This window comes from Myotis nattereri (assembly GCF_964212035.1).
Source record: "Myotis nattereri genome assembly, chromosome: 3".
Lineage (NCBI taxonomy): Eukaryota > Metazoa > Chordata > Mammalia > Chiroptera > Vespertilionidae > Myotis > Myotis nattereri.
This window is the reverse complement of record NC_138077.1, coordinates 4,145,008-4,377,774: the sequence shown is the minus strand read 5'-3', so window position 1 is coordinate 4,377,774 and position 232,767 is coordinate 4,145,008. Positions and strand designations below refer to the sequence as shown.

At 44.5% G+C, this 232,767-nt stretch overlaps 2 protein-coding genes across 4 annotated transcripts; one reads left to right on the top strand and one right to left on the bottom strand.

The window, feature by feature from the left end:
• Positions 1 to 14,760: 14,760 nt before the first annotated feature.
• DYRK1A (dual specificity tyrosine phosphorylation regulated kinase 1A) lies at positions 14,761 to 144,145 on the bottom strand. 3 transcript variants are annotated; one of them, XM_081086448.1, is made up of 12 exons: positions 143,972 to 144,145; positions 86,484 to 86,569; positions 50,797 to 50,993; positions 44,952 to 45,044; positions 42,914 to 43,102; positions 37,288 to 37,435; positions 33,414 to 33,700; positions 31,959 to 32,105; positions 29,708 to 29,848; positions 24,820 to 25,126; positions 24,243 to 24,367; positions 14,761 to 17,983 (listed from the first exon to the last, which is right to left on the bottom strand). In XM_081086448.1, exons 2-12 carry the CDS (start codon positions 86,491 to 86,493, stop codon positions 17,363 to 17,365), a joined length of 2,265 nt encoding a protein of 754 aa, XP_080942574.1. In that variant the 5' UTR covers positions 86,494 to 86,569; positions 143,972 to 144,145; the 3' UTR covers positions 14,761 to 17,362. The 3 variants fall into 3 exon arrangements, with proteins under 3 accessions (XP_080942574.1, XP_080942575.1, XP_080942573.1); XM_081086449.1 differs by lacking the exon at positions 143,972 to 144,145 and adding an exon at positions 143,562 to 143,934; XM_081086447.1 differs by lacking the exon at positions 143,972 to 144,145 and adding an exon at positions 142,137 to 142,300 and having other exon boundaries at positions 44,952 to 45,071.
• Positions 144,146 to 186,838: 42,693 nt separating this feature from the next.
• Positions 186,839 to 211,719, top strand: VPS26C (VPS26 endosomal protein sorting factor C). Its single transcript, XM_081086444.1, has 8 exons — positions 186,839 to 186,999; positions 200,300 to 200,443; positions 201,065 to 201,214; positions 203,051 to 203,131; positions 204,362 to 204,436; positions 208,465 to 208,615; positions 208,828 to 208,980; positions 210,009 to 211,719. Exons 1-8 carry the CDS (start codon positions 186,943 to 186,945, stop codon positions 210,089 to 210,091), a joined length of 894 nt encoding a protein of 297 aa, XP_080942570.1. The 5' UTR covers positions 186,839 to 186,942; the 3' UTR covers positions 210,092 to 211,719.
• Positions 211,720 to 232,767: the final 21,048 nt, after the last annotated feature.

Genomic DNA, 232,767 nt, shown 5'->3' with positions numbered 1-232,767 from the left:
CCTCTTCCCTAGGACACGTAGGACGGCGTCCTGCAAAGAGGCTGTGAAATGCGGTGGCGCCAGCATGGAGCGCGGGAGGCGCCCGCGGAGCGAGGGCTCGGCAGCCCGCAGCCCGCTCGCCTCCTCCCCGGCGGGACAGCCGCCCGGTTTCATCGTGTCGCATCCAGTCCGCCCTGAGGCCTCCAGACGCTGGACGGGCCCTTGCCCGGCTGGGATGACGGGCGGCAGTGGGGGCTCATTTGTATCGTCATCACCTCTGCCCCTCCACCCACTGAAAACCCTGCGCGAGAACGGCCCTGCAGGAAACGGGGTCGACCTCAGCCGAGAGGGGTGCGAGCACCTCGCGCTTGTGTATCCCAAGGCTCCAGCTCGACCCCAGCTTGTCCCATCCTGCAGGGCAGCCTTCGTCGTCCCAGTTAGAGACGAGGACGCCTGCGCAGGTGGCACGGAGCCGGACTTTGTATCTCATCCACGTGGTGTCTCCAACCAGAACACCCCATGTGCTGCTTCTATCCCGCAGGTGGCAGCCGCCAGACCCAGCCTCCAGGCCGCAGGAGAGGGCAGGCTGTCAGCAGTGATCCCAGGGCAGAGTCCCTGCAGCCTCTGGCCTGGGAGCCCGGTGTCTTGCTGGGGTGCAGTGAGGATGCTCAGGCCAGGAAGGGGCCACTTCTTAGCCACGGAGCTGGCCAGGAGTGAAAAATGGGCCCCTCAGGTACATTTCTCTGAGGGAACTCCTAAGAGGGTATTAAAATTGTCCCAACTTGTAGTCACTCATGCCATCCATATATATAAAAGCCTAGTATGCAAATTAGCCCCTCTGGAGATTGACTGGGAGATGATTTCAATCGCCCGCTATGACATGCAGTGACCACCAGGGGGTGGCGCGGAACAAAGGGAGGCCCTGGCCCGTAGCCAAAAGGCCCCGATTGGCCCTGATCACCAGCCAGGCCTAGGTGTCACATCCAGCATGGTGTCGCACCATGCTTTTGACTCGTATCTTCATCTGCTCAGAATCCTGCTGATATAAAAGAAAAGCCCTAGTTGGGAGTGTGGACATTGCAGAAGGGGTGCTGGTCATTTTCCATCTGAAGAAGAGATCTGACCGCCCCCTCCCCTTCCTCACCATTCTAGAAATAGAGTAGATTAGGGAGCAAGAGCACCTCCATAAATTTTAAGAAACGTTATCTACATGAAGCATATGGTCCAAAGGAAATTAAATCCATGTTCGGGGCCCACCACCGCCAGCAGCAAATGCTCAGGGGGTAGCTGTGCTTAGCAATCTGATCAGAAGCAACCTGATGTGGATCCCTGAAGACAAAAGAAGTCACCCTCTCCTGATAGCCAATAACCATACTGACCCCCAATAAAGATGCCATCACTTCCAACTACATGAGGGCCAGTGCACCCAGAACTCTTAGGGCCTTTTACATCTTGGTATGGGCCATCCTTCGCCTTCCCTCCTCCTCCACTCCATGGCACAGGGCAGGTGCCCACTAAACCTCCACTGAATGGGCATCAGCTCCACAGTTAGGGGAGTAGGGAAGTGGCCACTGGGAGCTGGGAGTCAGCAAAGATCCAAGTGGGTGGTATCATGGCAGAAGGAATTATGTTTCCTGGACAGCTGATAAGCTAGAGCTGTCCTAGAACAACTGGAGGATTTTTGATGAGTCAGAGGTATGAGAGGGAAGTGAGAAAAGTGTGATGGGGGACACTAGAAACCACATGGATGGGTTCACCCCAAGGACGAGGGTCGAAGTATACAATCCACACTGCAGATATGCATCGCCTGTTGTATCCCAGTAGGTGAGCAAGGCAGACAGAAGTCACATTATCTTGGAGATTTCCTGCTCCTGTGAGGAGGTCCTCCTTAGGGGGGCGTGAGGAGCACAAAGCTCTTCTTCTGAGCTATCTGGTCTACCATCGATTCATCCAACAAACATTCTTTGAGCATTTCCCACGTGCCAGCCCCGCTTTGGACACCGGGATCCTAGGATGCTCAGGACAGCCTGGGAGCCCACCGCCGGAGCTCATGTTCCACTAGGGAGGTTGGTGATGAACACATGCATTTCTGCCGAGGGTGATGAGTGCTTTGAGGAAAAGTAAAGCAGAGTGTGCCGTTGCAGATGGAGGAATCAGGAAACGACAGATGATAATGGACTTCCCTCAACTTCCCTGCCTTGCACCACTGGTCAACCTTCACCAGAACCAACTGAGGTTTTGGGGCTTCTCCTTTGCATCTGTCGGTAATACTAACAGCCGTCCCACTGCCACAGAAACCATTCCAGATGTTTGCTCCCATTTGCAAAAGTTACGGCTTAGCTGTGCTTGCTACAAGCATTCTTCAGCTGTTCACCACACTGTTTACACAGACAGGCACATGGCAGCCTTACATATTAGGGCCCTGAGAACACGACCTGTTTGGGAGCTTGCCGAACGCTGTTCTCACAGAGCCCTCCCGGGGCCTCCACTCCCTGCATGGCTGTGCGGCCAGGCACAGACAGCGATCAGTGGGCTTGGTGTTGCTATATTTAGAAACAGTGCCGGTCTTTTGGGTCCCACTGAGGGCACGTCCACCTGTGGGTATCTTCTGGCTGGGTGTTAGCCTTATAAAGGCACGCACATGCCCTCGCCGCTCAAGTGGAAGGAATTCAGGCATGTGGCCTCGGCTGACATAATCCTCTCGGTTTAGGGACGGCAGAGGGCAGCTCCGCTTTCTGAGGTTGTGCAGCACTGGTTCCTGTGCTTAAATGTCAACAAGGCATGTGGGCCTGAGACCCAGAGGTCCGGGCGCAGTCTGAAGAGGAGCTGGAATTCTGCAATTACAGGCCCCGGGAGCTCCGGCTGCGGGCGGGCCCGCAGAGCACGCTTTGAGAACCTGCTTACTGTTTCACAACCAAAGGCAGTGTTGGAGGCAGGCGTTGTGAGATGCCACCTCCCAGGGCAGCGTGCAGACAGCTGTAAAGAACATGAACAGCTTCCTTTCCAAAACCAAGTGCAAAGCCCTCCAAGGTCTAAGCAGAGAGAGGTCAAGAGGAGCTGTGGCTGGACGAGTGTCTTTTCCCAAGTCATCTCCAGGGTTCCCACTCTTTCCTCCAAGATGCCCCTTCCATTTGGAGGCTTTTTCTTTTCTTCACTCTGATGTCCATTATGCTCATCAAAATCCCAATCCTAGATCAAAGTCTCTTTCCTCTTCTCCCCTGAGTATAATCAAAAGTAGCAGCTCTTGGCAGAAGAACTTTAATACTACTGACGCTGCAGAAAACTAAGGGAAGTTTATTGAAAATACAAATAGCAACAAACATGCAAGTGTCCGAAGTGTAGGTTTCTGATGCTCAGATGACAGCCCACCATAGTGAGTGGGTGTCCCCATTCCCCTCCCCCTCCCATGTTCTCACCTCCTGCTGGCCTGCATCCCTGATCACGTTCCGGTCAACACAACTATCGCCTCCTCTGAGAACCGAGGCAGGAAGGATGGTTTCTTACCCACATACACACCTCCTCTGCCTCTAGACACCCACCCCCTCTCCCCTGTGCTGGTCCCACCCCAGGCGCCCCTGGGCTCTGCAGGGATGCCTTCGCACACATCCCACTGATGGCACGCCTGTCTCTGTGGGTAAGCAGGACATACAGGCCAAAGTAATCCATACCCACAGCAGCTCCCACGTGTGTTCCCCAGAGCTACCCGGTATCTGGTGAGACGCGATATACAGAATACAGCAAAACTTTGGTCCACTTAGAATCGTCCAGCTCTCCAGCCAAGAACTTTAAGTCTAACTCTTCCCTTGGCACTCAGCCACACCTCCAACACTTTCCTGATTATCCTTGGTCTTAACCTGAAGGAAAAGGCCATGCCACACCTAAAAGTAGGTGTATAATTGTGAGTAGGTGAGTCTACTCCTATACTGTAATTTATTATTGTAATATTTTCCATACATACTGTACATCTATTTTTGCAGTATTTTCATTTTAAAAAAATTGAGTGTTGACATGCCAAAGCACGTGCTTGGATTTGTGGGTTAATTTATGTGTAACATCGTGTAACTCCTTAACATGAACTTGCATGTGGACAAGTAACAGGTCACCTTCGCTAAAGAGTCAGAGTCCACAGAAGGGAGACTGTCCTGAAAACCTGGCTGTGTGGTTGCCGTAGTAATCGATGCCTTCTGGAACAAATCCACCCTGGGCTAATTACAGCCTTCTATTTTTAAACTCCTCTCCATCCTTCCCCCTCCCCAACATGGCTCACACGACTTCAGCAATAAAACACTCTTCTGCTGCGTGCACAGCCCGCACTGATCTCAGAATAACTGTTTCCAGCCAGCCCCACGGCCATGGGAGGCACGGCTCGGGCTCCCTGAGCGCGGGAACTGAGTGCAGGGACAGAGGGCCAAGCAGACACCTGCCTGCAAAAGAGCCCAACTACTCCCCAGGCTCCCGGGGCAGCCGCCATCTTGTGAGCACCAGGCCTGGGGGCCCGAGGAGGCCTGTGCAGGCTGCCTGCCCCTCCCGGAGGCCCACCGGATGGTCAGTCCAGAGCCTGTGGGGCTGTCAGGGCCGAATACAAGGATGAGAAGAGGCTGTCGGCCTTCTCTCCGTGCCCCAGAAAGCCTGGGTCCTGCTCACTGGATCGCGAGCCTGTCCTCCCCAGGGCTGGGTGGGTGAACAGATGAAGACACCCAGTGAGGACAAGCCACGCCTCCTAGGCAGGTGCACAGCTGGGGAGCTGCACCATCTCCTGCTGCGTCCGTGGGCGAGGCTGTCCTCGCTCAACAAAGGGCCACAACCGGGGCCCAGAGCAGAAAGGGAGCCTCTCTGCGTCCTGGCGGCCAGAAGTCAGGTCAGGCGCCCAAGCAGGGAGCGGACATGCACGGTGAGGGCTTGTGCAGTAAACATGCAAAGATGAGACTGGAAATCGGAAGCACTGGTCAGCGATTGCTGCCTAACAAACAGCCCCAGGTTGCCTCTGATCCCCGTGCTGCAGGGAGGGCTGCCTGGTGGATGGAGGCTCAATTTGGGTTCCGGTCTCTTCCCCTTGTTCTTTTCGTCGTGAGAGAGGCAAGGAGCACCACACAGGCCCTTTACGGCCTCTGCTCGCATCCCGGCTGCTAACATCCCACTGGCCAAAGCCAGCCGCCCTGGCGACACAACATCCGTGGGCACAGGTGTCTGCAGTGAGGGGGTTATTGCTGAGCAACAGTCCACATGACCGTTTGGGGCAGGGACAAGAGAGCAGCAGAGATCAAATCTATGGGGGGGAAAACTGGAGCAGCACCTTCCAGAAAAGTCGCAAGTGCTGCTTGGATTTAAAGTCTGGTGTGGGAGAGACCCTTAGGGAGAGATTTTAATACGATTCTTCTACAATCATAGTGTCTTGCAAAACTGACACTTATTTCTAACTACATTTTGAAACATTTATTAGATTAAGTGGAAAGAATGTACATTTAGTAAGAAAAACCCTAACTCAAGTCGGGAGACCCAAGGACAAGTGAACGGCGGCCATCCCACCATTCACCCCTTGCTCCTGCGCAGGAGCACGGGGCTGCGCGGGGCTGCGGAGGACGCCAGCACGAAAATGACCCCTTGCCAACCACTGAGTCCAACCGGGCGGACTTGAACAAGTGCTCGCACACAACCAGAACTTGAGGTGGAAGATGATAAGTGTCGCTTTCAAACTCGCAGGTCAGATGCTCTGGGGACGTGGCAGAGGCAGCACTCTCCGGAGGGGGGGCAATGGTGGGGTGGCGGTGAAGACCAGGAAATTCCCAGACCGCTCCAACCCGGAGGGCGGCCCACCCCAAACCTGTTTTACACGGGTTCCCGAGGCCGGCCCGGAACCCAGGCCCGTGACAGGCGGGCCCCCCTCACTGCTCTCCCCAGCGCCATCTCTGGGAGCCGCACCCCGCCTTCCCGGCACCACTGCAGTTCCACCCGATGAGAAACGGCCCGCTAACAGGGTGGCATTTACGGGGGGGAGGCGTGCGAGAACGTGGGTAAATCCATAGCAAGCCCGCGGGAAACAACAAAGGGAACACTGGCCAGGAGTTTAGGGCCCGGGAGTCTTTCTTACGTTCACTGCCGCGTGTGTTCATCCAGGCTCCTTGTTCTGTAGCCGAAATACCCAGAGACACGCTGTCCTTCCACACGAGGAGCAGGGATGTTTCAACGATCCCAATGTCTTGTGCTAAGAGCCCTTTAAGGGTGTGAGTTATGGGGCCTTTCCCCTGCGTGGTGCCTCTAAATTATGCTCGCAGCTGGCAAAGAACTGGTAACTGCCTGGCCCATTCATCAGGCGAAGCCGTAAATCTCTGCCTCCGCCTGTGGAGAACCCTGGGAGACTCTCACTCCGAGACTGGGGAGCTCCCCGGAGACCGATGGCCTTGCCGGGTCAGCATCCCCGTGCGCTCCGCTGGGGGCGACACGCGTGGCCCTCCCGCTGTGGTCTGGGGCCCTCTCCATGCAATGGGAACAACCCTGTCTCCCTGGACGTTGTGAAAGTTAATGACAAAGTGTGTGAACCAGAAGATCAGGACATCACAATGCCCTGCACCCTGGAGCTCAGCACAGGCACCCCCACAGGCGTCCCCCACGGACACCCCACAGGCACCCCCCCCAGGCGTCCCCCCAGGCACCCCCCCAGGTTCCACTGCAGAGGCAGACTGCTCCCCCCCCAGGTGCTGGGACAGCAGCCCCGGCTCCATGGGGCCGAACAAGGCGGTGGGCCGGCATGCATGGGGACCCAGCTTAGTCCCTTTTCTCTCTGGAATTTCGGTGGAGCACACAGGACATAGGAGAGAGGACACAGACATCCTCGCCACAGCTCGGGAACAGGCCTGGTTTCCCGGGGTGCCCCTTCCCCCGCCTCCCCCCGCCCCAATCCAGAGGGCACTCCTTCCTCCTGATCTTGGTGGCAGCCCTGGTCCTCCCCAACCTCCTTTGGGAGGGAGCGCCTGCCAGGGTGTCTCAGGCTGTGGCCACTCAGTCCCACCCGGCAGCAGCTGCGCAGTGAGCTCAACTGGTGCACAGTGTGCGACGGGGACTCCAGACCCTCAGCCTGGGCTCCGGCCACAGCACCTAGGGTTCCCACCCGAGGGCTGCCTGCTTCCAGGGGCGCCCGGACACCCGTCAGGGTGACCCTGAGGGACGCGAGTGGGTGTAAACTCAAACCTACAACTAGATGAGCAGGGACAGGGAGGCCAGACCCAGCCGCTGTCTAAGACCAGCAGATGAGGTTGCCTGGGTGTAAGCGATCAGCAAAGCCTGCCCCTGCAGGGAGTCCGGCTCCCCTCCGCCCGCCACTGGTAGGCCATCTTTGCCAGGAGCGCTGGGACCCTCTCTGCGGACAGTCCTCGGCCAGGACCCACACAATGTCCAACCTGGCTTCCGCGATCAGAGAACCGCGGCCGAGGTTTCTCAGCACAGCTGTCTGTTTAGCGGAGTGAAAGTAACGGCTCGGAAACTACTCACAGTCCCCACCCTCCCTCAGCCCCACTCCTGCTTCCTCCCGTAATCACTGTTTGCAGTTCAGTGGCATTGCTTTTTGAAAAGTATCCTGGGTGCCCCTTGCATCTGAAATGTGGCCTCACCAAAGATTACACATTTGAGGTTGAACCCATCTTTCTAATGTTAAACCTGTTCCTTACCTATTTTTTAATCCTTACTCAAGGATATTTTTCCCATTGATTTTTAAAGAGAGTGGAAGGGAAGGAGGAGGAGGGAGGGAAGGAGGGAGAGAGAGACATTGATGTGAGAGAGACACATCAACTGGTTGCCTCCTGCACCACCCCGACCAGGCCGGTGAATGGGGGACGGGAGGGGGGCTGTGCCAGGGCTTCCTGTGCCCGAGGGCCCCCACTGGGGGCTGTGCCAGGGCCTGCTGCAGCCTCAAATGGGGAAACGTAAGTAACAGCAGCAAAGAGGACACAAGCTGGAATGGTTCAGGAAGACAAGGACGGGCTTCCCTGATAATCACTAAACCATAACGAATCTCATTTCTTCTTCCAACGTTTCCCTTGGCTCAGAGTCCTACGGGGCCTCCCTCTCTTCAGTGCAGAGGCCTGGCCCGGGCCCTGTCACAGGAAAAGGCCTGAGTGGCCACTCACCTGGATGGAGTGACACTCGGTGCTGGAGTGGGGGGACAGATGGGATAGACAAGAGGGGAGACTGTCCGTGGATGCCATGTGGGGGAAGCAGTCCCGTAAAGGGTTACCCGGCTGTCACACCACCTTGGGGACACCACTGCGAGGAGTCGGAGCTGGGATAGGAGTCACGGGCCCTGGGAGACAGAAGGGGCAGCTATTACCGCGGGGGAAGGGATGGGGCGGAGAAGCCGCTTCAGAGGAGAGGACAGAACAGCACGACCCCGTCCTGACCCTGCGGAGCCTCCTAGAAGCTATTTTAGTTCCTTATGAAAGTCAGAGATAGACCTGTTCAACATTTCCAAGGTTGGGAAGGGCCTGCCACGCAAAGCCCTTTAGGCGCCCTACGTGTGGTCCCTGAGGACAACAGTCATTCTTCAGCAACCCCGCTCACCTGCCCATGTTAATTGAGTTCATTGACACTTGCCTCCCCCATCACCACCTGTAGGGGCACAGCTGGGACGATCATCAGCTGTAGATGGTGCTGTGTGACCTCAACGTCAAGGTCAGCCTGCAGAGCTGGAGAGAGGCCTACAAGCAGCGGAGACTGTCCCTGGTCGGCGTGTCATCTTGAACAAGTTGCTTAAACACTCGTTTTCTCAAGTGTAAAGTGAGGGGTAGGTCAGTGACTCCCAATCTTTACCATCCATGTGAATTACCCGGGTGCCTTGTTCTAATGCAGACTCTGAGTATGTCGGGCCCGGCCTGAGATTCGCTCCCAGGGGATCCTGATGTCACAGGACCCGACTCCACTGAGCGGCGAGGGGCTAGATGACCTCTATCCTCTTGTATCTAAAACGCCATCTCATTCACCACCCTTTGCCTCCGTAAGGACCGAAATCCTGCCATTCCCCGCGTCCTCGCCTCCAATCCATTCGTTTACCTCTAATGCCATGACAGCTCCTTAGACGCCCTGTAAGCCCTTAACACTCCAAGTTGTAAACCAAAAGCACGACTCATGGCAGCCTGCTGTCCCTTTAATGTCCCCACCCCAGTAAACAGCGCTGCCGCCGCCAAGAAGCTCCAGGGACAAGAAGGAAGCCCGCCCTCTCCACTCGCAGCCCTCCCACCATCCAGTCAGTTCCCAAGATCTTCCTAACTGGCGCCGGGCCCTGTCTGCTTACAGAGCGACTCGGGCAAGGCCGCTCCACTGCTCATTCCACCAGGCTTCGAACTCACGGCTTCCTTCTCCTAGATTCTCGCATGTCCCCGCGGCCGGGATAACCCCTCACCCATTAAACAGGAGCATAAACCTCAATTCCTCAAGGAAACCCTCCCCAACCCCTGGGTCAGAACAGGGCCCCTGGTCACAGCCGGCTCTGAGACACTTGGCTTATTTGGGGTTATTCACCCCGTCTGTGCTCATGCTTGTTGGTGGAAACCTTAGGACATAGCTACGTGCCTTGCACACGACAGGTGTTCATTATTTCTGCCTTAGTCCTCATGTCAGCTGCCAACACCCCCACCCCTAAAACTTTTCACTTTGAAATTCCTTTTCCAGGATTCTCACCGACTGCTTAGATTTGGAGTGTCTCCTGCAGAAAGCAGGGGGGATATTTCAAGTTCACTGTTTTAATCCGACAAGTAGAGCGCGCTGCCAGGTGGCTTCTTGGATCTAGTGCCCAGTGGTCCCCGCTCCCGGGAAAACGAGGCAGAGCTCGCATCTGCCGAGCAGCCTGAGCTGGGGAGGCCACAGTAAGCGGAGGCACATGGGAAGCCTCGCGGGACGCGCTCCTGAGTTTTCTGGACGACAGAGGTGGTCACTGCCACTACCCGACAGGCAGATGCTGCACGTGGCGCGAGCCTGGGTGAGAGCCGTGCTGGCGGCAGAAGGGATGCTGATGGAGAGGGGTGCTAGGTGTGTGTGAAGGGGTAACCGGGTCCTGGTGTGGCGCGAGCCTGGGTGAGAGGTGCTAGGACTTAAGTGACTGTAAGCGCTCCGTATCTAAGAGTGGTCCTAGCCATGAGCCACCCCAGGGGGCCTCTCCCAGAGGTGTGTCGGCTGGGACTCCACTGGCCAGGCCCTCCCTGCCAGAGCCACATCCAGAGAACAAAGGGCAGGGGGAGGCCAGGGCTGGGGAGAGACATGAAGACCCCCAATTTATTGACAACTACAAGGCTGTCTGTGCAGTTGGTGTTTTTGGTGCGTGGGGAGCGCTGCCTCCCCAGAGAATTTCCTCTCTTAGGTGGACACTACACCGCATGACTAGATGCGCTGTTTCCATCTTTACCAGCCAAAGCCACAGGCCGCCGCGTGCAGATGCTCCTGTGAGGAACACCAGTCACCCACAGGTGAACGCAAAGAAAAGGACTTTCTGTCCTAAGAGGTTTCTGTCCTCTCGTGCAAGGAAGGGAGGTCACCTTAGGAATGGAGAGAAAGGGGGTCACATGGAGAGACCCCAAGCTGATGGATGTACAGGGTCCCCTAACATATCAACAAAGCAAATAAATAAAAACAAAACCCACCAGCAGCTGGCCCCTTAACAGCTTTTAAAACGTGGGGTATAACCTCTGAAGTTGTGAAAGCTTCCCCGCTTTATCACTGCTTAAGACCTCAAGCACTGATTTCCACGTACTCTCCTTCTTCCCTGATCTAAGTCAAACCTCTGGAGGCTCAAAACACAGCAGACGGGCCGCGGGGCGGTGGGGGCCCTGGCCACAGGATGCCCAGGCCCAATGGCAGTGCTGTCAGGGCAGGCTCCCTTCCCATCACCCCTCCAACAGCCTCCGTGAAGTTGTAGAGAAAAATGCAACTGAAAAACCATCCTCTTTAGAACATTTACATACCACACAGTACATCAAAGCAAAGGGAACTACGAAGCACACAACTCCGAGTTCTAAAACAGACGCAGGCACTGCACATAGCAAAACCCAGTACTAGTGTTAACACCCAGCTGGACTCCAGAAATAAAAGTAGAATACGAAACAATCCGTTAAATCATTCACGGAACACAGTACTCACCAGTTCCCCACACCATGCCGGTCAGATTCGCACAGAATCCATGCTGTGGACTCGGGCTCTCTTCACTTCCTACACCTCCGGCCTGTGCCAGGTCCTCATGCCAGGACCCCAGCCAGAGCTGCAGAAGACCCCCAGGTGGGTACTAGTTATTCCTCTGGGACAAAAAGACGAGGGTAAGTTGCCCAGGATAAGAGGAAGGATTTGGACCCAATTCTGGGGCTGGAAACCGCAGGCACTGCGTGGCAGGGCCTCACACCAGTGGCGAATGCCCCAGAGACACCCCCCCTATTCTCATGGAAGACCTCTGAGATTTGGGAAATCAACTTAACACGTGCCATTCACGGGACACCTGAGAGCTACTGACAGGATGTCACATCCACACACTTCGAGAGATGACAAAAAGCAAGCAAACTCTGAGTCTCATATACTTGCACCTGGTAATTTCTGCCTTTCGTGGAGGCCTGTTTTAGAACACTGTGTGATGCCATGCGAGTTGTGAGTTGTAATTATTTAACTACAGAAACGGCAAAGAGCACTTAGAAACGCGCGCACACTGTCAGGCGAGCCACACGCTCCTCCGGCCTCCTGAGCTGTGCCGGCCGCAGGCGCAGCATCCCATGGGGCGCTTCTCCCCACAGGCGCCCGGGCCCCTCTCACAACTCCGGTCAAAAACCCGTGTGACCGGCCCACCTGCGACTGTCAATCTGCAGGTGAGGCTGCTGCGTAGCAGAGTGGAAAACTCCTGTTTGATTGATGATGCTGATGCAACAGTTTAAGATCACCTGGAGTTCACCAAAACCGCCTGTTCGTAGGTCTTGCTTTCCGAGTTGCTGGGCAACGAAAGCGGGGCTTAAGTGAGCACCCCCACCCTCCTCAGCTGTCCTGGCCTCGCAGCAGGCCAGCTCGCTCGGGATGTGCGTGAGAGGGGCCTCTCTCCTCAGGGTCACTACTTCCCTGCATGATGCTAAGATCGTAGAAACAGCCATTTTCATTCCAGAGACTGAGAAGCCGTCCTCCGCTGTGGCACCGGACGCAGTGTATCTAGGAGAGCCGTTCCCCAGTCCGCCACCTCGGCTCTATCTGAACCAACTCGGCCTTTCCTGCCGGGGAAGCTGCCCTCAGGCCCAGCCCCCCTCCTGCCTGGTGGTCAGGCCCGGCCCCCGGACTTTCCCTGGCCCTGAACCTCCCACCTTTACTGCAGTCGCAGCTGAAGAACGCAGAGCAATGGCAGTGACTAATGAGCTAACACCCGGAACAAGCCCTTCAAGAAAATCCCCCAGAATTCCAAAGGTAGCAATTTCCAAAAACTTAATTAGAAAGATAACCAAATGAACTGTGGCCCAATGACAAAATATTTTATTAAAACCCGCACAGCCGTGCTGTGCTACAACCCAAAAACCCTCGAGGATCTTTCGGGAGCTGAACACACGGTTGCGGACAGCATCCCACTGGCACCAGGACCGGGCCACCCCACCATCTGCACCACTTCCTCTTCCTGCAGCAAAAGCATGGCCACATTCCCGGCCTTTTTTAGTCAACAGGACTCCTGTTCCATCGCTCTGCCCTTCAGCCAGGTGAGGCTGGCAGTGGCACCTGATGGCAGTACAAGGAAGCAAGTCCATGGTGCAAAGTCCTGCTGCACATGGCAGGAAGCATGCAGGCCGGCCCTGACATCCATACGTGCAATTCCCACCCCTCTATAATGCCTTCCGTAAGTCCTCATCAAGGACATACAGAGAGAGAGAGAGAGAGAGAGAGAGAGAGAGAGAGAGAGAGAGAGAGAGAGAGAGAGATACCCGAAACCCATATATGATCCCCAAGTGGGCATCGAACCAGTAACCTTTCTGTGCACAGGATGATGTTCAACCAAGCCACTCCAACTTAATAAGTGGACTTACCCTCAAGATGGGAAAATATCAAAAACCACTGTTTTGGGGTAACAACACAGGAGCTAGAGAAGCCAGCTGTATATTGTAACCTGTGGGGTTCCCAATGCTCAGTTGTTAGGTTATTTATGTGTTTAAATCACAGTGTTTTCACTGGAGAGGTACCTTCCTGATTTTGAAGAAAATCTAGGGTAGGAAACTGGGAAAAATTAACAATGACAAATACCTGTGCTCTCCGAGTTCAGGTGAATATTACCCAGCACAGCCATGACGCCAGAAACACCCTGGTTCATCATCACTTCTTGCCACGGGCAGCTGACATGTGGGACCTTGGCTGTTCGTAACGCCAGAGGAAGACACACACACAAGCCAGCGGACCACTTACCTCACTGACTCTTCCACAGAAAGTGTGCAGTGCGTTCAACTCAGCGCCACGCAAAGTGACCAGTCCAGGGGGCAAGCGGCTGACGTCCAGGGAGTCCCAGTGGACGCACTGCCGGGACCACTATGCATGGAGAGGGATGACAAGAATGAGATCAGCGTTCTTCTCAGGGTCCTCCTTGCTCTTTGTACTAAAACTTACTTGAGGCAGGTCCCCCCTCCTGGAAACACGTCTAGAGGAGCTGTGGTTAGGAAACGAGGACTTCTGCTCTCCTCCTCCTGGCAGTGAAGTCTCCCAGGACCAGTCCCCGCCATCCCTGGCAGGTTCTAAGAAATCTGAATGTGGTCTCAGGACCCCAGTCAGTTTCACCCAATCTTAACCTCAAAACTTCACTTTTTTCATTTATGTCACTAAGAGCAAGTTCTGTATCTAAAATGAACCACTTCAAAAATTAATATAAAATGAGGTCTGAACTTGTATTCTGAAAGTAGTAACAAAGGCAGGCCAAAAGGAAACGGGATACTAGCCTAGAAGAAATCTGGCATTTGCTATCTCACCTGTGAATACTGTTATTTCCTTATACAACTTATGACAATAAATTTAACAACACGGGTCCTAGAAAAGAGGGCACAGTGGCAAACCCAGTGGTTCTGTGGGCTCACAGAACGACTGCAACCTGAATGACCTTTTACTCATAGTTCTAAATTCATTAAATAAAAGCCTAGGCTGGTGGAGTGCAGGTCGTGTGCAATATGCTCAGACCCTGAGAAAGAGCTAAAGGGAGTTTCTTCTTCCATGTGGTTAAGTGTAAGAGTCGTATGCAGACAACCTCAAGTTTACGGATAACATTCAACTGTGTAAGTTTTTGCCTTCTGAAAGCCACCTTAATATATACGTATGCAGAGTAACTTATAGGAAGAGAAGACATTGGGTGAGAAATTCATTCATTGCAGCAGGATTCCAACACTCTGTACATGAAAGCTCATGACGTGCCCAGACGGGGGTCGGGGAGGAGGGCCGCTAGGGTTTGTATGCCTATTGCTTCCAAGCAGGTCGCAGCCTGTCAGAGACATCACCTCGCGCTCACATCCATCCTAAACACGAGACTATCAGCACTGCATCCGAGAGACACCGTGAGCAACATCACCGTTCATATAAAAAACCGGCTTTAAAAATAAAAACAATCCGTTAAACCTCCAATCTTTCTGAGATTTTTGAAGCCTAGGCCGATGTACCTCTTCTCCTTTTGGCACATGTGACTGAACTTATACTCATATACCGACCAGACCATTACCTGGACCAGGTGAGCTGCATAGGAAGATTTTACTATGTTCACATTGTTCTGAAATTAATTTTAAAAAAGTATAGTAAAGAGTCTGAGGACAAATTATTCAACTGTTTATCATACATAAGACCGCATGACTATAATACAAAGGGGATTCTTTTCATTTAACGTTACAATATACACAGCAAGTCCGGACCAGATCTTACAATCTGCACACAGGTATTTAACCTTTTCCATGCTGTTTATGTTTACAATGCACAGAAGTCCTGTAACCAAACCGTGTAGGAAAGCACACAAAACTGGACTGTAACGTAACACAGTGTGCAGAAGCATTGGGTTGTATGACTTCCTTTATGTAAGTAGCGGTTTAAAAACTGCTTTCGTTTTTTGGTGCTTTTTAAGATGTGGCAACCAGCACAGAAAAAAATGACCTGACCCATATGGTATCATTACCTTATATTCCTAAACAGCAGTAACTACTGAGTTCCTTTTGATATTGCTATACTCAAGATGATATCCTTTTATTCACTGTAAACCTTTATGAACTACCAAGTTCAAAAATCATCCACAGGCTTGACATTTAATTACAAAATAAATATGGATTTCCTGATTAACAACAAAAAAAATTTTGTGTGGTGTATAAAAACGGATTATTTCCACGTTTCCATTCACATTCACATAGTTTTCAGCCTTTCTTTTATCACTGTTTACATATAAAAACCTGCTTTTGTTCAGAAAAAGGTTGACCTAGTCAGCCACATGGAATTGACCAATAAGAAGTGGTGTGGTGTTCTGCTGAGTTGTTTAGAACAGGGTTATCGGCAGAGGTAGATTACTGCTTCTTTTCTAGGCTTCTTTTGATCCTGGACAGGTAAATTACTCATCTTCATTCTCCCGATTCAACCGCTCAAAGGTATAACACTCTACAAGTGGTCAATTTAAAATGGAAACACAAATTTAGCAACTGCCAGCCTGTGCTACATTAAGGCAGCGTAATCTCGGAACTAGGCACCTGCCCACGCCAGCCTGCTCGCTGCAGGTCACGTGCGGGGCCTTGCTTCACTCGTGCTCTTATTTGGACCTGTTGGTGCAACCAAGGTCTTGCTCTCAAGCTTACGTGTAGGTCAATCAGGAATACAAGAATCAACTGCTGGCTCCACAGCTTCTGGATCCAGTGTCCCTTCCCTTCCGAAGCCTGAACACATTTAGAATGTAACAGGTGTTGTAGTCTTGAGTTAGATGTCAATCTATTATGTTCAGTACACAGATTGCTGTAAATGTATTGGCTATGGGTTCAACAGTTCCAGTTTTGTTTAAGCAATAGTACAGCCATAATTTTCAACTGACATTTAAAAATGGTCTAGTTACACCTTGTGTCAAAGTGCAGAACTGCTACATTATTGGTTACAGACATCTATGTGCTATAAAAACAGCTTTGGTACAATAAATTATCAAAAAAGAAAATAAATTTTTGTAAAATTCACAGCATAATTGTGAGGCAAAAAAGCAGTCACATAAAATTCTGCATTTTTTAAAAAATGTTCAGGATGAACAGAAGACGTCTTTGTGCAGAAGAAATGGTGGAGATACCACGTGCCAAGAAAAAGCAAAAGAAAAGTAAAAAGCAGGAAGGGACACAGCTGTAGCTATTTCCATCAGAGCAAACCACTACCTCTGTGGCCTTCAACCAATAAGTCAGCTTTATGACACACGCAAAGTGACCTTGCAATACCTTACAATTAGTGGGTCACAAAAGTCTATTTTAAAAGAAAGGCCTCTTGAATTACCCATTCTCTGTGTTTTCAGCATTAAGGACTGTCTGCAAAAGCATGTCCAAAGTGATTGCATCTGAAATGGTAGGCTCTTCTAATTTCGAGTCCAAATCCATAAGGCCAAAGGTTATCCCAAAGACCACCACTCAGACCTCCCCAGGACTGGCCGCGACTGACCCGTTGATTGCTTCTCAGTGCACCTTGGTTGGGAGACCAGTCACGTTCCGTTACTCTCTTACTGTGGCCTCTCCAACAGGAGACCCACAGGATCCCATGTAATTGCTGCTTTGCTCCTCAGTAGGTTCAGACAGGAGAGTTCTGATCCCCGCCACTTAGCATGCTTACTGTGCCTTACACACTCCAATACCACCGTCCCTTCCATACAGCTGAAGGTGATGTTTGTGTGAGCTGGAGGTCCCTCTTCCTGACAGTACTGCATATCCGTGCCCAAATGTGTTTAAAGGACTTAAAAACCCAAATTCCCCACCCCCACCCAAAACAAAACAAAAACCCAAAAAAAGGGGGGAAAAAACACCCTCATGGGGCCCTTTATGCAAATTAGGTGCAGTGCCTTTTTATTTTAAAATTAGTTGGCAAATGACCAAGACCAACATCTGAACATTAACTTTTGTGGAATAGAAAGACAAAAAAACCCACTACGACTGGGATGTGGCAAGTTAAAATGGGGGAGGCAAAAAGAGGACACCTCTGAGCTATCCATGAAGATGGGTTTGGACATGGCTCTTTTAAAAACTTCATCGTCCCTTTGCAATCTTTTCAAGTTAAAAAAAAAAGTCAGCTTTGCCCTCTTGTAGCGGTTCAGTGTGTTAATCTCCTTCTGATTCAAGCAGCTTTGCACTTTGTTTTTTTTTTTGTTTTTTTGGAAAAAAACACCACTTCTATAAAAACACACAAGAAACAAACTCAAGTTTCAATTTAGTCACGAGCTAGCTACAGGACTCTGTTGCACACAAACTCCTGTCATGGGGGACTCTTCTCTATCAGCCCCTTGCCTCATTGTCAGAGGTCCTTCAGTCATGTAATGTGCAGGACCTGTATTAGCAGAAAATTGGTATGTTTGATGTCCAGCTATGCCAGTCTCTTGGCGGGGATTGGAGTAGACGGTTAAATTAACGTCCATAGCTCCGTTCTGTCCAAAGTCCAAGGTGTTAGCAGCCACTGGGCGATTCTGGTAGGCCTGATTGCCTTGATTACCAGTAGAGGAGGAAGATGTAGAGGAAGAAGTAGTTGAGGAAGACAGAGATGTCATGGAGTGGTGACTATGGCCAACCTCCATAGAATCCTGGGTAGAGGAGCTATTCGTTGGAGAATTGTAGACCCTTGGCCTGGTCCGGTTACCCAAGGCTTGTTGTCCATGGTGGTGGTGGTGGTGATGGTGGTGGTGGTGGTGATGGGAACTGTTTCCATGGTGATGATGCAATGCATTCTGTTGAGGGGCTACATGAAAGGTTGTTTCTTGAACAGGATGAGTTTCGACAGTGACCTGTGTAGGAGCTTCAGTGCCTGACCAACCAAGGGGAGCAGGAAATTGCTGACGCACCTGTAAGAACAGACGTTTGGATTTATACAGAGTACTGTTTCAAAGTTTTAATCTTCAATCAAAAGCTACAACACTAGCATTTACATCAACTAGAGAGGAAGGTTTTGAAACTTATGTTAGTTCTATTAATGCAAAATCCCAAACATGTTCAAGAGTGCAAAAATATTTTATTATGAAAGCTACAATTTTTAGCAAGTTATACCCATAAATAGACTCATGTATTTCACACGCCACTTATTTTTCCTTGAAAGTACCATCTATGCCAAGGACAAGTAAACTTTTTTCTGGAAAGATAGCTAAGTAAATATTTGAGAAAGTCCAAAAGGAATTCTTTACTTTCCCCCTAAAGCCCTTCTCTCCATTCTTCTGTTCCAATATAAGAAATACTGTCCATTCAGCCGCTTAACCACTCCTCCATCCAAACCAACACAATACTGTTGATCCCAAACCTGGACACTTTTCTCCATCTCCATCCGAGGCCACTATCATCTCTTGCCTAAAATTATACAACGGCCTCCTCGATCAACTTCCACCTTCCATCCTTGCCTTTTTCCAATCTATTCTCCAAAAAGCCAAAAGAATAATCTTTTTAAAAACACAAATCCAAATTAGGCAAAGAAAAGAAATAAAAGGCATTCAAATTGGAAAGGATGGTATAACACTATCACTATTTGTAAACGACATATTCAGAAAATCCTAGACATAAAAAAAACTGTTAGAATTAACAAATTCAGTAAACATATTCAGTTAGAATAAAAAAAATCAATACATAAAAATATGTTGCGTTTCTATACACTAATAATGAATTATCAGAGAAATAAAGAAAATAATCCTATTTATAACTGCATCTGAAAGAATAAAATAGCCCTGGCCAGGTAGTTCAGTTGGTTAGAGGTTGCAGGTTCGATCCCCAGTCAGAGTACATACGAGTCGTAACCAACCACGAATGCATAAATAAGTAGAACAACAAATCAATGTTTCTCCTCTCTCTCTCTAAAATCAATCAATCAATAATAATTTTTAAAATAAGCATTACACTCCTTGATTTCAAACTAAATTATAAAGATATAGTAATTAAAACAGTATGGTAATGGCAATACAAAAAGATACATAGTTCAATGAAACAGAGCCTAGATATAAACCCATGCATATACGATCAATTAATCTATGACAAAGGAGCCCAGAATAAACAATGAGGAAAGGACAGTGTCTTCAATAAATGGTGCTAACAAAACTGGACAGCCACATGTAAGACAATGAACTTCGACCACTACTGACATCATACACAAAAATTAACTCAAAATGATGAAGACTTGAATAAAAGACCTGAAACCATTAACTCCTCCAGAAGAAAACAGGGAGAAGCAACTTGACACAAGGTCTTGGCGACGATTTCTTTAATCTGACACCAAAAAGTACCAGCAACAAAAGCAAAAATAAATAAGTGGGCCTACGTCAAATTGAAAAGCTTTGGCACAGCAAAGGAAGCCATCAACAAAAATGAAACAAAACCTATCAATCAGGAAAAAATATTTGCACATCATATATCTGAAAGGGGTTATAATCCAAAATATATTAGAAAATAAACAAAAATCTCACAACTTAATAGTAAAATGACAAACGAAAAAATCCACAACAATCTGATGAAAAAACAATGGATGGAAGATCTGAATTGACATTTTCTAAAAAGGATATACAAATAGCCATCAGGTAACTGAAAAGATGCTCAACATCATCCATCACCAGGGAAATGCTAATCAGAACCACAATGAGATATCACTTCACACAAATAATAATCAGAATGGCTATGATTTCAAAACAAAACAAAACAAAAACAAGTGATGGCGAGAACGTGGAGAAAAGAGAACCCACATGCACTGTTGGTGAGACTGTAACTGGTGCAGCCACTATGAAAAGCAGTATAGAAATTCCTAAAAAATTAAAAATAGAACTACCAGCCTGGCCGGTGTGGCTCAGTTGGTTGGGTGTCTTCCTGTGCACTGAAAGGTTGCTGGTTCAAGTCCCAGTTGGGGCACATGCCTGGGTTGTGGACTCAATCCCTGGTGGGGGGCGTGCAGGAGGCAGCCAACTGATATTTCTCTCTCTCTCTCTCTCTCTCTCTCTCTCTCTCTCTCTCTCTCCCTCTCCCTCTCTCTCCCTCTCCCTCTCCCTCTCCCTCTCCCTCTCCCTTTCCTCTCTCTCCCTAAAGGCAATAAACTATTATTTTTTAAGAAATAAAAATAAAATAATATGATCCAGCAATCCCACTTGTGGGTATTTATCCAAAGAAAACAAAAACACTAACTCAAAAAGATACATGCATTCCCATGGTCACTGTAGCATTATTTGCAATAACCAAGATACAGAAACAATCTAAGTGTCCATTAATGGATGAATGGATAAAGAAATTGTGGTGTATATAAAATGGAATAGTATTTAGCCATTAAAAATGAGGTTTTGCCTTTTGCAACAGCATGGATGGACCTCAACAGTATTATGCTTAGTGAAATAAGCCAGGCAAAGAAGGTAAATACTACATGATCTCTCTTGTATGTGGAATCTTAAAAAAAAAACAACAAACAACAACACAACAAAAACCCTCACAACATTCATATATATAGAAAGACTGGTGGTGGCCAAAGGTGGGGGGGGTGGGGAAGATTGGTGAAGGGGGCCAGAAGATAAAAAGAAAAATGCAGTTAATATAAAAGCACAATCCTAATCACTTCACTACAGTGGGGCCTTGACTTACGAGTGTCCCGACTAACGAGTTTTTTGAGATACCAGCTGACTCTCAGCCAATTTTTTGCATTGAGTTGATAGAGTAATTTGAGTTAACGAGCTCGGTCTCGGAAGGAATTAAACTCGTAAGTCAAGGCCCCACTGTATTTAAAATCTTTTAATGACTTCTCATTGCACTTAGAAACTAACAAAATAATCTAAAAGTCATCCAATGGTCTGCACAAATTGGGCCAATGCTCATTTCTCTAACCTTTCCCGCTAGCCATCCTTCCTCCCCCTACCTGGGTTCCACCGCACAGGGTCTTCCTTCTATTCTTCTACCGGGTTAAGGTCTTTCACATGTCACAGGGCATCTGTACATCCTGTTCCTTGCTGCCTAGGATGCTCTGATTTCTAATTTCTGCTTGGATGCTTCTTCATCTTCATTTCAGTTCCAGAGTCTTCCCTGACCACTCTGGCTAATGCTGCGCCAACTCCTGTGGCAGAGACTGCTAGCTGTCCACAAAAAAGCTACTCTTCTTCTTGAGCACATGGCTGCACTACACTTCCCAGCCGCTCCTGTACTTAGGTATGGCCATGTGACTCAGCTGTACTCAATGGAATGTACATAAAAGTTTCTATGTCAGGGCAGGACTTGGCCCACAAAATACCTCCCCAAATCCTTCTGTCTGCTGAATGCTACAAACAACTAGGCCTTAGGGAATGAAGGAGCCACACAATGGTAGGAGCCCAGGACACAAGGAGAGCCATGTCACTAAGTTGAATACCTACTCTGGACTGTTACATAGAAGAGAAACTTCATATTCTAAGCTATCATGTATTGGGGGTCTACTGCTCCATCTGGCCTAGTTGAATTAATACATCCTACCCAACAAATAGCCATTTTCTATTACACTAGAGGCCTGGTGCAGGAAATTAGTGCACTCAGGGGGCGGGGGGTGTCCCTCAGCCCGCCCTGCGCCCTCTCACAGTCCAGGAGCCCTATGGGGAACGGGCCTAAGCCATCAGTTGGACAGCCTTAGCGCTGCCATGGGAGGCGGGAGAGGGTCCCGCCACCGCAGCTGTGCTCACCAGCCCAGCTTCCCACAGGGGGTGCACACTGACCACCAGGGGGCAGCTCCTGCATTGAGCATCTGCACCCTGGTGGTCAGTGCGTGTCATAGTGATGGTCTTTCCGCCGTTAGGCCGAAACCAGCTCTCCGACATCTCCTGAGGGGTCCCAGATTGCAACAGGGCGCAGGCCAGGCCGAGGGTCCCAACCAATGCACAATCGGGGCCGGGGAAGGATGTGGAAGGTTGGCCAGCTGGGGAGGGACTGTGGGAGGGCTCCAGGGTGTATCTGGCCCATCTGGCTCAGTCCAGATGGGCCAGACCCCAGCAGTAAGCTAACCTACCAATCAGAGCATCTGCCCCCTGGTGGTCAGTGCACATCATAGTGAGCAGTTCAGTGGCCTTAGCATATCATTAACATATTAAATTTTGATTGGTCGAATGGCCAACTGGACGACCGGACACTTAGTGTATTAGACTTTTATTATATAGGGTTACCCTGCCTTATCTTTGTTTTAACAGCCAATGGTATCTGCACTTTCTATTCCTTTGGTTAATGTTGCTTATTTACTGTATCACTGTAAGCTCCAGGAAGGCAAAGCTTGTCTCTACGCCAGCAGCTGGCACAGATCATTAAGTATTCGCTCAACAAAGTGGTCTGAGAACCAAAATTCAAAAACACAATTGAAAACAATCCAGTAGAAAAACAGGCAGAAAGTCCTCAGAAAATACTAATGGTTCATAAACTATGAAGCTACTAAAATTAATTCATAAGAAGAAATACGCAAAATAAAACTATACTTCAATAGCATTTTTCATGTCAGACTGATCCAAAGGTGATCACACTGATTGTTTCTCCAAACTCTGCTCGTGGGAAACGAAACTGGCACAACTATAGAGAGGGCAATTTGGCAACAGCTATCAAAATTAAAAATCACACTACTCTCTGCCCCATCAATCTCAGGCCTAGCAACTTACATCACAAACTGCGCATGTGTGGGATGACATGTGTGACTTACTTATTACAGCATCATTTGTAGTGGTAAAAAAAAAGCTGACAATAAGCTAACTGTCCATTAACAGAGGACTGCAGAGGTGACTTATGGAATATCTAAGCAACAAAATACTGTGCGACAATTTTTTTTCTAAAGAAAAAGCTATCTATGTACTGATATTAAAATATCTCTAAAAATATATTAAACAAATATGTAAAACATGTTAAGAAAAAAAAGATGTGAAACTGTGTATCAGATACAAAGATTAGGTGAAATGCATATATATTTTGTTTGCATATGCATGAAATATCTCAAAAAAAAACTAATAACATAAATTAGAAATTGAGGGTCTACAGGACATAAAAGGGTAAGACTTCATTGAATCCCCTTTTATATTATTTATTTTAACCATGTGAATATATCAACTATTCAAAACCTACATAAGAAAGGATTTGAGGCCCAGCAGAGGCTGGCCAGTGCTGATGAACAGTAGCAACTGCGCACCTGATGTGCGTGGTCTTCCCCGTGGCATTCGGGAGCCCAGTCACAAGAATGGGGGGTGAAAGTCAACAACTTTATTGTTGCTTCCCTCAAATGACACACTGGTCTCTCATTACAAAGTACCAGTACAACAGTGTTCAGTGATTTAATTTATTATTTTACAAAGCAAGGTTACCACCACCATATGCTTCACCTCAATTTTTTAAAAAGTTATTACTTAAGTGAGATTCTCTTCAACAGGTTTAAAACCTAAAAGGAAAAAAAGACAAAAAACAAAACAATGTGGAGTTGAAATCAAACTACAAACTGATTCAGAACATAGGACTACTGGTGCTGAGAGACCACAGGTGGGGCCCAGCCAGCGTGGCTCAGTGGTTGAGCATCAACCTATGAACCAGGAGGTCACGGTTCAATTCCTGGTCAGGACACATGCCTGGGTTGTGGGCTCGCTCCCCATTGTGGGGTGTGCAGGAGGCAAGCCATCAATGCTTCTCTCTCATCATTGATGTTTCTCTCTCCCTCCTTCCCTGGGATCAATAAAAATACATTTAAAAAAAAAAAAAAAAAGGAGTTCCTTTCAACAGTGTTTAACAAAAACAAAACACACATGTGGGGCAGAGTGTAGTCATTAAGACAGTGACCCAGGGAGTCACTTAATCCAGGAAGTCTCAGTTCCCAATGTAAAATGAAAATCCTCAATGCATAAAGCTGAAAATTTTGCTGTAGCAAATGAGATAAAGATGGAACAAAAAGCAAAACAAGAGACATTTCCAGCAATGGCTAGTGTGCACCCAATAAATGTTAACTATTTATAAACGAGGGGGGACTGGATGTGCTTCTTCAGTTATAATTCCTTATGGAGGAAGCTATGAACCTTTAGAGAACATGACATTCATTCTACAGGCACTCAGCACCCAATACCACTAGGCCTGAGTGTGGCAGGAGACGTGCACCAGGTGGGGAGAGCTCACCTGGGGACTGTGTGTCTCACAGTCCATGGCCTGCACAGCGGCTGAGAAGTGCCCACCACTGTGCCGATGCTGGTGCGTGGGGTCCGACCTGGCTCTCCCACTGTTGCTTGTCCCCGATGACCCACCTAAAGTATTGCAACACAAAACAACTGTGAGTATAAAGTCAGTTTTGTTCAAGTTTATCGTCTAAAACTGTAACGTTAAAATTGAAAGTGTGTCACACACAAAAATCTGCATTAAGAGAAAGTCACCGGATTTCTGATTCAGTTCTTGTACATCAACCCTGAACTACAACAGATCAAGACGGTTTCGCTAGGGGAAGCTGAAGCATGTGGACAAAGTATTTCCATTTAAAAAACAATTTAAAATTTTGGTTAATAAGGAGTTTTGTTTCAAGCTACCAAGCAGAACTTATTACATGTGGGAAGGGGACATTTTTACTAACTGCAATGACTAGAGGTAGGTGAAATGAAGCCTCCCCACCCCGTGAACAAATGCCTGAGAACACTTTCAAAGAACCCTGCCAGGTAAAGAGACAGCAAACGTTCTGAAGCCTCGTCTGCGTCCGAGGACAGACCTGAGCTTGACGAAGTACTGGAGGTGGTGCCCGAAGACTGGGACTGCTCCATCGCAGGGCTCGTGGACACACTGTTACTTGTGTTTGTACCTTCATCAGCTGTTTTCTTGAAAAAACTGTGCTGCAGGGCATAGTAAGGTTGAATTCGTGTTTTGGGGTCATAATCAAGCATCCTTAAAATGAGGTCTTTGAACTTCAAGTAGTCAGCTACCGTATGACCCGACTCCCCAGCACGACGCCCACCAGGTCCTCCTGTTTCTACTCCAAGAATATTGTGAAGTTTGCGGGTTCCTGGTGGTTTATACTCCTAAAGAGAAGAAAGACAAAAAGGCTTTCTCTAAGTCTGATGGGATATGTAAACGTCTACTTAATTTCAAATATGCTAAAATATATTACAGATTGAAGCCTTTATTGAAATCTCTTTAGATTTACAGTTAAGTCCTCTAATGTTTTTTCACATGTTATATGTTATTATTCCAAATGCACTGTGGTTAGAAGATTTCAAAATAATCTTGAGACCAAAAATTACTATAAAGACCATCTTGTAATACTTTAAGCAATAAAAAAGACCATCTAAGCCTGGGTCAACAACTATACAACTATGATCTCGTCCAGGGCCTGTCTTTGTACGGCCTCAGGTATGGTTTTTATCTTTCTAAAGGTTGTAAAAACAACAACAAAAAACAAATAAGGACACACAACGGAAACCCACAAAGCCTACACATTACCATCTCGTCCCTCAGGAAGGAGGCGTGTGGGCTGTGCTCCAGCCCAGAGGTCTGAACCTCCTCTCTGCCTATACACCCGGCAACCTGGGTGCACTCCCTGCAATGGCAGTGGTTCCAGCTGTGGCGACCGCACCGCGTGCACTCCAAGTAAATGATCATGGTCTACCCCACCTGCTCATGTTTAGATAAAGAAACTAAAAGCACATCTTACTTAAGCCCTTTAGAGAATGTTTAATAATGAATTACCTTGACATGTGTTGAGGTTTCCTGCAAACTCAATTTTTAATAGATAATAGTATAACCCTTAAAATATCTAGGAATACTGAATTTATTAAAAATAAAATCACTGGATTTTGGATTCTAGTTACAATGTAGAAATCTGCAAAAGACCACCACTCTCACTCTAAAAGCAAAAACAAGCCTGGCAGGTAAGCCACAAAAAGCATTGCTTTTTAAAAATCCATCAGAGAGCTGAGGGCTAAAGAAACCAGAATTAAGTACATTCTAGAGACTATGCACAGCTCTTCCTACGAGAAGCAGGGAAGGAGCACCTGCCATAGGTCTGGGTAAGGAGAATTCAACCCAGCTCTGAAGTGACTCCTACCAGCTGCATGTGAACAGGCCTGGGGATGGGAGCAGCATGGATCCAAAGAGGCAGGAGCCCCGCTAGGACCCCCAGGGCACTGGTTAAGTCTTGGGGCAGAGCAGCGGGATGAAGACAGAAGGCCTGAGGCACAAGGTAGAGGGGCTGCTGGTAGGGCAAAATGAAGAGAGATCACTCGGCCTCCACCAGCACTACTTAAACACTATATAGAAAGTGGAGACTAGACTCCAAGTCAAGCAAACAAAGCCCTCATGCAACTGGAGCCCCACTCGCTGTAGACATTTGAAATGATAAAACTCTGGCATACTGTTTACAAAGGTAAACACACATATTCCCTATAACTTGGCAATAATTCTACTTCTAGGTAGTGACCCCACAAAAATGAAAACACATATATAAAAGATTTATACAAGAATGTTACCAGTAGCCTTATTCATAATTTCCCAAAATGGAAATAGACCAAACATCCATCAACAGGCAAACATAGATATTACAGTATTTCCATTCAATGGAATACTAGGAAGCAATAAAATAACTCCTGAGACACACAATATGAGCAAATCTCCAAAAGCAATGTTTGTAAAGTGAAAGAAACAAAATAATAAATACTATGGAGTTCCAATTATAGAAATTTTGCCTGTGAATGGGCAAAACTGACCTTTGATGATAGAAATCAGAAAGCAGGGGTGAAATGAGAGAAAGGGGGACATGCGGAAACTTTTGGGGCAGCAGAAATAAAGGGCTGTGCAAAAGTAGGCTTACAATTGTTCAAATGGAAAAATACATACAAGTTATGATTATTATAATAGCTTTATTAACTCAGAAGAATGTCACAATGCAACTGCAAACCTACTTTTGCCCACCCGTGTCTTATTTTAGGCAGTAGATACCATATCTACACTAATAAAAGAGAAACATGTAAATTGGTGTCACTCCACTATGCTCACCAGCCAATCAGAGTGACTATTCAAATTAACCCAAAAAGATGGTGGTTAATTTGCATAAGCAGGCACGGAGCGAAGACTGAAGACTGAAGAGGCTTGGCTTCTCCACTGCGGCCGGAGGGGAAAAGCCAAGCCTCACTGCGGCCGCAGCTGAGAAGCCACGCCTCGCTGCGGCCAGACCAAAGGCCTGGGCTCCGGGTGCAGGAGGAAAACGGGTGCCAGCAGCCAGGGGAAGGAAGGCCTATTGCATGAATCTCTTCATGCAATGGGCCTCTAGTCCTATATAATTAAAGGCTAATATGCAAATTGACCAACAGCGGAACGACTGGTTACTGTGATGCCCACTGACCACCAGGAGGCAGACGCTCAACTCAAGAGCTGCCCCCTGGTGGTCAGTGCGCTCCCCCTGTGGGAGCCGGGTTCATGGCTGGCGAGTGCAGCGGTGGTGGCAGGAGCCTCTCCCACCTCCGAGGCAGCAGTGGGCCTAAGCTGTCAGCTGGGCAACCCCCAAGGGCTCCTGGACTGCGAGAAGGGGCAGGCCAGGCTGAGGGATTTCCCCCCCACCACCACACCCTCCAGTGCACTGGGCCTCTAGTATATAAAGATTAAAACTCAACAAATGAAACACTTAAACTGCATCTAATTGTATAAAAATTATACTTTTAAAAAAAAACACAGCCGAAACCGGTTTGGCTCCGTGGATGGAACGTCGGCCTGCGGACTGGGGGGTCCCGGGTTCGATTCCGGTCGGGGGCATGTGCCTTGGTTGTGGGCACATCCCCAGTGGGAGATGTGCAGGAGGCAGCTGATCGATGTTTCTCTCTCATCGATGTTTCTGGCTCTCTGTCCCTCTCCCTTCCTCTCTGTAAAAAATCAATTAAAAAAAAATTTATAGTCTTAATTCTTCATCCTCCTACCCCACCAAAGGAAAAAAGAAATATATAGTAGGTATGGATTTCATTACTAGGAAGCTAAAATGGGCTCATGAAACATAATGAGAAATTAAAAGTAAAAATAAAATCACTTATGGTTAAAATTCCTGTACATCCTTCATAATGTAACCATTAGGCTGTACATTTGTGGGGGGTTGGTTTGTGTCATTTTTTTGAACAAAATTTATTTCTGTTCAAAGAGAAATAGTCACTTTATACTTTTAAAAATTAAGTTTCTTAAGTTGGTTGCTACTTGTGGCTATGGGAAAACTCATAAAAAGATAGTTAAATATAGGTTAAAATACTTTTTAGTGACTTATCTGTGGTTTCATAAGGTAGAGATTTGGGACATAGGATGGGATGAACATTTTATTTAGAAAAAGAACAAAAATAGCATAAGGAAAAAGACAACTTCAAAATAGAGAAAGAAACAGTAGCCTGCAGAGAGAGATAAAACATAAAGTGGGTTCCATGTCCTCCATGTAACAAAAATCAACTGGAAGGGCTGCCATGGGTGCTGGTGAAGCTGAGGCGGTTTCCCAGGCTGTGTTTGGGTTCAGTGGGAAAGGGGCCATGGCGGACAAGCTATGTGATCAAAGGGAAAAGGACTCGGGATGTTCGCTTGGTATTTTCCATCCCTTCCTTATGGGGAGTAGGCATAAATTAGCTGTTCAATATTGCAGTGCCTGGATCTTAGAGAATACGGCAGAATGCAAAAAGTTTAAAATCAGTTGTGAAAGATACAATTACATATAGATTCTTAAATATTCTAAAAAAAAAAAAAAAATCACTTGATATTAAAGGTGAAGGCTCCATAGCTATATGAAGGTGAATTAAAGCCAACAATAATCTTCAGTTCCCTGGGAATGGCACATGGTGGCAGCATCACTAAAATGCAAGGGCAAAATAAAAACTAAAGCAAAAAATAAAATCTCTTAAATGTTAGAAAGGCAAAACTACACTCACAAGGTGTCTGTTATATATCACACACAATCACATATTTAACAATTATATTCATTTTGTAATAAAACAAGCTAGATTACAAAATACATGAAGGTAAATCACTCTAAACAGTTTGGGCATCTGAAAAAAAGCTCTCAAATAAAATAAAAAAATCACTGAAACAAACCTAGTGTTTCAAACTTCACTTTTAAAGATTTTAGAGATGTGAAATTCCTGCTATCCAGTCATCAAGCTAGGAATATAAAACCAATCAAAGAACCATCTAGTCAGTTCATATTCTTGTCACACACTGCTTAAGTAAAAAATCTTTTTCTTCCATCTAAACGAAAAAAAAAAAAGCCATTTACTGCAATTATGACTGCCACTGTTCACAGCTGCAGTACTATTAACTGTGAATTTACTATAAACCCAAGTTCTGAGAAACAAAGGTCCAACTTATTGATTCTACTGCTGAAACAAGCCCTGGTGCCTGACCAGCTGCCCAAAGGCAGACATCCAGTTGTCATAATGAAGCCTCAGAGAGAACTCTGACCACTAAGCGAGCACTGGTCCCTAGAGTTCAGGTCAAACTATACCCAGCTTTTGAAAAAATTATATACTAAGTTACTGAAACTGTTAACTCTAACACTGATTTCAAATAAATATAAAATGAGCTATTAAAAGACAGCTCCAGTGAAAGAAATAACAAAGGCTCAAAAAAATATGTCCCTGTTTTACCCGTTTTCCATCTTTGGTCTTCTTTAAGTTCCAAGTGCCATCTGGCAACTTCTCAAAGAACTTTCTTGCTTTTGGTGCTTGATCAAGAATATGAGCAGGTGGAATACCCAGAACTTCCACTATTTTGTTCATCTGATCTACCTGTATTAAAAATAAAAATAAAAACACCTGTAATTTCTATGGCAGTACATCTACTTCTCATCAATTCGTTCATTCACTCATAAATTGTAACTAAATAAGTTGAGCATCTCCTGTGTGCCATGCACACCTCTAGGCAATGAGTATACAATAATGAACAAAAGAGATCAAAGTCCCTGCCCTCCCTGGAGCCCAACATTTCAGAGGGAAGGGCAGACAAAGAAATAAATACATAAGCCTGTGGTATGTCAGGTGGTCATGGATACAAAGTAGAAAAAGGACTGGAGGGAGTGTTAGAAGTTTAAGTTTTTAGAGTTTTAGTTAAATAACCATAAAAAAATTGCAGGGGCTTAATACAGTGTGGATCTAATAAACTCTTTTTTAAGTGCAGATTCATTCAAATAATGAGTCTACTATATGCTAAAAACCATGCTCAGTTGAATATAGTAGTAAATAAAACAGACAAAACTCCCTACCAGAGTTTGTATTACAGGGGAAGAGATCACGAATAGAAGAATACTAAGTATATTATGTCAGATGACAATGAGGAACTATGGGGAAAAGGAAGAGGGGATGGGGAGTGAGAAAGGGCAGCACAACTCAAAACACGGTGTCATGAAAGGTGCCATGAAGATGGAGCCATGCGAGCACAGACCCAAAAGCAGTGCAGGAGGCAGCCGAGTGCTTTCTGGAGGAAGCACTTCAGGCACAGGGCAAAGGCAAAGGCCCTGCTATGGCCTAGGGCTACTGCTTCCAAGGAACCAGACAAGGTTGTGTGCTGGGTCAGAAAAAGGGAGGGGAGATGATGAGGAGGAACAGGTGGGAGAGAGGTCACAAGTCAGAGGAAGGAAGGGGGGCAAGGACTCTGGCATTTACAATGGGTGAGATGGAAGCCACTCAAGTTTCAGGTGGCCCTGATATTGTTTAAGCCATGAAAAGATACCAATTTACAGTAATATTATTTACATTAAAACAAAAAGAAACACACACTATGGCAGTTACTGCCAAACAGTAGCTCTACCTATTTATTAACAGTTGTATAACCCAGTACCAATCATTAAATCTCATTGATCTTTCTTTTCTCATTCATAATGAATGGACTGATCAAAGATGCAAAGGTTAACTTTTCTTTAAAAATTAAAAAACACAGGTTTTTTTTAAGGAGGCAGATTATTATTTTTAAAATTAAATTTATTGGGGTGACATTGTTTAATAAAAAAATATAAGTTCCAAGTGTACATTTCTATGATACATGATCTTTATATTGCATTGTGTGCACACCACCCAAAGTCAAGTTATCTTCCATCACCATATATTTGACACCCTTTCCCCTTAACTCTCCAGTGAATAGTTTAAAACTAATGAAAGCCCAATTCCTCTGCCTGTGAGGGAACTTGGCCTCTCTCTTGCCCTTCCAGGTACTGCCCTCTGACCTTCAAAAATCTTCTAAGAACACAAGACAGAAACCCATGGACTAGAAAAATTACTAGAGTCTATAGCTCTAAAATCCTCTAATACTAATTTACCCTAAATTATTTAGACTCAATATCCATCAACCCTACTGGTCATGACCTTTTTTTTATTTGTTGAAATTATTAGATATGTCTCCTTTTTCCCCAATTGACCGCCACCACGCCCTCTCCCCTCCACCATCCTCCCCCCAGGACAAGCCCTCACCACCCGAGTGTCCGTGGTCCATTGGTTATGCTAATATGCATAGATACAAGTCCTGCCTCTGGTCATTACTTCTTTCATTCCAAATCATACTCTCAAATTTATAGCAAGCTTACATCATTGTCAGGGCAGCCCTCATGCCTTCGTTATCATCATTTTCTATTATTATACTTAAAATCTGTAAAATTTGTACCAAGATACTTAACATTTTCTTATGTTTTACTGTTCTCCTTTATTAGCAGATTAAAAGTTCTCACTTCCCACCTCACCATTATATAGTAACTGAAAAAATTGATAATATAATTCAAAACTACCTTAATATTTGAATGATTACATTGGTAAATAGACATCTTTTCCTAAAAACAACTTTGATTCCACTGTCACAAACTAAAATAAATAAATTATGAACACAGAATTTTCAAAGCAATCCACCACATACCTCATTGGCTCCACTGAACAGCGGTTCTCCAGTGTGCATTTCAACCAAAATACACCCAAGGGACCACATGTCGATAGCAAGGTCATAAGGCATTCCCAGTAGCACCTCTGGAGACCGGTAAAAGCGACTCTGAATATACTGGTATATCTGAAATATATTTCAAAACAGCATTAATTACAAAATAAGTTTTAACTGTAGCCAGTATGGGATTAACACTGATTTAATATTAACCGAAAAAAAAAAAATTACTAACTCCTAAATTAGGGATCCATTTCCTGATTTCAAAAACAGCCTATGAATATTGTTTAAAGAACTAAACATGTCCCAGGAATGGCTAATCTGCCTGTGAAATGCAAACTATACACAATTCAAGTCCTTTCATTTAGCTCAATCCTAACTGGTAATCAAGAGACATCTTAAAACAAATAATTATGCCTTCCTACAAGAAAATATTATTGAGAATAATTTATTTTCCTATTAATTATTCTTGGTTGCTATGGCTGGCACTTGGTTTACCATTAATTTAACAGCTAAACTGTATTTATGAATTGGACTTCTTTAGGTTAACTTAGGTTAACCTTCCCTGGGAAGGCTGTGACATATATACATATGATATACTATCCTAGCATCACAGATGAATCCTAGAGACACTGCCACATAAAGATTCCATCAGGAGTTGTTTCTGGTTAACCACTTCTCTGCCCTGTCCCCCTCCCACTTCAATCTAAGACTTCTTACAAAACAAAATATTGAGGTGGGTTATTTTCAATGAAGTAATCTGAAAATGTCTTCACAGACCAATTTATCTTCACTTAGCCATTGTAATTTCCCATCTAGAAATATCAGCAAAGCAAAGAAAGTTTTCTGAAAAAAGACAGAATACGAAACGAAACCCTCCTAAGTACACTTTCTGTGTGAATACTCAAACCAGGCAGCCAGCAATGCAATGTTGTTTCTAACCAGTGTTTCTGTGGCTCCGACCTAAACCTACAGCCAGGTCTCCAAGCGTCATCTCAGGTCAGCCCAACCTCAAGGCCTCTCAGAAAAGAAAGTCTCATTCAAAGAGACCAGGAAGAACTATAAGGTTCCAGATTTTTATAAGCCAACATCATCAGCAGGCCCCAAAGACTCCCTGCTACTAAGATTACCTATTTCCCCCCTGACACAAGTTAGCAATTACCTCTGGTAATGACCTCCACACTGCATACACATTACAGTGGGGCCTTGACTTACGAGTGTCCCGACTAACGAGTTTTTTGAGATACCAGCTGTCTCTCGGCTGATTTTTTGCATTGAGTTGATAGAGTAATTTGAGTTAATGAGGTCCTTAACGAGCTCAGTCTCCGAACGAATTAAACTCGTAAGTCAAGGCCCCCCCTGTACTAACATCTCACATATCTACTGCCACTATTTTACCTAATTCTATTTAACTCACAACTCCTGAAATGTACTTACCCGCTGCCCCAATTGACAAGAACTGCCAAAGTCAACAATCTTGATTGCACTGCGTTTGGGGTTACACAGAAGGATATTCTCAGGTTTTAGGTCACAGTGAATGATACTAAGTTCTGGAGTCGCGAGGAAAAGCAGTGCAGTGCACATCTGCTGTGCAAACTTTCGTGTTAGGTTCAAAGAGACACCTCGAAAATTGGTGTTCCTCAACAAGTCATAGAGGTTGTAGGACAGCATTTCAAAAACTAAACAGAGATGGTTTCGAAACATAAAGTGGCGTTTCAAATGCACTGAAAGAGAAAAGAGTTTCCATTTAAATTATACATAGACCAATAAAATGAGAATAATGTATGCATGAACTCTCAAATAATCTAACATTACAATGTCAAATGCAGAGTGAAAATCAAGTTAAAATTTGGAGATCAGCATTCTGCACTAAAAGCAATTCTTTAATCAGTTAAAAACAGCTGAACTGTTCATCTGCTGAACTAGTCAGGTGCACTGCCTGCCAGCAAGCAACATAATGGAAGCAGTACCACCCAAATGCCTTGTTTTAAACGAGGTAAGTCAGGGCTCAAAACACGAGTAGCAACTTGATGAACAGTCCTGGAAACAATCAGGAGCGGCCCTCACTCGGGAGAAAGCACCTTTTATCTCCTGACGCCCTGCCTCACAACTTGTCTAAGTACCACCCCAGGATGCAGGTCTGTGACACTGCTGTCCTGGGCAGCCCTCCCTGGGAAGGCTGTGACATATATACACAATCTGCTTGGCTGAGCCTTACATTTCACTAGTAATTTTCTGTAACAAATCGAAGGAAAATACAGATTTTTCTTTCCTTTAGGCAAATGTAGCAAATGTTTGAAAATCATGCATTAGAAGGTATAGTTCATAAAGCATGTAATTATGTTCATCAAACTGGTACATGGGACATCTTGCAACACTGAAGGTTTGGGGAAACTTCAAAATAAAGTTCAATTACAGGAAGAAATTATAAGCAGACCTATGAATAGGGAAAGAGTAGAGAACACATTAGTTGCTATCCCTGTTGACCCTCTACAAAGGCTTAATACACATGAAGCTGTTTCAAAGATTGTACTTTAAGTATTAACACTGACTTCACATCAAATGAGGTCATTCAGTAAAATGCTGCCCTTCACTATAAAAATTCTTACATACACCAAACTGAGCACCTCTAACTCAGCTGGAGAGATATGAAACCACCATTTATCAAGGGTACCTTCACTTTGGTGTTTTGTATCATAAAACAGGTTTCTCTACAGATCTATCTGGAGTAACTATGACAGTATTCAATGTCTGGTCCCTGAGGATGGGGACACATTGAGTTGTCCTGGTAACAATACTGCTTGTAGATCACTCCTGATACACATGATCTAAAATTAGAATAAACAACTCAATATGAATACTACATGACTCTGTAGGAGTCTGTAGTAGAATTCAACACTCCGCAAATAAAAAGAATCCTTAAATGTTACATAAGAATATATAACATCTGCTCTAATCACTGAAGTTCACGGGTTTAAAACTAAAAACACAGCTCGTGTGACAATAAGACACCCAAGAAATAGTCCATGCAAAAGTTTTAACATGAGAAAGCAGTACCTACAAAAAGAACGCAAAGGTAGCTGATGTCAGAGTTCCAATGTGATTATGAAAATCCCTCTACGCAGCTGAGATCAGACTGCTTCTAACAGAAGATAATCTACTCAGCTCCACTTGCCCTCCCTACTCAGCCCTCACTCACTGAGTATCAACAACGTGCTAAGCACTAAAGATGCTGTCAAACAATGCTCCAACTCAAGTATACCTGGTTAGGCTTTTAAACTCAACTTTGGGGAAAACAGATAGAAGGTTAGCAAGACTTTGTTCTACACCTAAATGGAATTTTCTTTTAACCAGACCCTGGCAGGTACTAAATAATCCAGGGAAGAAATTATGCTAGATGGTAAAGCAGTAGCTTTTTAAGAGTTCAAAGACTTAGACTGTAAAATCATCTGAGTAAACTACATTGGTCAACCACTTCAAAATATAAATAAATTATTTACATTATAATAGAGCAATAGGACTTTCAGACACCTTAAATTTAAGGTATCAAACTCTACTGGTATGTCTGCGTCCAATTCTAAAGTTCTTCATTTGTTGTTTTCCAATATATACAGAACCTCAATTTCTTGCGACACTGCATTCACAATCCCAAAAGTAATTAAAAACTCATCCAAAAGAATATCTGTAATGACTTATAAACAATTAATAATCATTCATCAGTTTACCAAAAACAAAAATGATTGCTGTTATTATGTAAGAACTGAGTAGCTAACATTTACTGAGTACTTACTATATGCCTGCCATCTCTTCTTTCAATAAAGCAGGGTTAAAATGTTACAATAACACATCAACATTTTCTCTCAACTTCAGCAAACATTCAAAATACAAGACACAAGAGTGAGAAGGAGGAAGATGCGCCCAGATACCACTTTATAAGCTGAGCATCCTTAGAATGTCCTTCTTGTGCTTCTAAAGCCCCTTGAGTGGAAATGGGCTTCCCTAATACTAAGTTATAATCATAGTGAACAGCAAATGTTCAGTAAGTCTGAATAAAAAAGGTTTTAAATACTAATGTTATTACTATGAATTATATCTGATATCTAAAGAGAAGAAACCAAGGAAGAAAAAGTAACAGCATAAGCTCTTTTTATTGTACAATGGGGAGTGAAGGGTGTTTCATAAATGGAATCTAATCTGAGTATCAGGACATTATACCTTTAGCATACAATCTCTTGTTTCCACCACATTCGGGGGGACTAAAAAAACCATTAACACCACAATGTCCTCCCTCATTTTCTTAAAAAGGAGCTTGCTAAGTAAAATTTAACCTCATGTTTATCAAGTAAAGCAGCATTTCTGAACTTAAATTGCTATGGATATATACCTACAGGAACTTCTACAATTAATTGATTCTAAGGTCTCTATCATAAAACGGGACGGCATCTTACATTTATACTGGGCAGCACATAAATTATTAGCGTCTCACAATCACTGGCATCTTAGATTTGGTTAAGAAGAGCATTAAAGAATGTATAATTAAATGTTTTGCCCATATACTAATCAGCCCTAGACGTCACTATTTTCCTAATTCTTCTGTCTCCTCATTTTGTTTTCATAAGAAAAACACATGACAATGAAAAAAACGGAGTTAGGCAGAGGTAGGGTCACATCCTATCTCCAGAGCCTGGGACCTTGGGGATCGTTACTCTTTATACAAACCACCTGTGAATAAAGATTCTACCACTTTCCTTACAGGACTGCTATGATTATTAGAGAAGATGGAAGAAAAGCACAATATGATAGGAGTTCAATAAATGGTGGCTATTATCTCTTTTCTGTTGTAATAAGTCCAACAGCTTCTAATGCTGCCAAACTTACAAACAGCCTGAGGAGCTGGGATCCTGACTCAGCCATACCAAAAATGGTTCTATAACCATTAAGAACAAAACATACTAGCTTACTTTTCATTTCTGATCTATATTAGAAATGGTTAAAGTTACCAGGAAGAAGATTTTCTGGATAAATGTCCATGGTTAAAGCAAACAACCGGGACTTTTAAGTCCCCTTAGCCACCCAAAGTCACTATTCTCGTTTGTTTCCAAACTGTACGCCATTTGGAATGCACAGTCCCCAAAACTTAGCATATTACTGCCAGATCAGGTAATTTATGTAAATCCATGCCCACCAACAGAAATAAACAGCTGAATTTTTAGTCAATCACTTTAAAGAAAAAATCCACATAGTTTCATATGAAAATAACCATTAACTCAAATTTCTGGCCTGGATTAGGCTTTGTCTCCTGTTTGTTTACCTATGTAGTATTTCATTTCAGTGTCATGTTTGTTCATGAGCTCAAGAAGCCGCACTTCTATCTGGGCTTGATTCAGAAAAGCCTTCTTGTTCTTTATTATTTTAATGGCAACCCATTCTTGCTCCACACGATCATATGCCTTTACAACCTAAAAGAGAAGAAAGGAGGAATAATTCTCTATTTCACTAATGGCAACAATTTCCAGCAGTTACAATTCACCTAATTGTACATTTACCTAACTCATTTCATGACGTTCCTACTTAGAAGAGATCCTATTCCTTTCCATTCAATATCATTCATTTACTATTTTACAATCACTTTAAATCAATCTTTTCTATTGAATTTCTTTTGCATCCTTATAGTATTTTGAAATATCTACAAAATAGATAGCTTTCTTAACAAAATTGGATTAACTATTTTCCTGCTTCAAAAATAAATTAATTTTAACAAGTGCTTTGGTTTTTCATCTTCCTTATTAAATAACACTGTAAGACAATTCTTTTATATTCTTTTAATGAGAGAAAAACCTGGTTTAAATCTCAAGTATTAGTGTAAAATATATCAAAAGTTCTGAGTCACCTGAAAAATGTAGATAAAATTTCTAACTTTAAATTAGATTTTCATAGATAACATCATAGGTATATAAAATAAAAATTAGTTTACACTAAAAAAATCAAATATAAATTACCAGGAAAGTTCCACAATACAGGAGTGGGCAAAAGGAGGTTTACAGTTGTCTGTATGGAAAATAATACAATCTAATCTAATAAAAGACAAACATGCAAATTGACCGTACCTTCGCTATGCCTTAAGCCACGCCCACCAGCCAATCAGAGTGACTATATGCAAATTAACCCAACCAAGATGGCGGCCAGCAGCCATGGAGCTGAAGCGAGCAGGAGGCTTGGTTTCTCCAGTGATGGAGGAAGCCAAGCTTCCCAGCTGGCTCTGAGCTCCACTGAAGGCAACAAAGTTTCAATTATAGAAGATAAATTAACCCCAGATACCTGCTTTCAGCCGGCCGTGGCCACGGAGCTGGAGCAAGCAGAAGCCGGCTCTGAGCTCCACTGAAGGCAACAAAGTTTCAATTATAGAAGGTAAATAAATCCCAGAATAAAAAGAAAAAAGGGAGAGGCTGGGAGCTTCCGTCGCCGGGGGGCTTGGCCAGCCTGAAAATGGCCCTCAGCCCCTCACCCAGACTGGCCAGGAACCCCAGTGGGAAGCCCCCACCCTAAAGGGGGTGGGGCCAGCCTGAAAACAGACATCAGCCCCTCACCCAGGCTGGCCAAACCTCCATGGGGTGAGGGTCCTCACTGGGGGGGAAGGGGGGGTTGACCAGCCTGCAAACAGCCATCAGCCCCTCACCCAGGCTGGCCAGGCACCCCAGTGGGGACCCCCACCCTGAAGGGGGTGTGACCAGCCTGCAAACACCCATCAGCCCCTCACCCAGGCTGGCCAGGCACCTCAGCGGGACCCCCACCCTGATCCAGGACACCCTTCAGGGAAAACCAACCGGCCCCCACCCGTGCACCAGGCCTCTATCCTATATAATAAAAGGGTAATATGCAAAATGACCCTAACAGCAGAAAGACTGGGAATGACTGGTCACTATGACACACACTGACCACCACGGGGAAGACGCTCAATGCAGGAGCTGCCCCCTGGTGGTCAGTGCACTCCCACAGGGGCAGCTCTGCTCAGCCACAAGCCAGGCTGACGGCTGCCAGTACAGCGGTGGTGGTAGGAGCCTCTCCCGCCACTTCAGCAGCGCTAAAGATATCTGACTGCAGCTTAGGCCTGCTCCCCGCTGGCAAGTGGACATCCCCCGAGGGCTCCCGGGCTGCCAGAGTGATGTCTGACTGCCAGCTTAGGCCCAATTCCCCAGGGAGTGGGCCTAAACCAGCAGGTGGTCATCCCCTGAGGGGTCCCAGACAGCGAGAGGGCACAGGCCAGGCTGAGGGACACCCCCCCCCCCCGAGTGCACAAATTTTTGTGCACCGGGCAACGAGTAATTAATATAAGAATAAACTGTGCTTCACAACTGTAAACCTACTTTTGCCCACCCCTCTATACACTTAATGTCATAGAGAATTTTGATAGTTTTAAAATGAGAATCAGTGCTAACATAAGGAGTGTTCATGACTAAATCACCATGCACACATCTCATTTTAAATTTACTCATTTAAAAATGTGTTTCATGTTGACAGAGATATTTACATAAAAATTAAGAAATCAATATAGATAAAAGAAACTATCTCTACTAATCAGCAATAGCAACTATAACTGATTAAAGAAGTTATATTTATAATATCATACAGAATCTGCACATTTAGAAAGTCTGGAGGTGCAGGTAGAATTACAAGTGATTCCACTTTGTAGGTTGAGTACCACTGAATTACAGAAGAGAATGGAATGTATGTTCCAGGATTTACATCAGTCAGGATAAATAGATTGTCCATGACAGAATATGAACAGCTCAGCTGAAATGAAACGTGGAATAAAAAGTGCAGTATCTCTAGTTCTACCCAATACTGAAAAATACTACCTACAGTGGGGCCTCGACTTATGAGTTTAATTCGTTCCAAGACCAAGCTCGTTAACTCAAATTACTCTACCATCTCAATGCAAAAAATCGGCCGAGAGACAGCTGGTATCTCAAAAAACTGGTTAGTCGGGACACTCGTAAGTCAAGGCCCCACTGTATTGTCTTTTAAGGCAGAGGCTGCCCTATAAACACCTGACTAACTAACTGCCTGCACCAGGAGTTGCAGTTCAGTGTGTCTATCCCAATAGGATCCAGGACAAAGGCCATTAACAGGGCCCAACTATTTACTGACTTAGCAAATAGTTAACCACTAAATGCCAAAGCAATGGTTTTTAACCCTGAATTGCACATTTAATAGGCAGTTTTTAAAAATACCAATGCCCAGAATGCAGTCACAGATTATAATTTAATTGGTATGGAGCCTAAGCATCAGTCCTTCCCCCCTACCCCCCCGAAGCTCCCAGGGAAATTTCAACATGCAATAAGGATAACCACTGGCTAAAGAAGTGAAGGAGCCCTTATTTAACAAGGATCTGGCAGAGACCTCAGAGAAAGTCTAACCGAGACAATGGAGGACATTATCTGGAGAGTGGCAGGTCCTGAACCTGAGCACACCACAGCATGTAAGAGAGGCATCAATCAGACCTGCCTGGTGAAGTGAAGTTTTATGTCAAAGAGGCCTACATTTTCACAGGTTTACAGGAATTAGAGTAGAAGAAAATTAAAGTGAAAGAGGAAGAAAACATCACTCTGAGCTCAGAGACTGAGTATTTAGGGAAAACGAAGTTTAGAGAGTAGGCTACTTGGCCATAATTTTCATGGTGGACGTCACACAAGTAAAAAAAATCCTGTTGATAGCAATTGCTTACACATTGGTGTAATTTTCAAGGTGGAGACAACAATCCCTGAATCGAAAGTATTGAGAATCACTCTCAAAAGCTGGTTTCAGAAGTAACTTACCTTAAGAAACTTTGAGAGAGAAACAGAAGCTGCTTCTAACAAAACAAATAATCCTATATACTAAAAGCCTAATATGCTAAGTGTCCAGTCATCTGTTCAACCAATCAAAGCATAATATGCTAATGATATGCTAAGGCCACTCAACTGCTAGCTATGACATGCACTGACCCACCAGAGGGCAGACGCTCTGACCAGTAGGTTAGCTTGCTGCTGGGGTACGACCAATTGGGACTGACCATGACGGGCCAGACACGCTCTGGAGCCCTCCCACGGTCCCTCTCCAGCTGGCCAACCTCCCGCGTCCCTCCCTAGCCCCTATTGTGCACCAGTGGGGTCCCTCGGTCTGCCCTGCACCCTCTCGCAATCTAGGACCCTTTGGGGGATGTCAGAGAGCTGGTTTTCGGCCCGATCCTGCAGGCCAGGCCGAAGGACCCCACTGGTGCACGAATTCGTGCACTGGGTCTCTAGTGCTTTCATAAAAGAGGGACTCCCTACACACTGAAATACCTATGACTAAGAAGAAAACGAGATTACAAATCAAGGGAAAAGCCCCTGCATTATGTAAAATCACTAAAATTCCTTGAAATCATGGAAGGGGCAGACATATAAATGGAACATCAGGGCCTGGCAAAGCCACACCAAAGCTCCGAAGGTCTTCTAACAATCTTGCTCATGTTTCCTTTACAAGCTTATTTAATAGTGTAGATTTTTCTGGGTCTACACCCATGACTGCTAACGCCCTACAGTATACTTTTTGTCCTAAGCATAAGACTGACAAATGACAAATGTGTTCCACACAGATTAAAAAGAGGCATATCTTACTTTCTCTCAAGGTAGGAACAGGTAAGTAAATGCATGCAGGTTCCATAGTTAAAGAAAAACAAAAAAACAACAAAATTTTAAAAGGTAATTCAGGATGAGTCATTTTGAGACCCCTTCTATCCTCATCCTTAAGAAGTCAAAAGAAGTAATTGGAATGCACGTTAATGACTGACTCATAGCACAAAGGTTGCAAGATAAATATTCTGGGATTAACAGTAAATCACACCTCAAACAAAACAGAGCTCTATGACTCAGTGAGATAGAATTTACAAGTGCAAAGAGATGGGGGAGCCACAGCCACAGAAAACGCTTTTTAAAAGTGCAAGGAGGAAGACTGGCTAGCTATTGGTCTGAACACAGCTAATGAAAGAGACTACTGTATTTAGGTTTTTGTGCTTTGCGTTGGGGCTGGGCGGGCAGGTGAGGAAGGTAGAGTAATGGGTAAAGAAAGAGGCCAGGAATGAAGAGAAAAAAAGTTTCCTTGGAGTTCCCAAATTCCTTGTTGTTCCTGATAGAAGATCCCCAAATGATCCTCTCAGAGCATCCAACTGAGCCCTCACACTCTGAGCAATGCTGAATGCTGTGAGGACTGGAAGAGGAGGCTTGATAAAGTCAGAAGATGAGTTGAGAGAAAAACCCAGGGCATAGCCCTTGGCTTTCCAAGCCTCCAAAAAGTGAGAGGGCACCTGCTGTGCCAGCTAAAAATAATAATTCTTTGCTCCTTGAGGAGGAATATCAGACAGGGGTAATTATCTCTAGCATTCATAATGGAGAATCAGCCACAGACTACACAAAGCCCATATGAACGGCAGGCCCATATTCATGATTAAAATCAACTTCTCAGTGCCGGCTGGTGTGGCTCAATGGCAAGAATCGACCTATGAAACAGGAGGTCACGGTTCAATTCCTGGTCAGGGCACATGCCTGGGTTTTGGGCTGTATCCCCAGTTGAGGGCCAGCAGGAGGCAACAGATCAAAGTTTCTCATCATTGATGTTTTTCTCTCTTTCTTTCTCTCTCTGAAATCAATAAAAATATATACTTATGTATATAAAAATCAACCTCTTAGTAACATAAGTACTTGGTAGCTGTATAAAGTAAATAAAGAAAAAAAGGTCCAAAGGGATTTTGATAGCTGATACATTTTACTATCTTTAGAGAGCTATGACAATCCAAATACACACCCATTGTTTAGATCTACTTACAAATACTGAAAAGTATGCCACTGAGGAAAGGGTATAACAACATCATTCACTAAGAAATTGAAATTTATTAAATCCAGCATTTTCCATTACATTACCTGTCCGAAGGAACCTTTGCCTATTAAGGAATCAATTTCGTAACGATCCATCCACTTTTCTCCGTTTTTTACAATGTAATCATAGTTATCATCGTCATAACCATCATTGTAAACCTTCCGCTCTTTCTTATGACTAGAATCGTCTCCCTGGCCCTGTTGGTGTCTTCGCTTCTTTTTTGCATAGTAAACCTGAAATGAGAACATATAGTGTTAATTGTATAACTTAAAACATTGTGGATTAGGGGAGCATCTATCAAGAGACAAATCTGCTATTAGCAGGAAATTAATGAATTTTTATTCTTTATAACAAATACAAAAAATAAAATAAAAATTTCCTATAGTTGGTATTTGAATTATAGAATGACACTGATACATAACCAATGAAAATTGTCTACAGTAAAGTTCACTTTAAAATTACACTGTTTAGCCCTGGCCAGTGAGGCTCAGCTTGTTGGAGCACTGTCCCATGAACCAAAGGGTCGCAGGTTCTATTGCCTGCCGGTCAGGGCGCATACCCAGGCTGCAGGTTCCATCCCCCGGTTGGGGTGCATACAGCAGGCAAGCAATCAATGTTTCATAAGGCAAAAGATTTTATAAATGAAAGTTTAAATGTATATAAACTGATGTTTTAGTAATATAAAAGGCCCTCCTTTTATATTAGTAAATTGAGACATGCTCAATTTTTAAGCCTGTAATAATGTAACAATTAATGAAAAACATCCTCTCCCCTCCCCACCCCCGCCCAACACTAAAGGCCATAAACCTGGAGGCTGATCATAGATTGGTTTATTTTCCTTGTTTCTGTTTTTCTTACAAAATAGTTTCTAAGATCAATAAAAAAAATTATAGGTGAACTAGGCAACAGTCCAAGTAATTGGTAACTAACTTTAAGAAAATTATAAATTAGGGTTTCACAGAACAGCATTAGAAAAACTCTAGTTTACAAGGTAGCACTACACTTAAAAACAAGCTTCACAAAGTTACTGTTAACAACAGATTAACAGCTTTTTCATTTATCAGATATATTTACACATTGACATTGATAAATTATTAACAATTTATCAGATATTCTTAATATTCAAAAGCTAGTTTGGCACCACATCCTTTATAACACATTAATTGTGTACAATATTCAACTCAGAAATATTCCTCATTGCATTCATTCTAATTTTATCTTGTCACATTAACATAATAATATCGGCATTAAGCACCATCAAAGTGCTGTAAAATGTATACATCCATAGAACAGCTTTTTAGCTACCTGGCTGCAATGTGAAAAGAGATTGGACTCACACTGGGAGAGGGAAGAAAGCACAGGCATGTGCTCTTCCCCAAAGCTCCCTCAATCATTAATAATGGAGCTGGGGCTGAGGCTAAGCAGCAAACGCCAATCAAGTCAAAGGGCTAAGACACTAGAAAAATAATTTTTGGTGGCAAAGAACCAACTTGGAAGATGAGTAATTTGAAATGCTGTGTTTTTTATCCTACCTACTTCCACCCAAAAAGGCTTTTAGATATCTTACAAATAAAAGGACACCTAGAAAATTTAAAAGACAACTTAAAAACACAGAACTACAGATCAAATACATTAGGCCAAGCGCCTGTTAACTAGTTATTAAATCTATCTCAGAGTTTCCTGACATCCATGGCAAAAGCAGAAACAGATATATAAAAATTTAAGCAAAATTCTAACTAAAACATGCTTTTATAGTGGTCACTGTGCTTTCATGTTGCCCTTTCTTGTTTTGGAGAAGTTACTATAAAAATGATAACTCAGCATTTATTAGGTACAATTCTGGAAAAAAAGGGGAAGCTATCCACAAGTAATTTTTTTTTGCAGTCCTTGTTAGTATATCTTCTTTATTTTACATAATTATATCGTCTATAAGTCATTAGTTTACCAGTCTTCACAATAATCATCCAAATGACAATCACTGGGGTAAAAAAAAAAGTTTAGCATGTTTAAATAGGTCACAAAATAATTTTTTCCCTATTCTATTGCAAAAGAGATGCTGTTATAATAAATCAATAGTCTTACCTCATTAATATGTTTATATGTTTTGATCAAGTCAACAGAGAGTTTTCTCAGCGGAGCAGTTGCTGGATCACGGAAGGTTTGGGGCATCCGCCTCTGTAACATGACAATATCAGGCATCACCTTAAATAGACAGAAAAGACTAGCACTTTAACTTTACTGTACTGGTATAAACGCCCTCTTCTGTATCCTGTGTATATGTATCTTTTAAAAAGGCATCTACATTAGATGATTATATGTTCTCTCTGTTATTTCTTTCAACAGATTCCACTGAAGACAACCACTGGAACGAATCAATGAAATTAGCAGATAAATGCCCAGCTGCCCAAGGCGTCAATCCTGTTCCCCATATTAAACAGTGGGATTATAGAGACACCCCTGGTTTAAGAGACTCGCGAAGTGCTGCCCAAGAGGGCTTCTCCGCCATACGGCTAGCCCAATGAAAACCGCTTCTGAATGACTCCTAAAACCTGGCCTCATTCAAGACTCGCAGCTGGCATCACAAAGCTGGCCTCGGAGAAGGACTGGGGCTTGGTGCTGCAGAAGTACAGCTTCCAACAACGAGACTGCCCTCTGACAAGCATCTGCCCTGTAAGCAAGGCTGAAATCTGCTCTCATTTCTTTAACACAACTGAGTACAACATGTCCCCCACTTCTCCCCTTTCCCGCTTTCCCTGCTCTGTGACTCCCCGTAGCACTCAGGACCATCAGACACATTACATATTACACACTTACTGGTCTTCGTGTTTTTTTTTTCTCCTTTTCCTTCACTACAAGGGAAACCTCCATAAGGGCAAGAAGTTCAATACTGTATTCCCTTTGCCTCAAACAGTGTCTGGCACACAGTAGGTGTTTAATAAATATTTGACTGAACAAATGGATCCATAATACCTATCAATATCCTTACTTATGATTACAATAGGAGCTGACCACAAACAAGTTCCACGGGACACCTTACAGCTAATGAAACTTTCTTTTAAAAACCTCATTTCAACCATACTCCATTCACTCCTCCCAACCCCAACCGTAAGCCACGTCTCTTTCATCATCCAATAGGCAGTCAGAGTTTAACTATGAGTTTCCTGCTAGACAGGAACACTGCAACTAGCACATCCTAACCTGCTGTTCGTGCCCCACTCGGGTTCCCAACAGGCCTTTTGCAATCAATAGATCCTCAAACCCAATTAATTACATGAAGGTACCTACAGTCACCACCACTAGCTCTCCCGGGGTTCCACGCCAGCTCTTACAGACACTTATGCCAGCCAAGTCTATGGAGTCAGAAGCTGCTAATGCAGCCCCTCTCAAAGGACACTCAGGTCAATCTGAGGGGCAGAGAGACAGTTAACTACATCATACCAAGCAAGACCTCCCGGAAATATCTGGAGTCTTGGGATAATTAAGCAAGTTTGAAAAACAGAGGAGGAAGGTTGGAAGGTGACAGTGGATAGGACAGAAAAAAATCACCATCCCTGTGGTATGAAAAGATAGTTATCATAGCAGTTACCTAGGTACTTTCTTTTAAACCAACATTAACATTAGTTTCTTCTGCACCTACACTCAAACTCTAAAACGTTGTTATCCAGATAAATAGATGGAATTACTGTTAATAATTATCTCTTCTCATGATCTTCTACTTCTTAAAGTTCCAAGTAAGGTTTAAGGAGGAAAAAAAAAAAACCAGTGATTCCAACTATTTGTCTGAAAAGATAGTAAGAATAAGAACATCTGATTGGTTTTGCTAATATACAGTTTTCTTTTTCTAAATATAAATACAGGTACAGCTACAGTCACCACCACTCGCCATCCCAAGTGGGGTTCTCACACTGTTCCTTGAAGACTTACTTTAGTGATAGACAGTATCAGTACTAAGCAGGTCAATTATTTTTATGTGAATGAACGCTATAAGCATTTAAGGTAATAAGAGATTTCCCTTAGCTTATTTCCTTTTTATTTTTTAAGACCCTGGCATTATTTTCATGCCGGTAATTTACTCAGCAAGAACCTGCTCGGACTACTGGAGTAGAGCCTCACTGTGAGGTTTCACAAAATCATTTTACAAATGAGAAACCTGAACCTCTGGAGTAAAACCACTTGACAAAGTCCTGGAGCCAGGGCCACATGCAGGTGAGGAGAGGAGAGGAGAGGAGAGGAGAGGAGAGGAGAGGAGCCGGAGGCCGTCTCACACCTCATCCTGGCTCTGAACGAAAGCACTAGGCCAGGAACCCCTGATCACTTTTAGGCCTCAGGTCTACCCTCTGCACCACAACACTATGCCAGGAACCCCTTACCACTTTTAGGCCTCTAAGTCTACCCTCGTGGTTGAATCATTTTTAGGCTGTTTGTTGGGCAAAATAATTGTCATGCACAATAAATACTAATAAAATGAGCATACGCACTAATTAAAATTAGTTATGTACAAAATCGTGAATGTATAATTCCACTGGTGTTTCAAAGATCTGGAAAAAGCATACACCCCTGACTACATCTTTCCAGGACAAATTATGCTCACTCAAAACACCAAGATCACACAATCGTAACATAACACTGGGTATGAATGTAATGCTGACTGAGTAATGATGTTTTTCTGCATTCAACATGAGTGTATACTATGTGGTTGGCCCTTCACAAAATATTGCTAACCTCTTCCACAACTGGCCAGACTCTGCCTGAAAGGCCCAATCAATTGGCTGATTCTAAATATTTTACTTTTCTTAGATACCTCTGGCAGCAGAAGTTACTATTTCAGGGGCACTTGTATATATAAACCAGATGCGTTCTGTTTACAAAAAACATTAGCCTTCGGACCAGGCTGTATTTCACCACTTCAGCACAAATCCAGAACTAGAAAATAACTTCTCCAAATACTCAGTTACAAATTTATATAAGACTCAAGGCCAGCCCTATGTGATGCTGTCTCCACTTCCTGCTTTGTACAGCCACAAAGTCGGGAGAATGTATAGAAACGGGGCAAGCACCTTTCTTTCTTCCCTGAAAGCCCATGGTGCTCAGAAGACCTAAAAGCTCAGCAAGCTGAAGGCGGCGAGTCCCCCACCCCCAACTCCACTCCTCTGTCCTCCCTGCAGAAAGGGAAGTTGATGAGATACCCTCCTGCTGCATCAACTATCTAGCTGTGGGACCCAGAAAAAGCCACACCCCCAATGCTCACATCTCTCCACCTTTCTGTGTGAAGACACAGACCACAAATCGAAAAGTACTTTCTACCTCCTGCTGAGATCAGTATCAAGAGCTAAAACAACCTTTTTTCCCCCTGAAAAGACTCCATAGAATAAGTTCCAGAACTTAAACTTTGTTTTTTTAGTTTAATGTCTATTCTGTCCATTTTACTTATATTATCTCATATTTTCATATATGATGCAGAATTAGAAACACTATATTCTATCTTCTTGCTATTTTGAGAGCCATTAATAAAGGTGACTAGCATATTTAACACATATCCAAAGTACTGGTTTAGTTTAACTATGAAAGACACCCTAACAGCCCATAGGCTCAGCATTCCAAACACCAATCATACTTTCCTACACTTGCCTTTACTACATTTCTCGTTTCCTAAATTTATCTTTTGAACAAACTGTGTTAACTTGTATGAAACATTAACTACCAAAAATAAAATGTTAAAATTAGCTCCTTTTAATTTATTTTACAATAAATCTTATTTAAAAGACACTGACACGATGATTAACAAGACAAAATGGAATCTAATAATGAAATTATAGAAGTTTGGAGCTAGAAGGTGGTGGTGTGGGCGGGGGCTGTCCTAGTCTAAGGTCCCAATCTTACATTAGAGTAACAGAAGAGTCCAGGTGACCCGATTCAAGGCATACAACCAGCTCAGACAATAAAAACTTGAACCCATGTTTTATGACTTGTAGAACATACCACAGCAGCACCCAGTTTTAGTGGTTTACACTTCAGTTCTAGGAAAAATGTCTTCTATCTGACTGCCGTATTAGGTTCACAAATCTGTGGTGCTTAGCAGATATACTGGGCTGAATATTATTTTATATTACAAATATTGAATATGAATATTATACTTAAGACAATCTTATATCATATAAATCTTTAAAAGTATTTTACAGATTAAAATGAAAATACTAAGTGAATTATCTCATTTTAAAATAATCCACAAGGTATTTGTTGTAACTAAAAATAGGTACTTTGCTAAATTACCTACTTACAAGAACCTTAAACTAACTTGAAAGGACTGGAATCTGTCCTAGCCCTCCTAGATGCCGGTGTTAGAACTCAAAGAGCACTGTATCTGAGATGAAAGACGCCTGGGCTGGATCCGAGTCCTGTGCTTACACACTTAAGGAAGTCAGTCCCATCAGCTGGGAAACAGATAGAAACAGGCACACTGCCTGACAGGCTACTTTGGGACAGAGGAAAATGAATTGTTTCATACTTTGTTTCTTAAAAGTACAATGCAATTGAATCATGGTGCTATTACTACTTTTTGGATGTCAGAGAATTTTCTTCTGGTATACAATTAAACACTTTCCGAACTTGAACATTCATTCTGACCAACTGCTCCAATTCCAAACATCCAACTTCTCAATATACTGCATAAAAAAATTCTTTAGTCCTGCCATAATTCATCTTACTGATTAACTGAACGGTTACTCACATGCACATTTCATAAATAAAAATCAAGCTCAACTAGTGACAAAATCTTATTATAATACATACAAGGTTGTCCCCTAATAATGACATTATTTAACTGTAGCCAAGCACATTACCTTGAAATAACCCAGTATAAGAAATACTTTGAAGTTTTCTAAGTTTTTCATCCTCACTTGATATATTAAACAACCTAAACAAAACAGTGGCAAACCAAATGCCCAAGTACATGGAAAAACAGCCATTTCAGACTCATCACAGACTCAATCCCAGTGGGGAAAGAAACTGCCAAACGATAGCTAGTCAAAACTTCTCCGAAAGTAAAAGCAAAATCAATGTAATGGGTGCAGATAACTCAGGAAAACATGAAAAATACACATACACGTGCATATGTGTATATATATGTATGTATATCCAGAGATTTCAGCACTTATTCTCTTTACACTAAGTATTTTATGGAAAAAGCTGAATCTCTGTCTAAATATCAAAATGAACAGCATGATTAATTTGCATTACATATTTTTGTTTTAATTTTAGGGAGTTTTGTCCTTATTTTTATAAATATATGCATACTAAAGTAGCTTATAAAAGCATAACATCAGCTATGTAAGTTTGCTATAATGAACTCTGACTTGTCCTCCTATAATTTACATTTTTCTACTTAACCGCCCTTTTCCATACAAATAAACTTTTGGGCCCTGGCCAGAGTTGCTCAGTAGTTAAAGCATTGGCCCCAGCACTGAAGGGTCGAGGGCTTGATTCCCCGTCAAGGGCAAGTGCCTGCGTTACGGGTTCACTCCCCTCCCTCGGTGGGGCACATGCAGGAGGCAACCAGTCACTGTGTCTCTCTCACATCGATGTTTCTCTCGCCCCATCCCTCACTCTCTCTGACAAGCAATGGAAAAAATATCCTCATGAGAGGATTAACAAAACCAAAAAATAAGCTTTCCGTTTCTTTAATATTCTTTAGAAAAATATTTTTCCTTCCCTGTCATAGAATAAGATTATGTGATTACATTCAGTGTGTTTTAAGTGAAATAAAAGAAAAAAAAAACTCTTTAAATGCAAACTTCTTAACACCATACTATGTCAATCCAGAATTCCACTTGACATGTAAAACTGAAAACCATTAAAGCATTTGCCTATTTACCATTTTAAGGAATAAACTACCATTCCAACAAATTGCTTTGATATGTCATGAACTTACCTGGTTAGTTAGAGGTTGCTGAATCTGGTCAGAATAAGATAAGGCAGAAACCTGCTGGTCACTTATGTTTGGCTGGCGACGGTCACTGTACTGATGTGAATGGGGCATCTGTCCAGCCATCTGAAGGCCAGCAGCATGGAATGAAAATGACGGTGCAAGCCGAACAGATGAAGGTTTGCATGCTGAAGTCTCTCCTCCTGTGAGAAGACAAGGGAGGTTGGTGACAGGATGTACTCGGAGCCTGGTGCTTGTATCCTCGGACCTCTCTGATAGTTCTTTACATGAGAACTTCAGGGTGGTCAATGACATTAAAAACCTCAAAAACTACAAACAATATGTCACTCAACAACAGTTTTAGTATAAAATACAGTGATCAAATGAGTATCTATAAATCTGTATTAAGAGAAAAATCTTAGTTTTTTCATAAAGCAACAGGAATAATCTTTAATATTTATTTTCACATATGAGATCTTCATCAACTGAGAACTGTAAATTATGTAAATAGTGCCGAGTTCTGAAGGGCCTCTCCAATGAATGGGGCTCCTGAGAAACCAATTCAAAAGAACACGGCTAAGATGCTGCTTTGCCCCTGGCAGGTGTGTGGCTATCAATATCCGCAGCAGCGCCCAAACCAGGTGAGAAGATTTGTTCTCATGGTGCTCACCACCACACAGGTAATTAAAGGGTGAGCATAATACACAAAAACGACTCCACGGAATGCTGATTTCTCTGGACTCTTCCTAAGAGAACCTGGACCTGGCAAACTTATCACAATGAATGATCAATCGTTATCCCACAGGTAGGCTAGGACCATCCATGATCATGATGTTTACTGTAGAAATGAAAGAGAAACATTTTGGGTCTCTGAAAGTATTTGGCAGCTAACTAATAAAAGTTACTTAAAGTGGGGGGAAAAAACCTTCTTATATTCAAGCAAACTTGCTATCACAGACTGAAGCCTCAAGGCAAAGGGAAAACCCTGGTCAGCAAACTCTGGGCCAGCACACTGTGCTTGTCTCCCTGAATAAGCCAGCCCTCTCCCACCACAACAGACACCGCGAGCACCAGGGTGCTGTTCCTGAAGTCTGCATTTCTTGAGACTTACAGCAGCATTGGCCCAAGAGCAACGAGCACGGATTCTCAGCCACGCAGTTTGAAACTTCAGCTCCACATTTACCTATTCCTTTAGGTTTGTTGTGAAGTTTAAATGAGATATCTATACACCTAATTTCCTGATAATGACAATATCTACCTCAATAGGCTGTGGTGAAGGTTGAGTGTTTTATTTAATACATGTAAAGTGCTGAGAACAGCTCTGGCAATTCCTGAATGGCTCCTTATCAACTGCAATTACAGTGCTGTACAGTAAAGGATGATGAGACAGTGCCCCTTCCAGGGGAGCACTCAATCTCTACATGAATGCTCACAGACGCTATACACTGAGAAAAATAAAGCTTGATCTTTCCCCAACGTAAGTTTCACTCCTATTTCCTCCCACAGTGGGTGACCTGTCTCCCACCCAGGCCACAAGACTCAAAGCTCTGGGAGTCTGCTAGTCTTCTCCTCCATCGGCCACTCAAGCAAACAGCCGCCCAATCTTGCTGATACCACCTCCCATAGAACACTCCAATATAACCTTCCCATAGAAGACATCAACACCACCTCTTCCTTTCATCTCCATTACCCTGTGCCTCACTTAGATGACTAAATAGATTACTAACAGTTATTCGTCTTTACTATGCCCATCTGCAAATTGGCATTTCTTCAATAACATGACTAGTGACTTTCTAAAATGCAAATCTCAATCTCCCACCCTATTAACTTGACTACCACCTGCTTTAGTACTTACTGCTTTTAGACCTTAGCTTGTCTCCCTCCACTACAGCATCAGGGGCTTGGCTGACCCATAGTACATAATAAATATCTGCTGAATACGTAAGATGACAATGTAACTGTGATGGTAGACGAGATAACTTTTCTAAACATTTCATTACTCATTATAAAAAATACTCAATATAATTATGTGGAGCAACTTTGTTCAGTTTAAAAAAAAAATCAGAAATTTATCCTAAGGAAGTGACTGATGATGTGCACAAAGATAGAAAGGGAAAATGTTTATCTTAGCACTGTTTGTAACAACAAAAAACTGGAAACCTACATGTCAAATAATGGGGAGAAAGGAGGCTTTAAATCTGCATTGTAAAAAATAAAGGGGGGGTGGGGATATAAATAGCTCTTATAAGTAAACAGTAAAAAGACTGAGGCCCTGAATGGTAAATAACTTAACCACTCTGGATCTTAGTTTCCTTATCTATGAAGCAGATGTATTATAACGCTAACCCTAATCCCTGAGGTTTGTTATGAAGTTTAAATGGACACCACAAGCAGACATGCAGAATAGAACCTGGTATATAAAAAGCACTGTTTAAAATATTACCTCTGTTTCTATCATCAATGCCATTATTATATACCATAAACTCATCTATATATGTAAACGCCCAGCAACCAGAACAGCAAAATAACCACAACAACCAGAACGACCGGTGGCTATGACACACACTGCAGCAGCTAACCAGTCTGATCCGGGCCCCAATCATGCGCCCCCCGCTCCCCCGCCAGCACGGTCCCCAAATCGACCCCTACCTGTGCATAATTCGTGCACCAGGCCTCCAGTTTATTATAATACTAAGACCCGGTGCATAAAATTTGTATATGGGTGCGGTCCCTAGGACTGGCCAGCAATCGAAGCAAAAGCGTCTGCCGTGGAAGGGCAGGTCCCAGCTGACCTCTGGGCCTGGGCAGCACCAGGGCCCCTGTGCCCCCATTCGCGCGCCCCCCCCCCCACCTGAGTCATGGCGCCTAAGTCCCCACGTGGAGATGCAGTGAACATGGCTGACCTGGCACTGCCCGTTCACCTGTTCCACCATCCCGCCACAGTCCTGCTCTCGTGGGGGCCCATCGGGGCCAGCGTCGACCGCCATGTTCCACACCACTCCCTGGTGATCAGTGCACATAGCAAGCAGTGAACTCCCGATCAAACAATTTGCATATTAGGCTTTTATTATATAGGACTAGAGGCCCAGTGCATGAAATTTGTGCATGGGTGAGGTCACTAGGCCTGGCTGGCGATCAGGGCCTATCAGGCTATCTCACCCAGTCCCGATCGGGGCTGGGCCAGTCGGGGCCTGCCAGCTGCCGGACAAGGGGAGGGGCGAGGGAGGGACTGTGGGATGTTCGCTGGTCGGGGAAGGGACCAGGGAAGGTTGGCTGGCTATGAGAGAGCACTGACCACCAGGGGGCAGCTCCTGCGTTGAGTATCTGCCCCCTGGTGGTGAGTGCACATCATAGTGACTGGTCGACTTGTCGTTCCAGTTGTTCTGTCATAACGGTCGCTTAGGCTTTGATTGATTGATTGATTGATTGATAGATAGATAGATATAGAGGCCAGTGCAGATAGATAGATAGATAGATAGATAGATAGATAGATAGATAGATATAGAGGCCCAGTGCACAACATTCATGTATGGGGGCGGGGGGGATCCTCAGCTCACCCTTTTGCAGTCCGGGAGGCCTCGGGGGATGTCCGACTGCTGGCTTAGGCCCGCCAGCAGTCAGACATCCTTAGCGCTGCGGCGAAGGTGGGCCGCTGCACACACCAGCCATCAGCCTGGCTTGTAGCTGAACAGTGCTCCCCTGTGTGAGCGTACTGACCACCACCAGGGGGCAGCTCCTGTGTTGAGTGTCTGCCCCCTGGTGGTCAGTGTGCATCATAATGACCGGTCAATCGCCATTCAGTCGATTTGCATATTACCCTTTTATTATATAGGACTAGAGGCCCAATGCACGAAATTCGTGCAAGGGGCTTGGCCCTCAGAGCCCTGGCTTCATCCAGAAGGTCATTTGGCTGTCCAGTCTAATTAGCATATTATGCTTTTATTATTATAAATATATATATAGATGCAGGAAAAGTACAAAAGTCATTAGTACATAACAAACAATTGTCATCAACTGAGCCTGTGTGTCAAGAAAAAAAAAGAATGGCCATCATCCTTGAAACGCCTCCCCACACTACTCAATGACCCTTCCCAATCAATCCAAATTCCCTCTTCCCCAAAAGTTAGTATCTTGATCTCCAAAGCCAGATTTGTTTTAACTTTATATAAATTGGTCTCTACACTTAATGACATGTTCATAGGCTGGTTTGTTCATTATCATTACTTTATAGTATCCAATTATATGAACATATGACAATTTGTTTATCCATTCTATTTTTGATTGACATTTGGATTATTTCCACTCAGAGTTAGTATGAATACTGCCACTAGGAAGACTGTTAAGTGTCTTTGGTATACACAGAGATGCTGTTCTGTTGTTTTTCCAGTTTTTTAAAAATTCAATCTGTTTTTCCACTAGCAGTTTATGAAAATTACCTCTGCTCCACTCTTACACCAATACTTGAATCATCAGCCTTTCTAATTTCAGTCATTACAGGAGATGCGTAGTGCCCACTGTGATTTTAACTTGTATTTTTCTGGTGACTATGAGCATCTTTTCATTTATTTACTGGCCATTTGGATATCCACTTATGTGAAATGCCTATTAAGACTTTCTTTACCATTTTTCTATCAAAAAACTTTTTCACAAAATTTCTAAAATTAAAAAGTTTCTATTTTTAAACATGTTAGATGTGAGCATCTTATTGCTTAGAGATGATCTGCATCGTCATTCTCTTAATGGTGTTTTCAATTAACACAATCTCTTATCACTTTTGCTTTAGAATTAGAACTTTTGGTGTCTGATTAAATCTTTCCTTATGCCAGAGACATGAAAAAATTCTGTTTTCTTCTACAAGTCGGATTTTACCATTCACATTTAGATGGGCAATGCTCTTGAATTTTATTTCCCCCCAAAATAAACATCCAATTGACCCCAAAGCAATAAATAAAAAGACAAACTTTTCCCACTGCTCTGCAATGCCATCTTTGTCATAAATCACATGTCCATACATGCTTGGATCTGTTTCTGGATTCTCTATTCTGTTCTACTGGATACAGACTTAACTAGATTTCTAGATCTTTGTACAAAAACCAGACACTGTCTAAATTATGATCACTTTAGAAGTTTTAATATTTAGTAGATAATTTTATTCTTTAAGAATGTTTTAGCTATTCTTATCCCTTTGCATGTCCATATATGTTTTAGAATTATCTCATCAAAAACAAATGAACCCATGTTGGGATTTTGGTTGCACTTACGTTGTCTCTACTGAACAGCACTGTTCATCAGAATTTTCTGCCATGATGGGTTGATCTGCACTATCTAATAAGTAGCTACTAGCACTACTGGGCACTTTAAACCGTTTTATTTTTTCCTTCCCAATCTTTATTCTTCCCTTTCCCTTATTCCACTTGCTGGGACCTCTAGAACAGTGTTAAAAGAGAGAAGCACCACTGTCTCTTTCCCAATCTCAGAGAAAGCTTTCAACATTTCTCCAGTAATGTGGTTGCTGTAGGTTTTTAATTGATAACTGTTTTCAGAGTAATGATGTTCCCTTCTAGTCCTAGTTTGCCAAAACCTTTTCCCCACAAATGGATACTGAATTTTATCAAATGCTTTTTCTGCATCCAATGAAATGACATGAGTTTTCAGATTTACTGCTAATGTGATGAAAAACATTGACTGAGTTGTGAATGTTGAACCACCTTTGGATTCCTGGTTATCCTCTTGTGGTAGATTTACTAGCGAAACCATGTGGACCTAGAGTTTTCTTTGTAGATTTTTCAATTAAAAGTTATTATTTATATAATAGAACTATTCAGATTTTGTATTTCCTGGTGTCTGTTTTAGTAAGTTGTATTTTTTTAATAGTATGTCTACTTCATCTAAATTTCAAATATACTAGCATCAAGTTCTTCATAGTATCCTTTCATACGCATTTTGATCTAGGAAGGTATAATTGTAGTGATATCCCTTTTCAACTCAAGATTGGTTAATGAGGCCTTCTCGTTCTTTGTGATCAGTCTAATGAAAGGTTTATTAATTATCCTCTTATATGTTGTTTCTATTTCTGCTCTCATCTTGTTCTATCAGTTAGCAAGAGAGATGTATTATAAATCTCCCATTTCAGTTATGGTATTAGACTACATACATTTAGAGTTATACCTTTCTGATGAAAAAATTCTGCTCCTCTCTATTTCCAATAATGCTTTTTACTCTGTCTGAAATTAGTATAGCTACACCAAATTTTCTATTAATCTTTGCATAGTATATCTTATGTTCAACCTTTTTATCTCCTTATATTTTATCTCTTGTAAACAACATGTAGTTGTGTTTAATTTATATATGAACACTAATAACTTTTCTATGTCCCTTTCTTATTTTCTACTAGATTGAAACTTTAACCCCCCCTGAATACAAATTACTTTATTTTTACTTATTTTGTACATTACACTATCAATTATGTATCCTCCTCAACTCATAAAATCGAATTACTTCTTTAATTTGTAATTCCATTGTTGACTTCTATATTTACACACACACACACACACACACACACACACACACGATCACAAGACCTCTACTCAACCATCCAGCATGAGTAGAATCAGACTCAAGATACATTTGAACGGACAGATGGGTAATTTTGTGATTCCCACATAGCTATCAAAGAATTACAAAGAAATTACTAGCTTCTGCTTGATTATTATTGTTATTACTATGCTCCTAAAATACTTCATGTTCTGAACCTAGAACCAGTCGACTACATGCATTAAATTCAACAAGCCTTTACTGTGATAATACTATGACACTGTTTACTGGGGTGCCAATGACACTCATGATCTATAACAGCACTTCTCAAACTTTAATGTACTTACAAATCTCCTTTCAATCTTGTTAAAAGTGGAGATTCTGCTTCAGGAGAGCCAAGGTAGGCTTGAATCTACATTTCTAACATGCCACCAGAGGATACTAACGATGCTCTGAGTAGCACCTAAACTACAATTTAATGGCTCACCTTAATAAAAGAACGCCACTTTCCAGCTAATACAAGTAACAGATGACCCAAAGGTATGCTGTATTCTGACTATGCCATACACTACAGGGCTTTTCCTCCCAACAGATTGCCTTCCTAGACTCAAGGGCTTGTGCTTTGTTTTTTAAAACTAATGCACACTCCCGCGCATAAGGCTGATATGCCAAATGAAAAAGGAAATTTTCTTTTTCAAATCTGCTGTAGATAATCTGAATATGGGTTAACAAGAAATAACTGTTTTTCACTTGTGGGAGGACTTCCTCTATTTAGGTAAGAGTCCAAGACAAACTAATACAGAAATTTCTTGTCAACCTGATTTTATTAATTAAGCAAATCACATGATTTGTATGTATTCTTCCTAAAGTTTCCATCTTCCCTTTTAATTCAAATGTTAATAAGAAAAAAAAAAAACTCAGTTCATCCTATAATAGGGATGAAGATAAAGTATTAGGTTGAAAGTGCTGATATTAGAACTACTATAAAATTACAATTTTATATGGTTTAACCTGCTATCTACCATATTATATATCTTACTCAACTAAACTTAAAACTAGCTCATCAGTACTAATAATATTTTACTTACCCCGAGAATATATCACAATACATGTAGCAATATCAGATATTGTAATTTAATAATGAACTTATAATATTTAATTCAAAACTTTCTTCAAAATCATTACTTAGAGTTCAATTCCAAAATAATACTTTAAAGTGCTGCCAAACAGTACAAAAGGCAAGCTGGAAAAAAGAATATGCATGTGGGTCCTATCTAGTTTTTCATATCCTGTATGAATCTGTTTTACCACGAGCACATTTCTGTAACTTTTTAAAAGTTCGTAAAAATTGTGTTGGGCCCTAGCTGATTTGGCTGAGTGGATAGAGCACTGGCCTAAGGACTGAAGGGTTCCAGGTTTGATTCTGATCGAGGGCATGTGCCTGGGTTGCGGGCTCAATCCCCAGTAGGGGGCGTGCAGGAGGCAGCCAATCAATGAATCTCTCTAATCATTGATGTCCCTCCCTCCCTCCCTCCCTCTCTCTCTCTCTGTTTCTCTCTCTCTCCCTCTCTCCCTCCCTCCTCTCCCTTCCTCTCTGAAATCAATAGACACATGTGTATTTTTTTTAATTGTGTTGGTAAATAGTTTACTAAAAAAAGAAGTAGCGTTCTCACTCTATTCAAGTTACTATATTTTACTAAGAAACTATAATAAGTAAAGACCATACCACTAATAGAGATTGGCAATGATTCCACAGAGAAACATTTCATGAACAGATCTCAGAAAGTGGAAGATGGTGGGTAAGACTTCAAAACGCAGTAGTAGCCCTAACCGGTGTGGCTCAGCAGATAGAGCGTTGGCCTGCAGACTGAAGGGTCCCAGGTTCGATTCCGGTCAAGGGCATGTACCTTGGTTGCAGGCACATTCCCAGTAGGGAGTGTGCAGGAGGCAGCTGATCGATGTTTCTCTCTCATCGATGTTTCTAACTCTCTATCCCTCTCCCTTCCTCTCTGTAAAAAATCAATAAAATATATTTAAAAAAAATAAAGTTAAAAAAAAAACACACACACACACACAACGCAGTAGTAGACGGAGGAACTGTCAACTAGAAAAGCCTGGAGAAGACCCGAGTGAAAGTCACTGCCACTGGTCTGGTTAACACCCACATGTAACTCCGCTTACAGGCAACCTGAATTTCTTTTTGTTATTAATATGTTGATTGGAAACCACTCTTGTGACAGTATAAACCCACATTAGATTTTAAAGAGAAAGAACAATATTAAGAAAAATAAAAATAATTCAAGTTAATTAAAACTATGGCATCCAAAATGTGGAAACTTTTCTGAGGTCAAGCTTCTGGGACAGAATCCCATAAGAAACGGAGGAAGAAGGTGGGGGACAAGCATATGTGGGAAGCACCCTGAAACAAGACCTACTCTAAAGGAAACAGAAAGTGTTAAAGGAATATGCAATTGTGCTTTTCATGGTGGCTGGAAGTAAAGGTCCACAATCAAGAGGGGAACTGAATTTAAGTCCGTGAGTAACTTTTGTTCCTCATGATCTCATTAATCAGTACCAAAAACAGTGCCTGGCAAATGGCCTGCATTCAATAAATATTTGTTCAATGAAACAATAAACTGAATCCATCAGTAATATTTAGAATGTGAAGAAATGGTTGAGAAAGAAAGGGAGTGGGCTGAAGGGGGTAAGAATGAAAGAAATATTTTAAAAATGAGGGCTCATGAGCTAGAAATAAAGAAGTCTAATCATAGCACAGGCAAGAGCTACTGCTTAACAGTCTCTCTTACTCATTTTTATATCCCAAACACATAGCACAGTGCCTGGCTCCACAAGTTTTAAATAAATGTAAATGACTATGTAAATTATCTAATGGTAAGGACAAATGAACTGATTTCTTATTAACTTCTAGTTAGGGGCCAATACATGTCACTACAGAATACGTGAGTGTCCTCTCTCTCTCTCTCTCTCTCTCTCTCTCTCTCTCTCTCTCTCTCTCTCTCTCTCTCTCACACACACACACACACACACACACACACACACACACACACAAAATGAGGCAGTCAGCCAAATCACTGAAAACCAACAATAAAGAAAAACATTGTAAAAGCAGCCAGAGGAGGGGAAAGTACCCAATGACATACAGGAGAACCACTGACTTCTCGTAAGAAACCACACACACACACACACACTAAAGTACCAGCTTTAAAATGATAGAGGAAAAAGACCTGTAATCGGCAATTCTATATCCAGTTAAAACATCCGTGAAAAATGAAGGCAAAACGCTTTTTAAGACAAATGAAAGTGCAAAAATTTGTCAACAGCATACTTATACTCAGAAAATGTATATAGTTTAAAAAAAAAAGAAAATGTATCTAGTTTAGAGAAGGAAAGTGATTCAAGACAGAAACTGAGATCTACACAAAGGATTAACGACCACCAGAAATGGTAAATATGTAGATAAACAGTAAAAAAAAAGTTACCTTGTCAATATTTTTAATAACTATTTAAAGCAAAATTAATATTGTATTGTGAAGTTTATAACATACAAAAGTAAAACATGTGACAACCAGAGAGGTAAAATGAAAATATTTCACAGTACAATTTAAGGATGCCTGTGATAAGCCCTCAAGCAACCACTAAGATTAGAAAGAAGATGATAGATAGATAGATAGATAGATAGATAGATAGATAGATAGATAGATGGATGATAGGGACAGACCAACTAACGAGCCACTAGAGGAGACAAAGTAGAACACTAACTGTACTTGGGAACTAAAAAGAACATCTTGATACTTTGAGACCAGCATACATATGCATGCACTTTAGTCACACTATTTAACAAGCACCCATTCTGTTTGAGGTGCTATACTATCCTCAACAACTACATTATAAGAACATCTTCCTGAACCCTATAAGAAATGAGTGCTTAACCCTTTCAATTATAAAAGACAAACCAAATTCTTACAGCTGAAATTAGAGGTCAAGAACTTATTTTTAGTCATAGCATCTGGAACAAAAGAAAAAGACTAAAACAGTCACCCAAGATATAGCTGCTGGATTCCACAAATTATTATACTTTACACAGTATAGCATGTAATATGGGTAAATTTATTATCTTCCTCAATATTCTAAAGTTTTTACCTATTTTTAATTAGTAAAAATAAGTAAAGCAGGTAATACTGCCTGATATTTCATAAGCAGTCATGAAAACTTCAAGTGGAAAATCTTTTTTATAGTATCCATAATAAAAAAAAAAAATGTTTACTCATTACTAAAGCCATTTAAATAAAAAATTTCCCCATTTAGTAGAAAAGAAGGTGCCAAGAAGCTTTGAGATGTTAATTTCTATGAAGGGGGGGGGGGCTTTCCTTTATTAAGGTGAGCCATTAAATTATAGTTTAGGTGCTACTTCGTCTGTTTAGCCCAACATTTTTTAAAAAAACCTTTTCCCTCTACCCCAGGCAAAGAGCAGAACCATACACATACTCCTCATTCATTCTTAGTTCTACTGAGACAGCTGTTAAACATACAAGATATATTTAAATCCAGCTAAGTACTTGGGCACCTATATTGAATTGCAGCATAATACTTAAAATTATCCAATGAGGCAATCGTTTGGCTTTGTGATTCCAATTAAAAGCAGTATATTTACAGGGATTTTCCATTACAGAATGCCCAAAAGGCAAGATATTCACCTGACCAGACACTTTGAAGTTAAGCATTAAGCAAATTTTAACTGTTCAAGAGAAGTTATAAAATTTAATAATATAAAAACAGTAACCCTTCACTAAAAGTATATTTATATAGCAAATATACACATCATTTCAGAGCTCAGAATTAGTTTTCCTTCTTCCATACCTGTGCAAAAGTGGTTAAAATTTGCACTTCAGTCTATACCAGATGAAAACAGTCTGGAAAATGTTACCGTCCAAAGTATTATACAAAATCCTTAATCTCTAACAACACAATTACAAGCACTAAGATCTGCCCCGCTCTGGGAAAGAATCAGGCAAAAGATGCAACTGATATGTAATTCGGGTTGCAACAGAAGCCACAACCAGTGATCAATTAGGGGCTTATTTCAACAGTCCAAGCAAAGGATTGAGAGAGCCTTTCAGAGGTTAATATTGAGAAAGAAAAGGAAAGAGACCTATGAACACACATAGGAAGAGTTAACCAAAGAGTTAACCGGACTTGAAAACTTGTTTAAATATGGAAGATGAGAGCCGACCTGGATTCAAAAATGACTCAGAAGTTTGGAGCCTAGGTGACTTGGAAAAACAGTGGTGACATTAGTCAGAAAAGGGCAGAGTAGAATGATGGTATCTCCTTAAATGCATTATGACTTGAACTTCGAAGACTGCCTCTGAGTGTAACTCAGCCGTTTTTATTTACCAAGCATATGACAAAACTTGGTTGAAAACAGAAAGGGAAAGGCGCAAAGACAATACAAAGAGAAGGAAAGGGTGTGGAGGAGAAAAAGAACAGGCTCTGGTCTAAACTCAGTAACCACTTGACACTGGGGAAAACATGCCACCTTCCCAAATAACCCCATGACATACAGAGGGAGTGCCACTATGTACCTGGGGCTCTTCAAATTACATGTAACCACTGTCCCCTCTCCCTCATCTGCAAAGCATTTTGGGGGGAGGGAGCCTTTTGACAAGTATAACTAAACTGCTCTGCATTCTCAGGCAGAAAAAGAAGGTGAACACACCTGAATAACCATCTCCACAGTCACTTTAAACTTGACATGATCCCTTTTTTTGAAGATCTAATTGGCTTTATGGAGTGGTTCATGGAAAGGGCAGCACCCCATCTAGCAACTAGAAGTGCGTTCCCTGACATCACATTGCCTGACAAGACCACAATCAGGACTGGAAGGCTGTCTCAAAAGCAAGGGTCTCCCATTTCCTAACTAGCTCAATATTACATCTCTATCCATATACATGAGGCACTCATCCCAACACAGCCAAAAGCCTGCCACCTTCCTCAACACCAGTGCCTCTGCCAGCGTCAGATTCCCTTTAAAGTCACCTAGGTTCCCCAGAGCACATAATAGGAATGTCTAGGTCTTTCTGAGATACTACACTTTTGAATGCCTGTATGATACTGTAACTGGATATTTTATCCCAAGTAACAATGATATAAAAACAAGTCAATATTGGAACAGCTGATGTCTTCCATGAATCCTATGGGTATATTCATGATTACAATACTTAAAAAAAAAAAAAAGTCTGTAAAAGTTTTATTTACAACATCAACACCTAAAAATGTGAGGTCATAATTTCAAAATCTGTTCAATTTCTCTGCCTCAATTTGTACAAATTCATTATACCAAGTGACTGCCACAGCATCCCAAACTACTACTATAAGCGGCTCTCCTCCTCGTCTATGTATCATCCTCAAACAGACCTTAGTTATTCAGAGTAAAGTAACAGACAGCACACCCCATAACTTGAGACACTACGTAAAAGACTGTTTAGGACTCAAATATGTATATGAAGGACTGAGGGATAATTTGGAAAAATAATCTACTGTCTTTTGATTGTACAATATGTAATTTTACAAAATTCCAAATATAATCACAAAGCTAAAAATCATATTCAATTGTTTTTAATACAGAAAATACTTATTTTTCTAATTGAATGACACATGCCAATAACACTTCTTTCCACTTCCCACCTAAAAAGACATCTTATTTTAAAAAAAGAAAAATGTTTTGGCTCTCCCTCCTAGGAGCTCACCCCTCCACCCCCATCTTTACCCGCCTCTCCCCTCTTCCCCACCAGGTGTTTTCCTTACCTCTTCCCTAAGCTCCAAGGGCCCTCCTTTTGTCTCTGTAACTTGTTTCCTAAGCCCATTTCTTCTACCACGCACTTCTACCTCTATGATTTTCTAAATAAACTTTCTCTTATAAAAAAAATGTTTTAGTTAAGATATAAGTGACATAGCATTATGTTAATTTCATGTGTACAAATAATGCTTTGATCTGTTCTTTTTTAAAGTCACTAGGAAATCAATGCTGTGTCTTAGACCTGACAGGCACTAGTCATCGGTGGCTAGTGAGAGCTTGGAATAGTTAGCTGGAATTGAGGGAAGGACTGATCTTACTTGTTTGTGTATTCTAGCTACAAATGCAAAGGCTACAGCAGACAATGAATGAACGAACGGGTGAATGAAGCAGAGAGTGATTCCTGAATCCCGCCCACAGCACTCTCACCCCCTTTCTAGTCTGAATGAGCTAACTCCTCATGAGCTGTCTGCATTCCCACTCACCCACTGAACAGCGGGAAGGCCAGGATGTCTTACTCATCTCTTTTATGCCAGCACAAAAGGACTCAATAAATATTTATTCAATGAGTGAGTGGATGAGCAGATATTAACAGACATCAAAGTTCTTCACCTCAATTTACAGAGGGACAGCAGCAACTCAGAGAGATTTAATAACTTGTCCAAAAAGGTGAGTGGCAAAAAAATCAAGACTAAAACACAGTTTTCTATCTCACAACAGAACATGGGACCTTTCATCCTGATAAAAAGGTCCTAAAGTAGTTGTTTGTCATTTTTGGTCACTTGGTATCTCTGGACACCCATTTAGGTTTGGGAAAATCGTGAAAGACAACAAAAAAAAAAAAAAAAAAGCCATGCTCCCTACTATAAAAGCCAAAGAGTAACAAAAAAATCACTCTTCCTTTCGCCCTGGTAAACTAGGGTTTTGCTAAAAACCAAAGTTTGAACAGTCAAGTGTTTTTGCTCAGAATTTTTGATCTCGAAGGTGCAGGAACAGTGAGAAACATGTGCCATGGGGAAGGGAAAGGTGAAGTTCACGCAGCAATTCACTGCAAAGTGCCAGGAGTGGCATTCTAACCAGACTTGGGCCTATGGCTTCACCCTGGCTGTATCCTCTGCTGCCTGGCACTTTGGTTCCTACTTAATTTTCTAGCATAATCTCCAGCCTTCCAATCAATTATGTGAACTAACTTGCAGCCTTCAATTAAATTCATTTTCAGCCCAACTTAGCCAAAAATGAGTTTCTGTTGTCTGCATACAAAAACCTCGACTATCATACATAAATGAACAATGAGGGCCATCTCACACACACACACACACACACACACACACACACACACACACAAGATCACAGGAGAGGGGAGTAATTTACAGAAACATGGGGGAATGAGGAAAGGAGCAACAAAAGAAATAATATGTAAAATAAATCAATGTCTTACTGGTGTTTATGACGGCTGTATTGGCCACATGGCCAAGACTGCTAATTAATAACCAAAGGCACTTCTTTTTCCTGACTGAGGCAACTAGTCATTTTCCAGGCTCTCCCACAACTAGCAGACCTGCGACTAAGATCTGGCCAGTGGAGTACCAACAAGGGCTATGTGGTGCCACCAAGCCTAACCCATAAAAATCTCTCTGAGTAAACCTCCCTGCTCTTTCCCAATACAATAACTGAATGCCAAAACCCAGGGCGACCTTTGGACACCATATGTAAGTAAAATAGGGAAAATGCCCACAGCTTGGTCCTGGAATAACTAAGTGTACAGTGTAGAGCAGGTATCCCCTGGTGTAACAGTCATTGGGCTAGTACATGAGCAAGAAATGAACTAATTTAAACCACTGAAATGTTGGGTATGTTTGTTATACCAGCTAACCTACCTTAATGAATACAAAAAGAAACATCAAGTTAAATGGTTAGTAAATACTTACAAGAAATTTTATTCCCAGTTTGAATACACTGATCAGATGTATGCCACTTCCCACTAGTAAAGGTATGGACTAATACAAAATTACCTCCCAACAGTTTAGAAGTGTGCTTTGGCTTTTGAAAGGGTAGACTTTTTCTTAGAGAATAGGTACAAAAAAGTAGAGGTAGGAGTGATAAAATTGGCATGAACCAGCAAATTAAATTATCCCTCTATTATATATATTTCACTCCTTTGTTCAACATTTCAATTCAAAGAAATGTAGTATACAAATTTTTTCCAGAATAAATCACGACAAATACTCAACGGTTGTTCAATCCCTATTCTTAGCATTTTGAGGGACCGAGTCAAACAAGGGGTCACAATGGAAAGGAGTATGTTCAGAAATACAGATTTTTTAAAAGTACTGGTAGAAGAGAATACTAGAGGGAAAAATCCATCTCTTAGCAGCTCTTAATAATGAATACTTCTGAAGAGTAAGACTCAGAAACAGGGGCAGCTTCCTTTATCTGATTTATAAGGACATACCATGCCTTAGGGCAGCGGTGGACCACTGGCGATCCATGAGGTCCAAGAGGTTGGCAACCGCTGGCTTAAGGAAACATTTGGAGCAGTGGTCACCAACCGCTGGTCCGTGGACCACTGGTGGTCCGTGAGGTCCGAAAGGTTGGCGACTGCTGCTTTAGGACATACCATGTTTTACTGCGCTTCGCTTTATTGGGCGTCACAGATGTTACCTTTTTTGGCGATACCTGCTTTATTGCGGTGGTCTGAAACCGCAGTATCTCCAGAAGTATTGTATATAGCGTTATTACTTTATCATTAATGTACAATTTTTAAAACCACTATACACAATTCACATTTACTAGAAAACACCAACAAGAATAAACGCTCCACTGAAAGCACAATAGGTTTCCCATCTCAAAGCTAAGATACTTCGTCACCTCTACCTTGACTCACCATGGTGATCCTACACCTACAGCACAGAAACTACCCGCTCCAATAATCTGTCATTTCTGTTGGCTACTTAAATCAGCTTTATTTTCTAGCTCTGAAGTTGAACCATACCTTCGAGTACAATGGCTGGCAAGGTACTGAGGAGGGATCAGCCAACTTCTCCTTAAAGCCAGAGTGTGCATATTTTAGGAGCATACAGTCTCTGTTGCAATTAATCAACTCTACTCTTGTAGCACAAAAGCAGCCAGAAAATACATATAAACCAATGAGTGTGGCTGTGTACTGTTTTCATAAAAAAGAGGCAGCAAGCTGGATTTGGGGTCTTGAGACTTTAAAAGCAGCACCGTTAGTATGAGGCACCCTGAAATTATAGTGTGTGTGTGTGTGTGTGTGTGTGTATTTTTTAAGTCATTATCTCTTAATGACCACTACAATACAAAGCCCTTAAGGATAGAACTGCTGCTTCATTCACTGACAAATCTTTAGTGAATGGGCACAAAGTGACACTCAAAAAATACCATTGCATGACTCAATTAACTCACCTCAAGAGACTTGAACACAGATTACTAGAGAGGAGGGGAATGAATACGAAAGAAAACATTTCTCCTATTAGGAGAATAGAAAGATTATTATATATGAAGTTATGCTTCCTGGTCAGATGCTAAGTGGTCCCCCCTTCCCTCCCAAGCAATGACTGTCCCTGAGAGGAGGACAAGTGTTAATAATGAGGAAGGGGAGGAGGGTGACACTAACATCAAACAGCAGAGCAGGACTCTATCAAGGTCACCAGAATCACTGGGGGAGCCCTGGGAGCAGAGCTCCTGCTGCTGGGCCTGGATGCTGCGCTTCAATAGCAAGAAGGAGGGCTGCCAGCCAAGGACTCACGAGTGTGGTGTCTGTACCATCCAGAGCAGAGACCAGGCACTGAGCAAATACTGCAGCAAAAAAAACAAATTAGCCTCAGCACTAATTCAGTGTGACCTTCACCTTCTCTCCAAGGCTCAGTAGCCCTCTGTAAAGTGGGGATGAGAAATCATTCCAACACTCAGGGGAGGTTCACAGGAGCTAACACATTTGAACACACTTTATAAACTTGAAAACACCCCACAAATTCAAACTAAAGGATCTGAAAGATATTTTCATGCTATGGATTCTCAAGCTAAGGATAATAATATTTCAATAGCTTGAAAGTAGTGTCAATTTTCCCATTAACCACTTTAATAAATAAAAAAGTCAATTAAAATGCTTTTAAATTTCCCCCACGGACCTGAATTTTCATTTTCAGTTTTTGAAAGATGCAACTTGTCAGTTTTGTTTTTTGGGTTGCACCTGCTGCAGTGAGTATTTAAAAGTGAATTTAGTTCACTGTGTTTAGGGAAAAGTAAATATGCCTATGTTTTCAGAGATATTATAATGTTTAGAAGATGTTTAAAATAATACAGTGCAGTGTAGTCCATTATATACCAAACGAGTAAACGGGAAGACCTACTGCTCAATTTTTCAAACTTTTACAAATTTTCAGTTATAAAATGTTCTTCCACATTAACTACTGACAAATATGAAAGGTATATATCAGTGATGCGAACCTTTTGAGTTCGGTGTGTCAGCATTTTGAAAAACGCTAACTTAACTATGGTGCCATATCACATATAGAAATTTTTTGATATTTGCAACCATAGTAAAACAAAGACTTATATTTTTGAAATTTATTTTATATATTTAAATGCCATTTAACCAAGAAAAATCAACCAAAAAAATGAGTTCGCATGTCACCTCTGATACGCATGTCATAGGTTCGCCATCACTGGTATATATGGTTCCTAACAAGGACTTTCACCAACTAAATTTTTCTGCACATTACCCCATTATTTTGCCTCCTAATGCCTCAGGCATTTTTGTAGCAAATTCTACTCAATGTTTTAAAAGCAGGAAAGCCCTTACCCCAAAATGAATAATAAAAATGTTAAGACTGCTAATGCTAAGAACAGAATGCTAACCTCCCGCCTTTCCTTGGCTCTGTGACAAAATGGATAGCGATTACAAATGACTACTCTTTTATATGGAGCTTCCTGGGCTTTCAGATGAGCAACTGTCATTCCTCTACTCCAACTGGGGAAAAAGTTAAGTTGTTCATGATACAAGAATAGATTTGGGTCCTAGCCGGTTTGGCTCAGTGGATAGAGCATCCGCCTGCGGACTGAATGGTCCCAGGTTCAATTCTAGTCAACGGCAGGTACCTCGGTTGCAGGCTTGTCCCTGGCCCAGTCCCTGGTCAGGGCTCGTGCAGGAGGCAACCAATCAATTTGTTTCTCTCACATCGATATTTCTCTCTGTCTTTCCCTCTCTCTTCCACTCTCTCTAAAAAGAAAAAGAAATCAATAGAAAAATAGCCTCTGGCGGGCTTTTAAAAATAAATTTAAAAAATAATAACTAAAAAAAAAGAATAGCCCTAGCTGGTTTGGCTCAATGGATAGAGCGTCGGCCTGCAGACTGAAGGGTTCCCGGTTCGATTCCGGTCGAGGGCTTGGGTTGTGTGGGCTTGATCCCCAGTGGAGGGCGTGCAGGAGGCAGCCAATCAATGATTCACTCTCATCATGGATGTTTCTATCTCTCTCTTCACTTCCTCTCTGAAATCAATTTTTATAAAAAAGAATAGATTTGCAAAATGTTGTGCATCACAGAGTATGGCACTATAACCCAGAATATTCCAGAGATACATATATGTGTTCATTTGAAACAAGTCAAACGAAACTGAAGTAAAGCACTCCCTTGGAGAGATCATCCCTGACCTTCTAGGGGGAACAACAACAAAGAAAAGCAACTGTACCTTCCCCAACCATCTACGTATTTAGATGTTTATAATGTATCTCCATCCATTATAATGTAGGCACCATGAGAGCAATGATTCTGTCTCACAGACAAGTATAGACCCAGCACCAAAAGGAAATGCTCAGCACAATAAATGTTCAACAAATATTTGTTGCTTGTCTCACATAATCTCTCATCATTATCTTAAACCACCTGACATCTAGCAGAATATCCGTTAGTTACTAACTAATCATGCATAGTTCCATTGTTTTCAGATATGCATTCTATAAGTTGTATAAATTTAACAGAATTGCCTTGATTTCCCTATATTTATTTTTATTACTTATACAAGGAACAAGTGAGGCTGATGTTCTAACTTTATAATAATACTAGAGTCCTGCTGCACAAAATTTGTGCACAGGCAGGGTCCCTAGGCCTGGCTAGTGATCACAGCCAATCGGGGCCTTCTGGCTGCCAGCCAGGGCCTTCTTTCCCCAGCTGCCGGCTGCCAGCAGGGCCTTCCTTGGTTCTGCGCCGCCCCGGTGGTCAGCGCACGTCACAGTGAACAATCTAACTCCCGATGGGACAATTTGCATATTAGGCTTTTATATACAGTATATAGATATAGAAGATTAATTTCCTTACGAAAGAAACAACGAATTAAATAAGTGAGTAGATTTAAAGAAGTATATTAGGGGAAACATAGAATAGGCCTAAAAGAACAGACTGTGGAGCCAGGTTTAAAGTATGGCTCCCACACTTACTAGTGTGTCCTCCAGCACCTTTCTTCACTTTCTGTGCCCCAGTTTCCTCATTAATACTAGTAAAACAGAAATGAGCAGCACAGTATCACCTCCCAGTTCTCCAGCCCTTTCCAGGAAAGCCCTGCTCTCCACTCTACTGTCAGCCCCTCCACCCAACTAACTGCTCATGCTCTCTCTTCCTTTCATGGTAAAGCAAGACCAACACATATCGACTCACTATTCGTTTCTGGATTTTCTGCAATATGGAATTTCTATTTAGGGGTTCTACTTACCCTATTTAGAAGCAAACAAATATAACTCTGCCCCCCATCCAAGAGAACGCCTTTGCCTAACTTCCCTTTTGTACTAACAATACTCTCCCACTCATCCAAACTTGACATCATGGTCCACCCCATGTGACTAATCATCCTCCAAGTTCTGCCTAGGGTTCCTTAGGAAATTCTTTCATATCCTTCTTCACTGTTCTTTTACATTCTTTTTCAGACAGTAAGTTCCATAAAAACAGAGGCAGATTATGATTATTTTCACACGTGAAGGGTTCTGTACTTATGTTCAATAAGGCACAATTCCATAAACAAGTCCTCTCCTGTTCTTCAAACACATTACAAAAACTATCAGAGCTAATACGTGATCTTAGCAAGGTTGCAGACTGTAAGATCAATATATAAAAATCAGTTGTATTTCTTTTTATGTACTAGCAATTACAATCAGAAACTGAAATTTAAAAACCATTTATAGTTACATAAAAAACATAAAATAGGTATGAATCTGACAAAAGATGTGAAGGACTAGTATACGAAAAAGTTTTTAATTAGAGCCATGACCCATGTGATTCAGTTGGTCAAGTGTCATCCTGTGCACCAAAAGGTTGCCAGTTCAATTCCCAGTCAGGGCACATGCCTGGATTGCATGGCTTTACTCCCCAGTAGGAGGTTGCAGGAGACAGCCAATCAATATTTCTCTCTCCCTCTCTCTCCAAAAATCAATATTTAATTTTTTTTTAGTTTTAATTAGAAAAATTAAAGAAAAATCTAAATAGGAGAGATGTACCAACTACATACCATGTGCATGACTTTGAAGAATCAATATTAAGATGTCAGTTCCTCCCCAAAATCATCTATAGATTCAACACAATCCCAATCAACATCCTAGTAGACTTCTCTGTAAAAACTTACAGACCGGCACACATATGGAAGACTGATTTTTGACAAAGATATAAATGTAATGAAGTGAAAAAAGAATAAGTCCTTTCAACAAATGACTGTAGAATAACTGGATATCCATTTGCATAAAAAGGTGATCTTTTAGGTGCACCTTGCAATACCATTTACAAATATTAACTCCAAATGCATGCCAGATTTAAATGTAATATCCAAAACTATGAAGTCCAAAGGAAAAAATAACCATGGGAAACCTTGAGACAAGTGGGCAAAAGTTTTCCCAAAAGCATCCATAAAAGAACAAATCAATAAAATGAGCTTCATAAAATATAAAACATTTGTTTTTCAAGACTCTTTGTCAGATACATAATTCACAAAGATTTTCTCCTAGTCCAGGGCTTATCTTTTTATTTTCTTTCTTAAAAGTATCTTGTGACAAAGAACTTGTATTCAAAACAGATAAAGAATTCTCAAAGCCCGATAATGAAAAGGAAAAAATAAAAAAACAAGTTGGGCAAATATTTGAACAAACATATCCCCAAAGATGACTTATAGAGGGCAAACAGTTCATGCAAACATGTTCAACATCATTAATCACTGGGAAATGCAATGAGACATCACTGCACATCTACCAGAATAGCTAAAATAAAAAGAGTGACCCACCAGATATGGGAATGGGTGGCGGACTGTAACTCTCTGTGCAGCTGGTAGAAATGTAAAATAGCACAGCCACTTTGGAAAATGATTTAATAGCTTCTTAAAAAGTGAAGTATACACCAGCCATATGGTCCAGTCATTCCACTAGTAGGCATTTACCCAAGACAAATATAAACTCATCCACACAAAGACTTGTAAATTAATATTCATAGCAACTCTGTAACAAGCAAAAACTGTAAACAACCCCAATGTCCTTTCAACAAGTGAGTGGATAAACCGTGGTATATCCACACAATGAAATACTACTTCAGTAATAAAAGGAATGAACTATGATATGTGCTACAGCATGGGTGAATCTCAAAATAATTATGCTGAGTGAAAACAACCAGACCAAAAAAAGACAACATATTATACGATTCCACTTACATAAAATTCTAGAAAAGGTGAAGTAAGCTATATTGATGGAAAGCAGAGCAGTCGTCTCCCAGGGATTGGGGGCAAAGGGGGAGGGAGGCCAGGAAGTGGAATTACAAAGAAGCACAAGCAAATTTTTTGGTGGGGAGGGATAGATACCAGTATGTTCATTGTCCTGATTGTGGGTGATACATGTCAAAATTCATCAAATATGTGAAGTTATTGTATGCCAAGTATAATACAATAAGGCTGTTTGAAAAGTTTCAATCTATCCAAAATTTGATCTTTTAGAGGCATACTCACCACCCAAAGGTATCTTCTCCTACTCCATATCTCATCTCATGTGATGGTAACTCAAACCTTCCAGTTGCTTAGACCAAACACCTTAAAATTATTCAATATCATATTTTCATATTTTAAGAATGTCTTTTAATATTTGCAAACATTCATAAGAAATGTTTTTTTAAAAACACCATGGAATGCTGCTCTGAAGAATTTTTAACACCCCCCCCCCCTTTTACAAGAAAAACTGCAAAGTCTGTTTCCCGTTCTTCATGGCCCTCAACAACACAGTCTCCTTTACCATCAACCAAGCTTTCTCAACAGGCCTTCACCTTCAAAGGGTACCATGCACATTACAGAACCTCCTGTTAAAATCACATCCCCTAGAGCCATGTGAAGCACCACTCTAACCAAGAATCTCTTCCTAGTCCCAATCCAAAAAGATGCCCCCCCTTCTAAATGTCCACCTCCCTTGCAGCATAATGTGATGTAGTTAAGACACAGCTCATCCACCTCCGGAAAATTATAAATGTCCTGAGTGTGGTACCCTCTGGACTCTGTGGTACAATAAAGTGTTTCCAAACCTTAGTTTTACAATACGTGTTCAGTGTATATGCCTAGGAAAGCATAATTAATAATCAAATGTTCTGGTTTAATTTTTGTTATTCTCCACAAGGCTGTAAGATTGTCCAATTAGCTTGTCTGTCTACTAGGCCCTTAGATGAAGGAGAGAATAAATAAATGTGTAAACTTTTTAGAAAACTTGATACAGACATCTAAATTCACAGGGATTATTTTTGTGACATTCTGTGTTTCAGTGCTTTAAGGCCAAGAGAGAGGGAGGAAGTAAGTTAAAGTCTTAACCAACAGACAAAAAAGTGAGGAGAACTGATTGCCACAAAACCAAGTGGAGAAAAGCCAAAGAGAACGAGAGTTAAAACAGTAAAACTACAGGTCTCGTTTTAACTGAATGAGCAGCCTACTTGGGCACTGAAACCTCTCAGACTGGAAGCCTTCATCACCGTGACCACCTGCTGTGCTGGGTAACTAAATAATACAAGAAATACTACCTTTGTTCAAGTATCACCTATTCTTCACACTAAAATGTTCTTCCTTCCTATTACTCTCCAGCTATTCGAATCCTAAACACATTTAAAACCTTAATGCAGTTCTATGAGCTTCCTCTTTAAGCCTTTCCCAGTATACTCAACCCGTTTCCCATGACCCTACCCTCAAAACACCTGGTGAAGACTTCTTCCCATACTCTTCCAGATAAATCCTTATGGAACTTTCCGTATGGTTATCTTTTAGCTAACTTTGCATGTATATATTCTCTACCTCTTATGTTCCTTGAACAAAAAGATTGAGTTTATATTTCCTACAGAATCACCCACCTACCAGTACCCAATACAGACTTACTGAAAACCAAAGATAATACAGTATAAGCAATAGCTAAAATATCTGATTAAATATGAAAAGTAATAGTGGAAGGTGGTGAATAACAACCAAATGAACAGAACATCATGAACAGGGTTTCAAGTTTATGCTCCTATTTTGCTAGATTACATGAGCAGCACGAGACAAATCCTGCCCAAAAGCTTGCACCAATTTATTGAAAACAAACATGTACTTTTATAAAAGGTCAAAAACATGAGAAAAAATCAAATATGCTATTCATTGCAATGGTACTATTTCTAATCTGGAATTTTAAAAAAAAGATCAATTTTACTAAACAATTTTAGAAAACCTGTATATTGTTCTGCTATCTGGGTTATATTTTAAAAGATAAAGCTAAAACATTTCCCTTTTATGTTATGAAAGTACTTAATTAGGTAAAGATTTTATACAACTTAACTTCTATAATATAATACACATATTTTGGTTACAGGTATTTAACAGAGCAATTAAATCCTTATTTCCACTTCTGTTCTAAAATCCGCCTGCCCGCAGTGAGTGGGAACTGCTGCAGATCATTAAACACTCATTTATCAATGTCTCTCACCAGGCAACACAATGCAGCAGAACAGCACAGGGAAACCATCCCGAACCCCAGCAACAGCGGCTAATTAGCATAGCCTACCACTAAACCTACTCCATATGATTGGAACTGTTAGCTGGAATGCTAGCCAATCAAACTAGGTTATGCAAATAGCCTATTTTAGTTGCCAGGGCAGGGCTACTTCCAATTGTCCAATAGGAAAACAAGCAATAAACAAGAAATGAAATTGAGCTTTGTCACATTTTCAAGTTGCTGTTAACACTTTCAGGTTTAGAGCAAAATTAACAGCAACTGTAAAGGATTAGAATCATATTCTGCTTTCCAATCCAAAAGCAATCCAATGATAACACACAGTATACATACGGTTAAAGTCATGCATTTAATTTTAACTTTTTACTATATAGATATGTTTTTCTAACAGCTGCAATCAACATTTCAACTTTCTCCCCCACCGACTCAAAAGCAACGTTCTGCAATGTCTTTCTATAGATTCTCAAACATTATAGAAAAATCCTACAAAGCATTTTTATTCTACTATGAAAAGACTAAAAGGTGAGCATAACAGAACATCCACTGGGAGTCTCAAACAAGCTTTATTAGATTGAAGAGAAATTAACATTTTGTTTTTTATTATGACATATGTTATACAACTTCAAAAATAATTTAAAAATAGTAAGACCCAAATTAAGTATTAACCCATAGGCTTAAAATATACAAATTAAACCCACATAATTAATACTCATCTCTTGGAATCAAATTAAACTAAGATATAGGCATAATATAAGCATATTATATTCCTATGTGAAATTTCTAATAATAAAACAAAAAAACTACTGTCAGTACATACTAACAGCTACAAAAATAGTTTTAAAGAACATCAGTGTTCTGACAATTCTTAGTAGTTGAGAGAATTTCTTTAATCTCATTTTCAGATAAATGCTTTGAAACATGTCAAAGAGACACAGTTCCCATTTGTGCCTTATAATTGTATCTTTATAAAAGATACAATTTTATTTTAAAATAGACTGTGTCCCACCTATCCTAGCAATTATCTCCTAAATGAAGTACAGATTCAACCCACACCAAGAAGTTAGTGATTTTTAAATATATTTTCCATCGAAGGTCTGTAAATGTCTCCAGAAAAACTTCTAGCACTTGTAAAATATACTGAATTAAGACACAGAGCAGATTTGGGCATCAGATTCAAAGAAAACAGCATGTTGGTCCTATTTCTATCGCTGCCAATTATCTTCCACCTTAAGAAAACTGAAGCCACTTTTCCATCAGCTCCAAGCACCCACTACCCAACACTTGTCTCCTAATTTCTTCTCATCGTCTCTCTACTTAGGGATTCTAGATGAAAACCACTTAAAATCCAATGAAATCAAACTAGAGTCAGCTTCTTAGAAGAAGCAAAGGGATCAATAACTGAACTTTAAAGATAAAAAAACAACTTTAAATATCATCTAATAGTAACCCCTCATTCTGTAAACCAAAATAAACAAAAACCCACATTTAGAAAAGCAGCATATAAGATAATAACCCTATAGATAAAATCAAAGCCCTCCCAAACTATCTTCTAAGAGTATTATGAATAATCAATATATCAGTCAGGCATCAGCAAGTCTCTTGGTTTGTTTTAATATGAACATAAACTGAAATATAAGCATTTTTTAAAAGATTAGCTCAGGATCATTCTCCTTGTAATCATCCACAGCATCCTCTAACCAAGGCTTCAGGAAGGCTTGAAAATCACCTCTAACCCAAAGCATTTAACCCATCCCCTGAAAGACTCAATTTATATCATCTGGTATGTTTCTGAACTACTTGGAAAACTACACAAGCCCCTTTTAATTCCTAAGGATAAAGGCAAGAAGAGAAATAAAAGGAAAGATTTTTTTAAGCCAATTTTTTCACACTTTTGCTCATAAACCTTTAATACTGTGGTTAATTCCCCTTCCCCCCCCCCCCCCATAAAGCAATTCTAACCCACCCTATCTTCCAATCTATAGTAGTGAACAGGGAATTTTCCATGTAATCAAGGACTGTATAAGCATTCTTTATATCGCAAAATTTTGCCATCCTTGAAGGAGAAAAAAATTAAAACCTTGGCACTCCTATTTCCCTTTGGGAAACACCTTCTGCCTGATGATAGATGCTCTGGGATAAAACACCCTAAATTTAAATGTTGTTCAGTTTATCTTCAATGCTTTCAAAAGCTACTTACATAGTGGAATTTAGAAAAGTACCAGCGAATACTACTTTTAGAACCAGAAATTAAACATCTAGAACACTTAAAAATAGTTAACTCACTAAATTAGAATCTTCATTACATAAAGTATGTATTTGAGAAATTCTAGTAAAGAAAATAAGTTTTCTAGGTATACAATTAATCATTAACTTTTGTAAAAAACCAGTATCCTATATTATAAGAAGAAATACATTTAGGATAAATAACTGTTAACTTCTCATCTGCTAATGATGCTCAAGATATATAAATAGCCTCTATCCTCTCAATGGGTAACAGGCCATTATTATGCCAAGTAATAAATTACCCAAGATCATCTCAAATGACAAATCATACAATACAAATGATTTTGAATTTTAGGGAGAAATTTGATATTGTTTTAAAGTTTTAAAAAATGGCAAGTGGATAAAATGTATTTTCCCTTTTTTATTTAAAAACCATCTAATCTGGAAAAAAATTTTTTTAGTTCTGAGCAACTACTTTGATCAAGTTTGTAATTCCTTATTCTATAAGTGAGGTTGCCACCATATTGTTTAGCTGAACATCTTTTACAAGAGATTAAATAAGCCCAGTAGAGATCTATAGTCTCCAACTTCAAAGCCATCCTAACACATTTTTCCCTCTCAATAGGTCTGCTTATAAAAATAGAAGGCTAACTGCTATTTAAACCTGAATTATAAACACAGATTTTAAAATTTTGGGCTGTATTCTTGTGGATCAACTAATTCACGTTTGGGAAATGGTCCCATTCTCATCCCCTCTTCCACTCCTAACCAAAAATGCACTTAGAGCCTTATGAATACTCACTGTTGTATATTAAATATACTTTTGTTCCTTCATTCAGATATCACGGAAATATAAAAGTTGACTAATCAAGCCTTTATTTAGGTAAGTGTTATCATAACTAATGCACACTGCTAAAACAAAAAAGGTTCTTGCAAATTATTTTTGCCATTAAAATACCTTTCTGAATTGTGCTTATCAAGGCAATCAAAGTTTCGCCTTCCTTAAGCATATTCATCTATATAAACTGCATTAAGTATTTTCTTGTCAATTTTCATGTCATCTGAAAACAAGTACAGTTTTGAAACCAAGAAAGCTACCTAGTTCTTAATATATGCTCCCAGAATTCACAGTACATAGAGAAGCAAGGACAGCCACAACTGGAGGAGTGCTTGAAAACATTCTACCACCAGCAAGGAACCAACACCACACCTAGAAGCTCAGTGTCTTAAGTTGGGGAAGGAGCATGCTTCTAAAAAGAAAATCTAGAACACTACAAAGGTCAAGCATACTCATCTTCATCCTCACTAATATCCACCAAATCAGCAGTAATGAATCACAAATATAAGATCAATTATTTAAAGCATGGGATGGAGACACACCAGTGAACCAGATTCCGACAGATTTCAAGACTAAAGGCCAAAGGGATGGTGCCAATCATGTCAGCGAGACCTAGAGCCGAAAGCTGGCACGGGGGGGGGGGGGGGGGGGGGGGGGGGGGGCGCGGCAGTGGAGGAGGAGGAGGAGGAGGAGGAGGAGGAGGAGGAGAACTTGGCTTGATTACTACGAGACAATGAACTGTGCTGCATGATCAACTGGATGCAGGATGCATATCATACAATTAACTCATTATTTAAGATCACCATTACATTGCACTCCACCTCAACCCAGTGTTAACATTTCTCCCATGGGTGGAACAAACTTAATGACAGTATTTCATCTCTCCAGCTATAGTTGCTAATACACTATGTGTTCTTCCAGTGTACTTTTCTGTTTTCAATTTTCACACAACTCAACACACAAAACATGTAATTCAATTACAGTTAAGGACAGGTGTGTAAGTGTATAGACTTACATACAATGTAAAAGTAATTGTCTGGTGGGTAAAGGGCGAGAGGCAAAAAGTAATATAAAGGGTACTAAAGCCCTCATTTCATATCTTGGGAGGTCAAGAGAAACTGTCTAAAACTGAAGCATCAAGAAATAGATTTAAGTCAGTTTTATAAAATGTTAATAATATCAAGACAAAAACTTTTTAAAAGGAAAATAAATTTGCAGGAAGAAAGATAGCATAGAGAGGTACTTGACTTCATTTTTCTGGGAAGACAGTCTTTTTTAAGTAATAAGACAGCTATAAACACATTATTGTATTAAAGTGATGAAAGTAACAAAGGAAGAATATAAAAACTAAAAATTAAAAGGGATCTTACTACTAACATGAGGAGGAAAACATATTTCATTTTTTATTTCCAAAAGAGATTAAATTTATTAACATATGCATAAATATTGAGTAATTAATGTTTAATATAGGACAAAAGTACAATCTAAATTTAACCTGTCAGTTAAACATAACCTGAAAGAATACGACTAGTAGGAAGAAAAAAGACTGGCTGCAACCAGTAGGCTACAGAAACGCAAGCATTTAACTACAAAAAAATTGTTTTTGCTTTTTTAGTATTAACAAGATAACATTTTCAAGTGTCTACTTTTTGAGTACTTGATCCCATGTAGTATATTTTGTGCAGAGTGTATAAAAATGAAAATAAACCTATTTGTGCTTTTCTCTAATGTAATCTCGCACACAGACCCATTTAATACCAAGGGTCTCTGCACTTATAAAGACTAGAATAACGGATATACAAGCCTCAACCAAACTAACGAGGGACCAGTAGGTAGCCTAATGTCAACCTCCAAAGGAAATGGGAGAAAAAAACACTAAACAGTAAAATCTTAAATTGCACTTTTGGGGAAGTTGCTCTACACTACCCAAACCTTAAGCAGTAACAACTTTTTACATCAGCTTTCTTAGTCTGTGTTCTTCCTTTTAAAGTATCTTCTTAAAGTAAACCAAAATTTATTCAAAAAGCTTTTAAAACAATGGCCAAATCTTCCATTTTCTAAAACTCCTAAAACCAACTCCACCAAATTATTCCAAGAACCAAAACAAATATTTTATTTCACTTGAATCTACAATTCAAATCACTGTCGATAATACACATTCTTCATAACTCATATTTGCTTGTTTAAGAACACATGTTCCTTTTTAAAGCAGTAATTACTTCCACAGACTTTCCAGAAAAGCTAATACAGATAAGCCTATTGTATCTTATCAAAAGCAAAGAGTAAATTATTTATGAAGCCCTTGATAATCCCTTTAAAAGAGGAAATATAATACATAAAAGATCACCACTGTTAACGGATTATTAATGGGTTTATTTCTCATTTGTCCAACCAATATTTGAGAATCAATCATGTTCCAGGCATTACACTAAAAAATAAGACCTAGTCCCTCCACACAAAAACTTAAAGCTCCTGTATAAAAAGATACTATTAGCAAAATTAAAACACAAATGCAAACTGGACAATGTATTAGCAGAAGTAACAAAGAAGGAACATATTAGTTAAGAGTCAGGAGTCATGTTCCTGGGTTTGTATCCTAGCTCTACTAGCCTGGGGCAGGGTACCTAACCTGAGTTAGTCATCAGACCTATCTCAGAGTTATCATCAAGAGAATATTCTACATAATCCTATATAGTACAGAGCTAATACGTTAATGGTCGTGACACCCTCACACCAAAACTTCCGATCAGCAGGAGGCTGCGTGCACAGCAGGCACGCACGGGTAGGCGAGGTTGCAGGCGTGGCTAGGCGTGAGCAGGTGGGCAGGGACTTGACTCTGGAGAACTTGACCGGAGGCGCAGGCGGATTTTCTGGTCCAGCCCCCATGGCAGTGGCGGCAGCCATGGGACTCTTTCTGGGCGGGAGGGCGGGGCTGTGTGTACAGGGAGGCATGCTCGGGAAGGGATTCCGGAACTCGCATGATTTTGCACGCCAGGTCACTATTAAGTTAATAAATATAAATCATTTAGAATAGTTCTTGGCATACAGTAAGGTTTCAATGAGGAACTCTTATAAATTAACAAGAAATAAAAAATCCAAGAGAAATAATCAGCAGAGTGTAGAGGGCCGCCTGGGAGGCACCTAGGCATTTCCTTATAATTATTGTCAGCTGAACTCAGAGCATAGGCAGAGCGACGCCCTGGGAACATGCTTCCCCAATAAGGCTGGACATGTTAATCAGGCAGGGGCAGAACTAGATATGTAAATCTAGGCCTTTAAAATAAACCTGCTGTGTGGCTCAGCCCACTTTTGCCGCCTCTCCATCAGAGAGGATGGCGCCCACCTGGCCCCAGCTTAAAATCTATTTCTGCATCTTGGTCTTTCTTTAATTTCTTAATCCCCAGCTCCTCTACTCAGCAAATGGACTGTTTCCTTTTCCATGTCCCACATGGAAAAGAGAGAAACAGCCCCCCACAGCAGAGAATATTGAAAGGAAATTCTGCCCTGTCCAGTTAGAGCTCTGGCCCTCAGACCAAAGGGTCCTGTGTTCCATTCCCAGTCAAGGGCACTGTCAAGGGCACATACCTGGATTAAGGTTCACTCCCCGCCCCGGGGCGAGTGTGGAAGGCAAACAACGGATGTGTCAGTCTCACATGGATCTCTCTCTCTCTCTCTCTCTCTCTCTCTCTCTCTCTCTCTCTCTCTCCCCCCCCTTCCCTCCCTCCCTCCTTTCCACTCTAGAAATCAAAGGGGGGGAAATATCCTCTGGTAAACATTAAAGAAAAAAAAAAGGAAAATTCACAGAACATATGAATAACAAACATGGGAAACTTAATCTCACTAATATTCAAACAAATGCAAATTAAAATATTAAGCTGTGTTTTGCCTATCAAATTGGCAAACATTTTCAAGTACCCAGAATTCTAGAATATGTGAAAATTATTGCTAGTAGAATCGTACATTGTACTTTTAAATGACATTTGAAAATACATATCGAAAGTCTAAAAAATATACATATCCTCTAACTCAACAATTTCAACTTCTAGCAGTTGGACCTAAAGCAATAAATCAAAGAACACCACAAAGACTGTCACAGTAGTGTTCACATAAACATTATTTATGAACTAATAAGCAACAATGAGGACTAGATTAAATAAATAGCAGCTGATCTATAAAACACTAATTAGGCATTAACATAACGCTATAAAAGAATATTAATGGTAAGAAATGTTTAAATTTTAAAAGACTATAGTAAGTTATAAAAAAATTTTAAAAAGACTAAGTCAGTAAAGTATCAAATGGTTTTAAGTCAGTGGTTCCCACCGTGGGGCACCCTCCCCACAGGGGGGTAATTTGATTTTTAAGGGGGGCAATTCGAGAATGAGCTATTAACAGTGAATTTTTTGCATTTCTCATGGTTCTAGGGGCCTCATATATAGTATATAAATATACATTGTGACATATTTATGCATTTCAATTCTGTATAATATGTCTTGAAACTTTATTTGCTATCTATTTTTTAGTTTCATATTATTTTTTAACAATTTCTTAGTACTTCAACTGTCCTTTCGTTCTTTGATTTTTCTCTTTCATGGCTGCCATGTTCTTTGGAAGCTTGTTTAGACCAAGTTAATGGACTTGTAGGCTTCTTCTACATGAATAGGAGTTCACTTTTTGAGTAATAAAAATTATATGTCACAAGGGGGGCATCAGGATTTTAGAGATGCTTAGGTGGGGCATGGCCAAAAACAAAGATTGGGAACCACTGTTTTAAGCAGTTAAATTCATATATAAAAGAAATATGACAGCAACATAAATTAGCATAATTTAAAATAAATTTCTAAGGCTATTCGATCTCAAACAGTTACAGTTCTGTATGTTCTAGAACTATTTCAAGTTTTAAAGTAACTAACCTATCACTACTGTGTAATAATTTTAGTTGTTAAAGAAGTCCATGGCAACAACAACAAAAAAGAATGGTATCAACTGCTATGTTCAACAGCTTTTCTCAAATTTATATCCATTAAATGTTAATGGGTATAAACAATAAATAAATCAGAGGGTAGGACTTTTTATCAAATACATTTTAAAAATGCAAGAGCCTTTATGTTAATCTGAGTCAGTACATCTTCCAAATTTAACCTCAGAAGTGAGTGATTCTACATCCTAAATCAGGGGTGGGCAAACTTTTTGACTCGAGGGCCACAATGGGTTCTTAAACTGGACCGGAGGGCCGGAACAAAAGCATGGATGGAGTGTTTGTGTGAACTAATATAAATTCAAAGTAAACATCATTACATAAAAGGGTACGGTCTTTTTTTTTTCTTTTTTAGTTTTATTCATTTCAAAGGGGCTGGATCCGGCCCGCGGGCCGTAGTTTGCCCACGGCTATCCTAAATAAACGGAATTTGGTCACCTCATAATTCAAAGGGGTAGAGTGGCTCCCTAGTTCCCAGGATGATGGTGAGTACAATGGTGTCACTATCACTAACATGAATAAGTGGGAGGTGAGGGCGGTGTGCAGGAGAGACATCCAGGGGGCAGTTACACAAGTAAAGAGCCCAGGAGAGAGAACAGCTGGGCACAAACACAGATTTTTTTACAACATCGGTATTTAGGTGTCAGGAAACCATTACCGTGATTGCTATTAACCAGACAGTGTTTCCTGTTTTTAGTCTAGATGCCTTAAATTCAATAGGTCTTAAAAATTTACCATAAACGCCCATTGCACCATTTGTTTATATGTGTCCCCTCCTCCAGCTGAAATGTGTTCCTTGATTCCTAAGCACAAGGATCCTTGTGGGCAGAGTATCTAGTCAGTACCCAGTACAAAGCAAATGTTAGCCAAATAACTGTCCTGTCACACATGATTTTTCTTCCAAAAATTAACAAAACAATCCAATTTTACCTCATTTATGTTCTAATTATATATTAAAATATGTGAAAAAACCCTCAAATTAACAAGTACAGGAATACACACACACACACACGCGAGGCACATCAAAGTTTAACTCTGGCGTGGTGTTCAGTAAAAATCGATTAAGCTTTGGCTTTTGAAAGACCAGTCAGTGCCTACTTCCACGTCCTACCTAGCATCTGGAGCCTGCACCCAATCAATAAATGGTAGGAGAATGAGGTATCAGCGCATCTAACTGACATAAAGTCAGCACCACGAATGCCTGAGGAAAACAGCATATTCGCTTTCAAGTGTGCATAAGCATTCTAGAAACAACTTTCATTGAAAACACCTTATGAGCCTTTCTGTGGTAAATTTCTACCAGTTGAAGTATAATAAATGTGTGCATGATAAAACAAGAGCAAACTACTGCACTCATTAATGATTATTATGAAAGCTGTTAATTTTATGTTCAAAAACAAGTATTAACTTTCAAATTGTTTAGAGGGAAATACATCAATAGCTAATACATTTATTAGAAAGAACCAGACCTTCTTTCTTGATTTTTGTCCTTTATAGCCAATAAATGTTGAAAATTTTTAAAGAATACAAGGCCAACTAAGAGAGACTGTATTATGTCATAAGTCTAATATCTGTAGATTTTTTTGTGTGTTCTAGCATTCATAAAAATAACAAATCTTCATAAACTGTATTTACTCTTTACGTATTTCAGTTCATTGATAAACCTTTCTAGAGAAAGCTTTCTGAAAACTCTTCATATCTTACAAAGTAAAAATACAATAGCAACTTTGCCACTTCAAACTTTCATAAGGAAAAATCATGATTAATATTCATGAGTAAGTCTATGAGACACCCCAAAAGCACCTTGTTCCTCTCCTACCCTCAGTGGAAAGTGAGCATCTGTTGGGCATAGCCAATATGCAGTGCAGAGATAGCCAATGTGCAATGCAGGGATAGCCAACGTGCAGTGCAGGGATAGCCAATGTGCAATGCAGGGCCCAAAGAGCAATCAGGAGCAGGCAGTGCTGAGAAACTCTTCCTGCAGCAAAAGGTCAAACTTATAAAATCTGACAACAAAATGTTCATAAAATTCTAAAATTTTCTCTGAAAATGTTTCTATTTATTTCTTTATGATGGTGATATTCAGCCTCAGTATCATGTTGACTTTATCAGCCACTCAACTAGACTGTGTACAAGGCATACATCTAATATGTTCAGGCAAATAAGTGTGTGCACGCTTGAGAAATAGATTACAGATAATTACTCACCCACCTTTTAGTTAAAAAGGATTAGCATCATATTCTTTAAGTCCCTCATGAATGTAAAATATTATTTTATCTATAATTTAATTTGCAAATATGTTCAAGCACACTTTTTCATACAAACTGGTACACCTGAGATATTTTTATAAATCCACTCCAAAGTTTAAAAAAAATGTTAATTTTTCCTTTTTTAAAACAAAGATCACTAAAAACAAAGCCAATGACAAAATGGTTAACAGCTACACCAATAATGTAATTAAATATCTATCTAGGATTTATGCACTTACTTCTTTTCCAGTTAAAATCACATTTTCAAATTATTCATAAATATAATCAAGTAAGACCATCTCTGACAAAGTCTACAAAAATAAGCCACTTGGTTCAACAAAATGCCTCATAATCGGCCTGATTTAAGAAGATACAAGTTTAAAAGTTAATAACACTTTATCCATTAGCTACACTACATTTTCAAGAGTTTGAACATAGCCATACATGAATTAGCCTCAATTTTTCCATGTATGATTAAGAGCACCTCAATTAATTTATAGAACAGTCAAAATTATTCTTTCAAAAATGACTCCATACTGCTTTTCCTATATAAATGACAAAAAGGATGGAAAGGAAGGAGGGAGAGAGGGAGGGAGGGAAGGAAGAAGAAAGGGAAGGAGGGAGGATCAAAATCCCAGACCATATTTTATAAAGGGATCATACATATAGGTATAATATCCTTAAATTAATTTCAGATACACTGTTAAGTCCTTAAAAGACTTGCTCTAACAGGGATCTGAAGGAAACATACATTCAACTATAAAGGGAATAGTTTATTTTTAACAGAAATACTTCAATTCTCAAAGTATTAGTCAACCATCCACTTTTAAAAAGGTTAAGTGCCAGCAATTATTAAGCTGTATTTGTATTATTACCACTATAAGTCACTAATTATCAAACTGATTTCCAAAGTCAAGTTAAGTAAATAGCCCAGCTATTTTTACATTACAGATCTAAATAATTCTCCCCACTAATACTGTTTACCAAAAAGCTCCCCCATTCAAAATATTCCACATTCTCTCAGACAGCCACAGTCTTATTGTATTTTAAAACTTGAGTCACCTGTATGCATCGTCTTCTTTCAAGTCTCATATCATCCTGATGGGGTGGGGGAAGGGAGGGAAGAGTCCAGCAGCAAAACTATAACACTGTGTGAAGAAAAACAGATTATGATGAGAGATAAGGATGCAAGACAATTATCCCTAATTGAGGAGTATCTAATGTAACTACAATCCCCAAAACAGACATAAAATTAACTCAAATTCATTACTAACATTTATTTAAGCTTGAAAACAAATTTTATTAAAGTATTCAATTGTCAGGAAGAAAGACATTTTTAAATCTGCCCACTACCAATAAAAACTTCACACATTTATAGATATGAAATAAAAGTCAACATTCTATTATTCTACATAATTTAACTGGGGGGGATCTATATATTGTAATTTCCATCAATTCACAAATCAGTATGAATGGGAGTTCACTTTTCATCATGACTTACTATCAGAGGTAATCATAGGTAATGAAAATTACTTTATAGGAAAGATAACATGTCAATCTACCACAGTTACTTATAAATGACGTCTGAGAGACTGTTCACAACTGCTCCTTCTAAGCCCACAAGCCCTCTTTTGCTCTCTGAATGGCTTCTCTTACTTTAGTTTTTTTACTGTACTTCCTACTTACTGCTTCCCCTGAAACTTCATGATTGACCAGCAAATTCCATAATGGCTGATAGGAAAGCAAAAGCAACCTCATTGCTGTTATCAACTGAGAGCACATGAAAATAGCAGAAGAGACAAAGACACGCACAGGCTAAAACCTAACTTAGAAATGAGTTCAGTCTAAAAATGCATTCTTTAAATTGATACTATGGGATTCAATAAATATTCCTAATAAAACAATGTTGCTTATCGTGGCCAAGTTCCCAGGCTAGCCAAAAGAAACCTATTGATTCTCAAAGATACTACTGGTCATGGGCACTAGGGGCCCTGCAGAACAAACACAGGAAGTTAACCAATTCTAGATCCTCTGTATTTGGACAAATTCTAAAATTGGTTTGTTTTTCTCTGTTAGCACTCTCTCAACTCCTATTACCTGTAATTCCCTAAATTCTACATTATGGCATCCCAATCATCCTGCTTAATAATAATCCTTTCCCCTAAGTACATTCCCAAATTACCATCCAACACTCTTATTGCCTCAGTGTAGTTTCACATCAGGTAACTGACAGAAAGAAATCAACTGGGCTGAAATAATTCACTTTAACTAAATTTGCAATTTTCAACAAGGATGCTAGTTAACCCAAATGAACCCCTAACTGACAGAATTCTAATACTGTTGCAATAAAAAGCAAAAAACTACTTAGGCAGTTTAAAGAAAAACATTTTAGGGAAGGGGATCATAATTTAGATTTGAGTCTATATTTATTGACTCCAAATATTTCTGCTCATTTATTTCTCTTACTGGTGAACTTACAAGTTCATTAAATGCTCTAAGTCCAAACAGCAGCAACTGGAAGAGGAGCTCAGGGACAGGGGTTTAAATGTATCAATTATTTGTAAATTGGGAAATGCCTGTCTAAAATCATTACCTATTTCCAGATTCCATTTCTATAGAACCATCTTCTAGTTCAAATGCCAGTATGTTAGCAAGTAAAACCCTAAACAGTATCCAATTTGAGGATTGTATGGATAGATGGATGGATAAACATTAAAATACTCCATCAAAATAATTTTATTTGCAAAAATAATACTGGAATAATCAAGATTAAAGGTGTTTTTTTTTTACTTCAAAGACAGTTCTCTAACAACTTTTCCCCCACATAAATGTTCAGACTTTTCAATTCTAGCACAAACCATGGAAAAAGAAAATATAAATGAAATCTCTAGCTATACACTATATATCATCAAATACTTTAAGCTCTAAACATCGTATTCTTTACATATAAAATGTTAGTGCTACCTACACCCCAAGAACGTCAATGGTTTCAATAGAAAAAGATATTACTGTTACAAAAGCACTTTATAAGAAGAATCAAATAAGACATCAGTATTCTTTTTATTTTATTAAAAGTTTGTTAGAAATTAGCAGATCATTGCATAAGTGTTTTAAATATCTAAAGATAATAAGTATGGGTGAGCAAGTGGCACATGCATGATGCATTTGACTATAGGTCATCAAAATAGTCTGACCCTAAATCTGACATCTTTTAAATATATGTTATTGATTTCAGAGAGGAAGGGAGAGGGCGATAGAGATGGCAACATCAATGATGTGAGAGAATCATTGATCAGCTGCCACCTGCACACCCCACACCAGGGATCAGGACGGCAACCCAGCCCTGACCAGGAAATCAAACCGTGACCTCCTGGTTCATAGGTCAATGCTCAACAACTGAGCCACGCTGGGCTGGCAACCTGACATCTTTTAGAAGTCATCCATTAATCACTCCTCATTTGAAAAGCAGCCTTTAGCAAGGGGTAAAATATCTCTACAAGTTACAAAATGTGCTGCTGACACACACAGCAATTAAGTCATTATATACTGAGTATGATAAACTCAAGTCTTGACTGTGGATTGCTTTAAATAGGATTCTAGTGCTTATTCTAAATATCCTCGAGGGAGGTTAATTTTCTTTCTTTCTTTGTGTTGTTTTTTTGGTTTTTTTTGAATGTTTACTGATTTTTAGAGAAGGAGGGAGAGAGAATCATTGATGTGAGAGTGAAACTTCGATTAGCTGCCTCCTACATGCTTCCTACTGGGGACTGAGCCAACCACCTGGGCATATACCCTGACTGGGAATGGAGCCGGCACCCTTTCAGTGCATAGGATGCCACCCAACCACATGAGCAACACCAGTCAGGGCCAGAGTTGTCACTTTTCACACTCAATAACAAATTACATGAAAAGAACGCTCATATTTAAATTTTCCTGAGAAAAACCTATAGTGAATTTTTCATCTTTTCCCCCAACCATTCACAAATTATGTAGCAAAGATTAGATCAGTGGTTCTCAACTTTCCGAATGCCGTGACCCTTTGATAAACTTCCTCATGTTGTGGTGACCCCCAACCATAAAATTATTTTCGTTGCTACTTCATAACTGTAATTTTGCTACTGCTATGAATCATCATGTAAATATCTGATATGCAGGATGTATTTTCATTGTTACAAATTGAACATAATTAAAGCATAGTGATTAATCACAAAAACAATGTGTAATTATATATGTGTTTTCTGATGGTCTTAGGCGACCCCTGTGAAAGGGTCGTTTGACCCCCAGAGGGGTCGCGACCCACAGGTTGAGAACCACTGGATTAGATGCTAATGAAAAGCATCTCCTATCCTAACTACAAGAACCTCCCATAATCCTGAGAACCTCTTACACTATGTCAGGGGTGGGCAAACTTTTTGACTCGAGGGCCACAATGGGTTCTTAAACTGGACCAGAGGGCCGGAACAAAAGCGTGGATGGAGTGTTTGTGTGAACTAATATAAATTCAAAGTAAACATCATTACATAAAAGGGTACGGTATTTTTTTTCAATAGTTTTATTCATTTCAAACGGGCCGGATCCGGCCGTAGTTTGCCCACGGCTGCACTATGTTTTAGCTCACATTTTGCCAAAGGCAATATAACAAACTAGGGGCCCGGTGCACGAAATTCGTGCACTGGGTGTGGGGTGGGGGGAGTGTCCCTCAGCCCAGCCTGCCCCCTCTCACATACTGGGAGCCCTCAGGCGTTGACCCCCATCACCCTCCAATCGCAGGATCGGCCCCTTGCCCAGGCCTGATGCCTCGGACAGAGGCATAGACCCCCATCACCCTCCGATCACCTGATCGGCCCCTTGCCCAGGCCTGACGCCTCCGCCAGAGGTGTCAGGCTTGGACAGGGGACCCCCATCTCCCCCCGATCACTGGCTCTGACCCCTGCCCAGGCCTGAGGCCTCTGGCCCAGGAATCATGCCTGGGCAGGGGACCCCCATCTCCCTCTGATCGCTTGCTCCACCCCCTGCCCAAGCCTGACGCCTCTGACCCAGGCTTCAGGCCTGGGCAAGGGGACCATCATATCCCCCCAATCCCCGGCTCCGCCCCCCACCCAGGCCTGATGCCTCAGCCAGAGGAGTTGACCCTCATCACCCTCCGATCACCAATCACGGGATCGGCCCCTTGACCAGGCCTGAGGCCTCCGGCAGAGGAGATGACCCTCATCACCCTCCGATCACCAATCACCGGATCGGCCCCTTGACCAGGCCTGAGGCCTCTGGCAGAGGAGTCAGGCCTGGGCAGGGGACGCCCAGCTCCCCGCAGTTGCAGGCTCCACCCCTGCCCAGGCCTAACGCCTCTGGCCTAGGCGTCTGGCCCAGGCAGCAGGGACCCGCAGCTGCAGCGGCCCCGCGATCGTGGGCTTCGCTTTAGGCCCAGGCAAGGGACCCCTAACTCCCGGGACTGCCAGCTTCGACCGTGCCCAGCTCCCATCGCTGGCTCCACCCCTACTTCCTGCTATCAATGGCCAGGGCAGCAAAGGCGCCTGATTCTCCGATCATGGCTGGGGGGCAGGGCAAAGGCGGCCCCAGGGCCGCCTTTGCCCTGCCCCCAAGCTCTTAGCTCCCCCCTGGGTTTCCGATCACTGTCAGTGGCAGGGGGCTTCTTCCTGCTTTCCCTTTGGCCTCCCTGCATTGTGCCTACATATGCAAATTACCCGCCATCTTGTTGGCAGTTAACTGCCAATCTTAGTTGGCAGTTAACTGCCAATCTTAGTTGGCAGTTAATTTGCATATAGCCCTGATTAGCCAATGAAAAGGGTAGCGTCGTACGCCAATTACCATTTTTCTCTTTTATTAGTGTAGATGGTCAATGAACAATCTAGGAACTGAGCTTAAGTGGTTTGAAGTTAAATTTACAAACCATTTTTTAGTTGTCTAAAAATCATTGCATAAAATTAATGTACAGCATATCTTCAGAGATGAGGGGAAAGGAGGGAGGGGAAAAGAGAGGAAGAAAAGGAAAAGGGTGAGAATATCAAAACACACAGTTATGCACGGACATACTGAGATATATAAAATAATACTAATCTACCTGGCCAGTGTGGTTCAGTGGTTGAGTGTTGACTTATGAACTAGGAAGCCACTGTTCGATTCCCAGTCAGGGCACATGTCTGGGTTGTGGGCTCAAGCCTCAGTAGGGGGCATACAGGAGGCAGCTGATTAATGATTCGCTCATCACTGATGTTTCTATCTCTCTCTCACTCTCCCTTCCTCTCTGAAATCAATAATAATGTACTTTTTAAAAATTAATACTAATTGACCAAGACCAAGAGTGGCAAAACTGTGATTGAAATGAACAAATTGGCATGATATGGCAAATCCAGATTAACTGAGGAGTTGATGAATTAAGTGGCAGGTATGATGTTTTCTCCAATGTCACAATGTTTTGCAATGACACAAAACTAAAGATCCTATCTAGTTTCAAAGTAAAGTAATAGAGAAACATTACAAGCAGCAGGTGAAAATAATTAGTATGACACAAGCTTAAAAAGTTCTGGTAGGTACTGTTTTACTTCTCAAGCTAGTCAGAAATACACAGACAGTTGTTTTTTACTATCATTAATTTTACATTGTATATATACTGTGTGTGTGTATATATATGTATATGTGTGTGTGTGTGTGTATATATATATATACACACACACATATATGTATTCTTGTATAATTTTGATCCCACAGGAAAAATATAATGCACAATGGGACTTGTATGCATGCACATAAGCATAACCAATGGACACAAACACCAGGGGGATGAGGGCATAAGCGGGAAGGGGGGGGTGGACAATGGGGGGATAAGGACACATATGTAATACCTTAATCAATAAAGAAGTAAAAAATGACAACACATGCAGCAGCTATTTAAAAAAAAATAAAGCTGCCAATTAAGAATAAGCTTCCCCCATTAAAAATGGCGGCAGAGGAGGAGGATGCTGCACCGACATGCTCCCAGTACAAGCTGGAATTAAACTGAAATACGGAAAAGCTTCCTGAATAATCAATGGAAAACTCACAGGAGAGAACCCTGATAACCCAAGGACTGAAGGTGGAGACCACATAGAGAATGGTAGGAGGGGCAGAGGGGCGAAAGGGCTGGCCCGGCACCCACAGACAGCAACTGAAGTCCTGGAGAGATGACTCAGCTCTGGGAGGTTGCCACTGAGAACTCTGGGATCTAATCCCGAAGCGGGGCTCCCCAGCAGAGAGCACCAAACTGAGGAGGATACCCACATAACATCTAGCTGTGAAAAGCAGTGGGGTGCTGTCTGCCAGGGAGTGGCAACTGAAAGTTTGGGCATCCTCTTAAAGGGCCAATACACAAAAACTCCCTGTGGAGCCACCCACCTTGTGCTCTGGCAGAGGGAGGGTGAAGTGGGTTGGAGCTGTGAGAGCAGAACCCAGGACTGGGGACTTGGGGGATAGAGCACAGAAGGCAGACACCCCAAGATTCCTGGGCTGAGTCATTCCCTCATGCAGCAAGGACAACTTTCCCACATAGACATCTGCCTTGTGGGGTGGGGGGTGAGGGGTGGGGGGGAACACAGTCGACACACCCTATTGGAAAATACCTTGCCCTGAGGATGATTGCCTCGGGGCAATTCAAGTTGGAGGTGATCTCTAGAGGCTTTAAGTCTTTGCCTGATCCAATTAGTCAGAAACAGCCTTTAACACTGTCCTGCACTAAAGTTTGAGAGGTATAGAGAGGGTCCACCTAAAACATAGTCACAAACCCAGACAACCAAAATGAGGAAACAAAGAAACAACCCCCAAATGAAAGAACTAGCTAATTCTCCAGAAAGAGATAAATGAAGCAGAGGTAAGAAATTTATCTGAAACAGAGTTCAGAGTAATGATGTTAAAAATGCTCAACAGTATGAAAAAAGATATAGTAACTATGAAAAAAGAACAGTCTGCGATAAAGAATTACCTAACACAAATAAAGAACACATTGGAAGGAATACACAGCAGATTAGGGGAAGCTGAGGATCGAATCGGTGAATTAGAAGACAGAGTTGAAAATATCACTCAATTAGAGAACCAAAAACAATTAAAAAAATAGGAGGACAGCTTAAGGGAGCTGTGGAACAATGTGAAACATATTAAAATAGTAGGTGTGCCAGAAGAGGCAGAAAGGGAGAAAGGAATAGAAAAAGTGTTTGAAGAAATAATGGTAGAAAACTTCCCTAACCTGGAAAAGAAAAAGTCACACAAGTTCAGGAGGCACAGAGAAGCCCAAACAACAAGAACCCACTCTTCTGCCTCAAGCATCCCAAACATGAAATAAAGCTTCTAAGTAGTAAATTAACTTGTAAAAGGCATTTCATTTAGGAGAATGGAAGCAGAGAAATTTTGATTACAGCATATCACAGACTGTTATATATTCCCTTAAAAAATTTTTTTAAGAAGATAAACTGCAAAGAGGGTAAGACCAATAGTAGTTAAGTCATTTTCGCACTGAAACGTTGAGCAAGCTATAATAGCACGAAGAGTTAGAAACCTGGATCTTGAATTATATTTACAACTCCAAAGGCACGTTGGAAGTGGGAGTAGCTGAGATATGTAATAAAGGGGATAGAAGGATATGATTTCTCATGAAATTATATGAAAAGAACTAACAAAACCATGAGTAAACAGCTGAGAGAAGTTTCAAGAACTAAGAGCAGAGAGGAATAAATAAATATTGCCCCAAATGTTTGCTACATCAAGTTACTTGGCCTCTCTAGGACTGTATCTAGGCTCAAATGAGACCAAATTAGACAATGAATATTTGGGTACAGCATTAATTACAGGAAAACAGGAGGGTAATTCATCCTCATATGCATGTTATCCATAATACATAATGCACTGACAAATATTTCTTTTTTTACTGGATGAGACTGAAACTCTCAGCGTTAAGTTATCATCAATTGGAAGAAAGTACAGTGCCCTGTCACTAATTCAAAATAATAAACTACCACTGATATTCTATTTTGCTTGCCATCCTTTATCTTCCATTAGCTGAGTGTGAAAACATAAAAGATTTGCACAAGTTTATATCAACCGTCAAATCTGTCAACATATTTACATGTATTCTCTTGAATTGAGTTCCTCAAATATGAATTCTTAGACCACAGAACTTTTGAACATCCCAACTCCCACTACTGGAGAGTGGTTGCTATATAGATACCAGGAAAAACCTCTACTATAAGCAGACCTAAGTTCCAGAAGGCTCATTTCTAAGACAGTTGGTTGAAAGTCAACATTATATACTTTTTAAGTTATATATGGAATTAAGCAGACTTTTATAAGCTGGCTTGCCTCTAGCCCACCTCTCTCCATAGAATTCAGGTCCACATTTCTTAAAGCCTAGTGAACTGAGCTTGGATGCCTCAATTACTGTTTCCCAGTTATTACTGCATATGAGGTATCTTATCTTTAATGGACACCTATTTCCTTAATCTCATAAACAGTTGTAGAAGGTAGGTAGCACTATTATCTCCATTTTACAGGTGAGGAAACCAAGGCTAAGAGAGGTAAAATGAAGTTGCTCCAAGTCACACATGACTAATGGTAGAGAGATAAGATTCAAATCCAACCAAACTGACTTCAAAACTGCTGCTGCCAGGCTCCATGTTAAACTGAATTTACCATCCATCTCTCCATCCTTCTAACCTGCTTAAAAAAAAAAAAAAAAAAAAAAAAGGCAAAAGACCAGGGAGGACAGAAAATAATCCACTTCTTCTTGTATTCTCAGTCTTGGTTGATGGGTGTCACCATCACCCAATCTCCCAAACTAAAACCCTAATCATCTAGGACTTTTCCTGTTGCTTACCCCACATGCAATCCACAAATTCTTGTGTTGGATTTCACCTCACAAGTTTTTCGAACTGACCTCATTACTCCATTTCTACAATTCCTATCAAAGGGCCCTTCTTGTCTGTTTGCACTCCCTGCTCAAGTCTACCCACTATAGCTCATTCTCATCAGAACTATATGCCTTCGAAACAAATCCTGTCACCATTCCAACCCAATTGTGTGCAATTTTGTTGTTCAGAAGCTGGAACTGAACAATAGTCTTTTCTCCATTTAAAATTAAAAATCTCAAGTTTTTCTCCCATCATTTATCTGAAATAAGGTTTATCTGATTATAAAATATTATATGTTCATTGCTTTAAAAAGGAATAAAGAACTAAAAGTCATATAAAATTTCACCACCCTAAAATAATAAATCTTTGCTCTTGTTTTTATAATTTTACATCTTTACATCAACAATTTATACTTGTATGATTTTAAATAGTTGTATAGTACTATGTACAGAAGGAGGTTTACTTTAAGCAAACACCTATTGCGGAATATTTGGGTTGTTTCCAATTTTTCACTACCATATATTTTGAAACTTGAAACCTGCTTTTACCCACTTGCTAATGGAACCAAGAGCAAAGTAATGTAAACAAAACACCAAGATTTTTTTCAATCTCTTCTGCTGATGTGCTTCTTGAAGATACTATTTTATACTAGAGGCCAGGTGCACCAATTCATGCACGGGTGGGGTCCCTCAGCCTGGCCGGCGATTGGAGCGATCGGGGCCATCTTGCCCAGTCCCAATGGGGGCCAATGGGGGCCAGCCAACCAGAGAGGGACCACCGGAGGGCTCCAGGGTGTGTCTGGCCCTCTTGCCCAATCCCGACTGGCTGGACTCCAGCAGCAATCTAACCTATCAGTCGGAGCGTCTGCCCCCGGGTGGTCAGTGCGCGTCATAGTGACTGGTCAAGCAGTTGACCAAACGGTCAACCAATCACACACTTAGCATATTTCGCTTTTATTATAGTGGATCGCCTATACATAATGTCCTCAATTCAAATCAATCCTAGTTCATAAGAGGAATTAAAAAGGAATGGCCATGGTTTGGCTCAGTGGATAGAGCGTCGGCTTGCAGACTAAAGTGTCCCAGGTTCGATTCCGGTCAAGGGCACATGACCAGTTGCGGGCTCGATCCCCACTGGGGGCATGCAGGAGGCAACCAATCCATGATTCTCTCCCATCACTGATGTTTCTATCTCTCTCTCTCCCTCTCCCTTCCTCTCTGAAGTCAATAAAAATATATTTTAAAAAATAAAAAAATAACATAAAAAATAAAAAGGAATGGCCGAGCCCTGCCGGGATGGCTCAGGTGGGCGAGCACTATCCCATGTACCAAGAGGTTGCTGGCTCGATTCCCAGTCAGACCATATGCCCGGGTTGCAGGATGGATCCCCAGTAGGGGATATGCAAGGCAGCCGATAGATGTTTCTCTATCATTGATGTTTCTATTTTCTCTCTCTCTCCCTTCCTCTCTAAAAACTCAATAAAAACCTATTAAAAAAAAAAGGAATGGCCCAATGGCCCATTTTTTACATTACTTTTAGGTGCTCAGAGAATAACACAAGGATGTGATCCAGTATTTCATGTTCTCCCTGGTTAATTTCCCTCCTTAACCTAAACATCTGGGGTGATCTCACTTGTGTATGTATTTCGTAAACAAAAAAAGTGCCTCTTGCCCTAGCGGGTTTGGCTCAGTAGATAGAGCATTGGCCTGCGGACGGAAGGGTCCCTGGTTCCATTCCAGTCAAGGGCACATGTCCGGGTTGCAGGCTCAACCTCCAGTCAGGGTCATTCAGGAGGCAGCCAATCAATGATTCTCTCTCATCATTGATGTTTCTATCTCTCTCTTCCTCTCCCTTCCTCTCTGCAATTAATAAAAATATTTTTTAAAGTGTCTGTCAGAAGACACAGGAAGAATATGTTCAATCAATAGCTTCCAAACCCTTCTCATAGTGTCTATGAGAACCTTTCCAGTGCCCTGGAAAACCATTCTGTTCTCTACTGCCTGATAACACTGACTTTTCTAAATAGGATGGTCTAAAGTATAATAATACATATACACACATATAATTTTATTTATAAAATATACGTTATATATAATTTATTTACATAAATGCATGCACACATATACTTAGTTGGTAATATGTACTTTTAGACATACATAATTATATGTAATTTTATAAACCACTGCTTTTAATTATCCTTGCATTTTTAAAAAATACATAAAAATAACAAGGCCCAGAATTAATTAAAAAACACACACTATTATTAACAGCTTACATTTTCTTCCAATAAGCCTATTACTAAGAGTTATAAAATGAGTTTAGTTTTACTTGTTTTCCTGCTACAATTTTGTGTTACTTACAAAAAGGTTACCTCCTCAAAAAATCCTTAATATGTGTGCTCTTATATTTCAGACTACCAGTTATCCTCCAAATTCTCCATCTCTCTTTTTACTTTTCACCCCAACCTCAGGTTACCTCCAATTCCTGGCCCCTCCACTCATTCCTCTATAATCTTTCTCTCCAAAGGAAGTACTTCAAACGTTTACTTGAAACTAATTATTCTGATCTCTTTTTCTCCACCCTAACTTCTCACTCAGTATCTAGACCAGTGGTTCTCAACCTTGGCTGCACATTAGAATCACCTGGGAATTTTTTTTAAAATCCTGATTTCTGGGCCTCATCCTCCGACCTCATCCTCCAAGATGAAGCCCAGAAATCAGGATTTTAAAAAGATTCCCAGGTGATTCTGATGTGCAGCCAAGGTTGAGAACCACTGATCTAGACCAACAACAAGCTGCTTGGGTCACTTCCAGTGTCACATTACTACCACAATTCACTATCCCTAAAACATCCTCACCCCTTCCTCACACAGCTCACCTTCCCAGCTCTATCCCAGCACTGCCATGCTTCTAGAGCAGTGGTTCTCAACCTTCTGGCCCTTTAAATACAGTTCCTTATGTTGTGACCCAACCATAGAATTATTTTCGTGGCTACTTCTTAACTGTAATGTTGCTACTGTTATGAATCGTAATGTAAATATCTGATATGCAGGATGGTCTTAGGCGACCCCTGTGAAAGGGTTGTTCGACCGCCAAAGGGGTCGCGACCCACAGGTTGAGAACCGCTGGCCTAGAGACTTCTTAAAAACTGCTGACTTCATCTACTCTAAGTGGTCTCACTAAATCCTATCAATTTTGAAACGCCTCAGGCCTTTCCACTCTTCTCCATGCCCAGTGCAATCACCTGATCAGGGTACATGTCTAGGGTTTCAGGCTCAATTCCCAGTAGTGGGTGTACAGGAGGCAGCCGATTAATGTTTCTCCCCTCTCCCTCCCTCTCTCTCTCTCTCTCTCTCAAGTCATTAAAAACATTTTAAAAATTAAATAGCCATTTCATGATAGAAAATACACAATTCACATACAAAAGTGTATCATTAAATGATTTCAAAAATAGAAAAAATAAGTATGTTCAAGACAAAAAGAAAAGGTGGCATAGATTATGGTACATTCACATGATAAAATATTATGTAATCATTTACTTCTTATGATAATTGTATTACATGAGGGAAAAAGTCATATACAGTGGGGCCTTGACTTACGAGTTTAATTCCTTCCAAGACCGAGCTCGTTAAAGAGCTCATTAACTCAAATTACTCTGTCAACTCAATGCAAAAAATCGGCCAAGAGACAGCTGGTATCTCAAAAAACTCATTAGTCGGAACACTCGTAAGTCAAGGCCCAATTGTACCAGAAAGAGCTCAAAATCTTCCCCAAAGCAGAGTTCCAAGAAAGTAAAATAACAGCACAGAAAAATCCTGGAAGAAAATACATAGTTATTAATGATGAATGTCTTGGGCCTGTGGTCAGCAAACTGCGGCTCGCAAGCCACATTCGGCTCTTTGGCCCCTTGAGTGTGGCTCTTCCTAAGCCTTACAAGTACCCTAATTAAGTTAATAACAATGTACCTCCCTATATAGTTTAAGTTTAAAAAAATTCGCTCTCAAAAGAAATTTCAATTGTTGTACTGTTGATATTTGGCTCTGTTTGACTAATGAGTTTGCTGACCACTGTCTTAGGCTAATAAAAGTCTGAGTGATTTTTAATTTTCTTCTTTTTACTCTTCAGTGCATCACAACTTTTGTAAGTAAGCAGGAGAAAAATGGTCCAAGAAATTCAGCCTCCATTCTATATAATAAAGAGCTAATATGCTAATTAGACCAAATAGCCAAACGACCTTCCGGACAACCTTCCAGACGAAGCCAAGGCTGCGAGGGCTAAGCCCCTTGCACAAATTTCGTGCATCGGGCTTCTATGTTAACATAAAAGCCATCATGGAATCTAGCTAAAGGCCACAACTATGAGGACAACCTGTAAGTACGGCCAATTTTAAAACTCCATTATAGGGTAAATCTCATGATAATAAACTACTAAAGATCTTTGTGTTTAAAAATCACTTAATATATTGCTAGGTGACTATCCCCAAAAAAGCATTTAATGTTGCTTAACCCAGTCGCTATTCAAGGTCCTAAACCAGCCGTGGGCAAACTTCAGCCCGCGGGCTGGATCCGGCCCGCTTGAAATGAATAAAACTAAAAAAAAAAGAAGACCATACCCTTTTATGTAATGATGTTTACTTTGAATTTGTATTAGTTCACACAAACACTCCATCCATGCTTTTGTTCCGGCCCTCCGGTCCAGTTTAAGAACCCACTGTGGCCCTCGAGTCAAAAAGTTTGCCCACCCCTGCCCTAAACCATCAGACTCTTCAGCCTGCCCTCGTTTAACCTCCTGGCTCCACAACTTACTGGGTAGCTTCAAGCAAAGTTCTAAAACTCCTAAGTGACTGAGTGTCTCATCGACACAGAGAGGATAATCCCATAAAACTTTGTATTATCAATGGCTCAGCACTCATACAGCATTTAAATCACTGCACAGTAAGTGCTCCATAGACATTCACTTCTGTATACTGTAATATTACATAGTCATTACCACCACCTTTCCAGTCTTACCTTCTGCTACACATTTTCCCCAATCTACACTACAACCCCAAAAGACAAAGCCCATTCCCCAAATACCACGTTTGCTCAGGTTATTATTCCTTCCTTACCCATCTCTGCCTGTCAACACCATTCTGGAAGCCCAACACCAACGCTTTCTCCCCCAGAAGTTCTCCCACCAGCATCCGCTACAGACACTTCCTCTTCAGCCCTGCCACAGCAGTATTTATATGCCTTTATTGCGACCCTAACCCCACTCTGCCTTGAACTATAGGTAACTGACTATATGCACATCAGCACGTAGTCCCAGAGAGTAGGAAAAGCCTTGTTCATCTCACCCTACAGGACGGCCAGCTTCCTCAACTATAGCCAATTCTCAACAGAGAGAGAAAACCATCATCAAACCAACTCATCTCCTAAAACATGGCTTTTGGTTGCTTTGTTGAAACAAATTGATTAAAAATTTTAAATTCTTAAGATGAGATATTAATATTAAGCACAGTTAGGTCACACCTGCAATCTAATGGTGGGAAAAAATGAATTTGCCATGGTTTAGCTCTACTAGTATAACTCATTTCAATGCAAAAAGCACAAAATCCAGTACATTTGCTGTAGAGGATAATAATTATATGAATTAAAAATATTATAAATAATCATCAACTAAACAAATGGCCATAATAAAACTTGAGCATCGATTGAGCTGAGATTTTTTTTGTTAAATACCAACCCACTTTCTAAAGAGTACTTTTACATTTGGTATTACTTATATTAAAAACTAGAGGCCTGTTGCATGAAAAGATTCGTGCAATAGGCTTTCCCTTCCCCTGGCTGCCGGCACCGGTTTTCCTCCGGCACCCGGGACCCAGGCCTTCGCTCGGGTCGGAGCAGCCTTCAAAGCCTTCGCTGCTCTGGCCGGAACCACCTTCAGTCTTTGCTCCGCCGCTTTCGTGCCTACGTATGCAAATTAACCATCTTTGTTGACGGTTAATTTGCATATCTCGCTGATTAGCCAGTGGGAGGTGTAGCGGAGGTACGGTCAATTACCATGTTTGTCTATTATTAGATAGGATAACAGAAAACCAAGTGGGCAAAATATTCATGACTGCCAAAACAGGATAAGGACATGGAGGCTCATTTTATTATTCTGTCCACTTTTGTGTATGTTTGAAGCTCTCCATAATAAAAACTTTTTAAAACACTAAGAGTGAGTTCTCGTACTTAGCGCCATCTTCTTAGAAAACTCTGCGCCATGAGCGCCAAGTGGAGGAAGAAGCAAATGCGCAGGCTGAAGAAAAGAAGGAAGATGAGGCAGGGGTCCAAGTACACTCAAGTTTGTGCACCCGTGAAGGCACAAGAGCAGAAAAAAAAGGGAAGCCAGAGGACAGGGACACTGGTACAAATTGTCAGCCTGCATGTCTGCTGATGAGAACTTCTCCATGGGACCTAGAACATACACACGCCACCGCCTTTTGGGAGACAACCCTGCTCTTACAAAAATATTCCCTTGTCGATCTTTGCCCTGGACCTGTGACATTCTGGATTGGTCTGTTCTCAGTTGTAACAGTGTAACATGTACAATAAATCATCTCTTCTGTCTTAGCTGAAGAAAAAGAAAAAAAAAGAAAAAAATAACTAAATAGTGGTATTTTTTAAAGGATTAGAAATATGATTATTTAAACTACACAATGATTAAAATCAGCGATTTTCAACCTTTTTCATCTCAGGGCACACATAAATAAATTACTAAAATTCTGCAGTACACTGAAAAATAAATTTTTGCCAGTCTGACAAATATTGGTATGAAAAATTATTTCTGGTTAATCCTCACCTGAGGATATATTTTCCATTGCTTTTTTCAAAGAGTGGAAGGAAGGGGAGAAGAGAGAGAAACATCAATGTGAGAGAGACACATCAACTGGTTGCCTCCCCTACTCAACCTGACCAGGGGCAGGGAGTGAACCCACAAGCCAGGTACCGGCCCTCAACCAGGAATCAAACCTGAGACCCTTTGGTGTGCAGGCTAACACTCTAAGCACTGAACCACTCCGGCCAGGGCAAAAAACTTGGTATAATTTTGATTCATTTATACTGAATGGCTCTTGTTGTGTTGGCTGTTGTCATTTTTTTATTTGACAATCTAACAAAGAAGTGGTCAGTATGCCCCTCATTAAATATTGCATGTTTGAAAAATTTTTGTGGCATACCAGTTGAAATGATAAAATAAGTGAATCACTAGACAAAAGAAGCTAATTTACAAGAAACCTAAGGATTCAATAACCTTTTATGACAACAGAGCTTACAAACATACCATGACAGAGTAAAAGTTGCATTTTTATTCTTTTGTTTGTTCCCCTTTGGGAAAAGGAGAAAAGGGGTTAAAATTGTTTGGGAAACTATTTTCCATAAAAGGTTGTTTTTAAATAAATCACTAACAAAGATTTACCTATGTAAGTTTTGGTTTCCATAAAAAAAATTTCTAGGGCATTCACTGTGTTAATAAATGTACCCTGTGGCCTTAGCCGGTTTGGCTCAGTGGATACAGTGTCAGAAAGCAGACTGAAGGGCCCGGGTTCGATTTACATCAAGGGCACAAAACTCAGTTGCAGGCTCAATTCCTGGCCCTGGTCAGGCCATTTAGGAGGCAACCAAACAATGTGTCTCTCTATATCTCCCCCTACCTTCCACTCTTTCTAAAAATCAATGGGAAAATATCCACAGGTGAGGATCAACAAGATAGATAGATTAGATTAGATAGATAGATAGATAGATAGATAGATAGATAGATAGAGCCGTGTTTCCAAATCCACTTTGTATACTTTTTTTAAAACACTTATTTTTATTTTATTTTTATATATTTTTATTGATTTCAGAGAGGAAGGGAGAAGGGGAGAGAGATAGAAACATCAATTATGAGAGATTGATCGGCTGTCTCCTGCACACCCCCTATTGGGGAGTGAGCCTGCAATCCAGGCATGTGCCCTTGACCAGAATCGAACCTGGGACCCTTCAATCCGCAGGCTGACATTTTATCCACTGAGCCAAACCAGCCAGGGCCACTTTGTATACTTTCTAAAAATAAAGATAAATAGACAAACAAACAAACACTGTGATAAGAAAATTCAGGGAGTTGGGTTGAAATTCACTTTAGGATGTCATCAGCTAGCTGATGAATCAATCAAGAGCAAATTTCCTAGTGCCAAAGTCCACAAAAGACAGGTATCACTACTAATTTCAAAAGCTTATATTCTCTAGTCACTTTTGGAGAGGGAAAATTTGAGCATTTTAACAACTTACCCCCAAATTTCCTTTTGCTATCCAAAGTCAATTTTGATTTTAATCTTCCTACTTTTTCATATTAAGCAGAACACCACACTGTTCATGTCTAATAGAGATGAATTATATAACATTGAATTTACAGCTAAGAAATCTTCAACTTCATTTCATTCAAATCAATCCTTTAGCAGAAGTGGAAACCGAGAAATCATGTATGTGCCTTACTTATGACTAATCTGAAATAAAGTAAGCACTGAAAAAATCTGATTATCAAACCAACTGCTATTGTAATTGAGCACTCAAACTCCATTGCTACAAAGAAATATCTGCAAAGATATATATATAACAAGAACATACGTATACTTACTTATAAATGAGAAAAATGTCCAGAAAGGTAACTGCAAACCTTTAGTAGCAGTGTCTCTATTTAAGGCAATGAGCTAAGAAGGTGGTGGTGTAGAAGTGAGGACAAAGTTGAGAAACAACCACACATATTTCTGTATACACTTCAAGAAGTGCCATCATTTACGTCTACTGAAACTGAAAATGGTATCAAGTAACTGCACATACACAATATCCTAAAAATCAGATGTCATGACATGATGTAGAGTTTTGAATTCATCATTCATTTCAACAAATATGTGCTAAGTACTAAAGTCATAAGAGTAAGATTTACTGTCACTGTGCCTGCCACCAGGGATCTCATAGTCCAACTTGAGAAACAGACAAAAATCCCAATATTATGACTGCAAACTTTGCTAATGATTATGAGAAAAAGACTGCTAAAAGAGAATATAACAAGGGGAACCAATTTAGATTTGAGGGAGGGGGAATATCAGAAATGATCTTTCCAACAACCTGACAAGTGAGGCCTGCAGTTATATCTGTAAGGTTTCTTAAGTTTCCAATCCTTTTAATTTCTACATCTACATAAAGAGAGGTGAGAGAATTCAAACTTCTGAGAAAGTAATAGATGGGTGAGGATCTGGAAGTACCAAGACAATGGAAGACTAAAGGAACAATGAATAAATGTCTCCAAATAATAAGACAAATCTCACAAAAATAAAATGAATTGACTTGCTCCCTGTACTTCAAAAAGACCGACTAAAACCAAGTTTAAGTACAATATTACAGGAGAACAGGTAGAGAATGAATAAAAGAAGAAGGCATCCAATGGAGTTGTTTCATGTATAGCAGGCAGGCAAACCCGCCCTTCCTCTCTTTCCCCCACCCGATCCCATCATTGCATGTTCCTGCAAAGCCTGGCACTCATAGCATCTGCCTGGCCATGATTCCAACACTAAGCGGGAAGTGGGGTTCAATTACTTTTTACTCTCAGCCCACCACCCCTCTGTCCTGACCTTCGCCGAAAGGATTACATCACAACGATACTATTTTAACATCTGTCCGCTCCATTCAATATAATCAGGGAGACAGCTAGAATTTTAGAAGAAAATCGTCTCCTCCACTGAAACTATATTTTTATCCTGGGGATAATTCACCAACATGGTGGAGGGAACTGAAGTCCAAGCAAAGCATGGCAATCCTGCTAAGATGTGAAGGTAAAGACTAGAGTTCCGAAGAGCTGGAATCTTTGGGAAATGGGGCAACAGAGAGATAGGAGCTGTGCAGAAGGGGGTCACCAGAACTCTGTGTAAGGGACCCAAGAGGACCAAAATGCACATGGACAGGGTGAGACTACCCAAAGCTTAGCAAAGTGACTTCTATGAGGTCAGAACAGAAGTGACAGAGAATGAGCAGGCCTGGGGGAATTTAGTGTTCCTGTCCAGCCACAGCAGAAAAATCGCATTAACAGAATATGAAGGTTAATTTATTTTTTAAAGCAGTTTATTGATTTCAAAGAGGAAGGGAGAGGGAGAGAGATAGAAACATCAATGATGAGATGTTTCTGTTGGGGATTGAGCCCCCAACCAGGGCAAGTGCCCTTGACCAGAATCAAACCCAGGACCCTTTGGTCCACAGGCTGACATTCTATCCAATGAGCCAAAACAGCTAGGGCTAAAGTTTAATTTAATGTGTCAACTTAACTGTGCCTTGAGTGCCCAGGCACTTGGCCAACAAGTGTTACTCTGGGTTGTCTGTGAAGGTGTTTCTGAATGAGATTAACATTTGAATGGTAGACTGACTGCCCTCCCCAATGTGGGTGGGCCTCACCCAGTCAGCTGAGGATCTGAATCAGGGGTCCTCAAACTACAGCCCATGGGCCACATGCAAATACAAATATTGTATTTGTTCCCATTTTGTTTTTTTACTTCAAAATAAGATATGTGCAGTGTGCATAGGAATTTGTTCATAGTTTTTTTTAAAACTATAATCCGGCCCTCCAACAGTGAACTGAGAAACAGTGAACTGGCCCCGTTTAAAAAGTTTCAGGACCCCTGAATTCTAAATAGAACAAAATGGCTGGGACTTTTTATCACTTCCACAACTCCTCCACTCTAACTGTGTTAAGTTGGGACATAGATCTTTTTCCTCGCCTTTGAACTCAAACCAAAACATCAGCTCTTCTTGAATCTTAAGTCTGACAGTTTTCAGACTAGAATTTACACCATCAGCTTTCCTGGGTTTTCAACTTGCCAAGTGAAGATCTTGGGACTTCTCGGCATCCATAATCATGTGAGCCAACTCCTATTGTATCTGTTTCTCTGGAGAATCCTGACAAATATATACCTTCACATTCCTTTCCCTCCTTCAAGACTAAGGCCACACCCTGGAGTACAGCCTACTCCAGACCAATACGAATTAATGTTTAAAGCCAAACCTGACAAAATCCAGAGAGAGACCCAGTGTGGAAGCCATGTCCCACCCAGATTAAAGTGGATAGGAGTCACTTTGATTTTTCCATAAATCTTGCAAAATAAAGCAAAAAAACCCAAACCTATATAAATTCAAGATAATCAATCAGCCTTCTAGAACAAACATTAACACTCTCAAAAAGAAGAAAACATGATATTCAAATCCTAAAACTATAATCAAGCAAAAGAAACAGAAAAATGTGATCCACAGTCAATGAGTCAACAAAACACCAACACCAGGACAGATCAGATGTTTGATTGCACAAAGACTTTAAAGCAGCTATTTTATACAAAGAATCAGAAGAAAATATGTTCAAAATCTTTAAGGAACATATGCTCTTCAATGTATGAGCAAAGTGTCTCAGCAGAAAAACAAATTATAAAAAAAAAAAAAAAGAACACAAAGGAAATTCTGGAAGTAAACATAATATCTAAATGAAAATTTACAGGATGTTTTTAAGAGCACATATTAAAGATGGTAGAAAAAATAAGCAAACTTAAAGACAGATCAATAGAAATTATCCCGTCTGAAGGAGAGAAATAAGACTGAAGGAAATGAAGAGGCTCTTAAAGAACAGCAGAATAGCGGAAGTTCTAGCACATGTAAAAGAAATCAGAAGACAGTGAGCAGAGGAAAATAAATATTTAAAGAAATCATGGCTAAAAACCTCTCAAATGATAACCACACCCCGGCATATTATAGGGGAAAAGCATAAAAACCAAAGATGAAAAGAAAATCTTGAAAGTAACTAGAGAGAGAAAAGATACTATAATTTTTCCCTCAGTATCAACAGGGGATTGCTTCAAGGATCCGGTAGATACCAAAATTCAGATGCTCACTTCCATTATATAAAATTGCATAGAACAATACGTGCAGTCAGCCCTCTCCATTATCATAAATGCCCAAACTCAGATCAAAAATACTGTTTTCAATCCACGTTGGTTGAATCAAAAGATGTGAATCCCACAGATATAGAAAGTTGACTGTGTATATAGAAAACAAAACAAAACAGTAATATCACTGACATCTCATCAGAAACAATAAAAGCCAGAAAACAATCAATCTGGAATTCCATATCCAGTGAAAATAATCTTCAAACATAAAGGTAAAATGAAGGCATTTGCAAGATTTTTTTTTAATCTAAGATAATTCTTTGCCAGCAAACCTGTACTACAAAAAAATGCTAAAGAATGTTCTTCAGACTGAGAGGAAATGATACTGATGGAAACACATATCTATACAAAGGAATGAAGAGTGACAGAAATGGTAAATAAGTAGGTAAATTCTCACAAATGAGTATTTTTCTCATAAGTTAAAGATTGAGTGTTTAAAACAAAAATTAATTGGAAGCTGGAGTTTAAAATGTGCTTAAAGCAAAAATAATAAAATTGTAAGCTATAGTTTATAATGTGTAATATAACATATGTAGGAGTAAAAACCATGGAAACAATTGCACAAAGTGGGAGGCAGATATGCCTGTTGTGTTTATGGTTCTTACATTTGGAAAAGGGGGAACAGAAAGTAGAAAGTGTCACTATTTGAAAATTGGTATATACTTCCTTCAAAATATAGAATAGTGGTGCCTATCTCTCTCTATTTCTCTCTCCCCCCACCCCTCCTCTCCCCCCTCTCCACCGCCCCCACAAGATCCAAAGGCCCTTCTTTTGCCTCTGTAACTTGTTTTCTGAGCCCTTGCAGTCCAGCTGGCTCATTTTTTCTACCTCTGTGACTTTCTAAATAAACTTAAGCTTGTATTTTTTAAAAATTAAATTTTAAAATATATAGAATACCTTCAGAAATTCCTGTTAAGCACTCAGTAATTACAAACACACAAAGAAACCCCCCATCACAAGAGAAATTTAGCAGAAAAACAACAAATTTCATATCCAGGAACTTAAAATAATTTGAAAAGAACTTAAAACTTATTTTATAATGTTTAGAAAAATAAATGAAGAGTCTGTTTTTTAAAAGGTGACCAAAAACAGTCAGGTTCAAGAAAGAAGAAGGTATTAAAATTAATACACACACATACATTTCTGTTAATGACTGGCTCATGACTTCAAAAACTCTCCATTGGGCCCTAGCTAGTTTGGCTCAGTAGAGCGTCAGCCTGCGGACTGAAGGGTCCCGGGTTCAATTCCAGTTGTGGGCTCGATCCCTGGTAGGGGGTGTGCAGGAGGAAGCTGATTGATGTTTTTCTCTCTCATCTATGTTTCCATCTCTCTTCCACTCCCTTCCTCTCTCTGAAGTCAATAAAAACATAAAAAAATTCCTAGACTGCAAAAATAAATTTCCATAGTTTGTATTATTCTCCTAAATTTACTCATCTATATTTATAAAAGCCTAAACGACCACTGACTGGCCAACCCCGCTGACTGGCCAACCCCGCTGACTGGCCAACCGGCCAACCAGCCGGTGGCTATAATGTGCAACGACTACCAAGGGGCAAACGCTTAACGCAGGAACTGCCAAGTGACGGCAACTTTGCAGAGTGCCCTCTGGCACTCCAGGACCCCTCAGGGGATGTCGGACTGCTGGTTTTGTCCCGATCCCCACAGGCCAGGCCAAGGGATCCCACTGACCAGGCCTCTAGTTTTTAATAAATGCTTGATAAAAATTTCCACTGTCAGCTTGAGCTACCCCTAAAAGAACAATAACCTCCATTATTTAGAGACAACTAGATCACAAACCATCGTTATAAATGGCATGTAAGGTGGCAAAATTAGGAGAGATGCCTCTTATATTGGATCCCAAATTTGGATCATCAAAGCTAACACTGAAAAGTTACAAAATATATTATGGAGTCTTACCGTAATTGAAAATATACTTATAGCTGAAAGTTAATATTTCAAAAGAAAAGCCTTCTCTTCCAAATAATTTACAAGAGTGTAAATTGGAAAATATCTCTCTCTCTCGTACACTTTCAGACACACACATACACGTCAAAATCCACATACTAATCTCTGGAGCCTATAGATGTTATTGTATCTGGAAAAAGGTTTGCATTGTCACATCCCACTTTGCAGATGTGATTAGGATGAAGTCGAGAGGAGGAGATTATCCAGGTGGGCCCCACACACCATCAAAAGCACCCATATGAGAGAGAGGCGGGGGAGATTTGACGCAGACAGAAGGCAATATGACCATGGAGAGAGAGATTAGAGCAGCCGTGGGCAAACTACGGCCCGTGGGCCGGATCCGGCCCGTTTGAAATGAATAAAACTATTCAAAAAAAAGACCGTACCCTTTTATGTAATGATGTTTACTTTGAATTTATATTAGTTCACACAAACACTCCATCCATGCTTTTGTTCCGGCCCTCCGGTTCAGTTTAAGAACCCATTGTGGCCCTCGAGTCAAAGAGTTTGCCCACCCCTGGATTAGAGTGATATGGCCATAAATCAAGGAACATCGGCAGCACAAGAAACTAGAAGAGGCAAGAACAGATTGTCTCCTAGAGACTCCTGAGGAAGCGCATCCCTAGCCCTCAGACACTTAAGTGAAAAGGTGTGCGTAACCCCTAGAGTGCCGGGGAGCGCGATGGCTCTCCTCCTGTCTTTCGCCAAAAGTGCCGGGAGCGCTATCAAAGCTTCGAAATGGTGTCCAGTTCTAAATCTGCCTTTATTAGTGATGATGATATTGCTAAATATGTCAATGTAGTAAAGGTTTCCTTAAGTTTTTGAATATGTAACTTCATTTACTTGCGATTCATAATCTTTTTCCTAAACTGCTGTAAAATCAGCAAAAATGCCTTGGCAATTTTAGCATAGTTCCTAGGATACTGGTTGGCACTCAAAGGGTTAATTTACAACAGCATCTCATTGAGAATGATAAGGAGTCTTACTGCTTTTTGGTGAGTTCCTTCAAACTTTAAAAAGACAACTATTCTAAGACGTAATTTAAAATCCCCTCCACTCTCCTGCTCGGTGAAATCTAACACTGAGCCACCAACTTACGAAAGTTCAAGAAAAGTATGGAAGCTCAAGACTATTCTACCATGGACCACCAATGTTAAAATGCCAAACCTAGATGTCAATGACATGAGGGCACAAACTGTCTTATTTTTCACTAACATTGGTATATTATTTGTCAATTATATTAACCCTTACATTCCCTGTAAAGCAAGCATGTCAAACTCGCGGCCCACAATGAATATTTTTGCAACCCACCCAATATAACAGTATGTAAGAAACATTTTAATAGAAATTTTGTGACTAAATTTTTACACTATCCTGTTATACATAATTATTAACAAACTACGTTTGTTGACTGACTACTATAATCGTGTGGCATTCATTTTCCTTATGCGCCTTATGCGCAGGTGCACCATTTCTCTCCACTAATACCAGCAGCAAATATTTTAGCAGCCTATGGCCACGTCATTAGTCTTGGACTGACTTGTTTGGTGTGCGCAACAGGAAATACTTTGCTTTTGGAGTCATGAAAAATAGGTTTATTTGCGTTACGCTTATTAATTTGTGCAGTTATTCAGTGTCTGGTAAGTTAATGTTCAAGAACAAATATTAATTTTTATTAAAATGTTCTATTATTTTATGTTAACGATGGCTCATTTATTTCAGCCCTTTGTATTCACCATGTCTCTGTCAAAATAAACCTACGTTTCTAAGAAAATTGAAGCTTTTGGTTTTTTCTTCATAAACTTAAAACCTTGATTACTTGGTCCGTGTGAGCCTTTGAGTTTGACATGCTTGCTGTAGAGATTCCCTACGACCAAATGATGTACATTTGCATTACCACTCTTTCCTTTCCTGTATCCTGAAGCTTAATGGCGAACCTGCAGGTCTCTATCCATAATATGTAACACGGTGGGTCAACCACGATCAAGCCCCGGTCAAAACCAAGGCAAACGTGCTGAAAGGGAAGGAAGAGTCTGCTATGTCCTGTGAAGTTTTCACCTGGAAAGCCCACTTATTTGAACATCTATGCACAGCCCAGATTGGCTCCAACATTACCAACTGCTTTTAGTTTTAAAATTCCCATCCTCCTGCCCTGGCTGGGTGGCTCAGCTGGTTGGAGCAACGGTTGCCAACCAGTGGTCCGTGAGGTCTGAAAGGTTGGTGACCGCTGGGTTGGAGCATCATCTCATACACTAAAAGGTTGCAGTTCAATTACCAGGATTCAGAAAGTGTAAAAGGAATTGTATTTCAAATTGTTTCATGAGTTAAAAAGTACTCTGAAGCCGAAACCGGTTTGGCTCAGTGGATAGAGCGTGGGCCTGCGGACTGAAAGGTCCCAGGTTCGATTCCGGTCAAGGGCATGTACCTGGGTTGCGGGCACATCCCCAGTGGGAGATGTGCAGGAGGCAGCTGATCGATGTTTCTCTCTCATCGATGTTTCTAACTCTCTATCTCTCTCCCTTCCTCTCTGTAAAAAATCAATAAAATATATTAAAAAAAAAAAGTACTCTGAAAATGTACGTGGTATTATAAGTCAAGTCTGTGCCAGGTTTTGTGCTATTTGCACAACAGTCCTTAACCCTTACATTCCCTGTAAAACGCTGAGAGCTGTTATCGCCATTTCATAACTGTAACGTAGAAATCAGGGCACATACCTAGGTTGCAAGTTCTAACTGGTCAGGGCGAGTAGGGGAGGCAACCAATCGATGTTTCTCTCTCCCTCCCTTCTTTTCTTTCTAAAATCAATAAAAACATATCCTTGGTGAGGATTTTAAAAAACACACACACAAACATGCATCTTCCACTAAAGGATACTGCCTCTCTCAATTCACAGAGCTGTTGGAATTAAGTGCCTGGCACATTAATTTACATCATCAAGTTTAGTTCTTCCCTCTACTGCAGGAAATAGGCCATGCCTTAACCTCAAAAGCTTCTCTATCATCTTCCTTGCCTACAAGGCCCTGCAACTGCACTAGCACCTGACAGAGGTCGGCCCCTCTGGGGTTAAAGGAAAAGGGAAAGTTACTCCTCCTGCGCTCTTCACCTCACCTGACCTCTCCCTTCTTCTGAACCTGTACATCACATTCAGAACCTGCCTTGTTATGACTGTAGAATTCATTCTTTAAAAGGAAAATGTTATGAATGCTGTCATAATTTGTTTTGTCTTCTCTACTAGGTTGTAACTTACTTATGGAAAGAGACTATGTAGTATTCAGCTCTGGCCTGGCCAAAGGGCAAAGCAAAGTTTCCCACATAGATGACACTCAACATGTATATAACTGAAGTAATCAAGTTGATACATGGTATCTTAAAAACACTATGTAAAGACCAACGTAAGTAAATCATTTGGCATGTCCCATTATTGGTAGCTATGCTAGGCAGATAACTTTTTCTGAATCTCTGTTCAAGTATGAAAGATTAAGAAGGCTAGATTTCTACTTTTACAGTTAATAAATGGGGATGACAGTGCTCACGTTTTAGGACTGTTGTGCAAATAGCACAAAACCTGGCACAGACTTGACTTACAATACCACGTACATTTTCAGAGTACTTTCTAATTCATGAAACAATTTGAAATACAATTCCTTCTCTGCTCTCTGAATCCTAGAAAGCACCTTTGCATGTGAGACAACTGACGTGTAGACTACCTACAGCAGTGGTTCCCATACCACTGACAGCTTCATGGGAATCACCCTCAAGGGCTTGTTAAAAATTCAGATGCAGAATCAAAACCATCAGAACCTCCAGAGGGTAGGGTCTGATCCTGTATTTTGAAAGGGCCCAAGGCGATTTGGAGACATGTTCAAATTGAGGAACTTAAGATAAGAATTCAGGGCCCAAGAGGCACGATGACATTTAAGAAGGAGCTTCTCTTATGGGCTAGTTTACCTAGTGCACTATGGGCTGCTTCTCTGGAAAAGAAGTGTCCCAAAATGCCTACTTCAGTGTTTCTAAGAACACAAAATTCGGCAATGATTAAACAACTTACCTGGCTTGTACTTTTTGAAGAGACAAATAATCAGTAATCTAATTAATGTCAAAACTTATGTTTTGATATACTCTACTTGGCATTTTAACCCATCACTCACCAAATACTTTACTATCTCTTTATATTAATTATATTAATTTTTGCTAAACAAAAATATTAAGTAAAAACCTTTCGTCAAAAGTGTACTAAGAGCCCTAGCTGGTTTGGCTCAGTGGATAGAGCGTTGGCCTGTGGACTGAAGGGTCCCAGGTTCGATTCCAGCCAGGGGCACATGCCCGGGTTGCAGGCTCAATCCCCAGTGTGGGGCGTGCAGGAGGCAGTCAATCAAGGATTCTCTCTCATTGATGTTTCTATCTCTCTCTCATTCTCCCTTCCTCTCTGAAATCAATAAAGAAATACATTTTTTAAGTGTACTAAGAAAATTAAAAGGCTGCATCTATACTATTTGTGGCAGAGACAGCTCTTCTTCCACAGTAATTGCAGTCAAGCACATAAGGGCCCATCTAAGTTACAAATCCCAGCCTTTCTTGTGGCTGGGGATGGCCATGTGACTACATTCTCATGAACAGAATGTGGGAGGAAGCATGTGGCATGCCACTTTGAGAGCTTAAGACATGGAGTGAACTGCTCTGTCTCTTCGCCTTCCTGTGAGACAGGGCAAAGACAACAGAGATGAAGACCATACTCTAGGGCAGCAGTTCTCAACCTGTGGGTCTCAACCCCTTTGGCGGTCGAACGACCCTTTCACAGGGGTCGCCTAAGACCATCCTGCATATCAGATATTTACATGACGATTCATAACAGTAGCAACATTACATTTATGAAGTAGCCAAGAAAGTAATTTTATGGTTGGGTCACAACATGAGGAACTGTATTTAAAGGGCCAGAAGGTTGAGAACCACTGCTCTAGGGTATGATGAAACTAGATTTAAAAATGTGTCTCTGAATGACCAACTGAGGTAGTCATCTACACACACAGGTGACTGGCCATCTACCTTTGCGATCATGTTCTTGGAACCATGGAGTTGCGGGCTCTCACTTACAGCAGCTTAGCTGTGTGCCCCAAAACACTACCCATGACAAACAGAACAAATTCCCTCTCATAACTGCATCAGCTGAGGACATTTTTAATGTGCTGATAATAACATTTTGGACCCTCAAGTTTATAAACAAGAACCTCCCAGTATACTTTTCTGTCAACATTATGCTACAGACTAGATTCTAAAATTGTAGAAAAAAGAACTACTTTAAAAAAAATAACCCTTGGATTAATTTCATTCATTGATTCAATAAATAATCTGTCAGTTGGCAAGCAATGTTGTTTGCAGGTGAATGCAGATTCACAGAGACCTTTAATTTCCCAGCTGTACTATGCCTTTACTCCCCTGAGCCTGGACAAATTACACAGAAAACAAGTACAAAGAATATAATACAACCTTGAAGGACCTACAAATAACAAAATCAAAATCTGGGAGTTTTCTTTATAGAAGGTACTAATAAACTGAAAACTTCTACTTCTCCCACCACTGCCCTCTAATCACTCCATCCCCAAAAGCTTTTTCATTTGTATCCATCCCAAAGCAAAGAAGGAAGCCAACAAATCCAGGCGAAAGTATTCCTCCTGTACTTCTTCCCAGAGAACAGGAATGCCTGGCACCCCATCTTCCAGTCCCCCACCTCGCCCTGTCCCAGACCTGCAGGAGTAGGAGAGGCTCCTTTCCGGCACACAAGGGGTCCTGGTGAGTGTGTGCCAACAAGCTAGAGAGTGTGACAAGGTTTTGCTAATAAAATGGTCCAAACTCAACTGCGGCTTCGCTTTCTCACATTTCAGTTTACCATGGTCAGCGCAGTCCAAAATATTAAATGAAAAATTCCAGAAATAAATAATTCACACATTTTAAAGTGCATCCTGGCCTGAGTAGTGTGATAAAATTTCACACTCTATCATCGCACAGTACCATCAGGGATTTTGGGGGGGAGACCGCATTACAGTATACTGTTATAATTAACCTATTTTATTATTAGTTATTGCTGTTCATCTGACTGTGCCTAGTTTTTAAGTTAAACTTTACCAGAGGTGGGTAACAGGCTTGGTTCTACTTTAATTTCAGGCACTGGCTGGGGGTCTTGGAACATATCCTCCGCAGAGAAGGTGGGACTATTGTACAAAGTCAAAATGTTTCCAAATCCCAGGACAGAGTCCATTCTGACAGTGCTTTGTTCATAAGTACAAGATCAATCTGCTTGGATGCAAACCACCAGAGTAAAATTCTTTTACCCTCTACTTTTTTTTTTAAAGAAAAATCCATTGTTTGTAGGTAAAATCTTAGTATTAAAAAATAGTATCCAAATTATATACTAAGGTTTCCCAAATGGGGGAAGTGGCATACGTCCTGTGGGGCAGGTACTATGTCACAATAATCTTACAGGACAATGTTTCTCAACCTTTGTTTCATTATTCCTATCCCCAGGGAAAAAGCAATTTAAATTAATTTTTTCCTTAACAGGAGAAATTAAATATTAAGGAATAATATTTTGTCAAGTAGGACTGACTTACGGAGGGCCACAACCCACTGCACAATCTCTGTGTGTGTGTGTGTGTGTGTGTGTATGTGTGTGTGTGTGTGTTCATTCTCCCATGCCAGAGAACAGTTTTTGCCCCCTTGCAGAGTGACAGCATCCCCATGGAAAAATGCATGTGTAGAACCTATAAATGGCCTCAAACCTCACATCACTCAGACCTTTTCCAGGACTTCTGGATATGCTAAGTTAGGATTAAACCCAAACTCTGCACTTATTAAGCTTTCCAGAGGGCTCTAATGTACTTGTCCATGGCCCATAATGCTTTGACAAATTTCATTTCACACTCAAGCCTAGTAACGGGATGACCACAAGATGGAATCAAGATGAGAACTATTTAAATGAAATGAAACACTGTCAAGTCCAGGGCATTAACACAGGAGAGCTGTGTTAGGAGGCAAAACTAACATCTTGAGCTGCAATTACAGAATTTCTGAAACTGTCTATGTCTTGTTTCTCCCGTACAAAGGAAATCAGGGCACTACTAGAGAAATACTGGATTTTTTTTTTTCATTTTGTTAATATGCTTAGATATTTTATAATGGATTTAACATGAGACCAAGAAGGTTTACATATTCACAAAGCACATATTCAAAGTTTTTAGGTGTGATGCATTATATCTTTTTCCCCAACCCCAACTCTGTACTTAAGAGCCCTCCCAATATTACCAATCCACAGTTTAACTGAATTTGACAGATATTACTATATAAATGTAGTAATATAATGAATGTAGTTATAACAGGAAGTGAAACATACAGTTACATCATTGCATTATAAAAGTATTAAGCCAGTAAGATTAGATAATAAAAAAACAAACATAACAAAAATGTCACCATTTTTCCCTTCAGAAGAATATATGGTTCATGTGGTGTAGTGTTCCTTGGTGGCCCCAAAACACCACTCTTGCCAGTGTCCACACCTTGTACAGTCCCCTCGGCCTGAATATGGGCTGGCCTGTGACTTGTTTTTAGCCAAAAGAATCTGTTGAGCTGGCACTGGGCTGGTTCCAGGCACAAAACTTAAGGCAGCCCAGCAGCTTCTGCTGTTGGCACCTCCAGAATCCGTCATCACATGCAAAGTCCAACTCCCCAAGACCACCCTGTGAAAAGGCCCACACTAGGCAGGTGGAGGTCGATGCCCCAGATTCCCTAACCATACACGTGAGGGAATAAGTCATCTCAGACTTTCCGTCCCAGCAGATGCCATGTGGAATGGAGGCAAGCCCTGCCCAAATTGGAGAACTGTGGGCAAAGAAATGTCATTGTTTTAAACTACTGAGACTTGCCAGAGTTTGTTAAATAGATAACCTCAGCATTCTGATGCAAACAAATATGGAGGAAAGACTGTAATGTACCTGTTTGCAAAATGTTTAAAAGTAAATATTCTACAACTTCTGAAATAGTGTATCTTCTTGACCTTGAAAAAAGGCTTGTAAATTCTGACATCTTATATTGTATCAGCATACTTCTTTAAAACAACTCAACTCCTACCAGAAGAGAGAAGAGTAAAGACTTCATTTCCAACTACAGACCTATACACTCCCCAAATAAAATAGTTTATGTATTAAACCTCAGTAAAAATTTGCCTATAGCCCTAGCCAGTTTGGCTCAGTGGATTGAGCGTCAACCTGCGGACTAAAGGGCCCCAGGTTCAATTCCGGTCAAGGGCACATGCCCAGGTTGCAGGCTCGATCCCCAATGGGGAGCATGCAGGAGGCAGATAATCAATGATTCTCGCTCATCATTGATGTTTCTATCTCTCCCTCTTCCTTCCTCTCTGAAATTAATTTAAAAAAATATTTTTTAAAAACTGCCTATAAATGATTTGAGTATGCCCTCCTAAGAATATAAAGTTTTTGAAATTGACTTGTATCCTCATATAGAAGCAGTAATGAGTAATGAAGAAAACTACTATCTGCTATTAGTAAAGAGTAACCGTAAGTCTTTATTAATGGGTCAAATGCTTATTGAGAATAGTATATACTGTGCGCAAGGCATCCTGGATACAAAAAAAGGGGGGGACCCTGCCCATGGCAGCTCAATCTAGCAAAGGTGCCAAACACAAATACTAATTTTAAAAATGCTATGTAGAATAAAAGTGTGAACAATGTGAACACAAAAAGGAACTAATGAGAACACAGAAGATGGAGCTAACCATTCTACCCCATGCCTGCCTTCTTCCAGGTGGGTTAAGAAAAAGTAAAGGAGATGACATCTGAAACAGTAACTAAGGTTTATAGAAGACTTCCCCAAAAAACCCACCCACAAAGGTTAAAATTTAAGATTTCTATATATTCCTTCCATTAGGAGCACATTTGTCTGCTTTGTTCCCCAAGTGTCTCTAGCATTTAAATCAGTGCCTGGCCTGGCTGGTACTGGTCAGTGGTTGAGTGTCAACCCATGAACCAGGTGGTCACGGTTCAATTCCTGGTTGGGGGCTTGATCCCCAGTAGGGGGTTTGCAGGAGGCAGACAATCAATGATTCTCTCTAATCATTGATGTTTCTCTCTCACTCCCTCTCCCTCTCTAAAATCAATATAAATATATTTTTAAAGTCTGATTAATAATGGGATATGACATCGTCTCAAAGTAACTGTACACAAAATATTTATTAATTGTGGGGGGTAAGGTGAGAGTACTAAAATGGAGAAGCCTGAAGATACCACTATAATCAAATGATCAAAGTAAATATTATCAGTAATGAGACAAATTGAAATCATATACCACCTGTAGTAGACACAATAGCCCCCCAAAGATGTCCACATTCTAATCCTTAGAACCTGTGAATGTGCTACTTTACATGGCAAAGGAGAATTAAGGTTATAGAAAAAATTAAATTTGCTAATCAGATAACTTTAAAATTAAGAGGATATCCCAGTTTTGGTAAAGTCAATGTAATCTCAAGAGTCCTTACAAATGAAAGACAGGGAAAGAAGAGGGAGAAAGAGATGGCAGCATGAGATGGACTAGGCCCAAAGTTGCAGGCTTTGAAAATGAAGAAAGCAAGCCATAAGCCAAGAATGCAGGCAGCCTATAGAAAACTGGAAAAGGCAAGGAAATACATTCTCTTGTAGACCCTCCAAAAGGAAAGCAACCTGCTGGCACCTTGATTTGAGCCCAGTTGAGATCCATTTTGGACTTCGGAACTGTAAATTAATAAATGTGGTAACTGACTACAACAGAAATAGAAAATCAATAATACACCACCTAACAACATGCAAGGAGAAAAATAGAACATCACTTTTGTGATATTCCTGCAAAGATGCCCAACCTACATCTAATATGAAGAAAAATCAAACAAATTCACATTGAAGGTGATTCTATAAAATAACTAGCTTGCATTCTACAAAAATAGCCACATCATAAAAGATAGCTGAAGAACTGTTCTAGATCAGGAGTTGACAAGAGGACAAAATGTGTAAGTGATCCTAGACTGACTGTATCCTTCTCCTATAGAGAACACTACTGGGTCAACTGCCAAAATTTGAATGGAGTCTTAAGGATCAGAGACTGCTGTAATGATGGTTGTGTTGCTGTTACACAGGGATTATGAACTACAATATTCAAAAGAGACATCATGTCAACAACTTTCTCTCAAATGGTTCAAGGAGTAAATTATTTGTATTATATGTAACCTGTATGAATTCATTTCAATAAATAAGTAAATAAAATAAAGGTAGTAGACCCCAAATTGCAGACCAAACTCCCAGGTTGGCGACGACCTTATCCTCAAAGAGCCCAGAGGCATAGTCTCTGGGGAAAATGAACAGAAGCTCTACACTTGCAGATCCCAAGCACAGAAGAGAGTGGGGTTGAGCACCAGACAAAGCAGCCTGTGCAGAGCTGTGGACCCCAGGCCCCACCCTGTTCCCGCTGCAGACTGCAGGCACAGGATATGCACTCCCTTTCCCCGGATGTGGATTTACGGTTTCCATCAGGAGACACCAAGAGCCCCGGAGTAAAATCCCCAGGGATAGTCATAATCCTGGGTCACTCCATCACTGTACGAAGCCTTCAATGAACCAGTCTCCCCCGGTTTTATTATGCCTTACTCTTAAACACAAGCCACCAGCCTAGGGATGGCCAAGTCTCTGAGGAAAGCTGCCAACATTAACGACAAATCAAAACAAGCAGAAAAACAGGAACCCAGAGGAAACTGAGACAATGCCATGAAGGAACATTGTTTTAAAAGGTGTTTAACTACAACATGAATGTGTTGGTTGAAGTAAACGAATATGTGTATTCATGAAGTAAAAACAGAAATAACCTGATGGAGGACAGAAGTTGAAAAATATCTCTCGAGAAGGGTAAAAAATAGAAGATAACAAAACCACATGTCACTTGAGAAGACCAAAGAAAAGAAATAATCAAGGAAATTATACAAGAAAACTTTCCCAGATTTAAATGATATGCATCTCCAAACAGGATGGGTCCAACACAAGGAAAACACCCATGCCAAAGCAAACACTACAGCATGTCAGAACACCAGACATAAAGAACAGAACCTTAAAACTTTCACGGTGAGAGAAAAGGAAATGTCACATAAAAAGGACCAAAATCTACTAATAAATTAATGAATCTATGCAACATCACAGTCACATATTTTGTGCCTCCTGTACTCATGCAGTATTCTAACCACTAACACTGCCCTCCCTCAACAAAAAAACAACACCCAAGCTGTAGAAAACTACAAGACAGATGACACAGTTTCTTCAACAAATAAAGTCAAGGGGGAAAACAGATACAGAGGGGAAACTAATACATTAAAAGAGACTTAAGTGCCAGAACCGGTATGGCTCAGTGGATAGAGCGTCGGCCTGCGGATTCAAGGGTCCCAGGTTCGGTTCCGGTCAGGGGCATGTGCCTGGGTTGCGGGCACATCCCCAGTGCGGGGCGTGCAGGAGGCGGCTGATCGGTGTTTCTCTCTCATCGATGTTTCTAACTCTCTATCCCTCTCCCTTCCTCTCTGTAGAAAATCAATAAAAACATATTTAAAAAAAAAAAAAGAGACTTAAGAGATCTGCCAATCAATGACAATTTATGGACCTTACTGAGATTCTGATTTGAATAAACTGTTGAAAAACCTAATTATGAGGCAATCAAGGCAATTTGAACTCTTCCTGGATATTTAAAGAATTAGTTAATCTTTTAAAGGTATGATAATGGCATTAGGATTATAGTTTAGGAACTAGTCCTTAGAAATGCATACTGAAATAGTCACAAGTGAAATTACGTATCTGGGTTTGCTTGCAAAAACTCAAAGGGAAGAGGGATAGACAGATATACAGATGTTTTTTAAAGTGGTCATGAGTTGATAAATGTTGAAGTTGGGTGATGAGTACATGGGAGTTCATTATGTTCTCTAACTATTCCATACTTTTGGGTATTTTTAATGGAATCCAAAATACAAATTATATCTGCTATCTGAAGCTAGAACACCATAAAGCAATACATTCAGAGTTCTCAGTAAAAATTACATTCAAACTGCAATTCTGTTTCCAGTCAAAAGTTTTAATCATGAGGAAAAGGAAATTAAAGGTATTTTAAGACAATGTCTCAAAAAATTAAACTCTCGTGCCCTGGCTGGTATGGCTCAGTTGGTTGGAGCATTGTCCATGCACCAAAAGGTGGAGGGTTTGACTCCTGGTCAATAAAAAGAAAAAGTTTAGTTAAAAAAATTAAACCATCACGCATTCTTTCTCGGGAAGTACTGGAAGTTGGGCCCCAGAAAAATGAAAGATACAAACAGGAAATATAAAGGCCAGAGAACAAGGAAACAGGAGATCCAAACCTGTTGGAGATATGTAAAAGACATTGTATTAAGCCTAGAAAGCAGGAACAAGACTACCATAGTCATAATTAAACACTTAATATATTTAACAAAAAAATATGTAACTGTAATGGGTAGGTGGAAAAGTGTAAGGCAGATGGATTCAAGCTAAATACTCATCCCCCTTAACAAAGTCAGTAGTGTCTTCAATTTTAAGTCAAATACAAGCATAAGGTCAGGGATACCTACCAGCCCCCCTTCTTCCCTTGTCACAAAAGCTAATTTTGCTCAGAACCCATTTGCACATCTACCCATTTAGGTACATGCTCAGGAAAAAGCATGCCCAGTTCCAGGAGTGTGTCTAATTGGTCTAAATGCAATGCCATTTCCCTTTCTAGTGAATGTTTCAGAAACAGGCATCGAACCCAGGAGATAAATCTGCCAAAGAGTTTCTAGGCAAAGTTTCCACATTCTTACATAGCTACTAGAGGCCCGGTGCATGAAATTCATGCAAGGGGATCGGCCCTCACAGCCTCAGGCGGCCCTGGCAGCCCCGGCAGCCCCAGCGTTGTCCAGAAGGTCGTCCGGACAGTCATTCTGCTGTTCAGTCTAATTAGCATATTAGCTCTTTATTATATAGGATAGGATAAGAAAAATGTTCTCTTCTCTCTCTGGACATTGTTGCATTAGATGTAACTCCTGAAGCTGCTGTAGCCATCTTATTAATCTGAGGGTGTGACCACCAGTGACTTAAAGGGGGAGAGGAAAAACCTGGAGCCCTGAAGACATGATAATGCCACCTAATCAATTAGCCCTAGAGTCTGTCCTGCCCCTGGATTTCCAATTTATGGACTTTACTTAAGAGATGCATTGAAATAATCACAAATAAAATTATGTATCCAAGTTAAATTCTCCTATTTGAAGCCAGTTTGGGTCAGAGACTCAATACTGGCATCCAAAAGCAGCCTAACTGATACAATAAATATATGACTCAGAAATAGAGGAATACAGCAAGAAGAAACAGCTACGACTTGATACAAAAGTGATTACCTACAGGGCAAAGCTTGCCAACTAGTGGGCATGGCCCACAGTGCCACGAGCATCTTGATGTGCCAAGGTCCTCTCAAGACCTCAGGACATCGAAGCCTCGGGTAGTTTATCCATGCAGACCCAGGGGGAAATGTTCCGGAAGCAGTGCTCCAGCAGGGAGAGGACCAGCAGTAGTGAGGGTGTACTGGGGACTGCTGTTTTCATTATCAGCCCGCCAGCAGTATTCCATTTTGAGTATATGCATGTTAAAAATTATTTTTAAAAAATTGCAGTAAGCAGAAGAGACTAAAGATCTGATCAGTAAGAAGGGTCACTAACAATAATATAAGAGAACTTAACTGAAGACTATTTCAGAAACAAAACTCAAGAGGGTGGGTAACAGAGTAGATCTGAAAGTAACAGAAGAGGCTACAAGGAATCAAAGACTATACAGATGTTTCTTCTTTAGTGATGTAACTGTACTCAATCACAAAGAGAAAACACAAAATTACTTTTTGTTGTGCATTATACTGACTGGATTATATTAGACGCGATCTACCAAAGTCTCTTCAAGTTTTACAAGTAATTCAACTCAGGAAGCTAAGATACAGTATAAATTAACACCAGAAAACCTTCATTCAACCTTGTGTTAAGGACTAAGCAAAATTCTAATCCTAGACCCAGTGATGGCGAACCTATGACACCTCTGACATGCGAACTCATTTTTTTGGTTGATTTTTCTTTGTTAAATGGCATTTAAATATATAAAATAAATATCAAAAATACAAGTCTTTGTTTTACTATGGTTGCAAATATCAAAAAATTTCTATATGTGACATGGCACCAGAGTTAAGTTAGGGTTTTTCAAAATGCTGACACGCTGAGCTCAAGAGGTTCACCATCACTGTCCTAGACCCACAATGCTCAAAATATACAAGGTTGCTGCTCTCATAAAATTAATCTAGTATTTGCTAAACCATATTTGACAAAAGCAATATAGAATTACGAGTGAGAGCTGAGCATGGTTTTGAATCCTATCTTACCAACCACTAGAAAAAGTTACTTCACCTCTAACTAAACCTAAATTTTCCATCAGTTAAATGAAAATAATACCTTCCTAGGTTGTGGTATGTGTAGATTTACAGTGTTCAAGCTTAATAAAGACTGCCCTTACTGAGTTAGCAGGTGAGGAGGTGGTTTCCTACATATGCTAATGTGCATTGAGAGTCTCCAAGAAGGTAATTTTCTCCAAGTTTATTTCCTTCATAACACAACACCCAGGGAGTGGTCTGCAGAGCACATTTATGGCAAAGAGAAGCTCCCTACTGGTTATCTTCTTCTAATCCACTTGGACTGATTTTTCTTACTGTATCCTCATACTGTCAGCCACTTAATTTTTTTTGAACCACTATTTAGCATCCATTCTGCAAACCGCTATAATCAGTTATAAGACTACCAGAGGCCTGGTGCATGATATTCGTGCACAGGGGTAGGGGGAGGGAGGGTGTCCCCCACTTCAGCCCGGCCTGTGCCCTCCCACAGTCCGGGAGCCCTCAGGGTATGTCCAACTGCCGGCTCAGGCCCACTACCGGCATAGGGGTTCCTTAGTGCTGCAGCGGAGGCACTCACCAGCCGTGAGCCCAGCTTCTGGCTGAGCGGTGCTACCCCTGTGGGAGCACACTGACCACCAGGAGGCAGCTCCTGCGTTCAGAGTCTGCCCCCTGGTGGTCAGTGCACGTCATAGCAACTGGTCGTTCCGCCATTTGATCAATTTGCATATTAGGGTTTTATTATATAGGATTATGCCTTGGGCCCCCTGCTAGACCCTGACCATTTCAGAAACAGAGGGAATAGCTTTTAAACTGATTGCTCAAGTATCTGAGAAAAACATAGTATGGTAACAATAAAAATGCTCTCTCACAGAAACAATGCACACATTTTAACATCATTCTTTCAGTCATTCAACAAACATTTATCAAGTCTTCTATGTGCCAGGGCCCTAGCATACAATAATGAACAAAACAGATGCAACCTCTGCTTTTAAGCAGCTTATTTGCAAAGCGTATATGTACACACACACACACACACACACACACACACACAGTCCTAAAGCTATCAAATTCAGGTGGAACAAGTGTGAAGCTATGAGAAGAAAAAGTTTAGGGTGTTGGAAACGTAACAGAATGGAAGGAGGGGGAGTCAGGGAAGGCTTCCCTGAATATACGACCTCCAAATTAAGACTGAAAATATGAGCAGGAGTTAGAAGTTCTCAGCATATCACTTACTCTTCCTAACACTATAAACAGTAAGTACATACTATCCCTGTCATATAGACAGGGCAACTGGGGCTCAGAGAGGTTTACATATTTAGGAAAAGGCTGGGTTAGGATTCAAAGCCAGATATCTAGATCAGACTCCACAGGTGTACTCTTTACCATTACACAGTGCTGTTAGTGACAGCCAGACTCTAAGGTGGCTCTCCCGCACCGCTTCCTGCTGTGCATGCCTTCTGCAGACCTCTCCCTTCACCCAGGACTTCTGACTTGCTTTTAAGCAGGAGAACAAAGGAAAGGTGATGGGATATCACTTCTATGCTTATGATACAGAAGTCTTACGTCTGTTTTGTGAGGAGACTCTCCTCTCTCCTCCACTGTCTTTGAGAAAGTAAGTGGCCACATTGGGAAGGACCACACACAGGCACTGAGAGAAGATGCCTACCGATAGCAGCAAGAAACCGAGACACTCCTCCCCAATGAAGCAGTGCACAGGAGCTGAGCTCCACCAAATGACTGTCTGAGCTGAGAAGAGATCTTTCCCCAGTCAAGCCTCAGATGAGACAACAGCTCAGCCAACATCTTGACTACAGCCCACTGATACCCTAAAGCATAGGACTCAGCTGAGCTGCACCCAGAAATCTGACCCACAGAAAACTAGAAAACATAAATGTATGTGTTTTAAGCTTCTAACTTTGTGGCAATATTGTTACATAATACTGTTAAATTAATAAAGTTCTTCCACCAACCTCTGGTACTTTGCTTAAAATACAGATTTTCAACTACTCTTTTTTTTTTTAAACATGTTTTTACTGCCCGGCCAGTGTTTCTCAGTGGTTGAACACCCACCCATGAGCCAGGAGGTCAAGATTCGATTCCCAGTCCAGGTTCATGCCTGGGTTTCAAGCTTTATCTCCAGTAGGGGGAATGCAGGAGGCAGCCAATTGATGATTCTCTCTCATCACTGATGTTTCTCTCTCTCCCCCTCTCCCTTCCTCTCTCCCAGAAATCAACAAGAACATTTATTTTAAATATGTTCATGGGTCCACCCTCAACCACTGAGCAACACCAGCTGGACTCAACTGCTCTGAACTACACATCAAGTCAACTTCAGGTAGCAATCAGTTGTTCTTTTCATGCAACAAAATGTTAACATTACCCACAATCTCACCCTACATTTTACAGTAGCCATTTTAACAACTTTGTCATAGACCTGCATTATTTCTATCATTTATGCCTGTTTCTATTGACTGAGTTTTCTGTTCTATGTCTTTGAATTCACTAAACTTTTCTTCAGTGATGTCTAATCTGTCAGTAACTCCATACATTGCATTTTTCATCTCACCACATTAGTTTTCACCACTAAAAGTTTTATTTAGGTTTTTTTATACCTTTCAAGTTTCTACCTAATCCTTTCAATACATTGAATACAGTGATAACAACTGTTTTAATATCCTTGCCTGTATCCGTCAGTTCTGGGTTGGTTTTCATAGATGGGTATCTTAACACATTGTTTGCGGGTAGTTTTTATCGCGCGCTAACAGGTGGCGCGGGCCATTTTTGCTAATTTTTTGCGCAAATGGCAACGTTCAGTAAAATTACGATAACTTTAGTTTACGTATTTATACGTTACCCGCATTCTACCGCTAGTCTATAAAAAACGTATTAATACGTGTCCTGCAGTCTACTACACTGGTAGAACGTATAAATACGTAAAACGTGTAAACACGTTTCCCGCATACAATGTGTTAATTATGTTACATGAACCTACTTATTTGCATATTTAGCAATTTTTTATTGAATGCTGAACATTTTACATTGTTGAGTAATGGGTTTTGTTATATTTCTTTAAAGCGTGTTACACTTTGCAATGGCAGGCAACCGTATTACTTCAGATCAGTTGGCTCCTTTCAAGGCATGTTTTTAAACTTTTTTTAGACAGAACTAGTGTAGCCTTTACTTTATGGAGAGCTAATTTATTAGCCCCACTACTAAGACATGACCCTCTGGAGCAGGGGTCCTCAAACTACGGCCCGCGGGCCACATGCAAATACAAATATTGTATTTGTTCCCATTTTGTTTTTTTACTTCAAAATAAAATATGTGCAGTGTGCATAGGAATTTGTTCATAGTTTTTTTTTAAACTATAGTCCGGCCCTCCAACGGTCTGAGGGACAGTGAACTGCCCCCACCTCCCCGTTTAAAAAGTTTGAGGACCCCTGCTCTGGAGTCTCAGGGAACACAACATATAACAAGATCATTCTACTGTACCTATGATACTCAAATATGTCCTGGCCCTGGGTGAGAGCTGAGACTTGTTCTGCTTATAGCTTCCCAGGGAATTCCTTCCCCCAGTAGTGTTCCTTTATGAAACTGTAGCCTGAATACGCACAGCAGATTGGTATTGTCAAACATATAAAGGGACCACTAAGATTTATGGAACTCTCTGCATGGCTCCCTTCTCTCCAGAACACTGCTCCTCAAATTAGAACCATCTTGGACTCCCCCAACTCCAATCTCATTCCTCAATTCAGTCAGGCCACACGGTTCTATCTGGATTCCTCCTCACTGCACGAAGATCTGAGATCTGAAAGCTGCCTCCAGGCAGAAAGCTGGGCCATAATTGGGCTCACCTCGTTCATTTTCTATCTGTCAGAGATCACAGTTCTGCACTACCTATTGTTCAATATCTGAAAACGGATGTCCCATGTACTTTGTCCAGTTTCCTAGTTGTTTATAGTAGAGGATAAATTCATAATGTTACTGCCTTATAATGAAAAGCAGAGATCATGACTCCTGACACTGATTTTAAAGGAACTGTTTTATTTAAGACACAACTCCTAAACACGTACATACATACATCATCTATCACATTATCCCATCTTTATTTTTATTGTGGCATATACCACTCTATACCACTCTTTGTCATTATGTTTAATTTGCTTTATTGCTTATTCTACATTTTACCATGGAATGTAAACTCTGTGAGTGCAGGGATCTTGTCCATCATCACTCCTGCATCCCACCAGGTACTCAACTCCAAATTAATTCAATCAACAAGCACACTGTTTTAGAAGTATTTCACTTACTATATACAGTGGGGCCTTGACTTACAAGCTTAATTTGTTCGGAGACTGAGCTCAGTAAGGAGCTCGTTAACTCAAATTACTCTATCAACTCAATGCAAAAAATCAGGGGAGAGACAGCTGGTATCTCAAAAAACTCGTTAGTCGGGACACTCGTAAGTCAAGGCTCCACTGTACTGTGAACTCTTCTCATTAGTAAATTCTGATCTAGAAGCAGGTAACACTGACTCTGTAGAGTTCCTCAGAATTGTCTGTTATCTTAATTAGCATCATCTAAGTAAAGGTTCTTAGTTGCAAACAAAAGACACTAACTAATTGGCTTTGTTGAAACTGAAAAAGAAGTTATTAAAGTATACCAGACAACTCACAGAAAACCCAAGAGGGCCTGGCTTGAAGGCTACATAATCAAGAACAGCCAAAAGTCAAACCACAGATCTGGTCCAGTGGAGACAACCTGGGATTCAGTCACTGAAACTTGTACAAGATACCAATGACATCGGACCTACATGCTACAGCTGGCTCTCTGTCACTGTCAGCCTCTGGGAAACAGCTGTAGCTGTGATCCCCTTGCACTGCAATCCCAGGCTTCTGAGGGAGTGCAGTGAAGGTCAGATGATTGCACAGCAACTCCAAAAGATGCAGAGAAAGTGAGCAATTGAATTTCAGATTGAATATTCTACCTCCCACCAAGATTCTTTCCCCCCCCCCAATGTTTTTATTGATTTTAGAGGAAGAGAAACATTGATCGGCTGCTCCTGCATGAACCCCTCCCCACCCCACCCCCCACTGGGGATCAAGGCCACAACCCCAGCATGTGCCACAAACTGAATCAAACCAGTGACCTCTCAGTGGATGGGACAATGCTGAACCACCTGAGCCACACCGGCCAGGGACCACCAAGATTCTTAAGGTAAAAAATTCCCCCAACATTGAAAGCTGTTCAATGTTCTTATTATCCAAAGGAGTAACAAACCAGTAGCACAAGGCATCACTCCCAGAATACCAGAACTTTTATCTATTTCTTTAATTAGTGGGTTCTAGAAGCTCTATTTCTCTCTTTTCTCTCTAAATATTTAACTTCAGGGCAGTTAACTGTTTGCTGTGGCTATTATTATTTTTACTATTACTACTACTACTATCTGGAGGCAGCATATGTAATCTACTGTGACTAACCTTAAGCCAATTTAATTCCATGCATCTCAGTTTTCTAACTTACAAAACAGAGATACTACCAACCCACCTTGTAGGGTTGCTGAAAATATTAAAATAACTAATAATGAATATTGTACCATTTCTGGCCCATAGCATGCAATCAATTAAGAATAGCTAGTGTTGCCGAAACCGGTTTGGCTCAGTGGATAGAGCGTTGGCCTGCGGACTGAAAGGTCCCAGGTTCGATTCCGGTCAAGGGCACATGATTGGGTTGTGGGCTCAGTCGCCAGTAGGGGGTGTGCAGGAGGCAACTGATCGATGTTTCTCTCTCATCCATGTTTCTAACTCTCTATCTCTCTCCCTTCCTCTCTGTAAAAAATCAATAAAATATATTTTTTTAAAAAAAGAATAGCTATTGTTACTATTATTAAATGACAAATTAGAGGAGAAACTCACTAATTTACACAAACATCTTTTTTTAAACATTCAACAGGTTGAAGATCCAAGCTTCTATTTGACCTTAGTCCTGTACTATAATTGTTACCTCCCTTAGCTCCCAGGTCACCAGAGATAAAGCAACAAGTAGCTTACAGATCTCTAACATGTTGCCATCAAAATTGTAAGTTCAAGACATAAATAAATGGGTGGGTGGGTAGGTGGGCAGAAGGAAGGAAGGATGGAAGGACTGCTCACCCTGACCACAAGCCATGCTCCCTGCACATTCCTCGCCAGTGAGCTCTGACTATACTGGAAACTTTGTGAGGACAGGAACCATTTATGTCCATGTGACTCACTACTATGTCCCATGAGCCTAGCATGGGGCCAAGCAGAGAGACCGTCCATAAAATTTAAATATTTGCTTTTCTAAATATTTACAACAGAAACTAGTCACTGAGAAAAGTTTCCAACGTATTTTAAAACAAATCACCTATAAGCTTTAAAAACTTCATTCTCGCTGAAACTGGTTTGGCTCAGTGGATGGAGCGTCGGCCTGCGGACTGAAAGGTCCCAGGTTCGATTCCGGTCAAGGGCATGTGCCTGGGTTGCGGGCATAACCCCAGTGGGGGATGTGCAGGAGGCAGCTGATCAATGTTTCTCTCTCATCGATGTTTCTAACTCTCTATCTCTCACCCTTCCTCTCTGTAAAAAATCAATAAAATATATTTTAAAAAAAAAACTTCATTCCCTTGACAAAATCAATAGCTTCAATGATTTTCTAACTATAAGGTTCATTCTTTTGAAAATCCATCCATTCAATGAACTTTCCCCCTCAATCACTCTTGTTCTGTCATCCAAACCTGAAGAAGTTAAAGACAAAAAAAGCATCCAAACAAACCATTTTCTTCATTTTTCTGCCACTTTTTAAAGAAAGTAGAGCTAGAGCATTTTTTTAATGTGAACCTAACAACTACTACAAATGCTGGGCTGACATTCCAGACATAATTGCTGAAAGAACATCACTTCGTTGACCAAGAATCATGAAGAAAAGCACAATTTAAAAGCACTCCAAATGACCACTAAGGACTGTATCTATTTCAGCAACTACTAAAATTATGCACTTCTCTTAAAAAAGAAGGCACAATCTTTCCACCCCATAATCTTGCTTCTAACATATAGTAGATATTTCATATGCATTTAAATTATTAATCCATGAGTAAATAATTTTGTCTTTTTCCTAGCTACAAAGAGCTTTCCAATCCTATCATTAAAGGTAGGATTCAACTTTTTCTTTTTCCTCAAGGCTCCCATATGCCCTGTCCAGCCCTTTATCCAAATGCACAGACATTCCTCTGATGTAGTCCTTTTGTCCTTGAGACCAACTAGTAAAGATCCAAACATGTAGCTCACTGATCAATCCAACAAATGTTTAGTTAGTGCTTACTATGTGCCAAACATTTGACAATCCCTGAGACGAGAGGGAGCAAAATACCGCTGCCCCTGTTCACTGAAGGGCATTATTCAAATAAACACAGGGATACATGGGATATTAAACAAGAAGAGGTGCCTGGGATGGGAGGGTGCTTTCCCTTACAAAAGTGACATCTGAGCTGAAACTGAAGTAGGAAAGTTTAAAACAAAGAGATGATGGCTGACTAAGGAAGCAGCACATGCAAAGACAAGGATCCAGAGACCTGGGACATAAGACTGCATAGGGGCCATCATCCAGGTAGGGGGTCCCATAACTAATTTGGTCCTTACCCTAGAGGTCACAATAAATCATTAGAGTTTTTTGGGTGTGTGTTTTTTTTTAAAGACAGAGAATTCTTATTCATCCTTTTGCTCAAATCCCTCTTTGATTTCTGCCCATTCTATTAAACTTTCCTTATTCCTTGACGTTCCTCTATGCCCACATCCTTTACTTCAGATATCTGTATCTCTGTCTTACTCAGCAACTAGCTTTCCTCCCAGTAGTTTCCCATGAATCCTAAGACTCTTGTCTACAAGTTCCTCCTCCTGCATAACTAATACTGCTGAGTAACTGCGGGCCTTCAGGGCAATCCTTAAGTAAATTTACCTAGCTTTACTGACGTTCTGAATTGTAGCATAGAAGCATGATAGGAAAATTCAAAAAGTAAAATGAAATTACAAAATACTCAATGAGATCCTAATAATCTTCTTACCATTGCTATTTTATTTATTTTATTTTTTTTTAAATTAAATCTTTATTGTTCAGATTATTACATTTGTTCCTCTTTTTTCCCCCCCATAACTCCCCTCCTCCCAGTTCCCGCCCCACCCTCCGCCCTCACTCCCCACCCACTGTCCTCATCCATAGGTGCACGATTTTTGTCCAGTCTCTTCCCCCATCTCCCACACCCCTTTCCCCCCCAAGAATAGTCAGTCCATTCCCTTTCTATGTCCCTGATTCTATTATAATCACCATTGCTATTTTAAAAAATTGTTATGAAACAATCTTTTGTACCATAGAAATAGTGTCTCCCAATAACGTCTGATATAATGATGAAGTTAAAAAACACCAATGTGGTGATACTTGCAAGTCTTTTCAAGGGGAAATAATGACCTCAGAACAAATTTTTCAGTAGACAGTATTTGTCTTAAACACTGGAGTCTTATTCAGATCCAAATAAACTTTAATTCAAAAATTAATTATCAAAAGACATTAAAACGAGACCAAAATTTTGACCTTCAAAAGGCAACATCAAAAATTATTCAATGTCATAGACTCTGTGTTCCCTTTAATGAAAATGTATGTGTACTCTAGACTGGGTTCTTAAGGCTCCACTGGCGACTATTCAAGATCCCCCCCTCCTCCCCGCCCCCAGCCTGCCCCCAACAAGAGCATAACTTCCATGATGGTAGAGACAGCGCACCTTTTGATTTCAGACCCCAGTTCTATGTTGGGCACTAGCAGATATTCAATAAATAATTCTATCCACCTCAAATGATAAATTATTTTTAGATGATCATCTCCCAATAAGGATACAAGTAAAAATGAACAGAACACAGTATTTTTCGTGAAAATACTAAGACCCTCAGAAAAAATTAAAGTCACATGTTCAGTTAACTCGGTACTTTTCAAACTTTGAATTATGATATAACCTTTTCCTTTCCAGAGTCATAGCTTCTAACATTGCCTTCTCTCATCTTTAACAGTGCTACGAATTATTCCCACCCGTCCCTACGGAAGGTCTGGACTACAGTAACTCTCCTCTGTTCTTCAACACTTACTTCAGGTCCTGCTGCAGAAAATATTCTCAACTGTCCCATTAACCAATCATTCCACACATACATTTTACTATACTGCCACCAAGTTTAATTCTCTCATATTTCCAAAAACTTGGCGACATTGCCATTTAAATCCCAAAATATTCACTTTGTTCTGTTGAAACTAAGTAAGAAATTTTTAACATTTTCAAATGTGGGTCTCCCGTGTCTTCCACTTTTTACCTTTTCTTATTCCTTCATGCCTATACACCTAAAATGCACCTGCCTTCTAAGCCCTCCTCCCTGTGGTTCTTCTCCCTAACCCACGGATATCTCATGTCACCACTGCATTGCCAAAAAACCTTTCCATCACCCCAAATTCAAATTCCTTATAATACATAAGACCCATCGCTCTCATTTCTCACTGCAGTTGTTCCTATCCCTCCCCCATACATACATACATATATGTGTATATTTACATGCATGTATATATGTATACTAGAGGCCCGATGCACAAAATTCGTGCAAAGGGTTTGGTCCTTGCAGCCACAGTGGCTTGCCTCGGCTTCATCTGGAAGGTAGTCCGGAAGGACGTCTGGTCTAATTAGCATATTATGCTTCTATTATTATAGATTATTATAGATATACATATGTACATGTGTATCTCTGGAACACACATACTCTGGTTGGTCACCCTTCACTTCCATCACCACCACAGGCTGCCACATGACCTCCTCCAGAGGACTGTCAATTCCCCAGGTTCTACTATCACAAGCCTAGCCACTCTTCCATACCAAGATCCAGTCCCACCTCCTCCACAGGCATGCTCAAATTCTCAGAATTGTCTTACTTCCTGTGTTCTTCTAGTCCGGGGGTGGGCAAACTTTTTGACTCAAGGGCCACAATGGGTTCTTAAACTGGACCGGAGGGCCAGAACAAAAGTATGGATGGAGTGTTTGTGTGAACTAATATAAATTCAAAGTAAACATCATTACGTAAAAGGGTGCGGTCTTTTTTTTCAATAGTTTTATTCATTTCAAGCGGCCTGCGGGCCGTAGTTTGCCCACGGCTGTTCTAGTCCTTCATATGTCAATACCTCTACTTGCTAACAAGGTCTTGTTAATTTTGCCTGTATACACACAACTATCTCAACACTAACAGCCAAGGAAACCAAATCTTGTTCACTTTTGTAGTCAAAGCTTATACCACCATAATTCACATACACAGGACAATTTACTCAATTGAAGAGGACACTAAGAATCCCCTTTTACAATTTAACAAGGATTTACAATTACAAGCACTTACGATTTATCAAAATACCAGTTTTTCATCTAATACAATACAGGAAAATCAGGAAATATGTTTAACTATATCTGACAAAAATGAATATTTTTATCATTTATTTTATCATTTAGAGCACAAGATTTATAGTACAACTTAACATGTTCAAACTCACTCAAATTAAAGAAATGAAAATCCAGCCCTGGCCAGGTGGCTCAGTTAACTGGAGTATTATCTTGTGCACCAAAGGGTCACGGGCTCAATTCCCAGTCAGGGCACATACCCAGGTTGAGAGTTCAATTCCTGGTCTGGGCTCCTAAGGAAGGCAACTTCCCACATTTAAATATTCATTTGACTAACTCAGACTATTTATCTAAGATCCTCACAAGTGATCCAACCATTCACTACCAGTGAGCTCACACATAAAAAGCATCATTTTTTGAAAATAACAGGTATCCCTATGAAGTCCCAGTGCAGTTGGTACTCTGTCCTCTGTCCCTTTTTGGTAAAAAGAACAAAGAGCCAAGAGTCAGGAAAACATGTTACTTCCAGACCTGACTATGCTGAGGCATTGCTTAACAAGCAATTGAGTTTCTTTGCCTCCATTTCCTACTTTAAGAAACATGAATTATATCAATGTTTCTACAGCATCAGGAGTACCTGGAGCCCTAAGCAGATGCAAAAGCATCATCACCCGACCTACAGAGAGACGAATATGTCTTGGGAATCCCCCTTGGACAAGTCTTCCAGGAGACAGAACCGTTAAGTTTTCTCAGGTCTCTACTAGATCTAGTAATTCTCTATAGAGTCCAAAGGAATCCTACGCCTTCCTCTTTTTTCAAACCCACAGAAATTAGAGAGGAAGCCCTAACTGGTTTAGCTCAGTGGATAGAGCGTCGGCCTGCAGACTGAAAGGTCCCAGGTTCGATTCCGGTCAAGGGCATGTACCTTGGTTGCGGGCACGTCCCCAGAAGGAGGTGTGCAGGAGACAGCTGATCGATGTTTCTAACTCTCTATCCCTCTCCCTTCCTCTCTGTAAAAAATCAATAAAATATATTTTTTTAAAAAAAAGAAATGAGAGGAAAATATTAGTGAATGTATTTATATTGTTTTAACCATTTGTACGCCATAGCGTCTGTAGATGCAAGCGGCGGACCTTTTTTAATTAAATTCAAAATATCGTAGCAGTTAACTGGTTGATTTCAGAGAGGAAGGGAGAGCGAAAGAGAGATAGAAACATCAATGATGAGAGAGAATCATGGACCAGCCGCCTCCTGCACTAGAATCCAGCCTGCAATCCAGGCATGTGCCTTTGACCAGAATCAAACCCGGGACCCTTCAATCCGCAGGCCGACACTCTCTATCCACTGAGCCAAACCAGCTAGGGCAGATAATAAATGTATTTTTAAATATCACTGCTAACATCCTCCTCGCAACTTCAGTGACTCAAACATTTACTGAAACCTTGACAAGATGCAAGTGTTATTCTAGTAGTATTGTTTGCTGAGGATATCAGCAGGAACGCACACTGTATAGTCCAGGAGACTATTAAGACAAAATCCAAAAGCTAAGATTCCAAATACTGTTTACAGACAGTTTAGTCACAGCCATCAAGAATCATGTTTCTGGCCGAAACCGGTTTGGCTCAGTGGATAGAGCGTGGGCCTGCGGACTGAAAGGTCCCAGGTTCGATTCCGGTCGGGGGCATGTACCTGGGTTGCGGGCATATCCCCAGTAGGAGATGTGCAGGAGGCAGCTGATCCATGTTTCTCTCTCATCGATGTTTCTAACTCTCTCTCTCTCTCCCTTCCTCTCTGTAAAATATCAATAAAATATATTTTTAAAAAAAAAGAATCATGTTTCTGTCAGTAAAATAATGTGCTATTTAGACTCAAAATACCTTCACTAAATTTTTTCTAATCTGACATTTATGTATAAACTGCATGTGCTGAATACTGATGAGCTATTTGAACTTACATGCCGTAGTTTAAAAGATTAATGACCAAATAAGAAAAATAAAACTTATTAGTGCAATGTGTTTTCTCAAAAGTTTATTTCTGCAAGTTTCTCCCAAAACATCTGAAAGTGTGACAGGAATGTTTCATAAGTCCCCATTCTCCTCTACTTCAGTAGAAACAGATTTCAGCCAAACTACCAAAGACCACATATCCCACCCTCCTTTGCAGCTAAATGTGGCCACTTGACTAGGTTCTGACCAACAGGTATAAACAAAAGTGCAAACCATTGTAAATCTCCAGGTCTGTCTTTCTTATTATTATTAATAATAAAGTGGGGGGGGGGGGGGCAGGGAAAAAGAAAGGGAGAGAGAGAGGAATACTGTTGTTCCACTTATTTATGCACTCATTGATTGATTCTTGTATGTGCCCTGAGAGGCGTGTGTGTGTGTGTGTGTGTGTGTGTGTGTGTGTGTGTAATAACCCACAACCTTGGAGTATAGAGAGGACACTAACCAACTGAGCTACCTGGCCAGGGCCCAGGTTTATCTTTAAAGGGAGAGGGAGTGGATGTGCCTCCCCACATCCTGTTCCTGGACTGTGGATGTGCTGGGGAGCTGTCTTGTACTGTACAGAAAAGGATGTCTCCTTAAGCATGGGAAAGCAACAAGACAGAAGAAACCAAGATCCCTACACCATGCAACCACATCAGCCTTAGACTACTTATACTTGATACATATACTTCTTGTTTAAGCTACTGTAATTAGTCAGAACATAGACCCAATCTCATGTTCTAATTAATACATAAAGTTTAAATTTGTAATAAATATTAAATAATAGCTACTTACCAACTCAGTAAAATTGAAACTAATTATAAATTCTTGGGTAACCCCACTATTGAAATTACTGCTACTGTAAACAGCTTATATTTATATGGCATTCTACATTTTTGCAAAGCACCTCATTACAGTATCTCATTTCACATTCTCGAAAGCCTGGGCAGGGCAGTTGGTGCTATGCACATTTGGCATGTAGGATACCGAAAGCTCCAAGAAGCTACTTTGTCCAAGACTGCACAACTAAGCAGTGGTACGTACTTAGGGTTCAGTCTATAGGTTCCTCATACCATCATTCTGTGTACATACACATTTATATATCCCTGCTACGTGCCAGGCAATGGAGTTACAGGTATGATCAAGAAAAGAATTATTCCTATCCAGATGCACCTTACAATCTAACGTAGGGAGAGATAGACATTAAACGAACACACACACACACACACACACACACACACACGAATGTAACTGAATAACTACATAACTATTTGCAATTAGAGCTGTGGAGGAAAAAAACAACAACACAGAGTCCTGTAAGAACACCTTGGCCAAGGACTCTTACTTAGGCGGTCTGGGGAAGGCCTTCGGAAGAAGTAGCATTTATGCTGAGACCGTAAGGATGCGCATGAATGAAGAAGAGGAAGGAAGAAGGGGGAGAAGAAGGCTACTTAGAAATTTATACACATTATCAATCTCACAAGAACACTGAGGTAAGTACCACTGACCCCCTTTACAGCTGAAGATGCTTAGTGAACTCACTGTGCGACAGGTCACCCTCCAGTCAATGGCAGGTCCTGTTGAGATTCCAGACTCCCTGACTGGAGCCTCTCCCAGGCACCACCTCCCAGGCCCGTTCTCTCCTCTCTCCACAGTATCATGCTGCCTCCACTGCTATCTATAACTAGTTATGACATAGATTTCAAGTAGATGTGACAATTGCAGCATGTTTTTACCCAAATGTATGTGCTAAGATGCCAACCTTAACCATAAATATCCATAAAACAAACAAAAAATCAACTCTTGTCATTGTGTAATTTACATATTTACTTAGAAAAATTAGGGAGTTATTTAATGAACAGGGATGTTACCTAAAATAGAAGTGACTCTGAAAATCTGTTTCATTGCATGTTAAACCAGCTCACTAACTCCCCCCCACACACACACACACACCCAATTTAAACAAACATTTCAATCATGGGGACACAAAACTCAAAACAATTCAATTCAAAAGATACATTTTAAGCTATTATGCACTATACATTACATGCATATATATAAGCACACGTCCCTCAAACTAACAAAAATATGTACATGCCTTGTCAAAACCCTAACAGTAATACAAACTTTTTAAAATAACCTTCAAGAAGAGAGGGTACATAGCTCTGGTAGAAGAATTAATTGCCAAGAAGCCAAAATGATTCTATATTAGCAAAAAGTATGCCTACTCAGGAACCACATTATTTTAGATGTTCAAAGTACAGTGTTATTATCACCAATAACGCACTATACAAGTCTAGAAGTAGGATTTCAAAGCAAAAGCATAGCTATTTTTAAAAAAAAAAAAAAAACATTTAGATGGTTTTGTATACAAATCAGCATTTCCACAATTTTTCATATACCATAAAATGAAACCAAGGCTGCCTGTAGCCATTAGGTTAGGAAACGACTCAGTCTTCAATTATCTACTATGAACCTTAAATTAATTATTTTAGTCATGTGAAGTAAACATGTCACTTTCACATAACCAATGGTAAACTTTACAGCTCTAGCTTAACATTCTAGTGTTGACGTAAGGCAAGATTTCTTCATTTAGGGGCAACTGAAGAGAAATTTCAAGTAATTTTTAAAAATATGATTATTTTTCCAAGTAATTAAACACAAGTTTTAACTACCCGAAATTTTTAATCCAAAATTGTGCTAGCCTTGGATTATGAATTACCGGATTTTCTCTAGCCATCAAAACATTGCCCAATGGTCAAAGTAATACATGGTAAGAAGTCTCTTAAGTGGCATAATCATTTATATAAGGTGCTCTTATCCAAGTTCCACAACACTTTGACAGGGCAGCTGTGTTAATGTAAAATCTCAGGTGACCATGTTTGATAGTTTCATACAGTATCTTCTAAAAAGAAAATATACACGAGTTTCTGGGGGTAAGACCACCAAAATACTCAACACAAATTCTTAGATTGCAGTTTAAATTACTGCTAAAAAATATAACAAATTTAAAGACTAATTAAATTTGGGGAGAAAAGAGGTAATTTCTTTATAAAGACTCTTTCTGGAAGTTTTTAAGTTTTGGTGGGTTCAGATGGTTAAAGTTTTTCCTTAGGGATAAGAGAAATTGCTTGGAGGGGTGGGGGAAGGGGGGACGTGCACGTTCTTTGAAATAGAGAAAAATTACTGCTAAAGCAAAGAGAAATGGATACACAACTTATTACAAATACCAAGTCACAAATGAAGCCTCCTGTTCTATTAATCTTATATTTAATGTCATGTATATAAGGCAATTCCCTTCTTATTCATAATGAAGTTACTTTCTTCCCATAACTGGACACTTGCCAACAATAAATATGCATGTGAAACATCCTGTGCAGACTAGACTTCTAAACTATTTCTTATTTTCTAAATTGTTTTCTAGCACCCAAATTTCAATACAAATTAGTCTTTTCTTCCTTTGTATAGTTTCAAAACAAAATACATGCCCAAGGTCATTCTATACCATGTGCTATAACAAGTTATCTTGGGTTTTGCTTTTGCAGATAAGCATTCATAGCACTATAAAAACCTATATAAATCCTTAAATACTACTTGCTACACTTACCACTCCCCACCCCACCCCCAACTGTAAGTCATAAACACAGTAACTCTCCGTAAATAAAACTAAGGGCCAGACACAATATTCTAGAAGGGGGGGCGGGGGGGGGGGGGGGGTTCTAACCAAGGGTATTTTTTACTATCTACCTTCCCCAAACAGGACAGTGCATTAAAATGGAATATTTTTGTTTATTTTGAATGTTGGTGCCCCTAAAAGACTGGACTAAATCATTAATTTTTTAATCCCCAACACAGTAAATGTATATTTGTTGTTTCTAATAAGGTCCCACCAAAATGTCTTTAAAATATGTTTAAGAATCAGTCTTAGCCCTAAATTCCAAATTCCTAACAATAAAGATCTTACTAGATCACTGTCTATCTCCCACTCTTACTATTAATGACCATTCGCTCATTCAAATCTATTTCTTCAAATCTAGACTCATTTTTATGTTTCAAATAAGTGTGCCTTCACCTTAGCCAGACAGGGATGGCCCTTCCTTTCTAAGCTTACGTCTCTTCTGAACTTTTTATACTCAGTCTTACCATACAACTTGGTACAGACATTGACAGGAGTCCTTAACATGCTAGCAAGGTTTGAAGTCTAAATGAATTTGGACAGCCACCAAAAACACCACTGCTATGGCAAGGCAAATCCTCCAAAAGCAATGAGGTATTTTAAGTGAAAGTTGTATGTATATTAAAAGTCTTAACCATCGCCAAGCAAACTTTTTTCAAAGAATCTACAATTTCTTTGAAACTAATTTCTTCAGATTAAAATCAACATATGAAATTTTAATGCTAGCCTCATATTTATAGTTTTCGGAAAATACTCCTAATGTAACTAAACAATTAAAATATGAGAAATTTAAGAAAACAAAAGCTAAAGAAAATTCCACTGAATTATTAAACACCCCAAAATCAAAGCATTAAATAGATCCATTCTTAAACACTGTATATGTACGGTGTAAGGGGTCACAGAAGAAATCTATGTATTCAAAGATAAAAAATGACTAAACATAACTTTACACAAAACTTTCTTATGACTCACCAATACTTACATGACACCTATAATTAAAACTAAGTGTGGAGAACAAAATGTACCACATTTAATTCCTTCCATTCAAAAAAAAAAAAATGTCTACATGGTTCTCTGGGTGGAATGGGGGCTGCTAAGTCTCATTAGGAATGCTCAGCTCCTTTCCTTTTCCCTTCAGCAAACTGCAGTTAATGCTATGCTCACCTACACACACCATCTCGGTCAGAGCCCCGAGTCTTACATGGCTTCAGGACGGGCATTCTGACAGTGAGCTGTAACCTAGGGAGGGCAGCCAGCGCTCCAGCTCCGTGACCTTGGGTGAGTCACCCTCAGTTTCCCCATCTGTGAAATGGGTAAGTTCCTACCGGTACGGTGAGCGGGCAAATGCAGGGAAAGCCCCCAGAGGAGTGCGCGGCCCTTTTCGTCCTCATCCTTCAACCAGGGTGAACGCAATGCTCTAGGTGTGTTTTCCTGACAGTCTGGGTGGGATGCACGGACCAAATGCTGCGGCCATTCCCGGGCGGCCCTGGGTTCCAGGATGCAGGGGATGCATCTAGGGGTGGACCGAAGGCCCGGCCCAGCCATCGGGGCCCATCACTTACTCCTTCCGCCCTTTAACCATGTCAGGCGAGGGAGGGGCCTCGGGCGGGGTGTCCCCGCGACCGAGCGGAGGTCTGGGTCTGCGAACAGACGCGTGAAGTTCTGCTCGAGACCCAGGTCTCGGGGATCGTGTGCGGGTTCCCGGCCCCCGGCTCCTCCGGCGGCGGAGCGGCCCCCGCTCCACGTCGAGCGGCCGGGATCGCTCGCACCCGCGGCTCAACTTCCGAGCACGCCGGTGCCCGGGCCCGGAACACGCCCGAGGCCGCGGAGGGCCCGGCTCCCGACCGCCCGGCGCCTCGCCCGGCCGCCGGCCCCATTTCCTTAACCCGTGCATTGTCCTTGCCGGGAACCCCGGCGGCTCCCGCACTGGAGGGGCCGAGAGGAGGGACGAGGGAGGAGCTGGGGGCAGAGGATGAGGAGGAAGAGGAGGAGGAGGAGGAGGACAGCCTCCTGCCCTGCGCCCGGGCGCCCAGTGAAGGTCTGGCGCCGGCGCCGGCCCCCGGGCCCCGGCTCCCAGGAGGCCGCGGCCCCCGCTCCCGCCCTCCAGCAACTTTCCCTCCGCTCGCGCCCGCCGCTCCTCCGGGACCGGGCCAGCGGCTCCCTCCCCGGCCGCCAGCCCCGGGCCGCGGCGCCTCCTCCTAAAATGGCAGGTCCCTCCCTCCGCCCGGCCGGCCTCGGCGCGGCCCGGCTGCAGGCCGCGGGGGGGAGCCGGGCGCCGGGCCGGGCGGGGCCGCGGCCGGGCCGGACACTCACCGGGACGATGGCGGGGCGCTCGCGCCGCTCCCTCCGGTGAGTCTCAGCCTCGGGCTCCCGCCGCTGCGCTGCCGCCGCGAGTCCGCAGCCGGTGCCGCCCGGCCGCCTCTCTCCGCTCCCGGCTCCGCGCCGCAGCTGCTCGGTCTCCGTCCGGCCCGCGGTCCAGCGGCGCCCGGGGCCGGGGAGGCGACAGGCCCCTCCCCGGCAAATACCGCAGTCCCCGGACCCCGACTCCCGGCGGCGGCGCCGCGCGGCCCGGCCCGGGCGGAGGGCGGCGGCGGCGAGGCCGGGCGCCGAGGGGCGGCCGCTCCCGCGGCTCCTTCCCGAGGAGGATTTTATAAATCTCACAAAATGGCGCGCGCTCCGAACCTGCGCAGCGAGCAGCGCCGGGCCGAGCGGCGGCGGCGGCGGCGGCGGCGGCTCCTCCGCCAGGAGAGCCCGAACCGCCCGCCCCCGAGTCCCCGCAGACAGACACACACTCACACACACGCGCGCACGCACACTCGCCCTCGCACACGCTCGCTCGCACACACACTCGCACACTCACACCGGTCCCGCCCGCTCGCCGGCGGCGGCAGCGGCACCAACAGCAGCAGCAGGAACAGCAGCAGCAGAAGCGGCGGCGGCGGCGGCGGCGGCGCCCGCACCCCCCGCTCGGGGTGTCCGCTCCCTGAGCCCGACCTGAGCCGCGATCAGCAGCAGCGACGGCAGCAGTCTCCCCGGATCCCCCCGCCGCTCTTGCCGCCACCACCCCCGCCTCACTCCAATAGGGTTTTTTATTATTATTCGGGCGGGAAGCGAAAGGGTTTAAAAAAAAACCAACCAACAAAATGGCGACGGACGGACCCGGTCGCTATAGCAACTGTCAATCAAAACGCAAAACCCCGGCTGACGTGCTGACGTCCTCCTCCCGCCCCCCGGCCCAAGCCGGAGGGCGGGGCCTGTTGCTCGGGCAACGGCAGATTCTGTTCCCTCCTCTCCCTCTCCTCCGCCGTCCCCGACCAACCACCCAACCCCCTCAGGTCACGTGAAGGATAAATTCGGAGCTCGGGCCCGCTACGAGTGTCAGAGGAGGGCGCGTGATTCGCTCGGGGGAGGGGAGAGGAGGGCGACGGCCGGGCGGAGGGAGGGGAGGGGAGGGGAGAGATGGGGAGGGGAAGGGGGGCCGAGGCGGCGGCCCGGCCTGCACGCCGGAGCCCGCCGCCTCCCCGGCCGCCTGGCCGCGCCCCGCGCCCGCGCCGACTGCGGCCCGGGGAGCGCGCGCGGCCTCTGCGCCTCCGCCCCCGGAGCCCCGCGCTTCCGCTCCGTGGGCCCGCAGCCCCGCCCGCGCCGGGGGAGGGGTGTGGGGGAGGGGGCCGGCGCCGCCACCGCCACCGCGCGGGGTCCCGGGAAGCCCACCCCCGCGCGCCCGGCCCGGGCTCTCACCTTCATCCCCGGGGAGCTCGCCGGCCACCTTCCCGCGGCCGGGTGCGCACGCCCGCGCGTTTACACGGTTCTTGGAAGGGCCCGCGAGCCCCCGTCGCCGGAAAATGCCCACGGAGGCCGCGGCGGGGGGTGGGGGAGAGGCCGCCTCCGCTCTCCAGACATCTCAGGAATGCCGGCCGCCTCCCCGGACTCCGGGATGCCCCTGCGGCTGACACCTTGATTAAATCACGCCGCTCGGCCTGTGCGGCAGCCAATGCCGGCGTCCGGGAGCCACGGGCGCAGCCATCACGCAAACTTTGTGGAGGCCGGGCACGCGCTCCCCGGCTTCCCGGCGACTGCGGAGCCTGCCCGCCCGGCGCAGCCCTCCCGGCCCGAAGGCCCCTCCGTCCGCCCCGGAGCCGTTCGCGCACCTGTGTCGCCCGGCGCCCCGTCTTTCCTTTTCATGCACCGTCTGCTCCCAGATCCCGAGTTCAGCCACCATGCTTTCCTTTACTTGTGTGATGTCGGCCCGTCTTCCTACATGAGCGTGGCCAGGTGTGCTGCCCAGGTAGCGAGACCCGGCTGAGCCAGGAGCCATGCTGCGCAGGCTACTTTGTAATCCGCAGCCAGCCACCGGCTAAAAACGGTGTTTTGTACCAAACCTAATAAAATGGCAGTTTAATGTTACGCTTAAAAGGATAACACGGATATGATGTTACACCAAGTCACTAATTTAGTGATTTCTAAGTTTGATTTTTTTCCATCCTGTGATAGTGCGGATACCAATTTTTAAGCCAAACCTGTTCACAAATACAGTAGCAAACAGATACAATTTTAGAGCCATAAAGAAAACCCTGCAATACATACCGGTCTCCGTCCTATGTGACTCCAGGAAAGATACTTGCTCTCCACGGTTTCCAACAAATGTTTACCTCCTTCAGCAATTAAAACATTGATACACTGACTAAGGTAACCATTCGAATTAACAGGCCCTGGAAGAAAGCAGACTACACCTAGAATAAATTACGCAAAAGTAGTCAAGCACATAGCTTACTCGAAAGGCCGATTCTTTGTGGTACCCAAAGTTGCTGTAACTGTCAAAAGTCCTTCTGGAGCCCAGCTGGCAGGGCTCGGTGGTTGAGGGTGGACCTAAGAACCAGGAGCTCATGGTTTGATTCCCAGTTAGGGCACATGCCCAGGTTACATGCACCAGCGTGGGGCGTGCAGGAGGCAGCCGATCAGTGATTCTCTCTCATCACTGATGTTTCTATCTCTCTGTCCCACTCCCTTCCTCTCTGAAATCAATAAAAATATCTTTTTTTAAAAAAGTGTTCTTTCAGATTGCCCTACTGATGTGATTAAAGTCCACATTCTACTAGGTTGTTTGGAAGGGAGTGGTCAAGAGTGTCCTATTGAGGTGAGAGATCCATACCTTAATTCCTCCCAAACTCACTCCTCCACCTATATAGCTCCTTCCTCCTGCTTCTCCTCTCTCTGCTCCCCACCCGCACCCCATTCACCAATTTTACTTAGATGGGAGCATTGGCAGCCTTTAACACTAAGTTAAATTTGACTCAAATTGTTATTGCTGATAGTGAACGGAACCTGCATAATTAATCTTCTAGGTAACCTGGAACGGATATAACAGTCTATTATATCCAAGGGCACAAGAAATGTGCCCTTGCCCTGGCAAGTGTTGCTCAGTGGTTAGAGTGTTGGCCTGCACACTGAAGGGTCTCCCATTTGATGTCAGGGTGTGTGTGGGAGGCAACCAATGGATGTCTCTCTCTCACATCCATGTCTCTCTCCCACTCTCTAAAAAAAAAAAAAAAACCATGGAAAAAATATTGTCATTAACAACAAATATTCCCTTGTCTTCAATCAAATCAATCTAGAATATGATGAGGCAAAATCTTGAGCTTATAATCATGCAGTATAAGAAGGCACTGTTGGTCTCCATATCTAGAAGGTTGCACCCGTCCCTCTTGGCCACAGTCCACCAATTCCCCCACCCCCTCTTCCCCGGTGTGACAGCCTTACACAGCATTGGTCAATGGCCTGTCCCTGTCGTGTCCAGGTTGGAATGCTGTAAGGGAGTTTTGTATAGGCTTCACCTAAAAGATAACTGCTGGCTCCAAACAAGTGAGCACCCGTAAGCAGGAAGGACTCTGGTACAGAGGCCACTTCAGGCTTCACCAGGTTCAGCGGTTCAGTTCTTGCTTTCATTTAAGATTCTCCTCACACGGGCATGGCCATAAGAACAGCCTCCACTTGCCCAGTACATTCTAGCATATCTCTGATCCTCACAACAACTTTATATCCCCATGATACACCCAAGAAAACAAGTCCTGAGTAAGTCAACTTTCCCTAGGTCACACCACCAGTAAGTGGTAAAGCTGAGATTCAAACACAGGCATAATTGGAAACCTATTTCCACCCCGACCCCCCCCCCCAAAAAAAAAAACACAGCTCAAGATTAGGAGATCAGGTCATGACAGAGGTCCTTAAGATGTCCTTAGGGTGAGCCCTAATCTAATATGACTGGTGTCCTTATAACAAGGGGAAATTTAGACCGAGACAGACACACACACAGGGAAGACGAAGTGAAGACGGGGAGAATGCCGCCTATAAGCCGAGGCACGCCTGCGGCTGGCAGAAGCTGAGAGAGAACACGGAACACATGTACCCTCACAGTCATCAGAGGGAGCCAACATCCCCGACCCCTGGATCTTTGACCTCTAGACTCCAGAGCTGGGAGACAATACATTTCTGTGGTTGAAGCCACCTGCTGTGTGGTACTTGGTTATGGCAGCCCTGGCAAAGTGACACCCAGATCTAAGCCAAGATGGCGGGGGGGGGGTCTTGCTTGGCTCCACATGTTGAAGACAGTCTTGGTGGGGTACTGTACTACCCGACAGCTCAGGAGTGGACCCCCCTGGGAGGTATAACCCAAACATTCCAAGGACAGACTAACCAGTATTCCGATGACTGCCCCTCTCACCAGGTGACAAGGTGGACAATTTACAAGTCACCCCTGGACAGAGGCGTGGCCAGGACACCCCTGCTCTCCTTGCAGACTCTGAGTGAAGGTCTTTATTGCTCCCCCTGTACAAGCTTTAGTTTTGGTTGATTTTAAAAGGAATTCGTGTATATCAAACAGATTAACAGAAATAAAATAAATTAAAATGAGAGAGGGGCCTTATTTACACCGGCAATGATAGCATGCTATGAATCAAGAAGTTAATACTCAATTCTCTACATCTGAGGTCCAAAAACAACAACAAAAAAGAAAGTAATTTATGGTCATTAGAAACAGGTTTATAATATGGAAAAACGAAGAGGTGGAGGTTATTCAGAGATACCCCCCAGAGATAAACCTTAATAATATCTTTATATTGGCATATATCTTCGCAGACTTTCTTAGGGAGACGTAAACCCACACAGACACATCAGCACATGTTTTATGCCTTTTTTTTTTTTTTTTTACTTACAATTATGTTATGAACATGGTTTTGTGTTAATCAACTGAAATTTAGATAATTATTTTGACAGCCATCAGTGGAATGGGCCACAATTCATTTAACTGCTCCTCTATTTTTACAGGAAGTTTTCCTCTTTTGTTACTATAAATAAAGCTGCATAAACACTGCATATATACTTCTACACACCTGTCCAGTTATTTCCTTAGGATAAGAGCATAAATCCCTACAGAGCTTTGATTCACGTTGCCAAAATATCCCTCAGAGATGATTTCACCAATTTGCACTCCTAAAAGTAGTATGTGAGAATGACTTTTTTCCACACTCTTGTTCTAGTTTGCATTTCTTTGCCCACTTAATGTCATATATATATATAGGCTATTTGTATCCTACCTGCATGCTCCTTTGGGGCAGAGGGGAAGAACTGTCATCTCTTTATTGATTTCTTTTTTTAATTTAACTGAAGAAGAAGGAGGAGGAGGAGGAGGAGAAATCTGTGACCATCTCCATCCCTGGCCATCTCCCAAGTGGACCTAGGCCAGACTTCTTCCCTGCTCACCCTCAGTGCCTCCCCTCCCCAACCCCTCTTACCTAGACCAGGTGCTCTGCTGCCATGTGTGAATGTGTCAGATTTTGTTTATTCGTTAACCTGTTGTTCTGTGCAGCCTGCTCCTGCAACAGTCCGCTCTGCTTTGCTCAGGTGGTACATCTTCAGCGCTCAGCTCAGCCAGGAAGCACAGCCTTCAATCTTCAGTGGAGAGGGAAAGTGCATTCCCAGAGCCAGAGGGGAGCTGGCTTATATCCGCATAAGTCCCAGCTTCTGGTCCATGATTGTTCTGTCCTCATGCAAACGAGGACTTCAAATCCTCACAGTTTGATTGGTCCAAAAAGCGCTGTCCTGATTGGTCAGAAATGAGCTGCTCTGATTGGTCTGTTGATGGCGATCTAGCTGCACAGTTGGGATGGTTGGGGAAAACCTTACTCCTATTGGTTGAAACAGAATTCCAGGAACTCCTCAGTAAGGACTGGCTGGGATGGCAGGAGCACAGGGCAGGCAGGCTGTTCAGTGCAGGCTTCTCCTGCAAGTGCAGTTTGCATGAGAGGCCCCTGAGCAGAAATGGCTGCTAGGTTCAGTGTTTTTTTGTTTGTTTGTTTGTTTGTTTGTTTTATTTTGTTTTCAGGTTGAGCTCAGGTAGCCACAGCTCTTCTTAGTCGGTATCTTCTTTCTAAGGGTTCTTTCACAGGCCCAAATGCAAAAACCATAGCTGTCTATCTGGATGTGCTGTTAAATCCAGGGCCAGGTCAAAGAGCCAAAGTATATTATGAAGGACAGCAAGCATGTCTGTTCATTCCCGTGTCTACATTTACCTGCAGACTTTTAAAAGCAAAAATTGGCCGGGGGCAGGGGGAATTGAATGAAGGTGGTCAAAAGGTATGGACTTCCAGTTATCAAATAAAGACATATTAGGGATGTACCGTACAACATGATGACTATAGCAGACACTGCTGTATGGTGTATACCTGGTGGGGCAAGCGTAGGTTTACAGTTGTGAGTATGGAAAATAATATAATTAATAAATAATACTACAAGAATGAACTCTTTCACATATTCGCAACTGTAAACCTACGTTTGCCCCACCCTGTATGAAAGCTGTTAAGAAAATAAATCCTAAGGGTTCTCATCACAAGAAAAAAAAAAATCAACATTTTTTTGTATCTTTATGAGGTAATGGATATTGACTAAACTTATTGTGGTCATCATTTCACAATACATATATACAAATCAAATCATTATCCTGTACACTTTAAACTTATACAGTGCTGTAGGTCAACTATATCTCAATAGAACTGGGAAAAAATACAGGAGCGCAAAAATTATTTATTATGTTACCTTTTGAGATCTGTAACACCAAGAGTATAAAGAATAAGACAAAGGGAGCCACTACTCTCATTGCCCAGATAACCATTGTTTATTTTTCAAATAAGAACCATTCAAGTCCATGGCTTGAAAAATCCAAACAGAACAGAAAAGAGTAATAGACTGAAAGCTAGTCCCAGCCTCCCTGTCTCCTTTCCCCTTCACCCTCCTCAAGTTCAGGATCCCAGCACTGCCCGCTGACAACCGAGAGGACTCCTCATGGTTTGGGGATAACATTCCTACTTGGTAGTGTGTCCGCAGACCCTGCGTGACTGGACCCTCCCTCGGGCCTCTGCGCTGGGGCTTCCCAAGCGAGGTCCCCAGAACACAGGACTGGTTCCTTGCAGGCTGCTGCTCTTTCCGGCGCCAGTGAGGCCTCATTCCCTTCTCAGCGCATCCCCTGGCAGGTTCATTGCAGGTTCCCTCCTCCATCTGTCAGGAGAAGAGGAAGCTCTTGAAGGGCAGAGACTTCGCTCACTTGGCTTGTTTTTTTTTTTTACTCCTAGTGCTTGGCATACACTGGGTACCCAATAAAGGTTCTTGTAAGGAAGGAACTACCAGTAGGCAAGTAACTAAAACCAGGAAATGGCTGAAATCGAGAGGGCTGAATGGGGATGGCCATCTGCTTCCGGCCTTCCTCTCCTCCCGCAGAGGATGCAGGCTTCCTGAGGATTGGGAGGGGCCTGGTGGGCGGGTTGCAAACCCTGAGGAAGGGCCCCAATGGCCTCAGGGGAGCATTGAATGTGGACGCCTTTCAGCGGGGGGCATCATCTCAGGACCCTCGGACTTGCTCTGGCGAGAACCGCCTGGTGGAAAGGGTCCCCAGGCAGCTGGTCGCCTGAAGATGGTGGGTGCTAGGCCCCTCCTGTAGCCAAAAGGAGATCTTGACATTTCCTTCTAGATGGGGTGCTTGAAACAGGGATAAATTCCTAAGCGATGTGCTTTGCAGCTGGACAGCTAGAGTGGAGGGTCAAAGCCCAGGGTTTCAAGTTCCGCGTTGACAGAGTACATAGGAGACAGTGAGCCAAAGTGTGAAGTGTATTATTTAACCATAAAGCAGGGGCCTGTCCTGAGCAGAAGGCCCCTGAGACATCAGAGACTCATAGGATGTCAGCGTGGAGCCCCACCCTTCCCTGTCAGTCATGCAGGCGCTGCTGTGGGGGAGGTGACACACAGGAGACCCTACCTGTTAGCTGTACAGTGACGTGTTCGTACCTATTCGTCATCGGGACATTTCCATTTCCCTGCAGTGAAGGAAGGCATAGGCAACGTCCTGTGAGTCCGGACTTCATAGAAGGGGCTGGTGACCTGAAGAGGCATAATAGCGACTGGAACAGAGCAGTTGTGAGGACCAAGAGCACGGACATCTAGTCTAGTCTCAACTACCTCCTAGCGTAGGAACCCAGTTTCCTTAACCTCTCTGAATGTTTCCTCATTTTAAAAGGGGATTCACAATGATCTTTATGAACTGTAGATCACTGTATAAATATCGGGCCCTGAGAGAAATAACAAGAGGACTGAATTCAAATGTTCACTTTTGGAGCCTTTCCCAAGAACCCTTCCCCTTCCAAGAAAACAAATAAATTAGTGACTTCTTCCGCGTTCTCAAACGCATCCGAGCTGCTAAGCCTGTGTGTAAGCATTTCACCCGCTGGACACTCACTACCTCCTGAAACTGCCCGGACCGACTTTGGCTGCCCTTAACTGTAGAAAATCGTCTCTACTCACCACATATTGGTCTCCCCAGAGTTCCCACCCACTCTTTTAAATCTTCCCTTTGGGGACCACACAGACCAAGTCTTACTCCTCTTCCAAACGCTCACCTTTAAATATTGGAAGGAAGCTGGGATTTTCCCACCTGAGTCCAGACTGTCACAGGCTGAAGCCGTGGGTGCACCCGAGGTTTCCCCCAGGGCAAGCCCCACCCTTTGCGTGACTCCCTTCAAGGGCGTCCTTAAGCTGAAACGCCGGAAACCAATGTCCACCAGGGGAGACTCACTAAAAATGCAGCATATTTTATCAAAATGGAACACACAAAATACATACTTTACGGGGTCCTGGCCAGGTAGCTCCGCTGGTTAGAGCATGGTCCCTGTACACCAAGGTTGCGGTTCAGTCCCTGGTCAGGACACCCACAAGAATCAATCAATGAATACATAAGTGGAACAACAATCAATGTTTCTCTCTCTGTGTCTCTCTCTCCCTCCCTTCCTCTCTCTCTCTAAAATCAATCAACACACACACACACACACACACACACATATTTCACAGCATGAGAAAAACGATCACAGCCTATTTGATGATCAAGGAAGTTTTAAAGTAGATTTTGTATAACTTCAATTTTGTAAATAAACAGTATGGATATTAATTTGCATAAGGTTTAGTCCTGGGAGGTAATACAGGTGACATTTACCTTCTTTGTACCTTTGCTCAAATTTTCTACAATCAAGCCCTGAAGTGTAGTCCAGTTGGTTAGAGTATTAAGTAGGTCTCCAGCCAGATAGCAATATGACCACAGTACAAACATAAGTTGAGACTTCTGATTTTTTTGTTCCATTTACTTATGTTTGGCAACTCACTGTCCAGATTATTTTCTTGGAAAAAAAAACTTTTTTTTTATCCTCACCCAACGATATTTTCCCATTGAATTTTAGAGAGAGAGGGAAAGACAGAAATATTGATGTGAGAGAAATACATCAATTGGTTGCCTCCTGCATGTACCCTGACCAGGGCCCTGGCCAGGGAGGACCCTGCAACTGAGGTATGTGCCCTTGACCAGAATCGAGCCCGAACCCTTCAGTACACGGGCCAATGCTCTATCCACTGAGACAAACCGGCCAGGGTGGAAAAAAACCTTTTTCACATACAAAATTGAGCTGTTGTGGCTCAGTGGTTGAGCATTGACCTATGAACCAGGAGGTCACAGGCTCGATTCCCAGTCAGGGCACATGCTTGGGTTGTGGGCTCAATGGTGCATGATCATTGATGTTTCTCTCTCTCTCTCCCCCTCTCCTTTCCTCTCTGAAATCAACTAAATATATATATATGTGCATGAATGGTGTGCCATACTTGCCTTTTTCTCTCGTGGGCAAATGATTCCAGTCCCGTTGGAGAACCAGTGATCAGAAGCCCTGCTGCACTTGACATGGTGCGTGGGTATGATGAAAAGATGAACTCCTGGCTCTTCTACTTCAAAACATCCTGGGATTTTCCTGGTTTAGGAACGCTGCGGAATGGTGGAGCTGGCGTGCCTTTTTCACTCCTTTTCCTTTCTCAGAGAGGCGCCTGCTTCCTCTTGTTGATGGCTACCAGGCACTTCTCAGAACCTCGGACTGAGCTGGTGGTACCCAAAGTCCTTTGAACTATGGGATGGAGATCAAGTCCTAAGAATCAGACGGGAGAAAGTGAGTGAGAAGGGATGCTACGAGAGTGGTTCTCAGTGTCAGGGAAGTAGAGAAGGAAACAAATTCTCGTTGGGTGCCCGCCAAGACCCCGGTCCTCTAGGTTCGCCTCTGCACATGTATTTGTGAGCTGAGAAGGAGGAGGAAGCTAGTTTTGTTATATTTCAAAGATTTAGGACCTGGGCCACTAGGGAAAAACTATAGGAACTTACGGCCAATTAGCAGCCCTCATTACCCATAAGAGGTTGTCAGGACATCAGATAGAAGAAAATATCCCAAGAATTTTTAGAGAGGAAAAGGTCTCAGACGAAGAGTCAGGAATTTGAATGGAATTCAACTCCTCAACAAAACACAGCTAGCTAGCTATGAGGATAAGGAAGCAAAGGAAAAACTGGGATCCAGGAATCCGGGACCCACAGAGGAGAGACGCAATGGGCATTCCAGGGCGGCAGTAGAGGAAGCCCCAGGTAACATGGTTCTTGTGCAGAAACCTGGGGAGCATGCGGTCAGACCCAAAGCTTCACACCAGGTGTCTCAGGAGTGAGCATGGGACTGCTGGAAGTGACTTACCGGGACATGGCATTGGGTGGGGTTTTATAGAGCTGGTATTTATATTTTTTGTTAATCTTCACCAGAGGATATTTTTTCCATTAATTTTTTTTAGCGGGCCGGGGGTGGGGGTGGGGGTGGTGGGGGCTGGGGCGGGCAGGGAGAGACAGAGAGAGAGAAACATCAATGTGAGAGAAACAATCCAATTGGTTGCCTCCCCCGACCGGCCGGGGACTGAGCCTGCAACCGAGATATGTGCCCTTGACTGGAATTGAACCCAACAACCTTCAGTCCACGGGCCGACTCTCTAACCACTAAGCAAACCGGCTAGGGCTAGAGCCGTTATTTTTAGGTGAGAAAACATTTAACAGTAGCTCATAAAAACCAAAACAACTGAAGAAGTAAAGCAATTAAATCCAATAAAAAAGGTAGTTTTACAATTCAGGAATTGTAATCACTGTATACTCTTTTGTTATCATTACATAGTCCTATGTTTTGTCATAACTGTGAAAAGGCTGAATATGGATTTCCATACAAAAGAGCTAAAACTGTCACCCACTCTACCAGAAAGTTATGAGTTAGATCTCAAACTGTAGAGTTAACAAATAGCAGTATCTGCCTTTACTTTTACACGTGGAGGTAAATACCAGACCAAGCGGCTCAAAGCACTGAAAGCAGATACCCTGGGAAACAGGAAGTGGGGGAACAGGAGACCACATGTTTTGGTAATGAGATGAGATTTTTCCCACCAGACTTTCCCCCCTGGCTTTTATTTTGAAAAAATTTAAATCTATATAAAAGTTAAAGAACAGTATAATGACTGTCCATATACTGGATATTAACCTGGATTCCACATTACCATTATTTCTCCCTCATTTTTTGGTGTGAACCGCTTAAAGTGAGTTCAAAACATCACAAGATTTCGTTCATAAATACTCCCGCTGGTGGCTCTTGAGAGCAAGGGCATTCTCCTCCATGCTCTGAGTGTCAACATCACATCTGAGGAAATTAACAATAATCCCCATGACCCCCTATGTGGGCTGATATACAAGCCACAGTCAGATTTTCTCATCATTCCCCCAAATGTTGTGTATATATATATATATATGGGGTTTTTTTTCCATCCAGGACTTAATCAGATTTCAGTTTGAACTTTTATTTATTTTTTTACTTTTTACTTTTTTGTTAATCCTCACCCAAGGATATTTTTCCATTGATTTTTTTTTTTTTTATTGACTTTAGAGAAGAAGGGAGAGGGAGAGAGAGATAGAAACATCAATGATGAGAGAGAATCATTGGTCGGCTGCCTCCTACACATCCCCTACCGGGGATAGAGCCTACCACCCAGGCTTGTGCCCTTCACCAAAATCAAACCTGGGGTCCTTCAGTCCGCAGGCTGACGCTCTACCCACTGAGCCAAACCGGCTAGGACGCCTAGGACTCCATTGATCTTTTAGAGAGAGTGGAAGAGAGTGGGAAAGACAGACAGAAACATCGATGTGAGAGAAACACATCAGTTGGTTGCCTCCTGCACACCAAGGTACATGCCCTTGGCAGGAATGGAACCCGGGACCATTTGGTCAGCAGGCCAACACTCTGTCCACTGAGCCAAACCGGCTAGGGCTCAGTTTGAGCTTGTAAATTACAGAGGCGTCCCTGCCCCACCAGGCCTTTTTGGCTGTTCACGACGCTGAGTCTTTTGAAGATGGGACTCTAGTTGGCTTGGAGAATGGCTCCTGTGCTAGATGTTGCCTCGCGGTTACGTTCAGGGTCCCATGGAAACGGTTCCTATGCACGTGATTCCTTTATAAACAAACAAACAAACGGAGCTGGCGCTTGTTTACGTTTTTTAAAAAGAGGCCACTTCTCTCCCAGGCGCCTCAGGCGGAGTTTGCTGCCTTCCCCATTAATGGGGTCAGACCGTGGGGTCAGACCGCGCTTCCTCCGTGTCCCTGACACACGTCACTCCAGGCAGCGGGTTCGACACCCTTCCCGGAGGCAGACATCTTCACGGCTCTTCACTGCAATTCGCTCCCCGTGGGAACTGGTTCCCTCACCTGCCCGAGACGTTCTGTTAGCGAACATCTGTGTCGGTGTCTGACCACGAACGCGAGTGGCTCCCGCGCAGACCCCGGGAAGCCGCCCAGAACGGATGCTCCCGCGCGATGACCGGACACAGCGCGCTGGGGGTTGGGGTGCTGGCCCGCCTGCCTCCACCCCGTGACCCTGAGCAAAGCCCTGGGCCCCTCGGCCTCTCGGGCTCCAGGGTTCCGATCTGGTAGAAGACGGGGTAGAACAAGATGATGATGAAAACCCTCTGAGACGCCCGTCTAACTGGAACGCAGAAGAAACCCGAAGCATGCTCCCGACGTGGAGGCGCTCCACCCGTGTGTAACGGCGGCATGGCGAAGGGCTGGGACGTGCAGCCCGGGGGCAGCGAGCGTGCTGAGCGAAGGCACTAGGAACACAGCAAATGCAGGGGGAGGCTGACCCCACTCCCCTCACCTGCCTGAAGCCTGACCCTCCTAGCGGGACTTGTTATCACAGACCCCCCACCCCACCCCAGGAATGCCATCCACCCGGGAAGACTCTTACCACGGAGGCTAGGAGTCAGCACCACCCCAGACAAACTGTCACAAACTGGGATCTTCTCAAGTCCCCTTCGTCTCCCCTACAATGTCCTCTCCCCTAGGTTGGCTACCTCCCGCCCCTTCCTGTTAGGGGGTATAGGAAGGAGCTCCTGAATCTCACCAATTTATTATTGTTTTCTTGTGATGCTCCTCCGTACAAGTATTAGACATGAACACATTTGTCCACGGTCTCTGTCCCTCTGCCCGCTGTCAGTTTCTCCCACAGGCCCCGCTGCGAACCTGGGAGCGAGAGGTGTTCTCTCCCCTACGGGGCCATCTCCAGCTTCCACCTGTGGGTGGTACCCGGTTACCGTTACCGCCGCCGTGATTTCCTTCCAATGGCCCAGGCGCTTTGTAAATTCTCCCTCACACCTGCGAGGAGGGCCGGAGGTGGCCAGCCCTGGACTCCGCCCGGGGGTCGCGTCTCCCCCAGAGCTCCGCAGATGCGTGATTCTTCAACTCCGGGCCCAGCTCCCAGCCGCAAGGCTGCCCTTTTCCCTTCTATGACACGAATGGGGGAGAAGGTGGTAGATGCAGTCATCTCTCAAAAATCTCATTGAGCCAATTCCTGAAACTTTGAGGAACACGAGACATTTTTGTGTCTTTGGTACTGTTGTCATATTGAATAGCTGGCTGCATATCTACTTAATGGTGTTTCCCATCTTCCTGTACTTAAATGACCTATTCTCTTTTAAACGGGTATTAAGGACACATCCGACTTTTTCTTTCTTTGCTTTGCAGCCATGGCTTCTGGTGCCAGAGCGTTCTGAGTCTGCGAATCATTATCTGGTTTAACTGATGGATACCCTGAAGGTAATCACATCAATTGCTCATGGTTCGGTTTTGCTTGTACTTCCTGTATCAAAGTCTCCCCCTCCCCAAATCCTGGGATGATGACGTTACCAACAGCGCTCCTTTCAGATTACACGGTATTTTCCACCAGACCCTCTCTCACATTGCTCACACCCGTGGCCAATGCAGGCTTCAGTGGGGAACCAGGAAAGGTAACCGTCCTCAGCTGTGTTGGAGGGATCCTCAAAACAGTCTTCTCATTCACTCCTAGACCCTGAAATCTCTAGATCCTCAGAGCCACGGGAGCCTGGAGAGAAGAGAAGAGGGTGAAATGAGGAGTCAACCAGTTCCTGGGTCAGACCTTGGGGTTGGGAGGAGGGGAGAGGGGGAGAGAGAGGGAGGGAGAGAGGGAGAGCCAGAGAGTGGCCCTCATGGCAATGCCCATGGATTTTGGGAGTCTTCAGAGACACCTCAATCAATCACAATGAATGGGGCCTTTTGGATCCTGTTTCTAACCTGTTTTAAAAAAATTATAGAACAATCGAGGAAATGGAACATTGACTGGATTCTGGTGAAATTAAAGAATTATTCTCATGCTATTAAGGTTCATGTTCTTTGTGAAAAGTTTTTATCTTTTAGGAATTCTAACTGAAATGGTAATGATGTCTGGCATTTGCTTCAAAATAATATGAGTTGCCGGAGTGGGTGGGAGTATAGATGGCATAAGGCTGGCCTAAAGCTAGTCAGCGGTGAAGCAGCCAGAGGAGTAGGCACATGGGGTCTGTAATATGTTTCTTTCTTTTTATTTTATATATATATATATTTTTAATTGATTTTATTATTTTTTATATTTTTATTGATTTCAGAGAAGAAGGGAGAAGGAGAAAGAGATAGAAACATCAATGATGAGAGAATCATTGACCGGCTGCTTCCTGCACACCCCCTACTGGGGATGGAGCCCACAACCCAGGCATGTGCCCTTGACCAGAATCGAACCCGAGACCCTCTAGTCCGCAGGCCAATGCTCTATCCACTGAGCTACACCAGTTTTGGGCTATGTACTTTTTTAAAAATATTTTTATTGATTTCAGAGTGGAAGGGAGAAAGAGAGAGAGAAATAGAAACATCAATGATGAGAGAGAATCATTGATCAAACCCGGGCATGTGCCCTGCCTGGGAATTGACCGTGACCTCCTGGTTCATAGGCTGATGCCCAACCACTGAGCCACGCCAGCAGGGCCGGAATATGCTTCTTTCTAACCTTCTATCCATTTGAAATTTTTCAAAACAATTTAAAAATGATAACCAAGAAAACAAATCTTCTCACAACTGACAGTAAGAGACGGAGAAGTCTAATTTTGTGTGCTCCATTTTATATTAGGCAGCCCTCAGGTTTATCGGCTAGAAATAAAGTCTTGCATTTGAAGGTAAATATAAAAATGGGAAAAGGGAGAAGAGTCCTGATATTTTATTTTCCCAAGTAAGGCAATATCGCCACGCATTTGACTCATGTTTACAGTTTCAAAGTACTTTATATCTCTGTTTGCTCTTGGGAAAGCCTGGTATGTATACTTGTCATATATGCCATCTGACAAAATGTGTTCATTACGTTGTTTTTGCTTTTTTTTTAACAATTTACTTTAAACCTCTGGAAATATTCTTATTGCTTTATTAGTCTCTTAGTTGTTTCTTATAGATTTATTTCCTGTTCTCACTTTGCAAGGAAAACTCAGGCTGAATGTCTATTCACAATATTAGAATTCTTAAATGTTCCCCTATCCTGATTTGAGCAGTTTTATTTTCCCTCTTAGCTTCTATTTGGGGGATGGCGCGGGAGAAAAAAAAGCCCTCTCTGATTTCCTCTGAGCCCACCCAGCTGTTTTATTTCGTGTTCGCTTATTTCCCAGGCTCCCGGTTGGAGTGAGGAGCCGTCAGAAGTGTTCTGTTCTCTTTAATACTTTATCAGCATTTCCTTTATTAGCCACATTATCCTTTATCTCTTTCCTGTGAAAGCTTTTAAAGGCAAAATTGATGAAGTCAACGTCATTTGTTATTTAAATATGATGCCATCAACGTTTACAAGTACATTATAAGAAGATTTAAAGGCCATATCCCATCCTGATGATCACCAACCCACACACGTTTGGTAATCTGACTCCCCCTCCCCCTTCTGTCAGGTTCCAGGATTCCAGCCTCTGAGCACAGAAAATGATCAGGGGCCCTGGTATGACCAACTCCGAACTGGTCACAGACCTTTCACAAGGTCAAGAGCAGTAAACGCCTGTCTTCATAGCGGCAACACATTCTTTTATATATATATATATATATATATATATATATATATATATATATATATATATTTTATTGATTTTTTACAGAGAGGAAGGGAGAGGGATAGAGAGCTAGAAACATTGATGAGAGAGGAACATCGATCAGCTGCCTCCCGCACACCCCCCACTGGGGATGTGCCCGCAACCAAGGTACATGCCCCTGACCGGAATCGAACCCGGGACCCCTCAGTCCGTAGGCCGACGCTCTATCCACCAAGCCAAACCGGTTTTGGCGACAACACATTCTTAAGTTAACCCCAAAGACCTAGATGTGTCCTGCCAGCATTGGTCTTTATGGAATCACTGGGCCGTCATTCCACCACCATCCTCTAAGAAAGGGTCTGTAAGCTGATATCCGGGAAAGAAGGGATCGCCCCCCCACCCCCCCCCCCCCACCCCATCCCCAGTGAAGGCTTCCCTGGACTCAACAGGACTCACTCTGTGACGCTGCAAATATTAAATATAGCTGCATGAATCACACCGCAAAATTCCAGTCCTGAAACCGGGTGTCAGGCGTCACGCTTCGCCCTCTCTCCTTGCTCACGAATAACAGAGAACCAATCCAGGGAATGTTGGTCTGTACAAAGAAGACTCTCCCGCTTTATTCCTGGCTCTGGAAGATACATTCTGCATTTGACATGACATATGTTTCTCAACTGTTATTTTGTGTTTATTAATCTTTGAACTAAATTGTCGGTCCTTGTCACCGGGGAAGACATTTCCCCAGAACCCTCCTGACTCATGCTAAGGGTACAGAACAGCTGACAAACTCCAGTGACCTCTGAGGAGACAGATGGGCTTTGTGGCTTTGAACAGCCACGTGGCTTTCTGGATTGTGGATGACAACATAACCCAGGTTAAAAAGGCTGGCAAACATGCTCGGGCCTTTTCCATATTTATCAAGTTGATCATAGGGTTATGTCACCTGTTCTGTGGTTGTGTAAAACCTCTTTATTATGACCATCCTTGCCACTATTCTTCATCATTGCATATGTCTTTGTGTATATTTCTTTATACATGCAAAATAATCCTTGCTTATTACAACAGTAGCAAGAGCTAACATTTATTAATTGCTTATAAGGTGTCAGGCACTCTGCTTAAAAGCTTAAAACTCTTGCCTCATTTAACGTAAACAACTCCATGAGATGGCTATCATCTCCATTTTACAGATTTAAAAAAAGGCATGGGAATAAAGGAGTCAAATTTATCGCCTATTCATTCTTCCTGAAAAAAATTTCAAATTATTTTCTGCAAAAGTGGCAGAAAAAAATAAACTAGTCAAATTTATATGTAAATGTCAAGGTTAAAACATTTAAGAAAGGGTTTTGAAAAAATTAAAACAGAAAATTGTAAAAAATGAGGCAGGACAGTAAGAAACTGGGAATATTCCTTGACAAATGGAATGGGAAAACTGAGATAACTGAACAAATTGGCTGAGCAATTTACAGCCAGAAAATAAATCCCAGGATCTTATCTTACGCATTCCAGACCACCTAGGGCAGATCCGCCTTGGTCCAGGTCCCTTTTCCAGGACATTCTTTGAAGATGAAACTGACCAGGGAATGACCTCTATGCTCATTTTGATTCAGCAGCATACTAAAGGACACACATGGAAAGCTGATGAATATTCTGTTGAGATCCTCCAGAGACCTCCCCTAAAACCTCAGCCTTTAGGAAACAGACAAAAACCCTTAAGACAAAGGACCCAGTTTGAGTGCTCTCTCTCTACAGCACACCCATGCCTACTTTGCTTTCCTTCTCTTAGGGTCCCATGAGACTTGCAACCAGGGGAGCAGCAGGCAGTGGCAGCTCATCCCGGGCTAACCCCTGAGCCTGTTTCCAATAGCCGTTTTTTTGTCTCTGTATCTTGTTTCCTGGGGCCACGCAGCCCAGCTGGCTCACTTTTCCTGCCTCTGACTTTCTTTCCTAAAGAGCAGCCCATTCACATCTTCTCAAGTGTACGGTCACGTTGCATGCTAAATAAATTTCCTCCTGTGCTAGAGTTCTTGGCTCTGAATTCTTTCTTCATTAAACTCAAGAACTGAGAGTCAACAAAAAGAATTTTAATGATAAACTGGAACAAAATTTCAGGTTATTGCTACAAAACTTGAGATGCTTAAGCCTGTATCTTCTTCCAGAGGAAATAGGTATACTGATTTATTCTAAATGCTTGTAGAAAAGCATGTTTAAAAGATTTAATTAAAGTTAACAGCTATCTTTTCAAAAATGTCAAAGTTATCAAAGATAAGGAAAGACTAAGAAACTGTCACAGCCAAGAGAAGCCTAGTGTAAAGTGGTATCCTGGAACAGGTAAAGGACATTTGACAAACTCGAAATGTGAATAAAGTATGACCTTCAGTTTTAAAAAGGTATCAGTATTGGATCATTAATTTGGACAGATTACCATATTCATGGGAGATGTTAATAATAAGGGAAACTGGGTATGGAGTATACAGAAACTCTCTATGCTATGTTGCCATTTTTCTATACATCCAAAATTACTCTAAAATAAAATCTTATTTTTTTAAAATAAGCCGTAACCGGTTTGGCTCAGTGGATAGAGCATCGGCCTGCGGACTGAAAGGTCCCAAGTTCGATTCCGGTCAAGGGAATGTACCTTGGTTATGGGCACATCTCCAGTACGGGGTGTGCAGGAGGCAGCTGATCAATGTTTCTCTCTCATCGATGTGTCTGACTCTCTATCCCTCTCCCTTCCTCTTTGTAAAAAATCAATAAAATATATTTAAATAAATAAATAAATAAATAAATAAAACCAAAGTCATAGAGTTCTGGAGGTTGGTTGTACCACAATGTGAATGCATTTAACACAACTAAACTGTACACTTACAAATGGTAAAGTCTATGTTATGTAAATTTTACCACAATTAAAAATTTTTTTAAAGAGAGAATTTTCAGTCTGCGCAGCGGAGGGTTGCAGGTTCAATTCCCAGTCAAGGACACATACCTGGGTGGCCGTTTTGATCCCTGGGCCTGGTTGGGTGCATGCAGGGGCAATCAATGTGTCTCTGTCACATCACGTCTCTCTCTCTCACCCACCTACTCTCTCCCTCCCTTCCATTCTCTCTAACAAAACAACAACAACAACAATAACACCAACAAAAATCTTTGGGTGAGGATTAACTAAACATTAAAAATACAAGTAATAATAATAATTCCAGTATTTCTTGAAAAAAATCCACATCAGTGGACCTGCACTGTTCAAACTCACATTGTTCAAGAGTCAACTGTACGCCCTAACCGGTTTGGCTCAGTGGATAGAGCGTCGGCCTGCGGACTGAAAGGTCCCAGGTTCAATTCCGGTCAAGGGCATGTACCTTGGTTGCGGGCACATCCCCAGTTGGGGGTGTGCAGAAGGCAGCTGATAGATGTTTCTCTCTAACTCTCTATCCCTCTCCCTTCCTCTCTGTAAAAAAATCAATAAAATATATATATTTTTTAAAAAGAGTCAACTGTACATAGGCATGTGACTGGACTGAATCTATTCTGATGTGGAATATAACTTCAGAGAAATTTTTGCAAACAAACCCTTTATAATGTTTATTGATTTCCTATTTGTTTCCTTTCTAAATATAAAGTTTGTTGTTTTTAAAAGTTAATGATGCCCTGACTGGTTTGGCTCAGTGTATAGAGCATCGGCCTGTGGACTGAAGGGTCCCAGGTTCGATTCCGGTCAAGGGCACGTACCTTGGTTGTGGGCACATCCCCAGTAGGGGGTGTTCAGAAGGCAGCTGGTCGATGTTTCTCTCTCATCGATGTTTCTAACTCTCTGTCCCTCTCCCTTCCTCTCTGTAAAAAATCAATAAAATATATTTTTTAAAAAGTTAATAAAAACATTTCCCAGTAAAATCATGTACGATGTTTGCCACTACTAGCATTAGTTGAAATTCCTTTGAAAGTTCCAATCAAAGCAACAAGAAAAGCATATAAGGAGAAAAGAAATGTTTACTTGTGCATGATAGTGTTGTCTATCCAGAAAATCAGAAAGAACAAATTAAAAATAAATTAAAGTAAAATAGAATTTAGGTTGGATTGGGGATATAGTAATGGGAGGTCTGAGCTAGGGTTTACTTATTAATTTCACTTCTTTTGTAAAAGAATATGGCGCCATGGAAAAGTATATCAACTATTAATTGGTCCAATGACTCAACTCTATTATTTGCTTTATTGTTTTTGTGGTGTCAATATTTCATATCAAATTTTTCATACAAGAATTTTTAAATGCTGTCCTTATAGTCCTAAACCTTTACTCTTACTCAACTCATGAACTCCTAGAGATGCAATGAAGGGGGTCATTGGGCCCTTGAGTGGAGAATGGGCTTTGTTGGGTTTTTTTTTTGTTCTCAATGTGTTTTGATGACAAATATTCTTGTAATGAATTCCTGTTTCCATCGGTAGAGAGTGGGTCTTTAGTCCTTGGAAACAAAGGAGCCACCACTTGGACAGTAGGATGCACTGCTTTGAGTAGACATGTGTCCTAAGAGCAAAACACTACAGCAGAGGGACCAGTCGGGAGCGGAGTGTTGCAAAGTCCAAGCAAAGTAGACAATACCCTCAATCTGGGAAGTTGTGTGAATGGAAGGAAGGGGCCAGTGGGCCAATGGAGCAAAGGCACCAATGAATATAAATGGACATTCGCCTTAGCTGGTTTGGCTCAGTGGATAGAGCGTTGGCTGCGAACTGAAGGGTTCCGGGTTTGATTCCAGTCAAGGGCACATGCCCAAGTTGCAGGCTCGGTCCCGTGTATGGCATGCAGGAGGCAGCCAATCAATGATTTTCTCTCATCATTGATGTTTCTCTCCCTCTCCCTTCCTCTCTGAAATCAATCAATATATATATATACACAAAAGAAATGGACATTCAGACACTGAGAGGGCAGTCAGAGACTCCTGGCCTCAGAGGTAAGCCCCCAAATGTGTCCACAGTGTGAGCCTTTAGTCCAAATCAGGAGAGGGATGGGTCATGCCAGCAGCACATGGCCCCCTTGGGTCCTCCTGCAGAGAACAGACTTTAGCCACCTGGAAATGAGTAGGCACAGTGGTGAAAAGGACAATCACAACCTAAAATGAAAACTTTTAATATTTCTCCCCGAATCCACACTTCCAGAGGAGACCACCCTTACCCACAATGAATATGTAAAGAGTGAAATCAGATGCTCCTGAATCCTCCACACGCATCCACCTCCTACTCACTCCTCTAAATAAGACGGTCTGCACAGAGACACGGAGCTTTTTAGAGCTGCTGGAGGGCTCCCAAGATGCTTCCTTTTCTGACACGCACACTTTCAACCTATTAGGAAAATGTTCTACTTTGAGGCAATGTTTCTCTCTCTTTTTTTAAATCCTCAAATGGGGATACACTTTTATTGATGAGAGAGAGAGAGAGGAAGGGAGGGAGGTAGAGAGAGAGAGAGGAAGGGAGGGAGGTAGCGAGAGAGAGACAGACAGACATTGATGTGAAAGAGAAACATGGATTGGTAGCCTCCCTGGATCAAACCCACAACCTAGATATGTGCCCTGACTTGGTGTACAGGATGACACTCCAACCAACTGAGCCATCTGGCCAGGGCAAATGTTTCTTAGTCTTAACTCTACCAATTAAACTCTATATAGAAAAGCCTAAGCGACCGAACAACCGATCAACCTGTCGCTATGACACACACTGATCACCAGGGGCAAACGCTCAACACAAGAGCTGCCCCCTGTGGTCAGTGTGCTCCCACAGTGGGAGTGCCACTCAGCTGACCAACAGGTGTCAGACGCAGGGCTCATGGCTGGCCACCGCAGCCAGAGGTGGTGGCAGGTGCCGTGGGGCCAGGAAGAGCAGGAGAGGCAGGCAGGAGTGGCAGGTGGTGTTGGACTGCCAGTTTCCGGCCTGATCCCCACAGGCTATGCCAAGGGACTCTACCAGTGCACAAATCCATGCACCAGGCATCTAGGCTACACTAATAAAAGAGAAACATGCAAATTGGTGTCACTCCACTACACCCACCAGCCAATCAGATGAGTATGCAAATTAACCCAACAAAGATGGCTGTTAATTTGCATACGCAGGCGCTGAGCGAAGACTGAAGACAACAAGACAACATAGAAGGAAGTGAAGTGCTGCAGAAGGGAGCGAAGCTGCAGAGAAGCAAGCGGGGCGGCGGAGGTGGGAGGGAAACCCACTTCGGCGGGTTTCGCTCCCTTCTCTGCTTCGCTCCGACTGCAGGAAGCTCTATTCTTGCAGGAATCTTCCTGCAACGGGCCTCTAGTATGTAATAAAATAAAAACTACTAAGGGCCTAGTTAAATGTTTTTGTGAGTTTATATATATATATATATCCTGCACACCCTCCACTGGTGATGGAACCCACAACCAAGCATGTGCCCTTGGCTGGAATAGAGAGCCTTTAGTCTGATGCTCCATCCACTGAGCCAAACCAGCTAGGGCATGAGTGTTTTTTTTTTTATTATTTATAAAAAGCTATAGATCTTAGAATATTTTATCTGGGATTGTGTCATCAGAGGTGAATTGAACAACCCTAAGCTGCTATTTTCATTCAGGGGAAGGGGAACACATACACCTGGCATGTTCTTGTCCACACACTCGCCGTGGGCTGCACGAGACCCACTCCCATTAGGGGCAGCTGCCTTTACAATCTCTCCTAAAAGCCTTTTACATTTTGGTCGTTTCATGTTATTTCAGAGGGATTCCCCTGCAAAAATTCCCACCGGTATTTTTACAATTTTTTGTGATGGAAAATTTTATACAAATACCAAGTAGACAGTCTACTCTAGTACAATGAAACCCAGTCATCCAGACTCACACTTATCAACTCAAAGTCAACCTTGCTTCACCCCTGCCCTCACCCACTTCCTGCCCTCCAGTATTATTTTTTTTAATTTTTAAAATTTTTTCTTGATTTCAGAGAAGAAGGGAGGGAGAGAGGGAAATATTAATAATGGCAAAGAATTACTGATTGGCTGCCTCCTGCACAGCCCATATTGGGGATTGAGCCTGCAACCCGGGCCTGTGCCCTGACCGGGAATTGAACCATGACCTCCTGGTTCAAAGGTCGATGCTCAACCACTGAGCCACCTTGGCCAGCCAACCTCCAGTATTGTTTAGAAGCAAATCCTGACATCATATCATTTCACGTGTAAATATTTCAACATATAATTCTAAAACACAGGGCTCTTTTAAATATAACACATCCACAGTTCCACTTTTGCACCTAAAAACGAGTATTAATTTCATAATTTCTGATATAGTCACATATTATTTTATAGTCATTCAAACCAGATCAGGTTTTGAGGAAAGCTCATTTCGCACCATAAGGAGGCAATGCAGCTGCCTCCTGTCCGAAGGAGGAAGGGATGGGATTAAAACAAGACAGAGATGGGCAAAGGGGCCGACTATGGGTCAGGGCTGGGCTAAGAGCCACCCAGGACCGTTTCCCGCCAGCACTGGAGTGTCCCATGGGACTGTCGCCCAGGAAGGCAGGGCCCCAGAGGGGACGGACCTGGGGGGGAATGCAGTCACCCCAGGGGCACCCTGCTCCCCCCAACTCTCCTCTCTCACCCAGGTTTCCAGGGTGCCCAGTCCTCATGAGTACAGAAAAGCAACGCATTTTCTCTACTTCTCCGTATGAGAAACTAGCACCAGATGGGGCATCTTAGTTGTAATTGCCCGTTTGTAGACTGGGTCAAGCGTCCACTCTCGGGGCAATCAGTGACTGGGGGACTGGGGATGGGTACCACGTTACAGACGCGGCTGCCAGTGGCTTGCCCATGGGGTGTGGTGAGTGGGCAGAACCTCCCGGACAAAGCCAAGAGCACTGCTCATGGGTGGGTTCCCACCAAGGAGGATGGGAAGGAGAGCGTGTCTAAGGCAGGAGGACGGCTGAATTCCCACGCAGTGGAGCTGGGCTGTCAACTCCACCGGCTCTGCCTCCCGCCCCACCCCCTTCCCCACGCAGGGCTTAGCACTAAGACTCTCCCGCAGGTTCCCAACCTGAGAAGCCACCTGCGTCCCGTGAGCAAAGGCCTCCTTTTCCTCCGGTTCAGTCCTGTCTGTCCCCTGTCCCCTGGTGGGTGGGGGGCGGGCGAGAGAGGACCCTTGGAGAAACGACCTGAGTCCCTCTACCACAGGCGGCCTCCTCTACATGAAAGCCAGGCCAAGAGGCAGGTCAGGATAAAGGCCGGGTGTGAGATGCGGATGAGACCAAGTTCAGAAGGAACCTACACTGAATTCAGCTGAGGCTCCTACACGAGGCCTGCTGACTAGGTGTGTTCGCGGCCGCGCCTTTTCCTTTCTCTCTCCCCCTCACTCCCGTCCCTCCCTTATTTCTCTCTTTTTCTCAACAATTCCCCCTGCCCCGTTTCTTCTTTCCTCTTTATCCAGAGCTCCCTAAACCGAGTTTTGAGGACCGTTAGGGTAGCAGTCACCTCGGTGGCTCCTTAAAGATCCAGGCTCTGGCCCTTGCTCCCAGGCATTCGATTCTGTAGCCTTGAGACCTGGCCTGGGAATCTGCCTCTTTAACAAACAGGAGATTTCGATGGCACCCAAGTTCGAGAACCACTTGCTGTGGACAGAAACGCTAGTCCAGCTGAGCCCTGAGTGTTCCGGGCACTCTCGCCTTTGACCAGGATGCATTTTCCGAATGCAGTGTGCCCGCACCGCTGTGGTGGCGGCGGTGTGTGAGCCAGCATGCCACAGTTGTTACTGAAGGCATTTCGGTCCACACCCTAAATACCCCTCCTCCTGCCCCGGGAGCTGCCCCGGGAGCTGCCCCGGACAGCTGCCTGGTGCGAGAAAAGCTCACGATGCTCTCCTGGGCTCCAGTCACGCCACCGTCTCTCTTTCCAAATTAGGGGAGCGGCCTGTTTCCCTCAATCTAACGGGCTAATATTCTTGAACACGGCACTGGTACCGTGAGTTGACTAATATAATAAGTTATGTCTACAAATGGTAAATCCTAATTTTTGAAACCTCACGAGCCGCTTTGCTCTAACAGTGTTTAGCTTTGTACATCACAGCTCTGTGCTGGGATGAGGCTGCGCACAAGGAAGGTGTCACAGCTGCCCTGAATCAGACAGGGGAGGCGCCTGCTGAGCAAGGCGACCGTGGGCTGGTCCTGGAAGAACTGCTTTTTTAAATTTCTTTCAACAAAAAAGTTTTATTCTATCCAAAGAAACCCAAAACACTCATTTGAAAGGATATATGCACCCTCATGTGCACTGCAGCGGTACTTACAACAGCCACGGCATGGCAGCAGCCAAGTGCCCGTCCATGGAGGAGTGGGTAAAACAGCTGTGGGCCATAAACATAGTGGAATATTACTCGGCCGTGAAAAGAACGAAATCTCGGCATTTGTGACAGCATGGATGGACCTAGAGAGTATTACGCTAAGTGAAATAGTCAGTCAGAGAAAGACAAGTACCATGTGATTTCACTCATATGTGGAATCTAAAGAAAAAAATAAAAAAGAAACAGACTCATAGGTACAGAGAACAAACTGACTGCTGCCAGAGGGGAGGAGGGTTGGGGTCTGGGTGAAAAAGGATTAGGAAATACAAATTATTAGTTACAGAATAGTCACACGAATGTAAAATACGGCATAGGGAATAGTCAGTAACGCTGTAATAACCATGTATGGTGCCAGGTGGGTACTGAATTATTGGGGGAGGGCGGTGGGGACACTTTGTAAAGCATATGATTATCTAACCACTATGTTGTGCACCTGAAACTAATACAAAATAATATTGAATGTGAGCTGTAACTGAAAAATAAAATTTTAAATATTTTAAAAGATAAGGATACTTGAGCCTAAAAAAAAAATAAAACAGCTTTATTGAGGTATAGCGCACATACTATAAACTCACCCACTGCAATGGTGCAATGAGTTTTAGTGAACGTATATATTTACGTAAACATTATGAATGAATTCTGTTCCCAGCACTTCCATTCACCCCAAAAGCTCCCTTTAGCCACGTGCAGTCCCTCCCTGCTCCCACCTGCAGCCCCAGGCAGGTCTGCCTTTTCTGGAAACTTCCTATAAATGGAATCATTCCCTATGCGGTCTCTGTCCGGCTGCTTTCACTCAGTGAAATGTCCCTGAGGCGCATCCAGGCTGTGGTGTAACCAGCAGTTCGCTCCTTTTTCTTGCTGAGTAGTAGTCCCCTGGGCAGATCCTTTCACAGTCTTGGTTTGCTCTCTCTTTTTTTCAAATCCTCACCCAAGAATATGTGTTCGTTTTTTTAAAAGTTGATTAGAGAGAGAGAGAGAGAGAGAGAGAGAGAAACATCAATATGAGAGAGAAACATCAATCACTTGCCTCCCACTCTGACCAGAGATCAAACCTGCAACCTAGGTATGTGCCTTGACTGAGAATCGAACCCACAACCTTTTGGTGCATAGGACGATGCTCCAAACAATGGAGCCACCCAGCCGGGGCTTGGTTTGCTCTCTTAACTCTCTGAAACAACCTGTTTTCCCACTGGATGATTGGAACTTTCCTACAACTAGAAACTCCAACGCTAGGCCATTTCTCGCGGTCTCTGCTGGCAGTTGAGAAGAAACCGTTGCATAGGCTGGGGGCGAGATGATAGGGTAACTTTCTCAGTGCTGGTTCAACACTCAGCTCGCGCCCTTCGATTTCAACTAACGGCACCTATTTTTCAGTGAAAAAAAAAAAAACATTGCATGTCTTTTAAAAAAAGATATAATTATCCATGCAAGGCTTTTTCCTGAAAGATGCTAGTGCCATTTATTAGGTAACCACAATTTTATATGTATTTTACCATAAGAAGATCAATGTAAAAATATGTGACCTATCGTCTGTGGCACACACGTGCTGCTCAGGTGCACGGTAGGCTGTGGCACCTAAACGTGGTGAAAATGTGACAGTCTGTGAATGTGCCCCACGCATCTATTTTGAGTGCATTTTCTCTGGTTCGAGTATCTTTGTGCGTGGATTGCTCTGCAAATACTTCCTCCGCTTCCGAGGCATTCTCCAAACACTTTCCGACATAGCCAGCATTCCCGGGTCTTCGCAGATGCCCCAGCTCCTCTCCCACCACCCAGTTCCGGCTGCACAGCTGAGCGGCCCAAAGAGGAAAGAGCATCCAGTGGCTGGAGAATTTGCTCAGCCAGCCTTGGAGTTCTTTATTTTTAACAGGATGATTAAACAATGTTTCTGACAGCACAGGAAATGCGACACGTTTATTGCTTCTTTGAAAAGGGCCCAATGCCAGGGTATAAAGCGATGATTTATACGCCTCATTCATTCAGAAGCAATGTCTGCCCCAACTGTGTGCAAGGGGCGAGGTACGAAGTCGACTAACCGTCATCGCCAAGGAATGTACGGCCTGAAAGGGAGACGGGAACCCGTGTTGTTCTGAGGGGCTGGCGTCCGCTGATGACTCCGGAGACCCCCATGTCCTTTCTTCGGGTTGGTTTGGCAGAAGAGACCGCGTTGGCGTCCTTTCGGAGAGAGAAATCCCCTGCTTCGCCAGGACGCAAGTTTCTTTCCAACCAGAAGAGCATGAGTCAGCTGGATCCAACTGCTTTCTGAGCGATCGAAACCCGTCTGCAGCTTCAGGGGCCTTGCATTTTAACCTTGGGCCTGTCTGAGAGGGGACACCGGACGTTCTGAAAGAGCCTGCCCCAGGAGCCAGAGCCACCTGGGTGCTGATTCTGGCTTTGCTGCTAAGTAGCAGGGTGACCTTTAGCATGACTTTGATTCCCCAGGACTCAGTTATTCCATTTGGAAAAGGAAGAGCCTTGTGTCAATAAGTTCTTATGGTCCGTTCGGCAGGAAAACTCCATGCGGCCTTTTTCACTGAGGACTCAAACCCCTGGCCGACCCTTGTCTCATGGTCATTATTAGGTCACCCGCCTAAGACTTCATGACTTCCGTTTTTCAGGTGTTGCACCACCTTTCTTTCCATGGCTTTGTAATAAAAGAAACTAAGAAACACGTCACTGATACAGGTTGATGTTTTAAACATTGATTTTGACTGTGTAGTAATGAGAAAATTAACTTTCATATTTTAAACACATTTACATCTATTTAATACATATATTCTGCCATGAAAAGGAGAAAGCAAGTCATTAAGGTAGGCAAATGAGAAATGAGACTTTTGGGTTTTAGGGTCATCTCTCTCATACTCTTCCAACCTCCAATTCCAACACCGACAAGCCAGGAGGTTGGTGACAGGTCGCACGATGCCTGCTGCTGCGAAGTGAAGGAAGGATAAGATACCCATCTTCACAATGTACAAAGTAGTATTTGCTCATCTTTTGTGTTTTAATGATTAATTTCTTAGATATTTACAAAAGCTGTAGTGAAGTTTTTATAAAAAACAAAAGACGACAAAATGTCAAAAAACATAAATATAAAAGATTTAGTGTTTATCCTGCTTTCTGTTGATCTGTTGTGAAGCAATGAGGTAGGCATAAAGAACCTGGGTACATTTTGATAAAATGTGGATAAAATTCAAATATCAGGTCTTAGAAAGATCTATAAATCTTTATTTTGATTAAACAAATATCTGTTTGTCAATTTTAAAAAGGGGAATCAAGAAAATTGACCTGAAGGTATAGATATAAAACTTAGGTATAAAGTTCAGTCAAATCTCCAATCAGTTAGCCATGGAAAGATGATAAGTATAAAATCAGAAAACAGCCCTTCCTGCCGTCATGCCTCAGCCCAAAATAGAAAATAAAAAACTTGGATATGATAAAGGCTTGGGACAAAGGCCAGTGTTCTAGTGAAGCAAGAGTTCCCATAGAGAGGCAATGACCAGGAAAGGTCTGATAATGTGAAGGTGAGTTGGATTCATGATGGAATCTTGTGAGCAAAGAGTTTTACAAATCTGGAAGTAAGCTATAGAAAAGTAAGTTTGAAGCAAATGTTGAAATTAGATCCTGTTGCAAAGGACAGAAAATCCAAAGGAATAGAGGCTTAAACATGATTTAAACGTTTTCTCCAAACATCCGTATGATAGGTGCCTCAATCACGAGAAACCCAGGCTCCGGCTACCTTGTTGCTCACCATCCTGAACATGCAACTTCACTGCAGGGGCCAAGACAGCTCCTCAAGCCCATTGAGGCAGCAAGAAAAAAGAAGGGGGACAAGCCCCCTCCACTTAAGGACACTCTGAAAGGTGGCAAACACCACCTCCACTACATCTCCTGGCCTAGAATCTAGTCACATAGTCACAACCACACGCATGGGAGGCTGGGGTTCTGAATTCTGAGTGCTCTGTGCTCAGTTAAAAATTGGGATTCTGCCCTGACCAGTTTGGCTCAGTGGATAGAGCACTGGCCTGCGGACTAAAGGGTCCCGGGTTCGATTCCGGTCAAGGGCATGTACCTTGGTTGCGGGCACATCCCCAGTGGGGGGGGGGGGGGTGCAGGAGGCAGCTGATCTATGTTTCTCTCTCATCGATGTTTCTAACTCTCTATCACTTTCCCTTCCTCTCTGTAAAAAGTCAATAAAATATTTAAAAAAAAATTGGGATTCTATTATTGTGGATGCATGCATGTGTGGAGTAAGGAATTTAACCTTGCCCAAGGAGAAGCCTGGACTTTGCCTTCAGCTTCAGATAGGTTGCCATGCTCGATAGGCGTCTTTGTTTACATTGGAGGCTGGCCATGGCAGGAAGTCTATGTGGCTTAGGGTGACCTATGTGGGGGCTTTGGGTCATGTGGGATTAGTCCAGCTTCAAGAGGGCTCTAGACTGAGGTCAGCCATGTGGGAAGTGAGCATTACGACATGATGGGGCCCCAATAAAACTCTGGACTCCAAGCTGGGGTGAGCTTCCCTGGTTGGCAGGAGAGCAACGCTGTCCGACTCCACAAGGAGGACAATGGAAGCTCCGCGTCGGGGGTTTTCCTGGACTCTGCCCTCTGTGCGTCTTCCCTGGGCTGATTATAAGCTGTATTCTTTTGCTGATAAATGATAATCCCGGGTACAATAGTCTTCCGTGATTTCTGTGAGTCTTTCCAGCAAATGATTGAAACTAGAATGGTTTGGGGATTCCCCTGAACCTGTAATTGGTCCCAGAAGTGAGAGTGGTTTCATGTAGACTGTGCTCACTGACGCACCACCTCCCAACCATGTCCTCACAATGACACAGAGGAGCAAGAGGACAAGGCTGCGTGTGGCCTGAGGCTCCACGTGCTCCAGGACTCCCCTGCCTGCCCCGAAAGCAAAGGTACCGATATCTGAACAAACATAACTCGTGTGACATCCCAGCATGCTGCAATCAAGATATTCTGCTGTACAAGGGGGAGCTGGTAGAGAACAGCAAACTAGCCCAGCACAACCTGCCCTTCAGCCGCCCAGATATCCCCATGCCTTTCTTCCACCTCTCCCAGGAGCAGCCATACCTCTCCCAGGAGCAACACCCTCAAGGTCCCATGTAACCACAGCCTGCAGCGCAAACACCGGCATCCCGGGCGGTGTACAGAGCACTTCATTGGTTCAGAGAGGCTCCTCGCGGTCTGGAAACCCATCAGCTAAAAGAAAAGGTATCTACCTCAAAATGAGCAGCACACCGTGGTGCAGCAGGAAAAGAGCAGTGAAAACAAAAACTCCCATTTGAAAAGAAGGTTCATGGCAGAGACCCCGCAGTGTTGGCCTGTAGCACTGGGCAAACCCTATGGAACGGTGAGGGTCCCCTTCTCTGGCAACAGCGCATTTCGTGGTCAGCCCATCTGAATACCTGCGGCTCTGGGACAATCTCTTGCTCATTACCTGCCCAGCTGCCCTGAGGGAGGACGGCCTTGTCCCCTATCTTTAAAAGCCACATCAGAAGCGAGCACTGGCCCGGCCAGTGTGGCTCAGTGGTTGAGCGTCGACCTGTGAACCAGGAGGTCACGGTTCGATTCCTGGTCAGGACACATGCCTGGGTTGCCGGCTTGATCCTCAGTGTGGGGCGTACAGGAGGCAGCTGATCAATGACTCTCTCTCATCATTGATGTTCTATCTCTCCCTCTCCCTTCCTCTTTGAAATCAATTAAAAAAATTTAAGATAAAAATAAAGAGAAGTGAGTACTGGAGGGTTTACCCATCTTGGGACCTGAACAGCATGGGGGCCGAGGAGGTGCTTGCTGGGTTGTTCGGTCACCTGGTTGGCAGGCCAGTTCATGGTCTCTAACAACATGATGACTGCCCTCGCCAGATTTAGCAAACTGAAAAACAGGAAACACCGAATTCCCAGTCAAACCTGAATTTCAGATAAACGATGAATAACACTTGAGAATTAAAATATTTGAGACATACTTATCCTAAAAAACGATTTGTTGTTTTGCTGAAACCCAAATTTAACTGGGCAGCCCGTGTTGTATTTGGCAGCCCTACTCCATTTTCAAGGACCAGAGCCCGGATCCCCGCCTAGACTTTCTTTTTGCCTGAAGTGGTCTGTCTTTCAGCTGCTGGTCGCTGTGCTCCCTCAGCCCCTTCTCTTCAAGTTACTGGTCGCTACCTTCCGGTCTTAGGAAATGCAGGGCTCTATAGGAAGGTAACACCCTGACATGGGCATTTGCCTCCGGACTTTCTGGCAGAGAAATTGAAATATAAAGCCCTTCGTAAAACATTGAGAGTCAGTGATACCGGCTGCCCAGGCTGCCTTTGCTTGGGGTAGGAACGCAGTGGGTCGTTTAATCCAGCAGGACCACCCACCACCACGCTGCAGGCGCCCGGCACAGAGCTTCCCTGGCAGAGCGATGCTGCCCACTCTGTTACAGACTGGCTGGCCTCCCCCCACTTCACGTCTGTCCCCGGCTCTGTAGGAAATGGCAGGAAACAGCGGAATGTGCCCCAAATTCTGAAGTTTTCCAACCATTTTTTCCTAACGCTCAGCCTTGGTCAGCAGGGAGTGTGCCGTCTAAAGTAACACGGGGAACCTGCCACCAAATGCCTCCTGGCCCGGCGGGCCGGCTGCATTCCTCCTGCTGCGGCCCGGGTCCTGGCCGTCCAGTTGCTACGGCAGGTCAGGCTGCGGGTCGGACGTTTCCTCACTCCGGATGCTGAATCCTGTGCAGTTCGGACTGGAGTCAGCTGCAAGAGCGAGAAACGAGAGGACCTGTCACTTCAGCAGGTACGTTCGTTTCCTATTGCTGCTGTCACAAATCACCACACATTCAGCGGCTTAAAACAACACAGATTTATCTTCTTTAACGTTGTAGAGGTGAGAAACCCGAAAGGAGACTTCTGGAACTAAACATCAAGGCGCGGCCACGCTGAGCCCCTCTGGAGGCTCCAGGGAGCAGCGGGTTCGCTGCCCGGTCCAGGTGGCTCCTTTCCATGGCAAGGCGCATTCCTCCAACCTCTGCTGCCCCATCCTCACAGCCCCCTTTTCTGTCTCGGACGTTCCTCTCTCCCTCTTATTACCCTTCATCACACTTTCCCACCAGGGTAATCAGGGACCATCTTCCCATCTCAAGGTCCCGAAATTAATCACACCTGCAAAGTCCCCGTGTCCGGTAACGTGGTCACAGTTCCCAGGAGTTGGATGTGGAATCTTCCTATGGGGGTGGGTCTTACTCTGTCTACCACAGCAAGAAGGAAACGTATTTCTCTCTCAAATCAGTGTCGGCGGCCAGGGCCAGAAGGGAGGGTCCGTGGTCAGGGCTCAGGTTCCCTCTCCCTTGCCTCTTCCATCCTTAGCAAGGAGTTTCCACCTCAGGGTGCAGGAGGACTCCTCAAACGGCAGCCAACACCCACACTCCAACCAGCAGGTGGGGAAGGGGAGAGGAAGGACTTGCCCCTCTCTTTAAAGATACATCCCAGTCCATGAACATCCCATGGGCCAGCACTTAGTCACATGGCCACACGAGCTGCAAGGGTGACAGGAAAACGTGGGAGTTATTCTGGGCTCATTGGGGCTACCGCTACCGCAGAGGAAGGGGAGGGTATGCATTGGGGGACGTCTAGCATTCCCTCCAGAGTGTCTGACTAAAGCCCTAAGATTATGTGCACATTTTCAGAAAATGACTTTAATTCACAAGCCAGTGTGCTTCATTCCAGAAGGCAGACAGTTTTCACCTAACTGCTACTAGGCTCATGCAGATCTTCGGAGAAAGGCAGCAAGCATTCTCCATGGAGCACCTCAACCAACGTTTCCTTAAACAACAATCAGAGGCATCTATATAGGTAACTTCCAGGGAAGAAGAGATGAAGTGGACCTCTGATGGCTCCAGAAATAAGCACAGGGGTGTCTTCTCCAGACGCTCAGAGCGTACGGAGTGCTCAGCTTATCAGTGAGTGGGGACTTTGAGCTCTTACTGAAGGGGTGTGGCAGGTGGAGGAGCTGCAGCTCACAGAGGAGGTGAGGTCCCAGGGCACAGAGAGCCAGGAAATGGTCCCTCTTCCTGTGCTGACCATGAGTTTCATGCAGGCCGCATGGACACACCTCATGGATGGGGTTTGGATGGACAAGGGACCCCCTCCCCCATCCACAGGTAGAACCCTTCTCTCTCCCAGCTCAATAACCAGGTCAACACCGGGACGCGCTCCTAAAATGTCCTCTCAATGCCCACTTCTTTCCATCCCGTATTATTGCCACGATCACTGTCCAGTTCCTCTTGTCTCTTGTTACCATGACCGCCAACGTTTCCTGACAGAGATGTTTAGTGAGAGGTTACTCTGCACACGGCAGTCAGAGGGTCTCTCTAAAGCACAAAGCTGATCACCTCATGTCAGGGTGAATGTGTTCCCCCATAAAGGAAGTCAGAGTCCTCACCCCCAGCACTTCGGCATGTGACCTTACTTGGAGGTTGGGTCTTATTATTTTTTATATATATATTTTATTGATTTTTTTCTTTTTACATAGAGGAACAGTTAGAAATATCGATGAGAGAGAAACATCGATCAGCTGCCTCCTGCACAACCCCCACTGGGGATGTGCCCACAACCGAGGTACATGCCCTTGACCGGAATCGAACCTGGGACCCTTCAGTCTGCAGGCCGACGCTCTATCCACTGAGCCACACCGGTCAGGGCTGGAGGTTGGGTCTTGACAGAAGCCATTCAGGTAACACGAGGTCACACTACTGGAAATACTTATTCCACCCGCTCTTCCTGTCTAGGCTGTAGGCTACAAACAGCGGAGATGACGCCTGCTTGGCCCCCAGGGAGTCCTCAGGATTCAGCATAATATATATTTGGCACCCAGTAAATAGATGTGAAAAAACAGATCCAATGAATAATATCTTATCTTTAAATTTTTTTTCAATTACAGTTGACATTCAATAGTTTATTCATTTCAAGAGTAACATATTTTTCTTGTAAATTGTGTACGTATCTCTTTTTCCACTTTGATCCCCAACTTTTAGCATTTTAAAACTTTCCAACATACTTTCCAACATAGTGAGGAGTTGAGAAGTGGTACAGCGAACAGATACATCCACTACAAAGATTTTCTATGTTTGCTTCCTCACATATCAATCCACTGACTCCTCTTGACTGAGTTTGGAATATTAGATGCCCTGGTGGTACCTGGCCACATGCCCGTTCAGTTTAGCAGATATTCCTAGGACACCTCGACCATGAGGTGAATATGCCTAAAAGTCAGACCCCAGGCCTTCATTTCCGACCCTTACCTATTTTCAGTGTAGGTATCTATTTAGGAGAGATTATCTAATACAGTGATTTTCAATCTTTTTCATCTCATGGCACACATAAACTAATTGTTAAAATTCTGTGATACACCAAAAAAAGTATATTTTTTGCCGATCTGACAAAAAAATAGGTATAATTTTGATTCATTCACACTGGACGGCTATTATGTTGGCTGTTGTCATTTCTTTTATTTGTCAGTCTCTAAGGGAAAAGAAGCCAGTGCCCCTGCCTAAACAGTCGGGTATGGCATGTTTGAAAAGTTCTTGGGGCACACGGGTTGAAAATCACCGGTCTGATACAGCATTTTGTCCTCAGTTCAGGATTAATAAGGAAACTGTCCAGATAAACCAAGGGATCTCCATGATGATGGAGAAAAGAAACCCATGGGGCCAAAACTCAAATGGAACAAAGGACTCCTCATCTGGAGGAGCCCGGGGCTGGCAGCTGCTGTCCTGCTCAGCCAGGGTCTGAGAGGGTGAACCAAGACGTGGAACTTCCCTATGGGACTGTGGTAGCACCTGACATCTCCTTGCCACCCGGCCCTCCTGGAGTATCAGGAAAACCCAGGAGTCCCTGAAGGAAACAGAAGCCCAGGCTAATGAGATTGGATGCGGTCATAGCACCTGACATCTCCTTGCCACCCGGCCCTCCTGGAGTATCAGGAAAACCCAGGAGTCCCTGAAGGAAACAGAAGCCCAGGCTAATGAGATTGGATGCGGTCAAAACGGATACAGCCCAGGCAGCCAGCCAGGAGCTGGTGGGTCAGGAGACTGGGCTGCTCTCGGCCCTGTGTCCTCTGCACCCCTCCTGGCTGCGGGACCAGCGGGCACCCTGGCAGCTGCCCCGGGGCTGGAGGGAACCTGGCCTCCATCAACTTCACCAGCCCTGACATGTTCTTAGGCATTCATGAGCAAAGGCAGGAAATCAAGGTAATTTTGGTGATTTCTGCCAAGATAACGTCTTTCACAAAGGCTTCGCCTATTCTTGAAAGAATGATTAACTTTACCCAGTGGCACACATTTTGGGAGCTTGTTTTGTATGAGTTCTGGCTACACTTATTATAAGAATTTTCTCTTAGTGGATTTACACGTTAGAATCTTGAGTAACTCTGGTACACAAACAGTCAGGGCACCATGGTCCGCAGTGGGTACGCTGTAGGAACTGTGAGCTGGCCCATCAGCAGCCTCTCCATGGTAAACACACTCTACATCGCAGCGGGTCGACCAGGGAAAGGGGTGCACGGCACCGTGTTCGCTTTCCACAGGCCGAATTCCCAGAAGGCTCGGAGAATGACATTAATGTAAGAGAGGGAACATACGGTTTTAACAAGGTTTCCTTTCTTTGCCTTTTTAATGCTGAGTTCATGATGCAGTATAAATGTTTCTCCGATGAAGGGTAAGGATCTTCTGTAAGGGAAGAAGGTCCAGAAACAAATAAATTAATTTTGTATATAACTTAAAGCAACTCCATCTTGGTAAATATATTTTTAAACTTTAATAGTAAATACCTTAAATTTTAAGGTGTTTTTGAAATAATACATATTTGTGAGAAGAGCAAAAAAGAACCAAAATTATGAATGTTAATCAGCTTAACAACAACCCACAACCGTCGGACCAACTGAGAACCAAAATTAAAAGGCACCTGTGGTTCTAATCATCCCAGAACAGACACTGTTAATACTTGGGGGCAGTTCTTTTCCTGCTAGGCCTTGTGTGTGTGTGTGCGCGCTGCATATGTTTTGTTTGCCTGTTTTTCATAGCTATGATCATATTATAAAATTCTCTTCAATAGCCATTTATCATTTCTCAGTTCTGTGGGGTTCACCCGCTGGTCTCACCTGGTGCCATTCATGTGGCTGCAGTCACATGGCAGTGGGAGGAACCTCCCAGATGGCTGCATTCATGTGTCAGGTCCTGGGAGAGAGCCTGGGAGCTCCTTGTGCAAAAGCAGACGTGCCCAGGCCTTTTTGAAGCGCAGGACCAGATTCCTTACCTCTTGCTGTTGGTCACATGTGCTAGGATGTGCATGACATGGCCTAGGCCCCTTCCTCCCCACTTGTTCATTTCTTGTTGGGACTTTTTCTGGCTCGTCTTGCTGATTTACTATCCAATAAACTTTATAATCAATCTGCCTGGCTCCAGGAAGAAAGAGAAGATGGTTATTTTTATTGGTGTTGCTTTAAATGTACAAATAATGGGGGAGAGAATATTTTGATGATGTTGAACCTTCTTATCTAGGCATAGGGTATGCTTTTCTCTCTGTTCAAATCTGCCGATATGTTTTTAAATAATTTTTCTCACACGGGGTTTTCACATTTCCCATTAAGTCTATGCCTAACGTGTTTTATTATTTTCGAACTCTGTAATCCAACTAAGGTTTTTGGGGGGAAGGAAGTGGGTGACTCATGGTATGATAGCAAAACCTAGAATTTTTCTTCTAAATATAAAGCCATTTAATCTATTATTTACTGAATAATCCTCTATTCTCTATAGATTTATATCTCTTTTATCATATATTAAAATATATTGGCATCTCTTCTATCTTGTCCAATTGATCTTATGCCAGAATGATGTTTTATTAACTCTTACAACTTTACTGTTTTATGCTTAGTAGGGCTCTTTCCCCTTCAATTAACATTTTAAAAAATCTTTTTAACATTGTATGACTTTTTTCAGAAGAATTTTAACATAATTTCTTTAAATTTCCTCATTATATATTATATTGAGAGAAATTAATTAAGCCTAAAAATTAATTTGATAAGACTGGGCATTTAAAAGTATGTAGATTGCCGTTTTAAAAAATATGGTACATATCTCAATTTTCATATTTCTTAATTTAGCCTTATAGCTATATTCATGTAACTCAAACATATATTAAATTCAAATTACTCCACGTATTTTATATTTTTATTGCTATTGAGAATTCAATCCCTATTTTCACTTTACTTTCTAACTGGTTATTGCTGTTAAATAAAAATGCCTATTGATTTTTGTATGTGTAGCTGTTTTAAAATTTACAGGCGCAACACATACATGGCCAAAGAAGTAAGAGTCTTCGTCTGTCTATAAATTAACCCAGGTTAGCTCTCCAGCAACCATTTCTGCTGGGAGGTGGGGTGGGAATCAATCTTCCTATTCCGTGGAAACTCCACTGACAGTGTTTTACTTTCCCTGTTCACCTCCCCATTCTCCTTCTCCCTGAAGTATTCTGATATTCTTCCTGGGACAGGAGAGGCACATGGTCCCAAACCACCATGCACCTTGGCCAGTGTCCCAGCGGGAGCCTGGTGCAGTCCGTTCCTGCAGTCCCAGGCAACACCACGTGAGATCCGGCTCACGTTCCTGGCTCAGCCAGCAACTCACCCTTGCTGGACCTTCTAACCCTCTACCCTTGAGTCTCACCCAGTCTCTGTGGGACCCTACCCCAGGCTCTATGCCACTCTGCTCCTGGGTCACATCCTCTAGACCAGACGAGGTCCTATCCTGGGGAAAGTGCTCTCTATCACACATTTTGTGATTCAGGATATAAATTTGACCAAGAGGGAGTTGGGGGCACCTACTGGGAACTACAAGGCATAAAAAAATACTTCAGCTAATTTTTAAAAAATATGATCCTACTGCAAACATTTATCTTGTCTCCATCTATTATGGAATGCAAACATTCACCACACAAAGCAGAGACAAAGTTAACATCTGCTTTGCCTATCGCCTTGCTGCCCCGCCCAACCACTCCTCCTCCCTTCCTCCTCCTCCTCCGCCCCGCTGGAGGTATTTAAAAGGAAATCCCAGATATCATATCATTTCACTCTGGCCAAATTTTCAAACTCTTTGTCTAATAACTTTTCTGAGGATTTTTCCTTTGCTTGTACCCCATGTGTTTTCCCATGAAGCAGTCACACTTTGTTGAGTCGGTTATTGTATTTTTATCTGGTCCTGGAGTTAATGTATATGGAAAAGTAGGCCTTAGCTTCCAAGTACTTAAAATGTCTGGTGTTTACAGTGTCTGAATTGTACTTGTTAATTTCATGGGCTCAAAAGATGAATTTCCTGTGATTCTATCTTATTTGTTAACTGTGCCTCAATTCTTTTGTTAAAATCTTGTATGTCTTTATTATTTTACTCACTCAATGTCTGACAGACTGTTACAATTTTCTACTAACTGTATCTGTCCATTACTTTTATAAGTCTAAATATTTTTGTTGTATATATTTTGTTGCTATATGTTACAGGTTTAATTTACTGTCACTGCCAAATTCATATGTTGAAGTCCTAATCCCAATGCCTCAGAATGAGACAGTATTTGGGAAAAGGGGCTTTATAGAGATAATCAATTTGAAATGAGGTCATTAGTGTGGCCCTAGTAAATACGATTGTTACAAAAAAGGGAAAAATTGGAGGCAGGCACACATATGGGAGAAGGCCGTGTCAAGATGAAGACACTAAAAAGACCATGTAGCCCTAGCCAGTTCGGCTCAGTGGATAGTGTCGATCTGCAGCCCGAAGGGTCTGGTTCAGGGTTGGATTCCAGTAGAGGCCCATGACTGTGTGGGAGGCAACCAATCGATGTCTCTCTCTCTCCCCCCTCCCTTCCACTCTCTCTAAAAAATCAACTACAAAAAGAAGACAATGTAAAGAGTCAGGCAAGAAGATGGCCATCAGCAGGCCAAGGAGAGAGGTTGGAGCAGAACCTGCCCTGGCAGCCTTCAGAGAAAACCAACCCTGAGACACCTTCAGACTTCATTCTCCAGAACAGTGAGAGAATACTTTGTTGTTTTACACTGTCGTTTGTGGAACCTTGTTACGCAGCCCTACGACACTAATACACTGTACTATTCTACCATGGTTTAGGTAATGTGTCTTCACTATCCTATATAATAAAAGCCTAATATGCAAATTGACCGAACAGTGGAATGACCAGTCGGCCGGGGGCGGGGCCAGCAAGCTGGAGGTGCCAGGCCAGCCAAGGTGGGTGCCAGTGGGCAGAGGGAGGGGACGGCGATGGGGGAGGGGGGCCCCAGCAGTGACTGGTGGTGGCAGAGGGGCAATTGGGGGGCGGGGTCGGCTGCTCACCACCCTGCGCCTCCCACAGGTCGCCTCCCGCAGAGGGAGGTCAGACTGTGGCTTAGGCTCACATCCCCGGAGGGCTCCTGGTCTGCAAGAGGGTGCAGGCCAGGCTGAGGGACCCGCAGAATGCATGAATTTTTGTGCACCGGCCTCTAGTCAGTTGTTAAAATAACCCTGGTTCCTTTTTTAAGTCACCTTTGACAGTAACGTTGTACCCCTGCTTGATTTTTAGTCTTTTATTTTAAAAAAAATATTTTTATTGATTTGAGAGAGGAAGGGAGAGGGAGAAAGAGAAATAACATCAATGATTCGAGAAAATCATTGATCGGCTGCCTCCTGCACACCCCACACTGGGGGTCGAGCCCACAACCTGGGCATGTGCCCTTGACTAGAATCGAACCCGGGACCCTTCAATCCACAGGCCAGTGCTCTACCCACTGAGTCAAACCGGCTAAGGCTACTCAGTCTTTTAATGAAGACCCTGTGGCCCTTGCTGTAAGTTCAGGTGTTTGTTGTGCACACGCGTGTATCATGGTGACTGCTGACTGCACTGTGAGCACTGGGATCCACGTGGGCGGCTGCCACTTAGTTGTGGCCTGGCCATGGATGAGGATGGCACTCTTTTTGTGTCTCGGTGTTTTCCTTTTGTAAGGTAGGGGAATAGTAATGATAAGGTTGTTGTGAGGATAGAAAAAATTAAAACATTCAAAATGCTTAGAGCAGTGCCTGGCCCACACGTCATTGATAAACACATGAGCTGCTATGAATCCTGTCAACTTCCCTGAGATGGAGGTACTATAAGGTCATTTTACAGATGAGGGTAACTGAGGCTCAGAGAAGTCAAGTCAGGAAGCTCGTGTTGCAGGCTGGGTTGCCAGGAGGCAGGCCTGAGGTAGAGGTCCAAGTGGAGGAAGTACATTAGGGGTGCTCTCCAGATCAACAGGTGTGGAGGGTGGCGGTGAAGGAAGCTGGGTTAGGTTGGGCAGAAGGAAAGGTTGAACTGTGACGCGATCGTAACAAAGTTCTCCAATGGGAGTGGAGTGGTTCAGTTTTGATGCTCCTTTCCAGGGGCGGAGCCGAATTCCCCTTCCCTTGGGTGTGGGCTGGATTTAGTGACTCCCTTCTAACGACCAGAAGAAAAGTGAACGAGAAGTCAGAGCCTTGGCCATACAAGGCCCTGCTGGCTGTCGCCCTGGGATCGCCTGGTCTGGAGAAGTTAGCTGCCACCCTGAGAGGGCTCTGCAGCGGCCAGTGGAGAGTCCCGCACGGCGATGAACCGAGGCCTCCAGCCCACAGCCATCTTGGAAGTGGACCGTACAGCCCAGCCAAGCCTTCACATGCCTGTGGCCCTAATGTTCTGACGGTAACCAACTGAGACCAAGAGCAAGAACCCCGGTTGAAGCCGCAACTATTTTCCTGACCCACAGACACCAGGAGACAGTGCCTCCTGTTTTCAACTGCTAATCGTGAGGGTCATCTGTTATGCACAACAGATACTAATACAGGGACCTTTGGAGCTGGAACTGCCCCTCAGAGTCGTCCCAAACTCGGGTGAGGAGGAGAGGTCTTCGTGTTGACTGCGTTCATGAGATGTGGCTTGACCCTCTAGAAGGGACCATGGCCTTGGGCAAAGCAGCGATCCTCAGCTGAGGGTAAGTTTCTGAAGAATGACTGAGCTGAAAGCTGTTGAGACCAAACTCTGAGCAGCTCGGGAGCATGGCCTTCAGTCCTGAATACAGGCCTTGGGGGAGTGTCACAGCCTCCCCCAAAAGACCTTCAGTGAGACCTACTGTCCGGGAGCGCTCGCTTACAGCGGAAAGCAACAGGCACAGCGCCGTTTTCTAACGAAAGGTGCCTACAATCGACTTGCCGCAGGCTGAGTAAGAAGATGCAGATGTAGCCGTTTCCACCAAACATTCCCCTCCTCTCCTCTTCTTCTCTCCAAGGATGCAGGGGAGGAACGAAAGGAGGCAGTTGGCCTTGTGGAGAGGAGTGTTTCTGGTGGGAAGTGATGGAGAAGAGGCTGTAGAATAGCCTCTCCTGTCAGTGGGACCTGCTGGAAGGAGAGGCTGGTACTCCATCCCCTGCTTGCCTATGTGTCTAGTCAGCATGCTTGCTATTTATTCCTATCTGTATTCCATGAGGGAGCAAGATTCAAGACAGAGCCCGGCTGGTGTGGCTCAGTGGTTGAGCATTGACCATGAACCAGGAGGTCATGGTGCAATTCCTGGTCAGGGCACATGCCTGGGTGGCGGGCTCAGTCCCCAGTGTGAGGTGTGCAGGAGGCAGCTGAGCAATGATTCTCTTTCATCACTGATGTTTCTAACTCTCTCTCTCTCTCTCTGAAATCAATAAAAATATGTAAAAAAAAAAAAAAAAAAGACAAGATGACAGAATGGAGAGGAGAGGCCATGGGGCACGCTCCAGTCCAGCTTTTCGTGCGGCAAGAATGTGTATTTCTCATGAGTCACATGGACTCTGGAGAAGATAAATGGTCTTGCTGGACCCTCACCCAGGAGACGGGGGAAAGTACTGCTGTGTGCTGGCAATGGGATGATGGGGAAAAAAAATCAAGCTGGGGCTGAATCTCCCATTAAAACTATGGAGAGAAGGACCCCCAGGCCTTCTTACGCGCCCCACGAAAGCAGTTCAAACAAGGGCCAGTTATCTGGAGAAGCAGGTATCGCTGAGAACTGCAGCGCCGGCCAGGTAAGAGGTACTGGCTTCCACACAGCACCCAGGCCTTGAAGAAAGCATGGAGGAAGCGTCCGAGAGCCAGAGCCATGCCTTGCCCCTTCGCACCCTAAGGATCTCAGGTCCCACTCTGACACGTTCTGATTTTCAGTAACTGACATTGACCAGAAAGTTCCAGTATCACCAAGGTGTAGGTAAGGGATGGAAAACAGCAGTGATTGGAGAAAAGTTGTTTTATGTTTGGAAGTCATCACACACCAGGATGGCAAAACTGATTATACTGATAATGGCTGGAACAAAGTTCTTTGCACGGCACCAGCATCCCATAAAGACTGCGTACAACCTACAGAGGTGAGTGAAATGGGGCACACCTGCCCTCGAGGAACAGGAAACCTGCTCTGGTAAAGCGAGCATAAAGCAGGTCTGCTGAAGCAAAAGGCTAGCCACTGTGGATCCTGGTTCCATTTCCTGTTTCCTTGTATTGTCTACTGAGGTTGGAAAGGACGGGTGAGACTGGTGGAGAGGGATCCATTTCTTGAATTGCAAATAGACAGACTGAGATGACCAAGTCCCTAATGAACTGTTTCAGATTTGCTGAGTTGGAGTCGCCAGGAAGATCGCCAAGGCAGAGACGGAAGCCCTAAGGGCAGAGAGAAGCTGAAAACTGAGAACTGGAAATCGGGAAATGCCACTTGTAACCACCTTCAAAAGCAACTGCTCCGTCCCAGCGGGTCTTAGAAAATACCTTACATTCTCGAGAGGGAGGCCCTCGTGACACTAATGCATGAAGTCGTTTTGCAGAACATTTCTGTTGTAATCCTAGAAGTAATGCAGTTCAAAGCACCTATCGGCACCCGGGCGTTTCAAGAAATCAGAAGCACGCCTTCAATTTACCTCTCTGCTTACTGGAGATGTCCTTGTTTAAAACACGTACAAGGGATTTTCTTTCCATAAACACAGCATGTCGCCTAACACGGCACTGCTGCCCTGCCTGGAAGCAACGCTGGCCCCAGACCATGTGACTCGCGTCTGGGTCCGCCAGCTCCGGCCGGGAATGAAGAGGAGACACGCAGGTCCGCCCGGCTTTGGTTCCCGTCGCCGCGCACGGCCGGGACCCGGGCCTGCGAGCCGCGCCTCCCCGCATTCTGCGCACCAATTTGAATATTCAACACCGCGCTCCGGGCGCGCGCAGGGGGAGTACCCACAAGTCCCCGGGCCCGACGACCCCGCGCCGCGGCTCGGAGGGAGGCGAGGTCACCGCGCTCCCCAGACCTTGGTCCCGGGCCCGGCGGCGGGGCTGGGGCCGCCGAGACACCCGTCAAGCGGCGCTTTGCAGGCCTCGAGTGCGGGGCCGCGGGCCGGACACAGGGGCGCCGGCCTTCAGAAGCCTGGGAGACAGTGGGGGAGGACTGAGAGGACGAGAGGAAGGAGACTGGGAGGGAACGCAACCCCCAGCGAACACACCTTAAAGCCAACTCACTAGTGCGGCGGCTCTGCGCGCACAGCATGACGGGAGCCTCGGCTCCCAGGCGCGGGCAGTTCCCGCGACGCGTCTCCGGCCCCGCCCCCGCCCCCGCCGCGGCGCACGCCGGGAGAGCCCGCCTTCCTCCTTGTAGTAAACGGGCGAGAAGGAGGGCATTTCCGGCGTAATGACTGTTTTTAGGGAAGGGGCGGGGCTAGTCTGGTCCCGCCCCTGACGCCCGGCGGGGGCGTGACGAAGAGTGATCGTCCCTTCAGCCCGCCCCTGCGCCGGAAGGAGGAAGGCGGGGAATCGATCCGGCGTCCGGCGCGAGAGCACGTGACGCAACTGCCGGCGGAGGAAAGAGGGGTGGGGCCCGTGCGGGAGGGGCGGGTCATCCCTGCTTCTCCTCGGGTCACGTGTGGCAGGAAGTGGCTCCTGCTGCAGAGTTTTCGGGATGGGGACCTCCCTGGACATTAAGATTAAAAGAGCGAACAAGGTTTATCACGCCGGGGTAAGTGGGGTGGGCGGGCCTGTAGGTTTTGTGGTTTCCAGGATTCCACGCACATCTGGGTGTCCCTGGGCGGGACGGGGGCGCGCCGCCAGCTGCCCCACCGGGAGCCCCCACCCCCGGAAGAGTGGCCGGCGGGGGGCGTGCGGCCCGCGGGGCCGGCGCCGGGGCTGCGGTGCGGATCGCCGGCCCGGGCGGGAGCTGTCGCAGGGAGCATTGAGGCCTCCCTCCCCTGCAGAGGGCTAGTGAAGAAAGGCAGAACTCACCTTCGAAACAGAAATATGCTCAGGCTGTGGTCAGCTCTCACACTGTACAAAAGTTACTCGTTCCTCTGGTTTTATTCTTCGAATAGCATACAGAAAGAATGGCCTATTACAATGAAGTAAAAAAAAAAATCTTAACTCTACCATTAAGTTCTGTGCCACTGGCCGCTCGCTGAACCTCCTGGGGCCTGAGTTTAGTATTTGCAGAATGAAACTGTCGCGAGGTTCCTCTGCCCCGGGGATTACCAACCCTTACTTTTCATCAGGATCCGTCACCGGGGGATTTTAAAATATGACTGTCCGAGTCCCACCCCGGCCATACCAATGATTCCATTGTGCAGCCAGGGTTGAAACCCCAGTTGCTCTCACTGCGGAATAAAATTGAGAGTAGTGGTTAGTCACATGAATGCAGCCAAGTCTCCCAAGGGATAGACTACAATACCAGGCAAAAGATCATGGATGGATGCTGAAAGCTTTGGGTGCAAGGGTATTTTTTTTTTTAATAAATATATTTTATTGATTTTTTACAGAGAGGAAGGGAGAGAGATAGAGAGTTAGAAACATCGATCAGCTGCCTCCTGCACACTCCCTACTGGGGACATGCCCTTGACCGGAATCGAACCTGGGACCTTTCAGTCCGCAGGCCAACGCTCTATCCACTGAGCCAAACCGGCTTCAGCTGCAAGGGTATTGGGGAAACCTGGTATTTACACGACTCAGATAGTCACCTTAATTGCAAAGGGAAGACATGTTTATAATGAAAGGGTCTGGTAGTCATCACCCAAGTCAAGCCCCACAGTGAACACCTCACCTTACCATCGCTGATGCGACTGACGGACGCTCTGGTGTAATAACAGGGTTCTGGCATGACGCACTGAGGAGGACACAGCTCCCCTATGCAGTATTCCTGCCAACAATGTCTCACCTAAATCAGTTTATAAGGAAACAATCGGGCATATCCAAAATTAGGACTATTCTATGAAGTAATTGGTCTGGATTCTTCAAAAATGTCATCTTGCCTGGCCACGGTGGCTCAGTGGTTGAGTGTCAACCTATGAACCAGGAGGTCACCGTTCCATCGCTGGTCAGGGCACATGCCCGGGGTTGCCAGCTCGATCCCCAGTGGGGGGGCGTGCAGGAGGCAGCCCATCCATGATTGTCTCTCATCATGGATGTTTCTATCTCTCCCTCTCCCGTCCTCTCTGAAATCAATACAGATATATATTTTTTTAAATGTCAGTGTCATGAAAAAGGGAATTTTTCTAGATTAAGAGACTAAATAGACTAAACCAAATACAAGGCCTAATTTTTGATAAATAGATTTAAATGTGGACTATCTGTTAAATAATAGTTTTATATTGGTATTAAATTTCCTGAATGTGACATTCATATTTTGGTTATGTAGGAGAATACTGAAATATATAAAGGTCAAGTGCTACAATTACTAAATTTTAAATGGTCCAGCCATAAATGGTTCCTCTCTATTCCTCTCTAAAATAAAAGTATATTCAAAAGTAACGATGATAAAATATGGTACAAGTAATAAAAAGCACATTTGAAAAAGATGCAAGAAATGGAATCGTGAAGTTGACCAGCCGAAAGTCTTACCCAGCCGGGGCCACTCCTGTGGGTGGCAGGTGAAGGTGGTGCCAGCTGTGTCATCTGGTGCATGTTCTTTGGTGCCATTATCAGGACCAGAATCTGCAGTTACTGGTTTATTGCAGTGTTTCTTAATCTTTAGTCACTTTTGCACTTAATGCATTTGACACTAATGCGATTACACTAAATACATTTTACAGGAGACCTTACATGGCGATTGTCAAAGAAAAACCAGTATAACTTCTAAATAGATGGTTGCTATATATTTTTTAAAATATGTTTTTATTGATTTTTTAGAGACAGGAAGGAGAGGGAGAGAGAGAGAAACATCAACGAGAGAGAAACAGCAATGTCGATCAGCTGCCTCCTGCAATTCCCCTACCTGGGAACCAGCCCGCAATCCGGGCTGCCCTTATCTGATTTGAACCATGACCTCTTGGTTCATGGGTCAGCGCTCAACCACTGAGCCACACCGACTGAGCTATATGTATATATTTTAAAAGCAAAAAAAAAAAAAAAAAACTTAATCTGATTAGTTGACAAAAATATACCCCTTGACATATGTGCCTGTGACTCACGCGTTAGACTTACGGTCTGTGATTCAGGGCAGGTGGAGTAGGAGGCCAGCAGTGCTGGCTGCTTCCTGAGCTCCAGGCGGCAGGACCTCTGCCGGCTCGTCCCGTGATGAGGTCTCGGTGCCTTTGGGCGGTGCATGTTTCGAGCGTAGTCTGCACCGTGGCTGTGCGCAGCGTGGCCTCTCTTGCCCACCCTCCCTACTCAGGTGTCTGCAGGTGGAACTAACAACCTGCAGGCTTTCCGTCTTCTCTGTACACCTCAGCGGCACTGCTGAAGGTTCACTTCCTGAAGATCTGACTCATCGGTGGCACGGCCAGACCCTGGAACTCTCATGGTTTGCTTGAAGTGGCTGCCACCTATGTTGGCCTGTTCCTTAGGTCACAGGTGATGGTTATAGAAGCGAGCCGTGCTTGTCCATGTCACCAGCTAGAACAGTCTGGTGTGTGGTTTTGTCAGCATCGCTCCCGCTTTACCAATGAGGAAACCGAGGCCGACACAGGTTGAGGAATTTGCCCAAGGTTACAACTCGCGAGAGTCAATGTCAGCTCAAGTCAGTCAGGTTTCAGAGCGTGTCCATCCAGCACTATTGTGTCTCCTCCCTAAGAGTGACCCTGTTTATACATTTTTAATGTAGAAATAGTTGTTATTAATTTCCTAAGAGTGCTATGAAAAGCATTGCAATATTTCAATAAAAACTGGTATGACGTCTACTCAGATGATTCTGTACCGTGTTTAGAGTATCTTAGTTGTGGAAGCATTTGAAAATGGCTTTGGTTCTGTTTGTCACCAGAGAACGTAAGTTATGCTTGGATTTAATACTGACATTTGGGTTTTTCCCTAGAAAAGGATGCTCATTCACAAAATGATGGAGTTTTGTTGTTGTTGTTTTATCACAATTGAATAATTTTTAAAAATATAAACGTATGTGCCAAATTAACAACTTAACATTTTACAGAAGGCTGGGAGTGAGAGGTTAAGTCTTTCCTTCCTCTTGCTGACCCTCTTTTCTGTCTCTGGGTGTCCACTGAAACTTGTTTACTATTCCAGACATTTCTTATGAATAGCAGGTGTACATGTGTACACACACACACACACACACACACACACACCTTGTTCTTTTCGCTTAACAATGTGTCTTTGTCTTCGATGCCTTTCCTTATTACATCTTCATCAATCTCATTCTTTTTTTCTATTGTAACTTAATCAAAACAAATCCATTCAACCAATGTTTATTGATCTCATGAGGCCTACAGGCCAGTAGAGAAAGAGATAAATGTGGAAAACAAAAGATAGATAAGTACGGATCAAGTGCATGTCTGAGACGTGAGGGGCACAAAGCAGGTGTAGTCATTTTGGGGGAAAGGGAGCTGGGCTTCATTGAGGTGATCATGCTTGAATCTGGTTTTGCAGTCTAGGTTTTCTCTGTACATCTCTGCAGCATTGGTACAGACTCAGTTACTAACGGCTTGGCGCATCGGTGGCAAGCGCAGTACCTGTAATTTGTGTGTAACGTGCACCTGTGATGTCTTCTCCCGGAGAGTCAGTCCCTCCCATTGAGTCTGGGAACTTGACTTGTGTTTCCAGAGCCCCACGGACGGTATGATGCAGTCAGGAGTGTGATAAAAATTCCCTAATTCCAGATTTCCAGCCAAAGTTGTGATTTCCCAATGAGAGGACTTAACATTGTTTTACAATAACGTAAACTAGCCTAGCCCTTTCCAACTCCCAGTGCTTCCATCCTCACAGATCCTGAAGGGGCGGCAGTTCCCCCATGCTATTATTGGAAAGACTGAGGCGCAGAATTCAGGGACATGCAAGAGCACCGATGGGAACAGATGTTTGAAATCGTGTCCTTTTATCTGAAGTGCAGGACCCTGTGCCTTCTCTGGGTCCTAATTCTCATCTGTAGGATGGAGGTGATGCCCACTCAGAGGGTTTGTTGTGAGGATTAAATGAGATCGTGTTTTAAAACATTTATTATAGAGCACAAATTGCCAGTCATAAAACAGTCACAGGGATGCAAGGTACAGCATAGGGAATACAGTCAATAATACTGTAATTCCTACGTATGGTGCCAGGTGGGCACTAGACTTACTGGGGTGATCACTTTGTAAGGTGTGTAAATGTCTAGTCACAATGTTGTACACCCAAAACTAATACAATATTGTATGTCAACTGTTCTTGAAAAATAAGTTTTTTTAAGAGACATTAATTATAGGTTCTGACTCCAGTGGTGGGGGGTAGAGGTACCATTAAGCTTTTCCACGGTGTCTTTTCACACCCGGTGTTAATTAAGTTGTTATGTACCCCGCGCATGGCACAGAGCTTCTCAGATGTTGTCCAGGTGTTTGGACGCCCCTTCATGGTGGACTCGGAGGAAGGAGGGCCAGTGCCCGGGGCGGTCAGAGGGGTGACCGCATGGCTGGCGCTGACGCTGACTGTGGGTTGGGGTTGCTGTGTGCTTCTTTGCTTGGCGCAGTAGATGTGTTCTTGACCAAAGAGTTTGACTTGGCTGCGTTGTAGGTTATGTTATTGCGCCTGCCAGAGGAGCTTATCAGTTGAAAGAACCCTGCAGTAAATCTTTTTGTAATGTAAATACACTTCATTTGTTTTTATAAATTCAGAATGTTTAACATTCTTTAATCCTGGCACACGTACTCATGAAAACAGCACTGTTAAATATTATGGTTGTGAAAAACATAAATAAGAGATTTACTGCCCAGCCCAGCCAGGCTACAGTGATGAGGGATTTATGTACTGAGGGCTCGTTGCTGTTGCCACAAAGAAAATTCCTATACACATCAGTTCATTATTATGAAGAAAAATTGCAAAGCTAGAATGGTATGAAAAATATAAAGCCTGTTTTACTTTATCTTACTGGATTCTTGATATATACATGGTCAGTTACAGTGACTGCTGTGGCAAGGACTCGGGGCATAAAAATACAGATCTTTGAAGCCCTGGCCAGGTAGCTCAGTTGATTAGAGCGTTGATCCAATAAGCCACGGTTGCGGGTTTGATCCCCAGTCCGGGCACAAACATGAATCACCAATGGACGCATAAATAAGTGGAACAGCAATTCGATGCTTTCTTTCTCTCTCACTCTCTCTGAAATGAATTTAAAAATATAAATCTTGGAGCTGGGAGGGATCTCATTTTGTGGGAGGTGTGAACCTTTAGAAAACACCGTCTTCTAAACTTGAAGTGGGTCTCCCGTCTCACTCATAATCGAATTCTCCTGAAAAGGTTTGTCTCCTAAATCACACCCTAACCCATACATCATGCATGAGAGGCATTTTCAGAATTAGCCAAGGCCTGTTGGAAAACTGGGATGTAATGAAATCATTCGTGTAGTTCTCTGTTTGGTGTTTGGTGCTGCAGACCTGGTGCTGGCCTGGCATGGGTCAGCCTCCTGGCCCGCGGCCGTGTCCCTTTCCAGACTCTGCAGCCTCGTAAGTCTCAGCACGTCACGGCGCTTGACCCTGGCAGGCTCCGGACTTCGGCAGGATGGATGGATGGGTTTTCTCTGCCTTCCTCTCGATGCCAAGTCCCCAGGTCAGTCCTGACCTCACACCATCCTGGGTTCAGCCTGTGTGGCAGCCTCCGCCTTCCGCCAGTTCCTGGGTGGTTGTCCCCAGCACCGAACTCCTAGCGGTGCTGCTCCAGGATCTCATTTTGTGGGGGAGAGGGCCCCTCTCTTCCTCCTGTGATCCCCCTCACCGACCCCTTTCCCACTGCTCCCCGGCCTGAGTCAGCAGAGCCCAGCCGGCCTGTTCTGTAGCTGGTCGCTGCTGTCACCATCTTGCCTGACCTGGTCCTCCTGTTCCTCTGAACCATGTGCCTCCCACTCCCCACTGTCCTTTGGGCTGAGCTGACCCCTCCTGTCCCTTCTCACTCCCATCACTCTAACTGCACCCCTCCTCCCTCGGCCCTGCAGCCCCTTCCCCCCCCAGCCTGTCCCTCTGCATCCCCCTCCCCCCGGCCTGTCCTCTGCATCCCCCTCCCCCCGGCCTGTCCTCTGCATCCCCCTCCCCCCGGCCTGTCCTCTGCATCCCCCTCCCCCCGGCCTGTCCTCTGCATCCCCCTCCCCCCGGCCTGTCCTCTGCATCCCCCTCCCCCCGGCCTGTCCTCTGCATCCCCCTCCCCCCGGCCTGTCCTCTGCATCCGCCTCCCCCCGGCCTGTCCTCTGCATCCCCCTCCCCCTGGCCTGTCCCTCTGCAGCTTCTGTCACCCTGCCTGTCCTCTGCATCCCCCTCCCCCTGGCTTGTCCCTCAGCAGCTTCTGTCACCCGGCCTGTCCTCTCATGGTGGTTCATCTGCTATCTGCCCTCTAGCACAGGCATGTTCCAGGAAAGTGTCAGTTGAAGCTGGTTTTCCACCCACTTTCCATTTGACTTCAGCTACATACTGCGAGTTTTTTTTTTTTATTATATTTTTACTGATTTCAGAGAGGAAGAGAGAGCTAAACATCAATGATGAGAGAGAATCATTGATCGGCTGCCTCCTGCACGCCCAACACTGGGGATCGAGCCCACAACCCAGGCATGAGCGCTGACCAGGAATTGAACCATGACCTCCTGGTTCATAGGTCAACACTCCATCACTGAGCCACACCGGGGCTAAATATTAATCACTTTTAGAATATGACCCTAATGGACATAAGACACTGCGGGGTGAGGGAGGCCAGGGATTGTCAAGGGCGGGGAAAAAATAAAGGACACATATGTAATATCCTTTGTAATACTTTAAGCAATTAAAAAAAAAAAAAGAATATGACCCTGTTGTCAAGAAAGTGGTGTAAGTTTATATCCTTTTAACTTGATTATCTCTGTGGGCTTTTTTAGTTGAGGTACATCACATACAATAGATCACTCTCTTCAGTGCACAGTTCTTTGACACTGTAACCACCATCACAGTCAAGATGTGGAACAGTTTTGCCACCCCCCAAAATTCCCTGTGCCCTCCACCAGCCCTGGCAAGCACTGATCTCTTTTTGATCCCTGTAGTTTTTCAGAATGGCATATAAATGGTATAAATATGATATATGATATGTAAGCTTTTGAATCTGGCTTTGACAATTAGCATATTCAAATTGCTGTGTGTATTAGTAGTGTGTTCCTTTTTAATTAAGCAAGTCAAACTCAAAGGCTAACACGGGCCAAATAAACAAGGTTTAGGTTTATGAGGACCGCAAAAAAACAAAAGCTTCAGTTTTCAAAGAAACGTAGCTTTATTTCGATAGAGACATGCAAAGGGCTGAAATAAACGAGTCATTGTTAACATAAAATAATAGAACATTTTAATAAAAAATTAATTCTTGAACATTAACGTACCAGACACTGAATAATTGCACAAATTAAGTGTAACACAAATAAACCTATTTTTCTTGTTCTCCGAAAGCGGAATGTTTCCTGTTGCACACACCAAACAAGTCAGTCCAAGACTAATGACGTGGCCATCGGCTGCTAAAATATTTGCTGCTGGTATTAGTGGAGAGAAATGGTGCGCCTGTGCGTAAGGCACATAAGGGAAATGAATGCAACACAATTATAATAATCAGTCATTAGCGAACGTTGTAGTTCGTTATTAATAACCTATACCTATATATATATAAAAGCCAACCGGCTGACCAGCCAGTAGCTATGACGTGCAATGACCACCAGGAGGCAAGTGCTCAAGGTAGGAGCTGCCGAGCTGCAGTGACTTGGCAGCTGTGGTTCTTGGGTGACGTACCTGATTCCGGGGTGTGTCACCCAAGAACCACCCTCTCACAATCCGGAACCCCTCAGGGGATGTTGGAGAGCTGGTTTCGGCCCGATCCCTGCAGGCCAGGCCGAGGAACCCCACCGGTGCATGAATCCCTGCACTGGGCCTCTAGTTATGTATAACAGGATGTTGTAAAAATTAAGTTACGAGATTTTTATTAAAACGTTGCTTACATGCTGTTATATTGGCTGGGCCACAAAAATATTCGTGTGGGCCGCATGTTTGACATGCTTGTTTTTAGTGCTGAGTCATCTTCCCTTGTATGGATGTACCACTTTCCATCCACTTACACATTGAGGGGCATTTGGGTGATTTTGAATAAAGCTACTGGAAACATTTGTGAACAGGTTTTTGTGTGAATGTAATCTTTCACTTGAGTACAATCTAGAAATGGGATTGCTAGGTAGCAGTAGCTCCATTTTAGTGATAGATTGGAGACAATGCATTCTCTTCAAAATTCTCTTTTCTAGTCAACATCACATAATATTGGCCATTATTTACTACCTGGAGAAATCTCTGTGATCGTGTATTTTTCACACAAGATGGAAAACAGTTGTTACATAGAACAGTGGAGATAGGGATACCTAACAAGCTAAAATCTCTAATGTTTCTGATTTTCATTTCCAGCCGAAATGGGTCTCTGAGTGCCGCTAGAAAGACTAGAGCGTTTCAAGAAGCAATTTGTCTGACTTGTGTTCCACCTTGGCTTATGACTTTTTAAAAATCTTGGTTAATTGATGCATTTGGCTCTGTCGGTAAATGAAAGGGCAGCTCCCGTTGATGTCTGTGCTCTCTGGACCAAATGTGGAGTAAGAGCCCCCGGTGACCTAAGTGTTTCTGAAACGTTGGGAAGGAAGGACTTGCTCAGGAGCGCAGAGGACCCCTGGGAACGGCGGTGGCTGTCGTGGCACATCGTGCTGCTGGGACCATCAGAAAGGGAAGGCGCTGGAGAGAGAATGGCTGGGACCCTCACTCAGAGGCTTTCACTTCTCTGTTCAAGTCCAAAGAGATAATCCAGAGAAATGTGACTTTGTAGCATGCAATCTTGACATCTCTTCCCAGGAAGACCACTGTGCCCATAAATTACCAAATTTATATAATATATATAAATATATAAAAATATATAAATTATTGATTTCAGAGAGGAAGGGAGAGGGAGAGAGAGATAGGAACATCAATGATGAGAGAATCATTGATCGGCTGCCTCCTGCTTCCGGCACGTCCCACACTGGGGGTTTAGCCCACAACCGCCCACAACCCGGGCGTGTGCTCTGATTGGGAATCGAACTGTGACCTCCCAGTTCATAGGTTGACACTCAACCACTGAGCCACGCCAGCCAGGCAAGTTACCAAATTTTAAAGGGCTTATAATTTTGTACATTTAAGGCCAGAGGGTACTCATTCTGTAAAGACTGATTTATTGTGTTAATAGTTATCCAGTTCACTAGGTTCAAAATTCATGAATTTCAATTTTTTAAAAATATGTTTTTAATTGATTTTAGAGAAAGAGAGAGACAGACAGACAGACAGACAGACACATTGATTTGTTGTTCCACTTATGCATTCATTGGTTGATTCTTGTATGTGCCCTGACTGGGGATCCAACCCGAAACCTTGGCATCTCCAGACGACACTCTAACCAGATGAGCTACCCGTCCAGGGCTCTGCGGGTTCTTTTAATGTCACCTTCTCGTAGGAGATGAATGTATTCCTAGACCAAGCCACCTGAGGTTTTCTATGTGAGTTTGTTTAATCTACCTCTACTTTTCTCCTGCCTGTGAGACAAGCAGCTGGGGGAGGTTCTCACAGTGCAGAGGCCTCGGTGCCTCCCACTGCTGCAGACGGGGCTTCCTGCTTCCTGCTCAGGCACAGCTGTAGGATTCTCCATTGGGCTCTGCCTCCTCTGCTCCTTAAAACCTGACCAGTTTCCCCAGCGAGCCCTCACCTTCCAGAAGCTACTTCTACAGCCATGGGCCTTGTTTCAGCTTCTTATTGCATGTGTACCGCCCCATCGCCTCTCTTTTTGTAGCTCTTCCACCTATTTCATGGTATTTAACTGTTTTTTGCTTGGCTAAAAATGGAGTTCGTGGTTTTGTTTCTTATTCTGTTGGATGATTTCCAGGAAGCCAGGGGGGATGCTGAGTTGATGTCAACATCTTCAAACCCAGAGTCTAATGATGGGTTTGGTGTTTAATTCCCAAGAACAAGAAAGAGAAAAGTTGTGTAGTTGGTAGTGGCCTTACATTTAGAGAAGACACAGTTAGAAAAGGTCTCCCTTTACCACCCTCAGGGCCATGGTTTCTGCTGAGGACGCCAGCATGGCTGACGGCGGGGTGACGGTCGCCTCTGAACGCCCTGCCCTGTTCCAGCCTCATCTTTTGGTCTGTGGTTGAAGACAGCCGTTGGGACTTTTCTCTAGACATGGCTCCCCCAGGACAAAGACTTACATTGATTTGCAGAAGCTCCTTATGGTGTGGTTGCCTCGAAGGCCTCACCTCGCAGAGGCGTAAGGTTTCGCAGGCCAGTGGGAGCCGGGCTGCGTGCTGGCCCACCCTGACGATAGCACAGGCCACGGCCCTCTTCAGGGCCAAGATGTGTAGTCAAGGGCACCGGGATCTGTTACTTTGTCTTGTGTGTGCACATGTGTGGGGCTGCATCTCCCTTACCGTGCTTCTTAATCGTTCTCATGTCAAGGGCCTCCTTGATTGAGAGGCCAAACGCTATGGCTCTTCTTCCTAAAACATCGCACACGTGCCCGTGGCTTTGTACATCGTTTCTGGGGTTCATTGCCATCCTTAAGTCTGAGTGGCCTCTCTATGAAGTCATGGCCCTCAGGTGAAGAACCTCCACTTACTGTGTTGGGGGAGGAATGGGCACTGCGTTCTCCTTGTCAAGAGACACAAGTCTGCGGGGAGGTTCTCCGTGATGTTCCGGTTTCCCCTAATTTATATTCAATTTCATTTAATATTCAAGTTCATTCTGTCCTCCTTTGCCAAGACTAATCAAGAATTGTGTGGTATACCTAAGACTAACACAACGTCATATATCAATTATAGCTCAATTAAAAAGAAAGAAAAAGGGCATTTTCTCATTACTGTGAGTCTTAACTTGTTGAAATATCTTCTGTTTCTAAAATTCTTGGCTCCTTGGGCTATTCTTGGACAATTTCTGTATCTTCCGTTTGTTGGTAGGAGTTGAATAGACCTGTATATTATTAGAATTTATCTACAAATACGTAATTAATTTTGTATTCTCTCCACTATATTCTTAATTAAAAGCAAAGAATGACAAGAGAGTCCCTTGGGTCATGAAGTACTTATTCTGCTTGCTCCCAAGGTACTTCACTGCCTTGTCCTTGTTGAGCAGGAGGGTTGGGGAGGTTCTCCTGGCGTCCTGGTTATCAAGTGCCAGCCAGTGGCCAACCCAGTCCCCAACCCAGGAGGCTCCCTGAGAATGTCCTGATTGAGTAGAAGCAGAACTTCCCTCAAGTGCCGTTGTGTTGTTTACTTAATAATGTTTATGAAATTATTTTGTCTCATTTTATTTCTGGGACATACCAGTGAAGTGTGTGTTGTTTTTTTAAAATATATTTTTATTGATTTCAGAGAGGAAGGGAGAGCGTTAGAGAGATAGAAACATCAATGATGAGAGAGAATCATCAATTGGCTGCCTCCTACACGCCTCCCACCTGGGATCAAGCCTGCAGCCTAGGCATGTGCAACTCAGCTGGAAGCGAACCTGGAACCCTTCAGTTTTCAGGCCTATGCTCTGTCTACTGAGCCAAACCGGCAAGGGCTGAAGTGTGTTTTTAAAAATATACTGGTGGATTTAAATTTTTGAAAGTTAGATTTGTTTGATTTGGGTTATACAAAACTTAATAGAATTAATTTTAATTAAATGTAAAAGTTATTTCAGAGGAATTTTCATTTACATTTGCTTATGAGCTTTTAACATTAAGAGCTGTACTCCTTGAATTCTTCTTAAAATGGAAATGCTAGTGCTTGTTTTCGCTCAGACTTCAGGGCTGTGGGGTGGGGAGTGGGAAAGACACATACCCAGCACATTTAATACTGAGGCCCGCTTCCAGAGTTCCGCCCAAGGAGGGGACTTGGTGAAAGCTGTTTCTCTAGTGACTAGAGGAAATAGAAGGTAAATAGATGTAAACACCAGTAGAACAGGTTGGTTTTTAATGCTTTGATCTGCAGGTCATTTTTCATTTTTGCTGTTTTTTTCTTTTTTTCTAGTTTTATTGTCAACCTTCTGTCATGTTACTGTTCGGCGACAGTCGTGCTACATTTCTGAAGGTCATTTAAGAAACGCATTGTTGGGTATTTATTGTAGAATCTCTGTTCTGGGTGATGCTGTTTAATCTCAACTTCCTTTTCCTCTTCATACCCCCAACCTCACCCGGAGCAAATTGAAACTGTGAAGTTCTAGGACAAAGAAACGGCCATGCATGGAAGAATGCAGTGACTGTCCCTGTTAGCTTACTCGGTAGTGATCTTCAGAGAAATGGAGATGACGCGAAATGGCTGTGAACCAGGGGCCTTGGCCTGGAACGTTCGCCAGTGACCGGATGTGGAGGGACGGGAAGCTGCCTTCTGGGGTGTATAGATAACCTCTAGGCCTCTCCAGGGGCCCGCTGGGCTGATGCTGTGTTAAATTCCTCTCCAGGTGGACGCGTGCAGTCACTTTCGTCAGCATCCTTGAGGGAGAACCTCGAGACGAGGGTTTTATTTTATTGCATTCCTTCTGAAGAGAGCGCTGCCATTCGCCCCAGGCCCTTCTCTGCCCTTTTGAATTCAGACCTTTGTTGGGACTCTCCCAGCCGGAAATGAAGATGTTTCTGGAAGGCTGAGAGGGGATGAGATGGGGTGCCCAGCCTGCCCTGTAATTATCAGTACCCACCCCCACCTCACCTGGACCCGGGCCCGTACCCGGGACCCTTCCTTCTCTCCTGGCCTCCTGGTGTCTGATCTGTAATAAGTGCTTGGTCAGTGTCAGCATCTTTGAACAAGTTGCTGGTGAGAGAGGCTGGCTTTTGCTGATGGACAAGGTGGCTGAAGGGACCTCGTTTGACGGGGCTGCCTCCTCTCCTAGGAGATGCTCTCGGGTGTGGTGGTCATCAGCGGGAAGGACCCCGTGCAGCACCAGGGCCTCTCCCTGACCGTGGAAGGCACCGTGAACCTCCAGCTCAGCGCCAAGAGCGTGGGTGTGTTCGAAGCTTTCTACAACTCCGTGAAGGTAGGCATGCCTGGTGCACGTCGTCGGTTCAGTACTCATGTTTGTGGTGGTTTTTACTTGTTGTCTGTCGGTATTTTGCAAATGGTGCAGTGATAGTCACACTTTTAATATTTACTAACCAAGCTGGAAAATACGTCCGCTGATTCTGAATAGATCCTTGATTGGACGTGGCTTGCTTGGATAGGAGCAGGAGAGCGGTCAGGGCTGAGCCGGCCTTGACCAAGGCCGCGCTCCTCGGAGGTATGCGGTGGTCCTGCCCTCACCCTCCTCCAGCGGGACTGGCACTCGCCCTGTGCGCACGGCTGCTGCTGGATATGACGTGCTGGAAGAGCAGTGGCCATTCTTTTTGTCACTTAGGGTGGATTCGGAATTCCAGAATGGGAACTCTTTTTCTGTATTTATAGTTTCCTTTCCCTGAAGGACATATTAACTTTCAAATTTAAGGAGGGAAGAGGTAAGAGGGGCTCGTTAACCGCATTCCCATTCAGGGCCGTCCCATTTTCCTACCTTAGCTCTTAGAGTTTCACGTCAGGGGCCAGGCCCTGTCCCTCCAGGGTGAGACACAGAGACCGGGAGGCTCAGAACGTTCCCGGCGGTGGACTGAGTGGCTTCTCTTTGCAGCCGATCCAGATTATCAACAGCACCATCGAGATGGTGAAGCCGGGGAAGTTCCCCAGCGGCAAAACCGAAATTCCTTTTGAATTTCCTCTGCACGTGAAGGGGAACAAAGTTCTGTACGAGACCTACCATGGCGTGTTTGTCAACATTCAGGTGAGTTTCCCGGCAGGCAGTGGTCCTGGTGCTCCTTCCACTGGAAATGTGTGGGTGGACCGGAATGTAACCCCGCGCTTCCTGCCGTGACCGCCGTGCGCTCCGTGTCCGCGTCTCGCTCCCCCGGGCACATTTCCTGTGTGACCATTGTTTTCAACAGGAGCCCCGAGGACCCACGCTGCGCTGCTTCTTAGAACCCCTGTGTCCCGCGCTCTCTGCAGCCACACGGGCTGTGAAGGGCGCTTTCATTGCTGGGTGACAGAGAGGCCTCCTCTCGGCACCGACCAGCTTGTCTGTTTTTATTCGCATAAACATCTCTTTGTTTAACACCAAAGGCTGCTGCAGCATAGGCTGTGTCCTCTATTGAACAAACCTTGTAAACGAGGGGAAGTGAGTTTATGACTTCCTGTCCACCGCTGTGGTTCCGGATGTCTTTCACAGTTGCTATTGTCTCTTGTGTTTGGAGGCATGACTGAGAGAGAGGGAGAGAGAGAGAGAGAGAGAGAGAGAGAGAGAGAGAGAGAGAGCGTGTCTTCCCTTCAGTCAGTGGCAAGGAGGGTACTTTTGTGATGGCAGTCCTGCTGCGACCCCCTTGCTTACTGAGACGAGACACGTGTTGTCTTATGTGCAAAAGGGCTGAAGTTAGGAATTTTTTGATTTAATAATAAAGTTTTAGCTGATAATTTGGTCTTGGTAGAGACCATTCCCTGCTAGTCACCCTTTTTACAGTGAAAAGTGCCCTTCCTGTGAGTCTGCTCTCAGTCTAAGGGCGAGCATCTTCTTGCTTCATGCCTGTTGATGGTGTTTACTGGTGGTCGGAAAAGGTGGGATCGGCACCTTCTTTTGTGCCCTGCTCAAGCCTGCCCACTCTGCCTCCTGCCGCTCCTACCCCCGGGTCACGCTGTAGTGACGGGAAAGATCACGATGAGGTGGAAAGAGGCTTCGCAGACAGATCTGAAACTGGGAGCCTGGGCTCCTGCCCCGGCAGGTGTGACTCCAGAGCCCACCTCTGTGACCCCCGCGGCCTTCGCGGCCTCTCCGAGGGGCGGAGGAGGTCTTGGCGTGAGGTGCTCAGTTACAGTTACAGCCGGCATGAGGGTGTGCCAGTGTATGGTCACTGAATGACTGAGTGAGTTCATGTGACTGCCCTTGCCCTGAGAATTCTCACATTTCTATTGTTAGAACTGAGATGGTACATCTGAGCGAAACACACTTCCTGGGACATAGCATCAGCATTTTCCTCCGCCTCCCCCTTTGTCCAAGCCTCCCTGACTTACCGCCAGCTGCCTTGTGTATTAATTACGCTTTCACACTTAAGAAACATTGTGACCAAAAGTTAGTGCCTGTTATTCACACCCTTTTATTTGCAAGTTACAGAAATCCAACCCAAGCTGACTTAGCCAAATAGGGATATGGACAAAGAACCAGCGACTCCCAGAGCGTCGAGGCCAGGTCCCCCCTTGGGTGGCACAGCTGGCTGCCAGCAGGCGGCTGTGGCCCCCCGTCTGCCCTTGCAGATCTCACGGCTGCTGCTCCCAGCGCTGCTCCTCCTCACCCTCCCCTCGGCCTGCTCTGTCTGTGGGCGGGACCCTGCACCCCTGCCCGTGGGTCCGACCACAGGATGGCCGTGGGAGTCGGCTGAGGAGTACCCTTAACGTGTGTTTTTAAATATAGAAATGCCTTCATTTTGAGCACTAACTCACCCTTCTGTGTATATTGATTTCAGATACACATTTATTAGACTACGTTTCCCTGAAACACTGACTTGTCTCCTTGAATATTCTAAGATGGGAACAAATGACGCTGAATGCCGTTTTCTCCCCCGTGTCCGTCTAGTACACCCTGCGCTGTGACATGAAGCGGTCGCTGCTGGCCAAAGACCTGACCAAGACCTGCGAGTTCATCGTGCACTCCCCGGTGAGCGGCCACGGGCCTGCGGGCTCACTGCTGCCAGAGAGGAGGCAGCCTGTCACCGTCGCTGCCAGCGACCGGGGCCAGCACGAGCACCCGCGTGGTGGTGTCCCTGTGCCCAGCACGAGCACCCGCGTGGTGTCCCCTGCGCCCGGCACGAGCACCCGTGTGGTGTTGTCCCCTGCGCCCGGCACGAGCACCCGCGTGGTCGCCCCCTGCGCCCGGCACGAGCACCCGCGTGGTCGCCCCCTGCGCCCGGCACGAGCACCCGCGTGGTGTCCCCTGCACCCAGCACGAGCACCCGCGTGGTCGCCCCCTGCGCCCGGCACGAGCACCCGCGTGGTCGCCCCCTGCGCCCGGCACGAGCACCCGCGTGGTGTCCCCTGCACCCAGCACGAGCACCCGCGTGGTGTCCCCTGCACCCAGCACGAGCACCCGCGTGGTGTTGCCCCCTGCGCCCGGCACGAGCACCCGCGTGGTGTCCCCTGCGCCCGGCACGAGCACCCGCGTGGTGTCCCCTGCGCCCGGCACGAGCACCCGCGTGGTGTCCCTGTGCCCGGCACGAGCACCCGCGTGGTGTCGTTCCCTGCGCCTGGCGTCCCCTGGGTGGTGCATGGGCTCGCATGGCGCTGCACCTGGGGGGTTTGTGCCCCGTTGAGGGGTCCCAGCAGGAGACCCACCTCTGTCCTGGGGGCAATCACCTCAGCCCTCGGGCTGCACGGCAGACAGCTCAAATGGCCCAGCCTGGTGGAGCGTGGCAGACCCAGCAAGAACACACAGGGGCACGCGGGGCGGGTGGGTCGCCCCTCCTACCACCTCCTGACCCTCAGCAGTGACATCAGGTTAACAAATGCCTTTCACGTGTCACCGTCGGGAACTGGAGCCTCTGTCCCACCAGGAGACGCCGGGGAAGTTCCCGGGAGTCCTCTGCGGCGCAGCTGGGGCCTCGGGCATGAAACCTCGCAGTGGCGGGCAGCGCTGGCCTCAGTGTGACACCTGGCGACACAGTCATGCTCACAGCCCTGGGTCCCTGGGCCTCACGCGGCGGCTGCCCCCTCTGTCCACATCCACGGTAGCCTCGTTCCCGCGTGCGTTCAGAGCCCACGTACCCTGCCTCTTGGTGCCAAGCTCTTCCTGGTTCACTGTGCCACCCTTCCTGTCTCTAAAGAGGGAAGAAGTCTGACCCACAGAACTCCTGGCCCTCAAGCCCTGATTGTGGTTTCCCTCCCGTTGCAGCCTCAGAAGGGGAAGCTGACTCCGAGTCCCGTGGACTTCGCCATCACGCCCGAAACCTTGCAGAATGTCAAAGAGGTAGCGAGCTCCTCCCCCCGGGCCAGCGGTGTTACTCAGCCCTGGATTCCACTGGCAGGCTGGTGCCGATGGCTCTTCATTTGGCTGCCGAGAGGAGATTCCTGATTATCGTCTGTACCCCAAACAGTCTGGAATTCTACTTTGATTTCTTTTTAAACTCAGAAACTTCTTAGGAGACTCATACTGTGGAAAGTTTCCTAGGATATATGTTTATTATTTCTTACATCTTCTAGTTTTGCACTGTGGTTAGACTCTTCCCTGAGCCCAGTCCCCACCACCTGCGTGTGGCTGCCTGTCTCTCCGCCTCCACGGACACAGCTGTTCTTCCTCGCTCGCACCCCGCAGCCTGCTCTCTGGGCCCTGTTGATCAGTCGGCTTGAAGGCAAGCTCGGGACTGGGGCTCCCGCGTGAGGCTGGCCTCATCCCTCAGAGCCACAGCGGAGCAGGGCGTGTGGTAGGCGTCCTTCTGAACGTCCACTGACCACCCTGCTTTGGAGCACACGACTCCAGGGGGCCCGTCAGACTGATCTTCTGCCGGAAGCAACCTTGCGAGGAGACTCACGGGGACAGTGTGGGTAGGGATGGGCCCTGGCCCCTCCTCTACCACCTCACCCTGCCCTGAGAGCTCCCTAGGGCTGTCCCAGTCAGCCCCACTTTGTCTTAAGTTGGTTAGAATAAGTCTATATTTCTTACTTGTAAAGAATCTAAATCAGTGGTTCTCAACCTTCTAATGCCGCGACCCTTTAATACAGCTTCTCATGCTGTGATGACCCCCAATTTCATTGTTACAAATTGAACATAATGAAAGCATAGTGATTAATCACAAAAACAACATGTAATTATATATGTGTTTTCCGATGGTCTTAGGCGACCCCTGTGAAAGGGTCGTTCGACCCCCCAAAGGGGTCGCGACCCACAGGTTGAGAACCGCTGGCCTAGATGCTAGAAAACGTGGTCACAGCGGGAGAGAGGAATTGGTGGTGAGCAGAGAGGAAAGCAGCCCATTGCGGCCCCTCCTCGACTAACAGGGCGGAACCATCCTTCCTGATTGGAAAACCGTGTTCCTCCACCTTGTCCTGTGCTCTGGTGGGTGGTCTTGTTCCTTTTCCTGATTTATTAAGGTTGTGTTTGTTTCTTTCTGTTCTTAGTGTTGTTTGTTCCTTTTTTCTCTAACATCCTGTTTCTCCTCTCCGGTCGCTACCCTTAAATGTTCAGATACACATGGACGGTATAAGTTTAAATAACACAGAATCAGCTCCGTCGGACAGAAGGCTTGTAGTGTTTTTGCATTTTCTCTCCTCACTCCGCCTTGTTTGTTGTGTTTGAAATCGACGTTCGGTTGTCGTCCGTTTCATTTTTCCCACCGTTCGTCTTTATTGGCTTACAGACCGGTTCTTCGTCGTTGCCTGAACTTTCACAGTCACATTCCGTGGCCTTAACTAAGTTTACCATGGTCACTGCTCGCCATTGATGCTACTCCCTTATGTTTTCTTCTTTTCTCAACTTTGTTCTCGTTTAGCTGGAATACATCCTGGAGTCCTTTCAGAAAGGGTGGGGAGTGAGCGCGAGCCCGCGAGTGGCCGGAAAACCCCTGACTTGCTCCCACACTTGAATCCTAGTCTAGGTAGAAAAGTCCAGCTCCAATGTCATTTGCCCTTAAATAGTTCGTTCCCTGGGTTTCTAGTACCAGTGACACTGATGACAGTCTGGTCCTCACGTTGTGTGAGTGCTGTTTCCTCTCCCTCTCCCTCCTCCCCTCTCCCTCCTCCCCTACAAACTCCCCGCCTCTCCCCTCCCTGTGCTGGGAAATGTCAGGGGACCCGCCCAGGCTTGGATCTGGCTTTAGTCTGTGTGTCTGGCATTCAGTGGTCTGCTGCACTGGGAGGCCGAGCCTGCCGTCCGTCCTGGGACTGTCTCGGGTATCATTTCCTGGACGCATCCCAGAGGCGCCCTGGGCTCAGGCCCCGCTCACTGATCGCTCCTCAGTGGTATCTAGCGCTGCGGGTGGGATGCTTCCTCACCACCACGATTCCTTCCTGCGCAGGGCCCCTCCTTCGCGCTGCCCTTTCTTCGTGGCAGCTGCAGCGCCGTCATCCCGCCTCCTGTGGGGTGCTGTTTCCGGGGGGCAGTTCTCTCTGTAGAGTGCGTACCTCCTTTGCTTGCTCTTACTTTCCTCAAGTGTGTATTGATTCTTGGTTACTAGTTTATATTGCAGATGAGGATCTGAGACGTATGGTCTTGTTAAGCCCTGTCCTGGGCCCAGAGAATCTGTTCTGGTTATAAACGTGCTCTGGCCAAGGAGCTGAGCTTGGAGTTATAGGGGGCGGAGGCCTGGCCCTGTAGCTTCTCTCAGGGTCGGGTGTGCGGGCAGCTTGTCTGTGGGTCACCGGGCTCCTGTTCTGTGGCCGAAGTGCCTTGGGACGCTTCTCTCCTCGCCCAGCCTGCTCTGGGTGTCTCCTGGGTGGAAAGTCCCCCGTTAGGGAAGCTGCAGGCCACCTGGGCAAGTGCTGGTGTCAGAGGCTGCATGAGGCCAGTGGCCCACCCTCTGGTGCGTTACCTGGGAGCCTCCCCTGGTGGCCCTGCCCCCGGGTGCCCCCACCTCTGGTCTGACTGACGCCCGTGCCTCTGGGCACACTCGCCCTCAGCGCCCTGAGCCCCTGTAGGCTGCAGTCCCTGAACTCTGGTGAGCGTCATCGTCAACCACAGTCTCAGAAATGCCCCCTGGGGTGGCCTCCGTGGCGCCGTGGCTCTGCCTGTGGGGGCGGCTGTTTGGACGTGTGTGTTCATCGTGCTGGGCCAGGAGCGGGCCGCTGGTGAGCTCTTCAGCTGGATCTTGAGAGCTTTTCATTGTTCATTTGCTTAAAAGAGTTTTAATGTGGTGCTACTGGTGCTTACTTTTCTAAACAAGTAGCTGCTTTTACTTTAGTTATTTTTAGAACTTGGCCTTGAATGAAGACTTCTTTCCAGCTCCCTGCCCTTCAGTCCCAGGCATCTGCTGTCCAGTAGGACGGCCCTGGCCACAGGTGCCCGCTGGTCTGAGCTGAGGCGCTGCGGGCGGAAGGTTTGGGTGCCCGAGACTCAGCCTGAGAAAGAGAACATAACGTCGTACTTTTCAAATATTGATTGTATGTGGACATGATACTGTTTTGGATGTATTGGGTAATTTTACCTGTTTCCTTTACTTCTTAAAATGTGGCTACTGGAAACATTTAAGTTACATATGTGGTCACATGTGTGGCTCGCGTGACGTTTCTGCTGGACGGTGGTCTAACTCTGAATTATCTCCAGCAACTGGACCAGCCCGAGGTGAATTCGCGACAACAGTGTGGGACTCCTCACCTTTTCCACATCATCACTCCCCTGGGCCCAGTCTCCTCTGCCCCCAGAGACAGGCCCACGGGCTCCCAGCCCACCCAGAGGAGCACTGTTCTCTCTGCGTTTCTTGAAATAAAATAATTGTGTCAACTTTTCAAAATTGTATTACACAGAACATTTTAAGTTCTTTTTAAAAAATATATTTTTATTGTTTTTTTGGGTTTTTTTTAGAGAAAGAAACATTGATGAGCGAGATACATGAATCAGCTGCACGCCCCCTACTGGGAAGCAAGCCCAAAACCTAGGCATGTGCCCTGACCAGGAATCGAACCTGTGACCTCCTGGGTTGACACTAGACCAGCCGGGCTTAAATTATTTTTTTAAACTTTTTGGCGTGTGGGTGTGACCAGTTGAGTTAAATACTTCTCAGACGCTTTTGTACGTCATTTCCTCCGTGAGGAGCCTTCCCGTCTGACCTCGCGGTCAGGGCGGCGGAGGGCCTGTGCGGGGCCGTGCGGGGCCGCATCTGCAGGAACTCAGGCAGTCAGTTAAGTCGACAGAAGATGCAAGTACTCGTCTACCTTTTCCCCATTTTGTAAAACAGGGTCCCGTGGGTTTTAACAAAATTATCCATCTTTGTTTCCCGTTGTTGTTTATCTTAAATGACTGGAGTCATTTCCAGTCCTGACGCCCTTGTCTTCGTCCTGTGTTAGAGAGCCTTGCTCCCCAAGTTCCTGGTCCGGGGACATCTGAACTCGACCAACTGCGTCATCACGCAGCCGCTCACGGGCGAGCTGGTGGTGGAGAGCTCGGAGGCCGCCGTCCGGAGCATCGAGCTGCAGCTGGTCCGCGTGGAGACCTGTGGTGAGGGCCCTGCGCTGCCTCCTGCCGGGAGCCTCAGCCCCAGTGACAGACGAGGACGGGCTGTGAGGGAGGGGACTCTCGGGCACCCTGGCGAGTGGGGAGTGGGGAGTGTGTCCACGCAGGTTCTCATGGTCACAGGGCGTCCTGATGGCTGTGGGAGGCTCATTGGACGGTGCTGCTTTCTGACCACATGGTGCTCGCCCCTCCCCCAGGGTGTGCAGAAGGCTATGCCCGGGACGCCACCGAGATTCAGAACATTCAGATCGCCGACGGGGATGTTTGCCGGGGCCTCTCGGTGCCCATATACATGGTCTTCCCCCGGCTGTTCACCTGCCCCACACTGGAGACCACCAACTTCAAAGTGGGTGAGTGCCAGCCCTCAGCCCTCAGTCCTGAGACGGGGTGGCCCACAGAGGGGCTGCCCGTGCCCGGGACAGACACGCGGTCCGCTCGGGTCAGGCACAGCTCAGAGTGCTGGTCCTTCGTCACTCCACGGAGCTCACAGAGCTGCCATGCTGGGGCGGGGCCCACCGCCAGCAGTCCCAGCTCTTGAGGGCACTGCCTTGTCACCCAGGGAGATGCCAGCAGCCACGTTGGTGTGGCCGGGGCAGGGGTCGGTGTGGGCCGGGGCAGGGGACGGTGTGGGGCCGGGGCAGGGGTCGGTGTGGGCCGGGGCAGGGGTCGGTGTGGGCCGGGGCAGGGGACGGTGTGGGCCGGGGCAGGGGTCGGTGTGGGCCGGGGCAGGGGTCGGTGTGGGCCGGGGCAGGGGTCGGTGTGGGCCGGGGCAGAGGACAGTGGGGCCGGGGCAGGGGTCGGTGTGGGCCGGGGCAGAGGACAGTGGGGCCGGGGCAGGGGTCGGTGTGGGCCGGGGCAGGGGTCGGTGTGGGCCGGGGCAGGGGTCGGTGTGGCCGGGGCAGGGGTCGGTGAGGCTAGGGCGTGGGATGATAAACTGACAGGAACTAGCACAGCAGTGGACAAGCCAGCACTGTGCATGAGGTCAGGCAGGGCGGGGACCAATCCGTGACAGTTCCGTGGCCATTAGTCACTTGAAACCGGTGTTTGTGGACAAGCTTCTGCCCATGGCTGAGGCCCCCAGTGCGGAGGTGTGAGGCCTGGGAGCTTCTGTTGTGCCGATTCTCTGAGCAAAGGGGACCCCGTCCCGAAGGCCGTTGCGTCCTATTAACGTCACAGCCCCCCGAAATCTTGTGAGGTGCGTTATGTTTAGTCCAGAGAGGATCTTTGGTTTTAAACCAGACCATGATCTGACTTAAACCAATTCCAGATAACGTAACTTCAGGGCGTTTTTATCACCAGAGCGAGCGCTGTTGGCCGAAGAGGGGGCTGTGGCCGCGCTGAGTCCCGGGCCTCTCGGGCCTGCACTTTGTCTTTTCAGAATTTGAGGTTAACGTCGTGGTGCTGCTTCAGGGCGACCATCTCATCACCGAGAACTTCCCGCTGAAGCTCTGCCGGATGTAGCCGGAGGGAGCGCGGAGGTGCAGGGCGAGCCGGAGCCGGAGCCGGAGCCGCCGCGGGCCCGTCCTCAGGGATTCTGGGCAGATGTGGACCGGACCCCTTGGATCTGGTCACCTCCTTCCTCGTGTCCTCCACGCTCCTGCTCCCAGCGGCGCCCGTCAGTCCTTTCCTTTGAAAGGCATCGGGACTTCCCAGTGTTCTTGGCAAGATCATTTCCTGTGGCGCCCGCCTTCCGGCTGCTCGTTAGGGACTGAGGACGTGTCTGACCACAGTGTGAGCTTCGCTGGGGTCAGGTCCTGGGACCTCAGGGGCCAGGCCTGACAGGGTCGCGCCGTGGCCGGGACTGTGAGCCCAGAGCCACTGCCGACGGGGAGCTCCTGGCTGGTGGCGCCCGCAGATGCGCTCCGGGGAGGGGTGCCGAGTGGCCCCCACTGCAGGTGTGGGCATGTATTCCGCGCTGCCCTGTGGTTCTCCCACATTTTTCATGAGAACTTTAAAGTGTTCTTGCTGTCAGGGGGTGAGGGAGTTGGGTGACAATGGCTGAAGTAGCAAGTCTCAGGACCTGGTATGAACTCTGGTGCCACCATATTCCCAGAATGCACTTCCATGCCAGCCTATGTGAGGGGCACATATGTCCATGCCTGGTGTCGGGTGCACTGGCTGGTGCCCTGGACCGAGGAACCCGGCCTCTGCGACCCAGAGACCTGTGTCAGCCAGGCCCTCTGGTTCAGGGTGTGGAGAGCCTGTGACACCCACTGCCCACCCCCCGCCCCGACCTGCATTCTTCCCACCAGCACAGGGAACAGTCCTCAGAGGAAGCCCTGCGCTCTGCAGGCCGCCTGGCCTTCCCTGCCAGTCCTCCCTCCGGGCCGGGCTCCGGCCGGGCGGCTCAGGCTGCGGCCATGGTCCCCGCCGCCCCTGGTGACGGGAGAGGCTGAGGGCCAGCAGCCGACTCAGGCCTCGCTTCATCGGGGCCTCGGTCCCCTCAGAGGACACCTCTGCTCGTCTCCTGTTATGCTCACATGACACCAACAATGACCTGTCTTTGATGATGTGTTCACAGTGGCAGAAAGCAGAGGCTATACTTTTTGGTAAATTTCAAAGGTAGAAATCATTTTTAATGAAGAAAGAAAGCTAAATGAGAATTTTGAAAAATGGTTTGGGATGTGTATTGCTATAAATTGCTTTACTAAACCAGTTTATGGATACAAATATTACAAGTGCTGTCCTCAGGGAGTAATTCTAACCTGAAGAGGATCCACAGCCCATTTCCTTCTGCCCAGGCGTCCCAGGCAGGGCCTCCGGCTAGACATTCCCTTCTTGGCCAGACACCTGCACTGTGGTTGCTAGGGAAACGCGGATGTTTGGGTGTCCTGGACAGCAACCATCTGCTGCTGCCCAGGCTGGCGCTGGGCATCCACTCTCAGGCTCAGGGTTGTCAGATTTTCCTGTTCGGGCACGAGGAGAGGAGGAGGCAGGGGAGTCGGAGCCGTGAGTGCACTGTTCTGGAAAGGTCCACGTGGGCGGAGCACATTCTGGCCGTCAGAGCTCCAGCCGGATTGGGCTCAGTTCCCAGCCACGCTGAGCTCCAGAGCAGGCGGAGAGGAATGCAGAATAAAATGTAAAAGCCGAAGCATCGCGCCTGGATTTGTCGAGTCCCTGTCCAAAAGCTGGGGGACGGAACCTGACTGGCTCCCCAGGGGAGTCTCACGTCCCGAACCTGAGTGTCACTGGCCCTTTGAAAACTTCGGGCTGAGTTGCCCCACGGCCAACAGTGGTTGGGCTGTAGCAGGTCACAGGCCCTCCCGCATCCCTGCTGCTCCCCCTTCTGGTTGAGAAACGGCTGTATTGCCAAGGACCCCGCCTGCCTGGTGAGGACTTAACTTCCTGTTCCTTTGCCTCTAGGTATGGTCATGTGACAGGTGAGGGGCTGGCAGTTGATGACAAAAAGGCCATGTCCCCCACCTTCCTGCCCATCCCAGGGAGTGGCCATCTGACGTGGCCCAGTTCCACCTGCGCCGGAGCCGTCCCCTCAGCTGCCTCCTCCGGGCCTCACCCTGACCTGTCACTGTCCTGCTTCCCCCTCACGGCATCTGTCACCTCACTTGCTGAGAGGCACCAGGGCTCTGCTCCCTCTGTTCACAGTCGGTCCCCTCGGTGTGGATCCGCTGGATCAAACAGGTGAAGTCCGGACACGGAGGGAATGTTTGCAGCTGGATCCGGTTTAGGGATGACGTGGTGATTGAAGACCCAGACCCAGACCATGTTCTAGTCCCAAATTCCTTGCTCTGTGTTAGGGAATGATCTGAACCCACTCAGAGCACGAGAACACTGGAGAGTGAGTGACCTCCCAGGAACTCCTGGGGGTTTATTCCTGCTTCACAGCCGAGCGCAGGAAAGCCGAGGCTGCCCCGTCCACGTCTGTTCACCTGTGGCCATCCTGCCGCCCCTCCAGGGAGAACTGGAGTCGATGGCCACAGCCACCATGAACCACGGCCCTTCAGATCCCAGCTGGCCTTCAAAAAGGGGGAGAAGTTTGGGAAGGACCCTGGGAAGGACTGTCTGCGCTCACTTAACGCTGAGACTCCGGATGGGAGATGAAACATTGCAAAGAGAACCATTGCCTGGGAAAATGCTCCCTTTACAATATAAATAATTCCGTAACCACGAGACCCAGAACAAGCCACCTGAGTAGGAAAAAACCACACGGGGGCCTGAGGTGGAGGTGAGAGGAGGTCTCCCAGGCCTGTGCTCTGCACTCCGACCACTGGGAGCTGTTTATGTCAGACTGAGCAGTGAGTGTTCAGAGGATGCAACTTTACTCAGAAACTCAAGGCACCGAATTTATAGGACCAAAGCTGATCCGATTGCCCTTACACAAAATGTAGTCAAATTCCTAGAGCAGGTCATTCATAAGAAAGGGAAAAGGCAGACCACGCGTTGACAACTCAGTGAGGAGCCTGGCTACCTGGATGCCCTCCTGGGAATGCCCTGGGGAAACGGGAATGCCTTGGCCCTGCCCAGTTGGCAGGATTCTAACTTGATGGGGTGTTTCATCCCCCAAACCCAGCCAGTCCCCCTAAAGCTTTCCGTGTAATATACAGCAAACACACTCCGCAGGTTTTAAGTCACTTGGGAGACTACAAAGACATAATTTGCTCCTGCTTCTTTAAGACACTATATTTGGGGGAGCACCTGCCTAACCAAGACCAAGGGTACAGAGGTTTGCCTGTGTGGTCCCCTCGACAAGGCCCCGAGGTGGGAGCCTGGGGGACAGCAGCCCCAGAGAGGAGGTTCTGAGAGGCAGGGCTGCTGAGCAGGGGACCACGAGGTGGGGCGCCACCCCATTCGCAGGGATGAGGACTAGCGCTTCAAGACCAAGCCTCTGGGTCTAAAGTGACAGGAATGGGACGAGCTTTCTGTCTGCAGATGGGCAGCCACTGATGGGGCCGCCAGGGGAGCTCGGCCGCCCAGACACGCTGCTGTGCTTGTGGACACACCGCGAATAGGGTGAGCTCAGGATTCCCAGTGGAAAGGAGCAGAAAAATAAGTTCTTAAATAAATTATTCTTTAAAAGTTTCAACATCCGTATGCATTAAGAAAACCCAAATTCAGCCCTAACCGGTTTGGCTCAGCGGATAGAGCGTCTGCCTGCAGACTCAAGGGTCCCGGGTTCAATTCTGGTCAAGGGCATGTACCTTGGTTGCAGGCACATCCCCAGTGCGGAGTGTGCAGGAGGCAGCTGATCAATGTTTCTCTCTCATTGATGTTTCTAACTCTCTATCCCTCTCCCTTCCTCTCTGTAAAAAATCAATAAAATATATTTAAAAAAAAAGAAAACCCAAATTCAAAGCCCAATACATAAAAAAGATCACATTTAAGAAATGAGCTTTTCCCAAGTTTTTTACTACGATGTTCCTTTATATCTTACTGAAAATACGTATTTTTTAATTCATAGGAAATTTGCAACAATCAATTATATATTTTTGCCACAAAGAGAAAATCTCAACCAAATTTTAACAAATAGAAATTGCCCCAAACCCTATATACTCTCCTGTAGTGCAATAAAATTAAAAATTAATAAAAGGAAAATCAAATACAATATAAGCACTTGTAAATTATACAACATTCTTCAAAGCAGAAACCAAAACTTCATTCACGGGCCCTTTTAAATGCAGTGAAGATGAGCACACTGTACAGAAATGGCTTTGCACTATGGCCATTGCTGCCGCCAGAGCCAAATTCATAGCCTTAAATGTTTTTAACACCAGAGAGAATGAGAACTAATGAGTTTACATTCAAATTAAATGTTTTATAAAACAAGAAAAAAGGAAAGAATTAATGATAAAAGCAGGAATTCATTTGAAAGCAAAAACATCACAGGAAAATATAAAAATAAGAACATCAGTTGGTACTTTGAAAAGACTAATTCAATGGAAATATCTTTAATAGAACAAAACAAAACACAGGAAGATGGCGGCATAGGTAAACACCTATACTCGCTGCCTCCCACAACCACATCAAAATTACAACTAAAATACAGAACAACCATCATCCAGAACCCCTGGAAAGCTGGCTGAGTGGAAGTCCTACAACTAGAGAAGGGAAGAAAACAGCACACTGAGACTGGTAAGAGGCACAGAACTGGCTGGTCTGGCACCCACATGTGCCACTTTTTTAATTGGGAGGGAGATTGTCTCTGCAGAGGCCAGCCCAGAGGAGCAAAGGGTCCCAACCCCACACCAGACCTCCAGCCCAGGGTCCCAGAGCTGGGAAGAGAAATCCCTACAGGCAGTAAGAACCATGGGCTAGAGAAACCAGTGCGGATTGGGGCTCAGTGACAGAGGCTGCTGGAGACCCAGCTGTTCCTCTTAAAAGACCAGCACCACGAACTGAACTTATAAGGCCCTGCTTCCTCTGAGCTCCAGCACCAGAGCGAGTCTCTGGTGACCACAGACACGAGGAGGAACTGGATTGTCTGGCATCAGGGCAGGAACTCCGGGGCAGCTTTCTCCCAGACAGAGGTTCTCTCGGATAATTTTTCCTATGCTGGGACCTCCCCAGTGTCAGTGTCAGACCATACCAGATTATAACTCTACACATCCATAAATGACACACTCAAGGGGTAGACTCAGTGAGCACCAAGGCCCCACTGAAGCAAGTCCTGCTCCATAAGGGTGTCTCCTGCGCAGCAGCTCTCCCACTGTACTCGCAGCTGGTCCTCAACAGCCAATTGGCCTGGAGGTCAATTCCTCCCAGTGACACCAACAGCAATCAAGTCTCAACTACAACAAGATTGTGCTCACAGCCCACAAAGGAGTGCACCTAGAGCTCCCAGCTCAGGTGAGTGGGGAACCCCAAACAAAAGGAATCCAAAGAGGACCACACCAAGACACATCATAATTAAAATGCCAAGGGCTAAAGACAAAGAGAGAATCTTAAAAGCAGCAAGAGAAAAGCAGTTAGTTACCTACAAGGGAATGCCCATAAGATTGTAGGTCCATAGCAAGGACCTACAACCAAGATTACTCTACCTAGCCAAGCTATCATTTAGAATTGAAGGTCAGATAAAGAGCTTCACAGACAAGCTAAAGAAGTTCATCACCACCAAACCAGTATTACATGAAATGTTGAAGGGTATTCTTTAAGAAGAGGAAGAAGAGCCCTAGCCAGTTTGGCTTAGTGGATAGAGCATCAGCCTATGAACTGAAGGGTCCTAGGTTCAATCCAGTCAAGGGCACATGCCCGAGTTGTGGGCTCAATCCCGGCATGCAGGAGGCAGCCAATCAATGATTCTCTCTCATCACTGATGTTTCTATCTCTCTCCCTCTCCCTTCCTCTCTGAAATCAATTTAAAAAAACAAAGAAGAGGAAGAAGAAGAAAAGGATAAATATGAACAACAAAATTGCAACAAATACATACCTATCAACAATTGAATCTAAAAATTAAAACGAATAAGAAATAAGAAATAAACGAATAAGAAATCTAATGAACAGAATAAACTGGTGAATAAAATAGAATCAGAGGCATTGAAATGGAACAGATGATTCTCAGCGGGAAGGGGGGTGGGGGATGGGAAAAGATTAAACAGATCTATGCATATATGCATTACCTATGGACACAGACAATAGGGTGGTGAAGGCCTGGGGCTGGGCGGGAATCGGGTGGAGGGGAGCTATGGGGGGAAAAGAGGGACATCTGAAATAATCTCAACAATAAAGATTAAAAACAACAACAAACAAAAAGAGAAACATGTAACACTAGGGACAATTTCAGATGAGAAGGGGCCGGATGAGAATTATAATAGCAGTGTCCTCAGTGTCCCCCAATCTGTCTCCTGTTTCAACAGTGTTTGGACAGAACAGACTCAGGACGCCCCTTCTTCCAGCCTCCAATCTCTTCTAGTCACCACTTTCGGAACCATCTTGGCTATTCTCAGCCTGAGACCAGCCAACACTATTTTTACCTTAACTCCCAATTGCCGACCAACCATGAGCTCCCAGCCTCGTCAGAATGATCCCACCGAGGTGGAGGCCCGACAACTGCCTGGCCAGCAGCACCGGCGGCCTCCGCACCTGCCTGGCTCTGGGCTTGTTTCCACCCGGAGGAGCTGCGGCTCTGGAGGGCGTGGCCACTTCCTCCCAGAGCTGGCCGAGGAGAGGCCGGGCGCTCCGCGTCTCTGGAAGATGCGAGCCCAGCGGGGCAGCTGCGCCCTCTTCCAGGACTGCAGAGGCCACCCCAGGTGAGGGTGGCACTCAGGGAAGCCGCGTGGCCCTGGAGACCTGACCAGGCCCTGGCGGACCTGCAGCCCCGGGTTCTGCCCGCACAGACCCTCAGCTCCGTGGGTCCCTGGAGAGCCCGCCCCGTGAGCAGGTGAAGCTCATGGGGAAGATGGGCGGCACCTGGTCACCTCTGCAGACTGCCGGCTCCAGCCAGGGCCTCTCCCTGCAACCACGAGGCAGCCTGCTAACCCCCCTGGGGCCCTCTCCCAAGCCTTGGCCCAAAGGGGAACAATAAAGCTATTTATAGCAAACAAACAAAAAACAAAACAAAAAGAGAATTATAATATTAACACCTTTTGTACCGCTCACGAGCTTTCTCGTGTTTCACGCGCCATCTGTTATGGACCTTAGATGTCACCACACTGTCTTGTCCACATCGAATGAAGCGATCTCATTGGTGGAAACCATGCAGGTCAATCTACGAAATACTATATAATTGCACGAACCCATAAAGCATTGCAGTTACATTGTATTTTGGTCATTCGAATAGTCTTGTCTTCAAGTTCCTGGCGCTTTTAGAAATGCCCTCTCTCAGAAAAAGGAAGGAAACCAAAGAAACTGATACACTTCCTTTCATGTTGTTCCATTCTAAGGAAAACGATGAAATGGACAAAAAAAAGTAGTGCTGTGCCTTATAAACTGGGGACTTTTCAATTCATTTAGAATGTACATTGTCCTCAATCCACAAGCAAAAATGAAGTATAAACAGTTTCTGTTATCAGTTGCGAGAGACTGGATAACGGATGACAATAATGAAGGCTCTCCGGAACCAGAGACAAATCTGTCCAGAGAGTTAGAAACATTGAGAAACATCGATCAGCTGCCTCTTGCACACCCCCTACTGGAGATGAGCCTGCAACCAAGGTACATGCCCTTGACCGGAATCAAACCTGGGACCCTTCAGTCTGCAGGCCAATGCTCTATCCACTGAGCCAAACCAGTTAGGGCTCATCATTGATGTTTCTATCTCTCTCCCCCTCTCCCTTCCTCTCTGAAATCAATAAAAATATAATAAAAAGTCTCTCTATATAAAAGGCTAATATACTAAGTGTCCATCCAACTGGTCGCTATGCTATACACTAACCACCAGGGGACAGACGCTCAATGCAGGAGCTGCCATGACACACACTGGCCATTTACAAAGAAACAGCACTGCGGACCTGGCACCGACAAAGCAACACTCGGCTTCCCCCAAGTGGACACAAGTCCCACCACTACTCCAGAGTGACACCCCACCAAATTGCAGCTGACACTGCCGAGACACCCCATGGCACAAAATGTGGCCCACAGCCCAGCCTGGAAACAGTGGCTGTGGGTGCCAGGTAATGACGTCATGTAGCAATGCCGGCTTCTTCTCCCTAGTGACTAGCCTCCTTGGAGTTTCTTCAGCCCAGGAACGCGACTTACTTTATAGCCAGGTGGAAACATTTTGCACTTTAACCAAATGTCTATGAAGCATTTTCTCATGCCTCACCTCATTTGATCCTCACAGAAGGTAGATAGGAGGCTCGGTGGAATCCTATTTTCTTTTCATTAGCCTGAAAATGGAGATTTAGAAAATTTAGAAACTTGACCCAACTGAAAAGAAGAAATGGTGGACCTTGAAAATGACTTCAGGTTTTCTCACTGCACAAAATATAGTCAAACACTGCTGCAGTTAAATATTTCACCCCTTGTTCTCCCTGCATGATCTACAATAATAATCTGCTTTGTGTTGATATTTACTGCTGTGTTGCTGACAATTAACTGAAAGAGAAGTTGGGGTCCTTCACTGGGCTGGAAAAAGTTTAGCTAAATCAGAAAGCAGGTCTAATTAATATATAAAAAGCTAGGCCGACTCATGCATGCGCGATACATACAGAGTTCTCGCTGGCGCTAATCGCACGTGTGTGTTTTGATCTGTCATTGTCAATCATGAATTTGGTTGACACTTCTATTATAGAGAAGCAAACAGTGATATTAAAATATTTCTTCTAGCCCTAACCTGTTTGGCTCAGTGGATAGAGCTTCAGCCTGCAGACTCAGGGGTCCCAGGTTCGATTCCGGTCAAGGGCATGTACCTTGGTTGCGGGCACATCCCCAGTAGGGGATGCGCAGGAGGCGGCTGATCGATGTTTCTCTCTCACCGATGTTTCTAACTCTCTATACTTCTCCCTTCCTCTCTGTAAAAAAATCAATAAAATATATTTTTAAAAAAATGAAATATTTCTTCTAATTAATTTCCTTTCAATGTGCACGAATCTGTGCACTGGGCCACTAGTAAATAAATAAAACATGGACAGTAATTCCCACCTAAAAGGATCCAAACACCAGGCACTGGGCTTGGCCCATAAAAGATGCTCGGTAAATGGTGACCAATATTATTCTCTTGAAATGTGAAACAAAAGGCAAGTACGAAGAAAGCCACTTGGTCAACAGGTATTGCTCTCTCACCACCATGCCGGTGATGAGGTGCCTGCCCGTGAAATCACATTAGGGAAAAAGACGACTAAAAACCAGAGTGAAAGGGCCTGAGACTGTCTGAACTGTGTTTGGAACACCCTAAAAACAAAGTTTCACTTGATCTGACTCACTACATCTGTGCTAGCGAGGGTGGTCTCTCTGCTGCCATTGAGAAAAAGGTGAAAGCATGAAACATATTTTCCTACAGAGCACGTTCCTGCCAAACTACGTGATTTCATTGTCTAATGCTCTGGTCTTCGGGTGGCCCACCACGGCCTGCCCCACCCAGAGGGCAGGTCGCAACGGGGAAACTCAAGATCCCAGATGGATCAATAGATTAAGATCAGGAAAAGGATCCAACGTGAGCGGACGAAAGGAGGTCTGATACTTTATGGTAAATACTTGGCCTGGTAAGAGACCATGGCATGTACAAAGCCATCCTACATGACAGGCCTGCTCTGAGAAGAACGCTTTAGCTTCTAAAATAATCTGATGGCGTCATTGAGTTTGCTCCAATAAGAGAACGTTCGGTGTGACTTTCATATAAAAAAGCCAATTGTGCCCTATGATGGGATGAGCTCTGGCTTCATTCAGCTTCTAGACCAGAGGGGTGAAACCTTGTGGTGGCCCTTCTCTGCTGTGGACCCAACATTCCTTCTTATAACTCACATTTTTTATATTTTTACTTATAGCTTGTATTTTCATAATTAGCAATAGTTTAGTACTAGTTGGATCTGTTCAATATCTCCTATAGTAACCTGGTAAGGAATGTATACAGACCCTGGCTGGTTTGGCTCAGTGGATAGAGCGTTGGCCTGTGAACTGAGGAGTCCCAGGTTCGATTCTGGTCAAAGGCATGAACACCCAGTAGGGGTGTGCAGGAGGCAACTGATTGATGTTTCTCTCTCATCGGTGTTTCTAACTCTCTATCCCTCTCCCTTCCTCTCTGTAAAAAATTAATAAAATATATTTAACCCTTTGCAGTCGTATTAAGTTTGGACATGGGTGTCGTACTGGTCGGAATTAATTTCCATTGAAAGAGCAATGATATATAACATGCAAGATTATGAAGTATAAACAAGATTTATTAATTCTTTTTTGGAACTACGTCACTACTAGTAGAATCACTACAAACGTTATCACTTTCTACGTCAGAGTCAGTATTCAAGGTGCCAAAATAAAACTCTTCATCGTTACTTTCAGATCCGCAGTACACTTCTTTCGGTAACTTTCTTTTTGCCATTTTGGAGTATTATTTTGAAATATCTGAACAAGCGAGAATGCCTAATTATAGTTAAACGTAATTTGTAAAGCTTTATTTGAAATTCTGCGAAGTATCTCCGAAGCTTGTCGATTTCTCCACTCTCAAAAGGCGACGGACTCGCCACGGTGTTTTGCATGGCGAGTGTGGAACGACCACGTTTGTTTATATTGAGTTTCGATATCTCCGATTTGTCGGGGCAATGTTTTGGTTCGTGACAAGGTCGCTTAGACACTTCAGAGCTTTCAGAGAAATGATGAACTGATACATGAATGAATAGAGTTAAGATTCGTACGGTTCCTTGCTGTGGTGGCTGAGAGCAGACAAACGACCGCAAAGGGTTAAAAAAAGAAATGTATACATATATAACCTACCTACCCTCATAATTTTTAAAAATATATTTTTTATTGATTTTTTACAGAGAGGAAGGGAGAGGGATAGAGTTAGAAACATCAATGAGAAAGAAACATCGATCAGCTGCTTCCTGCACACCCCCTACTGGGGATATGCCCGCAACCCAGGTACATGCCCTTGACCGGAATCAACCCTGGAACCCTTCAGTCCACAGGCCAACGCTCTATCCACTGAGCCAAACTGGTTAGGGCTACACTCATAATTTTTAAGAAATCAATATAACGCTTAGCTATAATCCATAGAGGAAATAAGGGTGTATTATAAGGTCATACGTTTGGAGGCAGGTAAACCAGTGGCATCAGGAGGGAGTAACGCATTGCCTATCCCCACAGGTAGAATCACCACGACCATGAAGCCACAAATGGCGCTGACTGGGGCGTGGGCTGAGTTGGGGACTCAGGCAGCGCAAACGGGGGTGCTGTGGGATGATCTCACTTCCCCAAATGGTGCGTAACTCTTGGTAACGCTCCAGAAAAAAACAAAGTACAGTCAAACCTCAATCCCCTGTTTGCACAGTAGCAGCGTTCCTGGAAAAGCCACACACATACAATTCCCAAGAGGCTTGGTGTTCACACAAAAGTGAACTGAGGCCTCCACCTGCACCGCCCAGTTCAGTGGCCACAAGCCGCTGGCCATTTGCAATGTGGCTGCTCTGGATGTTGTCAACGGGACTGACAATTATTCTTATTTTTAAAATTTATGTTAGGAAGTTATATAGTAGCCAGTAGTATGCATTTAAGGAGAGAATTTTTCCTTAATAACATTTGTTTTAAATATATATTTTTATTGATTTCTGAGAGGAAGCTAGAGGGAGAGAGAGAAAAACCATCAATGATGAGAAAGAATCATTGATCGGCTGCCTCTTGCATGCCCCCTACCGGGGATCGAGCCCATAACCAGGGCATGTGCCCTTGACCGGAATCAAACCTGGGACCCTTCAGTCCACAGGCCGACGCTCTATCCACTGAGCCAAACTGGCTAGGGCTAGACTGACAATTATTAAAAAATAAGTAATAAATCCCATTAATAATGTTTATATTGATTATATGTTGAAATAATATTAGTATTTTGGATATACCAGATTAAATAAAATACATCACCTAAAGAATTCTACTTGTCTCTTTTTTACCCTCTTACTGTAGCTGCTAGAAAATTTTAAATGTCATATGTGACTTGCACCCTTGGACCCAGCACGGATACACAGGCTGAGTTTGGTGGGACTTTGGAAAGTCTCGTTGGGCGCGGGACCAGCCCTCACTCTGGAATCCTCTGGCTCACAGCACAGTCTCTCAGAACCCTGGCCATCACCACCGACTCCAGTCGTGGCGACAACCAAAACCACCTTCATCTCTCACCAAAACACCCTCCTGGTAGGGGCATGGCACCACCCTTCACACTGGTTGGCGCTCTCGCCTCCTTGCCCACCTCCCAGTCTTCATGCCCAGCTCTGGGCCTCACACTCCGTGCTGCAGAAGCCTGAGCCCCGTGGGCACACCCTCACCTCGGAGTGCCCCACTCCCCTGTGATGATTGTTCACCAAGCTAATTCATCAGCTGCCCCATCAATCTCAATACATTTAAGAGGGTTCAGATCATACCAAGTACGTTCTCAGGTCACAATGGAATTAAATTAGATCACAATAATTCAATGCAATTGAGCAATAGATCACTTTAGAGGGAAATGTATAATTTAAATGCAAACAACAGAAAAGCCAGTAAGTTCAAAACCAGTGATCTAACTAAGAAGTTAGGAAAAGAACAACAATAAACAACAGAAAAAATAACAAAGCCCACAGTTGGTTCTTTGAAAAGATTAGAAAAATTGTTAAACTGGCAATACTAATGAAGAAGAAATACAAATAACCAATATTAGACATGCATAAACTATCCACAGGTTCTTTAGATATTAAAAGGACAATAAGAAAATACTGAAATAATTTTATACCAATAAATTCAACAACTTAATGAACTGGAAAAATTCCTTGAAAGACACAAATTCTCCTAACTGATTCAAAAAGAAATGGAAAATTGGAATGGTCCTATATATATTAAACATAGGGTATCCCCCAAAATGTATATACGCACTAAAAGAAAAAAAATCAAATGATCACTTAAAAAAAATAAAATAAATGAAATTCAACATGTATTAATAATTTTTAAAAACTCTCACCAAACTAGGAAACTTCCTTAACTGGGTAAAGGGCAACTATGGAAAACCTGTAGCTAATAACATATTGACTGGTGAAAAACTCAATTCTTTCACCCTAAAACCAGGAACAAGGTCAGACTGTCTTATATTGGAGGTCCTAGCCAATATATCCTATACAGAAGGGTAATATGCAAATTGACCCTAACAGCAGAACGACTAGGAATGACTGGTCACTATGACACACACTGACCATCAGGGGGAAGACGCTCAATGCAGGAGCTGGCCTCTGGTGGTCAGTGTGCTCCCATAGGGGGAGCTCTGCTCAGCCACAAGCCAGGCTGACGGCTGCCAGCACAGCGGTGGTGGCAGGAGCCTCTCCCGCCTCCTCAGCAGGGCTAAGGATGTCCGACTGCAGCTTAGGCCTGCTCCCTGCTGGCAAGTGGACATCCCCTGAGGGATCCCAGGCTGCCAGAGAGATGTCTGACTGCCAGCTTAGGCCTAAGCCAGCAGGTGGACATCCCCTGAGGGGTCCCAGACTGTTAGAGGGCACAGGCTGGGCTGAGGGACCCCCTCCCCCAAGTGCACAAATTTTTGTGCACCGGGCCTCTAGTTAAATAATAATAAAGGCATCAGATTGGCGGGAAGAAGTACAATTGTCTCTATTTGCTGACACAATGATCTACACAGAAGCTTCTAAAGAATAAAAACATACTACTAGAACTAATAATATTTATCAAGATTGCAGGATACAAAGTCAAAATCTAAAAGTTATATTTCTGTGAGCCGGCAAAAACACTTGGAAATAAAGTTTAAAAAATAGCGTTTTCAATAGTATCACAATACATAGACTATTGAGGCTACATCTGATGAAAAATATGAAAGCCCAAGTGAAAATAAAAAAAATGATGACATTTAAAATGATCTAAATACATGAAGAGAGATATCTTGTTCACAAATTACAATAATCAACACTGTTGTTTATGCTTCCGAAAGTGACCCAGAGCTGCCATGCTGCCCCCACACCTTCTGCATTGTATTCGGAGAAGCGAAGCGCCTGAAGAGCCACAGTTACGTTTAAAAAGGAGGAATGCTGGTGCCGGGTTGCTCTCGTTTGCTCCAGCCGCCAATAAAAATACCGCATTCTATTGGACGAGGGCCCGCATGACGACCTCGGTTAACCCTAACCACCCCCTCAAAGGCCTGTTTCCTGATGCAGTCACATGGGGGTGAAGGCTGGATCTGGGGGGAAGATGATTCAGTCTATAACATGGATCTCACCCCTGAAGTCCGACCCAGCTGGTCTGGGGACCCTGGCCCTGCTGAGAGCCCCTGAGCCAGGACAGGTCCTGCCTGTGTGAGCTGAAGTCACGCTGAAGTCACACTGGAGTCACAGAGCCATCGCGGCCCTGCTAACGCCCACCGATGGATGGCACCCCTGGACACCCCGAGCATTAGGCACTCTGCTCACCCCCCACCCAGCCAGGCTCTCCCCTACCCTCTGCCCGCGGACACACCAGCTGTGCGAGGCACAGCACAGACCCAGGGCCCATGTCAGCGTGAGGGTTTATTCATTGTAAAGTCCCCGTGCGCTTGCCATCTGTGGATGTGTACCGACCCAGGGCGATTTCATGATGACCTCGCCACCTCCTGCTTCCTCCAGAGCCACAGCCATGAGGTCACACAAGAACCACGGGGCGTCCTAAACACGTCGGATGTGACCACAGTCAGCTTCCCCTTCGGTTGCTTCCTCAGGATGAGACTGTTTGGGGGCCAGTGAGGTGAAACTGGCAGGAGGCATGGGGGGTGGTGTGTGTGTGTGTGTGTGTGTGTGTTCCAGCACCACTTTGTCTGAGCTCCGGCTCCCGGCCTGTGCTCTCCCTTCTTTTATGCTTAGCAAGCCCCTCCCCGGCCCCTGCCCTCCAAGCCTGGCTCTGTCTCCTCACATGAGCCAACTTGGGGCTGCTCCAACCCCCCCTCCCCAAACTGTCCACAGTGCAGCTCCAGTCCAGAGGAGGCCCGGGCAGGGAGAGAGGCAGGGAGGCAGGGAAGGAGGGAGGCAGGGAGGGGCTGGGGAGCAGAGGGAAGGGCAGGCCGCAGAGCACCAGGGCCAGCTCCCAGGCCCCAGTCCAGCCTCCCGCTGTCCCCCGCCCCGGCTGGGTCTGCGTGGCGCTGCCCGGTGGGAATGCCATATTCGGCGCTCTTGGCTCTCTGAAAGGGCTTGGTCCCAGGCTGGCAGAGCCTGGGGCTCCCATCTGAGCAGCAGAGACTTGGAGGCAGCCGTGGATTCCATTCTGCACACTTTCCACCCCTCCCGGGTGCTCCAGCGTCCTGCACGCACCCGCTGCCTCTCTGCGCCGCCCCCGAGCCCGGTCCTTGGGGCGCCCGGTCCTTGGGACACCCGGTCCTTGGGGCGCCTGGTCCTTGGGGCTCACGGTCCTTGGGGCGCCCGGTCCTTGGGGCGCCCGGTCCTTGGGGCACCCGGTCCTTGGGGCGCCTCGAAGTGCGGCGCGCGGAGAACTCCAGGACGCAGAGTTGGATGTCAGTTCAAACAAATCTAAACTCTTCGACTGCTTGAGGGAAGAATAAAGTAGAAACATGTAGGAAGCTATTCTTTGGCCTTGGAAGCGAGGACATGAACTGCTTCCTCCATTTATTCGTTGTAAATGAGGGCTGCCAGGTGCTGCGGGAGGGAATACACATACAGAGCACGTGTCCGCAGGGGTCTCGCCTTTGACTGGGGCCAGGGTCAGCCCAGCCCATCGCTGAGCCCTGCCTGTGAGTCCACATCCCCGATACACACACTAGCAAGGCCCAGGAAGTGCCTGCTCTTTTCTTTCTTCTTTTTAAAAAAATGTTTTCAATGATTTTAGAGAGGGGAGGGAGGTGGAAACATCAATGATGAGAGAGAATCATTGATCGGCTGCCTCCTGCACGCCCCACACTGGGGATCGAGCACACAACCCGGGCCTGTGCCCTGACCGGGAATGGAACCGTGACCTCCTGGTTCATAGGTTGATGCTCCATCACTGAGCCACGCCGGCTGGGCATGTGCACGTGCTTTTTAGGTGCACATGGAACTTTTGCTGATACAGAACATACTGTGGGGCATAAAACAATTCTTAATAATTTTTAAAGGATTCAAATCATACAAAGTATGTATTCTGACTCCTGGAATTAAAGTAGCAATCAATAACAGAAAGATAGCTAAAACCCCCTAAATATTTGGAAACTAAATAATGTACTTTTAAATAAGCTATGGACCAAAGAGAAAATCAGAATTAAAAAAAAAAACTGAATTAAATAAAAATGAAAACACAACATTATAGGCCCAGATGGGTTTAATAATGAATCGTACCAAGCCCTTATGAAATAAATAGTGCCAATTCTATACAAACTCTTTCAGAGAATCAAAGAAGAGGGAACCTTTTTTTTTCTTGCACAGGGGCCATGCGAATCTTCTCTGTATTGTTTCAATTGTAGGACACGTGCTGCCCATGTGAACACTAGGAGGGACCACTTCTGAACTCATTACCTGAGGCCAAAAGTCACCCTGTTTTCAAACCCGAGAAAGGCATTACAATAAAAGATAATGCAGACTAATACTCCTCAGGGCATAGATGCAGGCCTTCTAAGACAAATTAAAATACTGAATCCAACCATCCTATCTAATCAAGAGGGAATATGCTAATTGACCCTCACACCGTCGCAAAGATGGTGGCGCCCACAGCCAATAAGGAGGGAATATACTAACTGACTGCCCCACAAGATGGCGGCACCCAGTCCCTTCAGCCCCCCAGGGCCGCCCGAGGTGCAGGTAACCAGGGCCGGCCGAAGCTTGCGCTGCCGGCTGTGGCAGCAGCAGAGGTGTGATGGGGCGTCACCTTCCCCCGATCGCCAGGTCGCCTCCCATCCCTGAGGGCACCAGGACTGAGAGGGGACAGGCCGGGCTGAGGGACCCCCCTCCAGTGCATGAATTTTCATGCACCGGGCTTCTCGTAACACAAAAAGGATGGCCAAGTGGTGTTTTTCCCAATGTAAGATGGATTTACTTCAAAATCAATGGCCATCATATAATTTACCATATTAACAGACTTAAAAAGGGAAAACTATATGACCATCCAAACTGATGCAGAAATGGCTCTTGACAAATCCCACACTGATTTCTGATGTAAAAAAACTCTCAGCAAACTAGGAATATAAAAACGGGATCTGATAAAGGGCAGCTATGAAAAGCCTACGGCTGCATCACACTTAGTGGGACACACCAAGTGTTTCCAGCCTAAGATGAGGACGACGGTCAGACTGGCTGCCCTCACCCTTCTAGTCCACATCCACTTCATTCGATTGTATGCAGCTCAGTAACCTGAGACACAAAGGCATCCAGACTGGCAAGGAAGAGCTGAAACTGTCTTCATTCACCAATGACATGGTTATCTATGTAGAAAATCCTTCAGAATCTATTTTTAAAAAAGCTACTAGAACTAGGAAGTTGGCTTAGCAAGGTGCAGGATATAAAATAAATATACAAATACTATTTGTTTTCCAATATTCTAGTTATAAATAATCAGAAAATGAAATTAAAATAATTACCAATTATTTGGCAGACCCACGGAGGTAGGTCAGTGGGGCCTGATCGGGTCCAGGATTTCGGGCACTGCAGGAGGATGGGGGTGGCTGTCGAGGGTGGAAGCAAGCCCAGTGAGGAGGCCAAGGGAATAGCTGAAACTGCATCAGAAATGCCCCCACCTGCCCCAGGCCAGTGCCCGAGTCCAAACCCCCACGCAGACCTAACCGTCACCAGGCTCAGCAGCAGCTTCCTGTGCCAGGGGTCGCCATGCCTCCCCGTCGGCTGGTCTCAGGCCCAAGGCCCACACGCTCACCCATCCCTCCTGGGAGCCACCTACCCTACACGGGTCACATGATGAAGATAACCCAGGCCTTGCTCCCGCCTCCGGCAAGCTCTGTTCTGCTCTCACTGGGCCTGGGCCTCCAGGTTGTGCCCCCTCCCCCACAGGTGCCCCCCCTCTCCCCCACAGGTGCCCCCCCTCTCCCCCACAGGTGTCCCCCCCACTCTCCTCCACAGGAGTCCCCCCCTCCTCCACAGGTTTCCCCCCCTCCCCCACAGGAGTCCCCCCTCTCCCCCACAGATATCCCCCCCACTCTCCCCCACAGGTATCCCCCCTCCCCCACAGGTGTCACCCCCTCCCCCACAGGTGTCCTCCCACTCTCCTCCACAGGTGTCCCCCCACTCTCCTCCACAGGTGTCCCCCCCACGGCTTACACTCCACTGCTGCCTTCCCTGACTTCCCCCACCCCCTCTCACTCCTTTCCCAGCTGTTTTCCCCCCATTCCCACTGACACGCCTACTTGACTATGTTGTTGACCGCATTCTCCTCGCGCCCGCCCCGCCCCCGTCCCCCCATGGGAAGGTGAAGGCGCTAGGATGGGCCTCACTCTGTGCCATGTACCTCCAGCCCCAGAGCAGTGCCCCACATGCTGGGCGTGAGAAGCGGGCGGAGTGACCAGGGAACAGCGCCCGTCAACTGGCCAGGCCTGCGGCCTTACCCGGGCACCGAGGCCCCTGGGAGGGGGACAGGCGGGCAGGAGTGGCTCAGCATCTCCCAAAGGCCCGGGGAGCAGGCTCTCCGGGGGCAGGATGGAGGCCTGGCCTGGAAGCTGGGAGAGGAGCCCGCGGGCTGGGCGGCCGCCGGCGCCTGCAGCACAATGTGCGTCTGTTCGGCGCTGGCTCGCCTGCCCGGGTGGCACTTCAGGACACGGCTCGGAGCGGGTGGCAGGCTCCCTGGCACCGGGAGCGGGATCTAAATGAAGGCCTTTGGGTCACAGAATCAACAGGGCTGAGCGGGCTGGAGGGGCCGGCGACGCGCCTTCCCAGGACCCGCTGAGCCGCGGGGGAAGTCAGAGCACAGAACGGCCTTTACCCCGCCCAGGTGTTGGGGACAGTGACCCTCTGTGGTGGCCCCGGCAGGAAGGGCCTCTCTCGGAAGTGCCTGCCGGCCCACACCCTCCCCCCTCCCCCCACCTCCTCCCCTCCCCCCCAGGCATCCTCCCTGCAGGCAGGTCAGCAGCATGGCCTCTGGTGGGGTGGCCCTCACGCTGGCTTCTGGGGGCACCGAGTCACACCTGCGGATTTACCTGCGCCCGCAGGCAGCCGGGTGAGGGGACCAGGTGCTGCGGGAGGGCTGGGCAGGACCCGCCACGGCCCATCCCTGGCAGCGTGCCTGCACCACAGCGTCTGCTTCCCAGAGCGGCAGGGAAGGGCACCAGACCCCCAGGAGGGGCCAGGCCGGAGGCGCAGAAGCACCGCTGGCAGCGGGAGCGGGAGCAGGACCGGCCGGACAGCAGTGGAAGGCGCTCACTGAGCAGCGGTCGCCTGGGAAGGGTCAGGGGTGACACGAGAGGCCTCCCAGGCACCTTCAGCGCCCTCCGACCACAGGGGCCCCCTCCCACAGGGGCGTTTCTCCTACAGACACACTCCTGCCCCAGACTCTGGGGGTGGGGTCGGTAGCATCGGGGTGTGATTCCACCCTCGATCCGAGGTGGGAGGAGAGGCACAGCCCCCACAGCATCTCCACACACAGGGCGCACGTGGCACCTCAGTGACCCGAAGCGGACAGCAATGCCCGGTAGCAGAAGGCACGGCCTTCGCGTTTTATAGAATTTCTTTCACTGATCGTGCACAGAATCCAGTTTTCAACAGTTGGGCCGAACAGCCAGCTAACACAACTCCCGCAAGTGGAATAACTGGCTCTTTTCCTGGGGCCAGGGGAGCCCACTCCAGCCCCCAGGCCTCACCCGCGCCCAGGCCCAGGGCCAGACGGGTCCTGGCAGAGCGGATGGTCCCACCCGCCAGCGCCAGGCAACCCCAGGACAGCTCGCGCCACCCTCCACCAGGCATGGCCTTGGCGCTCGCTTGGGGTTTGGCAGCAGCAGCCGGTTTGGCACCAGGCTCTGATCCTTCATTCCCCCGAGCAGCTTCCTGAGCCACCGCCTGGCTGAGGGCTCTGCTGGGGCTGCAGGGCCTGCACCCCGAGGAGGGAGGCCTGTGCTGGGGGGGGGCGTCAGGTCCGCCCCCAGCCCCCGTGGGAATCTAGTTTCACAGGCAGGGCTGGTGTACAGGCCCAGCCTCGCCCAGGGACCGTGGTCACCACTGTGCCTCCTGGACCCCAGTGTCTCTTTTGTTTCTTTTCTGTTTTTGTTTTTTTTTTTTTTTAAAAAATATTTTTATTGATTGGAGAGAGAGAAACACCGATGAGAATGAATCACTGACCAGCTGCCTCCTGCGTGCCCCACACTGGGGATCTAGCCCACCACCTGGGCATGTGCCCTGACTGGGAATCGAACTGTGACCTCCTGGTACCTAGGTTGACGCTCAACCACTGAGCAACACTGGCCAAGCTGCTTTTGTTTAGTTTTTATTGAAAACAATACGTATAAGAAAGTGCACGGGCTTTACATGTACAGCTCCACGACCTTTTCAACTCGCGGCAGCCAGCCAGCCAGCGCCAGGGCCACCTCCAGCCGCCCCTCCTCCGCAGCACCACCCGAGGCAACGAGGCAACGACCCTGACTGCCCACAGCGTCCTGGTCTGGAGGTTCACAGACATGGGCTTGCACGTCCTCCGGCTGCCTTGGTGCTCTCGTGTCTGCTGTGCACTGAGTATTCCACTGCACGGATGGTGGCACCCCCGTGGACGGCACCTGGGCTGCTCTCGCTGGAGGCTGCTCTAGCTGGAGGCTGTTTCAGCTGGAGGCTGTTCTAGCTGGAGGCTGCTCTAGCTGGAGGCTGTTCTAGCTGGAGGCTGTTTGTAGCTGGAGGCTGTTTCAGCTGGAGGCTGTTCTAGCTGGAGGCTGTTCCAGCTGGAGGCTGTTCCAGCTGGAGGCTGTTCCAGCTGGAGGCTGTTCTAGCTGGAGGCTGTTCCAGCTGGAGGCTGTTCTAGCTGGAGGCTGTTTGTAGCTGGAGGCTGCTCTAGCTGGAGGCTGTTCTAGCTGGAGGCTGTTCTAGCTGGAGGCTGTTTGTAGCTGGAGGCTGCTCTAGCTGGAGGCTGTTTGTAGCTGGAGGCTGTTTCAGCTGGAGGCTGTTCTAGCTGGAGGCTGTTTCAGCTGGAGGCTGTTCTAGCTGGAGGCTGTTTGTAGCTGGAGGCTGTTTCAGCTGGAGGCTGTTCTAGCTGGAGGCTGTTCCAGCTGGAGGCTGTTCTAGCTGGAGGCTGTTTGTAGCTGGAGGCTGTTTCAGCTGGAGGCGGTTCTAGCTGGAGGCTGTTCCAGCTGGAGGCTGTTCTAGCTGGAGACTGTTCCAGCTGGAGGCTGTTCCAGCTGGAGGCTGTTCTAGCTGGAGGCTGTTTCAGCTGGAGGCTGTTCTAGCTGGAGGCTGTTTGTAGCTGGAGGCTGCTCTAGCTGGAGGCTGTTCTAGTTGGAGGCTGCTCTAGCTGGAGGCTGTTTGTAGCTGGAGGCTGTTTAAGCTAGAGGCTGTTCTAGCTGGAGGCTGTTCTAGCTGGAGGCTGTTTGTAGCTGGAGGCTGTTTGTAGCTGGAGGCTGCTCTAGCTGGAGGCTGTTCTAGCTGGAGGCTGTTCTAGCTGGAGGCTGTTTCAGCTGGAGGCTGTTCTAGCTGGAGGCTGTTCTAGCTGGAGGCTGTTTGTAGCTGGAGGCTGCTCTAGCTGGAGGCTGTTCTAGCTGGAGGCTGTTTGTAGCTGGAGGCTGCTCTAGCTGGAGGCTGTTCTAGCTGGAGGCTGTTTCAGCTGGAGGCTGTTCTAGCTGGAGGCTGCTCCAGCTGGAGGCTGTTCTAGCTGGAGGCTGTTCCAGCTGGAGGCTGTTCCAGCTGGAGGCTGTTCTAGCTGGAGGCTGTTTGTAGCTGGAGGCTGCTCTAGCTGGAGGCTGCTCTAGCTGGAGGCTGTTCTAGCTGGAGGCTGTTTGTAGCTGGAGGCTGTTCCAGCTGGAGGCTGTTCTAGCTGGAGGCTGTTTGTAGCTGGAGGCTGCTCTAGCTGGAGGCTGTTCTAGCTGGAGGCTGTTCTGGAAGAGGCCAGGGTGAAAGTACCTGCACTGCCACCTGTGCGCCTGGCCACGTCACAGGTACCGCAGTGCCCGCTTTAGTAAACACTCTTGCCTCGGTCACGCCCACCCCACTGCTGCCAGCAGTGTCTGACAGCCCAGCTGCTCCACAGGCCCACACTTGGCACTGGCCGCCTTTATTATTCCCGACTCCCTGGTGGGTAGCGGGTGGCGTCTCGTTGTGGGTTTCACTTCCATTTCCCTCCTGATGGGCACTGTGGAGAGCTGGCCATCAAAATGCCAACGAACCTGTGACTCTTTGTGACGTGCCTATTCAGAATGTTTGCTCATTTCCACATGCATTACCTTCCTTACAGAGGTTTCTGAGGTTGCTTCTGGAATCCTCTGCCAGACTTCTCCCACTTTGTGACATGACTTTTCACGCACAGTAACTGGACTTAGAGCTCTGAATGGTGATGACTTTCCGTTCACTGATGTTTATCCTGGCGGGCGGTGCTTTTTGCATCCTAAGGATCTCTGCCCACGCCGACCCAGGACTGCGTCCCATAGGACTTCGTAACTTTGCTCTCCTAGTTGGGACACGACCCATTTGGAGTTCATGTTTATG

Bases quoted from the DNA above. Each gene is read 5' to 3' on its own strand.
- DYRK1A (XM_081086447.1), bottom strand. The intron at 32,106-33,413 runs GTAAGTACATTT...AATATATTTCAG, and splicing joins CTTGTCAATTGGGGCAGCGG to ATATACCAGTATATTCAGAG. The intron at 25,127-29,707 runs GTAAAACAGGGA...TCTTCTCTTTAG, and splicing joins AGACCAAAGATGGAAAACGG to GAGTATAAACCACCAGGAAC.
- VPS26C (XM_081086444.1), top strand. From the start codon at position 186,943: ATGGGGACCTCCCTGGACATTAAGATTAAAAGAGCGAACAAGGTTTAT. The intron at 200,444-201,064 runs GTAGGCATGCCT...TTCTCTTTGCAG, and splicing joins CTTTCTACAACTCCGTGAAG to CCGATCCAGATTATCAACAG. The intron at 203,132-204,361 runs GTGAGCGGCCAC...CTCCCGTTGCAG, and splicing joins AGTTCATCGTGCACTCCCCG to CCTCAGAAGGGGAAGCTGAC.